Source organism: Homalodisca vitripennis, chromosome 4 (genome assembly GCF_021130785.1).
Source record: "Homalodisca vitripennis isolate AUS2020 chromosome 4, UT_GWSS_2.1, whole genome shotgun sequence".
In the NCBI taxonomy this organism is placed as follows: Eukaryota; Metazoa; Arthropoda; class Insecta; order Hemiptera; family Cicadellidae; genus Homalodisca; species Homalodisca vitripennis.
The window spans coordinates 83,718,536-84,006,893 of NC_060210.1; the positions used below are offsets into that span (position 1 = coordinate 83,718,536).

At 34.9% G+C, this 288,358-nt stretch overlaps 6 protein-coding genes across 10 annotated transcripts in view; 2 read left to right on the top strand and 4 right to left on the bottom strand.

Moving 5' to 3' along the window:
- The window catches only part of LOC124361457, a 13,396-nt gene extending 10,952 nt beyond the window's left edge, over positions 1–2,444 (bottom strand). The window contains exon 1 of the mRNA XM_046815507.1: positions 1,973–2,444. Within this exon, the coding sequence (XP_046671463.1) occupies positions 1,973–2,429 (457 nt within the window). The 5' untranslated portion in view covers positions 2,430–2,444. The remainder of the gene's footprint in view (positions 1–1,972) is intronic.
- Positions 2,445–58,831: 56,387 nt separating this feature from the next.
- Positions 58,832–79,581, top strand: LOC124359664 (28S ribosomal protein S31, mitochondrial). The gene is made up of 7 exons (XM_046812598.1): positions 58,832–59,131; positions 60,199–60,343; positions 68,072–68,156; positions 70,163–70,286; positions 76,310–76,459; positions 77,207–77,427; positions 79,246–79,581. Exons 1-7 carry the CDS (start codon positions 59,100–59,102, stop codon positions 79,512–79,514), a joined length of 1,026 nt encoding a protein of 341 aa, XP_046668554.1. The 5' UTR covers positions 58,832–59,099; the 3' UTR covers positions 79,515–79,581.
- A 7,405-nt stretch (positions 79,582–86,986) lies between these two features.
- On the bottom strand, positions 86,987–88,424 carry LOC124361458 (probable serine carboxypeptidase CPVL). The gene has a single exon (XM_046815508.1). It carries the CDS (start codon positions 88,420–88,422, stop codon positions 87,049–87,051), a length of 1,374 nt encoding a protein of 457 aa, XP_046671464.1. The 5' UTR covers positions 88,423–88,424; the 3' UTR covers positions 86,987–87,048.
- Positions 88,425–91,719: 3,295 nt separating this feature from the next.
- Positions 91,720–121,294, bottom strand: LOC124359666 (TBC1 domain family member 19). Of its 5 annotated transcripts, none has more exons than XM_046812604.1 (13): positions 121,276–121,294; positions 110,718–110,906; positions 110,425–110,563; positions 105,697–105,784; positions 101,738–101,810; positions 99,247–99,367; positions 98,036–98,148; positions 97,342–97,416; positions 96,492–96,554; positions 95,882–96,044; positions 94,469–94,670; positions 93,626–93,812; positions 91,720–91,891 (listed from the first exon to the last, which is right to left on the bottom strand). In XM_046812604.1, the coding sequence occupies exons 2-13, from the start codon at positions 110,844–110,846 to the stop codon at positions 91,805–91,807; spliced, it is 1,440 nt and encodes a 479-aa protein (XP_046668560.1). In that variant the 5' UTR covers positions 110,847–110,906; positions 121,276–121,294; the 3' UTR covers positions 91,720–91,804. The 5 variants fall into 5 exon arrangements, with proteins under 5 accessions (XP_046668560.1, XP_046668558.1, XP_046668556.1 ...); XM_046812602.1 differs by lacking the exon at positions 121,276–121,294 and adding an exon at positions 119,249–119,442 and having other exon boundaries at positions 101,738–101,798; XM_046812600.1 differs by lacking the exon at positions 121,276–121,294 and adding an exon at positions 119,249–119,442.
- On the top strand, positions 111,913–115,268 carry LOC124359665 (MFS-type transporter clz9-like). Its single transcript, XM_046812599.1, has 2 exons — positions 111,913–112,186; positions 112,764–115,268. Exon 2 carries the CDS (start codon positions 112,770–112,772, stop codon positions 114,606–114,608), a length of 1,839 nt encoding a protein of 612 aa, XP_046668555.1. The 5' UTR covers positions 111,913–112,186; positions 112,764–112,769; the 3' UTR covers positions 114,609–115,268.
- A 9,974-nt stretch (positions 121,295–131,268) lies between the features above and the next one.
- LOC124359667 (calcium-activated chloride channel regulator 1-like) lies at positions 131,269–226,283 on the bottom strand. The gene is made up of 12 exons (XM_046812606.1): positions 225,949–226,283; positions 143,456–143,732; positions 142,807–142,963; positions 140,696–140,905; positions 139,608–139,716; positions 138,718–138,951; positions 137,734–138,069; positions 136,831–137,058; positions 136,225–136,380; positions 135,066–135,186; positions 134,245–134,406; positions 131,269–134,079 (listed from the first exon to the last, which is right to left on the bottom strand). The coding sequence occupies exons 1-12, from the start codon at positions 226,108–226,110 to the stop codon at positions 132,746–132,748; spliced, it is 3,486 nt and encodes a 1,161-aa protein (XP_046668562.1). The 5' UTR covers positions 226,111–226,283; the 3' UTR covers positions 131,269–132,745.
- Positions 226,284–288,358: the final 62,075 nt, after the last annotated feature.

Sequence of the window (288,358 nt, forward strand, 5' to 3'; positions counted from 1 at the left end):
GAAAAATGTAAACCAATTATGGTTTACTGTTAACTTTAATAATACGAATTTTTGATTAATGTTTTCCATTAAGTGGTTTCTTAGGCAAACTTACCAAAATAAATATAATTCTTTGTGAGAACTACTAGCGGCTAGGATGATTTATATTTTCTTTATTATTTATTATGAATTGAATTAAGAAGCAGTTCCAATCCTGACATACATGTACATATATCTCGTACGTTATACTTGTTCAATCAATTATTTCTATCGTATTAGAATATTTTCCGATAGCACTAACTTTACTTAATTTTCACTTTATTTTAAGTTAATTTTTAGATCGTAAGAATTGAATGAAGAATTGCTTTGCTGGTGTTTTATCGATAGACTGGAATTCATACGTCCATTCATTCACTTCAATCAAATTTTAAATAGGAAATTAAAGTATTTATTTTATTATTTGAATTTAAACAATTATTGGTAGCAGTAACTTTTTTTCTAAAACACATTTACTCGCTGTCATAAAAGACTTTAAGGTAATGACAGATTAATTGACTTATTATAGAATAGTTAGTAATAAAAAGAAAGATAAAACAGTTATGACACTTGTTAACACAATATGAGTTATGATATTGGAAAACAATTTAATTCTGGAACTCAAAATTAAAAAATAGACGCCATATTAAAACAAAATAGAACTGTCCCCGTTATTATCGTTACATGAGCAGCCACAATAAACTATACAACCATAAAATAAAAGTATGAGTCCTTAAGCCATTTTTAAGTTAAGTTTTTCTACCACAAGTTTAAAGTATATAATATTTGTCCAAATATATTTTATTTTTTAATTTTTGTTGGAGAATAAACAACTTTTAATACTCTAAGCCCAAAGCGAAGATTCGTGATAATGATATTACCACTTAATGTACAGTAAAGTAGTCTGCTGGGCTGAAAGTGTGAAATTACTCCTATATGTTTTAACATCTGCAGAAGTTACCTCTAAAAAAATACAAGTAAAAAATATAAAATGAAAAATTTACATGCAAAATGTAGGTATAGAGTAACTGTAGTTTAATTTAATAACTAATTCGTCCAAGTAATACAATTACATTGCTACTAGGGATTTTATTTAGTAATACATCAGTTTTTGCTACCATTTTCTACATCTTTATAGGAGGTACAAAACTTATGAGCTAGAAAAATCAAGCTATTAATATTGAAATATCACGTTAGTGGCAATTTAACCGACTACCAGTATGCGAACGTGTAGACTAGTAATTCAGTGAAAATGCCCCACAATTACTCAATATTGCTTCATTCATTAACAGTTAAATATGTGGGGGGCTAATTGGTATCTCGTGTTTCACTAATGCTAATTGTGCATGAAGGTGTGTGTACTGTAATTTAACTCTACATCATGTAAATTATCTCTCATGTATATTTTGTGCTACTGCTGTGGAATGGCAACTATAAAGTTTTAGCGATCAAGTACGGTAAAATAAAATAAATATAAACAACGTATTGTAATATAAAACACAAAAATGCACTTTATTATTATTACTAGCACTGTGAAAAATGGATTAGCCAACCATGTTACTCTACAAATGGTTATAAAATATTTTCATATAAAGATAAAAGAAATATCGTTAGTCACCAAATTTATATAAAACACTTTTACGATAATGTTTACAAAGAGCAATTCTGTCCTTCAGGTATTGTGTTATCGATTTAGGGTTTTAACTGTATTAAAACTAAAATTTCAGATGGAAATAGACGTTTTTATCCAGTGATACATTTTGGCATCAGCATTGTTTATGGATGGAACAACGCGGCTGTATGAAATATTGAAAATATTGGTTATTACAAAACATATAAAAACCTATTGGATATACTCTTTACATAAAGTAACGCGCTCTAAAACAATCCAAATCCCGCAATACCCTACCTTTATTTTCAAATATTTAATCGCCAACGAATGTTAAATGCAGCGTACCTTCAGTGATGAAGTTGGAAATGTTTTCTTTGACCTCTGGAGGGATGTTACTGGCTATGCTGCGGGCTGTGGCGGCAACTTCGTTCACCACCGGGGAGAGATTCCAAGACAAGCTCCTCTCCTGGAAGAAGTTGGAGATCTTCCCTAGAGCGTAGGACTCCAAAACATTCTCTCTCTCGTCGACATCCTTGGCGGCCAACAGTTGGCTTTCGGAGGACTCCTCGAGGGCACGGGCGGTCTTGTCCTTAGGGGCGGCGTTCTTCACCAGAGACAGGCCGCCGAAGAGATCGACACTCTCTTGGTCGAAGAAGGATCTGACGTTGCGGAACAACTGGATCTGAACACAAGAAATAGAGTCTTTCTTGAAACAGTCGTCCAGGCCGCTGATCTCCGGCAGTGGATCCGCCCAGGCGGAGGCGAGTAGGACTCCGAGGACGATAACACCTCGGGGAATCATGGTTACAACGACAGGGACACACGGGGTTTGAAGAGCGACCATATTCCTATCTCTTTTAAAGCGGCATCTTCCACGCGCGGAGTTCTGGTGGGGGGGCCGCTATGAGCTCGCCCCTCTACGCCGCTCTGTGCCGCCGCCGCTTCATTCTTGATTTCTAAATCGCTCTTGGAGCGCGATGCCGAGCCCCACCACGCGTAAACAATGCGTTGGATTCTAGGACAGGTGGGAATTTATTTAGACTAGGAGGGTAATATTTACCAGTAACCTTGGCAGGTTAAACAGTCGCGTGTTGTGGCGCTCGTGTCTCGTGTCACGCACTCACGGTCCTGTCCACTGTTCCTTTACTTATTATGTTTACTTCTAGAAGTTTAAATCCTTAATGCCACCGCATTAATGCAACAAGTGCAAGTAAATGAATCAGTTTTTATTTTATACATCACGAAAATAACAACATTTGAAACATTTACTTTCATAAAACCACTACCTACTCAATATGAAGTTGTTCACACTTTCTTTCAATTGAAAAGATTTATGCATTTTTTATTTATTTAAGAAATCCCCTTTGAGAGTCCTTTGAGAATTTTTCAAAAGTTGAATTTCCAGTTGGAAAGATTATCTTGTCGCTTATCACAGTTCTTTTTATTGTCCATCGTGGACCAGCATCTAGACATTTAAGGATTAACGCATTCACCAGTTAAGAAAACAGTTACGAAAAAGGTTAGAAACTGAAAATAGTTTTATTAATTTTCTTATAATTCTAGGAGTTTTTATGTTAAAAACAGTAGTTCTGTTATATCATAGTTTATCATGGTTTTAAAGGTAACAATACTATTAAAATATATAAAATGTTTCTGAATCTGGTTTACTTGTTTTTATTATATCAATACGTACTCAATGAGTAAAAGTATTACATTTTACTAGATTAGAGACAAAATACTATGATTTATACAGACAAATTAATGATAGAAGGAGAGAAAACTATGGATATTGCAAGTTCGGGTGTATGAAATTCAGTGTAAATTTCAAATTCCTTCCTTTTCAACACCTAAATATGACACCTCGCACAGCTTTATAAGGTCCCACGAATAAAGACGGATTTCATTATTAATCCTACTCTCAAAACCCAACGTTAAATACATCGATATCATGAAATTAGTTCCTTAAAAAGTGTTTGGTTAGTTCAGAATTACTGAAAGAGCTTCTTATTTCTAATTTTTATCAGCTCAATATTACAAATAAACGTTTTGACATATTCTTAACTGAACAGACGTTAGGGTCGTAGAGACGAATGCAGACGTATTGTGACCTGTATTCTGTAGTTTAGTTTTAATGATAGCGTTGTGTATAGTTTTTTATTAAGTGCATGTTTTTAGAGTTAGTGAAGCTGAAAAAACAACATGGTGGTTGTGATTTCTGACTTAGGCGTGCCACAACGCTTTGGTATGATTTGTTTATTTTAACGTAGTTTGTAATTATGTATTAGGTTAGTTATTTACCTGAAGAAGAGATCAGATTGCAGATCTCGAAACGTAGAGTTACTGATTTCATGTTTCACTAAACGATGGCAAATAATGTCCAGAAAAATCGTTTCCTTCACAATCCTTCCATCGTCAAAAATAACCTTCAAACAAAGAATATGCTTAATTCATTAAGTATTACTGATTAATATAATTTATAATTCCTTTACTGATTGAATTAAGGAAGCAATAATTCAGTAGTCTTTGGGTGACTAAGGTAACAAGTAACGCAACTTTACGCATCAAAGTAGATAAACCGTTATCTACTTTGTATTCTTCTCTTTGTCATGTCACACATTCGTTGTGTGTTGTCTGTCATAGTAAGAGTTATTAATATTGAAATATTGAAAGAATCTATATGGCCATCTATTAGGTCCCAAGTATCATTTTAAGACGATGGTGTTTTTCTACAACCATAATTTTTGGAATGAAAAACAACATCTTGTAGTGGAGTTTTTAGTGCATAATGATGAACTCTATCACTTTTTCTTACAACCTAAGGATGTAAGGCAGTAAGTTGTGCATACTTATAAAAGCATGGGTATTAAAAGATATGTCAAAATATTGATATGATTCTTGAGAGTGATTTAGTTTTGATTGATTTGTTATTGGTTTTAAGTAAGCCTAACTAGTTACAAATCAGGCGACATCCAAAACTGGCGTGCCGAGTATTATCAGTTCTTTTATTTTTATCACAGTTTCCTCATCTCCCGACTGGATACAGCAGTTAACTTTTTTATCCGGTAGTTTCACAAAATTATCTAAGGAAGACATGCTGAGGTCGTTGTTAGATTTATTATTCTGCAATCTCTAAAATCACACATTATCTACTTTGTCAAATGTCCATTTACTAGGCTGGTTGGTGTGAGTGCACCCTACCCTTCGTTAAGTACGATGGGCTTATTTCTGGCTGGCTTATACCTTCCAGGTGAACCTGCGCTGAGTTCAGCAAAACCGATTTGTGACCTTCATCGCTCAGATCCCATAGCTTTCCAGAAGCGGCACATCAATACCAGCAAATGTCAAGATATTGAGATAGAAGGGTGGATAGATAGATCTAGTTTACTGCTGAGGATGAGTGTTTTGGAGTGGGGGGGAGAGGGATTTTGACATGTAGGGGCCTCTACACCCTAAATTTCAAAACCTACCCTAACCGCCCACCTTAAACATCCTATCACTCTGCAAAGGTTCTTTTAGGGCTAATTGCAACGAGGGGTTTCCTCAGCTTCTTGTAATAAGTAAAAACATTACTCTGGTAAATAATTTTCAACCAATTCAACACATCGTTCTCTAGTTCCCACTTCCATAACTAAGATTATCTCTACAACTTTTATAGAGGGTATGAGTTTTCTAGATCGGAAATCATAAATTCTAGATCACTGCCCAAGAATTCAAGGTAAAACTAGTAAGGTAAAGTAAGAAGCAGTAAGGTTGTATAATAAGTGATATAATTGTTGAAATACTTTTCAGAATGGTAATGAGCTTCATTTACTTGTTTTGGATTTGAATATGGCAGATTTATATGACTTTTAACTGTCGACAGAGCACAGTTGACTTATTTGTGGTAGTTTATTTTATTTAAATAAAATTTTACATTCAAACGCTCAAATTAGCATCTGAGATTAATTTCGACAACTGGTGTTTATTTTACTCTTTTCTTTAAGCATTGCCTATGCCTTATGCTGTGTATGTTTATAACAAGTACAACAAATTAGTATTGTATTTTTATTCTTGACAGAATAATATTTCTCAACAAGTATTGTATAAAGAGCTGTCTTAATGTTATTTTATACAGATATATTCATAAAACATTAACATAAAATAATAATTTAACTCTTTGCCACAAATAACGAAGCTGTAATTATTAGTCTCCATTTTGTATTTTTGATCAGGAGCTCTAGCTGGAACTGTGTATTACATTACTGCAGGCTAGGATCAGCTGACTACTTGTTAGCTTGGTAATTCTGGACTCAAAGCGGGATCCGAACCCAAGCTCTAAGGTAGCAAGTTGAGGCTCTATGCACTACGTACAGAAACTCTTCAGAAAGCAGTATTAAAATAAAATAGAAAAATCTTAAAATAAAACAACTAGAAGTAAGACACACGCCTCGTACCATCGAAATTATTATGACGTAACAGTAAAATCAGCTGATCTCAAAAAACATAAAGCAAACATTAATAAATTATGTTGGTATCATATCATCACATTTAAAATAAGTAATTAATTAATTATTAGTTTAAATCAATTTAGGAGATTTTTTCAGCTAAAAATACACTTGATATTAAATGATATATCAATCATAAATGTTATTCTCTCGATTTCAAAATTGCTTATTTTCCAGTCACGAAAAGTTCACGGGTTCGTTAGATTAAAAAGTCTGGAGATCTAGATTCTTCACTCTTCCAGCCCTGCGTCCACAGTTAACCTTGACCGCTTCCCTCACTCTGTCAAGGACCGAGTTCTCCCCCTCCCCTCACTCCCCTCCATCCTTTCTCCTTGACTGACCAGACAGACAGCTTCACTTTCTTCCAAATATCTCTGGAAATTTAAACAAAAGAAATTTAATCCCCGGACAGTTAATTTGCGATAACATTATAGCTATCCTGGGAGAAAGGACTTACAATATATTATCAGACAAAACAATCGCATCAATCTTCCTTTCCCTAGTAATTATAAGGAGGGGGGAGGGGATTTTGAGGAAAGTACATAGACTGCACTTTTGAAGTGTTGGAAGAAAGATTTGTATTCAGAAGCATTAAACTGTATCGTAAATTTGTACGTATATTTTACAACTTATAGCGACACAACACAACTTGCTTTAGTGATTTATAAGACAAATAATTTCCTTATTCGAAGGAAATAGATTTTTCTGTTTAGGTTGTAGATTATTTATAAAGTTCAGCTATAATTATTGTACCACAAGAACACCAAAGTAATCGGTAAACTCGTTTTTTAAAGTATTTGTATATAGTCCTGTTTTTATCTCGAATAATATGAGTATTGCCCAGTTTCCCCAAGATTTTACGTTTTAATAAATAAATAACAATTTAATTTAAAAAGGATCGGTATATTTTAATTTTTAATTCATTAGTCATACCGTGTAGTGTAAAAATTAGAGAACTTTGTATTTCTCCTAGGTCTAGTGCATATGCCTGGACCTTTGTTTCCCACTTAAACCACAAAGTTATAATGTAATTCTTATTTTTAGTAAGTACCAAAATGTACGTTTGAAGAAATTCTAACCCTTGAGTAATATGAATCTCTCGGTTGCCTGGAGGTAGCAAAGTTCTTAAACCAAATCAAAATAAGGTAAATTTAATAGGCTAAATAAAATTGAAATTATTGTTCATTCCACACATAACGTAGCTGTGGTAGGAAGGGTTCATTTAATTGAATTTTCGGTCTAGCTCCAGTTCACCTTCCTTTTATTGCAGCGTCTAGTATCTGGACACTGCCTCAGACTTGACTCCTAGAATCTGGAGTTATGTTCGTCTGAAGAGATCCAAAGAAAGTCGACGACGATGAAGCTCCAAACAAAACACTGACATCGTTCCGACATCAGAGACACCTATAAATGAAAATTCAAAATTCAATATTGTTCATTGTTATTACGTTTGCTCCCGAAGCTCTGGTGGCCATCTTCTTCTACCAACCAGACACTTAGCTGTCTTGGTGAAACGATGATTTCCTTACGTAATTACGTTCCTGTATGAATATACCAGTTTTTTATAGTATTATAAAGGGATAAGACGCTTTGTTCCGAACGTAGGTTTTACAAGACGACCGTAATAGTAACTGGTGCAGATCGAACTCACGTGAGCTCTGCGGTTAAGAATCGTAGTCATCCTGATCGATCGATGGTTGTGGTTATGTCTCGCTACGAGAGGGAAGGTGAAACACAGTTTTGTCTTCCACGGACGATGCACTCTGTATACTGGACATATAGCAATAGATCCCTTAGCTATGAAAACTAAATGAAGTCCATTTAAGATAAAGCTTCAGTAGAGCTGCATTAGGCAAAGCAATTCCCACATAACATAACACGTGTGGAAGGCGAGTGAATAGAAAGAAATCGGATTCCTACATCAGTTTCTTCTCCTTTTTCTATAATTTTTGTTATTAAAAAGGAGAGGCCAATCCCTTTTTAGCCCTTGTTCTGCCCATCATGATAGGTACGAGAATCATTCAAACAGAATAAGGGGAAAGGTTGGTACAGTGCAATCAAGAACGTAGCCGTTTGGGGGGGGGGGGGGTCAAGACAATTGATATTTTCCAAAAGTGGACAGAAAATAAGGCCCCATTTTGTTCCTTAAAAAGTTCTTGACCCGTATCTATGTTGAAAACGATCTTTTAGCAGTACATGTCAGTAATATTGAATTATTTAAATAATAATAATCGTTTACGAAAAATTAATTACAACAATTGAAAATTTGGGGGGTTCGGACCCATTTGACCCTCTTGCTGGCTACGTCCTTGAGTGCAAAATTGAAAGCACCGATAAGATAAGAAGTGCAACGGCCACAAAAAGGATTCGATACTGCGATATCTTATCTCGTACTCAACGTTCGACGCCCTAGACCACTCGAGCATTGCCTCTCCCAAATAACGTGTTCTCTCTTTTATTTAGTGTTGCTGATAATGTATAAAATTTGCCCCTAACAATTGTAATAAATGTCTGACAATACTTTCAAGCCAATAACACTTTATAAGATGAACCTTTTAATTTTTGACAATTGCATTAAAGGAGGTGTGTCATAAATATTGCAATTTGGTTCTTTTTTCTCGTTCACCAATAAAGTATCACCGAACAAACAAAAAAGGACTTCACCTCGAGAAAACTAAGAAATAACTTTAGACACGAAGTGGGTTCTCAGGTCAAGCACCGCCCACTTGCCAAAACTGTACAATTCAAGTGTGTACACGTGGGCAGGAGGCTTGTCACACTCCCATATTGTAAAGGTCCTGTTGGAATGTGGATATATTCTTATATAAATCATCTTATGTTTAAAAAAATTAACTTAAACATCCATTATATAATATCTGGATTGATAAATAACTATCTATTTAATAGTTTCCCTTTATATCTTGAGCCTAAATTTACGCACCAAGACTATTTTCTTTTTTTATTTAAAATCGTGTTCAGTAATTAACATATTTATTTTAACTGGAAATCCAAATTTAATAAACGTATATAAAATGTGACATAACAACATTGCAAAACGTAAAAATAGAAAAACATAAATAAATAAATAATAAAATTAAAAAGTCAATAATGATTCGTTCTATGAAATTTGTGATGTGTCGCAAAATATTATAATTCTTGCCAATTTTCCTAAAGCTGGATTACAACGGTGTAAAAGTAAACTATGCTTTTTGCTGTGTTCGCAAGTTGTTCCAGACACACGCGTTCTTTTCCCCCATTGTTGATCTGTGCCTGACGTTTACCAATAAGCTTATAGCATCTCGTTTCAGAAGAGCAGTGGAAGAAGATACCAAGCAGGGGCTCAGTGCTGTCTATTCTCCAGAGACATTGGATTATCCTTTGAATGCCTCTTCTTGTTCTCAAAAGATACACCGAGAGATGTCCTTCAGTAGTTCTTTGGAGAACATGTAGGTAAGCCAGAGTTGATAGCCCAGGATACGAAGGGACTTGGAACATATTGAACTTGAAAGGCTCATATAGAATGATGAGTCGACCTTCTGTGTTTACCTGGTCAATGTTGGGAATATCAGATGACATTGAGACAGAAGATTAAATATCTTGATAAATCATATCACTAGCTGAGGATCAAATAAACATGCAGCCTCTGTCTTTTACTCGATAAAAATTCATGAAGTTCCACATAGTAAAGTTAGAGGAGTGGAAAAGAGAAAATGTTATATGCACACGCACATATTGGATAGATAGTGTATCGATGTAGTGACTAAATAAGAAGAATTCCTGAAGGCCTGAGAAATTAAATACGAATAATCCCAATATAAATGAAAGCCATTCTAGCCAATAGTATACGAAAAAAATACGCAAGATGATTGACGTAATCATTATTCTCAAACAATTTGAAATCAATTGAAAACGATGAAATAGAAACAAAAATAATTTACTTCATGCAGTGAAAAGCACTAAAATTATAAGGTGAAAATTTATTTTACTGAGTTTATAGCATCATCTTTAATGTGTGTTTCTAGTGATGAAACTTGTGATATGATATATCAGATATGAACTAAACACAAGCAATGTTGAAACTCTTAACAAATCCTTGTCATGTCCAGTCATTAAATGTCAATTAACACATTCACGGTGCTTAGTGACGGCAATCAACCACATTTATATCTGTCTCTCGAATCTCGCCAACTTTCCAAGAACGAATCTCGCAGATCGCAGGTTGTCAGGCGCTAATAACATGGAGGGTGGGATGAAGATCAGATCCAGAAGATCCAGATCCTCCAGATTCAACTCGCATGACAAGCTCAAGTAGAATGCTGGGTAATGGTATGTAGGAATGCGGGCGTGACACTATCTCACTAGCTTTACTTCCGGCCCAGCTCTGTGTCTGTTCTTTCTGTTCTGATCTGGCTTGGTCCAGTTGGGAGTTTGCCAGACCTAGCAAGAGGTGGTCTGTTTGGCCTGCGAAACACGATGTTGTAAAGGTGCTTCGTCAAGAGGGCTATGTTCGACTAAAGTCGCAATGTGAAAAATTCTACGTTTTCACGTCAGAGGAACAAACCGTACTATTGACTACTTCTATTTCTATTATATATGACTCATTTTTATTTTTCGACAGTTAAACAGCCATTGTGTGGTTTTGGATAGTTATGATACGTAGGTAAAAGTAAATATTCCTGACAGTACTGTAAAATACAAAACGACTTGGGAAAATATAAAGATCCAGTCTTTATAATTATTAATTAGCTGACTTTTCTCCATAGTGCTTTGTAATTTGCCTATGGGTGTATAGTTAATTTTGAAATAATAGAAACCTACTATCCTTAAGGTTTTTGAAATAGGCATATTTTAATCAAACATTCAATAGGTACGTGTGAAAATAGCATCACAACGATTATTATTCTCTTATGATTCTAATTTAAAAGCTGTTATCGCAAATTCCGCAAGCTTTGAGTTTATGTAAAACATGATAATAGCTAATAGGCCTACACAGAAAATTTTGTATTCGTTGTATACAAATAAGTGATAATGCTGATATTAAAACATTTTTATATTACTACAGGTTAATCCTGAATATATCAGGCATAACTATGGAATTTTTGTGAGTATCTCAAATGATTTTATGTTCTTGCTTCTTTTCATTAGTGATATGTATCTAGCAAAACATTTCTGTCATTTATATTGATGTGTATTAAGTATTCAGTCTCATTTGAAATGTAAGTTTTAAACAATTATCGGGAACATGCGTAGAAAGTGATCATAATAAAAGAGGACATTTCTACCCCTAGTTGATCCCTCAAAGCTGAGGAATTTGTGGGCGTCATTTTCTTCCATCAACCAGATAAATTCAGCTGCATTGGTGATTTCCGACGCGAAGCCGACATTTATTCATATCAGACTCCGTGTACAATGATCGCGCACCATGTAAATACGGTGGGGTGGATTAACGCTTCAATGAGTCACGTGTATCCAGGATTTGACTTCAGAGGGGCACAGATTCCTCAACATATTTCAAGGTAGCAGGGGAGGTTTAAGTTGACCAAGCCTATTTTTTATAACTAATCGTATATTAAAAATAAATGTGATTTGAAAACGCAAACCAAATAACTAAAACGGAAATGGTGAATTACTTATACAAATTTTGTAACCTGTTAAATGTTTAATCAAGGAAGGTCAGTGATAGTGACATCCAGAAAAGATGCGGGTATAGTCCACCATTGCACATAAGTAGACACATATTCGGACTTCCTCACCCATCACCGAATCAAAGCACGGCAGAATAAACGAAATATAACAATTTTCTAATGTTTTAGTCCAAACAAATCTCTGTTCGTGGGCGGGATGGAAAAATGAGTGAAAAATATCTATCACATCTAGGGTTTTGAAATAGCTCCAATATTCAGTTAGTATCCAGGTAGGATACATAAAAAAGTATCCTAATGCACCTTCTCTGTGTCCACTCAGTCTACTGCCCAATGGACGCAAAGTGAAGACTAGAAAGGTCAGTGAAAACTTCCTCTTGAGAGTTACCTGTTCCCAAAAGAAGGATAGGTCACACTTTAGAGACCAAACAGTTCGAATCCGTTAAAAATAGTTTAATTTAATCCAAATTTTAAAACAATTATTGCATATTTGTTGTCTAAGGGTACACTATGAAATGTTTATAAGCAATTACCTTTTACTTAGTCTAATTGTTTGTTTTCTTATTCCAGTTACATATCAAAATATACATAATTTAAAACGATATGAAATCGCTTAAGTCAACCTGGCATTGAGTCATCATCGAAAGTTAAGGATTCTTCTCGAAATTATATGATAACAAGGTGGTTTAATTTATTAATGCAAGCTTTAAGTAAATACAAGATTCCTAAAATGATATGTTGGAAATTCTTGTCTCAAGATCGCGGTAATAGCTAAATTACAGATCTTTATAAATTTGATAGCTATGCACTTTACTCGAGAAATAAGTAGGCGTTCCAAGGAAGAATGTGTTAAAAGAAAAACTCGTTTTAATCGGACTGGAATGGTTGCAGGGTCCGCCTCCGAAAGACTGATACCTCCCATAAAGCCACGTCCGGCCTGGTTGCCCATTTCTAAATCTTGATCTCCGCACCTTACGATACGATCACCGGGATTTCAAGTAGTTTTTGCACTCCACCGCCACGGCCGCTACTCTGCTCATGGGCTGGATTTCGGGTTTATGGCTGATGGAATCTGGTTATCCTTACGGGACCTGAATCGCACGAGGTTAGGAATTAAAATAGTCCCGGTAATCCTGGGAAAAGATTGCTGAGAAGACATTTAGAAAATAATTGAAATTGTAAATACTTTTAAATTGTCAAAACTCATGAGTGTCAAATATTTGGACAAAAATATTGCAGTATTTTGTGTTTCTTATTATATAAACGTGTAATTCTCTTAATACAAGATAGGAGTACGCCACATCACAGGTTTCGCTAAAGTTGCATATAAAATTTCAAGCCTGTAATTTAATTCATTTTCAAGATGTCCAGCGGTCAGATGCCCAGACTTACGTCATATATAGAAAGAAATTTTTACTTCACCCCGGCAGAAAAAAAATGTTGTCAGCCTACTAAGTAATAGGATTCAATAACGCTCAGATAAATTTCATGGTTGGACATGAACCATTCAGAACTGATTTGCTACGAAGAAATGAAGTTACATCCAAATTTTTAAGTCTGCAGATTATATTTATTGAGATATCTTGCCACATGTGACATTCAAATTTTTTCCATTGAGTTAATCATAGCAGTGTTAAAATACAATTTTTATCGAGACAGGGAGTGTACTACAACGCAAGGATGCGCCGATATCAGATCTTGTCACCGACTGTCAACATTGAGTTTAACTCTATTGCTTTTTTCTTTTATCTCGTGAATCACCAACATTTGCTATTATATCACATGTTAAAATCTCGTATGGTTGCACTGAGCTTGTTTACAAATTGATTTATTTTGCAATTTCTCCATTGCCATCATGGTAACCCGTAAGAATCATTTAAAAATATTAGCTAACTCTCAGCCAAATTCCATGTTGTGTCATGCACCATCATCAAACTCAGTATTGATAATGTACAAATGAACCTCCGTGTAAAATTTCCAGTGTATAGTTAAGTTCGTTTTCGATATATCGTGCAGATAGGCAAATGTACAGGTAGACAGATAGAAATTGAAATTTCCCATCCCCAGGAATGATAGGCTTCGTTAAAGCTCAGCCAATTATATGTGCTGAAATTGTGAAAATGTTTGAATATTTTATTACTCAGTCACTAAAAATGTAGAGGACAGATTTGGACGAAATTTGCCATGTGCATTATTTAGATATAACAGTAAAACATAGGAAAGTTTTATTCCTAAACATCATCCACGTATACCTTAAAAGCAATTTCAATTTGATTTGTTTACTGTAAACACATTTTGACAGCGGATCGAGTTAAAAAACGCAATGTGAATGTGTGCACAAAGCATACTCGAAATTCGTTTCCTTTGATATTGTGGGACGGCATGTTTACAGTAGCTGAAGGAGCAAATACAGAGGGACTAGGCACTTACATGATTTAACGAACCATTCGCTCCGTGGTTACAATGTGAAGAAACAAGCAGGCGCAGCGAGCCCGTGACCATAGCAAATTGAATCACTCCAGACATTAAATGCAATTTTTATGACAACAAATCGTCGAGGGGCCACTACGTGCGTTTTACACTGATGAGGGATAGATACTTATTGGGTATAGAAAATATTGTTTAATTCCTAGCCCGAGCAAAGGAAATAAGATGATTATTTATAGCAAACAGGAATTGGTAAACAAGATCATATAGTGCACTGTATCAGGTTTACATGTATTCATACCCTCGAAAAACTAATACCGAGAGCACAGACAAAAGCAGGAGGAAGGGTGCCCGCGAGTAGGCATACGTTTCCCTTTAGAGAATTAAACTAATCGTAAATCCCTATTATTAATACAGCGGAACAGTTAGAAAAATTAATGTATATTTGTCGTAGTGTACACGTGTCCAAAATCGTTTGAATTACAGGAAAGATGCAGCACTAATGTGGATCTATTGGAAAATAAGGCATTGTCGGCAATTTATAAAAATGACATTACTGTATGTATCTTAAAAGAGACGAGTTTCTGAACAGGAAATGCAATTATGATCTGATAAAGAATAGACCATGGCCTATTGCGATAGGAAATACAGTGATAGGAGAGGTGAGCCGTACTATTGGCATGTAAGAGAGCTAATAGACAAAAACTGAAGGTACTTGTATTACTAGACCATGCTTACAAACAGTCCTCTCTCTTAATAACCCATATATCTTTTCAGTACACATGCCCTATCCACAGCCAATCGTCGTGTTTGAAGAGGCAACCCTATCAGAGAATCTTCTTTAAATGACACGATTTATAGAAAACCACAGCTGAGACACTCCAGTTTTAGGGAGCTACGTAAAGGTGCAGTGACGATGCACTCCACCACTGAATCAAAATAGCAGTCTCGTAGAATACACCATAAACGGAGATCCGATCAAAAGTATTTACAGAGAAAATCACAACTCATATTATATGATTAGGGAAGTAGCCTAAACATTTTTATTTCACGTTATTGATCACAGCACAGTAGGCTGACACATGCCTTGATGCGTGTTACCAAGTAGATTCTTTAGGAGGCCATATAGACATTTTTTGAAAGGAACTTTCTTAAAATACATTTAACCATTTCTCAAAGTTTGGGCCACCCTTTTTCAAACACAACGTACTTTAAATACAAAATGTTAAAATTATGTCAATCTATAAGCGGATAAGGCTAGAAATGTTAAATTCCACTGCTGAGCGGTGCGGTCGATGTCCCGCGTTTGCGCACTGCTTGCGCAGAAACTAGTAGTACCCTGGATTATGGAACCTTCTGAGGATAAACTCTCCAATGCTATAAGTTATTTCCGTTTTAAATCCTTAGACGTACTTGCCGTCTAGCGGCTAACGACAGAAACACACGCCACCAGCGACCTGTGAGCTGCGCCAAGCGGGGTGTTGTGGAACTAGTGCAGAGCGCGCAACCCAGAACTACTGTCATACAGTGAAGCCAAGGTTGATAACAGAATGCAAGGTTCGATTAAGTAACTACATTTTTTGTCAAACCACATACGCCATAGATCGTGATCGGTAAAAATAGATCGTGTGCAGATCTGTTACGTGTATTTAAAATGCCTCCGTCGGTTAAGTATTTCACCGAATGTGAAATATGCGTTGTTATTTACCTGCTAGATTTGTGTAGTACACCAACACAACATTACCAGTAATAAAACGGTACATAAATTAGTGGGAACTTTCAAAGATGACCGAAAGGATGTTCATGGCGAGACACGGTGTGGGCGAGCTTCAGTGATTACTGACAATAGGGTACAGAATGTGAACGAAAAAGTGAAAACGAACTGACGCGACGCTTCAATATTTCTTCGTTATAACCAGAGTTTTCTCAAGTTTGAAAAGGTGCCTATGACATCGTGATTACAAAAAAGGATAGTTTTTTGTATGACAGGGCTCGTCTACGATCACTCAAAATCTTATTAAAACATTGTACAGGAAGAATTCACCCTCCCTACAACTCCAATGTACAGCCTTAGCAACTACCATGTTGTTTTGCACTAATAAAGCGTCTTGGAGGTCGGCCGCATGATTATGTCATTAACATCAAAGCTGAAATGGCTTATTTATAACAGTGGTATAATAAATATTTTCACCTAAAAATATAATACGTTTACACAAGGTTTTCTTGTGTTTGTTATATCAAAATGGTGCATGCTTATAAAACAGTCCTCATATAAGATGATGGTGGTTGGTGGCCTTAAATTAAGTTTCCAATACGTGACTGAGCAGAACAAAGTGGATAATACGTCAATGAGGGGATAGAGCGCTGCTTTAGCATTATATGGTTACTGACCTGTTTTCCATTATGAACAGTATTTTCTTGATAGTATTAAACCAATACCAATAAACTAAACTATGATTGTAAGTTTACCCCTAGAGACTTAGTCGCAAGTAGACTTTACGACTGGTACAATATTTGAGGTACAATACTAAGTTATCTTAGTCATCACTGTTATAATTTTGGTAAACTACCATAAGATCAATCACAAAACGGTAGTTTTAAGCCTAGTGCAAACTTTAAATTGTCTGTGGGGATAGACAACCAAAATAGGTAATAAAGTGGCATTCATAAAAATAGAGGCATTGGATACTATTAAATTAATAATAAGTGTTATACATTTTGTAACGTATAATGATGGCAAATGTCCGAAATCCTATTACCCTTTAAAACTATCCTTCGTCAGTAACAAAATTTAAGCAAAGAATAATTAATATTGTATGAATATAACAATCTTTCATCAAATTTATATATTTTCATACTATAATTAGGTAATTGAACATGTCTGACCTGCAAACGTGTTATTGCAACAACAGTTAGAAGATTCCAATGGGTCCTGTGAGCCATAGGAACTGGGTTTCTTTACTGTAGATAAAACAGAAGTCATAAAATTATATGAGGCAAGAAATTAACGGTCGTGTCCAATATTCTCGCTTTCCAATACTAAAAGCAATCGTGTATATCAAAACGTGTTTCTTCATTATTTTGCGGACAAAACAAAACTATCATTTCTTGGACAATAAAGAATTATTTATAAGCCTGTTTGTCTCGATATTGGTAACGATTTTTCATAAAAAAAACCACCTTAGAATGGATCTATATATTCATGAAACATTTTAAGATCTTACTTTCGTTAGTACATCTTAAAATCTTAAATTTTCCATCTGTCTATATGTATCCGTTCTAAAAAAAACTTATTATTTTAAACCACTTACACTATAAAAGTGAAACTTTGCACATACGCTGTTCTCATCAAGTCAATAATATGAATTTCCATAATTCAAACTCCGCTCTGTTCACAAAATAATGAGACTACTCTTTAGTTTTAATGACCCTTCTTGAAATCGTGTCGTTGAACTCTTGATAGAGAGATCCTGTAGACTTGACACTGGGTACATGGGTTCCACTGGGTCCAAGGAAAAGTTCTATTGCTTTTAGCTTTAATAAAAAAACAAATAAAAGGGTAGGTCGTCCGTCTATGCGTACCACTTTCGTTATGTCTATCAGGTCCTTCGTCCTCCGTTATATTGGTTGATTATTTATACTTTAAATATAAAAATCACGTGATTTAAAAACAGGTAGATATGGAATAACATGATCAGCAATGAAAAAATGAATTAAATGAAAAATGTCTTATTAGAGGCGAAGTTAGGACTATAAAATTCTCTCTACCTTAATGGTGAAATGTATAATAAAAATCGCCTTACTAGTGTAGATTTGAACAGTTGGACCAAAGCAGCTCTATTTCGTTTTGTTGAAGAGACTTGAGAGGAGTTTAATTTTTAATGTTTTGATTAATTTGAATTCGAATACCTTTCGGGTTACCCAATATCTTATATAAAATTCCTGACTTGAACGCTTGGATTTTGAAATAACACAACAGAATAAGTGATAACAAACATATAAATCTTTCGTTAAAAACGAGTAGTACCAATAAGTAAAGTGGTCTGGGTTTTAATATGTGATAAAAATAGTACAACCAGCCCAGGTTCTGTGGTGCCATGCCAAGCTCATTCGGATCTTACAGCCAAATGTCCTGTTACAGTATGTAACCACCACAAGTATTTCCTCCTGTCCATCTGCAAGTCTGGCCGCGCCCTCGGAGGAAAGTAAAAACTCGGCGGCGAGTAGGATGTTCACAGGATGTCTCCGTTCTCGGCCTACTTCACCTGATTCCTGAGCTCTCCAATTGTTCTTTCACTTTCCTTATTAGACGGTCGGTCGGATTAATTCGTGCGGCCACCAAATGATAGGTTCACGGAGACGTGACGATGGCCGCACGACAAACCATCCAGCCATAAGAATGTGGATGCCGCGATACTCCTGCGATTTAGGGGATAGCCACGCGCAATTCGTAGATTCAGGAGCTGTGTGGAGTAGAGAATGGATGCAGTCGTGATACAACACTCGCTTAGCCAAACAGAAGAAATTAGGTTAAGTCTCGGAAGTTCTTGGAATAATTTTAAGAATCTTCAGGATTCTTCTAACCAATAGTCTGAAAGATGCTTTCAAATGCTACTTCATCCCAGTGCCTACCCATGTAAGGAGCAGTAATGCTAGTTTATCTTACATTAGTCATAACAATGACAGCTGCATTCAAACAGATACTTTCCAAGAGAAGTAAGTTTAAGAAGTAACGTCTATATTGTGTTTATTAATATTTTAAGCCTTTGAAATTAATTAACTCAATCTTGGCGAGGTTAAACCAAGCATTTTAAACATTTATCTAATCGATAGTAAGCAACTCATGCGAGAAAATACATTTTGATTTATTTATTCTAAATTTTCTTTAAATTTTAAATTTATTTTATTAATTATTTATAAATTATTAATATATTATTTATAAATGATTAATTTCTATATTTATTTTAAATGTCCCAAAAGTAATAATTAAATAAAGTTTATTACATTTTGGTGGTAATTAATTGTTACTTTTTAATCTGAACAAGATTTTTCTTCATACTTTACTTTAATTGCTCTGCGAACCTCAATGTTTCTAGTTACATAAAAGCTCAGCTATTAGAATTTATTTCAATTACAGTAATGTTTTTAAAATTAAAAAGTAAACAAAATATTTTAAACATGTTATTCTCGAGCTTTATTATTTTATTCACTTTAAAGTTTATCTTTTAGTGAACTTATTATAATAACAATAGGAGATAACACTTTCGTATATCTAATGGAATCTTCTTGGCATGAAAGGTAATAGGAACTCAGCAGCAGACGTTGGCTAATGACCACTTTTCAATTCGGACGGGACAATGCCGAAAGTAGGGGACCACCGGTGGGGACATTGGGCGAGTTTTTGGCTCTGACATTTCCGACTGACCAGAGTTTCTCGCTCTGGTCCGGTAACGGGTCTCGGTGGCGTGTGCCAGAGCCGCGAAATGCCGTTAGTAATTCCTTTTTGCGAACTTGGAAGTAAATTAGTTTGTTTGATTGCTACATGCCACAAACCTATTTAGGAAATGAGAACGACTCCCGTTTACATCGGGTTTCCGGAATTATGGACAAGATAGAGTTGAATTACATCCTTTAACAAACTGATGTTTATTGCTTGATTGGAGCGGTCTGAAGACTTTAGATCATTGACTGAGCGTTAGTGAAGACTATCACTCAGGGGTTGGCAAAATGTTGTTTCTCTTTGTCTTTATCTATGTCTAGAACAAATCGAGCTTTAGACTTAATGTTATAAACATCAGTTCACACAAACACACACACACACACGCACACACGCGCGCGCACACACACACACACACACACACACACACACACACACACACACACACACACACACACACACACACACACACACAATTACACTGAAATGTATATCAGTCCATGTGATTTTTTAGAACACCAGTGAAAACTAACTTTCCGCAGGATGTCTAGAGAACCGTTTGAACCATTGACTTTAAATTTCATTTATTTTACCATCACTCAAGGGGCTGGTAATATTATTTTTCTGTCTGTCTGTCTTAGGGATATCTTTTTACATAGGCAAGATTGCGTCATGAGTCGGATATTCTGACCCGCTCAACCATTGAACGTAAGTAAAGTCAAAATTATTTTAGAAGGAAAGTATTCATAATATTTTCCTTTCAAGTGAGCCAACTACGAATGGTGGGTACTTTAGGGTCCAATGTTATATTTTGGAATCAATTAGTTGAATGAGTTACTGTAGGTGGATTTCTACAATATTTAAGTAGAAAGGAGAAGATTTGTTCAACAAACTAGTTATACAAATAATAAGAACTTTCTCTGCTATTTAGAGGATCCAACAGAAGTACGTGGAAGGATATTTAATAAGAGTCGACCTAGTGTGAACTGGGACGTGTTAACTATATTCAAAATATTTTCAAGACTATCGGGTTTTATGGCCTCCCCGAGGGCCCCAATTTGAGCCACCCCGGCGACAGTCCAGTCTACAATTACAGGCACTTTCTCGTTCCTCTGCTCTGGGTCAATGGGGGCCTCGGAGCGTCAAAAACTAAGGTTTACAGAATCGTAATCTCTCTTCACTTGGTACCTGGAATGTATCGAATGTCTGAATAAAATATTCATAACTTCTTAGATGTTATCTTAAACTCTATAGGAAAATAGGTCAATATAGTTGAAAATGCTCGCTTTACAAGTGAGTGTAGTACTTGTATCTCTGGACAATAAACTGAGGTAAACTGTTAGTGCACTTCTATAAAGGACCTATGCGCTGCTTCTGGAGTCACAGGATTTTCAGGATGGGACCGCAGCCTGTCGAGATTCTATATTACATCCTCCATGAGGCGAGATAGTTGTCAGGTCTCGCCCACTCCAATAGTCATCCTCTGCAGTAAACTTAGAACCTATCGATGAACCTGATATATCTCCTAGATATTGTAAGTAATGATGTACCACTCCTTGATATCTAAATAAATAATAAATAAATATTTATTTTCCAACATTTACATACATGTTTACAATAAATGACAAACTTAAGAATTCACTGACCAAAATCAAGTAGCTGGTAAGTGTAACCGACAAAAATACATAAATAAACTGTTTATAGCTTATTGCTTGCTCTGACATATAGCATAAGAAAGATGTATAGCAGATTTTTATACATTATAAAGTGATTATTATAAAGTAATTAGACAATGTAAAGAATTAAAAACAGCTCTGAAAAAAAAATACAAAAATACAATATTATGCACTAAAATCATAAATAATGTTTCAAAAAAATGCATAAGCAAATAAATTAAAATAATTGAAAATTTAATTAATGTATTACATATTAAATTACATACAAATATCAGAAATATCACATGCGTACACATACATGCATACGACAGAACATCCACCCGTTCACACGCACACACTACTATGATTATGATAGTTTTACACAATCAGATTAACAATGGTGTGTAATAATATTATATCTGTTAGGATGCCAAAATGTGACACGTCAGTTTTTGGTAGTATAGACAGTGTAGGTTTAAAGACAAGCATCAACCTTCCAGAATTTAAACCTTCAGGGCCCTTGTACAAATTACAAACAGTCAAAGATTATATCATTCACCAAACCTATTTTATCTTACTAATTTCTTGAAATGTTAAAATGTTGGTTACAACTAACAGTTTTAGAAATTATTTATTAATTAATTCAATCAATTATTAATTAATTTGTATTACTAAATAAACTCACATTTTGAATTACCTTGTCTTATCAATCAAGTAATATTGTTTATTATCCTACTAGTGCCTTTACTACTCCATAGATTACATAAGACAAAGTAGGGAGGGGTCCGTTCTACCATGTATTGCAAAACTGGCTTTATCTACATATGACATTTTTCACGAGATATCTTGCCACATGATATATTCAAATATTGTTCATGAGGTCTGGTTTCATTGCAGTCTTTAAATAATAAACGTCTACACACCAAACCACCATATGATAATGTTATATGTATTGGGGTAGTTAAGCTACATGAGTTTCTATGTCACATGTTAATATTTATATAATTTTACTAAATTCGTTTACAAATTAATTCTTCCATTATTTCCTTGCCATTACGGTTGTTATGTCAATATAAACATATTTCCTGACGCTTAGCCATATCCTATAGAGTGAAATACATGCACCGTAATCGAACTCCATGTATGCAAAATGTACAAGTCTACAGGTCTGGTCGTTCTCGGGTTGAAATGTTGCAGTCTCTCGAGAATAGGCTTTCTTGGAATGAGAATGCTACGCAATATTTACATGTCGTCTGATGATATACTGGGACTGAACCAAGCAGTAGTCCACACTCCATATAAATAATGTTAGCTTTTTAATATAATAGCAACAGTTGCTTGGTGGAGAAAATGATCTAGCCGCTAGTTATAATCTAGCATTACTCCGAAAATGGAGTTAGGTAAAATAACGTAGGTTACATCAGGTAAGCATATCAGACCATCTGGGCTTGGTCCGCGAAGCAAGAAGGTTCATCTGTCTAGTTAATTTTATTTTTTTTTTTAAGGAGAGGCCGATCCCATTTTAAGCCTTATTCTGTCCGTCCTCATGGGCCACTGGCCTGTGCGAGGATCTTATCAAACAGAATAAAGGGGAGAGTCGATAAAGTACGAGGTTGATTGTACTGATAAAAAGTGCAACGGTCACAGACAGGATTTGAACCTGCGCTATCTCTAGCTCCGGCCCAAAGTCCAACGACTTAGACCGCTCGGCCATCGGCACTCCCCAATTGTAATACAATTTATTGTATTTTGTTAAAAATTCATATTAAACACTACTCCATCCACAGAAATATTCAGAGTGAATATTTTGTACATATATGAATCTATTTTAAGACTTTCACAAATTCATAGTTATAATATAACTGTGTTTAATATAATTTAAACACATTTAAATTCAATGACTCGTAGCAATGTTGTGCAATAGGAATGTTTAACTGATAGGAATATTCTGCGAAATATTCATAATATATTTCTTATGGTTTAAACGTAGAGCTAGTCTATATTGGTCGGGATCACTTATAAAAATTTAAAAAATATAGTGAATCCATAAAATATTGAATTGCGAAACATTTAACGGTGAGAACTTTACCAGTGAATCATTATTTGCCCGTAAAATGCTACTGGGACAAAACCCCCTGACATAGTCTTTGGAACCCGAGTGCCACTGGTCTCGGACAACAATTATATAATTGTTGTTAATTACTTTATTATTCATTAAGATGTTATAATATTTCGAGTACGGTCATAATAGTTCTAGTTCCAAAAATCCAATTATTATGCATTCGTTAAAATTGTACGAAACCTAATGAATAGTCGTTAAATGTCTATGATAAACTACAGAAATAACAGTTTGCAATAAAAGATCCAAACATGGGCTAAAAGAGGATGGACCGGACAGTTCTTAATTGAATCTGGTAAGAAATTGGATTGTGTTGATCCTAGATAGGGTAATGATTTTTGGAATAACTTTTATATATGTTTGGAAATTATGAAACGAGTTTAATTTTGTTATAATAATATAAAATTACGAAAGCAGTTTTAATATTTAAAACATAAACTACGTGGTTTTTTCTAAACAAAGATGTCAAAGTGAAGAGTACCTCTCGCAAAGAAATACCACTACAAGTTTCATTTTGACTGAGGTAATACACAAAACTTAGCACCTTAAGTACAAAATACTTTTAATAAGAGGATTCAGAAGATGCCCCTAAAGTATGAGTATATATCTAAGCACAAGATAAAATATGTTAGAAACATACGGTTTTATAGATTTTTTTTATTTAAAAAGTGGAATAGATTCCACCAATAATAGAGTTCTATGTTACTGCGAATACTATCGCAAACATGATCGACTAAAGTATTCGACCTAAAGTCAGAATAAATTCATTGTATTGAAATAATACATGATTTGAAAACAAAATATAGTTTTCATCGCAGTTAAATCTTAAATACATCTATGCTTTATTTACCAGGCCAAATTCGAGAATCTTTGCTTTATCGACATTTAATTAATCATTGATGATTAAAACCAGTTGGTTCAAGGTACATTTCTGACAGCGTGGGTTCAAAACAACACTAGTATCGCTATATAGAATAATTCTCAATATAATTTCAATGTAAAGTAAAGATGTTTTATTTTACCAGGCGAAAAATAAACAATCAATGCCAATCAATATTTTATCGTATGTCAATGTCATTCGCATATCCGATACAAAAGTAACGGTCCCAAAATCCTTACACTGCTCTGACTTTAATGAATTCTGAAACGCTTTTGCCACTTTATCTTACTTGCACACACTGCTTCCTTTCATTATAATGAGAGGCAAACCAATCAATGATTATGTTTCGGACACCTTAGACCTCAAACTTGAAAAAGTAAAGAGGTAATTCACGCCGTCAAATGCTTTCCCAAAATCACGAAATATGTCGGTGGAGTTCCCTTTCTGGTCAAGAACAGTAATTAAATATGCCACCAAAGAATACATATCAATGTTATGCACAGGGACGACCAGGTAATCATGTAGAATAACAGAGCTTACCTCTGTAATTGACAATCAAACATATGAGGGCCAATCGCAAGTGTTGTGAAATCAAATGCGGGGAAATTACATAAGACTTTTCACTTTTCACTTGACACTAAACCGTTGCATTCCCTGTATAAAGATTTTCTATTTCCATACACGTAGTGTAAACTTTCAAAGCTTAACGTTTATAACTTGTATAAACTATATTACCACGTATTTATCAATCAGTACCTAAGCAATTACATTCCCTGTATAAAGATTTTCTATTTCCATGCACGCAGTGAAAACTTTCAAAGCTTAACGTTTATAACTTGTATAAACTATATTACCACGTATTTATCAATCAGTACCTAAGCAATTACATTCCCTGTATAAAGATTTTTTATTTCCATACACGTAGTGTAAACTTCCAAAGCTTAATTTTTATAACTTGTATAAACTATATTACCACATATTTACCAATCAGTACCTCAGCACTTGCATTCACTATATAAAGACTTTCTATATCCCTGCACGCAGTGTAAACTTTCAAAGCTAACGTTTATAACTTGTATAAACTATATTACCACGTATTTACCAATCAGTACCTAAGCGATTACATTCCCTGTATAAAGATTTTCTATTTCCATGCACGCAGTGTAAACTTTCAAAGGTTAACGTTTATAACTTGTGTAAACTATATTACCACATATTTACCAATCAGTACCTAAGCACTTGCATTCCCTGTATAAAGATTTTCTATTTCCATGCACGCAGTGTAAACTTTCAAAGCTTAACGTTTATAACTTGTATAAACTATATTACCACGTATTTACCAATCAGTACCTAAGCACTTACATTCCCTGTATAAAGATTTTCTATTTCCATGCACGCAGTGTAAACTTTCAAAACTAACGTTTATAACTTGTATAAACTATATTACCACGTATTTATCAATCAGTACCTAAGCACTTGCATTCCCTGTATAAAGATTTTCTATTTCCATACACATAGTGTAAACTTCCAAAGCTTAATTTTTAAAACTTGTATAAACTATATTACCACATATTTACCAATCAGTACCTCAGCACTTGCATTCACTATATAAAGACTTTCTATATCCCTGCACGCAGTGTAAACTTTCAAAGCTAACGTTTATAACTTGTATAAACTATATTACCACGTATTTACCAATCAGTACCTAAGCGATTACATTCCCTGTATAAAGATTTTCTATTTCCATGCACGCAGTGTAAACTTTCAAAGGTTAACGTTTATAACTTGTATAAACTATATTACCACATATTTACCAATCAGTACCTAAGCACTTGCATTCACTGTATAAAGACTTTCTATTTCCATGCACGCAGTGTAAACTTTCAAAGCTTAACGTTTATAACTTGTATAAAATATATTACCACATATTTACCAATTTGTACCTAAGTACTTGCATTCCCTGTATAAAGTCATTCTATATCCATGCACGCAGTGTCAACTTTTAAAGCTTAACGTTCATAACTTTTATAAAATATATTACAACATCTTTATCAATCAGTACCTAAGCAGTTGCTTATTTCTCTTTTTGGGTTCATAAGCCCTAAACAAGGCGTGATTCCCCTCCTACAAACTAGTTTGTGAGCTTTGTGAAAATTGTTCTACCAAAAGGCGGCAAAATCAATAACTAAGTATTTTTATGAATTTTACCGTTATTGACTTTAAAGCAATTTAAAAGGAACTAAATTATATTTGGAATAAATAAACGATTATAAAATTATAATTACAACAAAGTAAACAATAAGTCACTCTGCACGTTGACTTTCCTTGCTTTATTTGACGAAAGTTCCCTAGTAGTTTCGTCAATGCCCATGTCAGAGTGTTACACACCCATGTACAGCGTGAAGAGTAGTCTGTCTTCATTTGTATTGAAATTAATCAGAAATTACAATTTGTTTTAATTATTTAATTTGCTTCTTTGGACCTGAGGCCTATCGGGGTTGTTCGTAAATCTTGCCAAAGACAGATTAGATTAGTCTTCTGACCAATTAACCAACGTTTACCACCTCCAGTTATAAATTTGCCTGAAAATTACCATACTAAAGTGTTAAATGATTCATACGAGTATAATGAATAATTCATGCACTAAACAGTTGTGGGAGTGAACCTCGCTGTTCACGGTTCATAATTAATTGGAAATCTACTTTCTAGCATCAAAGTGAATCAGTGCCGACATAATTGTAATGGCAGAGCTGCAGGAACCCGGTAGTTAGCATTCTTTGGGGTATGCACCGTATATTATACTCGTGATCCAGTGAGGGAATTTGAAATGCTCTTCAACTTTACCGGCTAACACAGTTTGTGTCAAGAACAAAAACTCTGTGAAGCTTCTCTGTAAATTAGTGCTGTAACCATTACCAATAAAAATAACTGACAGCATGTTTTGTTTCTGTTACGTAACACCTGACATGGGTGTACTTTGTTGTGTAAAATGTTACTTCGTCATAAACTACAGTTTGGGATCGTTATATGTCTCCTTCAGAAGGGTAGATCATTACGAGTAGATTGATTTATTGCTTAAGTTCAGAAAAGTACGTAACATGTATAGTTTAACCCCTTAGAGAAATTATATGTGACACATTATTAACTCAGTTGATTTTCATTATTCGGGAATGAGGAGGAAGGTGGGCCGCCGCGCCGTGATCACCGAGTGGCGCGTGAGGGTCGGTTCTATCGCTGATACGGAGTTGCTGGCACGTGCCGAACCGCGGTGGTCGTGTTGCAGAGCGTTCTACTTGGTACTGCCACACACTATAGACATTTCTATATAGAACAGAAATCTATAGTCTGTCTGCCAACGTCGCACGGCTCTCTCCAATCATTGCATCTTTTATTCTTTATAACTCTATGTTGGCGAAATTGACTAGTCGTAAAATATAATGTATAATTGACGAGTTCGTGTAAATTTTGAAGTCTACGGCGTATTGTATTCTTGATATTACCTGTGGAAAGACAAACAGACGACAATCACAAAGAAAAGACATTGTTACTCTCCCGACAGACAAAAGAGAAATTATGCCTGCATCTACTCGGTGATAGGCTTACACGACGTTCGGCCAAATCCCACGTATGAACACGCACCATCATAGAACAAGTTATTATGTATGTACAAATGAAGTTTCATGCAAATGTAAAGTGTATAATCTAATTTATTCTCGAGATATCGTGCAGACATACGAACAAGCAGAAGACAAATTTGTCAGATCCCTAAGGATCCTAGATGAAAGTGTCACTTTCAAAAGATTAAATAATAATGTACGATGAAATTATCAATTGATAAACAAATTTATACGATCTATACGTATTAATTATCTGGTAGGCCTAACTTCCCAACCTGCTAACCTTGGCATACAGATAATAAAATCAAATAGTTCACTCATATATGACGATTGTAACTGGTCTTTTGTTTATGCTTGTATCTCAAATTTGTTCCATCTCGTATACTATCCGAAATCTACATCCTCGATCCTAGTTGAACTCGAAATAGCCAAACAGAAAATATTTATTATATTCCTTGCTATATTATCGTATGGCAGTTCTGTCTAGAGGAGGTGTTAGTGGAGGTAGTATTAGTATTTCACGACACGCAGCGCATTTCGCATGTAGTGGGAATTATTTTACCTAACCTCATTTTCTGAGAACTAAAAAACGGAAACGGAATGTCAAAAGAAAAAAATGAATTCTCATAAACCCATTAGAGGTAATTACCACAACCAGATCAGGAGCACAGTGACCTAGAGCAAGCAGTGTAACAAGTCCCCTTCCGTCCATTTCCCTTTCCGCTATGTGTTCTGGGTCATCAGCACCTGTCATCGTACCGTAAGGACCAGGACAATGCACTGGTAGAGTTTCCGGTCTTCGTTCGTATATGTGACTCCTTAATTATTTTAAATACTCATACCATCCTATCTAAGTAAAATGGAGGTGATAGACAACCAGAGCATCCATCTATACGGTAGAGTATGGTTAGTCTCAAGTTTACATCTTAACACCACAAATATTGCTGAGTTTAATTCAACAGTTTCTGAATATTAACAAACAATGTTTTATCAGCTAAAAGTCTACATGAAAATCGAAATAAAACAATATTCCATATTTATTTTCTCACCGTTTTACTTCTATTAGACATTCGAATTAAACCTCCTGTTAACGCGGCCTTTATGTCGGTTACAGCTGAACAGTAAAATCGGAAGAGAATCATTAGTGAATAAGAATGTACGATTCTTGTCTTTTATTTACGTATTCGACAGCTTAGATATAGTAACATAGCAGTTTTGAGTGTATCTTAGATACTAACACAAAGAAAGTCTCATAATACTGTATTTTAATATACTTTAGTTCTCCAATCAGGTTCAAGTATGAAGATGTAAAGTACATAATATAAATGTTATAAGCCAATAGAGACAAATAGCATAATGAAAACAGGAAGACACCGACCAACGGTTATAAGTGTAACAAGTCTCTAACAGCACACGTAATATAAATAATTCTCTAAAACTCACAGCTGTTAAATGAAGATGGCTGTCAGATCAAGATGGCGGCTACTTTACACTACCTGTCTGAGACTTGAGCATTCAGTAAGTATTCAGAATGGAGATGTAGATATGTTATATTTTTAAATGTTATATTTTATATTTTTTTAATGTATTTTAATACAGCTTTCATATTATCAGTAAATTTTAATTGTTTCCCATTTTATCCCAAAAAGTATTCAAAATATTTATAGAAATATCCAAATGGGTTATATAGAAAATGCAGATAACATTGATAACTATTAACAAAATAAATATAATGATAAAAAAGTAAGGCAGAATATAATAATAACAATCTGACTAACAACTTCTGATCTTAGCAAAAACAGAAACACAGTCATATTAATTACTCGAAAATTTGATAGTAACATGGGATAAAACGATAATCTTTAGTCCTTAAGGTGGTGCTTGCGTCAATATCGCAAACTGTGACCGTTAGATCACAAGAGTAACATCGTTTCCAGTTTTCTGCCTTTTCTGCGATAAGCAGACCGCTGGCCCATTTCCCCTTCACTCTCGTGGAGCACTTTGAAAGCACTTGTGGTGTAATACGATAGGGTCCTACGATATTTTAAAAATGGAATTAGTCATACATCATGCATCAGATAGGGTTTTGAGTTTTCATTATTAAGAGGATCAGAAGTTTAGCAAAATTGCAAGTAATTCTTATTTTAGGATTTTCACTTCTAGTTTAAATTAACTCTATTTCCTAGGCAAAATTTGAAGTTGTTTTTTGTCCCAAGAAACAATACATAGACCTATATGTGATTTTGTAATGAGAATGAATTTAAAAGCTTAAAGTTTTCTAAATTATATATATATATATATATATATATATATATATATATATATATATAAAATTGAAAATTAAAATCAATATCAATAATACTAACACATTTCAACACTTACATTATGACAGTGTCATTAATATGTAAATATGATACATGCTACAGTAAAGTACATATCCTTGCTTCCCAATCAATGTTCGCAATATTATTATATTTTCTCGGTCCAGTCTAGGAATTATATCAGTATTTATATAACTAATCGGTATCTTATACCTCATCAGTGAGAAATAGATGCGATGTCCCCCCACAATGTCTAAGGAAACCAAATTCAATACCTTACATATACACATTTCCAAGTTAGTAGGCTTAAATCCAGAATAGGTAAAATCAAAGATATATTTATTGGTTTGACTTGCTACCAAGAAGTGTTGTTACTTTTGTTATTGTTTCACTCTATAAAATTGTAAATAGATTAAAAATAATGGTTACATTAATTAAACATATGGCCGTGCTGTCACAATACAATTATTACACAGAATGATTGTATTAAACAGGCTCTTTTATATTAAATAACTTTAGAGACCAAGATGGGCCTTTTTGCTGCATTAGAGAACAGTTGGGCGCGGCCTAGAGGGAATTTCTAAATAAGAATAGTCATATATCCATCCCAGGGACCGTACGGATGGAACAAACCGTAATTTGAAAACTCCAAATTTTAGATGTAATTCTTCAAGAGGAAGTAACATATTTGTAATTCCAAAATATATAAAAATAATATATTTTCCGTATTATTTTAAACACAGTGGAAAAATTAACTCATGTTTTTCAAAATAAAAAATATGTCAAATATATACAAATAATATATTTTCCGTATTATTTTAAACACAGCGGGAAAATTAACTCATGCTTTTTCAAAATAAAAATATGTCAATCCCTTCAATCGTATTTCTCATACTTAATGTAAAATTTCAAATCCTTATTATCAGAAGTTTTCCGCTGGGCCTGATTATACAAGGACCCTACATGACTACTTCAAATGTCTATAAGTTCTCGTGAAGTGAACAAAAAATGTTGTCCTTTTTCTGTCTTCAGGAAGTGTATCTTTAAGGACTATGACCATTATATTTAAAAAATGTTACTCAACACAAAATCGATTGCATCACCTTAACTAGAGTCAATTGAGTAGCAAAGAAGCATATTGACATCAAATTAATTAACTACAACCAGCAATCATGAGTCAATCTTTTTAAATGGTACACCATGTTTGTTTTGTTAATTTAATTAATTTAAAAGTTATAATTTATTTAGACACAGATCATAACATGAAATTGACAGAATGTGCTACATCTATATGACTGATTCTGGTTCATCAGCCTCAAAAAAAGGTTTATTAGAATGTTTTTTGATAAAAATATCCATTTTATCCGAATTAAGCTTAAGTTTTATTAAGCAATTTGCAATCTACATAAAATTGAAGTCCAGTACTCGTAGTTTAAACGGACCACGATGTACTGATGTATGTAGTTTTGACGAGATTAAATAATACTAGAGTTCTTTCTAATAATTGTTTAGAAATCCAAAATAGTATTGGGTTGCGTTTTGAGGCACGATGTGGCTTTTGTGATGAAAATTATTTGCAAGTTCTAGTTTTAAATATGTAAAATGAGCTAAGTAAGCCAGATGGTGGGTGTGTGCCCACTGCCCGCTGTTCTGACCTACATCTTACCGCCAGAAATACTTGATTGTGCGCGAAATGCATTCTGTGCCGAGCAGAGATGAGTCAGCTGACCCAGCGACCTTGCCACTCCTCACAGCTGTTGCTCATGTCTCAGCTGACAGTTTCACATTCCACCTGGAGCTCGCGGCACAGTATCCGTGATCAGAGTAATTACAGATGCTAACCTTTGGTTACGGCAGTCCAAGAAGGAAAACGCGGTTTTCACGCACAGATGAGGCGAGTTCTCTACTGCACAGCACCACAAGGTTGTCGGCCATCGTGACGGTGACATCCTACTGGCAGAGTTCGTTAACTCCCGGCCGATTATATGGCTCAATGGAAGGAGTTTGTGAATAATATAGGACAATAGTGAACTGTAAAACCAGTGCATGTACACCTGTTGACCTCTGTTTCCCCAATTCATTTAAAAAGTAATATTTAAAAATTATCGTCATTATGAGTTAGCAAAAGAGAATTAATGAATTTCTTCTACTTGAATAAAAGTTGTAATCTGTCTGTTTCATATCTCTTTAGTTTTAATCATGAAATAAACATAGGAAAAAACAATACGAAAACATTTTTTCCTATCAACCTGAGGCACGATTGATTGAATTCTTCTGAACATAGTTTGCTTAATATCAAACGACCATTTAGATAAATTGAGAAGAGGAGTAACCCTTATGCGCAAAACATGTATTATAGGATGATTAGACAAGAGAGGTATGCTCTAGGTAGTCCGCTTGTAGCGTACAAAGAGATAATTGGCAATACATACTTCACCAACCCTGTTAAAATTGTTGTGTCATGTTCATTCATAACTAATGGCACTAATGGACACTAAGGATATGTTGTTAATATGCCTCTTTGGTTTGAAAATGTTCTTGTTTGTAGCTCGGGATACTGATTAATCTAAGTGCACAAGAGGAAACTGCACTAAAAATTTACAATTTCGTTTTATTGACAATTAGCGTACAGTTATCTTCTGCTTCACCTCAGATCAGTCGATTACGATGCGGATGTGACGGGCCTGGGAACTGGGCCTCGCCACCTCAGCCAATACTATAGCTCTCACGCCAATTTATGAAGACAATAACAGAGCTTTTTGGGCTACCGGTAGACCCTGTCGTACTTTTCCGTCCATTCATTCGTCAATGTTAATATTATTTTGTGTTCATTGGTACGTTCCACATATTTTGCACAGTTACCATAATATTAGTTTTATATATATACGATAAATTTTACTTGTGTTAAGTGGAAGAGAGGATAGGACTTTATAGTCTTCTAATAGAGCCAAGTTTCATTTAGTTTTATATATCAAAATGAGGCAAAAGTTAAAACTCCTACACTTTGCAGTTGAAAAGAGTTTCTTTGAATCTAGAGAGGGAGTTCATTATCAGGAACCAAAGGCGGATAAATAGAAAACCAAACTGACTAAAATGCAATTCCTTCTGAAAAACTTAAAAGCCTGTTGTTAGTTGTTAATCTTTAACTACTTTACATAGAGCAGAAGTGTTGAATTCCACAAATTCATTTGTTTGATATTTTAACAAAAACAGCGGGGGGAAAGGAGAATAAATGAATCACGGAAGGATGCTTTAATCTTTAAATACTAACTCGCTTTTACTCATGCAACTCCTACATTAAAGATGGAAAGTAGCCCTGTAATGGGAGAGTGACATCACCTACTAACGCACAACTCATAGAGTTTTCCTTGCCATTTTGTTCTACTTAATTAAATTCGCATGACTCCTTTGAAGGAGTCCTTTAATCAATGAATCCTTTAAGCAAAGGGTAACGTATTCACACACACACACACACACACACACACACACACACACACACACACACACACACACACACACACACACACACACACACACACACACACACACACACACACACTATAGTATATATATATGAAATGTATATCAGTCCATGTGATTTTTCAGAACACCAGCGAAAACTAACTTTCCACAGGATGTCTAGAGACACCGTTTGAACACATTGACTTTAAATTTTATTTATTTTACTATAATTCAAGGGGCTGGTAATATTATTTTTCTGTCTGTCTTTTTACATAGGCAAGATTGCGTCATGAGTCGGATATTCTGACCCGCTCAACCATTGAACGTAAGTAAAGTCAAAATTATTTTAGAAGGAAACACACACACACACACACACACACACACACACACACACACACACACACACACACACACACACACACACACACACACACACACATATATATATATATATTGATGTGTATAATGTGGTAGGCTAATCTATGCTTTAAGGATCTAGACGTGATCACTCTGAGATAAGTTACGGCGCTTTTGTAAAAGCGAACAATACAAAGACGATCTTATTAGCTTATTTTTGTAAATTTAATACAATTTTAGACATTCTTGCTCTGATTTTAATTATCACTGACTTTAAAAGCGTTTGTTAAACATAATTAAGTTGTTACTATTTATTTACATTCAATATTATAAAATATTATAATATTAAGTTGAGTAGTTAAAGATGCTTTAAAGTAAGTTTGGCATTTTTGTTCACTGGCTTTCCAAAGTTTTGAACAACCTTGTCTCTAGAACTTCAGCATCTGGAAATTTCTGACTTCTAAACACTAAATAGCTGGCGTAGAGTTTGACTATTTTCGCATCATGCGCATTGCTCAATACAGGAACTCTACCTACCGATTGAGTGTCAAGGTCAATCAGGCCATCGACTGTTTCATAGACCATATTGGGCTTTGGACATTCTTCTTCAGTGTAGAGCAATGGATTCTGTGCCATAGACTAACCGACATTTTTTATAGTGATACCTGGCCAAATTCGTGACTCTTAAACAATCCATAGCTGTGTTGAGGCCTCAGCTACTCAGTTATTCAAGTACATAAGAATCTGAACCATAACAGAAAGAAGAAGGTTATATATAATATATTGTACTAACAAACTGTACTGACGCTTGTTTTTTAATAACCAAACAAAACAGATAAATTACAAAATGAACCAAGCCTATCACTCTAGAAGGGTTACAAGATTTTTATATCCCTGTCTGTCTGCAGGATATATCGAGAACAACTTAAGCTATATACTTAAAATTTTTAATCTACATAGTTTAGACCGAGTTCAATGAAGGCACAACGTTCTCCTATGGGATTTGGCTGAGCGTTAGCGAAACCTGTCACTCAGAGGGCTGGCAAATCCATGACGTTTCTTCTGTCCATTTGTTTGTCTGTTCACGGGATATCTCAAAAACAAATTGAAATGTAGGTTTCAAATTCATGAAACTTCATTCCTACATAGGCAACATCACTTTCGATCATTGTGCACGATTCCTCATGGGATGTCCCTCATTTCGTTCTTAGTGAAGCCTGTTACGCGACACGTGGTTTGGCGTAGTCCACATAGTTTTATTTATGATCAATTTGAGTAGTCACTACAGACTCAACGCAGGAATTTATTCGCTACTGATAGCACGAAGGACGTGTGCCGCGATACAATCTGCAAACTAACTTGGTTTTACAAGTTCTTCATCAGTTTCCAACAATTTATATCGTACCCAGCCTCAGATACAACTATACGCCCAGCCTGTTACTCGATGCGACTTCCGTCAGTTCCGTACCAAAGGTGGCTTTGGCACATTATCAACTCTCTGAGAGTTAATCGCGGTCATCTGGTGGTACAGGACGCTAAATTTTAATACAACCTGCTCTCAAATATCAACCTCAGACCGCCAAACAACTAATTGACAGGACATTCTACAAGTCATTCTGGTGTACATCGTTGCCAATACGAAAGCCATTAGTGCCAGTCAGACTAGGACAATAATTCGGGTCTCATTAACTCAGTCTAGTTTCGTGAGAGAGCTGCAAGATCATAAAATAATAAAAATGAATTAGACCAGACGAAGGCCACCCAAACAGAACCGCTTTCCAAATTGATCTCGCTCTGGTCTTCAATCCTGCAATCCGGACTCTGGCTCTCTGTATGTCATCTTGTCATCCAAGCGCTCGTTTGACTTTCACTTTGGAAACTAGGTGGCCATGCAAAGATCATTTCTTTCTTATCAGTTTCAGATTTGATTGAAACTATTAAACAAAAATGCACGTTCCTTCGCAAAGTTTGATGATTTCCATGCTAAGGTCGTTTGAAATAATTCCATATTTCATATTTGATTGCACCGATACATTTGTTCTTACTTTACAAAATACTCTTTAGTGTTCTACTGCACTAGTCAACATTCCACGGCTTGCTTTAATTTGATGGCTCTTTAGATTTAAACATTTTTATTGTAGTATACCACATGTAGATGGTTATGTAACAGTCATTCAGTCTATAACTGTTTATTGAATATCTAATTACCTTTTGTCACGCATGTGTTGTTTGAATTTATAAATATTTTTAAATGACATATTTAAGAATGATAAGATATCTGAAGATAGAATTTAGTCAAAAAAGGATATGCTTAGATAACATTTCGAAATCCTACATGTAATCATTGGTACTCGAATAAAAAGGCATTACGCCTAAGTTATAAATATTGTATTTTATACAGTATATAAAACTAATATTATAATTTTCAAGGAAGAGCTATATTTAAACTATATTTTGCCTCATCTGCTTATCCAAATTTTTGTTAAGATATACAGTATATTGGAATAATCTCTAATAATGTGTGTGTGTGTGTGTGTGTGTGTGTGTGTGTGTGTGTGTGTGTGAATATAAAAATGTATATATCTATATACAAATTTATACACACCATAAAGTAAATAATAAAATAAAAATAAAATAAATAATACCATAAAAAGCAACAACAATATAAAATTATGAGAGAAAAATTATATATGTATGTATGTGTATATATATATATATATATATATATATATATATATATATATATATATACAGGGTGAGTCAGAAATATGGTAAAATATTTTAAGAGGTGATTGTAGAGCTAAAAATAAGAAAAAAATGTTATATAAAGGTAGGTCCGGAAACGCTCCATTAGTATCTATTGTATCTAACTTCGTGGACACCTAAAAAGAGTTTCACAAATTAATGGATAGGCCGAGGTGGACTTAAATCCTTTGGACTTTTACCTTTGGGGACATTTAATAACATTAGTTTACTCATCCCCAATAGATATCATTGAATAACTCCGATTAAACATTTCTAATGGAATAGAAAACATTAAGAAGACACCAGGAGTTTTTGAACCGGTCCGAAACTCGATGAGAAGACGCCTGAACGCGTGCATTTTGAACAACGGAGGTCATTTAGAGCATCACCTTTAATCTTCCGGTAGGACTTAAAGCGATTGTAGATATGTTTATTGTATTTAAAAATAAAATTTTGAACTAGAAATATGTTTGTTTTTCACCAGCTGTTACCAATCAGATACTCATTATTATAAGAAAGTGTAGTGTTTCCTGTGTAGTGTAATACGTGAGGAGTCAATTTCATAACCTTTTTACACATTTAGTTAACTTTGCTTATCATGGTTGTTTTCAGAATTAAATTCTCTACAATCTGAATTAGAAAAAACCATTTCTTTATTTGTCATTTAACAATGTTATTGGACATCAAACATTTAAGACGGTATTTTTGTTATTAGATTTTTGGAAAATTATATACTTTTTCTCAAAAACCGTTCAAACTACAACCTTTAGAGTGGATTTATTTGATTTTTCAGGTGATTTTCCTTGTAAATCCACCTTATTTGAGTGAAAAAGTAAGAACAAAACATTTCAGAATCACTTATTTTCATCAGGTGAACTGAAAACAAAGCAAAATCTTTCCTTTGCTCATTAATGAAGCGTTTCCGGACCTACCTTTATATAACATTTTTTCTTATTTTTAGCTCTAAAATCACGTCTTAAAATATTTTACCATATTTCTGACTCACCCTGTATATATTATGCCACCTCTCGGCAGATTTCTTATTTTAAATCACAGGGATGGTAATATAATCCAGGAAAGTATGGAATCAAACTCACTTTGGATAAATTAAAATATGTGAAAATTTCAAAGCCTAACTCCAAGTTTTTAAGCTCCAAGCTGCTGTATATGTATACATACATATTGGTAGACAGTTCGTAATTTTTACTATGAAATATAACACGCCCTTATTTCGAAATATTTAAATTATTCACTTTTCTCCATTGTTTCGATACTTCCTCTCAAATTTACTTCGTATTAGCAAATTTTGTTATTATTCCTTGTATAAAATAATATCGTTCTCGCTTGTTCTCATAATTATTTATTGTTGTTACTTTTTATGGTGTTATTTTATTACTTTCTTCCCTTTTATGGCGTGTCCTTTTCCGTTTTTTCACTGTACTCGTATTATTCAGTTACTATGCTGATTGTTAGAGTGGCTTTGAACTCAATTGTCAGAGACCTTTTTACTTGTGATGTCTTAATGATAAATGATTGTTTAACGGAACAGGTAGAAAAGATTTCAAGCATATAGGATACAAATCACATATTTTCATATGTAAACAGGAAGATGTCGCTCTATGCAAGTGTTGAACGAGTGGCCACGGGTCGTGCTTCAAGAGATCCATAGTAACGCCGCCATGGCCATTACAGTGACAGTGCCATCCAGATCTTCCACTCTCTCTCCCATTTAAATCATTCATGTTCCTGATACGAACCGGACCTCGAGATAGGAATCAGATTTGCAATTTGTCATATTAAACTAGGTTTAACTCCAGTCGGCCAGTCTCACTTTACAGAGCGGTCTGACTGGCAATACGTTGTCGTAAATAATCACTTGTTGGCGATGATAGATCGCCACCTCTCGGCAGATTTCTTATTTTAAATCACAGGGATGGTAATATAATCCAGGAAAGTATGGAATCAAACTCACTTTGGATAAATTAAAATATGTGAAAATTTCAAAGCCTAACTCCAAGTTTTTAAGGAAACTGAAGTAAACTGTATGCTGACTATTGGGTTTCATCACACTTGTTAACTGATAAAAACCAATAAAACCATCGTAATAAAAATACTTTACACTACCTAAACTTTGGTGAAACTGTACTTGAATTTTGATTGGATAAACACTATAATTTCTACTATAAAATTTTGGAAGGATGTATCTCAATTTCATTGAAAACTGTACGTATATTCTTTTGTGTGAATAAATGAGTATTTGAATCTCACAATATAAGAATATTTCTACTCCATTAAATCATAATCGTGTTTAAGCGGCAATGCCCTCAAGTATATTACAAAGTCCAGCAACCCACAAATTTCAATCCAACATTCTGTTTCACAATAATTGAATTAATACATTGATTTTAATCTCAGATGACAAACCTACGAGAACAAGTACAATATAGATAACGTAAATTGTTTGACCGTTACATAACCTGTGATCACATACTTTTTTCTAATACTTCCAAAATATTACAATATCCAACGTTAAGGTGTGATACTCGAGTTTAATGCTATTCCAGAAATGTTAGACCTGTTTCTAAGTGTATTAAATTTGGTCCTTGGAGAGCGAAAACATATAAGTATTACTTTTGATAACAATTAACTTGAGGAATTAACTCTTAATCTGGTAAATCGTGTGCAAATAAGTTCATAGGTACAATATTTCATCAGAATTAGAATTAAAATACTAATTATAAAGATATTTCTATGAATATTCTATGAAATATGCCTAAAATATAAGTGTGTTTCTTATGAATGAAGAAGAATCTCTTACTAGGAAATGACCAATGAATAATGTTACCGATTGTTTTTCAGCCTACTCCTAGTGGCAAACGGTAACGTAATCTACTGTACAAGTAAGTGGTTGACTATTTTATACATATTCAAAGACTACATATAAAAGCAGCTGTTTCTTAATTCCTACGTGTAGGTCGTTTAATATTTTATTGTTTAAATTTTTAATCCCGTCTATCGGCATACTGATTCCGGCGCATGCGTCTTTTTCTCTTCACGTCTTCTTGTGTTGCATGATGGCGATTTCGTTTGAATTGTTTTCTTTTCTCGTTTGTGTTGTCTTTATTCAATTGTGTACCTACTGAACCTTACGTTTGAATTATGTAGCTAAAAGAGAACAGGCATAATTCAGTAACGTCTTGTTCCCCCTTGTTTTCTGTTCTCCCTTACAAAGGGTCATGTTTATCACAATACTCACATTAGTGTCATCCTGCGAAATTGTAATTGTAAAACAGTTGAGGGTAGTTATATCTAATCATTGCGTGTGGAATGCAGGATCATTCGAGATTTCCAAGCGTGTGTAAACCGTTTCGACTGAGGACCGTGAACGACCATGACCGTGACCATGAACGTGAACGTGACCACAGGTGCCAGGCCGTCTACAAGTGCCTCCCCCCACTCCAGCACGCCACACCCTCTGACCTACATTTTGAGGCATCACACTCACACACAGTGCACCTGGTCTATACTCGATCATTCGTTTACATAATTCAGTTTCAAAGATTTAGTCCTGATTACCTTTACTCTTTATTACACAGTGTAAGTTAAAAGTATGGATACACAGTTTAGTTTTTGATGGATAAAGATGGAGGGATGGAACTTGGGACAATTTTCTAGGAAATAGAAGTGAACTTTTTAGTCACCGTTACAACTTTGCCCTTTTCCCCAAAATGGGTTTTCGGGGAAAGGGGGACGGCTCAAAATGTTTAAATATTAAGACCCATTAAGTGACACCTCATTTGAAAGTTCTTAATAAAAGAAAAAGAACCGTGGAAACTAGAGTTTTGTATCCGAACCCAGTACAAAATGGCAGTTTATTAAAATTAATTAAAAATTCATTGAGGCAAAACATGAACATCCACATTCAGAAGGTAAATAACTTCAATAGACAACCACTTTCCATACAAACTCAAACCTGTTTTATAGTTATTACCTGCTGCAGGGCAGGCCTCCCTTATCTTGCCAGTTTTGAGGAAGTCCAGTATCATCTTCAATTTCTGGTTGGAATTAACAAAGTTAAGGCGTGTTTTTTGTGATACTTTTCGTTGAAATGGAGTGTTTAAGTGAACAAGAGCGTGTTATGATCCTGATGATGCAAGGCTACGGAAACTGGGTGATATCCCTAAGATGAAGTAAGGAATTTATTTAATGACACTTGTCCCAATCGAAACCATGCATTTAAATCAAGAGTTCTAAAGACAATATGACGTTTCTAGGAAACAAGCAGCGTTAAAGACCGCCCCAAACCTGGACAACCAAAATCGGCCACAAACGAAGCATTGTCACTTGACGTTTTACAGTCTGTTGCAGAAGATCCTCATGACTCAACAAGAAATGTGTCTCAAATATTAGGTATATCTCAAACATCAGTTTGTAAAGTTTTACATGCCAGTGGTTATAACGCCTACAAAATTTGTTTAGTTCATGAGCTAAGTGAGGATGATTTTGATCGTCGAGTAGCATTTCGTTAAATAATGATGCGGAATATTGATAATAGTACAATTAGATTAAACAACATGCTTTCTCAGATGAAGCAACTTTAAAGTTAAACGGTAACGTTAACAGACACCATGCTCGTTATTGGGCTAATGTAAACCCTAATTGAATAATAGAGTAACATACCCAGTACCCTGAAAAATTAAACTATTGGCTTGGCATTGTGAGAGATCAGTTTGTTGGGCTTTTTTTATTGGTGGAAACCTTAATGCTGAGGTATACCAGGAAATGTTACAAAATCAGATTTATCCAGATATCCAAGCGGCAACCAACAACTATAATGAAGTTTGGTTCCAGCAGGATGGAGCACCTCCACACTGTGGTTTGGGGTATTTGAACAATATTTTTCCAAGTCGGTGGATAGGCAGAAGAGGAAGTGTCGATTGGCCACCAAGATCTCCAGATCTATCACCACTTGACTACTTTGTGTGAGGTCACATTAAAAACAATGTCTACAAAACGAAACCCCTGTGCATTAATTGTTTTAGTGAGCGTAAATAAAAAAAATCCCTTGTGAATCCATACAGCGTGCCGCTTCATGTTTCTACAACAGGCTTGGAGATTTCCAAACTGTCCTGGGATAATAGCTGGAACATCTGATAGAAAATGTGCAAGTTAGTAAGTTTTAGTAGTTTTATTGCTTAACGTAGTTGTAATTATTGGTGCTACTGTAACTTTCCGTTTAGAAATTTTAAACTATTCTCCAAAAAGCCCATTTTGGGGAAATGGTTCGTATTTGTTTCCTAGAAGAGTATCCTGAGTTCAATTTTTCTATCTTTGACCATTGAAGGTTGAGCAGGGTAACTTAATTAATTTCAATAAATCGAACCGGACTCGCTGAGATTGCTTGCAAAGTGTTGGGTATATTTCAAAAGGTTAGCTTATATTTCATTATTAATGTGACAACATATGATATAGGCCTATAAAAGAAACGTTTTACAACCCTCCGACAGACAAAATAGGAAGTTTTCCAGCTTGTGAGTGATAGGCCTAAATGACGCTTAGCCTAATCCCCTTGACATGCACCATCATCAAATTCAATCTTGTCCATGTAGTATCATGGAAAATGTAAAGTCTACAGATGAATATTTATTAAGATATCTTACGGATGGTTAGGCTACATGTCACATGTTAAAATTGCAGTTTGGTAAAGGCTCAATACTCAACTCTCATACTTCAGCCAAATACCATGTAGAGAAATGCACCATCATTGAAGTCGATGTTGCTTTTGTAGTAACGAAGTTTCATGGAAAACTGTAAGTTGATGGATCAGTTCGTTTTCATGGTATTGGTAGACAAAAGTGATTTTTTTACATACTCTCGAGTGATATTTCGTTGAGTTTCATTTAAATAAAATATAATTTCATATTATAAAGTGTCTCCCAAGATATACACCCTATGAAATATCATAGAATTGGAAGCCGTCATCGGCTGTTTACCTTCACCACCCAATATTTTTATCTGAGTTCATAATATAACGTAGCATTATTTATATAATATTGGCATACTTCGGAGAAATGTTTATCTCTTAAGCAATCAGTTGAGTAATTGAGAACTTGGCAGAATCTCAATTGTCTTTCAAGAACGTAGCCAGAAAAAAATTGAAGGGAGGGTCGAGACAACGGTTTTTTCCGATAGTGGACAGAAAGTAAGGCCCCAATTTGTTGCTTAAAAAGTTCTTGACCCGTTTTATATCTGAAATTTTATATTTTTCAGCAGTACATGTCAGTAGTACTGAATTATTTAAATAATAATGATCGTTTAAAAAATTCAGTAATTGAAAATATTTAAAATTTTGGGAAGTCCGGACCCCTTGGAGTTCCTCGCTGGCTAAGTCCTTGTTGTATTTTGATCAAATTAAATTAACTTTAAAGAGTCAAGAGGTAAAACGGAGTTAATGATAAATGAAGTTTGGAACACAATCATCGATAATTATTATAACAACTTATGATAAGTTTAAAATCCAATGAAAATGCAAAGAAAACTCTAGTATAATATAAAAAAAGTATAGTATAGTGTAAAAATGTCACTACTGTAATGCAGACGAGTCAGACTAACTTTTTGTATGTGGTTTCGAAACAAGTGCTAGAATAATACCAAATGAAGAATCAATTTTGTTTATTCAAATGACAAAAACAATACATTTCTTAGCAGACATAAGTACTCGGCTAACGCTAATTTTATATAATTGAACGACATCAAAGCTTTAGCACTTCTAATAGTAGTTTACTAGGTAGGAGTACTTGTAAGTCACACCAAGTATCGCGTAACAGGCTTCGACGAATTTGCCTGCACAATTTCAAATCTACAGCCCATTTCTTTCTCGAGATATCCTGCGGACAGGTAGACAGGTTATTTTTATTTTTACCATATGAATAAAAATGTGACCTGTTAAAATAAATGACATGATTGTACTTAATTCGATTAGAAATGTATTGAATCTGCAATTATCTCATTACCATCGTGGTTGCCTATAAGAACAATGCAAACATATTCAATAACGCTCACACAAATCTCATGGGGTGACATGAACCATCATCGAGTTTGGTTTTGCTTATATAGAAATGAAACAATTTAAAATTTCAATTCTATATGTCTGTTCGTTTTCGATATATCGTGTAGGCATACAGACAGACAGACATAAACGAAATATTTCTCCCCCTCGAGTGATGATCGCTCAGCCAATGATATAGTATTTTTTGTAGAGGTAAAGTTGAACAAGTTTTTACCGGTATGATTATTTATCATTCATATCATATCAATACACATTGTTAACAGTAGTCTTTTGAATATTTATATATGTAACGTTCAAATCAACACAAATACAATTATCTAAGCGTTACCTTACATAAAATATACATTTTTGAGTTACTATAATAGAATGGAGTGAATACTGTTCTTGTTAATAGGCCTAGAACATCTGACTTTTAAGGTACACATATACATCATCATGTCATTGTTACTTTTAAATGTTTTCACATGACACAGTGTTCAAATATAAATGAAATAATTTTGGAATTTGAGGCATTAAAAATAATTTGTTCAAATTATAGTTTATTAAAAGCTCACAGATTGTTACTATCCTATTTATAGTAAGGATTCTACATGGGCTATTGGAAATTATGCGCTCAAGTTTTAGCAAGCCTTGGCAATAAATCGCTAGAATCGTGTAAAATCGTAATTTAATTCACTTATTAACTTAAATCCATGTCTCCGTGAGTGCTTAAAAAACTTCTGCAATCTAACTGCTAAGTGTTGCTAAAAACTGCACAGATTTGTCATATATTTCGTCACAATGGCGGTTACAAAAACTAGCGTTATGATCCTATATGTCTCTACAGGATGATGACATTTCGGCTATTTGCGGAAATATATTTTGTCATACGACTGTATAACATTATCTGAATATAGACAGTATAAAATATACTGAAACTATACCATATCCGGAGAACCATAGCCTCTGAAGGATTATCACTCACTATACACACGCTATATGCACAGCTGACCGCCGGTGGTATTTTAAGAGGAGGCTGTAAGAGAATTTTTTTACATTTTCTATAATATTTCTTTTTTCTGAGTATTTTCTGAATAATACTATGAATAATTTATATATTTTTAATGTCCTTTATATTTAAAATAATGTTTGAAAGGAGCCCTGCTTGTCAGTTTTCACAGTTAACGTCAAGCTGTACGACATATTTTAATACTCATTTTAGTGTTGTTATGTTTTATAGAAAATGTTTTTAAGGTTACCATAGGCGTAATGGTGAATGTGGCATTACAGTTCGTATACGTTTCAAGGTTAGCTTTACTATTTCACGAGTACGTCGAATTTGAATTTGTGTTATTTATTTTGGCTCATGTATGTATAATTATCTTCAAAGATTATACATGTAATAAAATTAAATAAAGTAAATAAGAAGAAACAAAACTGGTCCGTACATGTGTGGGTTGGTACAGTAGTAGTAACAATAAAAATAAAATCTGAAAATCATTAAATAAATACAGTGGACACAACAACATTTTACAGATATTCGTTATTCCTCACGGCAATGCAGTTATAAGGCAGTTTCTGACTTTGATTGTGCTAGTTTAAAGTTACATGCTTTGTGTAACTCCTATTATAATCAAAGGTTCTTACTACTACACAAATATACGCTAATCAATATTACAACATCAAGCTTGTAATATAGGACACTTTCTACATTTAGCTGTAACATCAAGAAGTAGACTGCATATCTTTATACCACCATACAAGCATAAGGTTATGCTAGGGTTCAGTATCACTATGTTAGATAAATGTTCTAATTATCTGTACGCCAGATCACATGGCTTTACTGAAGTTGCGTGCAAATTTTCATATTATATAGCTCATTCATTCTCGTGATGATCAACGATACACAGATAGTCAGACAGAAAATACGTTTTCCAACCCCCAGGCTGAGGGAGTACCGTACTTTAATGGCGCTCAGCCAAGTTCCGCGTGTGGACATGCATCAACGTACTCTTTCTTGCCTACGTAGAAATTAAGGTTCATGCAATATACCTACAGATGAAATCTTTCTCGAGATATTTCGTTTAACGGATAGTTAAGTTGCACGAACGTTCAGCCAAATTTCATTGAGAGAAATGGCCATCAGAAACACGACGTTGCTTATGTAGAAATAAAGTTACCAGTTTCATAAACAGTTGTAGCCTATATATCTTATTGTATCCTTCCTCCATGGGTGTCTTATATGTATTTTTTTTTCATTATACACTATGTAATCATTATTCCACAACAAATTTCACTGGGAACTGTAACTAATATATCTTGTAACTATACTTCTTGGGGCTATCCACCACAGCATTTTAAACACCTTCCTCACCATCATCTTCCTTTTAAAGTCCTTCTATAAGAACTTATTATGCAATGTAACAACTAGTCTCATGATTCTATAATTGCTATATATTTTAATGCATAACTCAAGCAATGTCTCAAAACTCCTATTTCCTCCAATAACCTCTATTTCAATTGTTGTATAGCACAATATTATTACTAACACATACAAAAGTGACTGCTTCAAATTTTGTCAGTTATATCAGTTGTATGAAAAGTCTAGCAACTCATAATAATTGTAACTGTTAGACTTGTTGAGGCCTGTACGCATATTAAAGATTATATCTTATGTATTTTTTTTTTTTTATTCCCCATCTGAGATTTTAATCTCTGCCACCACGATCACATATTAGGATTCTCACCAAGTTCATCTCATCACATTGACTACATACTTCACGCATCTCTATGTCAATATTGAATACTCGAACCCCGAGGGCCTCGGTGCGTCCTAGAAGGGTAAACAATACCTGCAATAACAATGGCTCCATAGTAACAATAAATACTGTTGGAAAGTGACGCCCGACGCCAGATGCGACCTAAAAAGCGCAGGATATGAAAGTGAGACGCACGGATAGACGCCTCGCTAATACACACATAGAAAGCTCCATTGGTGTTTATCAATTTGCGAGTGATTCTAATCGTTCTTCGAGAGAGCACAATAAAATCAGTTCCAATACGATCCCAGCATAGTTCTGTTTATAAAGCGAAGCGATGATTATTGGTTCTGTGGCATTGCGGTACAAAAAGTCATTCTAACTGTAATTTAATTCTGGATTTCTCGTTGCAATCACCTTCATGCCCTAATTATCCCTGGGGAATACGTTGTTTGGACGGTTTTTCTTACTTTTTTCAAATAAATTGTTATAATTTAAATCATAAAACATGTCCTTTCTATAATTGATGAGGTATATTTTGGTTTTTTCAGATTAACTAAGTAACGGCGTTCTTCATCATCGTGAGCTAAGATGATGTAGGATATAATTCCAGGTGCTGTCTTTTATATTGAAGTGAATAAACTTAATATTGCGTATTTTGGATAATCCGTTATTGTTGTTTAAGGTTTAGATAATTACAGCAAAGTCATAAGGATTTATCGTATTTTAAAAAATTTCGAAAAGATGAATGAATTAAAGAAAGAAAACACAGCTCAGAGAAGCCTACTTCTGACAAAATTGAACTAAGAGAGGTTTTATGTCAGTCTTTAAATTTATAGCAAAAGTTAGATGGTAACATTGTCTTTTAGATCTAATACATAAAATTTGATAAAGATGTACAGTTAAAAGTACATTAACAATGACACTGCCCGTTTGTTTCTTTATAAAATGAACAATATTGTTAATATTTTAGTGAATTTAGAGCTACAAATGGTACATTAGTTCAAAAGCAAAGACCAGCGAACTTTTATCTAGCATAGTTCTTGCCGACACTGCACAAAGAGTTTTTGAAGTCAAATTCTCACTGACTTGTGTTTTATGGCATTTTCTAAGGTAGATGAGTATTTACCTAATCACTGAAATCTGAAACGGCTTTAAAAATAATGGTTATTCTTACCATTATTAAAAATTACTTATATTAGAATATACACACCATAAATTTAAACAAACTTAAAATAATAAACAGTGTTCACACAGAACAATTGGTTATATTTTACAGGCTCTTTAAAATTATATTTCACAGCTTTAGAGACAAGAAGGAATTTTTCGCTACTTTAAAGACCCGTGAGGTAAGGCCTGAGGGATTTTCGAAATAAGAATAAGCCTATATTCATACCAGGGACCGTAAGATAGGCCATGTAAAATTCCAGTACAATCGGTAGTACAGTTTATGTATACGTGAAAACAAAACAAACAATCAAAGGCACTTTCGCATTTATAATATTATTAGGATATATAATAATAAAAAATAAACATTTAACAGCCACATGTTTAATCTCTGCTGTGTATGCTGAATGTATTTACCTATTTATTTATTCTGATATTTGTTCTTTGCTATTGTGGTTACCCACAAGACTAAGGTAAATAATTCGCTAACGCTCAGCCAAATCCCATAGTGTGACATGTACCATTATTGAACTCCGTGTTACTTTGATAGAAATGAAACTTCATTCAAAACCTCAAGTCTACAGGTCACTTCGTTTTAGAGAAACCATGCGGAAAGGCAGACAGGAATGAAATTTGTCCAGCCCCTTAAGTGATAGGTTTCGCTAACGCTCAACCAATAAAATTAATTGATTATTAATTGTGTAATGCACTTATTTGATCATACGGCTCAAAACCAACTGTCTATTCATCGACTTGGTCTCTAGGATTACTCTTTTAAGTTCCCTTTTGCAATGTTCTCAAAATGTTTATATTATTCTGGAAATGGGGTTTTTTAAAAATTATTTATTTTCCTTAAACCGTTATACACACACGTTGTGTATTTATTTTCAACACTGTAACAACAGTCAGGAGACACGATATACACACAGAGTAACACGTAACAGTCAAAGTAACACGTTTAATATGACTAAATATTGTTATTTAGCATTTACATCCTCACATTCAATAATAAATGCATAATAAACATTGTCTAACCGTAGTAAATAACCTCATTCCAGGAGTGTAAATACTGATTCTTGAAAGTTACATTTTAATGTGGCTGTATTAAGTTTAGATAAGATAAATCTACATACTAAACGTAGTATTTAATACTATAGCCTCATAACATTAATTTGATACCGAACGTTAAAGCGTAAAAAATTTAAGTGCAAATGTTATATGTAAATGCATTTGTTCTTTGGGTTCCTCTCCCAGAATAGTAATTTAATTACTAAAATTTAGTTATTAAATTCAACTTTTTCAACTATAAAATTTGCTTTACAAATTACACGCTATATTAAATGTAATTAAACCCTTCTTTGATATATTAATAAAATACCGAACCATTTTTACAATTATCTATCCAGCCAATGCGGTGACCATTTATAATTAACGTTAAAACTCTCTCACTTTTTTATATTTTAAAATCTGAGTTTAAAACCATTTAATGGTAATGTATTAATAAATACAAAGACATAATTATGTGAACTCGTGCTATGAAAGCTAATGGTTCTCAAGGTGCTGTCATTGCTCAGATCTTTAGTTCCAGCCCACCACACACACCCACGCTGTTCAAGATCAGGTTGATGCCCGGAAACTGGTATACTACGGATCAGCTGATTACGGCAGTGTGAGGGGCAAGAGGTCAGTAGGTCAAAGCTCGATAAACTTTTAACTTATCCGCCTTTAGACCGTCCGCCCACCAATGTCGCGCGCTTCTGGGTCAAAACTTTCTATGTCTTTGAGGAATCTCGATGAACAAGTTAAAACGTAACCTCTCTGAAAATAATCCAAGTGTTGTTCCTTTAAAACTCATATTATAGTGTTGTAATATAATTAATACAATTGAACCACTTATAACTCAAGCATGTTTGGAAACTTATCATTTCAAATAAGATTACTTGACCTTTGAGGATCAAATCTTGGACTATCAATGTACCCGTTTATATATCACTATACATTTCCATTTTAACTGTGCCACCATTGTTATATAAAATATCTAAATGTACCAACATATTGAAATATTGCGGCAAACTTTGAAGTTTCTTATGGAATACTATATTTTATTAAAATTGGCGTTATTCAATGTAACTGGAAAACAAGAATTTTGATTTAACGTAAACGTTATGTGAGCTGATTTATTTTCGTTAATTTTAATTCTCCATGTCTTAAACCAATTAGCAATTGCATCTAAGCTCTGTTGTAAGTAATGAGATGCTCGAACACAATATTTATGGACGGACAAAATTGCAGTATCATCTGCTAAAGTTGCAATTTGAGTATGTTCATTTTCTGGGAGGTCAGCTGTATGTAGTAAATATAAAAACGGACCAAGTAAACTTCCTTGAAGAACTTCGGACTCTATTGAATGCAGCTGAGTAAGAACATCATGGTATTTTATTTGAAAAGATCGGTTTGAAAGATACGATTTTAGTATTGAAAAAACAGAGTGAGGCAAAAACTTCTTAATTTTGTGTGATAGACCAGCAAATACCTTATCAAACGCTTGACTGACATCTAAAAAGGTAGCCGAACAATAACTTTTATTTTCTAAGCACTCCCATATCATTTCAACTATTCTATGGACTTATTGTATTGTGCCATGTTTTCGTCTAAACCCAAATTGATGAGCAGGTACTACAGAATCTTCATCGATTACTGATTGTAGTCTTCTCAGAAGAAGATTTTCAAACAGTTTTGAAATAATAGGTAAGAGGCTTATTAGTCTGTATGAGGTCAGCTGGGTGAGGGGCTTCCCTGGTTTTGGGAAGACGATTAGCTAGGCTCTTTTAAATTGAACGGGTATGTGTTCTAGTCTCAGTATGGCGTTAAATAAGAATGTTAAGAATATAATAGCTTTTCTTGGAAGTTCTTTAAGTATTTTTCCAGTAATAGAGTCGTAGCCAGGAGACATATGAGGATTGAGATTGTGAGTTATAACTGAACGAACTTCAGATGGTTTGAATTTTCGTAACGGGAAATCGAGTTGAAGTGGAGAATCTAAATACTCGTGTATTTCCTCTTCGTTATTTACAAAGGCATCATTTAGTTTGAAAACATTTGTGAAATATTCTGCAAATGCCTCAGATTTTTCAATATTGTTTTTCGCCCAATTTCCACCAGGTTTTAAAATAGGAGAAATGGATATCTTAGGTTGCTTAATTCTTTTAGTTACTTTCCATAACGAATAGTCTGTAGCTTCGGTTGCTGAGAGAAGCTAGGTATACTATTCAAACTACTGGTCTTTAATATTAAACAATAATTATTCAGATGATGAGCTGCCCTGTTGAAGTTTGCCTTATCATTTGGATTTCTACTGTTTTGCCATATTCTTCTAATCTTTTCTCAGCGATTTTTTTTCTTGATGTAGTTAGGGTAATATAACCCTGTCTTTTTAACGTTTGAAGAACGTTGTAAGGGTGTAGCCACTTTGGCAGAACATTGCAAACAATCAATAAAGTAGTTGTTGCATTTTCTAAATCCTCAAGACTTTTTAACGAATTCAAATTTTCATTTAATGAATCACGAAATCGAACCCAGTTAGTAAATTTGTTATGTAACATTTGACCTTGACATTTTTTAAATACTTCTGTGCATAAATTAAGAATAAATGGCGAATGATCAGAAGATAGATCAAGGCAGGATTAAATGTTATATATGTGTAGTTTTGATTAATACCTTTTGTAACAAAAAATCTAACAAATCTGGAATGTTTCTCATATCAGATGGCTAGTATGTAGATTCACCCGTAGAGAGATAATTGTAATGATTATCATTTAGAACCTTTAATAGTTGTCGTCCTCTAGGAGTGACCAAACGAGAACCCCATTCTGGGTGTTTCGCGTTGTAATCACCTCCTGCTATAAATTTATTTCTCAATGTAGTGAAAAACTGTTCAAATTGTTGTTTGGTTATAACATGTCTGGGAGGACAATACATTGCTGAAAATGTAATAGGGCCTAACCAATCTTCGAGAACAATGCTGGAAGCTTGAAGGTGATTCTCTCTAAAGCTGGGTAGTTCTTAATTAATGTTTACTTGTGTCTTACTAAAATGGCACAACCCCCATGGGCCGTATTGTCAGGATGATTAGTAAAATATAATGTGTAGTTAGGATTTTAAAATAACTTCTGTCTGTGAAATGAGTTTCTGAAATAAGTAAGACGTCTAAGTTATGTTGGGTAATGAATAACTGGACTTCTTGGCTATGCTGAGTCAAGCCGTTGGCATTCCATAAAGCGATTTTGATAAGAATATTCATTTTAGGCGAGAAACAATAGTAGTCAGCAGTTTAAGTAACATGCTAATCTGTTCTGCTTATTTAGATAAAATATTTTCAAATCATTCAAAAGACTTTTGAATTATGTTAGACAACCTTTCAGATTCATCTATGTTAGATTCTTGTCTCCTAGAAGGAAAACTGTCATTTATGTGATTATTCTGTACAGCTTGAGCGAAAGTTACCCCTTCAGTAATCAAACTATTTTGAGAGGACCGGTTTTCTTTAACATTAGTTGGGTTGTTTCGTCTAGAATGATCCTGGTTGGTTTCTAAAGTCTTCTTTCTAAGTGGAGGGAATTGTTTGTTTTGTATTTCTTTATGTACATGACAACCTTTGTAGTTAGCCGGATGCTCACCAGAGCACAAAACGCAAGAAGGGGGTACTGTTGAAGGCTTACTGCAAACCGTTGTATCATGGTCCTGGGAACATTTAACACAACGAAACGTATTTTGACAATATGATTTAGTATGTCCATAACGTTTGCATTGAACAACTTCCTTCTTTTTATTAGGTGGTTGAAATAACACTTTAGCGTTTAATAAAAATACTGATTTTGAAATATTTCTTTATTACTATCACAAGACTCCAAATCAATAAAAAACAGAGACGTTTGTTTCTTTATGATTCTATTCCTTACATTTATCAGATTTCTTACTTTGTGGCCGTTTTCTTCAATCGCTATTTTTAGGTCTTCAATAGAAATAGAGTAATGCATATTCTTCAGCAAAACTCTACATGCTCGTTCTTGCTTTAACTGGTAAGTATGGAAACTTATGTTCAAGTCTGTTAGTTCTTTGACTATTTTCCGGAGAGTGTTATAAGTGTCAGGAGAAGATGGAAAGAGTTTAATTCTGTCTTGATTAAGACACTTATAGGAGTATTCAGTTTTACTTACCATTGACTCTAGGGCTTTGATCATCGGTGAAACATCTTTCACTCCTGGCAAAAATATGGGAGGTGGCTTAGAATCTTTTATTAGGTTGTTGGTGGCGATATCTTCATCAATTGAATTTTCTTTGTTAAAGGATAGCAATTAATAGCTATTACTGAGCCGAATAGTGTCATCATTTCTTTGTCCAGTAGCTGTATTTAAGCAATGGTGCTTGAGTTCATGGTCTGGCGATGAAGTAATATTTATTTTAGTGTTTCTTGACTTAACTGTTTGCCAATTATCTAATTCATTATGAGAAATGTAACCATCCGATGATTTGTACTGACTTAATTCCAATACGTTGGAGTTCTTCCTAAATGAGGAAATATAATTATTAACATGTTCATGACCGTTCTGTTCCATAATGGAAGAAAGATAAACAAACAAGTCCTTAACCTAAAATACAATCGGAATATATCAAAACAAGGAATGTTCACAATTGAAATTAAACTAACGCACTGACTTTACATGATTAATTAATCCCACTTTAACAAATCAAAACAAAAATATATACAACATAAATAAAATCAAACAAGTAATTAATGATTTTCCCAGAGAAAACTGAACGTGTATGTGCGTCTAATAGTTGAATATTAACACTTTTTCTTCCAGAGACCTGATGCATAACCAAAGCTTTAAGAGTGTTCAGCTAAAAAGAATATGTTAAAGATCCATCGTATACTGTTTTTAACGATTTCGGTTCCATTTCATTTCAACACTCAGTAAAACAACCCTCGAAAAACTACGTTGTATTGTTATATACAATGCAGATTGACTCTTAGACTGTCATTTATATAAATCGGTTTATCATCAAATTTTAATCATACTTGAAATAGACCTCTGAATTAACATTTGGATACTTTATTTAATTCAATTCGCACCTTCTTAATTCAGCAATATTCATACAAACATAAAGGGAATGGTGTCAATAAATTTATTGAAGACAGTTCTTAATTTATAATGTATTCCTTGGTAAGCCACTTATATATACTGTACCCATATGATTTTAGAGAGTTTGTGTGTGTGTGTGTGTGTGTGTGTGTGTGTGTGTATATATATATATATATATATATATATATATATATATATATATATATATATATATATATATATTCTGAATTCAGAATTAGTCACTCACAAATTCTGATAAATCCTGGTAATTTACCTCACACTCCTCTAGTTCTGTATCTGCACCCAAAGAAATAACTACAACGTCATCAATCGACGTATCTGACGCCAAACTCTGAGAAAGTCGTTTTCTCAAATCTCCGGCTGTATAAACACCATTAAAAGGTCAAAACACCAACAACAAGCGTATAAAATGAAAGCCCGAAAAGGTATGCTCAATAAAGGGGTCACAAGGATGATAACAAATAAAGAGAACATGTTTTTAAACAGAACTATAACAATTACCAAAACACAGAATTCAAAGCAAATTTCATAAGTATCCCTTATCTGACAAAGAGAAAGTAAGTTTGCTTTATGTATTTAGTTTATTATTTAGTTTTATGAAATTTACACAAACAATATTTTATTCAACCAACTCTAGTGAGAACCGATAATATAAGCAGCAACAGTTCAAGTTCACAGAAAAATTAAATAAAAAAAATACAAGTACGAAGGTCAAATACAAAAATGTACGGTTATAACTTCAGGTAACTCCAATTAATCCTGACCCCACGTTGGCAGTAAGCAACGTTCTTGCAACGTTCTTCCCAGGGGAATTATTCAAATTTCCGGTTTTACTCAGTGGAGAAAGGGGTAGTTCTTGACAGAAAGCCGTGATGACCTAAGGTAGCCTAAGATTAGTACTTCTCCTTCCTTAAGTTCGCTCAGTGAGGGAAAAGGCGCCACCTTGTTGTAGGTCAGCCAATAATGCAGGGCTCAAACAAGGAAGAGGATTCCTGCTCCCAGGGAAATACCAGCAAGGCTTTATACTACCATACATTTATGTACTACCAGACTCTATTTGTGTCAACCCGGCCTTTAGACTGCACGGTTATTGTTATATTCTAAATAATAATGATCACGATAGAACCACTCCTTTTTGTGTGATGTGTGATGTCAAAGAGACAAAATTTAAGCTGTTAAATTATTTAGGTGCCGAAAAAGTAAGATATTAACAAAATTATTCAACTTTTACAGTAAATAAAGGCTTAGACATAAAACTTGTTAGGATAATAAGGCACATATAATTGTTATCACTTATTAGAGAAGTATTATATTGCTTAATCGAATTTATTTTTGGTAGTGAGTGGTCCACTTGTTCGTCATGAAATGCAACATATAATAAATGTTCTAAATATGCAACCTATTACACAAGTAAATAAATACAAATACAAAAAATACACACTAATGTCCTTATGGGTACAGTTAAATTCTGAAGGACAGTGTTGAATAAAGTGTTAATGGTTCCTCCCGCTAATTTATATAAAATTGGTAAGCCTAATTATACGTCAGTCAGCTTGTCCAAAATTCACTAATTAAAATGGCGAACCCACATTTGGAAGAAACAACTGGAGCTAAATACAAAGTTACCGAAAATGTGTTGGCTCTTGGAAGAAATTTACATCTCTCTCCTGAAAATAAATTGTAACTGTACAAAGTTGTTTTGAATCCTATCTGGACAAATGGAATTCAAGCGTGAAGCACCTTTATCGAGTCTGAAAATAATTCAACGTTTTTTTATTCCAAAGTGTTGACAATAATTAATACTGGAAGCTTCATGGTTCGTTACAAATGCAGTCATTCACAGAGATACGGAATTGCATATGAAGAAGAGAATATATAAAAGTTTGGTTTACGCAACATAATTACCTTTAAACGACATCAAAATTATCTTGCTTTGAATTTACTGGACAATAGTAAGTATGTGTATTTACTTAAAAGGAAGACTTCTGTGATTTAAGTGATCGCTTTTAAGTTCTTTATATTGGTTAAGGTCTTTGGACGCTAATCAGCTATTGTTTTCTTAATGTATTATATTTACTTATTGTTCATATTTTATAGAATATATTTTAAATAACAAATCAAATATATATGCACATATATAAATAATAATAATATATTATATATATGCAGTTATATATATATATATATATATATATATATATATATATATATATATATACAGGGTGATTCATGAAGTTCTCCCCCCACTTCTACAGCACATTGTACTAATAAAAATAATGAAAAAATGTTATATAAAACATAGGTCCGAAAACGCTTCGTTAGCGAGTTACAGCTAGCGAAAGATTTCGCCTGAATTCCTGGGTAAAGAGTATAAAATAAAGCCATACTGAACTTTTGGAAAGGTTAATTAAGTAAGAAATATCGTGGATTCTTATGTAATTTTTTACCTGATAAAGCTAATAAAAATAGGTTTCAGAAACTGTACCTGTAGTAGTTTTTTGAGGGATTCAGGGTTAAATGCAAAAAAATTGGGGCACGAAAACAATGTTTTTTTAAGTTTGATGTACAATAACTTTGTTAAATTGGTAATAAATACATAAAAATCAACAAACATTAATTGTAGAGAATTTAATTCTGAGAAAATTGATATAATCAAAGTCTAAAATAAAACAGAAATAAAGTACCAAAAAATCGATTTTTATTCAGTATAATACATTACTAGCTGTAAAGAAATACCGTGCGGTATTTAGTTAAAATAAAACAAAAACAAAATGTTTGTTCCTTAATGATGAGATAAATTGAGAAAAAACAAGATTAACTGTTAAATAAATTTGTTTGTAAATAAAAATATCATGTTTTATTACGTTGTATTTTTTTTTTATAAAAAATTTTACATGAAATGTTCGAAAATAAATGAAGCAAACATTTTCCCATTATTGTTTACTAATCATCGAAATGCAGTTTTTTGTTTTTATTAATTTCTAAGTTGGTAACGCACGAATAACAGCTGATCAACAATTGGTATTTCTGTACTGTTACGTTAGAACTGTGTATTAGTGGTGTTTTGCAAGCTACAGCAGGAGATCGGGTTCTGTGAATCGTGTTATTAAATGCAATTTTTCTTTGAGTTATAATTCGATTGTTTATTCAGCGAAAAAATGCCTTACTTATTTACATACGCTGATTATGGTTTTTATTTTGGGTTACTGTAATGGTAATGCTAGAGCTGCTGTAGAAGAATTATGAACTACGTTAACCCTAATAGGAGGATTCCAGATACCAAAACAATTTTCAGGAACTTTTCGTACTCTTCGGGAAACAGGATCACTACCAAGTACTAGAACCAATTATGAACGAGCTGTCCAACTTGATGATGATATTGTTATTAATGCTGTTCATCGCAGTCCAGGTGTAAATACACGACGTATTTCTAGGCGGATAGGAGTTTCGCAGTCAACGGTGTGGAGGTCACGCTTAATCGAAACAAATTTTATCCGTTTCATAAACAAAAGGTTCAACAACATCTACAGCTAGGGGATGGTCCGCTTCGCTTGGAGTTTTGCAACTTTTTGAATATTAATAATCAAACTCTACAAGCGTATTTTGTTTACGGATGAGGCACAATTCACTCGGGATGGTGTCAATAACTTGCACAATGAACACTCATGGGCAGAAGAAGAAAATCACATTGAGGTAGTGGAACAGAACTTTCAACACGATTTAACGTCAATGTCTGGTGTGGCCTTTTGCACAAATCGGCTGATTGGACCTTTCATATTACCTGGACGCCTAAATGCTGAGTTCTATTTGCATTTCCTTCAAGAAGAGTTGCCGCAGCTGTTAGAGAATGTTCCTTTACATCTCAGACAAAATTTATACTTCCAGCATGACGGAGCACCTCCCCACTTTTCACGTGCCGTTTCTGCTTACTTAAATCATCAATTTCCTGGACACTGGATTGGTCCGTGGAGGGCCTCACCCTTGGCCACCAAGATCACCAGATCTATCTCCATTGGATTATTGCATCTGGGGATGGATGAAAGACATTGTATACAAGACAAAAGTGAATTCTCGTGAATGAATTAATTGCCCGTATTATGGATTCGTCTGTGCAGATACAGGGAAGTCCTGAAAAATTAAGAAACGCAACAAAAGCAATACACAAACGTGCTGCAAAAATGTATGATAATGATGGCCTAATTTTTCGAACATCTATTATAAAAAGGTGCGTACGGTTGGCCCAACCTGATTAATTTTGCTTAAAACTAGTAATGTATTATACTGAATAAAATCGATTTTTTGGTACTTATTTTCTGTTTTATTTTTAGACTTTGATTATATCAATTTTCTCAGAATTAAATTCTCTACAATTAATGTTTGTTGATTTTATGTATTTATCACCAAATTTAACAAAGTTATTGTACATCAAACTTAAAAAAACATTGTTTCGTGCCCCAATTTTTTGCATTTAACCCTGAATCCTCTCAAAAACTACTACAGGTACAGTTCTGAAACCTATTTTATTAGCTTTATCAGGTAAAAATACATAAGAATCCACGATATTTCTTAATTAATTAACCTTTCCAAAAGTTCAGTATGGCTTTATTTTACTCTTTACCCAGGAATTCAGGCGAAATCTTTCGCTAGCTGTAACTCGCTAACGAAGCGTTTTCGTACCTATGTTTATATAACATTTTTTTCATTATTTTTTGCTAGTACAATGTGCTGTAGAAGTGGGGGGAGAACTTCATGAATCACCCTGTATATATATATAATAATTATATATATATATATATATATATATATATATATATATATATATATATATATATATATATATAAAACTGCATCAGGTATTTTATCCGTGGGTCTGTTTGTAGATGTATGATTTAAACATTTCATTTCATTCAGTATATTGTGTGGTTACTGGTTAGGTATCGTCTGCATGCCCTAACCTAGTAACTGTGTATTTATGAATTTGGTTAACTGTTAACTTGGTTAGTTGGTTATCATTGTCGTCCATAAAAATGGAAATTTAAAACCTATATTCTGAGTATTTCTTGTTTATTTAATTTTTATTTATGTTGTACACAATTGGTTGAATTTTATTTTTTGAAAGATTTAAAACAAATATCGGTATCAAACTGTATTTAGTTTTTCAGTTATATTCCAAGTAACCTTTTTAAAAATGATAAGTTTACAAAGATATTTGAGTAGAAGGTAAGCGGATAAATTTTCTGAAATAGCCTTTAACTTAATAATGTAACCAGGCTTAGCCCATAATAAGCTATATAACAAATTATTTGGTTATGCTGGAAAAGGGCTTCTTATCTTCTTCAATCTTTCCATATTTGGACAGTAATTTTTCCATATTAAGATGACAAATTAATACATTCACTATTTTTTGTGCTAAAATTTGTAGGTAGTTCTAATGACTGAAGTTTACATCGTCAGAAACACAGTTGATTTTTAATTGTTAATAGTAATCACACAATCCAATAAATACTGATATCTTGTATTAAATTTATTAAAAAAAAATAACACAGGTCCAGGCCGATAGATAGGTTATGTTATAGGCTAAATCAGATTACTAGGAAATTTGTAATCTTCGTAGGCCTTGCGGTTTATTAATTAAATTTTCATTTAAAGAACTTAATAATGCAATAGAATTTAAAGTAGAATGCATGGTAATCTTATAGCAACTATATGAATTTACGAAACAAACATTAGAATTCCATAGCTTAATACACTTCACTAAACTCTAACCAAATCCAAAAATTTGCTCATTTCTCTCTTTTGCAGTAAACGTCATGAAGTCCATAAATTATGGAATGCCACCTTTGGAGGTTTAAATTACTTGTGACTGTCTGATAAAAGGGCACAGATCATTCCCTCCAAGCACTGAGCTTAACTTACCATCACCATTATGTAATGAGTTTGAGGAATCTTTCCTCGTTTAGTCCACCACCACATAATACTCTATGGTTTTGGGGTATGTGCTACTTCCGTACTTAAGTTTTTACCACAATATTCAACATTATAACTCCTCCAACCACAATCAATTTTTTTCTTAGAGTTGACCTTTGAAGATGTTTGGGATTTATGAGCTTGCCTACTACCTGAATTTTGACTATTGCATTTATTCTGGTTTTTCACCATACTGTTGTTTACTATCACGAGGTTGTGCTCTTATGGACACGCTTTTTAACAGAGTCTGGGGCTAGTCATTATCCCATGAATTCGGAATTGTATATTAGTATTTATTTAATTTATCAATGTTGTTTCAGTGTGAACTATAGTCAACTACGCAGTTTTACTTGTTCATCTGTCTTTACATCAAAAAAGAATGAAGTGGAAGGAAAAGATGAAAAGAATGAGAACAAAGATAAAGTTGCCAATAAACTCAATGATTTGCTGCAGTTGATGATCCAGGTTTGTGTTAAGATTATCTTAAACTAGCCAACCGAATAAATTAAATACTTCCCCATGGAAACATGCATGGTATCCTTTATTATAAACAAAATAACTTCTCTATAACCTGAAGTTGTCATTAAACAAAAAACACAAGTACATATAATAATGTGTTTTTTTCACAATTAATAACTTAAATTTGTTAGTATGGATGAAGATTTTTGTGAATTGAATTGTTTTGAATATTTCTGGATGTATCTTTTATAATTTCATAGACAACTTTGATCAAATTGAATGAAAAATGTATAAGTTTGATATTAGTCCCTTGTGTCTTTTCAGTAATTCAAAACATTTTTCGGTACTTTGGGATTATACCGACCACACCAGTATGAAGAACACAAAAATAGAAATTTATAGAAACAAACATGATAGAACGAAAAAACAACTCTTCAATTACAAAATTACAAACTTACAAGCATTTCCAGGTATTGTGATCGGTATTGTTGTCGCTGTTATCTTATCTTTCTCGAGAATCCTGATTACGGCAGGCCGCGCGGCATCACGTGATTTGCACGGTACATAATTGCCTTTCCATTACAATTCAATTTATATTTCTGATTAGCCCCTCTAGAATTTGATATTTTACTGATAGGTACTATCTCGAGGGATGTTTTTCTTTCGTCGACATCAGCGCGGGGCAGCACCAAAGGTGCTGCCAAAGCCCGCGCTGATGGCCGGAGGCACTCGCATTTTGGGTGGCGGAATGTGATCAAGAATAAAAAAAGTTTTTAGTGTTTTTTTAATAAAGAGTTTAGTTTGGTAAATGTTTGTTTTTTTTGTTGAATTTTTGTGTTTGGAGAAATGTAGAGGTAAAACACGGAAGTACAACAAAGCGATGCACCCGCTGAACGGGCGGCGAGACTCTGCAATCACGTTATCTACTAGACGCTCGACTTTGACCTCTGTCTGAGGATGGGGAGGGGTTTGCGATAAGACAATTCCTGTTTATATGGACGAAATATTGTTCTACGCTAATCTAGTAATCAGTAGAAACGAAATGTGAAATAACGATTCATGTCTGGGTGTGGTCGGTATAATCCCAAAGTACCCATTTTTCAAATAAACAGCTTACTCCAGAGTCACTAAATGTTGTGTCCTGTTTATTGTATTTTTGTTAAGTTGCAACATTATTAAGCTAAAGTACTAATATTGATAATGGTTGAAATTTTTTTTAAATTTATAGACAAGTGAAATTAAAAAAGGTATTATAATGTACATCAAATAAGGTATATTAAAAATTATAATAAGATCAACATTAAATGTTAATAATAAATAAAACAAGAAAATATCAAACATTATTTTAACCCTTTGGCCGCTGACATCCTCATATGAGGACGTCGGCTTTTGTGCCGAAAACCACAAACGTCCTTGAACGAGGACGTTTCGTAATATCGTTATTTAAAGATATAGAAAGGTCTAGTTTTGTGATTTCCAATCCCAAAAGTCCAAATTAACTATATTTGATATTCATATGTTGGTACCACTGTTTCGCAATAGTCACATGATTCAAATACATCAGTCTGTAGTCAGCTGTTGCTCGTTGCACGGGAACGCTGTGGTTACTATTGTTGTCAACGGACAGTACGGCAATTGATGAACTGAAATCGAAAAAAAAAAGGAAATAAAGTGTTTATAACTAGTAGGCCTAAAAAGATACGTCATTATAATGCGTTCATGGGTGGGGTTGATTCCGCCAACCAAATGTTATACTGCTATTTGGATGAACGGCGCACTCTACGCTATTGGAAAAAAGTAGCATTTTACATTTTTTCAAGGATTTTAGTAAACCTTTACATTCTTTACAAATTGAATACTGATAAGCCCCTTTCTAGACTAGCATTTAAAATTTCAATTATCAAAGCCATAACTGAGGAATGGATTGGGGAACCTGCACCGGTTGCAAGTTTTGGAAGTGAGCCTCTTTACCACTTATACCACTTACCTGAAAATAAACAACGAAATTGTTCTGTATGCAGTGCCCAAAGTACAAGTTCCGGTGGTAAAAGAAAAGAAAATCGCCATGCTTGCAAACAATGCAATAAAGGAGTTCATCCTCTGTGCTTGACTAAGCACAGGTGCTAATAAGAGAAAAGTGTCGTAAACATTAATTTTGTAAATAACAGTGTAAATATTTTTAGTTTTTAATTTTTAAATTCTACTAATACTGGGAAAGACTACTTATTTTTTGTGATGAAGTGAACTAATTGCCATAAACCGTCTAATATCTACAACATAGAACCTGCACTGCTTATGCCTCCGTAAGGTAAGAATTTGTTATAAATAGAAATTGTCATGTTTTGGAAAAAAAACTATTTTCTCTGTTATTTATTAATATAATTCATTGAACATTTGTACAAGTATTCAATATAAAATATACTTCATAATAAAAACAAATGTTACAGTAAAAATATTTTTTTGTAATAGTGATATTTTGGTTAAAACTCAAAATTTAAATTAAAATTTTTTTCTTTTTAGGTTTTAGTCATTTTTAAATATGCTAAAATATATAAATCTATAGTAAAATATATTCAATTGATGCAGTGGTTGTTTACAAATAAAACAAAACAAAAGTTATCGTTCTAGCGTCAAAAGTGTGGTTTTTAGAATGATATATGTAGAGTACTAACAAAACGGCTATTTAGGCGGCAGCGGTCTTGGGTAGTCAGACGCGCCCAGCGGCCAAAGGGTTAAAAGCTACTTAGTGATTATAATTAAAAATGAATAACAATTATAAAAAACATTGTTAAAGATTTACAAAGTTTAAGGGGAATGAAAAAGATGGAAATAATAACAGCCTGTCTAGACTCATTGCAACATATAGTGTCACGGTTATCTCATTTTTGCAGCTCTTGTTCCATATCAGTACCAGAATCGTTTCTACAGCAAGTATTTGTTGCAATGATTGCCTTGTCATAACAGTTCCAGTGGAACCTTTTACTTTTTTGTAGTCACAGTGCAGTTCCAGTTGAAACGACCCACTTTTAATGGGGTGTAACAGTTACGTTTCATGATAGTCAAATGGAAACTTTTAATGTAAATTTTTCACTTAATGTAGCATCTGAAATCTGATGCACAGACTTGGAGTGGAACTCGACACTCGCATTGAATCAATCCTTCCTACTATAGCTGTGGTTGTGTAGTAAACTCGGTTTCTCCACCATGTTTTGGAATTGAATTTAAAAAATTGTAGTGCATTCAATTGTGCACCTGATGAGACAATGAGAACACCTCTTTATCTAGGTTACACTTGATTTTATGGTCTCTGTGTCTCTGATTACGAAACAATACAAAGAGTTTGTTTTCAGCTTCTTCCTAGCTGAATGAAAAAAAATCTTTATAACAAGATAGGATAGAGCAAATAAACTGCTAGATAGAGAAGCACTTTGAATCATTGGCGGAGTTCCATTTTTGCCTGTAACTGCTGATATAGTTGCAATGGAGACAGGAAAGGATCCTCTTCTGTTAACAATAATTTTTTGTACTGTAAATGGTTGGCTGAATCTTGACTCTAATCTGAAGTAAACACATTTCATTTCACGTCAACATTCTATTTCTTATTACAAACAGTGTTTACTCTGGGGAACTATGGTTATCATATTAGTCTCATTAAGACGTTTTGTGAAACTTCTTCACATGTCCTACCTTTGGAAAAGAAAAAATACAACCCTGGTCTTGTCTTCACATTGATTTTGTTAGCCCTTTCCAAAAAAACTGTTTTGATTGTTGTTGGTTTGTACAGTAAGTAGTTAGAGGTAGTTTAGGTACTTTCTGCAGACTAGATCAGTAATAAAAGTCCTTCGAACTTTGTTTGCAACACATGGTGTTCCTGACACAATATGACTTCAGGTGAACTACTTTATCGCAGACGAATTAGAACAATAGTGGTTAGAACAACATGAAGCATATAGATTACTTCAAAGATATAAATATCCAACACAAGGAAAGATTATCAGCCTCGATTAGTCACTCTGAAACCCCAACCTTTAAAAGTACCTTGATCTCACCCCAAGCAGATACCACCAACCCAAGTACAGATACAGCAACACCCAAACTCTTTTTTTTTAGGACCCTCAACCAAACCACTGGCAAAAACATAACAAAATCTAAGAAAAAGCCCTTAACTCTGCCAGCCAAGATCACAATTTTCCACCAAAATATCAATGGCCTTGGGAGTAAAATTGATAGGCTAAACCACGAACTCTCAAACTCACTGATCCCACCATAGTTGTACTAACAGAACATGGTCTTTCTAAGGGAAAAACTTATAAACACCCGACTTGATAATTATGAGTATATTGGGGGATTCTCAAGACTTGAGCATAGAAAAGGTGGAGTTGCTATCTATGCCAATAAAAACCTAGGCAATGAAATTTCCTGCATCGACATCACAGGAAAACAAATAGAACTTGTTTGTGAAACGCAACTCATAAAAATCAAAACCAAACACTCAGAACTATATATCCTAGGTATATACAGACCCTCCTATTTACCATTATCTCGAGACGGCCCTTGATAACTTGTACAATATACTTGACGACATCCCTACCTGGAAAAGTCCAATTATCATAACTGGGGACATAAATGTGGACTGCCTGGTTGACGGAGACGACAATAAACTCCTGAATGAAGTTCTCATGAGCCATGGTATCGTCAGGATTCCTTTACCACCAACAAGGATCACCTCTCACTCAGAAACATCAATAGATATAATCGCAACAAACCTGATGCCAACAGAGGAGATTGACACTGCAGTTCTTCACACAAGCCCTATCAGACCACACGGGGCAGATATGCAAAATAAACCTGGAACCTAATAAAGCTGTAATACCAAGAACATCTCGAAGGTACTTCAATGCTCGAAACCTACAAAAACTAAAAAGAATTCTAGCACGTGAAACTTGGGAAGCTGTCTTAAACAAGCAGGATGCAGACCAGGCATATACAGAATTTAACAAGACCATAAGTGAAGCACTCGATACAGCTTGTCCCATTGTAAACTCAAGAAGATCAAAGAGAAAAAAATATCAATACAAACCAAGAACAAGAGCTTGAGCTGATGAGGTTAAAAGGAGCATATACTGCAGCTCTAAATAAATCAATCCTGATGAGCACAGTGGAAAATAAAAAACAAGCCAACGACAGGAAAAAGGAATATGATCTCCTACTGAAGAACCTTAAAAAGGATAACTGCAATCCACTACATTGCCAATGCAGAGAACCAAACCAGAGCAGTCTGGCAAATAATAAACAATAAACCGCTACAGCAATAAATCTCAAAAAAATTATATAAAATCTATTGACATAGAAGGCTCAACAATAACAGACCCCCAAAAAATAGCTGAACACATGAATCACTTCTTTGCTAATGCTGCAGAAACAAGTTCTATCAAACTCCCAACAAGCACCTTTGAAAATACCCCCACAATCCATGAGAGTGAGTTTGTGTCTCTTGAAGAGGGCTTTAGACCAACAAATAGAATGGAGATAGACAAAACAATATCATTTTTAAAATCAAAAACCATCTTCTGGGATAGATGAGATCTCGTCAACGATCCTGAAACACTGCAAAACTGAAGTGATAACCCCGATAATTGACGTAATAAACAAAATCTTTCCAACAAGGCATTTTTCCCTCTCAGCTTAAACACTCTTTAGTTTATCCAAAGTACAAGAAAGGATCCACCTCTCTGGCCAGCAACTACAGACCTATATCTCTCATATGTACCCTATCCAAAATTTTTGAAAAAAATAGTACTCAGTAGGTTGCTCACTCATCTAGAAAACAAACAGTCTTCTAACCAACCGCCAACATGGCTTTAGGAGAGGCAAGTCCACCATTACAGCCATAATTGATTTAGTGGAAACTATCATTGATGCATCTGAAGAAGGGGCCACAACAACTGGTATCTTACTTGACTTTAGTAAAGCTTTTGACAGCCTGAGCCACAAACATCTCCTAGAAAAACTGAAAGCTCTAGGAATAAGAGGAGTAGCACATCAGTGGTTCCAGAGCTACCTCAGTGGAAGAACACAAATGACTGAAATAACTCAAGTAGTCAACAATAGGTGTCAAAAATTTAGATCCACACAAGCACAGATAACAAGAGGAGTCCCACAGGGATCTGTGCTTGGCCCTGTACTATTTATTTTATACACTAATGACATCGTATCCACGCTACAGGGACAACTGTGAAATATTCCTCTATGCTGACGACACTGCCCTCATTGTGTCGCACAAGAATGTTAAAGAGCTGGAAATTAAAGCCTATATTGCTGCCTGTATAGCCAAACAGTATAGTCAGGAAAAATGACCTTGTTCTGAACGAAGAGAAGACACAGCAGCTTTTCTTTGGCCCACAAAGAAGGAGTGCCCTCGAGCTACCCAATGTCTCAACATATAAAGAGGCTAAAATACCTTGGGATAACCCTAGACGGTGACCTCAATTGGAAACCCCACGTAGACCAACTGTGCAAAAAACTTAGCACTGCCCTATATGTAATTAAGCGACCTCAAACAAATCAGCAACACAGAAACCTCAAGAACAGCTTACCTTTGCACTATTTGAGTCCCAAATGCGCTATGGGCTGACTGTATGGGGGTTTTTCATCTCTGCGAAATCTACACAGGGTACTGCTCCTTCAGAAAAAGGCAATAAGAATAATGGCTGAATTGGGTTTTCGGGACTCTTGTAGAGGGATGTTTAAGAGACTGAAACTGCAGACAGTTGCCAACCTGTACATTGGTGAGGTAATAACCTATGCAGTTAACAAAGGACTCGTCCAATTCTTGGATACACATCCTTCTATAACACTAGGAACAGAGCTAACTACAGGACTCCCAGCACATCACCTGACTGCCTATGAAAAAAAACCGTCCTATATCGGGGCTAGACTCTTCAACATCCTTCCACCAACGCTGAAAGAACAAAAAAGCAACAGGAACTTTAAAGAAGCTCTTCTTGACTGGCTGTTGGACAAGGAGTTCTACTCTGTTGTTGAAGAATGCCTGCAGATAGGAAGACCTTCTCATGATGACCACACAACTCAAATTTAAAAACTCTTGACGCCATGACTGTACTCCATGTTTATGTCAATAAAGATCATTTGTATTGTATTGTATTGTATAGGATGTACCCTGATAATCAGGAGGAAAACCATGTCTAAGGCACAATTCACAATTACTCAAACTCATTACAACAAAAATTTAAGGAGAATGAATGTGTTTTTGAAAAGAACTAATAGGGGTCGAAATGAATTCTAGCTAGAATAACTCATGTGACTGGACCATTAAGCGACTTTCTTATGACCATAAATGGAACTGAAATACGATGTTGTATAGTTCAACTCAAACCTTGTTTAAATACTTTTATATACAATACTTTTTCATGGTTATTTTGGAATCTAAGTATCCAGTTTGTTGTCATAGATAAGTTTTGTAAAATTTAAAAATTTTTTAACAAAATGCATATCAAATCAAATTATTTCAAATTTGTGTAAAATTCCACTGGGCCTTCAGTTAGCATGTGACAGGCTAAAGGCCCGAGACACATTCGCTTTTTTATCACTTAGGCTGTAACTTAAAATAGATAATCTGTTGTATGAACTCCAAAAAACCCTAAAGTCTCTAATGACCTGCATTCTTATTATGATTGAAACAAGTATTAAATTGATTACTGGTTTCTGTTTTAGAAAGAAGATGATACTAAAAAGGATATTCAGATACCTCAAGCTGTTAAGCGGAAAAGAATGAAGCCAGAAAAAGAGAAGCCTCTTGGTAATTATGATAATGTCAGTTATATTGTTACATATGAGGTGCCTAGGATTAAACCCGCCACATCTACTTTTTGTCCAAATATAGTTATACACCCTATTTCATAGTTTAAAACAAGCTGAATTCAAATAAACCATTATTTTGTGGCTAAACCCACTACATCCCACTGCAAAGCAATGTTAAAAATGTGGTTTAGTGTCAAAAACCGACAGACCCATTGTAGGTTTGGCCATCTTTAGTTTCAAACTATGCCACATCCATCTCAGCCAATGAGAGCGTTAATTTAGTCATGTGACTTCCCAGCGTGCTCAGTGTGTATGTAAATATTCACCAAAGTTTAAAGTTTATTCTGCTCGAGTCTGACAAGGTAGATGGAAAATTGAACACTGTTTTTTAATTCCATACATTTAGAGTAAGAGTTTTCTGCTGACATGGAATTCAAAGTAAAAGAATCTTAGGAAAGTAACTAAACCAAATTACACACATCAAATGATGCTGGTTGGAATGGAAAAGGGAGGGAGTCTAAAGACCTTGAAAATGAGTGATAATGCTAAACTGCTCTCAAAACACTTTGGTGATGATTGGAGAAAATAGAAGTCTCTTCAATTTTACTTCCAAGTACGAAAAAAATCAAATTACAGAAGAAATACCAGATAAGGACGATGATGGTGAAGTAGTAGAGAAAATTGAAGATGACAATCTTGAAGTTATTTAGTGAAAAATAGTAATCTAAAAGGATACTCTCACAAATGTTTGCTCATGAATACATTATCTTTTGTTTACAACCTAGTTTTAAACCTAATTTGTGAAATTTAACTCTAACAACACAATACAGAATTTGCATCTTCTAAAAAATTGTATTATTATACCTTTAAGCCTTAAGTAATGACTATATTCCTGTAAAATTGTTATTTCTAAAAGCAATTAACAACCCAAGCAAAATCATTACTAAAATTCATTTTGTTTCAAAACCTGCCACATCCGAATTTTCAAAGACTATTTTTCCCCCATAGAAAACAGATATTTGTTGATATGTTTTCATAATTTGTTACTAATAAATTATAAAATTTAAATATTTTTTTTGTGAAAAAGATATGTTTGTATTGTGGTGGGTCTGTTTGTTACAGTTTTTGTCACTTTGCCAAAAAAAATTATACAAGTGGATTTTGCGGGGTTTGATTTTAGGTGCTTCATATGTTAAATGTATTATTCTGATCTAAAACATTATTGTCTCACAATATGATTGTAAAAAATTCACTAATATTTGAGATATTGGATAAATTTCTAAAGACGATGCACATAGATAGTTCATAATTAATTGTAGTTTTATATTTACAAGAATGCTTTCCAAACCTATGTGTAACTTCTTTAATTCTCTTTCGATATATACTATTATAGGTATTATGTATTTAACATTCTTTTTATAAAAAAAATGCTAAAATTGCCAGAACCCATGATCAACCCATTTAAGACATTAATGTAACAGATAGTGTAGGTTGAAACTAAATCCTACCTGTCACTGATACATCACTAAAGAACAAAAGAATAAACTCAGGGAAAGAGAAGCTTCATTTTGTTATCTGTTTAGAAATTTAAATCCGTAATGTTTTATAAACTTAACAACTCTTCCCCTAATATTCTTCTTTGAGAATATTCTTGCTTTTTATTCATGGAGATTGGCATATAATGTTAAAAAAGTATACAATCTCACGTGAAATTTATCCTACACAAGAAGTAACATGAAAGTAGATTGGTCTAAATATTGTTTCATCAAACAGTACTTATATTTAAAAGTTTGTTTTTTTGAGAAGTGGACTTGTAACCTCTCAAAAATAATATGTAATCTTTTATCATAACTTTATTCTAAGTATAATAAAAGTACAATGTATGTACAGACATATTGTACTTATTGTACAAGTACGTACAGTAAGAGTGAAAATGAAACTATAATCAATGCTCAATTGAAGTGCATATACTTCTGAAACCAACTGAAACTATTTTTTAAACAGGTGAAAAATTAGAAGTAGCTGCAAAAGATGTTGCTTCAAGTCTGGGAGGCGATGTCCAAAAAACAGAGTCTGAACTTCTAAACATTTTACTGCGCACATCAGATCCCAATACACAGACGTTGAAGTAAGCCATTATATTATTATTTTATTTTATAGTTTTAAATGTTTTAATTGCTTGAGGTGTATACATATTATATAATGTAATAAAGATGATTTTATTTTGATTGTGTAGCCTATATTACAACTTTAAAATAATCCTTATTGTAAAATCATAATTGATTATAGTAATTAACATTTTCAATGCTGGCCATGTGGATCCACGGGATAAGTGGCGCAGAAGCGGTGTGTGCCACACAGATCTCAGGTCGTTGCCATTGTCTATACTATTGCTCAGTGCTCTCGACTGGGACAGTTCTTATGTGTTGAGCTTGGCTTGTGAATCGGAGTCGACCCTGACTTGCAGTTCGTTTCTATTTCTCGTGTTTTGTGTGTTGTTAGTTTGGGTGCAGTTACTGTGTAATAGTTTATTATACCTGAAACCTGAAAACGTGCTACTGATGATGACACATCAGATTTGGATAGTGATTAGAGTGAAAACACTGCTGTCGACAGTTCGATTAGTGATGGCAACAATGTTGAAACTATCCCCACATGGGCTAACAGTTCTTGGGGTCTTGGGAAATTTCCTTTTAACGGAAACAGTGGATTATTAGTAGATGTACTATGTAATGGTATACCAATTGACTTGTTTTTTTTTTGTTGATGAACAATCAGTTACTATAAAAAATGTTCGAGGAGACAAACAAATATGCCTTGGAACCATTTTATTGACCAACAACTACTACACAATCTCTTGTTGTTACAAGATGGAAATACATCGAAATGACAAGTTGAAAACTTATATTAGCCTATTGTTTCATACTGGTTCTGCTCGTTTTGACCGGCTTAAGGATTACTTTAAAACCAATAGGATATAATTTGCCAATTTTTAGAGAATATACCTGCAGATCTGCAGGTCAGTCTGTGACGTCATCTATACTGCCATTTTCGTCACATACAGGGTGATTCATGAAGTTCTCCCTCTACTTCTACAGCACATTGTACTAGTAAAAATAATGAAAAAATGTTATATAAACATAGGTCCGAAAACGCTTCGTTAGTGAGTTACAGCTAGCGAAAGATTTCGCCTGAATTCCTGGGTAAAGAGTAAAATAAAGCCACACTGAACTTTTGGAAAGGTTAATTAAATAAGAAATATCGTGGATTCTTATGTATTTTTACCTGATAAAGCTAATAAAATAGGTTTCAGAACTGTACCTGTAGTAGTTTTTGAGGGATTCAGGGTTAAATGCAAAAAATTGGGGCAGGAAACAATGTTTTTTTAAGTTTGATGTACAATAACTTTGTTAAATTGGTAATAAATACATAAAATCAACAAACATTAATTGTAGAGAATTTAATTCTGAGAAAATTGATATAATCAAAGTCTAAAATAAAACAGAAATCTGCACAGCCGAATCCATAATACGGGCAATTAATTCATCACGAGAATTCACTTTTGTCTTGTATACAATGTCTTTCATCCATCCCCAGATGCAATAATCCAATGGAGATAGATCTGGTGATCTTGGTGGCCAAGGGTGAGGCCCTCCACGACCAATCCAGTGTCCAGGAAAATTGATGATTTAAGTAAGCAGAAACGGCACGTGAAAAGTGGGGAGGTGCTCCGTCATGCTGGAAGTACAAATTTTGTCTGAGATGTAAAGGAACATTCTCTAACAGCTGCGGCAACTCTTCTTGAAGGAAATGCAAATAGAACTCAGCATTTAGGCGTACAGGTAATATGAAAGGTCCAATCAGCCGATTGTGGCAAAAGGCCACACCAGACATTGACGCTAAATCGGTGTTGAAAGTTCTGTTCCACTACCTCATGTGGATTTTCTTTCTGCCCATGAGTGTTCATTGTGCAAGTTATTGACACCATCCCGAGTGAATTGTGCCTCATCCGTAAACAAAATACGCTTAAAAAACAGAGAGTTGATTAATAATTTTCAAAAAGTTTGCAAAACTCCAAGCGAAGCGGACCATCCCCTAGCTGTAGATGTTGAACCTTTTGTTTATGAAACGGATAAAATTTGTTTCGATTAAGTGACCTCCACACCGTTGACTGCGAAACTCCTATCCGCCTAGAAATACGTCGTGTACTTACACCTGGACTGTGATGAACAGCATTAATAACAATATCATCATCAAGTTGGACAGCTCCGTTCATAATTGGTTCTAGTACTTGGTAGTGATCCTGTTTCCCGAAGAGTATGAAAAGTTCCTGAAATTGTTTTGGTATCTGGAATCCTCCTATTAGGGTAACGTAGTTCATATTCTTCTACAGCAGCTCTAGCATTACCATTACAGTAACCCAAAATAAAAACCATATCAGCGTATTTCCTCTGATGTAAATAAGTAAGGCATTTTTTTTTCGCTGAATAAACAATCGAATTATAACTCACAGAAAAATTGCATTTAATAACACGATTCACAGAACCCGATCTTCCTGCTGTAGCTTGCAAAACACCACTAATACACAGTTCTAACGTAACAGTACAGAATAGCATTGTTGATCAGCTGTTATTCGTGCGTTACCAACTTAGAAATTAATAAAACAAAAACTGCATTTTCGATGATTAGTAAACAATAATGGGAAAATGTTTGCTTCATTTATTTTCTAACATTTGATGTAAATTTTTATTAAAAAAAAAAATACAACGTAATAAAACATGATATTTTTTATTTACAAACAAATTTATTTAACAGTTAATCTTGTTTTCTCAATTTATCTCATCATTAAGGAACAAACATTTTGTTTTTGTTTTATTTTAACTAAATACCGTACGGTATTTCTTTACAGCTAGTAATGTATTATACTGAATAAAATCGATTTTTTGGTACTTATTTCTGTTTTATTTTAGACTTTGATATATCAATTTTCTCAGAATTAAATTCTCTACAATTAATGTTTGTTGATTTTATGTATTTATTACCAATTTAAACAAAGTTATTGTACATCAAACTTAAAAAAACATTGTTTTCGTGCCCCAATTTTTTGCATTTAAAACCCTGAATCCCTCAAAAACTACTACAGGAACAGTTCTGAAACCTATTTTAATTAGCTTTAAATCAGGTAAAAATACATAAGAATCCACGATATTTTTTATTTAATTAACCTTTCCAAAAGTTTAGTGTGGCTTTATTTTACTCTTTACCCAGGAATTCAGGCGAAATCTTTCGCTAGCTGTAACTCGCTAACGAAGCGTTTTCGGACCTATGTTTATATAACATTTTTTCATTATTTTTACTAGTACAATGTGCTGTAGAAGTGGGGGGAGAACTTCATGAACACCCTGTATATCATTATTTGCCCACAAGCTGCCTCTGGAGAGCATAAGGTAAGTATATTAATAAAGATTAGACTTTAGGTTCTGGTGCAATGTACATGTATGTTACATAGCAGTTAACGTGTTAAGGAGGAATTGATCAGTTTACATGTACCCATTGATTACAAAGCTTTTCTCAATTATGTAAGGACGAAATTCATGATAATTTGAATTGCTCCGTCGACTTCAAAACCATTATGATTTGATGTTTTGGAGAGCAATCCTGTAAAATTTAAAGGGAATATAATTTTTCTAATAGGACTGTCATTCTCCATTCTATTTGTAATTTTGTTTACACTAATAGTTGATTTAGAATCAATTTTCATGACTCATTGATTTTCCATTGGTACTGTAACTGCTAGAAAAGACATTGTGATTGTGGTACATGTTATTCGTTGTAGTATTGCATGATAGTACAAGTTTTATGCAAGGAAAAATGTTTGGTGCTTAAATTTTAAATATGGATAACCTTCAAAATGCAGTTTACATATTGTTATTATGTTGTTTATCCTATTGTTACTGTCATAAGTGAAATATCTTACAGAGACAAACATTTGATCAGCAATAAAAACATTGGAAAATGGCTTAGAAAGCATTATAACCAATCCCAATACATGGTGTTTGACTAGTTTTTCTCTTTGGAATTGACTAATAACTTTTGTGAGAGCTGATGGTCCCACATTCTAACTAAGGTGTTCAACATAATTATATATAGTACAGGTTGAAATTCCGTCTGTGACTGAAGCACTTTATCAGTACTGTCAACTTTGTACTGTACCGACTCTCCTCCTTATTCTGTTTGATAACATTTTTGCACTGGTCAAACGCCCATGAGGACAGAATAACACTTAAAAGGGAATTGTTCTCTCCCTAAACATGCTTATTAAGGTGCTTATTTAACGTGTGTTGTGGTCCCATGTTGGCTGTGTCATATTGCTCCAAATTGGTGTTTAAATAATGATCAAACTTCCTATTCCTACGTCGATGTGTCTTATGCTGTGGAAATTGTCTGTAGTGTTGTTGGAAGTATACTGAGTGTTAGTGAAAGTACACGTTATATGTCACTAGCACTAGGTCTATGTTTATCTCAGGTTTTAAGTAGGTTAATAATGATAGTTCAAATTGAATATCACTGTATTGAAGGCTCTGATAAATATGGTTATTTATATCAGGATAAAGTTCACAAATGTTCACTGGGTTCTCATCAATCACTTTGATTTTAATAAATTTTGAAATATAATATTCTTTGAGCTAAAGCTTATTTTCTTTACTTACCACACTTCTTTGCAGATGGGATAGTCAATGATATTAAAACAAAGCAAATCACTTTGATGTCAATTTATTTTAATGTGATATAAACAACTAATTGGATTCACTTTGCTTTGTTGTTAATTTATTCACTAAAACAATATCCCATCGCCTGGTTATAACTTTTAATGCACTATTGCACAATTCCCTATTGCATCACTACCAGGTGGATGTACACGAGTACACGTCCTTCCTGCTTCAGCTCTCAAGACAGAAGAAAGATTCTCTCGCTAAAACCCCGCATATCGGCTCAAACAATGCTCATCCCCTCTCCCGTTCAAATCAGTGTCTTCACGATTGAATATAATTTAATTCTTTTCTAATAATTATCGAATTTTATCACGTTCACTATAATTGATCAATTTAAGTCTTTCTATTTTCTTTTATTATTTTTCTATCGCTTTTTTATTTAAATTTTTGCAACATGTGCTTTCTGATGTCATCAATACGCAAGTCATTTTATCCCACAATTGGCTTTTTTGCGTAATTTTATTTGGTACTTTTATAAAAACGAATTTTGGTTATGTTAAACTCATTTTAATTATTTGAATTTGTTCCCGTATAAAGTTTAACATATTTATACATTATTAATTAAATAAATCTCAATTCCGATGACATGTGATTTACTTACGTCACAGTCTGCTAATTCCCCGCGAATATTTAAATGTCGTAATTTGACCTGTCACAAACATACAAGATTTGCATTTAAGCAGAATAAGGCGATATTGATGTCATCGATGAAGAAATATAGGAGAAATACAAACATTGCAGACTCAGGATATTGTAGTTTAAGCAATGTAATATAGTCAAGGAAGATATTGAACACTTTAATATTGATGGTTACTAGTTAAGCAGTTATTATTGTAGAATAAATATTTATTTGGGGGATTTGCAATTGTAGTTAAAAATCAAGTTAAAACTAAGCTTATATTTTTAGCATCTATTTAAGATATATGGTTCCTGTGATTCAATTCATCAAGTGACGATTATTCTCAATTATTTCCATCCTTTTGTGTCATACAATTACAAACATATTTTGGAACAGGTCTCTACCCCTCTTGGATGTCAAATCTTAAATAATAAGGTTAAGCATGCAAGAAATTGCAGTACAACAAACAGTGATGAACGCACCAAATTGACCTGAAGATGCACTAAGAAGATAATCTATTTTCTGGGATGATCAGGAGCAAATTGTGTAATTTTAATTTAAAATACTTTTGGGGTAGTAATACATGTTGTCTTTTTGGAAGTTTCATTTTTAAATGTTGACAAACATGTAAAATTCCATTATGTAGCATAATTTAATTCCATCTTTTCTTTATATTGTACTGTATTTTGAAATACAATTTTCTTTCATTTTTAATATTTGCTTAAGTGGCATTAGTTTTCAATTGTTTGTTTGTTTCAGGGACATTTTAAAAAATATGAAAGTGGATAAATCAAGGGAACAATCAAGCAGAGCCCAACAAGTGCGAGATACTCTGGCAAAACAAGCAACTGCTGATACAGATGGCCCTGGTCAACCCAAGTTGAAACCTGAACTGAAGAAACCAAAAAAGTAAAATAAATGTTTTCTTGTAGTCCTAAATGTATTTAGTTTCGTTATGAAGTATTATCTATTATTCATACCTGCCTGCGTAAACGTGCTGCTACAGTAGTGGTATGCCTGTCAGTCTAGACAGCACTGAATGGCTTTTGTACCCGCTGTAAGTGGAATCATCGTGGGTGATTTATAGAATAGGCTGGAATAAGTTACGTTTCCTTAACATGCATATGAAGACTTCTCATTACTAAACTCCACAACCTTTCTACTACATAAAAGTCATCCATTTTCATCAACCAGTCAGTGGACCAAAATTTTATGTACCATAATAATAATGATATTTGTATTATCATTTACAGAGTTATTATCATGCCATTTGTAAATCAGTCAATAATTATTCTGAAATGCAAGACCTGAAGTAAGAGAACTAAAAAGTATACAATATTTCTTTGAAAAAGATCATTTAGTCTGTAAAAGGAACGTTACAAAAGACGTATATAGGACATGTTGTGGCACTTCTCCATTTACAATTAACAATGTTATATGTGGACATATTGGGAGCTGCAGCCCACATACTTAAAGGACCTGTGCAGCCTGTGCAAGCATCGTGTGAGCTGCAGACTTGGCGGTTGTGTGCGGCCAGAGATTTACATCTGATGACTCACACACTCATCAACATCTACAAGCAGATGATCCAGTGTATGGATCAGGGCATTTTGTGGCACTTCCCCATTGATAATGAACAATGTGTTATTTGTGAAGGAAATCTGCAGCTACAGTGGACATATTGGGGGCAGCACCATCCACATACTTTAAAGACCTGCAGCCTGTGCCAGCACCATGTGAGCTGCAGACTTGGCGGTTGTGTGCGGCCAGAGATTTACGTCTGACTGTGACTCACCCACCCACTAACATCTACGAGCAGATGATCCAGTGGACGGATCAGGGCATGCTGTGGCACTTCCCCATTGATAATGAACAAGGTACAAGAGCATTATAGATAGAGAAGGTCTAGTTAAAACTTATTACAAGTTAATATGTTAAATGTTTTTTAAATAACATGTCACAAGATTTGAAGTTTTATGAAATTATTTCAACTTGATTGAGTAATGAAATGTGGTTTAATTTATGCAATGTATTTTTGTTTGCATAAATTAAATTGAGAGAGGGGGGATGAGGAGGAGGGAGGGAAAGAGAAGGGAAGAGTTTGAAAGCTAATAGTAGGAATTGAAAAAGATATGTATTTTCTTTGTTTTACTGCGTTTTATAAATCATTATGGAGTTGTATTTTTAATATAAATTTTCTGAATGTAAGGTATTCCTGAACCACAAGATATGGTGTGATGCTACCATTTGCACCTTATAAGACAGGCCTTGAACATTAAAGGTAAAAGGAACCCTGTACACACGGCTCAGTTGATATGTATGAGCAGTTAGATTGCCTTCATCAGCTGTGCATTGTTGTTCTACCCATCTTCATTTCTATACATGGCTTTAGAGATATCACTTTTAGCATTGTTAGTTGTTATTTGATCATGACTACTTTCTTAAATGTGAACAATTTGAGATGCATCTCGGATTTAATATTTTTGCTTAAACTAACACGGAAAGCGGCAATTAAAAGAATGCACAAACAAATAATAATGTGCTATTTTCAAAACAGAATTAAATTCCGTCACATCAATCAATGCTCTATTTTCCGGACGAAACACGAGCACTGCCCAGTGTACCTTAATTCCGCTAGCAGACAAATCAGGCACTTTACGGCTGGTGTACTACATCTCTTTTCACTGACGTATGAGATTAGTTTGGTGGGTTCTACTGGCTCTGCATTGTGTTGCTACCTCTCAGGAATAGTTTGGACTATTTGAAACAATATTGCAGTACTGGTTTATTGGTTTGTTGACAAGCAACAAAAGTTCCAGCTGAGTGCCGATGTAAACAAACTATTTGAGCCATTGTGAATCGGATTCTTTGTACTTTGATTGTTGTTTTTGTTGTAATACAAGTTTGTTTTAGTTTTTAATCTATTGTACTTTACCATATTGTAAATATGGGGGTAAAGTGCAATTAAATAATGTAATCAGCTGTAGGCCTCATTTTCATGTGAAAATACATAACTTTATTACTTTGGGTTGCTGGGTGCGGGGTGTTGAAACAATGAGTGAATTATTAATATGGTACCATTTATTTTTCTGATGGCTGCAAGGACAGGTCAATTACAAATTAATGACATTAATGATGTATTATATGACGATTTAACGTCCAGTGATGAAGGGACCAATTTGCCTCCACCTGATCTAGGCCTGGATAGCCTTAACAATAGGGATTTGTATAAATGTAATTTTTTACAGTCTATTGAAGTAGAAATAATATTACAAAACAAAATAAATTAGTTTAGATACGAATATAAATAAAATATACATGATTTGGTGCACCATGAACTTTAAAATATACATTAAATTTGGAATTTTGGTTTAAAAACCTCAAAATATTTGTTTTTAAGTATTAAATTATAAATTTAAAATATAATGGTGTAACCAAACACATTTTTATAGCTTGTTTTACTCTACATTTAAAGCCTAATCATAAAAAAATTATGCATTACCCTATTTAAAAAAATAAAAAGCGATAGTTTAATTAATACAACACTGTACTGTAACTGAACATTTAAATACAACCAGATAGAGAATTTAGCACTTTAATAAGTCCTGAAACAGTAGGAAAGAATTTATGGGGAGAAATAAGAGGATGAAGCATTTGTAGACTTGTGTAATTAATACTTATTTTGACATATCCAGGTCTAGATAGTGAGAAGCAGGTGTCGTTTGAGGAACACATATTCCTAGAGAGCCACCTGGAAGGCTGGTGTCCAGAGAGAGGACCGATTCGTCACTTCATGGAGCTGGTCTGTGTCGGGTTGTCCAAGAACCATTGGCTGACAGTCGAGGAGAAGAAGGAACACATTTTCTGGTACCGGGATTACTTCATCGAGAAGAAAGACTTAATCAGTGAACTGGGTGCTGGAACTGTAGAAATAGAGTCAGGGCAGCACGAGATTACTAAGTAATGAAGTACCTATATATGTAATATTGCTGTGTAGATTTGTTTACATTAAACGTTGTATGTATAATTGACCTCTAATTTGATTATATTAGTATCCCACTTTTTTGTATTTTGAATGGTATTAGGTACTTTTTTTAAATTACAATGCAACTGTAACCTTCAAGTGGCGAGGTTGGAAATTTCTAATCCTTTAATGCCACTTTATGTGCAAGTGAAACTTAACATAACAAAGTAGAAAACTATGAATACGCATACCAATATGTCACCTATCATCTGATCTACAATTTTCATACTGTGTACATAGATGGCCATATTTAAAAACATGACCTTTTCAATATTTCTAAAATATTTTGATTATAAGAATGGTGGCAACAACACACCTTTACTGAAATTTTTATATTTGTTTTCACAATATTTTCCCTAAGTAATGTGTATATATATCATGAGAAGGATTAAAAATATATATTGCTAAACTTATAAAATGTAACATTAATAATACTATTTACTGCATAAAAGTAACAAAATTGCAATACAAAGTTGTTGAATCTTGTTTTATATACTCTAAAAATTATATATGTTTTTAATTAAAAAATTTAAGTGTGCTGTCTTTTGAGGTCAGAAATTATTGTTGTGTTAAATTTTTACATTTTTTAATTATTTCATACTGATAACTCTTCAAAATTGTACCTTTCATTTAGTTATACATATATATGTGAACCTTTTCTGAACAAATTCTTAACCCCCCAAAAATCTGCAGACACTGAGCAGTTTTCAATACGACCAATTGGAAGTTTAATATTTAAGATACTTTGAATTGTTGTAAAGATTGACCATTAATTGAGAACTAATTTCGTAAGTTGCTTTCTAGTGCTGCCGATCTTAGTCCACTGATAACTAAGTAAACTATTTCAAATTTATTAACAAGTTCACTACGTTATTAAATTAGCGATATTGTACTTTTATTGAAAATGACACAACTACCAGTGTGTTAGGTAGTGCCACCGTGTACAGTGTTTACTTTTTAACAGTCATGAGTCACTTTTGACACAAGTGGCAAACTGGTTATATTCAATTAGACCAATATTGCATCGTTGAATAAACCTCCAAAACATGACAAACGTAAAGATCTACCCTGTACCTTGGAAGCTGATGTTATGTTGACAATGATAATAGCTGAATCGGCATGAACATGAGAAACAACTGCACACATCTGAGTCATTGGTGAAATAACTGGAGGAATAACTGTGTAAGCAAAATAATTCATGTGTGGCATGACCCATCCAAGACTCATATATTTACAGATTACTTATCCTAATAATATTATAAATGTGAAAGTGACTTTACTTTTTTGCTTTCACCTGCAAACTATTTAACCAATTGTACTGAAATTTTACATGGACATTCTTAAATTCCCTGGTATGAATATTGGCCTATTCTTATTTTGAAAATCCCATGGGCTACACCCCACTAGTCTCTAAAGTAGCATGAAATCCCATCTTGGTATATTAAGTTACAATATATTAATTGAAAGAGTATGTTAACCCCCCAGCTGGCATGAAACGAATTTTTGTCGTTAAAGGCCTGTCTGATTTGGGAACGAGTATTCGTCACCAAAGTAGACATGTATTTACATATTTTGCATTTAAGTGAATATAAATTATTTTCATTTCATATATTCTGGCAAACCATTAACTATAGTACCGATTTTACTGCACTTACTTTGATTATTGTCTTCCATGTTTACTGTAAAACATCGTTCTCTATGGAAGCTGTCGTGAACGTAATATGCACCAGCCATGTTGTTATGAAACTGTGAACAAGTGATGGGTTTTGTGTTTGGAGTTACGAATCCGTTAGTATTTATAGAAAAATGTATTTTATAGTATTGTAGTGTTGCTACTATTGTTGCTTAGCTTTCTTAGGTTATAGTTTTAGTTGTTCAATATGGGTGAAAACTTTAGACACCGATCAAGTGATCTTATATTGCTCGTTTTGGAACATCCTATTTCTAGTGGTGAAGAAGTTTATTCTAACATTAAGGTAAACCCCAATAATAATAATAATGTAAACTATGATAGTGATGACAGTTTGACTGACTTTTCCTCTGGTGGGTATATTTACGATATATTTACCTGATTGAAATTTTTCTCAATGGTGAGATGAACATGAAAGTGAATTTGACAGTACACGACCTAACATAGGCCTAGATCTTCCTGGACCATCCAATGTTAAGCCTAATCCTAATTTATGTCATAGCCCAAATGAAACAAGAGCTAATAGGCCTCCCAACATTACTTCAGTTTCTACTGATATAATATTTAATATAAATAAATTCTAGTATTATAATATATAATAAATATTTTCCCACCTGAACCAGAAAAACAAACATAAATTTTGGTCAGGGATTCTTGTACCGGTCCTCAAAACCATCCACATTGGAACTCTAGTTCTATACATAATTTTTTGCTATTCTTTACAAACACTATGCCTCATTGCACCAACTAATAAATGTGGAGAAAAAACCATTTGTGACACACCAGGGAATCAGGGAGATTGAAGAGATAGTATAGCTTCATAATTGGGTGGATATGATAGTCCAAGAAATTAAAAAATTCTCATAAATATGGGAACAACACCAAGAAATTACATTGAAGATTATTGGGATATAAATCTTTATCAGTGCATTCTTTTTTATCAAAAACCCATGACTTTGAGATGTTTTTAACTTATTAATTCTATGCTACATCTCAACTCAACTCCAAACCCACTGGTAAAACATCTTGGACATGACTCGTGGAACAAAGTAAGACCATATTGATGAAGTAAATAAAAATTTCATGCACATTTTACGCCTAAAATACATATTTATAGATGATAGTCTAATTGGAATGAAAAAAGTAGGATGTATATCCAGTACCTACAACAAAAGACACTGCTGTTCCGGCTTGAAAAAATTTGAAGTTTGTGACAGTGAATCGAGTTATGTGTTATACTCAGAAATTTATTCTGGTTCACAATTTCTCCCTGATGGTAATTGATCCCTTGGCTCAAAAAGCTGTTCTTCACCTTTTGTTTAAGACAAACTTGTTAGACAAAAGATACCACCTGTATACAGACAACTGGTACACAAAAGTCCGTTTAGCCGAAAAACTTCTGGAGAGAAACACATTTCTGACTCATACTATTATGAAAAATTCCAAAGGCCTATCCAAAAGTCTAATGTCAAAAAGACTAAATCCAAAAGAAATTTGTAATTTTGTAAAAATGAATTTCCCTTGGTTGGTTTCTAAGAAAACAAGAAACAAAACTGTTTACTGTCTTACAACTGGTCGTCATGCCGAAAGTGTGCAAGTGTGTAGTAGGAGTGGAAATGAAGCAATACAGCCTCTTCTCTTAAAAAAATACAATCAGTAAATGGAAGGTATAGATGACAAAGATAAATTTATATATCATGTTACATGTTCTACAGGTACTAGAAAATATATTTACAAACTACCTTGACATGTCATTACAATGCATACATTTTGTATAAAAACAACACTGACAAACCATGTAGCATACATTATTTCTTAGTAAGTGTTCTCTCGCAATTGTGTGAGTCAGACAGAGAAGTTTTTGTTCCACCAGGCGATGTTCTTGTTCTTGCTCATGAACTCGCAAAACTCTCCAACACAAACTGTCGCCATAGGTGAATGTAAAACTTGAAAAAGAAAACCAATTTCTTTTGCCCTGGATGTAATTGTGGAGTTCACCTTAAGTGCTACCATCTGCTTGAACACTATGCCAGATTAGTTTGATGGAGCGGCCGCAAACGCACAGTGGAATCCAGTGACTCTGAGTGCGAAGATGAAGCTGTGTATATTTTGTACTTATGTAAATTTGGTAAGATTAAAATTTATTATTTCATTTTATATTTGTTTTATCTGTCATAAGTATATATGCATTCATGAGGTTATGTTTACCCATAAAAATATTTATATAGAGATCAACGTATTTTCAAAAATAAGTACCTGGTACCTATGCTCGCTTTTTTATACAAAGCCATGTATTAAAATAAGTTTTGAGGTTAGTTAGGATAACTTTATATTTTTGAGATAAGCATAAATATATATATATATATATATATATATATATATATATATATATATATATATATACAGGGTGTATATTATGTCTGGAAACACCCAAATATATCCTTTAATAATTTAAATATAAATTTGAAACCTCTTACAATCGTGATAGAGATTGGGCATCTACTTTTTGGAACAATGTTTTGTTATGTCACACCAACGGGGGACGTCCTGCCGAGGGTATCGTGAATATTCTTAATGGAAGCCTATACCTTGTGATACATAATTTTAAAGGTAATAGCTTACTGAATTGAATGCCACAAACCGCATCTCAAGGGAATTATTCTATCAGAAAATAGAGCATTTTTAGTATTGAAAATTTACTGATGTTCAACAATGTAATTTTAAAATGGTTCTTGCCACAAAATGTGTTACACTAATTTTTTAGCATTTTTTTAAATGTTCAATTAAATAAAACAAAAATTTTATTTAAGCTGGTTCTATTAGCACAAATTTGCCAGTTTTTATTACAGTACAATTATGGAAATACTTATGTTATTGATTTCTTATTACAAATAAAAAATAATGTATGCTGTTAGAAAAGTCTTACAACAAACGTTTTACCTGCATTTGGTGTCAAAGCAATTGTTCGAACTGTGTTCCTTCTACGGTTTGACAATGAGCCAATCTTGTGTAAAATGATTCGACAGAGTTGCCTAACATTTCTTCAGTTATCAAAGCAATCTCCTCTATAATCCTGTTTCTTAGGTCTTCCAAATTATGAGGCTTTCTTCTATAAACATTGGATTTTAAATGACCCCATAGGAAATAATCGATTGGTGACAAATCCGGAGATCTTGGAGGCCATTCGATTTCTCCTCTTCGGCCAATCCATTTATGAGGAAACCTTAAATCCAAATACTCTCTTACCTGTCTCCCATAATGGGGTGGAGCACCATCCTGCTGAAACCATACATTATCAAAGTATTCTCCTGATGCAATTTGAATAGCTGGGATTATTTCATTTTGGAGCATATTGTAGTAAAGTTCGGCATTTAAATTTCCATTGATGAAAAAGGGTCCAACAATTTTGTTACCTAAAATTCCACACCATACGTTCAGTTTTTGTGGTTGCTGTGAATGGGACTCAGTAATCCAATGTGGGTTTTCACTAGCCCAGTAATGGCAATTGTGCCTGTTAACATTGCCATTTAGGAAAAAAGTTGCCTCATCAGAAAATAGTATGTTGGTCAGAAAATCTCTATTGTCATCACATTTGCGCATCACAAGTTCACAAAACTCAACTCTTCTGTCGTAATCATCCTCACTTAACTGTTGGACTAAATGAACTTTAAATGGTTTGTATTTATTAATTTTCAAAATCTTACTCACAGACATAGGGTGCATATCATGTTGCTGTGCAGCTTTTCTGAGCGATGTATGTGGGTCTTCAATAAATGTTTGCAAAACATCTAGTGCATGTTCTTCATCTGTTGCAGATTGTATCCTACCCGACTTTGGCCGATTACGTACACTCCCTGTCATTTCAAAACGCTCAATAGTTTTTGATATTGTTGAAACACTTATGGGATTCCTTTCTGGGAAAGTGTCATTAAACAAATTACAAACTTCCCGATAAGATCTTTTGACGATCGCCATATCCTCGCATCATCAACAGAGTAATTCGTTCTCTTTCAGACAATTCCATTAAAATGCCAAATAAAAACTGAACTACTGTAATTAGATAACTTGTTGACAGCAATGCTTCAGAGACACTGATTAACTCGACAGGAATGATATGACCTTTGTCCATTTGTAATTCCCAAGCTTAGACCTGTCTAGTGAAAGCTCCATGCTCAACAAACTGAAACCTGTAGACCAGATGATTAATAACACAATAATGTTTCTCATAGGCTAGTGACCTTTGTCTCTTTAAACCTTCCTGCTGACTGGAAAACACCAAGTACAGATTCATAAGTAATCAGAGAAAGTGACTCATAAGTTTTATTCATTGTAATAAAAACTGGTAAATTTGTACTAATGAAACCAGCTTAAAAATAAATTGTTTATTTTATTTTAATTGAACATTTAAAAAATGCTAAAAAATTAGTGTAACACATTTTGTGGCAAGAACCATGTTAAAATTACATTGTTGAACATCAGTAAATTTTCAATACTAAAAATGCTCTATTTTCTGATAGAATAATTCCTTTGAGATGCGGTTTGTGGCATTCAATTCAGTAAGCTATTACCTTTAAAATTATGTATCACAAGGTATAGGCTTCCATTAAGAATATTCACGATACCCTCGGCAGGACGTCCCCCGTTGGTGTGACATAACAAAACATTGTTCCAAAAAGTAGATGCCCAATCTCTATCACGATTGTAAGAGGTTTCAAATTTATATTTAAATTATTAAAGGATATATTTGGGTGTTTCCAGACATAATATACACCCTGTATATATATATATATATATATATATATATATATATATATATATATATATATATATATATATAAGTACTTTATTAGGCAAATAGATTAGACCAGAAGTGAATATAATCTTCCAAAACTGACTCTATTTGACCACAGTAACTTTTCAGTCGTACTTAAGTTATATATTTTTGTCATTGTGAAAAAAGACAAGCTTTAAGTAGGGCAATTTAAAATCTTACACTGAAAGTAAATTAAAGGACCCAAAAGTAGACATTTTTAGATCAAAGTTGGTTTTTGTTGGTATATACTTTCTTGATCTGGATACAAGGCAGACTCAACTGACTAACAGAATTTAAACACACAGAAGTTAACACTTTTTTACCAAATTAGGTTTTAGAGACATATGTATATATTTCCATTTAAAAAAAAAGTTAAAAATAGAACCAGCTAATATGTTATTTAACCATTGAATACGTTAGGCCTCCATCAATGCTTTCACTAGAAAAGTAATTTGGCCTTTTGATTTTAAAATTGTGTGGAAAACCATTAGGTAACTGCTAGTAATTAAATATTAAGACCTATGAGCTAAAACAGATTGTTAAACCTATTAAATCCTCTATTGTGTGACAAATAGAAATATTTTGGAACACTTCCAGCAGGTTTATAATAAACTGAAAACAGTGAAATTGGTTAAAATTTTAAAATGGAGTGTTACAAAATATGTCAAAAATTCTTCTTGCCATGAGAAACGTTCTTGAATATTTCAGGTTTGTTTCAGATGTTTTGTTACTTATTGTTTTATTACAAAATAAACCTTTTATACAAATGTTAAAAATATATTTATTCATCTTTAATTAAACAATTAAAATTCTAGCATAAATTTAAGGCCAAATAAATATTTTTTAAATATTTATTTGAAATTGGCATACCCAGATCTGGGAAAATGTGTTTGAAAGGCATGGTTTAAAGTGAAATCTTTACTTACATATAAATTATTTGTGAGGCATTATTCAGTAAACAAGTGAATGATCTACTGCTGAGTTGTAAGTCGCGTGAGCAGTGGTGAACCAGGAGAATCTGCGGTTGCAGCTGTGATGAGGTCTAGAGCAGCCTCTCCGTAGTCTGTGGGTAAGTCATGTCCACTCTTACGCACTGCTACCTCCCACAGGTTTCCAGCAATCTTGATCCAACCGGCCAAATTACCCTCCACATACCACCTCAGTCTGGGAGCCTGTTTGTACACCTGCTGTCCCGGCCAGTCCAGGCCTGCCACCACACATGGTATAGAGCTGTAGAGACACAACACGTCTAGCTGCCCGGCGTACAAACCCACAATGTACTTGTTTGTCTTCAACAATTCCTCAATGAACATTTTAGCTTCTGACTTGTAAGCATAAAACAGTAATTTGTCAAGGACAGTATTGCTATTAAGTGTGAAAGGAATTGGTCCGACATGCAGTTGTCTCCTTATCTTGTAATTTCTTATGTAGAACTGAAATTCATCCTTACGCTCTTTGTCGTAAATGATATTGTAGTCACTTGGAAGACCGGCCTCTCTCATTTGGTCATTGCCAAATGCTTGACTTTCCAGTTCATAAGCTCGTGTATAGTTTTTAGCATCTAAAGCCTTAATGAATTCGTCAAATTTACTTTTAATCCCATCACGTGTTTTACTGTCGATTATACCCAATTCGTATAAGTAATTAGCAGTGTAAATGCACCGCATGTCAATTTCAGGATTTCCCATTATAATTCCAGTCAAGTTGATTTTTACTAAAGCAGTTGGATTTTGAATGTCGATTTCATGTGCAATAGCCGGTATGTACATACCAGCGTATGATTCTCCCGTCATAAAAAATGAGTTGTTTTTCAAATCAGGAAACATTGTAAAGAATTGAACAAGTGCTGAGTACATGTCGTTTCTTACCACAGTCATGTTTTCAGCGTAGCATCCTTTGTTAGTGAAGCTATAACCTGTTCCTACAGGTTGATCGAAGAAGATCACGTTGAAGTACTGGGTCCAAGCGTATTTGTTGGGCTCAAAGCCAGTTTTCAAGTGGTTCCAAGGCCCGATCTGTTCTTCAAACAGTCCAAACATGGACGTGGAGCCTGGCCCACCGTTCAGCCAAAGTAACATAGGAGTTGTCTGCCAGTTTTTCTCTGCCTTGAAGAACCAAAAGAATAAATTACTTTCACATGCCTCGTTCACAGTGAAGTAGCCAGAGTAACTTGTCCTACCTCCAATGTAAGTAGTTGCAAGTTTTTGTGAAGTCTTAATAAGCCCTTTTTTTAAAAATGGTGTCAAAATAAGAGGCTCAAACGATTTTCCTCCAGCCAAACCACTTGCTTCATTAATGAGAATGAAACATTTCATAATGAGTAAAACCCATACTGACACTAACATGATGAATGATCGACTATCAATGTGATGAAAGAACTGAAAATTAACATCAGATAAGATATGCTAGATATTTCTCTTGAATTTGTGAATAAAAAAATCATGAAAGGTTCATACAGTTGAACAAACACAGGTGAAATAACAACACATCTTTTATAAGACAAGACTAATTCACCATGAGTACACCACATGTGATGCTTGTGATATGTATGAAAGTAATAAGCTTGTGAGATCTGGCATTACAGTAATAACAAGCCACGTGTGTTTACTGAGTGATGACGCATTGACTTGTGTTATACTGCAAACAATGAAATATGATATTAACTTAAAATATGATGTGTGTATTTATTTTTGAAAGCAATTCTCATTCTGTCCCTTCATAATAAAATAAGTACTTCGTTCTTCTGCCCTTAACAGCTATACCATTCCCCCATACTCTTTATTTGTTAAGATTAATCGTACAGGACTTCCTTTGCCTATCAGCATCTACTGTCTGTCCAGACAATTGAATGCAAAAGCAGGTGACATAGTTTTTGTCACTGTGTGAACCAAACAAACATAGTGTATACATAATTTTGTTCAAGAAATGATCTACTAATTAAAATGGTATGTCAGTATACTATGCAGACATAAATAAAACATTCAGTATATATTTTTAACCTTCTTTTATTAGTTAGATCTAAAATAAAAAAGGAAATAAAAAATGGATAAACAATGAGTAACTTGATAATAAGAAAACACTAATAATTTAACACTGGATTTTTAACTGTTCAAAATATTATTACGGTCATGATTCAATAATAAATGCTTCATAGACCACATGGCCATCCTGATTTGTCTTTCATGTGCAGAGCTCACTTAGTGATTTCTCAATCATGGAATGAATGATTTGGTAAAATAGGTGGCCAGTTAAATAATAAGTGCACATCCGCACTATACGGATCCAGGGTAAAAAAGGCCATGATGTTTCAAACTGTTTCTCAGTTACAACTATGTCTGATCTGGAATTAGAAAAAAATTTATCATACTTTAATTACGAATTTTGATTTGGGTATGATGATATTCCAATGCCAATTATTAAGCATGTCATGGCATTCTTGATCTAACCACTACTTCATGTTATAAATACATCCCTTATCAGTGGTATTTTTCCTAACAGACTAAAAATAGTTAAGGTAAAATTTATTAAAAGTGGGTACATAAAAGATTTGAAAAGCTAGTCCAATTTCATGATTATCGATATTTTTTTAATACTTAAAAAGTACTGTTTATGTACTAAACAGAATACTTTGAAACTAATAAAAACTTCTTACAGCAGGACAGCATGGATTTTCTTGTTACAATAAAATATTTTATTGTAAAACACTGGAAAGTAAAACATTTTGAAAGTATTAACTTTATCTTAGTTGAAAAGTTTATATTATTCTTTATGAGGGTTTCATATTCTTTAATACTGTGTGATATCTGAGAAAATTCAGAATATTATATCATAAATATTTTTTTATGTAATGATAATAGGTTAGGTACAATTTTGGATATTGGCCAGCAACATAGGATTGATGGTAATGTTGGTTTATTTTCAATACAGACATGAATCTGGTGAGGAGAAAGAGTTCCTGGCAAAGCTGGAGTATTTCCAATACCACCTTGAGGCTGACAATAGAGTTGGCAAAAATGCTGATATATTTCCAATCCAGTCTTGTGGAAGAAAATTCAATATATTTTCAATACAGCTCTGAAGCATAAATAGCTATGTATTTCCAATACTGTACTGAAGTGAAAAGCCAATGTATTTTCAGTACCATCCTAAGGCTGGTACGACATAGATTCTGGAGTATGTCACTGCCCTTGTAAAACTATATTCCTCATATATATATAGCCTATAGCCTATATATATATATATATATATATATATATATATATATATATATATAGCCTATAGCCTATATATATATATATATATATATATATATATATATATATATATATATATATATATATAGGTATAAAAGAAAACAAAACACGTTTCTTCAACTTGAAATGCTTAATATTTCGTTACTTTTCAGTAACATTATCAAAAGCATGTATAAAATAAAATATAACCAAATATAAGAATGAAGGTTATAAAAACATTGCAAACAACAAAAAGTGATGCTATCGAAACAAGTAAATTAAACATGTAACCTTTCCTAAACACAGAGATAAATAAAATGTTTGAATAATAAATTTAAATTAACTGTATCTCAAATTTAATCCAACTGGTGATTTTGATTGAAGAGCCATTATGTTTATATATATATATATATATCTTTTTCAATAAATATTGAATCACAAAAAGTACTTGCTCCGCTGGGACTCAACCCGGATCTCTCACTTGCCAGGTGAATTTGCTACCATTACATATATATATATATATATATATATATATATATATATATATACATTAGTCCAATGTTAAAACAATGTAACGAGTTTGTTTTGAGCTTCTATGTCACCGACTTATTTTTTTTATCTCTTCAGATGAACATGACTCCAGATTTCAGGAGTAAAGTCTGTATCAGTGTCAGATCCCAAACACTGCACTAAGAAGAAATGAATTGGAGCCTTATTCAACATTCACATGGAATCAACCCTTCCAACCATATCTACTTTATGTGTAGAACATTTTGTTGCTCCACTGTGCTTAGAGATCGTGTCTATCAATTGTGCACCTGATGAGTCAATGGATAATACCTCTTCACCTATATACACTATATCTTGTGGTCTAAGTGTCTCTAATGTCAAAACGATGTAACAAATTCATTTTGAGCTTCTTCGTCACCATCTTCTTTTTTGGATCTATTCAGACGAACATGACTCCAGATTTCAGGAGTCAAGTCTGTAACAGTGTCAGATCCCAGACGCAGCACTGCATTTCTAATGTTAGCAATGTACTAAAACAATAACATTTACTAAGCTGTGTGTTTTATTTAAGGTTAGTAATTTAAAGGAGGTTGTTTTCAAAAATGTTGCTAAAGTGGTTCTAGTTGGAATGGCTACTATTTTGGAGAAAAATGTATATAATTTATTTTATTTTACAGTTACAATTTGCAGAAAAATCTCAACCAAAGTGGTTAAGTTTTACTTATATTGCAAGCAGGCACTTGTTCTCACACACACACTCGCACATGCGTACACACACACACACACACACACACACATACACACATACCTCTTAGTTTTCTATTTTTTTCTTACAACTCAAAGGCCTATTCAATGTTACATTGAAACCCAATATGAGGATGTTTAAAAAACATTACTTAATATTTTAATAAAAACTTTAATGGAGCAAACAACAGTTTTAACAATTGATAATCTAAAATAACATATATTGTAAAGAAAGTTGCAATCAGTCTGTGTGCCAGTGGCTGTCCTTCATGAGAGCAATCTGTAAGAGAGGCATGACTTGCAGAGAGGAGAGATCAGCCAACACAGCCTGTCAACATACAGCGGAAAATATTATTTCATGTGTAATAAATATCCTTCTGAATCAATGGGCAGTATGTAATATATGTTGTAAATAAATTTTTAAATAGCAAAGTCGTTGTGTTTTAAAGCCATAGATTATTGAACAAAACAGAATGATAAAAAGGTGCCACAAAGATCCTACCGTCCATCAAATAATTTTATTTTTCTACAACTGTGGTTGTGGAACATCTGATTCCAAACAACCTTTCTCATCCCAACCCAAACAATCAAAATGTGGGATAGCCTGTTGTGGGTCAAGCTGCACTACTTTCTTAATGTGGAACATCCTGGTATCTCTGAGCCAAATTGAAGTAGGACATTCAATTAGGGATGACCCACAACAAATTTTGTCTTTTGTAATCTCTTTATATTTGGGTGCAAGGAAATGGGTTCCTTTTAGATTATTGGAACCATATTATTAACATGTTTTAAACGTAATATGTATATCTACACTTAATTGTACTTGGAAACTATTTCCTAATCTTTTTTTAATATAAAGAAATTTTTAAATACTTTGTCACGTGTCTACCTTACCTTGATGAAATTAATGATCAACCCTAATAAATATCCTTTCACAAATTAAAAATATATAGAACGACATCTACCTGAAGGTTTAATCGTAAGTAAGCAGTGGTAATAAGAGATTCCAATATTCAATTATACTTATAAGAGAGTAACTCTTTAAACGCCAACATATGATTGATCGGGCTGCTGAGGTCGATGCGAAAACTGCCAATGTACAATTGATCAGCCACTAAGAAAAAAATACTTTTAACTCTATGTACAAGCTTTTAAAGTAGTATGGTTTGGTTTTATTTTAACTAAATAAGGACTACCTTTATCAATTTTAAAATTTGTATGACTAATGACCTTGATACAGCTGATTATTTTTAGTTATTTTATTGTCCAATTACACTTTACACTTCTTGATTAAATTTCAATGCAGGATTTTCCACCAAGCATTTCTAGGTAATAGAATCATTTAGTTTATATACCTTTGAAACTTGACCTACCAGCCAGAGTGCAAACACTGCACGGTTTAATACATAGGGCTAACAACACACAACCTACTCAACCACATGGATGGTCACTAAGGAGATGTAAAATAAAGATTATAGAAAACCTTTAACCAACACTCAGCCAGCCAAATTATTACCTCCTTTAAAAGCTGTTTTACTAAAAACACTCAAACCCTACATAATTTGTTCAATCAATCTGAACTAAGATACAAGTTAGCCCACATCCAGAGAGCCATCTAACTAAACATACATAAATCATTCCTTTTTAATACTGTTACTCCCTTGCAGCCATACTTAAGAACTAGAAACATTAACTGTATAACATGTGTAGGTAGAGTGTTAATTTAATATAGTTTGGAAAATAGGCACGGGTGAAAGTGCGACCTATCTGGGGTTGATAAAGTACCCATTAGTCACAAAATATCCTATTTGTATTGACATGTATTAAATATGAATAAATACTAGTGAAGTTATTTTAATTTGACATCTCAATACTTGTAATTTTGTGTCATAATATACTATTATAATAAATATTCACTGTAAGTTTACCAATGAAGCTAATATTGGTGCATGCAATTATTGTTATTAAAGTATGATCTGGTTCTCAACATCATACTTTTGGTTTATCAGTTATCAGAATCGTGTTTGCTGACATCATCATAATGTGCAGTTTATCTCTTTACCTCAACATTCTGAAGTGTGTCAACTTGTAGCAAGTTCTCCCGGCGGAAACTGAGGATGCAGACGGCCAGGAGGGGGATAACTTGAAGAGAGTCGAAGGCAATGATTGTATCCCACAGGTAAAGTAGCTGTTCCGGAGGCAGGTGGCCACTGAAAGCTCTCATCAGCCACTTGAACACCACCCGGATCCTACATACAACACTTTACATCATTCCACAATATAACACAGCTAAACATGTTGCAGTGTCTGAATGCAATTTCGAATCAAGTGAATGTTAAGTGCTAACACTGAGGGTGTCATTTGGTTGCTTCATTTATCACAAAAAATGTAGGTGGTCTTATCTTATGTCATTTAGGTCCTTGAGCCAAAAAACTTCTAACCAAATGTGTTTTCAAAGAAAGATTCAATCCTTAGTTGTAATTAGACTATATAGGGTAACACATTCAACATACAAAAAAATTTAATATAATATGAAGTTCTAGTGATTCTCCTAACACATTATCGGTGGTAAATGTAAGTAAGCAGTGTAAATGTCATTTTGCAAACGTGCATTATTTTAGAATTCCACCTGATGCATTATTATATTTTATTTAAACATTTATCTAACATGCTAAAAAATGCCCACACAAGAGAAATGTTCTTATTAAATCTTATTTTTAATTGGGTAAAATGATTAATTTTTCAGTTTTAGTAAAACTGTACAAATTTGAATCAGAAGTTATTAATTCAGAGTGAAATTCCCTTCATCCCACGTGCCACTAGCAGATAAGTTATGATGAATACAAAATCCATACAAAAACGTTTTTACTCTCTGTCTCACTTAATAATTTTGAATGATACTCACGGTTGAACGTTGATCATCTTGAAATGAATCCAGAGCTGAGTCTCGTGTCGCTGGAGCAGTCGCTCGAACAGTAGACACAGCGAGAGGATTCCTTGCTCGTGTGAGCTGACTTCGTGCAGGCGGAACCAATAGCGCAGGTAAAACGCTCGGAACGTGAAGTAAAGAGCACATGGGTCATCATAGAGGTAGCAGAAGGCTGTGGCTGTGGTTAGAAACCATAAATTGTGGTAGTATTATGAATTCCAAACTATGTTCATTATTGAAAAAGTAGCCCATTTTGTTTGAAATAAATACTGCACAAATAAATATGGCTGAAAAGTATAATTAAAACTTGGTTTAACATTCCTAGGAAATAAGGAAAATGTTAGAATCCCCATTTTCAAATATTTTATAACTGATCAAACTCTCATATTTAGTTGAGGTAACCCTATTCCCATATGGAATTGTAGTATGATGTATATACTAAGGAGAGTAATACAACAAAGAAAATCCTAATAACAAAGTAATAAATAATATTCTTCTCTTAAGAAACAACTTAAGTACGTCCTGACAGTTTTATTCCAGTAAAATTGCAGTTTTAACTGAGTTGTTACTGTTTATTCGCAATGTTATAAAAGGAGTTCATTTTATAACATTGACACCAATTATTATGTGTTTTAAGTTACTGGAACCAAATTCTAGGTTTATGTAGACATCTCTTCTAATAAAAATCATAATTTTCAGAATAAATTCGCCATAAGAGGAAAAATGTGTTTTAAAAACACATAGCATTTTTTATGGCTTTAGACAAGAATTGACATTTTACCCAAATTAAAATAAGCAAAATACTGAACAATTTCCTGTGCTGGTTTCTAATGCAACATTTCTGTTTATAACACAATGTTATGTTCATTTTCACTTTAATCTATGTTAGGTTTGAATCCATGTATAATTAGGTCAAATTACTACATGGAATATATAAGTCATGAAAAAGTGTATTTTAGGACAAAATATAACACGCTGCAGTGATATTGTTATGGATCATAGTCAAAATTGACAAAAAACATTGTATAATTTTTTGTATGCTTTCATTTAATAAGGATTATTTTTGTTCTAAGATCTATCTATGTACAAGATCAAAGATAAAAGAAACTATTATGAGTTTTTTTATAACATTTTTTAAATGGTGGATTTGGTGACAAGAATTTTTTTTACAAATCTGGATTTGGGCCAGCTGATTAAAATTACAAAGGAATAAGTCAAAATAAAAACTTCTTTTAAACTTTTTAGGTAGATCATACTGTGGTCTTCAAACTTTATACATTGTTAAAAAATCTTTAAAAACTTGACCTCGCACTTAATATTTCCAAATGAGGTTTATCTGGCTTATGTTTTACCTTGTTAAGATACTCTGTCAGAAACTATTGATCCTACCGTACATGGTGAAACCGTGGAAAGGTATGACACCGCTGGGAGGGTACACCACCGTGTTTTCTATGGTGGCTGGTTTTGACTTCAGGATACCATGAATCGGGCTGCTGGAGCTATGGTTGAACACCGTCAAGATCTCAGTGTCTCGGGAAAAACATAACAACACCTGGCCACAAAATCGCAGTAATTACTCCTTTAATATTGGCACTTATTTTAAAAAGTTACTTCCTTACAAATTATTTTAATTTTATTCTTTTTTATGCTACAACAAAATAAAATCACATTTTGTTTTCAACAAATTGATTGTTTAAAGATTGGCAGTAATGATACATTAACTTGTAGGTAACGGCAGATATGATAGTGCACCCTACACTGTTATGATTAATCAAGATCACTCGTTTTCTACATGTTCTTATATTGTCTTATTATTGTTATATTATTGTCTTATATCTACTCATCTGTTAAGGTCCTGACTGTCAATAATTTTACACAAACAATCATAAGTTATAAATATTATTTATGATTGCCTTGATCAATGAAATTTTTCTGATTAACTTAATTTTTGGATTAATTGGGATTTGGGTTAATTCTTCTAATAACTAACTAAACTTACCTGATAAAGCATGTCTTCAAAAACAAAATATTGGTCATCATTTGAGGCTGTAAGTTGGACGTCCTGCAACAATTGAATAGAACTGTAAAAATTCATCTCTATAACTCCAAAGACTTATTGAACAACCCTCGTCCCTTTAGTCATGTAGAAGTTTGTAAATCTATAGAAAGCTGTGATGATTAAAAAATATATGAAAATAGTAGATCCTAATGAAAACTACTTGAAAGTTTTAAATAATTGCTTATATCAAACAAAAAAATTTAGAACAAACTTTATTCCCTTCAACGCAGGAGTTTCGCAAGCCATTGTCCGAGGAGTTGTAAGAATTTTCCACTGCCAGCCGCAGAAGTTATTCAGCCTACCGTTACATCGTGTGTAGGTCAGCTACCTGGTCATTGTTATTCGCAATTTACTTGAGGTTAGTTTTTAAAATATATAAAAAAACTGAAATATATGTATACAATGATAGAAACACTTATTACATTACTCTTGTTTTATAACTGTTTAAATTTTTTTTAATAAAATTAAAAAGTTCTTAATTTGACTAAACTTACATAGCCCACCCAACTTCACCACTTTTGGCACGCTATTTTGTACTTATTATACATTAACAACACATATTTAGACTTGCACTTTTATCTTTATTGACTAAAATAATGATATTTTGACACTGTGTAGTGAAAAAATTGGAAACCTAAGACAGACTAAACGGCAGTGAACACTCTAATCTATAATACTGTAAAATTTCTGCAGCGCAGTAAGCTTGCCAGCCGAGACAGCATGCAAAATCACATTGAAGGTAGATGTGCTGTGTATTAATTAAATTATTGATTTACTAAAAACTACTTACTTTGATGATAAGCTTGTCAATCATGAGATCATATTGCAGCACAGCTTGCTTCAACTCTGCAAAGTATTCTCTATGCTGTAACAAATATTTGGATTTCAGTCTTTTTAAATACACCACAAAGCTATACTATAACTAAACATAATTCAAACAAAATTAAAATACTAAAATGTATTTGAACTAAGATTAATAAAGAATTCCTCCTCCAATCGCTATTAACCTAAACAATTATTCACTTTTGATTTTTGACAGTTAGTGAAAAATGTATGTTGTTCCCATGAAAAATGAACCATGTATTTTTTACTCTGTGCTAAATTGCATCTGACTTTAACTTGGTCTGACGGCTGATAAAAAATTAGAATAATAAGAATGTTGTCGTAGTACATTTAATTTGATTTATCTTCACAAGTGTAAAACATAGTGATAGTTACATACAGTAATGTACAGTTATGTGAAACAACTATAGTAACATACCTTCATTCACATTCAAATACTTATCATTATTACGTACTACAGTATGCACTAAAATATCTTTTAGCTAATTATTGAATAAAAATTAAGTAAATAAGGCAAGATATGTTTGACGGTCAAACATCAAATCTACATTCTTATGTGCTTGAAATGTAATTCTTTTAGAAAACATAATATTCTATTGGAGATATTAAAGTAATAATGTTTAAGGACAATGATCACCTACCACAGGCTTTATGTCCGAGCCCATGACCTGAGCCCAGAGTCGACCCCTAAGACTGCGAGGGGCTCCCCTCTTGAGAAACTCCTGAGCAACTGGAGCATGATTACTGGCCAATACTGCGCAATCACCAGCAAGACAGTTATGTACATCATTTTAAAGTGGATAAACTATGACAAAGCAAGGTGCTTTACCTTGCAGCATACCTGGTCATTCTATGTGTCTGTTCCATTGAATGCATAAAGACATGTGCTGTGTTAGTATCACAATAATTGCAAATACATCTTCGGCTCCAATGGCAAACAGTTAAAATATGACACTATCAAACAGGCAGAATATAAATAAAACATTTACATATATTTAACTTTTCTACAAAAAATAAGTTAGAAAAGTGTTTAGATTAAATCGAATTTAGAAAAGATTAAGACATTTCTTGAAAATTGGCAGAGGATGAGGATCACAATGTTTTATATATATAAGGACAAGGATGTGTTTTATATATATAGTAAACAAAAATTAGATTTAAAAGTCAAATTTTACCAAAAGTCTGTTTAGTTTGTGGTTTTCATTTTATTTTTACCTAAAATTGAAAGTAAACAGTATATGAGAACTTTTAATGAAATTTGGTTTAAAACATTTCATTGGCTTATAAAAGTTACCAAATTTAATCTATTATTGAAAAAGTGTTGTGTTTCTCTAAGGAAAACAGGTCTACATGTGTACAGGTCTGCTGTGAAAAGAACAGTCCAATTTTTAAATGGCAGTTCCCATCACTAAAAGCCAAACAAGTGAAAAAATCTTTTTATTTGCATTGAATTTCTTACATACTGCATATCCTAACAATATTGTGAATATCCATTAATATCACAATATTCATTATCAATATATTTATGTATTGGATATTTATTATACATGTGAAAGGATAAAAACTGGATGCACAATATTTATGTTGGTTAGGTAGGATATGTAAACTATTCGATGAAATCAACCATATACATTTTGGTGAGTGAAAAAAGCAAACAAGGATAAGCTAAAACATTGGAGTTAAATAGCATGTTTGCTAGCTCCTTCCTCTCCTTGCACAACTGGCCTACACATATACACAAATTCATGTAATATGTACAACACTATAGTATAGGCTACTTAAAGAGTGCAGGGTGTAGATGTGGTATTAGTACATGTATTAACTTGAAAGTACGAATATCAGTCCAACTCACCTTTCTCGCCCAAAGCAGTTCTCTCTGCGTCCAAAGTCAGGTAGTGGCTGCTGGCCGAGCACATGTTGGGGTTAACTCCCAGTAAAGGCTCCCCCCTTGTGATCTGTTGGTACAGCTGTCTCTGGAGAAACACACTGTTTGTTTATTTACTTGGGCGAACAAAGATATCTCTTACTATTTATTATATATGTATTTGTTTATTACAAACTTATTAATTTGTTTGAATTGATTGAATACTAACTGAAGGTAGGAATTGGAAAAATATTGTGTTTGACTATAAAACACAAATAATAAAAGTAATTTTATTTTATGTACAATTTTAACATATCTCTTGAAGGGCTGTAACTACAGTAAAATGACCTTGAAGTTTTCCCCGTACACCTCATGCAGTTTTACACTCTTATTTTTGATCATTGCAGTATGGATAATGTTTTGTTTTAAAAAATATAAAAATTCTAAAAAGTATATGGATGCATTTAAATTATATCTTACCTCCTATAATTCTACGACTAAAATTATAATGTAGAAGTGCATAAGACTTAACACTGTTCTTATGGGGTTTAATAGTCACTAGTACAGCTGCATATTATTCCTTGTAGTGATGTGGTTTTACTGCAGGTGTGTAAAATTTGTTATCTTATTCAGTTGCATTGCTATAAGCACATATATATAATTGCATTACTATTCTATTTTGATCACGTAGGTCAGAAGGATAGGATGATTTTGCATAGAAGAGTATAAATAGTATATCTAATAGTTACTAATCCTTAATATAAAAACGAGTATAACTACATTATAAAATGCCTAGAATTGTTAAGAGTTACATAACATTACCTATGTAGGGTATATGAGGTATGGTTTCCAGCAGCTGAATTTTGCCAGTGATCATCAGACCATCACTAGATAGTCAGTAGATCATCTCTATAAGACTTTGGCTTCTCCCCTTCAGGAGACAGACATAATCCACATGTGCCAGTATTGACACTTTGCTAACAACATTAGGAGCTTCAAGAGACATCAGGCCCCCAGAAGTGTCAAGAGAACAAAAATCTACTAAGTGAATTTATTTATCCAATAGGAGATAAAAAAATGAAACTAACAACAGTCGTCAAAGGGTCACTTCTTTGGAACAACTAAACTTGGGGGAGAGGAATGAAGAAGAACATAGGGATTGCTCCACTCTTTGAGCGGTTTCATAAAAAATAACTTTAGGCCACATGACAAGCAGGAAAGATATTTGCACAAGAACAAAATAGACGATATCATTAGATCTCTAATCCCTTTACAACCCCAAGAGCAGACAGGTTTGCTCCCTGTGCAACTACAAAGAGGGGTACATTGTCACCAATCAGCAAATTTGGGGTAACCTACATCCCAGAGCTTTAGAGATGTTGTGTAGATTAGAACAATCTTCCTGAGATGACCTCCTAGCCCAAATCTTATGAACCAAGAAGTCTTACCTCCTTTCATTATTACAAAAGTTCTGAATGAATATAGAATAGATGAGATGCTCAATAATTTATCATTACATACCAATTAGCATGCATATAAATAAAAATCCACAAGAATTTTACTGTGTATTTTAGTTGGGAGTGTGGCTAGAAAGAAGTAAGCTAAGATGATATTCAACAATTAGTAAATGAGAAATATACTTCTTATAAGAAAGAAATGCAATGAGAATGTCCATACTCCGGAATTGGACATGACCCCGTTGAGCAGATTAATGATTTAGATCTTACAAGTTTGATTTAAGACTTGTAATTATCAGTCACCAAATGCTGAAGAACCTGGCCAAATGCAATCAAGAAAAGCTGGTATTGATGTCTGGTCATGAAGGCATCAGTGGAAACAAGGAGGCAGACTTAATAACAAGAAAGGGGTAAGGTCCCTCTTAACAGAATGAATCTGTTGTTTCTCTCAATTCAAAAAGACTTGAAGTAATGGAAAATTTAAGCTATAATTTCTTTGTGGCAGAAAACACACTGACTAAGATAGATAAAGTTGTACACTTGCTCTTTTGAGAAAACATAACAACGTCTTAGATCCTGTTTAAAAGAAAGATCGAGACTTCTAATAGAAGTTTTTACATGCCAGGGATCTACTTTGTAATATCTTAGGAGTGACTCATTGGTATGTAGATTTGAAAATGAGAAAGAAGAGCCAGCAAAAAAACTGTTGGTTGAACTGTTTAGTCATCTCAAGCATTAGTAAGAATGGGCTGCAACATTTTCTTGAGTTTCAAACGTGAGGGAGGCACATTCCATAAAGATAGAAGATTTACTTCAGATTTACCCTCAATTGTCTACTTTAAAATTGAGAGCCAGCATACATATTCACTTGACAGAAGCTCATTGACAAATTACCAAATGGACATAAATTTATATAGTAAGCTTTTATAGGGACCACCAGTAAGTGGTTGGAAGTACACAAAGTCACATATGTTCTCTTAAGATTAAATTTAAAATTTAAAAAACAAGCCAGCTACACTCACCAGTTCGGAGAGAGTTTTTACTTTTAGAGGTATTTGTGTGAAATCCCAGTTGCCTTCCCCACTGTAAAAAGCACTGAAAATTTAATGAAACATTATTAATATGTCAAGTATTAAATCAAAATTATAAATATATTTATGGAATAAAATTAGCATTCATTTTCCCACTGTCAATAATTATGGTTTTCATTAAAGCAATTGCAGTAAACAAACAAGTTGTTATGATTGACTGTAAGCTAGTTGTAGTAGTACCCTTTATGGTACCGTGGGACACTTATGTCCCACTTTCATTTTTGCTTTGTTACTTAAGTCTGTTGGTAGATAATAAAGTCCTGTTAGTGCTACCATCTTCAGGAATATATGTGGAATAAAAGAAAAATTAATATGAACAGCACAGCCATAGATTCCAACTTCACTAAATGTGGTTACAGCTGATTTGCACATTTCTCACATTTTGGAATGTTCAGAAAGTTGGGTTATGTGATTTTTACAACGACTCATACATTTTAAAATGGATAAAGTGAGTATTACTGTTTTAAATTGATTTTAAATATCTTATATAATATAATGGTTTATTTAGAATATAATGTTTAGTGTTTATAACTTATTTAGGTACTAATTTCCAAGTGGGACTCTATTGTCCCACTGTCCTTGAGGTGATGAAGACGTATAACTTTTATTCTACATTATGCAATATTTTTTGTAGGGTTTATAAAATAATACACTTACACGATATAATATTAACAATAAAGTATATAATGGCGTTATATTTACTACACCTTTTTAACTTTTGGCAGATAATCAGAAATAAATTGGTGCAAATAGTAATAATAAATACGTAAGCCCAAACTAAAATGTTATTAGATCTACACAGTATTGTGTTACCAACCACATGGAATATAATCGGGCTGAGTTTATTTATCGATTAGTATAACCATAAATATTGACAACCAAAATATCTATATTAGTTAGGTTATGTTTTAGTTAGTTTGTTCTTACAATTAAGATTAATAAATACCAATATTTCAATCAATCAATATAGAAAATCGGGTCCACTCATCGTTATTTGTCCTTGTTTGGAAAATATAATTGCCTCAATAATCCATCCACCACAGGCTGTTTGTTGTAAATGGTTTATTTACTACATACGTATCAAGATATTCGAATAGTTTCTTTTTGCTTACGGTCATTTTTTATTTGCAGGCATTGAATGAAGATGAGATTCTGGAGTATGTATATGGTTTACCAGACGACCCAGCCACATCTGACATTGAAGGTGACAGCGACAATGACTTTTTAGAATTTAGCGACCCTAATTCAATTTAGCGCCTACTTCTACACGTGTGAATACCCCAATTGTAATTCAACCTGTTATTGAAGATCTATTTATCCCCCAACCATCTACATCAAGGGGAAATAATGGATTATTTGAAGATGACCCACCATGTCTGCCAGTGCTTGACCATACCTAATGGTAAACAAAATGGAAATAAAACGGAAAATAAACAGGATCCATACATAAATGATAAAACCAAAAGAAAGAAAATGAAAAAGGCAATAAAGAAATCAGCTATAAAACGAAAACATTACACCATTGAGGAAAATAATCAAAGGACAAAAAAACTAACGCAAGAAGAGAGAAAAGAAATAAAAAGGCAGAAGAGGGACGAGGGTTGGGATGAGTATGACGAAGAATTTAGTTCAAATTTAGGGAAAGTCAAAGACACGGAAGCTAAATCAAACAGAACATTTTCAGTATTGAACCAGGAAATTGAATACTTTAGCCAATATTTTAATAATGAGTTACTCGTGTTGATTTGTGAGCAGACAAACCTATATACAAACCAAAATAATGCTCGAAATTGGACAAATATTGATGTGCATGAACTAAAAGCATTTTTGGGAGTAACAACTGTGATGGGCATCCACATACTTCCATCAGCAGTGAACTATTGGAGCTCTGATCCATTCCTGAATGTTCCTGGTGTCTCCCAGGTAATGACACTCAACAGGTATAAAAAGATCGTCCAGAACCTCCATCTCAATGACAATCTTCATCACCCAAAAAAAGGAGATGCAAACTATGATAAATTATACAAGTTGCGACCCTTGATTACACATATGGAGGAAAAGTGCTTTGAATGCTACACACCATCTGGTAACCTAGTAGTTGATGAGGCCATGGTAGCCTTCAAGGGTAGGTCGAGTTTGAAACAATATCAACCTATGAAACCTATCAAAAGAGGTTATAAAGTTTGGTGTTTAGCCGATGCCGAAACAGGATATGTTGTACGCTTTGAAGTTTACATAGGAAAATGTGATGATTCTAAGCAAAATGAACAATTTGCATCCTTTTTGATGTGCGAGAAGGTGGTTTTGAATTTGTGTGAACCTTTTTCTGGCACAGAAAAACTTATTGTTGTTGATAATTTTTTCAACTCTTTCAACTTGGCAAAAACCTTACTGCAAAATGGACTTTACTGTTGTGGGACTGTGCGAGGTGATTGCCTAGTGTGTTAACTAGTAAAAAGCCAGAACTGAAGAGAGGAGACTACACCTTTTCGAACCAAAGATGGCATTTGTGCTATAAAATGGCGGGATAACAAGGATGTCTGCCTACTTTCTACAGTCCATGACCCTAAAAATGTTGTATTCATCGATAGAAAAGAATCTGATGTTTCAAAAATTAAAATATCTGCTCCAGAAGCTGTTATGTCGTATAATGCATTGATGGGAGGAGGTGACAACTTCGATCAGCATCGTGTAATCTATCAAGTGGGCCGCCGATCAAGAAAATGGTGGCATAGACTGTTCTATTTCTTTTTTGAGTTGGCGCTTGTCAACTCATTCAATTTGTGGAAATTGACCAAAGTTCGGGGCAATAACTTGTCATTCAGAATCAACTTGGCTCGCCAGCTTATTGCTGGTTTCTCATCTAGAAAAGGAAGAGGCAATAAAGCAGTGGTATTCTGCCACAAGAAACCTGGACATGTGGGTGTTCCAACTGAGGTTCGTCACGTTAATGTTGGAACCCATATCCCTAAGGAATCATACACTCGACGTAGGTTCAGGCAATGCAGTACCAAAAATGAAGAAAAGATAACAAAAATAGTGTGTTCAAACTGTGATGTACCTTTATGTGCAGTGCCTTGTTTCGAATTTTTTCACAGGAAATGAGTGTAGCCGAAATCATGTTTATTAATATTAAAATATCAATTTATGTTGTTAATACAATATATTATATAGATATACAATATATACATATAAATTGATTGAATCTTTTACAATATACATTATTCTAATTTAGTTTTTTAGACATTACTTTGTAAGTATAAATTTTGTTGTATTTGTGAATGTATGAATACATATATACATTTATTAAATTTTTTACAATATGCATACTCTCATTTAGTTTCATAGACATAACTTTGTAAGTATCAAACTGTTTGTGCAGAGTTTCTCCTTAATTTTGTATTTTCAATACATTTTTACTTGATTGAAATGTTTGTGTTACTTTGTAATTTTAATATTACAAATGCTAACTAATATAATTTACATATAATACATAAAAATTTGAATACCCATAAAATAAATAATTGAAAAGAATGATTAAAACTAAAATAAAGTAATGCACTGAAGAACAGCGGGACATATAAGTCCCACATAAAAATTTTGAGCTCTGACCCTTATAAGACAGTGGGACATTTATGTCCCACTTGGAATTACTAAAAAAGGTTTAGTGCAAAAAATATGACAATACTAAAATTGTTTATTAGTGTCAATATACTACATAAAATTAAAAAATAATACAAAACCAATAATATGGATAATCTTGAGAAGAATCTCTATGATCTACGGAATTTATTGAAGGGTTTATTCACTAATTATATATAAATTTCAGTATTCATTGAAAATGAGAATGGCTGATCATCATCATTGCTAAAATCAGATATAATACTTACTCAATTGGCCTGTAATTAGGGCTTCTTATCCACAGCAGAACTTCCAAGAAATCTTTTGGAGCGTACACTGGTCTGTATGGTGTTAAATCTGTAACATGTTTATTCAAGGATTCCTTGTCACATAAAAACATTTATAGAAATACAGAACATTAAACAAATTTATTATGGTCAAATTATCAAAACATCAAAAATATAGATTAGTTGATTTCCATATATCCCATCTGCATGGTTTCTATTCCAGAACCAACATCACACATTCCCACATTTATACAGCTCATGGCAGCTGAAATATTATCCTATATATACAGTACATATCATAAATGCAAAAGTCTATGAAGACGTTTGGATGTTTGATACTCAATGACACAAAAACTATAACTATATTAAAACAAAAACACCTATAACAAAACCACAAACAAAAATATGGTATATATATATATATATATATATATATATATATATATATATATATATATATATATATATAATACATTTAAATGGTTAATAACTGTGTTAATAACATCATTGGCCTTGACTAACCGAAAACCTAAAGTCTCACAACTACAGTCATTTCTATACAGAGATACACAAATATCAACGCAATAAAGTTAAAGCTAAAAGAGCCTATGGAGATAAATATAAATCCAAGCACTAATTATTACCTCAAAAATTACAGATCTAATATAATGGCTGTTTGAGCTTTAACTTTGAACTTATATAAACAGGCCACATAAAAAGCCTAGCAATCCGAGCCAAACAGTTATATTCTAACAATTCCGATTACCATAATTATATTGAAACATTATCTACGCATTTAGTGCTGGAAAATACCCTACAAAGAGTATTAGAAATCAATTTCAAAAATGTAAAAGTATTAATTACAACACCATTATTCAAGAAAACAAGAAAAATTATAAAAACGATCCAAAATTTTCCGGATCTACACACAGTATTTTCCGGGGCTACATAAAACTAACAACATATTAAAAACTGCTTACAACATTTTTGAATCAATTCCCTTGGCATAAAATTTGTTTTCAAAACCCCTAAGAATTTTTAATATAACCCCTAACTTTAAGAACCTTCTATAAAACCTAAACTATTGCCTAACCAAAAACCAAATTCAAATCTATATATATAAAAGAAAGTCGTGTTAGTTACACTATTTATAAGTCAAGAACGGCTGAACTGATTTGGCTGAAAATTGGTAGGGAGGTAGCTAAGAACTGGGAGAAGAACATAGGATACTTTTTATCCCGTTCCCGATTCAGGATTCCGCCCCACTGGTCTCTAAAAGTTCAGAAATACCCGTAAGAAATGCATTGCAGCAAACATATGTTATTAAGTGAAAGAGCCTTTTCAAATTTAATCTGCTGTTCTTTGTAAACATATATGTGACAAAAGAAATTTATATGTTTATAATATAATTTAATTACTATTTTAAATTTCTTTACACTTATAGTTTGAAAGCATAGAGTAAGCTCAAGAGAAACAGCAAATTTTGTTTCAACTGTTTCTGCAATCACTGTTAAACATAGACTTTACTATCCAGATAATACAATTCAAATTTGACGTAAAAATTCACCTTTAACTGCAATATTTATCTAATATAAACCATGCTCATGCTTGATCAGAAGAGCAATGCAGATATCAAAATTACTATCTTACGTTGGCTACAAATATAAAGAATGTTATAAAACCAACCTTAGTTGTTTTTTTTTTTTGACAGAAGTATGGTTCTCAAAACTCCGTGTGTACATATTCTCTCAATCGAGACAACAAAGCAAGCTCAATCATGGCATCGGAGATATAACTAATTTAATCCAGAAGTGATACACGCGCAAAGCTTAAAATAAAAACCATACGCAATTTCGCTTAACATCTGAAGCTCATAATCATTAGACTGTAATAATATGTACCTAAGATATGCCTATTTTCGTTTCAAAATTACATTGAGCGCCATCATTTATTACATTGAATTCCGCACTAATGAATTCCGACTTTTTGACTCCTGTCCATGATGGTCTAATATAGTTCAATTGTATACAAAAATCATAGAATATTGGAGAAAAATTCCAGTTATTTCACAGGTGCATATTGAGACTGTTTTAACATTTAAATCTTAAATAGATCATGAGCTTGGAGTATCTGTCAGTGACTATCATTTATCTCAGAAGGGTAATAACAACGTTTAAAAGAAATATGCTCTCCTACGTCCCAATTTTTCTGTAGAAAATCGTGTGCGAAGCCATGGGTAACAGCTAGTACTAATAAAAACTTGTTAGGTTGCCATTCTTATGAAAACAAAGGTTGTCCTAGATGCTAAATTCTAAACTTTTCTAAAACTTTTACAAGTAGTACTACAGGGTGGAGCGCGGTAATTTGCTTTTTTGCACTGCAGGCTGTGGCGGCACTGTTGGTCGAAGAGAGGGGAGAGTGGGCGTGGCTTATAGTGGCTGACGGGAGATTTGTATTCCTCCGCGTTCCAGTTGCCATCATGCAGTGGACACAAAAGGAGAGGTCGTTTTGTGTTAAAGCGTATTTTTCAAATGCTCACTCGATCATTGCAGTGCAGCGTGCTTTTCGTTTACGATTCGCTGTTCCCCCACGCGGACGTGTTCCTGGTCGGCAATCAATTGTAAATTGGGTAACTGCGTTCAGAACAGCAGGGAATGTGTCATATGTACGAAGGGGACCTCAGAGAAGGATTACAACACCGGAAAACATCGATAGAGTTAGAGCAGCAGTACTGCAATCTCCAAAACGCTCTGCTCGGAAGCAATCACTTGCTCTTGGCATTTCAAGACGTTCTCTCCACCGGATTCTTCATGATGAACTGAGATTTCACCCGTATAAAATGTGCGTGGTCCATCAATTGTCAGCACGGGACTATTTGACACGGCGTACTTCTTGTGAAGACATGCTTGCAACTATACCGTGTGACGCAATTGTGTTCTTTTCTGATGAGGCACATTTTCACCTCAGTGGGTGTGTCAACAAGCAAAACATGCACTACTGGAGTGAAACAAACCCCAGAGAAGTCCACCATAGACCTCTGCATTCGGACCGCGTCACTGTGTGGTGCGCCATATCACGAGTAGGCATCATTGGCCCTTACTTTTTTCAGGATAACCGTCGTGTCATAACTGTGAACTCCGAACGATCCTTGACTATGATACAGGATTTTTTTCAGCCGGCTCTTGAGGCAATGCAATTAGAGGATACATGGTTCCAACAGGATGGTGCCAGTGCACACACAGCGAAGGTTACCATGAATTGTTTGAGGCAAATGTTTCCTGGACGGCTTATCTCTTTGAGGGGTGATATGAACTGGGCGGCACGCTCACCAGACTTAGCCCCATGCGATTTTTTCCTTTGGGGTTACCTGAAGTCGAAGGTGTATATCAACCGTCCCAGCACCTTGGAAGACCTAAGGAACAATATTGAGGCTGAAATTGGCAGAATACCAGTCGACATGCTTGTTAGAGTTAATGAAAACTTCAGAAAACGTATGCAGCAGTGTGTGGTTGCCGAAGGTCGACATTTGCCAGATACATTATTTAAAACCATGTAATTTAACAATTCCCTTACTGTTCAATATAATTAAAATAAAAAAATAATTTTTTCTAATGTTCATAATTTTTTTATTTCATTTCCAAATCAGCAAATTACCGTGCTCCACCCTGTACTAATAAAATATATCTAATTTCAAATAACATTTATTGTAAATTAACAAAGAAAGCAGTTTGAATGAATGAATACGCGTAAATGACGTTTATTCCAGCAATTTTTTACAAGTAATCTTTGAAATAGGTTAATTATGACTCCATCGACAATAATGTATAGATATTTAGTAAAATAAAACAAAAATGATAAAAAAACCTTGTTAAAAATTCGGCTGTTTTCTAGCAAATTTTATCCCAAGGGCTATATTGGTTTAATGCCAATCACTTACATATTAGACATGTGTGCCCGATTGGGTACATGACGGCAGTTGTGAATGATCATCCCATGGGTTACACGTTGTTGTGAACGTGTTAATTTAATTTTAACTTAAGTAGAACACATTTGTTAATAATTTTTATTTTTAATAATTAAAGCCACTTCCAAGAATTTTTTATAAGATACAAAGGAGTTAAAAAATTACAATATAAATTTAAATTTGAACAATTTATCCTATATTTTAAAACAACACTGTTGAGATATTAAGAGACTTGGAACTAGGAATCAATCTTTAATTATAGGTGCACAAATACATTGCTACTACAACAGCATGAAACTAACTGCAGAATCTCATTATACTGACTATCAGTTAATACAGAGAATCAAACCAAATTGTAGCTATACTATAGAAAATTCTTCCAAGGGCTGTGAAAAGAGCAGACTACGCATGCCTAAAATGAACTTCACCACCTGGCTTCATTATAACCCATTGTGTTAATTAACTGAATACATTTTGACAATCTTTCAATCAACACCATTAAGGACAAAAGCACAAAATTCAATTTTAACTACTAGTCACAAGTAAATTAATTTTATTTATTTGTTTTTCATAATTGTGTAAGTCCCAATTACTGATCTTAAAGAATATGTTTAAATAAAGAATTGATCACTAACAAATAACACTGCTGAAAACCAGTAAGCATTCTGTAAATTGACTTATATCAATTCTGTAACCCAAATCTATTTGCAAACATCCATGACTGCCACCATAACTTATTCACTAACCAATATCATATGTGCTCAACTCATTCCACTTCTCCTCCAGCTCATCTTTGTCTGAAGCTAAGCGGAACCTGGCCAGTGACACTCCAATCTCAGTGCACATAGAGTTTAATGATTTGTGAATGCGTTTCTCCCATTGCATCTGTTAACAATTAAAATATGCCACAGATTCAAGCTCAATTCTTGAAATATGTGCTTTTCTCAGAAGCTTAAATGAAGAAGTATACTAAAAATGTCCACACCCACTGATTTTAATTTGAACTATCAATTGGAAAACTCACAAAAATATAAATTACCTGAGCTTTTCTCAAATATGCAAGCGGTTCCTTATAAGAATTGGCAGTGACTTGTATCTGGTTGTTATGAGACCTCATCCAATGGAAAACTGTATTCCGAAGTTCAGTTTCCATCCCTGACTCTTTCATGGCCTCTAACAGAGTCTCCTTGAAGTTGTCTTCTTTGACACTTGTAGAAGCTGCTAACTTCTGTGTAATAACTATTTCATTAATCACTTCAATAACTAAAATTTTGTTATTTGCTCATTATGTTTTAAGAGGCTATATGTAAAAAAAAAAAGCATCTGATAGAAATCTGAATGATTTCTTTAGACTTTTAATCTATAAAAGTTTGTCCATTGAGAAAAAAATTCTGCAGTTTCTTGTGGTATGACTATATTATTTATATTAACTGATAATGGTTTTGGTTGGTTAGGTAATTGAGACCTAAGGGGTAGGGTATGTAAGCGGACCCGATTTTTTATATTGATATTTACAAACGATATAACTTAATTATAACTTTCGATTTAACCAACCGATTCTGATTTTTAACAGTAACTAACTTGTATCTACCATAAACACTTTTTCATATAATAAACGTATTTTCTTTTATAGATAATAACAGACAATCGAAAGTTCTTGGAGGACCATGAAACTAAGTTTAAAAAGTGGCATACCAGCCAACCTGCTTGCATATCATCTCTGTGGTATAGAAGAGAAGTGCGGTTTTAAAGAGAAGATGCTTCAACAACTTCTCAAAAGCGTTTATTCATTGCTACCCAGGAGAAAACATATAAATAATTACGCATATTTCGTATTTCCTATTATAAATCGTTTTTATGTTGTTATCATTTCATAATAATTTATGAGTTTTTCCTATTTCCAGTTCTAATTGTTTGTTTGATCATTAGAGGTCATTTATTATTTATAAAATTATATCAAATATTTTAATTTAAAATGTAATTATGACTATAGATGTGTTGTATGATTTATAAACGCGTATTCGATAAATGAATATTAAGTTTCGATAGTTGTACTAATCAATATAAAAAACCGGATCCGCTTATCGTACTCTACCCCAGAAAAATTACATAGACTAAAATCACATTACATTCTCTTCTTGCCCATTGGAGAGCATCTATAAATCATCAATTGAAACACATTAATATTTAATAGAAATGGGAAATCTTATACTCATAGAAACAATTTGTTTTATATTTTAGGGGAGAGGGGGGTACCTTTGAACTGGGGGCACATTTGAACAAGTTTAAATTTCCCGCCATTTGATGAGCTAACTGCCTGATTTTTTTTCTACTTCTTCTTCTCATCTGTATGACCTAGTACACCTGTTTCCCTCCATTTCTTTTAACCTTTGTATTCAGTGCCAGATAGGTTAGGTTTTAGCCACATTTTGTAAACTTTTGAGTTTTGAGTTGTAAGACTGTCAGCGGAAGAAAGAATTGAAGAATTGACCAACCTTATATTCTAAGGTAAGTACATTTATTGAGCAATTTTTTGAATATAATAACATAAGATAATCTGTTCAACTAACTAAGAAAAAAATCAGTTTCTTCTACTGTGACATGTGGGGTACATTTGAACAAACATTGGGGGGTACATTTGAACATTCTAAAATTATTCATAAAAGTTACTGGTTTTGTAAAAAAAGGTAAAATATAAGAAAGCCGAATTTTTTAGGTTATTTATTAGCATTTGTACAAGTTAAACAATTTATTTATTTTATTTTTTACTGGAAATTATAAATATTAAGAGAATTGTTTTAAACCTAGAACATATAATGGTAGGCTATCATCAAGATAGAATAAGCATGAGGCCTATTTTTTGTATTAGTTCCATGTTTATATTTTTAAATCTAGTACTTTTCTTACATTAAAACACACAAGTTGTCTTACGTCTTAAATCTCTTCATTAAAAAAAATTTGATATCAGCAGCCTAATATTGAAACAAACCTAATTTGATCTTACATTGTAGGCCTTGGCCTACTAAAACAATAAATTACTAACTTACATTATGTTTAGGTAATAACTCACTTTGTATTGTTTCAGGTTACAATGGTTAGAAACTACATCAAGAAAAAAGTGGGCCCAGAGATAAATGAGCGAGATGTGGAGGAAGCTGTTAAGCTTGTTTTGGAAAAAAACGTCCCGATACGTCAAGCAGCAGAATCGTTTGGCTTGGTTCATACCATGTTATTCTATCGAATAAAAAAAGCAAAGGCTCTTCTAAAGACAAATTTACCATCTGAGCACACTGATATCCGAGTCCCTTCAGCACCCGCACCCCTTTTAACATTTAATAGCAAGTACACTTCTAACCAAGTATTTTCAGCTCAAGAAGAAAAAATGCTAGAAGAATATATTATTACATGTTCTGCGATGAACTATGGTCTCACGTACAAAATCATTAGAGCTCTTGCATTTCAGTATGCAGAAAAATTGGGCCGATGTCCAAAAAAATGGGAAGATAATAAAACAGCTGGTTTAGATTGGTTGAAAGGTTTTATGAAAAGACATAAAGATTTATCACTGAGAAAACCTGAAAACACAAGCTTAGCTAGAACATTAGGTTTCAATCGGAAAAACATTGAAGAATTTCAAAAAAACTTAGATGATGTTTACAAAAAACACAAATTTTCTCCGAGTGACATTTACAATCTTGATGAAACTGGGATTAAAACTGTCGTGCAAGCCCCAAATGTTGTAGCTAAAAAAGGCACTAAACAAGTAGGCCAAGTTGTGTCTGGAGAAAGAGGCAGCCTTATTACAATGGTTGCTACTGTTAATGCGGCAGGCAATACCATTCCTCCAGTTTTCATATTTCCCCGAGCTAGACTACATGACAGTTTAATGGTAGGTGCTATCAGTGGAAGCTTAGGACTTGTTAACTCCCCTACTAGTGGGTGGATCACTAATGCTTTGTTCCTCAAAGTGCTGGAGCACTTTGTGAAGTACAGCCACTGCTCAAAAGAATCACCAGTTTTGTTGATTCTCGACAACCACGAATCCCATTGCACTCTGGATGCAATATTATACGCAAGAGATAATGGTATTTGTATTGTGACAATACCTCCTCATTGTAGCCATCGTGTCCAACCTCTAGATGTTTCAATTTTAGGACCATTTAAACAAAACTTAGCCACAGTTCAAAATAACTGGCTAACAAACAACCCCGGATCTAAACTCTCAATTCATGATTTAGCTGGGTTGGCATCAAAAGCTTTTAATTTAGCATTTACAAGGAAGAATATCTTAAAAGGATTTGAGGAGTGTGGAATATGGCCATATTCTACAACTGTGTTTACTGATGAAGATTTCCCATTTTCTGAAGCGATGATAACCTCTAGTACGCCTACACCTGACACTACGAAATCTTCTAATCTAGGACGCGAAAATGAAAATTACAGCCAAGGTACATCTAATGCTAGACCTACAGGTTCAACATCAATTGAAAATGAAAGCCTAAATGATGGGATTTTAAACAAAACCGTAGCAGTGTCTCCTAGTCCAGAGGTTGTTAGGCCTTATCCCCAGCTGCAGGCAAAATCTTCAGTAGAATGTAAAAAAGGAAGAGAACCAGGAAAATCGAAAATAATTACGGCCACTCCAGAAAAAATTCGGTTGGAAGAAGAAATCAAAAGAAAGCTTTTAGAAAAACAGAAAAAAGAAGAACTAAGGAAGCAGCGTGACATAAAGGCAAAAAGAAAATTAGATTTACCAGAGAAAAACAAAAAATCAGGACATAACAAAAGAAGAAAAACAAATGAGCATAAATCTATTTCATACGAGTCTGACTGTGACGATCCTGACCCAATTTATATGGAAAGTGGAGAATGGTGGAGAGCTCTGAAGAAGATGACAACTTCGATAGGCCTAACCTGTCTAAACAAGTAAAAATATGTCCGATGCTTGAAAAATACTATGCTGTATTTTATGATATAAGTTGGTATTTAGGAAGGGTGGTTGATTTCCCGGATGAAGGATTTTCTAAAATTAAGTTTTTGAAAGAAGGACTTGGAGATTCATATGAGTGGCCAAAACATGATGATGTTCAAGTGATAGAAAATAAATATCTTTTTTACGGGCCAGTACCTTTGATTGGAAATGGACCCTTTCTCATCGACGACAAGTGTAAAAGGAGAATTCGATCAAAATACTCAATGTTAAAAAAGTAGAAGTTGAACCTAAATTTTGTTTACACAATCTGTAATGTACCTTTGATTAGTGCACACTATGAATAAAATGTTTTTGTGTATTTCCTTAGTTTTTCTTTACTAATTATCCAATGTTCAAATCCACCCCGTCCTTGTTCAAACCTACCCCAGGCTTTCAAATGTACCCCTTAGTGGGGTACATTTGAACAACATGCAGTGAACTTTAATTTTTTTTTTTTTAGCCTAGATATTTTGAAGATTATTAACATTAATTTAAGTAATTTGTTGCATAATAGTCTAAAGATCAATGTCCCCATGCTTGTTTATCAAAATAATTAATTTAAAAAAATACAAAAATATTTTTTCAAAAAGTGTTCAAAGGTACCCCCCTTTCCCCTAATTATAATAGTTATCTGAACAAATATATTATAACCTAAGACATTTGTATGCCTTTTGTTACCTTGATAGAGCTTGCCTAACAAATCCATGAGTAACTCAACCATCTTGATGTCTTATCTCAACTTTATTTCAGAGTTCCTTCCAAACACTTGTACTAAGAAGTGAGCATTTTTTACCAGAATTATTCCTATAACTGTGCATCTAGCACCCCTAAAATAAGCCTTAAGCCTGCAGTATTTTGACAATGTTATCACAGATTCTATCGCCTTAAAACAGAAGTTCAGTTGTCATACAAAATACCTATATGGATGACAATGTCCATAGTGATATATATTTCTACATTTGATCACATAATTTCTTTATGGTCACATAAGTTTTAATAAAACATATGTTAAAGGATTGAACCAGCAAAACCCATTGGATTGTGTCTATTATGCACAACCATCTGATGACTTTCTAGATCACTAACTCTAAAGTATGGAAAACGTGACTTGAAGAAAACCCCCTGTTTTACAAATGTACCTAGCTTTGACAACATTACCATCACACAAACATGTTGGAGAGCAGGTTTAATTAGAGCAAAATTCAATAATGATAAGTAATATTTTCTCAAAAAAGATTAATTGAGAAGATGACGACCACAGAGCTGTAGGCAATAGATCACTTTAAATTTAGCTCTGGGTCAATAGAAGTCAAGATGAAGAGAGATGAAATGAGGGTTGGTAAATTTTTATAATGTAGAATCCACTGATCTGCTTAGTTGTTCAGAAAATCAACTGAAGTGAATTTGGTGGACCTACATTTTTTAAAAGTGCACTGCCTTCAACAGAGTAAGTCTAGATCCACGTTATTTTGTTCCAAGCAGCTGCTCAAAATAATTTTTTCTCTGGAGACTTTGGAAAAACCTTGCGAATGAACAGTTTGATAATTTGGCACATAGCCATTGTAGATGTTAATCCATTAGGAATATTTTGTGATGGGTTCACACCTAATAAGGTGGAGACACGAACTGGATTTAAGGTAAGGTTCTACAGTCACCACCCCATAGGCCATAGAGTAGCATCTGATGTTCTCCCCTTAAGTAGATTGTTGTCTTCCCATAAGCAGATTGTTGTCTTCATAAATTGTGGCATTATGGTAGATTGTCCGATCACAGGGCATGAGCATCTGCGGAAATAGTTTCATAGAGCATATTTAGGGATATTCACTCTATAGATTTTGTAATGAGTAGAAGGAAACTGCAGAACATCTGCTTTTTGATTGTCCTTCACTAGTAAGGGAGCATTGCGCCATCTTTGGCATCTTGGATACTGGTAATGAATTTCTCCGGGAAGACTTGATCAGTTGTTTCCAGCGTTTTGTGAGACTGCTGAAATTGTAAAATGGTAGGCTTCATAGTACAGTAAGGTGGGAAAAGGCTCCATAATGATTCAGTACTGGGCATTAGACTGAAACTTAGAAGGCAATTTTTTTATGCTTGGGTTAAAAGATGGAACAACATTAAGAGATCCAACATTGAAAAAAGTAAAAGTAGATTATTTAATTCTGTTTATTAGTTGAATATATATGGAAATGGCTGTTGAAAACAATAATTTGATTTTATTTTTAAATAAGTAAAGTTTGTTAAAAAAATTCTAATCAGAAACTATTTTTATGGATTTGAAAGCAAGATTTAGTTTTAAAAATAGCAAGCAAGGTGTGATGTATTTATGGAGGACATAAAGATGAGAGTCAAAGATAAAAACAGAATACTGGTAGCCTATCTAGGGGATAATTAAAAACCATTACATCTATTTCAGTTAGCTTTTAAAGGGTTTCAACTTTACCTTGGACTCATTTTATTTCATTTTACATTCAACAGATTTTTCTAATTTTAAATTTTGAACAAAGCAATTAAGAAAGTACATAAATATAGAAAATACATTATGATAGTATGTAGGAGCCCTAACCATTAATTAACAATGCAAATGAATATTTAAATAGTGAATAATTTATATGAATAAATTATAATAATAGAATAAACAATAAAATCAATAAATACAAATAAATAATGATAGATAGAGGACAGTATGATTACAAAATAACAAGAAAGATTGATAACCAAAAAAGATAGTTGGAATAAAAATTCCATTTAGCAATACAAATTAATTCAAGCCACAAAATACTTTTCCTCAACATGAATGTTCCACAATTTTTGTCTTTGAGCACTGCTACACTGTCCTAGAAAAAGGCAACAATTTTAGCAACACTCTTTCCAGATGTTTGAAGTCGGACCATCAAACTGTTTGCTGTATAGTTAGTGCGATGGTATTGCCTGACGAACAGTTCGCTACTTTTGTGATCATATCATATTCAAATACTATTATGTGACCATAGCTTCTGTTTGATTATCAAATCAAAATACTTATAGTTTTTGTTATGTGTTATGGTATTTTATCTTATTGTTTTGGGACTACATATGTATTTACATCCATGGCATATTATAAGCCAGTTTGGACTATAATGAAACATTAATTAATAGATAGAAACGTAAATTTTGTATCCTGCTTATTTTGCACAAATTCACCTAGCATACCTGGATAAAATGTTACGTACCGTACCCAAATATGCCCAGATGACAACAAATTACAATTTTATCTAGTCAAATAAAACCTAACCCACTCTATTGAGAAAACTTACATGTAGGGAAATAACTACTAATTTATTTTACCATAAAAGTAAATGTATGAATCTTAAAGATACATGATACAATTTTTTTCTAACGTAAATTATTCTTAAATACTTTTTCAACCATCTCGTAAATCAGTAGACTAAAACTATTCCTTTTAGCGCCTACCATTTTTTTGACAGGGCAAGGCCTAGTTAGCTAAAATTTCCAATATACATATATAAATTATTACTCCTTTACTTACATATTTCCATTGTACTTATAACGCCTGTTTCACTTGTCATCAGTAACTTCTTAATAAATTTACATTTGTAAGATTATACAAATAGTTAGAGACATTTCTTTTTAAAATCACAACTTCACAAAACATAGTAATTTGCTGTTTCGTAACAGGAACCTATTTCCCTGGGCTAGCCAGTTATAAAGCGGTTCAATATATATATATATATATATATATCTAGTCGAATCATACAATAAAACACACATACATATAAAATCTGTTACTGTATGTGAAATTTCACATAAATTACTGTAACTCAGGTAGTGTTTATGAAGTAACTTTTAAAATTATTGTTACGCATAACAACGGCCTAACAATAATAGTACATGACACTATTTAATTTTAAATAAATTGTATTTTTTTTATTTAATATCAATGTGTAGTGAAAAAACTTATGAGCCCTTTTTAAGTCAACTTTATTTCATTCTTAGTTTGTTTGCTAATATTCATTTTAAGGTCTTTCACTAAAATTTGTATGAGATATAAAACTTATTTTACGGACTTAAATGCCACCAACAATACATAATGCTAAGACCACAAAAAAGTCAAACATATAGGCCTACATAAAACAATGATTATGAATATTTCCCATGTAGAATAGCAGCATTTGGATGCCTGAAAATTTAAAATAAAGCAAAATGGTCTGTCTGAGGTACCAGACTGTTTGTTTGTCAGTGGTCTATTTCAATGCTTTGAAATATTTGGTTAGCAAAGAATGTTTAATGGTTCATTTGTTTGTAAAAAGTACTAGGCTACAATTTTCACGAGTTTGATATACCGTAGTACAAATAATATTCTGTACATTTTTCATAATAACTGTAGGCCTATAGGCCATGTAAAAGTAAAAAATAATCTCAGACTTAACAATGATAGTCACAATACAATCCGTAGTTCAGATTGATACTTTGTAATGTAACTAAAAATGTTAATAAAACACTAGGTTGCTGAACAACATGATAAAGTGATAGCCTGCAATCTCAAGTTTAAATTTTTGCCAACATCGAGTTGGTTGCTATAGTAACAATACACTTACTTGTAGATCAGTATAAAAATCTTTGTATATTTTCATGTTCTGTATTTCTTCTGATAGTTTTTCAACTGACAGGTGAATACTTTTATCTTTCATGTCATCCATTGCTAGATATGAAAACTTCTTTCCAGGTTGTGACAGTAGACAGTAATTTGTTTACATGTTCGTCCACAAATACTGCAGACGGATCCAGTGAAGCTGCTCTCAACAACTCGTAAGCTTCCGTTTCAAAGGCGTTTAAAATGAATTAGTTTAGCTCTCGTAATCAATACAGTATTGAGAAAGTTATATATTACAGGAATTTATAATATATAACTTGCACGTATCCTTGGTATGTAGTAATGTTATTAAATAAATTTGATATTTTGATGTTTGATTAATTATACCGTTACTTTGGTACATGGATTCATGGATTCAAATACATTATTACTCTTTTACTTGTATATTTCTATTGTATTTATAACACCTGTTTTACTTGCCAGTAACTTCTCCATCAATTTACTTTTGCAAGTTTATACAAATATTTATAGACACTTATTTAAAATCACAACTACACAAAACATAGTAATTTGCTGTTTTGTAACAGGAACCCTTTTCCCTGGAATAGGCGGTTATAAAATGGTTAAAACCACTGGATTATAAATGAGATAGTGTGGATATAAATGGACGAGTAATACTGTCCCTGGCCGAAGCCCTTTAAATCAATTCCGTCTTTCTCACATTTCTATTGACGCGACTTGGACATGTGATGCACATTACGTCCAGCCCGGCTTGGTTTGCCTCGTCAATCTCGAATACAGCTTATTCAGTAGCATGTTATTACTTTGCAGTTCTGTTACTATTCTTGATACTTTTTTTGTAATTACATTAAATCTTGTAGCCTTAGTTCTTAGGCTTAGATATAGGAGTTTACGGTCCATTTAAAAATGTTATAACACTACCATAAATGACTGGACGAGTATCCTTGAAAATGCTGGAAAACTAGCCACAATTTAGTATGTAGCAGAACTGGTGGGACGAACATTTCCACTAACTTTCAAAAAAAGAAAATGATAATAAATAGGCTCAACAAGACAGTATTTTAACCCCTTAATTAAAATATTTTCCTAGCCAGTGAATTTATGTCATTAAATGTCATTGACAGAGTTATACCTTTATAGGCTCCTAACTGGGGGGGGATTACCATTACAAACAATTTGCCGTACCTCCCAATCAAGTCTATGTATAGGAGCAGAGTATTATTATTTTATGCTCTACAAAAATGGCTAAAACATAAGCGAATATTAACCCTCGAGCTGGCAGTTGAAATGTCCTCAAGTGGCAGGCCATTTTGAGGTGTTTTGCAGTAGTATCGGTTTTTAATTAAAAAAATATATAATTTGATTATAAACCTATATGTGTTATATATCATTGTTTTCACAAGAAAATTTACTTTTTATTTATGAAAATAAAAACCCCAATATATAAGAAATTTATCACTTTTTTACTAAGTTTGTTTTAAAAAAATAAAAAGAAGGTATGTAAAAGTGGTGGGAGTGCACCTATAAAAGACATATTGTGTGAAAAAAAATATTTCCAAAATACCCAAAATGTTGAAAATTTTTTATAGTTTTAGAAAATGTATAGTTTACTACATTTTTTTTATTAAAACAAAATTATGAAATACTCTAAACTGAAGATAGTACAATACGGCTAAATTCGTTGCTATGGATACGACTGTGTTATAAAATTCATCAAAACCTTAATTATTACTCGAAAAATTCATAAAGTACATTAAAAGTAAGCCTATAAAAATAAATAAAGAAGCTTTATATCATGATCATCGCATATGAAAATGATCCTAAAGCTAACTAAAACTATCACAACACTGCACATAGCCTAGAATACAAAAGCTCACTAATATATTTTTTCTACATATATTTCTTCATAACATCACAAAATAAACTGATAAAACACAATCTACGAGAATTTATACGCATAAATAAACACACTTATTACATAAAAACACTTATTTCATGAAATAAACTTACGTTTTAGATGGACAAGAGTAACGCGACCGGGTAACAATACAACAACAATGGCCGACTGTTTACAAACAACTCTCGTTTTCAATATGTCGTACTTAAATCATGGCATACAAAACAAAACAAAATACATCGAGCAAATCAGCAACTATTTCTGATTCCAGTGGTATATGAATCATTGCAGTTTAGTTCGTGTATTGATTATAACAGATGTCAAACGGGCACGTGTCAAATCGACTGATTTTCAGGCGACTGCCACTACAGAAACATTAATATCGACTGATAATCAGGCGACTGCCAGTTGTAGAGTTAACCTTTTGGAGACACAAAATCATCCAATAACACAAAAGTATTTTAAGAAAACGGCGATGTACTTAAGAGAATAAGACAGTTGGGGAAATGGCTATACTTTAAGAACTACAAGACACATTCTTCACCGTTTACCTAGAATTTATACATTCTAATATCGGCTTCGAGTTTTCTTATCTTTTACTTGAAAATGTATGGAAGTGTACTTTTATTACATGTATTTTACATTTAAATGTTTTGAAATTTCAAATGATGCCATCCCTGATCACAAATATTGGGATAGAAATTTCAAATGATGCCATCCCTGATCACAAATATTGGGATATAAATCGACATGTATTTTTATAGAGGATTTATTTATTGTGTCTAAAACTTTAAGACATGAAATTAGTAATTCTGTGTTATTTTGCTATCGCGCCGCTGTGTGGTTAATGTCTACTGCGTGTATGGCTTATAGATGAAGTAGACGCTAGCGATGAAGAAATATAGACATAGAAAATATTAATTTATTCAAGTTAAATATTATTTACAACGAAATATAATACTATACTACTACTATAGTATACTTCATTGCGTACTTCGGTTTTGGGGTTTTATACACAAAATGTGACAGAAACACGTTATAGCGATTGGTAAATAACTATCGTAATAATGATTGAACGTAAAAGAATATAAATCGACGAAAATTTTACCTATTTTGTTTGTTGCCGATTTTAATGGTATCATATCAAAGACTCTAATCTCACATTAGATATTTTTTTAAAGTTTTAGACTTTTTTTGATGTTAAATTACAGGATGTAATTTGAGGTGTGACGACGAGGCCGGTGTAAACAACGTTTTTGTTAATCTTTCACGTAAAAGATTACCCTTTTATTTAACAGCCTTCCTCTTGGAAGCAAGTGCGCTGAACCTGAAAAAAAATAAACTAATACATTTTAATAAGAACACTGTTGACAAAACATTGCAATATGAGAATTGGGATAGAGTATTCAATGAACGAGATGTTGACAAGACAAATAAATAAGAACATTTAAATTCTTCAAACACTTTGGGCGTTTTCCCAACTGATTTTAAGATTAGTAAAGTTATTATAATTCTAAAACATTGAGATTTTAACCTCGATAGATATATTGATAACTCAAATTTTACAAAACTATTTGGAAATGGTACATTTATGTATAATGTAAAATACATGTATACTGTGCATTGTATATATATATATATATATATATATATGTGTGTGTGTGTGTGTGTGTGTGGTGTGTGTGTGTGTGTGTGTGTGTGTGTGTGTGTGTCATTGTGTTTTAGTAGTTCTGTAACATTATATTATAAGCAGAAATGTCTGAAACATTAGTGTTAAGTTCTGAATGAAATTGTATTACATACATGTTTTCAAAATGAAAAATAAAATTTCTGGATTAGAATAAAGTTGTGTACATATCTGAACGCTGACCGTGGTTACTACAGTACTAGATAATTATGTTATGATCAGGTTGATTACTAAACATCAATCACCTTGCAAATTTTGTCATAGGGTAGCAATAAATGGGTATCAAAAGGTTAAAAGTATCAAATGACGGTATTTTTGTAAATATTTTTTTTCAGTTTGAAACACCTCAAGGCAATTATTGGACACGTACATTATTATAGTTACATCACTATCAGCCGATGAAATAAAGAAACTGATAATTCCCATTTTTAGTAAAATTGTTAGTCTTTCTATGATTGGCAACACTAAGATTTATTTTTATTGAAGTGTCTTATGATTGGTTATAAGTATGTCAAACCAAAGAAACATGATATGAGGAAAAATAATTTTTTTGGACAAGTTTTGTTTGTTTGTTGTATTTTAAAAGCTTTTAATTCACTCCCACCTCCACCAAAATTAAGATGGCTGATGACTGATATTTGTTTTTTTTTGAGGGGGGGAACCTAGGTTGTGTGCTTATATAATTGAAACTGTCTCTCACCTCCTATTAGATAGTCTGTTAAGTGGGTGCTTTAGTTTCCCTGGTCACAGGCTATTAAACTAATGACAAATGAACTTTAGATATTTACAAGACTATAAGGAGATCCTCACTTATTCTGTATATTCTTAATGTATACTCATTTATTAAAGTGTAGCATCTTAATTGCAGAAATAAGGAAATAAATGATAATTATATTATTCCAAAACTTTGAATCCTACCATGGTATATTTTTAAGATTTACTTAAATAATCGATTACAAATACAGAATGAAACCACAAATCTTTCCCTGTAATGTAGGAGCAGCAGAAATATTCATATGTGTGCCGAAACACAATATGAAGACCATAAAAAATGTATGGCCCATTGAGCAGTTTCAAAGCGAGAAGCGCTGGTTTATTATTTAGACGGTGAAGAGCCGCTCTGTTTTCTTTATGAAATATTTATTGTGTTCCTTTCAGCACTTTTAAACACTTCATAATTCTACCTTACAGTCTTTTTTAAAATACAAAAGATTTGTTATTTTTACATACCATTACAATAACAATAATACTATACATTAAAAAAATAATTAAAAACACATTGGGTTATAAAACCAACCGTGAACTATCATTATATAGTTATCTAAATTTTATTTATGATTAGTAAGCCCCTTAATTAAAAAATTATACGTTTTAATTGTTCTTGTTAATACTAACAAATAATAACTAATATTATCTCCCTACAAAGAAATAACTTGGTACTTGGTAATAAATTGAGCAATAGGGTAATTCAGAGGTTAGTTCCTTATGTTTATAAATACTAATTGAAACTTATTTGATATTCCACACTTTAAATTTATGCCAGTTTTTATTAACCTTGCACCAGTCTGTTAGTCTCGCATAGTTTCTGGTTCAGTGTGCTTTAAGATTTGTACGTTAGACAACCTAAAAACAATCTAAGTTGTATAATTTTCTTGCCGATTTTTAAAACCCTAGCACCCATTATAATAGGTGAAAATAGTGTTTTAATGAATCATCTGATCAGTGGATGGATTTTGTTTGTATTCTGTACTGTTTCCCTGAGGTATATTACTTTTTATATGTGTTATTAATTTAAATTTGTTCATTACTGGACAAATTAAATAATTATTAGTTTAATTAATCACTGAATTTAGTGTTTTAATTTGTCAGTACTGATTAGAAATTATTTTTAAAATATATTTCATTATAGCTCAAATTTTATACTCGTATCAATATTTTAAGATTTATAAAATAATTTTATGCTTTCTTCATATAACAAAAATAATAGTATCTTTGACATTTTTTATTTTAATTTTTTTATGTTTAATTTGTAAAAATATTTTTGTCATTGTATGTTTTTTAAATCCAAGAATAATGAGATGGCTATGCTTTTAATGATTGATATTCATTAATAATTAATAATAAAGATTAAGTCCTTAAGAAGGAACAACTTAGGAATTTGGTAATAAATTGAGTAAATGCATGTGGATATTAATCGTAATATTACTAGTAGGATAGCATAGCCATCGAAAACCAGTGCATTACAAATTCTGTAATGAGGTTAGTGGTAACATAGGGTTGTTTGCTTAACCAGTGTGTACTGAATAGAAACTGGTAAGATAGTGTTGCTGCAAAACCAGTGTGTTTCGATATAAAGTACATTTTTTCTCAAATTTTTATAATTTTGAGAATAAAGAACATATAATAATAAACAAGTCGTTTTTTAAATGAAGTAGGCATTTGAGATTCAAGGATCAACAACTCACTTTGGAGTCAACAATCTGGAACATTAAATTTTGTATTCAGCTTTGGTGGGCCCCGGAAAATATATTCGGCCGGGCCCCACCACAGCACTGTCCGTGATCCCCCTGGGTCCCTTCAGATAGATGTGTGGCAAAGCCTAGCCCCAGCCCCCTGAGGGCTCTGGCCCCGGTAAAATTGTCTGAAAAAACAGGTCTGAGTACGGGCGTGTATATACCACAAACAGATATATTTTAGTGGCTGTTAAAATAACATAATTATATTAATTATACATAAATTAGTATACAATCTAGTTCTTGACTCTTTCCTACATTTAAAATTACTGAAAACCAACGTGGAGCGTTTTGAAAGATTAACAGCAGTTGAATTAATCTACAGGTAGATAAAACATTACTGTTCCAAATTTAAGGTTAAAAACTGCCAGTTAAAATATAAAGGAGTGAAGAAGTGGTTTTATTGTAATGGTGATCAACATATATTCTTTTCCTAGTTATAGCAAGATTCTTTACTATTAATGTTGAAAAATACGAAATTCTTGAAAAACATTATAAAAATATAAATTTATCTCCTGAGATTGTAACTAATGGAACACAGCATTTACAATTATTCTATTGCTTTTTTGAGATTCATAATGGGAAGCTTCATAGAAATTTCAATAGTATTCAGAACTGTGAAAAGCCAGCACACAATAACTTGGCCAGTTTATTAAATATTCAGCATAATGTACAGTCTGGACTGACGGCTGTCAGTCGGTCTGATAAAATATTGCCACTTCTGATGGAGAGTTCCAAATATTGATTTCAAATTCCCTCAGAAATGTAGAGTGACAGTCTTTTTTGTTGGATATCTCACTTCGCTACATTTATTTCTCTCCTCTTTTTAAGTTAAATGGTAACAGATATTTCCTTTCAATCAAATGTTTTATTCTCCTCTCCCGCAGCATTGCAGCAATGTACAAAAACTATTGATTTATTTCATTTGTGTATTTAATGAGTAGAATGCAATATTAGTATTATAAATTATGTTCGCAAGAGGCTTCATTATTTAACAGTTTTATTTGGTTGAAATTATTGTTCAGAGTGAGGTATTTCACGAGTGAAAGTTTCACCCAATCTATCAATACGTTGTCTACAGTACGATATCAAAGTTTTAGTTTTGATTTGTAATACTGGAAAACAACCTCAAATTGAGATACTCTAGAGTTTGATTTTAGCTATTGAACGTGTGCTACTAAAAGATAAAAGGATAGGAATTTGTGCTCGTATCTTTCTGGCAGAGCAAAGTGAATGAGCATTGCATTAAAACACAATATGATATAAAAAGAGGAAGAAAACATATCATTAGTTGCACTAGTTTTTGAGTGGATTGAAAACAGTTAAATTCTTGAAATATTTTGCTCTTACTGTGGAGAGCCATCTTCAGTTAACATATATTAAACCAAGTTTGCCAACAATAAGTGTTGCCTAAATTTAATGTTTGAATGCGATGTGATCCCAGAAGACTGGTGTTAGTTACGATACAAGCCCAAAAAATAGATTTAACATGCTGGACTCCACTGGTGGTGATGTTATAACAATAATATGTACACCTACATATACTAACTACATATATGTACAGCTTGTAGCTATACTAAAGCTCAAGAGACAACTTGGAGATCATTATTAAAAACACAAAATTAGTTATGTCAAAATTACATACAATATCTTTATTTTTCACTTCTGGCGTATTTGTAATTTTGTAGGTAGATTTCAATCACCCTAATGACAGAATTTCTAAAAAGTGTTTGCATATCTTCGCCAATTATAAGCAAAAAAACCTTCTGTGGACTGTTAAAACTTTGAATTTTATATACCTCCTTACCAGCTTTTCATTGAGGAGAAATTGTTCTTATGTCTTTTTCTGGATGACAAGTATCCTTTAGAAGTTGGGCTTAGAAGTTTCTCCTCATAGAATTAAACCATATCTGATGTGTGACTGTACCAGAGCATAGAATGCTGCTAATGCTGCCACCATCCATTTCATTCTATGAACTACATCAACTCCAGAGCTAAATTTCTTACTTAGTACTTCAACATAAGCAGTTCAGGAAAAATCAGCATCTATTCTTAAGTCTAGAAATTTGTTTGTTGTTCTGTGCTGATGTCTGGAATTTTTGGTAGATCTTCATGTTTTCAACAAAAGTTGATTTATGTTGCCTTCAACAGGCTTATGGCTACAATAGAGGATACAATAGTGAAGTGATTTATCTATTGTATGTGTAATGTAAGAGATGAGACTAAGCATTATATTTTTAAAATCAAGGTGGTGCCATCTTTGTACATAACTACTGACTCCAAAATTCATTTCAATATTTTTATAGCTAGAGTAATTCAATAAAAAATTTCAAGTTACCAATCATTTGTGTTTGTGCTAAAATTTTAATTCGGCCAGTACATAGCAAATGTTAAATTTAAATACTTATTTACAAACTAATACAATTTATAACATTTCAAATTTTGCAAGATTTAAATCACTTATCATAGGGATGAAGCCAAAATTTTTTTTGAGAAGTACATGATAACACATAGCAATAAAATTAAACATGATCATTGCAACTTTCAGTGAATTATTACCAATCAGACACAATTTTAAGGTGGAAGTAAGGATAACATTAATTTTTTTTTGTTTAGAAAATGCAAACTCTTAAATTAATACTCATGTTCAAAAATTACTCTAGATTGTTAATAACAAATTAATATAGATGTTATGTACTGTATAGCAAATTTTAAATTCAATTTTAAAAGTTTCTCTTCAAAAAGGCCATATTGACTTTTGAGTAACTGTAATAGTGAATGAGCCCAAACCTCTCAGTTGTAAATTGTAACAATTTAGCTTTAAATTACCTCTATTTTCTGTGAGATATTTTTTCTGACACTATTGATGTATGAATATTGATCTTTGACTTACAGAGTTGAAATTTTGCATAAATCTTCTTTATTTTAGCAACACTTAGTTCAATTATGGTTGAGCATTGGTGAATATTTTTACATTGGGTGGTTTTTTTTACATTTGTTCTTGTGGGTAACTATGATGGCAATGGGAAAATAGTAGAATAAATAAGTTTGTAAACAAACTTTGGACCCAGCAGCGATTACTTCTGGCTGGTTTATACCTTCCAGTTGAACCCACACTGGGCACAGCAAAAACCGATGTATCATTTAAATCTAGGCAGCCTTGTGGATTTCCAGGAGCGGCACATCACTAACCGCAAATGTTGAGAATCTTGGGGGGAAGGGCAGTTTGATAGGTCTAGTCTAGTGCAGGAGATGACTGTTGGAGTTGGTAAGGTTCGTTCTCTAGCCGCCAAAGGTTCTTGCTAGCGTAGACAAGGGTGTGCCACTCCCAGCCTGTTTCAACTGGAGAGGCTGGTTTAGAGCTGGCTTCCCCTTCTTCTGAGGGGACATGACTTGAGATTAGTATCCTAAATTCTTCCTCATGGATCCTGACAGGAGATGGCCCCTGCCCCCAACCTTACTCATCCAGAATATCCTGTCACTCCGGAAGCAGCTCAAAGGTCCTTTTAGGACTAGGTACAATTTTTAAGCTTCTTGTCGTAATAGAACAATAAACAAACTGAATCCAATAGTTTGAGTTTTCAACATGTGACATTCAAGAATAATTGTATAAAAGAATAAAAAACTCTGTGACATGATTTGATTTCTGCACACTCATGTGTTGTAGTACCCTCCCTAGCTCACCGGAACTTTTATTTTTTGAACACTGCTATGAAACCTACTTTAATGAACATAAATGAGAATACATCATGTGGAAAGATATCTCAAGAAATATTTCATCTGTTGACTTTAAATTTTGCATGAAACTTCATTTCTATCATAGACAAGAATGATTTCTATAAGTTCTGGCCTTCTTTGGCTGAGTACCATTGAAAGCTATAATTCAGAAGACTGACACAGTTTCTCTTTTCCCTGCTGTAGAGGATGTAAAAGATTCTTTATAATTGATTGTTTTTCTATCTATCTTCAGGACCTTACAAAAATTAAATGAGGTATAGATATGAAAGTTAGCATCTAAACTCAGTGAAGACTGTTTAGATTTATTAGTGGTTTGGTGTACTCCTACCTTGTAAATGTTATAAAACTTTGCAAGATAGCAAGATGGAGCAGTTTCTAAATTTTAAATAGCAATAATTTTAGCAACAAATTTACTTCCAAATTAATTATGCATATTCAATTTGATATTTCTAAATGACAGCCCCACATGAAATTTCCCTATTCCTCTGACTGAAATGAAGGGATATTTCCAATTCAACCCATCCTATCATTGAACATATTTTATCCTGAAAAACACGATTTCAGTTTACTATAATAAGGATATATTGTTCACTTATTAGAGTATATACTTGTAATTGTTACTTCCTTTTTGATAGATTTAGTAGATAGAATTAAGCCTGTTTTTCATCATCACTGAGTTTTTACTATATTTCTTAATCATTCCATCAAAAGTTTAAATATTGTGACTGTTTGGATTGATACAATATTTATGTTTTAAGGGCTATAACTCAGATGACATAAAAAATAAAAATTGTTAAACAAAGCATGGAATGAAGATTAACTGTCTAATTTTGTACATCTTGTATGTTATTTAAAGTAAAGTAAATACGATTCTAGTTACATATTATATAAGTGGTTTCTAAGTAAAAGCCAAATTTGACATATGTACTTCAAGAGAAAAATGTTATTTTATGTCTCTCTTTTGTACAGTCATTTAGAGTTAAAAAAAGAAATAATTAGTTTTTTGTAGAGTTCTAGAAATTAAAATGTAATAATCAAATTCTGCTTTAAAATGTTATAGGTTTATACTTGCAGAATTAAACATTGTTTATATAACATGTTAATTAAATATTTATGATTTGCTGTGTGCAATTAAACATGAAAAACGATTTATAAAACTATAACATTCTACTTTTTTATTTTTAACTACAATTTAATTTTACACAACAATTAATGACTATACTCACACAGCATGTCTTCAAATTGTATCAATGGTAAAACGTCAAAATAGATGGAAGGGATGGATGAATGGTTATCTACTAGTGAGAAACACATGCTTATATAATCTGATAAGAAGCTGACAGTGTTGGCTGTGCACCTAAGTAGAGTAATTACTAGGGTGTAGTAAATAATATGAGAGTAACAATAACAACTATATCTGTTCAGTCGACCTGAAGCTTTAACTATCTAGTGGTATCAGTTGTTACTCACTTACCTTCCATATAATGCTACATATTAGTAGTTGCTCCAAATGTTTAATTCTTTTAATCCACTTCACCCTTTGTCAATGATGGTTGATTATATCAATCGTTCTTTAAATATGTGTTTTCAAAAGAAAGATTTTTACAAATCTTTTGGAATCTGCAAGTCTGCCACCTTCCACTGGGCCAAACTTAGAAACTCTGTTTTGTTCAGGAACGAACGAAATGACGTTCTGTTCTCTGGACAGAAAATTCAGAGACTACTATTTCCCTGGGAACAAAGTGAGTGTTGATGAAAGCACTAGAGGGTTTATAGGTAAAATCAGTTTTAAATTATACAATAAACAAAAATGTAAATATTTATTTGTTGAGTCGCCTGATAATGAAAATTTTGGTTCCGAAAGTCCTCGTCCAAAAAATAAAGTATATTGGAAAAGTATTGGTTTATTTACATTTACTACTATTTAAAACAATTTTTTCCAATTGCTCCAAGAGTCTTCAAATTCTTACTTGTTTACTTCATCTTCTCAAAACTAATTAAACCATGTCCTATATCTGCTTTTGATCAGGACATATAACACAATTAACATCCTGAGCAGGTTAGAATGTTTACTAAAGATTTTGAACTTGGATCAAAAATCTGAATCATGTACAATTTAAACTAAAAATGTGTCATAATGTGGCAGTTATCAATAAAACACATATATTTCGAGATATTTAAAATATATTTACATTTATTCACATAATACATACAGTACATATAGTATATACAATAACTAATTACATTGAAACGATGACCAAATGTAAAACCATTTGATGAAACATGGCAAAACAAAGACACAGCACTGTCGATTGTCTAACTTAACATCGTCGGTATATTGCTACAACATCGGTTGTGTGGAACTATGAGACATCGAGAGTTATACCACAAGTATCAAGTAACACGTAAAGTACGTTGTCGGTAATGAAAACAGTATGCAAACTGCAATGTGGATTGGACGAACTAACTTACAGAATAAATTTAACAAAGAGATCAATGATTTCTTAAGATAACATTATTTACAATGATATACAACTGATTTTTCGTATTCGTTAACAAAGTATACATCCAGTCCTTACTCAACAATTTTCTATGAGCTTGTTGATAAAATATTTGTATAACTAAGAGAAAATAAACAGATCAATGTCAGATATAATAAAATAATTATGTATTATTATGGAAATACGCTTTATTTCCTTTGAAATTTTTATAATTATAATGCAAATTTACTTCACTGCCGCCAATACAGTTATTGGCAATATTAGATGGAATGTTAAAGAAAAATTAAAACAGAATTTGAGTTTCAGTTATAAAGAGTAACACATTTTGTAAGTAGTTTTTATGTCATAAATTATATAAGCTTAAGTAAATGTAATTAAAAATAATTATAATTTTTAGACAGTTTTTTGTTCTACTACATTCAAACGTAGAAACACGTAGCATATTACATATTATGTAATTTGTATTAAGAATTGTAGATTCATATCAGTATTATATAAGTTTTCATACTTCTTTGACTAGATAACTTGAATTATATGCACCATATTTCTTGCAAATAAGGGAAATGTACTCTTTGAATGCCCATGTAAGGAAAGATGAGCAACCTGCCCCTAGTATCGTACAATAAATATAATCAGTCTTTGCGTGTAAAACAAAACTCTTATATGCTTGTGTTAGTTAGCAAGAAAACAATGCTTCAATTACACCTGAAACAAAATATTATTTTAAACTAAAAATATTTATGTTTTACATCAGAATATTAATTTACACAGTTGTTTAAATATATTTTTAACATTTTAATATGTAAAATAACAAATAAAATATAGCAATGACAAAAGAATGCATATTACGAACATTCTTAAAGTTATCCACAAAACATTTAATACATAATTAGATTTGACACTATAAGATGGTTATGATTAAAAAATGAAATCCACAAACATACAAGTTAAAAATGTTTATGATTGCAATGTAATGGAGAATTGAAGCAGTGTTAAAAAGACTTTTCCCTGGAAAGCAACCATTGAACGACGTATATACAATTATATACAAAAGTAAAAACATACAAAGACTTAACTACCAATAATTGGTTTCCTGGGAAAAGTCTAGCACAGGGCATCTAAGAGAATTTGAGCTGCCCTCAGTCTAAACCATAGTGACATTTCGTTTCTTCCGATCACCACTGCTGACAGAACTGAGAGACCCTTGTAGACTAGGGTTGAACAGCATAAGGTTGCCATTTCTGTGGTAACCGTTGATGAACTGCCCAGGAGGAGGCACAGTCTGCTGCTGATGGTTGCCATAGATGTCCTGCTGGTTGTAGGCAGGGAGAGGGGGCACAGGGGGTGCATACTGCTGCTCCTGCTGTAAGTACTCCTCTCCCACTTGACCATAGGGGCTGTGCCTCCTCTCGTGCTCGTGTAGCAGCTGCGAGGCGGTCCATGACTGGTAAGGGCTGAGCGTTCGCCCTCGTACCAGTGTCCCATTTTGGTGGTGGTTGGCATGATTGGCACTGATGACACTCAAGTGGCCATTTGAGTTGGGCACAACACCTTCCCTGGTCATCATGTGGGTATCGTTATACTGGGCCATGCTGTAACGTTTCTTAGGATCATCAGGATCGATCAGGCAGGGCTCAAACTGTGGGGACATGGTTCTTGCATCTGGTTCTGACCGGGTGGGGGAGTTCATGATGGGTGTTGAGATAGAGATGTTGGCATTGCTCGTGGGAGTTGTCGGGACAATTGAAACGTTTAAAGGTTTTTCTGGGTGTTGAGAATTACTCTGAGATGACTTCTCAGGCTTTTTTCGCCTGATGATGCACAAGTAACAATAGATTGTGAGACAGAGGGCGAGAACAATGACACCGATGATCACCGGTAATATCAATTCGAGATTGAAGTCCAACCTGTCGGCAATTCGTGGGATGACACTCTCATCAGGCTGGGGCCATATGTCTTCAGTCGGCGAGGAGGGGTAGGTGGGTGCTGGTGGAGGAGGTGGGGGAGGGGATGGAACTAACACTCTCACCCAGTTTGATACAGGACCGGGAATAGCATCTGGTGATTGATCCTTGAATCCTCTGACAGCGACAAAAAGAGTTTGGTCAAGCAGAGATGGATTCCTGGTCAGATCGATGGTGAAGGAGGTCTCGGAGCCGGGAGCTAGTGGAAAGGGTGTTGCGTGTGTCCAGGCTGTGGCGCTGTCAAAGCTGTCCAGGATCTCTCCAATAGTCAGGGCATATTTAACCTCGTATCTCGTGACCGAGGTGCCTCCCATGTCCGGGGCTGTCCAGCTGAGTCTTGCCTTTAACTCAGCCGGGAGAATTTCTGCCTTAAGATCCCCGACTCGCCCAACTACTGCTGGATTCATCACCACATCCTTGTTGAAAGACACAGTGATCGGTGGCAGAACTCGCTGGAATGGTGACAGAGGTTCTACTGACGGAGTGGGCATGAAGCTTCCGCAGCAGTTTGGTGCTGAAAAAAATAATTGTATTGTTAAAATATGTAAAAAATATATTCTTGCAAGTGTAACTTCTAAAATTAATTATTATCAAAACGTCGCTAAAATAAATTGTAAGTAGTTGCAGAGATAAAATAAAATAAAGTTACTGATGACATTTGGAATAAATAACTACTTACAAAGTTCAAGGTTGCGGCCAGGTTGTCTCATCTCGTGTTGCCAGGAGTAAGCAGTGTTGCCATTATCTGTGACTGAAACTTCAAAGGTGTAAACTCCAGGACCTCCTACACTAGGGCTGAAGTATCGGGAATATATACCGTCACCCTTCATCAGGTCTGGATCTGAAACAAGGCAAATTTGTTGTGAATTCAAAATAATCCCAACCTTACTCATCCAGAATATCCTGTCACTCCGGAAGCAGCGCAAAGGTCCTAATAGGACTAGGTATGATTTCTAAGCTTGTTCTAAGAGAATAATAAACAAACTGAATCCAATAATTTGAGATTTCAACATGTGACATTTATAGAGTAAACAGAATGATTGTGGAAAATCAATGTTAAAACTCGGTGACATGATTTGATTTCAGCACACTCGTGCGTTGTAGTATCCTCTCTAACTCACCAGAACTTCTATTATTTGAACACTGATATGAAACCTAATTTAATAAACAAAAAAAGGGCATACATCACATGGCAAGATGTCTCAACAAGGATTTTATATGTTGCCTTTAAATTTTGCATTAAACTTCACTTCTACAAGAACAAGAATGAGTTCTGGCCTTTTTTGGCTGAGTGTCATTGAAAGCTATAATTCAGAATATCCTGTCATTCTGTACCTTATAGAACTAAGTGCAATTTATAACTTCTTGGAACAAAAAACTACATAGAAACATTGTTTTTAACACTGCCTATTGACACTAAAATGCTGCTAATAGTCTACTCAAGATATTACAAACAGCCAGATTAAGCTGATGGAATAGTTGCCAAGTTTGGCATCTCACCTCCACTGCCAGTATCGAGCAGCTCAAACTTCTCCCTGTGGATGCCAGATCCATTAGTCTCCGGTCGGGTGACAGTAACTTCCACACGAGCTCCCAACACGGGCCAGTCTCCACGTTTCACCTGAACATCATAACAATGGTGTTTCACAAATTTTAGTTTTAAAGTAAAATATTTTATACAATAATACAGAAAAGTAGTTTTAAAAAAAGATGAATTTTAATAGCCAGTTTTTTTATTAATTTTAGTTAAACCCTTAAATTTAAAAGGAGTTGAAAAATATAATGAATTGAAGATATATTTCAACAGTGTGTATAGAACACACATTTAAATGGTTAATTATCTTCTGGGCTTTAGAATAGATCTATTTGCTTGTACCAATTTTAGTGTGTTTGTACGGTCTATGTTTTTACAAATCCGCTGTTAACAACTACATTTCAGTAATATGAAATTACAAGTCACTTTTTGTGAGTAAATATTTACTGAATCTAGGTTTGTATAAACTATAGTTTATGGTTTCTTTCATGGTCTCATATTTTAAGTTGTCGGCTCATCTCATCCGGATTAAAATTAAATAGGAGATTTGAAAATATTTGTCATGCATTGATTGATCGGTCATACATTGCAACAGAGCTATGTATTGTTCAATTGAATGGAGTTTAATAATAAAACTTAAGAATAAAATAAAAGTAAAAGATAATAAAATTAGACTTTGTATTAAACCAATAAACACATGTACTACATTTTAAAATAACATATTCACTGCAGCTTCAGACTGAGTGATTTTGAGTTATCTCAATAGCCAGTAAGACATTTACTGCAGTCAATGTGTTAATAGGTCATGAAAGATATTTACTGCACATTGTTAAACATACCAGGAATAAAATAATTTTGTAGTGATTGTCACATACAATAAAAAGTCACAACATAAACAGCAAAAATAAAATTGAGTTGTACTGAAATTGTGTGCTCTTTTGAACGAACAAGCTAAGCTCACAATACCTGTTTCAGGATTGACCAGAAACACAAATGTAATAAGGAAATTAATGGACTATTATAGGAAGTTATCTCATCTTCATCCAAGACACAATTCCTTCCTCCAAAGCTTGATATTTACTACTTGTACTCACTGATGTTATAAGACGTGAATGAAGGACATACCTCAGTGTACAAGATGAAGGGGTTGTTGGTTTCGCTCGTCCAGAGGCGGGCACGTACTATAGGAGCAGTTCGGGTCCAGGGGGTGGCCATCACCTGCACATAGTGGGGCTGTGGGCTGCCAGAGAATCGCTCGATGTTGTAAGTCCAGGTGCCAGTCTGCAATCATCATGTTGGCTTAACAGAACTCCTTTGTAAGGTGAACCAAATGTAATATTAACGTGTTTAATGCCTTGAGTAACACATCTTCTCCATCATTTACTGTCAGACTGTATGGTTCAGTACTTCCATTTTAGAATTTGTATTTGATTTTAAATCAAACTAAGGAAAATGTCACCTAAGACGTCACTCATCTTTAATTAATTCTTTTATATAAAGCTGAATAAAAAAAATAAACTCAGTGTTAGAAATTTATAATTGGCCTGTAGTAAAGAGCAGTGTGCAGTTATTACTTCAGCGTACCAAAAAGCTTAGAAACACTTCAAAGCATAACTGTATGATGGAAGACATTTAAAGACGTAAAACCTGTTTTTAATTTAAGGAATTTGGTAAAATGTCACTGGTGACAAAGTGTAAAGACCAAGCCACAATTTGTGTCTGGCTTCTCACCTCGTTTATATTGGCAGGCAGCGAGAGCAGTTTGAGCGACATTAGCGAGTCAGAGCGAGTAGAGAATACTCGGTGTGAGGGACTGACAAGTGATACTCCACGAATCAAAGGGTTCTCAGTGTTGTGGGTGAAGATGAAGAACTTGGCTGGCTCACCCAACCACTCCTCCAGGACAAAACTGCCAGTGACACTGTTCCGGCCGTCATCCAGCAACTCCCTTCTGTGGATCTGCAAAATAATCCATTATTATATTAGTTTCCTACATGCTGACAATGAATTAGATTAAAACAAAAAGATCAAATTTAAATCACAGATAAAATACATAACAAAAGTATAATTCCCATCAAAGAATTGTATGGATGTGTGTGGCGGGTTAGCAATTTTGAAATGGTTCAAATGTTATGTTATAAAACACATTATAAAGATTATATGAAAATCCATTAAAAGTACAAAGTCAACACTCAGTCTTATTCTTCAAGTTCAAAGAAGCCTTTCTTGAGATTTAATATGAACATAGCGATCAAAGGAATGTCAAAGGAAAGACAGGAGACCCTTTACTGAAAAGAGATTGATACGCGAGCTGAAAGGAGCAAACGTTTGCAAACAAAATACCTAATGAGGTTTAAGTTTGTAATGGTGTAGTACAACTTGTCTCAATAAGAATTTGTGAAACAAGGTGGATTTGCTTTGCTCTTTTCAGTAAAATTTATACCAAACAATGTTAAAATAGAACTTTATTATATTACATTTCCTTCATATGAATCATAAGTTCTATCATGAACTGTGCTATTGTAACTATTTATGCGTTGATAGTCCTTATGATTTGAAAACAAATTAGGTACTAACTATTAACACATACATCAAACGGTTGAGAAACCTTTTAAAAGATCTTTAAGAACGTACCTCAATAGGGAGATCGGCAACATCCCCCTGATAGTAGGTCTCCATCATGTTCCACATGACATTGGTTAACTTGAAATATGTAGAGAGGAATGAGGTAGCCATGTTGTATCGAGACTCGTTGACAGTGTACGCTGCTCCACCTGTAGCGTTGGCCAGCCAATCCAGGGGTCTAGCCCGCAGCTGTGCGGGATATGTGATTGTGGCCAGTTTCATATTGGCATCACTGACCTCTTCAATCACCATATCGAGCTCTGGAGCATGTTCCGATGTTCCAGGGGCAATTACCACAATGATTGAAGCGGCTGGGCCACCCATCTTTTCTCTGTCTTGGAGCATCTACAACAAGGAGGTTGTTAGGTAAGATTTACAAAGAAAATTTAAGGTATTTAAACATGACAATTCTGAGAATTTCCCAACAAATTATATTGATTTGAAAATCAGCTTTTGGCTTAGTATTTTGAGATAAAAAGTATAGAATGAAATATTTAAAAGTAAAAATTGAAAAGAGAAAATATATACGGTAATAAATTATCACTTGGATCCTCTGTATTCTTATTATTCGGTTTTAAAACTTCAAAAGTATCAATACTTACACATTTACAAATAAAAAAAACGTAAAAACTGACAGTAACATAGATGAAAATCTAAAATTGTTGTATGCTTTAGAAGTTTGTTGTAAATCTTTAATTCCAAACAGTACCGTTCATTTCTGCGACAATAAATAAAAAAAATTGATTTTTTGGTTAGGAAGGGATCAAAAATGGATTTTGAAATGTTATGTTTAGTTATGTAAACAGTGGTAAATATCTGTAACAATTTCATAATTGTGACAAATCTTCTGTTATTATGGACTGCTTTAAAATTATCTCAGTGAGAGGCTTTTCAGATTATTTTAACAAAATTACTATGAATTATTTAATTTGTTGATTGTGTGTCTGCTACCCACACTATCAACAATCTACAGGACCAGTCATTGCTACTGACCTGTACAGCTTCCTTGATTCCACAGCTGAGACAGGCAGGGGCTCGCGTGTCACCAGGAGTGTAGGGGATGTTGGAGGCAACGAGATCTCGAGCCCCAGGACTCTGCAGAGGACTCAGACCCCGCAGACGCTGAGCATTGCTCTCATTCGCTGAGACTAGCCCAACCTCTGTGTTGCTGGGGAGATCGTGAACAACCCACTTCCGCAATGCCAGGCGGAGGAAACTCCACGACTCCTAGAGGAATACATTAACTGTAAGCACTTTCATAAAGAAGTAACATATTTCTACTGTTAGTGTTCTGTTATCCTCGTAAAAATTGTAATATGAATAAATCTATGTAAGATGGTTTGGTTAGGTCAACGATAAAAGGTTCTACACACTTTCCAAAGTAAAAACATTTCTAACTTGTCAAATCCTTCCAAATCTATACTTTTACAAAACACCACTTGGTATACTGTTATTTATACAATCATTAACCATTATTGTTTTTGTTACTATAAATTGGTTACAATAAAGTAATAAAACTTGCTATCTTTGGACTGCTTCCTGGAGAATCTGAAATTACTTTCATGTAAAAATATGTATGGTACTTATATATCCATGAGACACTAAAGCCATTGTATGTTACAATAATGTAAACAGCCAAGAAAAATGGAGTTTTCTAAATTCAGTAATTTAGAGCGAGATGAGTGTGTCAGGCTAAGTGATGGATGTGGGCTCGTGATTATGTCTCTGCAGCTACGGGAACACTGCAATTTATGTGGCAACTTTGTACAGTTCCCGTCATTAGTAGTTTTTAGAGCAAACAATGCATCACTGGAGCTCATCATATGTTCACATAAATTATCTACAGTTAAAAGTTACAATAGATCACAATAGTGCATACTTACCCTGATCAACATATCTTTGGTGTCTTCAATGACAACTACGTATCGTGTCAAGGTCGCTCGCTTGTACACAATATTAGGTGTTGTGTTCACTGCAATGTTTTCGCCGATACTGAAAATAAAGTAACATTCTATAAAAAAACTGTCTTAAAAGTTAAACAATTATTTCTTTGCATGAACCACAATAAAGCTACACAAAACCTTGAAAAAATCATTAAAAACTTTTCTTGTTTCAAAGCATAAACAAGATGTTTATGTCTTGCTGTTATAAACTTATTATTATCATTTTTATATGAGGAACTTTTATCATAAAAAGTACTAGTTATAATCTTGAATTAAATCTGCTTTTAATTTTATAAAGCTCAGCATAAATAATTGTACATAATATTTAATTTAATGTACCGTATTTATTAATTAAATTAAGATAAATTAAAATAACTTAATCTACATCAAATAATGGCCTGTATAAATTTAGATGAAATTGAAAACTCTTTTCCAAACCAGTCTTCCTCTTTACAGATAACTTATTTAACAATGATAAATCTATGATTTCAGTCTAATAAACAATTAAAACAGTTTTTCCCAATGTTAGTGTCACTACAGTGGTGTCAATATAAAACAGTTGGTTTAAATTTACTGTTTTTTCCAGACCTGACTAAGACTATTTGTGCTTTTGCAAACAATAATTTTTATCAAAACATATTTTTCAGTAAAACATATTTTTGCATAAGGTTTTTTACTTGTGCTGTTTTCTTACATTTAAATGTATATTATAATATACATATTTATGTTGAACACCAGTTTAAATTAAAGATCACAATTTTCATTTTGGAAAAATATTGATTTTGCATTTGATATGGTTTGGAAGGAAGTTTTTAAATTCTGGTTTCTGGATAACAACTCTCACTAAAGAACCATTTCAGTATTATGGTACTGAACTTTAAAATTTCTAAGAAGTGCAAAACTCCAAATGTTGGGTACTTTGATATATCAAATTAAAGATGCCACGAATTACTTCTCACCACTTGGTTCATTAAACCATTACAATAGTACCATCATCTTTCTTGAACAGAACTATAAAAGTGAAGTACCTGTCCTGGAAGTCCCGATGGCTACGGATGACCTCTGTGATGCTGCGATGGCCACACAGTGAGTTGTGTTTGGTTGGAGCGAAGCGGTCATGAGTGATGGTATCACAGAAGCGGGTGATATGTTCTGGTTCGGTTGTGAATAGGAGGGAAGACTTGGCGTCGGGGTGCACAGAGTGTGATACGTTAAGCGGCATCCCGGAGTGGCATTCCCTGTGAGAACAGAAGACTATCAGCATGATGTACAACTCAATGCATAACATTTATTCAAGTAAACACATAAAATACAAAATTCACTTGAATTATGAAGGATTTTAGTACATAATATGATCTTTCTTTGAAAATTAATTGAAAGAGAAGTTAACAGATAAGTTAAGATGTGAGCTGTTTCTGCATAAAGAATATGTATTGTATATAAACAGTGTATTTATCATTAATAAGTGACGATTAGTTAACATTGAAATATAATTAATATTGAAATTGTTTCACCATTTCAATAGCTCCTCTTGTTATTATGGAAAAAGAGTGATTATGATGGGCAGTCGCATTGAAAAACTATAATTGGAAGGAATCTATTTTACAGTGTAAATACATTAATATCATGACTGTACCAATTGCTTCTTAATAAATTTGAAATACTGTAAAAATTAGAAGTAATGTGCTCAACATTGTAATATGTTAATAATACAGTTCAATAAAAGTTAATTTAAGCTACTATGTAAATATTGCAATTATTTCTGTATCAGTTATGCAATCATTAAAAAAACATTTGAATAAGATTCTTATTAAGCGGTAAATTTATGAGGTGATGGAATTGTTATTCTAATTGCTCCAATTAAAAATCCAAGCCCACCAAAGGCCAAAGCCAGGTGTTTGTTCATTGATGCTAATCTTGAGAAAAGCCTGAAAAATTAAAATCATTTCAGATGAAGTAATGGAATTGTATTCTAATACTTGAATTATCCTTCAGAAAGAAATTATGAGATTAATTTACTTTCATGAATGAAAAATGTTTCCTCTCCATTCAAAGTAAACCTTGGTTAAAGTTAATTGCTTTTTAAACAATAAAAGACTTGTTTATGATTTTAATTACTCTCCACGATAGAAGGTACTCAGAACAGTTATTGCAGGTTGTTTAATGAAACAGTAGTTAGTGCACAGTTGTATAAATTAAAAAGCGTGTAAAAGATTAAATGTTGACAATTACAAATAAAAGTCATGTGACTCGTAAGCACGAGTATGTGACTCCTTTGTTAAATTTCATCGCTTCATACAATTTATGTAACGTTTACAAACTGAGGTTAGTTTATGTCAAATGAAATAATTATATAAACTTGTATTATGTCAAATGAAATAATTATATAAACTTGTATTAGAATTTTAAACTATCAGGAGAAAATTTCTAATTTTAAAACTAGATAAGTTTGAAGTATACTTTCATGATTTGATGTATTAACAGAGTTTGAAAAGTTTGAAGGCACATTTCTATCAATACATCTTCCATACACCTCACAGTCTCTTTACCATACCTAACTGTATACTGATGCAGCACATGATAATAGCATTATCTGTAATCTGTGCCTTCCAGGACCTCAAAAAAGTTTAGATTTGTTTTCATATTCTATTCAGTATATTTAGAAACGTTTTTCAATTATGCTCCTTGATTTCCACAATTAACCCTGACATACATTTTAAGAAGTTTATCTGAAGTGTCTGATCTGGATATCCTGAGCGAGATGCCATGAAACCAGGTATGTCATTATAGTAAAAGGAAACTCTCACAACACTCTTGGAATATTGCAGGGAAGGAACAAATACTCTTCACTTAATCTTAAAAAGTCTTCTACACCATTATAAACTTCTGTTTACTCATAAAATCTGAGGCATCTACAAAAACCTATGAGAGTTGTGTAGTAATATTTTCTGATCTCCTATGGGCTAAGAATGTAAGACCCTAGGCACCTTATCCTTCTTCCACAAATATCAGGGTATTCCAGCCTTATCTGTTTGATTTGTTCTTCTAAACTCTTAGGTCGTAGAATTCGGTATAGCTCTTACAGTCAACTCTTGACATAAACCTTGCAATTTGGCTCCAACAAACAACTTTGTCTTACCCTGCATGCTGAAGGGCTTTGTCAGAGCAGCCGTTGATCTGGATGTCCTGGGTGAGGTCACCATGGTAGCAGGCAGGGTAGACACCATCACCGGAATAACCCACCTCATCAAACACACCATATCTGTACTTGGCCCACTCCCGCAGGAGCATTCGTCCTGAAAAGAACAATAGCGTCAGAAGGAAGAGAGAAAGTAAGTATCTTAAATTAAAAGAAGGCAGTTTTATTTCTTATAAAGTTGGATCGTAAAACAAATTTTCAAACAACAAAGATAGATCCCAGTTATAACTGCTCGATTAAGGCTAACACTATTACTCCTGATTGCGTTCAATTATCGGCCTAGCAGATTATTTTTGCTGACAAAAGCGTACATCTGTTTGAGAAAAGCCCTTTATTGTATTCCAGATAGCTGTAATTTCAGTTGCTACTGTTATTAGTTAAGTTTACATATTATGCCTGTGAAGAATAACATTTTGGATTACTGATAGTGATAGTTTGAACATTTAAGATAAGTTAAGTTATAATAGATTGGTATTATATGTAAAAACAAAGAAGAATAAAATAAAAAAAAATCAGTGTTAAATATGTTCACTTCGTCAAGAATAACAACTTGTATTTTACACATTTTGGTAATGCATTTGGAACTCACCAACATCTCTGGGCTCCAGGAGAAGTCGGTGGCTGAGGTAGATGAAGTCTCCTTGTTGGCCGCAAGGTCGAGACTGCTGAGTCCAGGCGGTGTCGCCGTAAACGGGATGGGTAGCGCCTATGCGGATGTCCGGGGTCTCGCCCTGAGAGGGGACAGGGATGTGGGCCGGCACGCAGGAGTCAGGCCAGTGGCTAGGAAGTAGTACTGTCACACTGGACCAGTGGGCACGGCCGTCCAAAGCGTGGTGAAGAGCTTGAGAGGCGGAGTTGGCGGCCACCTGCAACAGAGGAACATGTTGAGAATGGAGTCTTGAAGATAGATATTTTGAGTTTGGGAGATCTGGTTCAGAGTTGAGATGGTTCAGATCTGGTTGGAGGTGAAGACAAAACTGAAATGAAATTGGTTGATAGGGTTATAGGGAATCTAATGTTCTATTAGATAAATGTTTACAGATAAGGTGTGGTTGATAAAATATGTTATGTAATTATGTTGTCGGAAATACGTATTTTCTAGTACGTTTCTCACACGAATTTGCCCACGGAACGATAATCAGACTTCAAATTGTTGGTTAAGACATTTGTTAAGACATTGTTAGTAGAAAGGAACATATTATCCTTGTTTCACTCTCACACGGTTGTCGTAAATAGAATCATTTACGAATAAGGTAATAAATAAGGCTGATTAGTGCCACCTTAATCGTATAGAAGAATGTTTTTCGAGGCCAATTGACAGGTGTAAGAGTAAATAAAGAAAAAAATAAGAGATAGCAGAGGTCTAACTATTTATTGGTGACACTGAGAAGACAACTTAAATCATTAATATATAAACAATAGTTATAATTATGTTATGATTATTCCCTTTGACACTGAATCTTGATGAAGACACGACTAAAAAGATGGCTGATTAAAAGAAGTATAAAACAAAGGGAAATAAAAGGAAACAAAGACCTACCCAGCTCAAGATATATTGGTGCGGCTGAAATGTAGATCGTAAACCGGGATTTATCTAACGTGATGTCACTCATGTTGTCGCAATCGTGGAACGTTTAAGTCGTTTCCTACGCTCCCCAGGGACCAAAGTGTCCGCTTACAGTCGTGTAACGCTTGCTAACTACAGGAGTTGAGAGGATGACATCTGACCGCTCGCTCAGCTGGTAATGAATTGTCAACACTGACATGACGTCACCATGAAACAATATCTGCAGTTGTTTCGCTCTCGCTGTCGGTGTTAAATATTCGGCAAACCGAATATTTATGTGTTCGACCAAAACGAAGATAACGCAAAACTCGTGATCACATGTTCGCACGTCTGTGTAAAATGTATTAATTTAAATGCAAGTCTTTACGTAACGCGAGTTAAGCGCGTACAATTATTCATAATGCACGAACTAAACTCATCTGGGGCGTGAAGCCCACTCATTATTCAACGTTATTCAAAATATTCAAGAGTAACGAGCAGCTGCTGTAGAACTTTATCTGAAATTGTAATCCTAGCCGACACTTAACCCTTATTTCCACAGAAAGGCCCTGGTACGTAATCAGGCCCAGATCTGGACCTTTTGAGCCGAGAAGCCCTTGCTCGCCAGATAATAACTGTATTGAAACGGAAAGAGTTTCTTTCACAGGCGCGTCGAGTCACGTCGGCCCGTGAAAAATGACGGATAAAAGCGTTCTTTGTCCCCGCGACGAAGCTTCAATGGCGACTTATCTCCGGACCGGACCAACTTATTTTAATTATTATTTCCATAGCCTTTTTATCCCGCTCCTGCTACTTTTTCCACATCAAAGGTCTTTATTCAAGTTACGAAGGGCGTTCATTCATATTATAGCGGACACAAAAAGCTATTAATTTTCGGTTTAATAACTTTTTCCCACTCCAACATGGTACTTCGTAGCAACTTAAATAATTTAATAAGTGTGTGAGAATTAATTGGAAAACGAAAATTTAATAATGCCCTACCGTCCTCAAGAAAACTTATACTCTAAACATTTTAGTATCTGCAGTTTTATTGTCTTCGATAGTTATATTGTAAGGCTCTTTTTTTGTAAAAAAAGTAAAAGAAGAGGAAGAAGATATTATGGTAACAAAACCTTTAACGTTCTCCTAACCTCACATCTAAGCTTGTTTATGGCTCGGTGCGATGTCAGGCTTCCAGTTAGAAAATTAAACATTAATTCAGCATTAACGAGCGAGGTATAAAAGAAGTAAGACCGAGGAAGTGACCCGGCGAGGTCGGGGGAGGTCGAGATTAATGCATGCAAGCAGACGGCTAGCGTAATACTGTACTTCCACCAGTGATAAGGTTTAGTGCTCTCATAAATTATAGTCATTTGAGTGAGTTTTGGTTTTATGGGGACCCGTTATAGTTTACTTTACCTGGGATAGAGGCGGTATGTTAGTTTATCATTTTCTACAAGGGGCAATTCATCTTGTGGCCGCTCTGCTTATTTTTCGCGATGGTAATTAATTTAAATTTCAGTAAAGTAATTGTGATAAAAATGCAAAACTTCCATTGAGAGCACAGATTGATTAATTTGTGTAAGAAATAATATCGCTGTAGCAACTAAAATGAGAAGAGCGAGGGAACAGACGTGCAAAGGTTGGGAATGTTTCGCACGCCAACTGTACACATGCTAGGCAATAAATCCAATAAAATAAACTACTGCCTGAGATATATTAGTTTTGAGAAACGCTTCCCACACACTGCGCACCGTCTGGTACCGTACCAATGTTAGTCGATTAGAACTAAATACTTGCATTAAACGTCTATTTACCTTCACTAGGGACGATTTTGTTGTTTCAATTTTATCGTGTAAAAACTGAAGGGAACAAGCCGTGCGAATATTTAAATTAAGAGATAAAATTCCTGGTTTGGCAACGAAAGGGAGGTTTTATAACGGCAGATTGCACAACCTGGGAGTATTAACCTACATTAGTGGCAAAATCTGGTTGGCTTCCCGTCGGGCCGCGTGTGCAAATTACGTTTAAGCATACCTTTAGAGGTAATTGAATTCATTTTGTTTGTTTTACCCTTTCGGCGCGGCGCGGTGCTACCTCCACGGTTGTGAAAATCATAAACGTTTGTGAGGCCAATTGGGAAAACCGGGAAAAACTCATCATCTACAAATATTGATTGTATTTGTTTTGGGTAAATGAGTAAATTGCGAAAATCCAGATAGTTGTTTACTTTTAGACAATTTGAAGCTTTTTCAAAATCTTCAAATAATTAAATACTTGTTTGGTTGGGAAAAGATTAAAAATATTAAATAGATGTTGAGTTAGCGAAAGACTAAAATTAAGGCGTAGAAAACAACTATAACGTAAAAATTGAATTCTTGTTCATAGCGTAAAGAACCTCTCAGAATAATTATTACAGTGAACGTTTCATATGATACTTATATACTATTAACTACAAACTAATATTTTTAACTCCAAATTATACTTTGATATTTTTTGTGGAAACGCATTGTATTCCTTACCGACAGTTTAGAAAATACTGTTGTTAGATGGGTTTTATGGACATCATGTACGACAAAATTGCCTAGATACGTTAAACGCAACAGTACTTAAAGATTTTCTCGGGAAGAATGGCAACCGCGCGTATATCAAGGTTATCAGCGTCACATAGCGATAGCAGGGCTCGTAAAGTTGGGCAATAACGCCTCCGTTCTCACAGTTTCTCCACATGTGTTTAGTGGGAGGGCGGGGGTGGGACAGTCGGGACCGGGACCCCGCTCGGGCACAAAACCCGGTTTCAACAGGTGCCCGGAACGTCTTTCAGGGGTTGATAATACACACAAATCAACGCCAGAGCCCGAGGCATCAACGGATTAGAGGCGAGATTAGCGCAACCCCTCATCGCCTCGGAGAGCTCTTACAAACCCACTCCAAGCGGCTTACACGCAACCGCGGAAATTATCTTCTTACAATATAGAATCGCAAAACTCGAAGGGTCGGTTTAAAAATGGACCGAAAAACTTTATCACGATTTGGGCGCCGGACTAAGGGTGTAACTACTGAGCGGTTCTTCCGAACCTGCTCGTTGACGGACGACCTCTTTGTCCTAAAAAGTAAAAATAAAAACAGAACAATCGATTAAAATGTTTTTATATAACTGTGTGCATGCGCCAGAGTCTACACGGCAATGACTTTATATAATGTATAAGTTAAACCATTTTAACTATCATAGTGATGCTGTTTTTCATGTGATGTTCTAAATGCAAACAGCATTTCATCTCTATAATTTATTCAGATGCATGACTTTAATCCTGTGGGCTACAGTTTTTTGTTTTATACCTGTGACAATGCAGAATTCCCGAAGAAATATTTCTGAATACAAAACTTAGCGTATTTGTACATATCTCTCGATTAGTATAAATACCGGTACTTTAACAGATAACATGTAAAGCCTGTTGGAAAGAAACCGTTCGTAAGAAGACACTGCCGTTCCAAGCTATTCTTTAGTGCGGAGGACGTCCCGTGGCGATACGAGTAGCAATCTAGAAACCACGTGATCCAGCTAGGATAATGCGGCAGCCGCCGAGGTAATTTCAAATCGGATTCACTCGACCCTCGTTTTTATGCAGATCAGTAACAAAAAGGCAGCCCGTGCCGGCTACAATGCCCGATCGTGGCCGGCCAAGAGATCAAATCTCATTATTATAGTTCTTTAAGTATTGTTCCTCCACGTTACTCGACGTTGTACGGTACATGTGTTACTCCACTTCCGTTAGATATAACTATCTCTCCCAGAACAGTCGGGTTAATGACGTCATGATCAATTCACTCTTATTTGCTACGATTATATGCAAACTCTCAATAAATAAATATTCAACAATTAAAATTTTGTACGGGTTCTTTAAATAACTTTTTGTGGTCAAAAACCATTACAGAGGTAATGGTAACAATTTGTTTGGCCCATAAGCCCTTCTCAAATATGCATCACATGCGGGGTAGAATAGGTTTAATTGATGTCAAGTGCTATGGTGGATAGCCAATTTGAATATTAACACCGAAACACAGAGATATGTTCCATTAGCTGCAATAGTGTCGTATTGGGTAAATGCTTTATCGCTATGGGATGCACTGAAATAGTGTGCAGTTGCTTTAAAATTAATCAAGACCACTCTACAACACAATTTTCGATTTTTGCTCTTTCCAGCTAATGTTTGTTTAATGAGTTAACAGTTTTAAGGCTATTCAAAAAGCAAACACAGTTTTTGAGATAATATTTTTTAAATTATGCACCAATATGTTAGAAAGGAAGTGTCGGGTCTACTGGATAATTACAGATTTACCAACACTTTTATGGAGAGCAAAATGCAGCTTTTCAGGTCGTTAATAACATATGAACAATTACATATATTCCTACGGGAGTTAGTTCGTATTAAATACCTATTTACTATAGAAGTAGTAGACTGTATATAAAAATCACACACAAAAAATAACATACTACATGAACTTTATATTCACAGAGCGGATTAAAAGTAAGGCAAAACAGTCCGGAGAGGTTATGTTTCTAACTCGACCTAACAAGGCAGCCTGCCGTAGCCGCGCACCGGTCCGTGAAGTCCGCTGGCCCGGAACCGGAACCCATACTCTCCCTCGCACTCACGCCTTTTTATACACTTTATTTCATATTGTACCAGGATTGCCAACACGGGGCTGTCGAGGGATTAGGAATTCGCTGGACGTTTATTCATTCGGAGTGCCGCGCGGTTCGCGCTCGTCGAATGTCGAGTGCGAGACGGCACGTTCGTGCCTCCCGCGTCACGGTCTGCGGCATCCGCTAATAACCGTATGTCGGCGTCAGAACCGGAGCCTGTAGCTTTGTTCTTAACTGGTTGCTAACCCGCGGGATCGCGACTATCTAGAACTCCATTCAATCTCGTCTTTGTTCGTGGACAGTAACGACAAATTTGAAACGTAATATTATATAAAAATTGTATGAGGTGTAGAGAATATTTTACATTTAAAACCGGCAGAGTTATAAATACTAAATTTATTTATATTCATATTCAACAATGTTCATAAGTGGTTGTAATCAAAAGTTGAAAATTTACGTTGAATTGGGGTAACTAAAAAATTTAACCATGCAAAGCCTTGCACAGCCTTTTCACTATTGTTGGACATAAATGGAATATATAAAAACATCTTCCTTTTTTTAATAAAAACATTGAAAACATCTCAACTGTTCGATGATTACTAGTTTGATAACACCACGACGTTTTTAACACCAATAGTTTGTCTACTACAGAGTTGGAATTCAATCCAACAATAATATTTTAATTTTCTATAAACTGCCAATCTTTATGTGTATTATCGGATTAAAAATGCAATTTTATGAAGATAGTTTTGGTGAGAATTGAGAAAACAACGTTACATAGTATTAGTTACAAAAAAAGAATAAAAAATTGAATTTGAGAACGCCAGGTATTCTACCTGTAACTTAGTGCCGTAAATTTGAGGCGGGCGCCGCTGTTCGGGTGTGACAAATGGTTGAATAAAAATAATTACATTTCCATATCTGCAGGGAACTATTCTTGTGAGCATTTGAAAAACAATAATGCGAAAGATAATAACGCGTACAGCGCTATTTCCATTAATCACCCGTTTTGAGAAGCAACAGGGCTACAGGTAATGGACTCTGTCCCGTGGCTGTATATTTATGAGAGACCCGGTAGGGGGTGCATCCTGCCGAGCAGGCACCAAAACATTCAATTTCTGTCCTCACTAAGTTATTGTAAACTTTCATCTGATGTTGTAGTTGCGAGGTGTTGGCCCATATCGTCTGGCTATTATCGTATCTCATCCTCGCCTCGGTGGCCGTACGTCTGAGGCCTTATTGCACGTTCCCGCTCGAGGTCTTGCACCCAGCATCTCCAAGGATCTGCCAAAACTCGTTAAATTCGTGCACTTAATCGACCTCATTTTAGTTCCTAATCCAGTAAATTATTGATTTGGTACGCAAAATTGTCGAGTAAATCTATTATTCTAGTCAAATAATTTTTAGAGCACAGAAATTTCCAGATCCTTATTTGGATCTCAGATAACCTTTACAAGTCAGGGTGCTTTCTTCAAAACTAGGCCCTGTATTATAACTTTCTTCGAAGGAAAGTTTGAAGAGTTGAGAATGACGCTAAGTCACGCACCACGATTTCAGAACTATTTACTTTCGAAACCTCTTCCCGGGATGTAGAGGTGCGTGTTGATCCCCTTCCCAATCGCCACGTCCAGTCAGTCGATGATCCACCGGCCGACGTCGTGGGAAAGCCTCCGAGCTGCGACCTCCCATCGCGCGTGCTTCCTCCACAACGGATGAAAGAAAGACCAGTGGAATTGTTCTGCGGTGAATTGGATCCAGATATAATAGCCACGATGAGATCTGCCACCATACCGAGTTCCCTTTGTCCTTTACCCTTCCTTACCCTTTCTCGGGTAGGACTCGTATTTCTCGTTCTCGGCGATGTCTTCATTTGTCTTGCCTCATCTCATCATCCACCTGCGCGCTGATCAAATCACGGCGCAACAAAAGCAGAAGCAAACATGCATTATTGTGCCACCGCTGCTGTTCCCAGTTAAAGAAACTCGTAATTTACGATTAGCACACAATTAAGAATAAATAAAAGCAGTGTTGAAGCCTTCGGGCCAGTAAAAGTTGCTTTATTGTGTACTCTATGATTATATCACTGATAGTTGTACTTGTTATAAAACTGTTAGTTATGAACCTAATAATATTTTTTCAAACTAACTGTCAGGGCGATGTATGTATAGATGACCTTTTTCCTTTAATATTTCATAGATTTTTCATTCCATTCATATTATTTTAATTGCTAATTAACGTATTTTGATACTTTGTAATGAGAAAGTGTTGTCTGAATCTCAATATATCCTTCAATAAAAAGTCAACTTGTATTACAAAATAAATGAAATAATCGATAAGTGAAAATAACAGATAAAGAAACATTTTTCAGCTATAATTCAACAAATTTCGATGCGAAATATATTTGGATCGCGTAGAATATTCCTGCTGTCGACAAAAAAAAGCAATTACAATCTTGTAAGAAGCAGTAATAAAGTAGTTTACTTTGTAGCAATCTGCAGCAAATAATGTGTTTACAGAGTTTTTCAACTAGTTCAAACTTAACAACATCAGCTGTTATTGCTTTCACAGGGCTCTATGTAACCTGAACTCACTTTGTGATTAAAACCTAATCTCCTTAACCTCGATATACTATCTGCTCCGTCTAATGAAATTGTTGGAATGGAATTATAAAGGGTATCAGGAAATAAAAGTGTCTCCGAGGTTTCGGATTACAGTGGAAGAAAAAGTGGAAAGTAATTTTCCCGGGCGTTAATCTACGCGCAATCCCACAACAGTGGAACCGGCTGCAGGATCTGACGCATATTCTGTTTTAATTAAGGATAGCACACCGGGGACCGACTTATCATTTTAAGCAAGTCCCAAATTATCACTTCATAGAGCCACACTCGGAACTGGGACATAAATTACAAACCGCATTCCTCCTGTTAAAATAGTGCTTGGCCTAACGCTTCTACCCGGACTAAAAATGAATTATTTTTCAATTTGAATGAATTACCTCAGGAAATAGGATTCATTGACAAACGCATCTTCTAACCATTGGCAAAGTTTTAATTAATATAGCACAGACAATGTTTGCTTTGTAACAACATTTGAGTTTAAGACATTCAATACTATTAGACAGTGTAAAATCAATAAACCGTTGATCAATAAACCTATGGATATGAAAATGAAGCTATTGATGTTATAGGTTGCGTGTGAACGATAGATATGGAAATCGTTTACTGGTGTAATGAGTACGCTGTCACACGTGCAGTGAGAGCGACGAGGTCTGACATATCAGCGGTGTGATCTACATGCGCTAATACTAGGCTAGAACATGGTGTCGCGAATACATGGCTTTAACTTCTCAACTGATATTACTTCTTAATAATTTACGAAGAAATTGGTAGTGAGAAAATAAAGGTTGTTTACCGACAGTACCTAACTGTTATATTCCGAGAAGTGTATAACTACAGCCTTGAGCCAATTTCTTTTATCGTACAATAATAGATAGTTACAAATATATTAACTAATAATTTGGTTCATAAATAGTTAATTTATATAATGTTCCCGAGGGTCTACAGTAACTTGTTCTTCATAACTCTGTATAGTACGATTTTTACAAAGTAGATGTCATTCAGCGCGCAAAGATTGGCACCACTGGTCGTGGTCCCGCGGCTCTGGCGGAAAGTGAGACATGTTCCATGGCGTAATGGTTCGTGAAAAACTGCGCTCGTTTTCCCGCTTTATGATTCTCACTCTCTCTGGCCTATTGTACTGCACGGAAATGCCTTGGGTGTGTCCTAACGTAACCCGTCTATTCGCGTTCATTTTCGTATATTCGTTGCCCTAGGCTGGAACGTTGTTAGGGTAAAGCAATGACAGAATTTATACGAAACAAATCATAACAATGGATGTTCATAAACCAACAAAGTACGGTCAGTTGATTAAACAAATGTTTTATTTACGGCAACATAAACTATCGGACAGACGACAATGTGCAGTGTTTAATTAAATTCTACATCGGTTGTTTTACGGAGATAATAATAATTATTGTCAACACGGCGATAACATCCTCCTTTCTTCGATTAATAACCGAGTTTATCGCATCTAATCGCTACGCACTGTTTAGAAAAACAAAACACAACCTAAACGTATTTATTTGGGTTTGTTATCGATCTAATTGATTCTACTCCAGCCATTGTTTACAGCCAAGTATTTCTAAATTCTGACTCTATACTTTGATTCACAATCGGACTTGCGTGATGCAGAAATTTGCTGAAGGATTGCCAAACGTGCATAATCGCCTAGCAAGGTCTGCAATAGTACGGAGAAATATTACATCACGTTTATTCCAAGAGAGGTGATGTCATTATCTGCATTGTTTTTTATTAATATCCATAAATTTTAACTACCACTAAACTATTTTTTCTTATTCGCCTGATTTGGAAATGGTTACCATCGTAATGGGTAAGGTAAACAAGTGTTTAGGTTGAGTAACGCCATCATGAAGACGAACAAAGAATTTAATAATATTGAAATTTAGAATCGTAATTATTATGTTTTGTAATAGTCGATACTGTCGTATATAACAACATTACTTTAGGTTTATGGGAGTACCGCAACCTCGACAGCAGTATATCGATATATCGATGTACGTGGCGATATCCGAGTGACGATGTCACTTAACACGGCTGTAAAAGCTTTCATTTTGATTGCTAAGGATTTGAGGAGATTGCAGCTTCTATTGGAATGGTTTCTTCAAGAATTATATTTATATTAAAAGAGATAAACCGGAAGCCTTTGCAAGCATTAAAAGGTTCCTTCAAAGTGTAAATTAACTTTAATTTATTAGTGTTGTCATCTAAATTGCTGGTAATAAGTTTCTCCTGATACATTTTCGATTACAACTAAATTCCCAGAGTAAAATATTTACATTATAAAATATTGATTGTTGTGATCATCGTTTTTATAACACGATTAAAATTTAAAGTACAGGTACAGAATGGCTTGTGCAGTTATAAGAATACATCCTAGTGTTTTTATCATGAAGATAGGTTTTAGAAAACAACGTGGTGTCAAATATGAACATATACAGACCGTTAGTTGGGCGTTGTATACAAAACAGCCCAGAGCCTAGATGTCGGCCCAGGCCCGGTTAAACAGACACTAACGTGGCGGTGGTTTAATTTAACAATAAACTGATGAAATACGGTGGTTTCCGCGTGATATACGTGCACCACCAGGGGGCATTACGGCGGGGGGGAGGGGGGTTATAAAATAACATATTGGACCCGCGGGACGATACCATTGAATCGCAGACAATACACGTATCTGCCCGCAATACAGTTCGGTGGATTCGCGGTATTACTCAGTTTTTATCGTCAACAAATATTTGTTTTGTCCGACGCTGGAAGGACTCCGTCGGATGTCCACTTCGAATTAGCTTTTGTTGTGGAAATGTAAACTCGTTGCGCACGTTTGTAGTGAACTGGAATCACGTGGATTGAAATAAAATTGCTAGAATAAGCGGGGTCACATAAAAACTAGAGCTTTCAAAAATAGACCACTTAATTTATTGTAACCAGGCGTTATCGTCTTCACAATTTCGCTTCCTGCGTCAGGTGCTCGTTTGTGCACCAAGTTGATGCGATTAAGAGGTCATCAGACGCTCCTTAATATCGAGATCGGAGGAAGGTACCCGTTTGTGATATCGTAATTTGAGAAGACAGAAGCGATTGGCACTTCAACTAAATCTCAAAGCGGTATGATGTAACTTACACGAACATACGACGATCGTAGCTTTGAAAGCGGAGCCGGGTCAAGAGGACAGAAGGGTCGAGATTCCTTGCACGACACTCAACACAAATCCTGGCGAGGAAGCACCTTATGTCGGGAAGGAAGGAAGCCCGGGTGTCAGGTAACGTAGTCGACCGGCCCGGGCCGGATACAGGGACACCGTTTAGTAAACTTCCACTTTCGCGTCGCCCTGCACTCTTGCGGCCGGCGCACACGCTCTTGTGGTCACAGACCTCTGAGTAAATACCAAAGACCACTTGAATGAGCGCTCAGCCGATCGCTTGTAATTATACACTCCGTGTAATATAGGGAGCTCAATAGAGGTACTACGCTACATGAAGTGCAGGAGTGTTGATTTACAACTCGGTGAGTTTCTACTGTACGCATAAATTGAGTTGAGTGTGCAGTATAAAATGCTAGGATGATGAAAAGCATAAAGCTACTGTAGAATATCATTTTGACCATTTAAAATTAAAAAAAATGTTATTTCAGATTTTACAAACCGTTGAGATTGTTTTATGATTGAGTGACTAAACAAATAGAAATGAACGAATAGACACAGAATTGTGAAAAGGTTAGAATTCAAAAGAGAAGAAGAACTGTCATTCCGTAAAAGACATAACGAATACCCTCGTTTACCATGGTAATGGGTAGTTTTATACCTTCCGGCGAACCGTATTCAAAGGGTTAAACCCGCAAATATCCGCCCGACCTTTATACCAGGCTGTAAATTAAATAGGTAATTGTGCCATTGATATTCGCAGGCATGCCTGTTGTCGAGAAATCCATTAAAGTGAACCCCTGTATCGCTCCGTATAAAATATACTGAGCCGTATGTAAATCAAACAGTTTGTTATGTTTGCACGCGTGTTGGTCAGATATTAAACAGTGAACGAATAAAAATGCAAATATTTATCTACATTAAGTAATGATTATTTTAAATATCAGTAGTTTTTCTACAAGTCACGATTATATTACAAATAAATTATTTAAGGAACTTTTCCTCCTAGAATTTTTATGTTGTCCATACAACACAAAAAACATATTAATGGCGTGTTATTGAAATAGGTGTAAAGAAAGTAATATTAAGCCAACATAAGTGAGTTCACTTCCTCAAGCAATATTAATGTTTTGTCGGCAATGAAATTCCAAACTCCGAGGAACGAAAAACAATATATTGGTCTATAGATTGCTTATTCGATGTTATCACACACTTGACCCGACTTGCAGTATTTCACTCGACGCACCCAGGGCGGTTGGTCGTCCTCGCCGAAAAATAACTTGGGCTGTTTATCTTTGAGGGCTCTAGGCGGTCAAATAAATTAAGTTTCCAATCAGTTGCTCGGTTCTGACAGTGTCAAAATGGAGTTTTGGCGTGGAGTCGCGCTGAAGTGGAGGCGATCGTAAACAAAACTCAAAACGCAATTACGGACGAGTGCCTCTGCGAGCTTGTAGAACTTATAACAATAACAATTACATTTGTTAATAACGCCGTCCCGCCGCGCGCCGTACCGCGCTCGGTCAGGAAAGCGTAATTAAAATTTTATTATTTTTTTCCCGGGAGACTGCGGTTTATTGTTTCTTCCAGCAATCTTGCTTTAGAGTCACTATTTCGAGTTAAACACAGGATTTACGCCAGTTACAACGGGAAGATAAAGGGGTCAACGGAAAGAACAGCGAGATGTGCTGGATTTTTTGACTGGATTTACTTCTAGATATTCGTAGTAAACACCGCGGCGCAAGATTTCTTAACTTCTGAAAATGTCACAAATCGGACCACACTCCACGAATTGCATGACTCAAAAGATGACATTTTCTTTTAGTATTTTAAGGAATATATAAATATAGTCTTCAAAACCAATATATTCATGTTTTACAATAAGTGACAACGTTTCGATAGGAAAATAAAGAAATTGAGAATGGAATTAGTGTTCATAAAAAATATGGGGGAAATATTTGTGTTGGCTAATTTTATACTTTGTTTTGACCGGACGAAACATTGTACAGTATGTAAAATGCAATATTTTACATCTGAAAAAACCCCTACTTACAAGAATACACGTTTTAAATACAATTGGTACATTTTCTCTTTTCTACTGCACATTACACAGACAAACCGAAATCATAATAAAAGTTTACCCTTTTTAATACGTAAACTAAAATATACGAAATTGCTAGGAAAGCCTACTTATTGCCATATTACTGGAATTTCAACAGAGAGCTCAAAGAGATTGAAAACCAATTATAAGACAAGCTTAAAAAGACGAAAGGGAATGGAATAGGCAAAGCCGCTTTAAGAAAGGCAAAGCAAGCTGGCGGAACCGATAGTGGAGCCGGAGGATTCCAATAACGTCGGGTTTCCAGCTGACGACGCGACCGTCTGGCACTCGTCCCTTTCAGCTATTTGGGTATTGGGCCACTTGGAATCGCTCTGGAATGGATGTAACATTCATCACTTTGTGCACGAACTCTGATGTGAAGTTTCAGATATAACTGACATTGTGTTAAGAAGGATTTGTATACAGTTATGATACAGAACATCTGAGATTCTAGGATTGAGGTAGTGGCGTATATAAAACGTTATTTCGGGGGGGGGGGGGGCGAGCTGACACACTGGATGGTTTAGGGAATATAAAATAGGTTCCAAAAATCGAGGCTCAGGAGGCTATCCTAAGGGAATTGTGGTTTAAGACCTCTTAAGTTTCGGAGAGGGGTTCCTTATATGTGATCATGGATTCATAACTTAATTGTATGGAATAATTTGAATCCGCTTCTGACATAACCGTGGATGAGAATTATCATAAAGTGGAGAAAATTTAAAGAACGGCTCCAAATACTCGTATTGTTTGGGCGTTTATCGACACATGACAGTGGCAGCCAGGTGTTGGAGCGGGTTAACGAAGACCTACGAGGGTTCCGGAGAGCTTCCACCGTCCAGCTGACACGAAACACGACCCGAGTCCGGTAAGCCACAGGACGCGCTGCTGCCCGAAGCGCCGCTCTCGCTCCATTAGGCTCGGGGCAAAAACAGAGCACATCATTAGTTCGTGGACTCATTAGGCACAGGTGATTGAGGGGGGGGGGTCAGAGTCACAACGTCCATGATCATGAAACAGGCAGATGTTCCACACGGACTGCGTTGACATAATGCCTAAACTACATTGGCCAATGGAGCAGGTTATCGTAAAATAGCCGAATCAAGAAACGTCGAGCGTGGCCGATGCTTGGATGGGTGACCGCTGAGCGATCCTGTGCAAGCAGCTCGTGTACCCACCTAAAAGTGGCTCGGAAATCACCTTTAACCCACTGGTCCCCCATTTGTGTTAGAGTGTGTTTCTTAGCATTCACATCGCCTGTTAAAATATTGTATTCTCTACTTTAGTTCCAAACCAAGCCAATCTTCAATGTTGGTGAATAAGATATTGTCTTGTTTTAATTAACTTAATTATATATGAAAACAAATAAAAACACGAGAAAAGAAATTTAACCGAACCTGCGAGATGGAATATTTAGTTAGTCTTCGCGAGTGAGGTAAATTCTGTTAAACTGCTTAAGAGAGTGAATTGTACAACTTTTCTTTTTATCGCCAACTGAAACGCCCCTGGCGGAACGTTTGAACAACCCTTTGTCTGAAGTTTACGTTTTCGTCATGTACAAGGTAGAATGGTTCTATATCTGGACAAAGAAAACTGAAAGCCGCCCTCCCAGTTCACAAAACTTGGTTGAACTTGAACAGTACCGCACAACTTTCCCTTGAAACCGCTCGTTTATCGCTACTTACAAGCAGCTTTCCTATAATTCAAAACAGATATCTTATTATGCATTAGTCTGAAGAATTAAGAAGGATGAACTTTTTTCGTACATGGATCCATTTTTATAAATGTAATTATTCGCTGTGCGAGAAATGGTGTCTACAACATAGGAATTAAGTCGCTTTAATATATCTGTCGGAGAGGCACGACGATAAATCAACAACTAAACCCATAAACCCATTCCTAAGGGGAGTTAGCATAGTTCACGGCTATACCGTAGGACATAACCACCTAAGCCGTTAAAGTTTATAGTATTGCATTCACAGCACTGCTTTATTACAGGAAAAACTTTAATAAAATTCAATACTGTATTTGTGCTATTGTACCAGAAGTAATCTGAAGAACAAGCGGAATTATTTCTTGTTCATAAGCATTGAATAACCAATAAGGGCAGGCACGTACGAAGTTACCTGATCAATAAACTGCCCGGTCAACTCTCTCAAGACCAATGAAGGGTTGTTGGTTTATCTATAAACAAGTTACCCCACAAGTTTGTAGGGACAAGACAGCGCTCCAACCCCGCCACCACCCCACCACCAACGATCTACTTTCGATCAAACTTCTGACACCGAACAATGAATGCTTTTGCGTGTTTGTGATGTTTCGGGGCTTCCAAAAACGCCAATACAGCACCATCGAAAGTGTCATCTATCGTTATGACCTTTATAGAATACAGGCACAAAGCAATTTTTTACACTTTCGTTCTATAATACGAGTATAATTGTGAATAAAAGAACACGTTTTGTTATTTTAACCACTGTAAACTTGTAATAGGGAGTTTTGTTTAGAACATTTAGATTAGTAAAATTGGATTAAATGTAATCACACCTACAACACTGTACAAAGCACCATTGCTGCGTATTTTGCTTTTTTCCCACTAGCAAAACCTGTAAACATATCAGCTTGAATTTCGATAACAACTTTATTTAGAGATTAACATGTTGGACTAATAATTATTGTAACTGGAGCCTTTTGCAAAGCCATAGTGGCAAGACTTGCCTGTGAGCATTGTAAGATCATACACATTTTGAAATTGAGGAACTGGAATTCTGATCGATTTATAAAAATTGACAACTTTCAACCAAAACTCTTGAGCTTAACCGGGACCTAGACGATGTTCTTATCGATTCACGAAAATGATGTAGCTTCAAACTACAATTTTTCTTTCTAGCATTGACAACAATATTGTAGTAAGTCAAAAGATGTGGTCATTACAAATGTCTGAAGAGCGAATTAAATTAACGCTGAGACGTGTTCGAATTGGTAACTGTCTGGTTGTAGGTTGTGTGCGTCATAATATGTTTCTCCTCAATAACACGGCTCTTACACGGTTTAAGTATTTTTAGTGCAGAGGTGTAGGGAAACGTCCACTTTACAAACATAAATTTCAAAGCAATTACACATCCCAAGGAGTTATACGTCTTGATAGTTGCTGAGTGACGTTGTTTACGTTTATTTATTGTGTACGGTCCCTAACAGCCTTTTAGAGTGCTTCAAAACAATGCCCGACAATAATGGCTGGTTCCATTCACACAGGCGTATTAAAAAGGTGCCATAAAGCGAAGCGAGCGTATCGACTGATACCGCGATGCCCCGAGAGCGGAGAGAGACTCCGTTGATAAGAGGCACTCCGTCAGCCCATCATAACCCCGTCACTAATGGCACCTCTGATAACAGGGCACAGTTTCCTGGAAAGCTTTTAACCCGATGAGAGCTGGACCGCTAATTACCGGGACCAGTTTTGGCCTAATGGGGCCCGTGCGTGACTTACCAGAGCCGGGGCCCTTGCAGGACCATCAGTCCGCCGAGATAACGGAACACGAAAAATGTGTGACTCTTGAAAATTGATGAGGTGAGAATTGATGACTTCAGGGGCATCTACACGTTTAAGTGGTTTGGTCGATGATTCCGATCTCCTGCAGGAGTTGAGATCACGTATGTATCCCATCCGAGAAAAGGAATGCGTACTTAAAATAAATTAAACTTACATATTTAATGGCCCGAAACAAATAAGATACTGGTCACGGAATCAGTGATTTTATACCGTGGTAAAAACAGTAAAGTAATTCAGAAAAACGAATTCCTTAACGTAACGTCAATAAAGCACTTAATCGTTCATTTTTTCCTCTTCCGTGTCACGCCGTGTTAAATGGCAATTAATTAACGCTCGGTATGAAAAGCGTGTATTACCAAAGCATAAAATAATGTGACAACAAAGGAACAATATTTTTCACAAAATTACACGACGTAATTATAACGTGTAATTAACTGCGCGCACAAGCGAGGGAGCCTGCACTTCTACGTATAATGTGGACAAAGAAAAAAAGGGAATATAGCGGACTGTGGAGCCGTGTTATTCATTTGTATACATTCGTATTCATGGTCATTATACTCACCGGTAAATAAAGAGCGGTCTTGTTTAGATGAACGACTGATGATCTCTCCTGCTATAGGATTGAACAGTTGAATCATTGCCACAATCTCTGCCTATACCCCCCCCCCGTACTCTCCTCCCTCTACTCATTAACCACATCACGTAGTGGGCGTACTTTTCGCACTTTATGCCTCGCCTTGTACAAACACTAAACCCGCCGGTACTTCAGAAGTCGCAACACCCATTCTGAGCACTTTTGTTAAATAAAATACGATGAGCACGCAGCTTCCTAACGGTGCCCGTTACTTGCCCGGCACTTCGTATAATTTAGCACATCGACTAGATCTTTAATAGTTATAAGAGGTGTTTCAGAACACAATTCGGTGCGTTCATTTTATAGGTACATTTTAATCAGTCAGGCACCGAAACCATTTCCTTTAATTCCTCCAAGTTTTTCTAACAGATACTTATGAAAATCCGCATTTCTAATTTAAAAACTAAATTCACACAGCAATTGTATACAGGGTGGAATCTGTATGTCAACCAATTTCACTTTTCTATAATATAGGTACACTAAAAATATAAACCTTGCTCACAATTTCCTCAGGTTTTTAAATATCATTGATTATTAATTGTTATATGTTATATTAATATAAATGCGCGATATTACGCAGACAACAATAACAGAGGATGAGGCTCTGTGCCATAATGCCACACACCACTGACGACTATAACAGCCAGAAGCGCGGCGGACAAAGGTCAATAGCCGTAATTAACAAGGAAAAGAGCGAATCGCGGTGAACAACTGGCCTCACCTTTCTGTAACCTTTGTCGTACCGCGCGTCGCAACTAGCGCCGGACAAGGACGTAGTTGCGAGAGCGCTAGTTACGTCAGAGGGAAGATGGGAGCGATGCGGCTGCGCAACCTGCCCAGGCTTCCGGGTACTCGTGAGCGGGAGGTGAGCGAGGGAAAGGCGCGACTTGCATTCTTGGCTCGTCGGCTCTTGAATTATTGATAGTGGGAGTCTCCGCGTTTCGCAGCGGAATGTTCGGGCCCAGGTGTGAGGCGCGGGAGACGAATATCCGACGGACCGAAGAAGTTGTGAAGTCCTGTAAGAAATTAAAGTAGGTCACGTCTGTGTTAGACTCCACGTCAACGATATTTCACTTTTAACGCGAAGGTGCGACTGAGCCCATTCACCACACCAAACCGGATTAACATATCAAAGTCGAAATCGGCGTTTATTTTATTACGTATCCTCGGCGAAAACTTCAATTACGAATTTACGACGTTGTAATTTATTCAATTAGGCGAGTGTGAAGGTGCGTGCGTGATTCAGTCGTTAGTAACACTCAAGTTGTAAACCTAACCTCTAAAAGAATCGAGACTTTATGGCGCCAATCAAATGCGATGTGATTTACTAGCGGATTTCCCCGGAACAGGAGACTTGCTCGGCCTTTTAACGACGAAATAAAAAATTAAATAAAAAAGTCGGGGAAGAACGAAGAGTAAGACCGTTAAAATCGTGTTAATCTATGGAGACCGGCACGTGTAGTGGGCGGCCATCTTGTGTAGTGTTCTTCGCTTCACTGAGCGTCAACTGACTAACAGTGGCGGTGTTAATGTTTCTATTAGATAATATTCAGACGTCGCAGACAGAGGAAAGCACTTGGAGTTGTGCCATGTCACTTGTCCACAGAACTACAACCCTTTACTGTTTAACTTTCCAGTTATCTCCGACAGTCTAGGGTCGTGAATTACTGTGTTAAAACACATTTCTAGGAGAGCACAGAGAAACATGAGTCTGAAATTCTTTCACCAGGAAATATTGCATTTTCCATAGAGGACAGACGTGGCGGAAACGGTGCTAAATTATGGATAAAGCCCGGCGATCACCCCACCAACTTGTTTGGGTTGGAAAATATTCAATAACTTGTTTAATCAAGTACAAGCCATCAACAATTGACGTATATCACATTATCTAGGTCACTTCATTTAATTTTTTGCAGTTAACAGTTTATGACACGCTAGATATTTTATTTATGGGTAAGCGTCATACGGAAAATCACCCTTCTAATTTCGATTGCCCATAGTTGCCATAGAATATTTAATGGTACCAATCCATTAAATTAGATAACAAGATTACGGTGAAATAGCATATCGAGTGCAAAGTGATTGTATATGTAGGTAAGCACGGTATGACTTTACATTATTAATATTATTACACTACAACCAAGTAACTATATTACTTAAATCAACTGTGTATTGTTTAAAACACTTAGTTTTTTATCGTTGATTAAAAATTGAAAACTGAAAGGAGGACAGCGATGGAAATGATAAATTCCCAAGATAGGAAGTGCTTCTAATGAATCAATTCAGGGCTGACGAAACGGCCGAAACAGAATCGCCGCTGAGATGGAGTTCAGTAGCGAGGCAGCGTCAATTTTCAATTTCCTCGGCAAAACCTCATTAGGCCCTATTGAACGCGATCCGTTTTGGTGTGAAAGTGAACGCTGAACGCGAAGCATGTGCGGACTTTCTCGGAGCACTGCTCGGCGGCTTTCTTATCCGCAGCAAATCACTTTCTTCCCGCGCGCGGCTCATCTTTGTTTGCGGTCAGCCTTGGTTAAGGTAGTTTCCCGGTTTTAGTTAATAACCTCAGCACGCTTCCATTTGGCGAGAAAGTCTTGCGGCGACTCGGCAGGGGAATAAGGTTGGGGAATTGTTTTGAGGTTAGGTTGTATTGTCAGGAAGCGGCTGCGTGGCGTAATGTCGAATTGGGCGATTGTTGGAAACTCGTAATAAAATAATGGAAGGATTTCTCCACCGAACACGGAACGAATTTTCTTGTGTAAGGTTGATAAAGGGAAATCGTTTATTTTACATTCGTACATGCGACTAATATATTACATTCGATTTGTGCTGTATGTTACAAATATTAGTTCATACAATCTATGTACAAAATTATATAATAAGTCTGTACAAAATGAATTCAGAAACTACTTACACATCAAACAATTCCGTACGAACATTATTACAGCCCAAACAAGATCAATCGGCTCTTGTCCAATTGCGCACTTTGTAAATAAACCGAACACATGATCGGATCGAATACCAAACCTTGCCTGACACCGCGATGCACGACTGCGTTTGTATTGCACTATGTTACACAATGACGTTCGCAAATCAGCTGTTGTAAACAAATGCCCCAACGTGGACAAAGAGGGTGACCCGCGCATAAATCGGGGCTGACGGCAACACACGGCAATTACAGCACGATTTGGTGACAAACAGCCACAGCATTGCACATATTGCTGGGCACAAAGAGAGGCGCTGACAGCCAACGAAGCTCTTGGCTAACAGTCAACAGTTTTATCTTTGTGTTTTACCGTACACTTGCAGCATTGTCAAACATCCGCGCTCTCTCTTTCTGTGTCTACGCGGCGAGACGTGCAGCTCCAAGTACTTGAGGGCAGACCGAGATGCTTTGTCCCGTACACGCACTTACTCAAGGGTCACATTGTTTACGTTTCAACCCTTCCTTGCTTACGTAATTTAGATAATGATAAGCCTCACTTCTTCCACGGGTTTTCTCACTTTCTAATTTTTGCTTTGTTTCAGTATTTATCAAATAAAGTCTACATTGCAACACTGTTCTACAACACCATTTTGATTTAAGAATGGAGCTGCGTCCCATGATACTTAAAATAAACAATTCTTGAGGATTTATTTACCGGAACTGATTTAAGTGTACCACGGTTTGCTAGCGTGGTGCTATTGTTTGGCGTTACTACCAATTCGGCGATGTGCAATCAGTACTAAGAGGTTTCACCATTCAGCCATTGTTCTCGTGAAAATTGGCGTGATGTCACTCGAAAATTGGGTCTATAAAACAATGCAGTGTGTCAATTAGATTATGTCAACCGGCGGGCTGGGGAAATGCTCGGCGGCGCGGCGCGGCACAGCATCTGCCTTTAATCAGCTGTGTATTTGCAGCGAGGGGGGGTGGTGGTCGGTCATTGGATTAGCCGCTTTGTATCAAGACGCGCTAATCAAGGCTAAGTGGATAATGTAAACAAACAGTTGGCCCAATTGGCCGCGTCTGGTCGCGTAGTTGGCCGTAATTACGCGCGGATGCGGTGCGCATGCGCAGTGCTCCGCTGTCGTAGTCGAGGCACGTAGATAGCACTCTTTTGACGCTCTTGTTTCACACACTCGTCAGCGGCCGTTTCCTCTGCATACTATCCAAATTAGAATACGGACCCCGGACGTATAGCGTTGTTTTGTGACTGAAACCGCTCGTTAGCAAATGGTGCTGAAATGCTGACGGATGTCGACTGTAAACAAAGGGCAATTAAACGCCATCCAGGAGACGTTACGTGAATTAATAAAGTAGTCGGCGAATCTATCTACACGGAACATCTTGTACGGCGATGTTACTACAACAGTTGAATACAGGATAAGTACCACCTATCGCAGTCGGGGGAGCGGCAAAACAAGAAAGAAAGAAAACCAAAGTTTTGAGAAGTGGTTCTACTTAATCCTTTGTACCGGCAGCGGCATTTAAATTCTCATTTTTGGGTAGTAATAATTCGTTTACTACAAATTAATAAATACAATTTTGTATGTTTGTAGACCAATAGGGCCTACATTTTGACGTGATTGAATTTGAAGGTTGTCCCCTCAAAAGATAAGAGTCTCGATAAAAACAATTTACCTTTTCTCAAACTTTTTTGGGATTTTGAAACTTTAAATTTTGGGAATCTAATCACTATAAATTAAAGGCTTTCATATATAAAGTAAAGGAATAGCCTACACACATCACCAAGTTCTTAAAAAAAAATCATGTTTGTGTCTTTTCAGACGGTGGCCAAAAAATTGGAGAAGTAATTATTTACAGGTATAATTTCTGAGGAAGGTTCATCCAAAAAAAGGTTTGAATGCTCCAAAATGTTGGTCTCGTAGACGTAAAAGTGTTTTCTACCAGTGTCAACTTAAAAATAAGCGGAGTGGATATATAGTTTGAAAACCTTCAGACCTATAATGGCATTAAGAAATTAAAAATTTACTCAGGTGCGATAAAATGATAACGATTCAAATTTGAAAACTCTAAAAAGCGAACAATGTTTGCAGGATGCGGTGTAATTTTAATGCTCGGACTTAAACATTCATACTCGGATTGCGGTATTAAGCGTAGCGCTTGTCCAGAATATTCAAACTCGGTCCGAAGTTTAAAACGCGTCATCTTTGCTTCAAATGTGCTTTCCACCCGATATTGTGGAGTAATATGGAAAACCTGACCTCTTTTCTTTAAGCTTGAACAAGGTAGTAAAGTGCTCGCTGGAAAAATACGTGGCACCTCGATTCTTCCATTAGAGTGGCTTTTCTGTGACATATTTATAGTTCGAGATGGGCCATGAGAAATTATTGTTCGGTTTTCAAGAAAGACAGGCATATTTTTTGAACATGAAACAGATTTCACCGATAAAAGCCCTTCCTTACACATTACGGCAATAATGGTAGTTCTCGCTATATGCTCTATGGTGGTTATGCTAGCCTTAGTCTAGTGAAATATATTCTATATTTAATTCATTTGAGGATATCTCCCAGCGTTTATCTATATAGTGTTAATTATATTTAAATTTTAACATAAATAATGTTTTTACAAAATGTGCAATGCTAATTTCCCCTAGTAATTTGTTTAATAACCCGGCGTAAAACAAAATTTAAACAAACAGGTATAGTGAAGTGGGCTGTGAGGCTTATGTTAATGTTTTGATAACGAGAGTAAGTTATGTTGAGTTATTTTATTCACAAATTTACCACACTACTGTATTTGACCCAATTGATGGCAATGCAGCTGTTTGAAGCTGAATTTAAGAGTGGTATAAACTGAGAAAAACTGTTGAGGATAAGAAATCGTTTTCATTGAGAGAATTACATGCTTTTTATTTATAAAAACTGTTTATTATAAAAGCGTAATTAAAACGTGCCACTTTCTTAAATTATGCTTAAGTAAAAATGTAATTCGCTTAAGTAAAAAATATTTCACTCCAAAGATGTATCTCATGTGCTTACGGAAAAAGGTCTGATCCGTTTTATATGGGCTACTTACAAAATTTCGTGAGTTTTCATAAAATATGTAGTTTTTTATACAGAGACGATATGTTATTAAAGGGTTATGACCAACAGATATGTTAAAAATATCCCAACCAAATGAAAATTGCACAGCTGAAAGCCTCGAAGAAGAACGGCAGGATTTCTCACAGAAGAGAATAAAAGCAAATGATAGAACAACAGTAAGAAATGGTGCACCTCTATACGAGCTTTTGCTATCATATACAAGACCAAGTCGTGATTTGGAGTGAGAAGGGGAGGGAGGTGGGTGGGGAAATGTTCTCGTTACGCGTGATCCTCCCCGGCACGATTTCGTGCTCGAGGTTTTACCGCCGGAATAAGAAAAAAAACAATGACATCCGATAATTTACTGTTCTCCTTCTGCCACTAGTCTCTGGTGAACGCGGCGCTGCGTCCCTGGGTCGGCGGTCGGCCGTCATCCTCAAATAGAGACATCAATCTTCTTCACTGTCCCATTGTTTTAATTCCATCTTTCCTCCGCTATGTCCAGATCCGATTTTGATTTATCCGTAATTTCATTAATTTATTCCCGCTTCAGCTCGTCTGCAGGTCGCCGTCCCGATGTCGATACAGCTTTGTCCGACGTTGATTTTATTCGGTTAGACAGACAGATGAGTCGCTTTTTGATGCAGATTTCTGAGAACACGGATCTTGAATCGATTTGTTTCTACTAGTGTCCTTCACAATAGAGGATGACCAAGAGTGGCGTGCACAAACAAAATGGACGCGGAGGACGTCAGACAAGTGGACTTGCAGATTCTCAAGAATTGAATGGGATCCGTTTGGGGACAAAGACAATGTAAAGTGGAGTACAAATAGTCACAGCGACGGAGACTGTGCTAAACATGCGCAAGGAATCATACATCACTTAAGATCTTTGATACACCTGTCAAATAGTTTGAAAATGTCAGATGCAGATCAATGAGATTATGATTTGATTCACTTTAATTTTTTAGTTTCTTAATGATATTAAACAATCTGAATTGATTACATTATCATGTGCTGCACGACCTGAAACATCAGTTTCTTTTTCGTTTGGAACCGAAACGAAAGTTCATAGTTTTAATTATTCAATCGAAGTCAGAAGGCCTGTTCTAGAAACAAATCATTCAAATTTCTTGCAACATAACGATGACGAACAACTTTTGTTATGCGCATTTTGTTTAATGATGTTTAAAATAAACTTAACTCTTATCCGTATTTAATAATGACAGATTAGATATTTTCTAATGATACAGTTTTGAGAACTCATCTTTTTAGTGTTTATGCCTAAATGCACGTAAATGAATAAGTAACAAAACGTGGCATAAGCACATCAAAGTCATAATTGAGAACTTTATTGCATACTGAACCCTACAATGTATCATGTGTTGTTGACACCCGAAGAAGAACTTTCTGAAACGCTGAACTTCATATAACGATGGTAAATCTCCACATCCTATTATCCTATCAGCAGAACTTCAATGTTATTCTGGATTAAAAGCAAAACAACTCAGTAATTTAAATGAATATCTCAGGATCAGGTGCACCCGTACTCATAAATGACAGTAAAGTGCATCTAAAGCCCTTCCGCCATTTACAAATTGTCATCAGCGATCGAACTAAATTGAGAGTCAATCCTCGGACGTAAATTCCAGGTAAAGCTCAGGTATTAGCGTATCGACGGGCTATTCACTATTGTCACGTGAATTTAACGGATTCTCTAATTTTCACAGAACGTTATTATATTTGTTGCTATAGTAAGAAGTAAATTGCTACGTGAATAATTCTACCAAGAAGCGACCTGTAAATTTATACTTTTTTGATAAAGTAAAATTAAATAATAATGAGCGAAAGAATAGAGGCGACTTGGAAATATTCTTAAATTTAATTAATTATTACTTAGCTTGTTTTGTTAAACAGCTTTTGTCCAATTAGAATTAGTTTTATGCTACGTCACTGGATACTCAGATACTTACAGGATACTTAGACTGTAGCAGGATGTCGTTGTCGGTTCACTCACGCTTATCTCATTATTTTGAGTTTTATAAAAATGTTGACAAAGGCGCCCTGGAAGAGTCATTGTTCGAGAAGGCTTTGTTGTGTTGTAGGTCTTTGACACGTTGTGGTGCGGCTTCTTTGCTAAGCTGCACAACAATAAGCGGTGATGGGGTGAGCAGGAATTTGTCTTAAAATAAAACATATTTATAGACACCTTGATCTATTTTTTTCGCAATGACCAACATTTTTATTTAAGGACTTACCTCTATTAGGCATTAATTGCATTAACATTTTGTACTCGTATTGCTTTTATACTCGTTTTAATAGAATTCAGAGAGGGTTTGTAAACCAGGACAATCAATAAATATTTTGTAGTCTTGTACAAAATCAAGAAAATGTAAAGCATATTGCTTTATTACTTTGGCGTTTAAAGCTTATTTTATAGAATACGGCTGTAACGCTATATGCATAGTTGTGACGAATAATTGAATCTAATTTAAATGACTGTGGAAATTTTGACTTTTATTGCTAGATTTTAGTAGTGTCAACGGTAGTATTAAACCACATCTTCGAAGTAGCATTCACAAAACTAAAGAAATTCAAGGTTTCCTCAGCTCCGGCTCTTCTACAAGGTAGGTAGACAAGAGTCAAAGATCACCAATTAAACGCGATGTTTTACAGCCTCTCTGTAGCCTTTGACTGCACGATTTGGTTTACAAATCGTAGTGTGTTTTTACTGAGGTGAGATCGGGTGGGAGGGGGGAGGGCGAGATGTCCCTGATAAGCGACATTACAGGCCGAATTTGTCAGAGCACCTGCGGTCTCACCTAACCCCCCCCCCCCATAGGAGATCCCGCGATGATAAGGCCGTGTTCTCAGGCCGGCCTGGTCACGCATCTCTGTAGCTGCCTAATAACACTAATCCTTCCACCAGAACGTGTTTCACTTCGATTCCTGCCTGCCCTCAAAACGCGATCTTTAGCGGCTCGCTCTCGCACTTCTTCACACAATTGACGCTTAACGAACGTATAGGGTGTTGAGAGGTCCGCGGGTACTTTGTGGAGGGTGGTGAACGCAAAAGTGGAATCGCCAATTAAGGTGTTAATTTCTCAGGATATAGTAAAATATTTCATTTATCTCTTTAATCTCAAATGGCACGGTTGAATCTCAAAACGACCTTCTAGTCTAAGGCTTGGTTTTTAATCTGGATAACAGTCGTAGCGCCACGTGAAGTCAAAATTTGATTACTCTATGGGTCACCAACATAATTTACTTTCGTCTCATCACTGAATTTTGGAAGGACCTCGTGCAAAGTAAGCACAATGCCCAGGCTAAATTAGGCCGTGGCGGAAGTCGGACCCTAGTTTTTAACAAACTGGAGAGAATATTTTTATAGTTTTAAAATATATATTGTACGAGTACAAATAATAAAGTAAAAGAAGTTAACATAAATTATGTATGAATTCGAATTGTACGAGTAAAGTTGATTTCAGGATCAATCTGTAGGTAAGAAAATTCAGCAGACCATCTTTGCAAGAACCGTACGAACAGCCGGCACCTCTGCGCTGCGATATCGCTGAGAAATCGCAGTTAACGGTAGCGCAACCGAATCAGAGATCAAAGTAGCACAGGCACGCAGCCTAATGGTGCACAATTAAAGATATAAGATTACCTTCGGTAATGAAGCCCGTGAGTTATCGGAAGGGATTTGTCCGACTAACGGTGATCAAGCCGAGGCCTAAGCCGGTGGCCTTCTTTCGGAGAAAGCTAATCCGTCAGCACAGCGCGGTACGGCCGTGGCATGGCAAGCGCATTCCGTAATGTTCATCCTACGATTAGACCATTGTTCCCGCTAGGTGTGACCCAGGGCTGTTTACTGGGATCAATCATCTTTCTAATATTATGCGCGCATTCCCTTGTCTTTTAGTAAGAAGCAGGTTGATTGAAATTCAATATGAAGAGTTTGCACGAATTAATTCAGACTAGGTGTGACCCAGGGCTGTTTACTGGGACCAATAATATTTATAATATTATCCGCGCATTCCCTTGTCTTTTAGTGAGAAGCAGGGTGATTGAAATTTAATATAAAGAGTTTGCACGAATTAATTCAGACGAGGTGTAACCCAGGGCTGTTTACTGGGACCAATCATCTTTCTAATATTATGTGCGCATTCTCTGGTCTTTTGGTGAGAAGCAGGGTGATTGAAATTCAATATAACGCGTTTGCACGAATTAATTCAGACATGATCTTCCAAAGATCCATACAACAATTAAGAATTGACAGTTAGCTGGTATAAGTATAAAACTCTACTGCTCGTGTTTTGTTAGTCGTTTTTCAATGTACTCTGCAAATTTGGCTAAATAATGTCGTTTTTTTAAATGTTTCAAGTCTCGAAAGAAGTAGAACTGTTGTAATTCACCGATGTGACTGATTCTATAGTGTATCGAAACGTACAAGTCGCATATGTTTGTGTACTAAAAAAGTGAAGATTAAAACATCAAGGAGCAATTAAGGAGACGGAAGCTGTTCTGTTCCTGAACAATTTCCGTCCCGTGTCATCCATTCACATGGCCCAAAATGATTTGTCTGTATCTAACTAGACGCCGCGCCACGCCGGGTTTATTTCCAACCCGGATCTATCTTTGTCACAGTTTTTCACCCGGATACCGAACCGATCCGGCGCGACACGACGTTCCCGCGTCTCTGTAATAATATTCCGTTTATTTTTGTACTATTACACCGGTAATGAACGGGTTTACGAGTCGGATACACCGGGACCTCGGCGCATCGGCAGTGCTGCTCCATCATTCTCGGTCGTAGTAAAACCCGGATTTTATACATTTCGTATGGCCGGTTTGGCTCTGAGGGAAACAGTAAAGTCAGACAATGTAGTTATTAACTATGTATGAGACTCTTCCTTTGGTTTACCCGACAATAAACGGAATAAATGTATATTATACCGCGTGAAGAGACGAGCTTCGCGCAACATTACTTTACCTCCCGCCGTAGGAAAATAACACGTCTACAGAATAAAATAATATAATTGTGTTCTCTACAACAAAGATGCATATTTTATAGGGGAAATATAAATTAAGGTAAACTAAATTGTAATAATGTAACTGGAATTAGAAATGCTTTTTTCTTAAAGTAACAACGCAGTTTTTAACTGACACAATCCGGCTCAAGATTATTTTTGTTATACTTTATTAGTTTTAATGATTTCACTATTCAAAAATAATCAATAAAAATATACCAGATATTTGTAAACTTGGTTTCTTTGTATCATTGGTATAGATTCAACTGACCTCCGAAAGCAATATTGGGTACAACTCATTTTCGTAAGATGGCGTAGGTGAGGTCAGATGTTTGAAGCGTTGCGTCGTATCCCTAGAGTTTTCGGGGAAACAGAGAAACTCCCCTTGAATACGTTACGCGGCCTGGGTGTACACTTTGGTCCTTGAGAAGCCTAAAGTGTTCTAACCTCCCGATCATAAATCATTGATGACACATCAAAACTAAACCAACATAAAATTATTTTGAGATATCTTATGGAGTACAACACATAAGTGGTCAGTATCAAAATCCCAGGTTAAACCTGAACATACCGAATCCTAAAAACAAATGGTGTTGCCCATCAGCAAAGATATCACCCTCCATCCTCCACTTGTATTTTCAGCTGTGAACGAAAGCGTTCGATTGATGTTTCGTTTGTGTTAAGGAATATTTGTTTGGGTAACATCCCAAATTAAGATAATTTAAAACAGTTGAGTTTATGAAATAGTTCCTTTCAAGAATATCAGACAAAACTCGTACACGATACCAAGTTGGTTTTGTCAGACTTAACGATAGCACAATAAATTCGATTTCAATGCTATGATAAATTTGCATTCAACCAGATCATCCCCATTGTCAGCCCGATTGGTCTGTAATTCTTAATATCGAGTACTTTATTATACTTCTAACGCATTCCGCTGTTAGATGCTGGGAGGTAGTTAATGGAAGCTGACAGATGACTTGCAGAAACCGGAGACAATCAGGACAAGGTGTTATCCGGCTTATGGAGTGTCCACTCCCTGAACAGCGCCCCTATCAGTATCAGCCGGCTACCATCAGACTGCTGATAATGTCAGACAACACATCTGTCTGTGACACTATCCGTCCAGCCCGCCGCCACGCTGAGCAGCGCGGCTTGGGCGATTCGGCGTTTGATGGGTTTATCTTACTTTGTAGTCTCAGGACACCATAATCTTTATTGGACCTCTAAAGAGAAGATCATATTCTCACATGGAGACTGGATATATCAGGTCAAATTTCTGACCGTTAACGTGAGAACTATCTTAATACGGAACGAACGTAATAATAAATAACTAAGATCTCGAAAAGAATACAGAATTAGACAGGATGGGCCGTATGATTTTTTATTAGTACGAGAATGATACTTTAGTATTAATGTTTGACATCTATAACGAGCCTTAAGACGTTATAATGAAGTAGCATTGCAATGAAGGACTTATATTTCGAGTATTCAACTCTCTTTCCGAAGCCCCAACAAAGAATCGTGAACTTTTAAGCAAATAGTTTCGATAAGATCGCGGCGGCCGGGCGAGATCTAACAGAACTATTAACGATCGCTGGTGACTAATTGCTGCCCAACACGAACTCGCGGAAGGCCCAACCGGCCAGAAGTGGATGACTTATGCATATCGGTCAATTAAAGCCGGTCCTCTGAAGATACAATAATTACAGTCGGAGTCGGAATGGCTTAATGGTATTATCATACATTACCCAGATCCTATCATTGCTAAGTGCCCTGCTTCTGCTCATCTACCCACTTCATTTGCATCTCCTTACTATTATTGCTGCCTGCTTTAGCAAACAGAGACCCGCTTGATGTCACAATAAAGTTGCACCACTTTTCTCGGCTAACGAGCGTTTTAATACACTATTTAAGGGAGAGGGGGGTTAATTCTGCTCTGATTGCTGAGAGAAGAACGATGAGTCCAAATTGAGATCGGAAATTCTCGTTAAACAAGTGAAAAATAATATTTTGGTAATTATCAATAAAGTTTTGCAACATCGTTGGTACTGACCATCATTCGATTCAGTACGGTTGAGTTCGATATTGATAATCGCATCACAGCGAACTGAGGATAAAAAGCTCTTCACTTTTATCAGCACGTTACTAAAATCCACGTTTCGGTTGCCGCGAGGAATTTCGCGTTTTTTTACTCATACTGTTTCCACACGAAGTGAAATCCGTTTACGGCGGATACAAAAACGATAACCACTCCAGCGTCACGGGTTCGACCGCGCGGTTGTGACACGATCCCTTGACAAACAGGGTGTTGCGCAGTGACAGAGCCGGCCGATTTATGGGACACAGATAGGGTTAGTTCTGCACCGAAGGAGCTAGGTTGAGGTTATGCGCGTCGAAGGACGTGAGACCCAGGGCAAAGTAAACTACTGTGACGTCAGGAATGCGGCCTCATCGTTGCGCAGGAGCAATTATGCCATTCCTCGAATGTCTTATCATTAACAGATGAAAGAAATATTAATGTCAGGTTAATGGTTCGGTCGAGGTACTCTTGTGAGAACCTGTATTCATCCTTTAACGTTTACTATCGCCGTGTTCAACAGTCGGGGCACCACTATGTCGTCTACTAGCAAGCAATCTAACTTTGGCAATTAGCCGAACAGTTTCTTCAACTTTTCGTCTTTTGTCAAGGCTTATCTTCTTCAAAGTGAGAAAGTCGGTGAATTGATGCTGTCTCTCCTGTAGCTTTCTAAGTGGTTCGGACTTTTTGAAATTTACTATGATTATCAGACGGGAAATTAGAAAAAAATTTGTTCCTAATTTTACCCACTATCATAAAAGATATAGGAAACATCTATAGAATCCTCAGAATTATATTTTAAAGGCGTATAATATGACTTACATGGATAACAATATTGACCTTTTAAATTGCAATAGTGTATATATTATTATTATTAATAGGATAAGTATATGCTAACATTTTTATTTACAACGAACAGTATCATATAAAGGACTGATAATTCTTAAATCTAATTAAATTTTTCAGGAATGATGCACTCCCTATATCCTCCCTCTGTACACGCCCCTAGTAAACATCTATCTCATGTTCCGGTGGTTTGTTTTAAATTGTATTTGTTTTCGTGTTGGACATACATTTTATTTCGTGATAAAATAACGGGACCGTTTCACATGAGTTCCTTGCATACGTCTTAGACTCCGAAACGTGGCACGAGACGAGATGCTATTTTCTGAAGTCCGAATAAAGAGAGAAAAATTTCGATATAAATGAAGGATTCTTCATTCTCAGTTGGTCCAGATCAATGAATCCTCCACAATTAGTTACGACTACGCTGGCCAAATAACCAGAATTTATCATTATCACCGAATAAGTCTTTTGGTATAATGACATAGTATTTAACCGGTTAAACACAATTTACTTGAACGCTATACAATTCAAGCGCACTTATCATTCATTACAATATCTGAACAAAATATATTCGTGCTCCTTATAAATATTTAATGCAGGATCTCCGAAGTAAAAAGCAACCATGACACGTACATTAAAAGGTCCTGTGTATTGCTCGGAGAATATTGCTACAAATATAAAGCAAAACAGCTCGTCTTTTATTTTCCAAAGGATTGTTTATTTTTCTTTTTGTATCTCCGGGATGGTATTCAATCATGTGAAATAAATTAGGACAACATTGTCATACTGCATGATTTATTACCTCATCTTCCCTTTTTGTTTACTTGGGCTTCGTTTTGCTTATAGGCTGGACGCATTCTTACTTTCTGAACATCTTTAATAGTTGTTTTAAAGTTACCAGCAAATAAAACATATAATGTCACTATCGGAATGAATAACAAGTAATTAAAAACAATATTAAACACAAAAACTGAAATAGCGCTATTTCTACCATCCGACATATTTATGGTAAGTAAGCGTTTCAATGTACGAGTATACTACTGCTGCGTCATACAAATAGTTTTATTTTATTGCATCTAGTGTTGTTGAACGAATGCTTTTGCTTGGAGCGACAATGGAGAGGCCTTGAAGGTGTGAATCACAGGGAAACCAGTGCGATCTGTGATGATTGTATGATTCAGCGACTGTGTTGCAAGCGAGAACGCATTAGGTTCACCTGCGCGGGCGGAGCTGATGCTACTGCTGACGCTACTCTGGACTCAGCAAATGGTCAGCTCACTAATTAAACAACTTCCTATCTAGTTGGAACTACGTTCCCGACAAGTGACAGGAGCAGTGTTGAGAGTCTGCGTTATGAGACTTTGGACAGTGATTTTGCTCGTAAGCGCTTCTTCGGCTCTATGAGAAAATACTTGTTGCCAGGAGCTTTGATTGTCTAAAATCTACGATAGATGGAAGGGAACAACCATTCCAAAATTCACCGATGTAACTGAATAAAACTTTCCCACTGACACAAAGCAAAATCCTCAAATAATGTTCTCCTAATGCAAAGTTCTCGTCGTCTGCTCATGGAAAGCAACATGTATATCCGATAATCCATGAAGTAAGCATCTCTTAATTTCATCCCAGTAAAGATCACAGGCCCGGTGAACACACAGTAATATCCTCAAGTACCGACCGGCTCTCCGCGGCAATAAGCTGCCGCCCGACCTCTAATTACCTTAGTCGCCATTTCATTTTTTGTCACGTACCAAATTGTGTTCGTGGACGCTCGGCTGTCACGAACAGCCGTGCCTACTTACAAGCGGGTCACCGCCATCTGTGGACGACTCGCGCTTACCCTGGGCTCCGTTTCCATTTCCTGGAAAGTAATCAATTTCGGATGAGCACGGCGCGCTTCTTTCAGGTGCTCTGACCGGATTGAGTGAAACTTCTTACTTGGGATTTATGATTGCGAGTCATAACGATGCGGAAGAATTAAAAGCCCATCTGTTCCCTTCTAATGATGGACTGAATGACGAACATAAGAATTTAAATCCGGAAAAGATTCATTCAGTTTACACTTATAGGAAGATTTGATATAATGTAAATGTTGAGCCTAGCTCCAGCTCAATACGATCACAAACAGTCTGTGACAACGCCAAATTTCAGACGCTGCACTAAGCGGTGTGTAAAATGGAGCTTAAGTTAACATTCAGAATTCACACTGATGAGACTGATAAACGAAATATAACTGATTTGATTCTTCAATGTGGCGGTTAACAACCAATTAAGGACAGAGAGAGCCAGGGCACGTTAATTGTTTAAAAGGTCTGGCAGCAAGGACGGATATAGAAAACACAATATTGTCACTGGGAGAAAGGTGTATAGCGCACGCACGCACGCGCACACGTATGTACATAGCCAACATAAATACTCGCGTCCCGTTACGGGATAATTATCGACATTAGCGTGAGGAGAGGATGTTTTCACCCGCCTCAGTCACGTGGTAAGTAGGCTGCCTGACGGTACAGTACGCGCACTGCAACAGCTGGTGGATCTGAATAACAACATCACAGCGGGCGGCCCGAGCCATAGGACGGTCCGGTCGTCATGCAAATCATGTTGCGACAGGGCGCATCATGCGACATGCTCCACTTTCTGCTAACGAGACTATCATTGTCTCCGTCACGCGCGGTGATCAGGACGACACTTGCCAGTGTCATATGCACCCCTTCTCTCGGTCGGTGTTCAATTGTTTGGAATCACCCCTCATTCATTGCCATCCCTCCATTCGTGTTTTCACCCTTTCATAGAAGCCTTATGTATCACCTCGGCGGTTTCAATTTAACAAGCTGCCATCATTGCCGTGATGGTGCTTCCGAATCGAGCCTTACCCCATATGTCAATTGAAAATCTGTGCATCATAGTACCTTCTCTCTGTCAAATTCAATTTAAAATTGTTGAATTATTCAAAAATAAATGTAAAGCTTTTATAATTATGGACTTTTTCATCCGCTCTTGGGTATGTTTCCTGCAGGCATAGTTTTTAAGTTTAGACCGCGTTAAAAATGAATAATCCCAACAGTGGCAAACCCGAAATGATTGGTGGGTTTATTATTGGCAGTTAACGAAACCTGACCGAATTCTATTCAGTTTGGTCTTCGAGCCGAACACGTATCTTCTTTGTGATAATTCGTGGTGAAAGTACAGGTCACCGTTGTTGAAAGTTACCGAAAATTGGGAAACTCATTATTAGTATTCAAGAGAATTGTAAAAAAGCGTGGGTTAGGGGCCGAAAAATGTGCCAACCTTCGGAAAGGTCCTATAAAATAACAGTGGCAAACAAATATTTCTCGGTTTATGCCTGGGAGCTCACAAAAGCTGGTAAACGCCTCCGACCGCCGACGTATCGCCGCGACGCCGCGGTGCTGATGACGCCAACTCGCCATGCATGTTTAATGCCTCTTTTTACCTGGCTTACAGGCTGTTATGCCTACATGCATATTATTACTCGTACAATTTTGTATCTGTCGCTTTTGCTTTCATCTTTGGAAATTACTGATCGCAAAGTACGTTTACAGGTTTGATCCATTGATAGAGAACACAATATCGGTATTAATCAATATGTAAATATCGAGAATTAGTGTTTGAGTATTGTATTAACTACATCATCCCAATATACGTACAATGTTATACAATTTCTTCCCGCCTCAGTTTGGAAGATATAACCAAAACGTTAAATCGAAGCAATTTGACTTCGTATTGATACGCTGTGTTAGTGTAAACGATACAATAATTGTTGGGAAGAAGTAAGACACGTGTAAATAAAATATTGAGTTATATATTAACAGCTAATTTTAACTAATTGTGTAGACAAATTCGGACACCATTTCGTATTGTTTTGATTGGTAATAATCAAACTCCACGAAAACTCCACGTGATCTGCGGCGACATAGTAAAACGCCCGAGGAGATACACGGAATAGAGGGTCACATAAGATTTCCGAACCTCAAAGAGGGATGAAAAGAAACTTCATGTAAAGAATTTATAACGAAATTACCCGCCCTTGGGATGCATACATTAGTTCGCTGACCGTGCTGTGTGTTTTTGCTCAGCACTTTTTTATAGAGTGATGCATCTTTATTATTCACTTTATAAAGGGAACATCCCTTTAGAAAGGGTTGTTCAAAACCGATACCACTCGAGTTAATCGAGTTACTTCCACTTTAAGTATTCCGAATTATTTTATATTTATTCGCCAGCATAATTTAATAAGGGGGATCTACTATTATTTCACAACAAATTATTGCTGTATAATAATAAGATGTTGATCGATAAATAAGGAATTTATAAAATTATTGAGGGTTACAGTTTAGTGTTGCAATGTATAACGTGAATGTTAAAATTTCTTATGTTAGATAAATGAGGCACACACAAGTAGAATGAGTGGTGGTCGCGTGTGAAGAGAAAATCACAGTCCTAAACTAGATCCTTGTGGTACACCGAGGCCTGCATTGCCGCAACAATTAACATCCTTTACCAAGTTCAAGGCTATGCTACATCATCACGAGTAGAGATCCCCACTCTCTTGCCACCGCAACCCGCAGATATGTCCATTCCGTTCAGTTCAGTTCGGGTAGCAATTCTCTTCCAATCTAGTAAAGCACGAGGTGGTCTGAGGCGAGAGCAGAGTGCGGCAGCGAGCGACTGCCTGAGCTGTGATTAGAGCCAAGGTCGGTGAACCACAGGTGAACAATTTGGAGCGGCCTACTGGAGAACAACTCTGGTCCGTGGTCCGTCGGTCCGTCTGTCCATCTCGTCTCACTTGCGTTACTGGTAAATCCTTTAGTAACGGTAGCTTGGATGGAGTTGTTGTTAGCCCTACTGGCGATGACTCGAGAATCTTGGCAACAGTTATTGAAGACGTAGTAATATTATGGTTGTTAATTCTTGTGTTTTTCAATTTTTAACATCGCAGTAAAAGATGTTAAATTTGGTTTATACAAAAAACAAAAGTATTTGGGAAGTATTAGAAATTCCATCATGAATTTTTTCCATCATGAATAATGATTTAGAGTGGTTTTTAAAGTTACGGGAACTGATCGAGAAGAGGATCAAATAAATTTCAAAGAAAACCTCGTAGGAAAACCCGCTTTCAGCAAAGTTCGCGACTGAAACATCATCGAATGGACCAAGAGCAGAGATTTTTCCAGACGATAAATTCTGAACTGAGAGAAAAATGACAAGTGTTTAATCAGCCTCCTAAGCGATCACAAGTCGGTAATAAAGGGCCGACATTAATCTTATATAACTGAGTAACAGCTTCGAGTTTCTAATCAAACTGTTCCAGAGTCCGGACCATCAGCTTGTCCAATTATTTGAAGGGCTTGGTTTCACTCGATGGTACTGGAAAGTTACTTAATAACGTTTCTAACGGGTCTTGCCGACAGTATTGAGTGGACAATTAGTCCGATTGCAGAAAAACTCTGCCTCAATACAACTCCGAGTTCTCAATTCCATAAGTTCATCCTTAAAGGGATGTTTACAATTTTATCACAAGCGATAAGTCCTACAACTTACTTAGTATTATAATAACAGTTTAAAACCAAAACTGTAATTAAATTCTCAATTTAAATATAAACCTTTGTTAAAAGAAGGAAACTTTGGTATTTAGAAACGTGATATTCATTAACACTTTTAATAGCATGTATCCTTCGTTTCACAGTAACAGGTAAAACTCATTCTAAGAATAGTACGTATTATTATGTTAAAACGTTTGATATTGTAAATTCTCAATCATATACAAGTGTTAATGGCAAACAGGTCTTAAAGATGTTGCACTTCAACCCATATGCACCGCAACAGTTTGGATAATTCGCCTCAACGGCCAACATGACTCTTTGACTAACTACATTATTCTTACAATTTAAAATTAACGAGACTGCCAACTCCTATCCTTCGACCGTTCATATCGCGGATCTGCGCTACTTGCCGACCCCTTCGCTCAACAGCCCATAGAAATTGATGAGCAGCGAAGTCAAACCTCTGACGGTGTTCATATCGTGTCTATCGCAGCCACCAAATTTGTTTAGTTGGACGTAAGTTCTCCCTGTCGGACCATGATCTGATACGGACACGGCCGCCTAGTTGCTAACCAAGATTTATCAGTTATTAATGTGTGGCTCGATTGTTTGTAATTCTCCGGTGGCTGAACGTCCAAGCCACGTGTTTAGTAATACATCCTACCCAAACTGTTGTGTGGCTTGTCACGCTGCTGTCGTACAGGGTAGGATTCTACAGTTCACTGACAATTGCAGTCTAAATATGCACGATTGTGACAACTTTAACGCATCCAGTAGAGACATTGTAAGTACTCAAAGTAAATAAAAAGGTCTTGAAATCGTAAACGAAACAGAAACGTTAAATGTAACATTTTAGTTATTCCCACTATGTGAATATATGGAAAATGTTTTGTAATAAGGCATTCTGCTGCATTATTATATAATAATTTAAATAAGATAACGACAGCAGGGAACCATAAAAACAAAAAGAAAATAACAGTTTTTTATGCACAATACCCACACGATTCTTATGTAGTCAAAGTGTAAAAGGCGGGCTTGTACACCTCTGCCGCTGGAGGGTCGGAATTAGCCCTTCTTTGAAGTCCGCGGTCCTACATCCCATCCGAGTATCTGAAATGCCTCACTAGCGTTTGACTTTTATCTTTTATGTATTTTGAATGCGTTTCCCAAAGAGAATGTATTCCTCTATCCATTTTGTCAGCCTTTTAATGTCCCACAAGGAATGAATTGACTGTAAAAGCTTGAATGAAATATCAAAGGAAAAACATTAATATTTAAGAAGTTATACATTCCCTTTTACACTACGGTGTGTGATCGTATGCCGTGTTATATTCATAATGAAATTAAACATTTTGCCACAGTTTAAGCAATAGTAATAAAATATTATTTGGATTTCATGATTTTGACGCTAAGGACTGGAGAGTAAAAATATCAAAAGGTAACAAACAAACATATAATGTGTAGACGAGATGTTCTAATGTGGCACCAACCTTGATAAGTATATGCAATCCAGATTTGGACTGTGTAGATATTTATACCTCCAGATTATCTTTTGTCTTGAGAGGATAGTCTTTAACTGATAATGTTGTAAGGAGTCAGTGAACGTTTGAGGGATTTCTGTTCCCAAGGGAACGGTTGAGCGCGCCGTATTAACAAAGTCATTAAGTGAGATCCTGATTAACCGAAGTAAATAAATTGTGAAACGTTCCCGGAGATAAATCCTTATTAGCAGTGTCTTTGAGAGTATGACGAAATTGCGGCGATTACGGTTCTAAAATAACTGAGCTTCCGTCGCGCAATTATTGACCCATGAGGAACAGTCGTGCCCAGTCAGGCGTAGCGATCCTCTTTGCAATTACAAAGAGAAAGATGAGCCTATAAATGATAGGTCACGGAGTTTACAGCTTCCGGGATCCGAGGGTCGTGATTGGACGAGACGGACTGATGACGTCACGGCTGACAGTCTCGTGGTCTGTGTGAATCTGTTAGCGCTCTTTGCGCCGGATTAGCACCCATTGTCAGCCAAGCTTTTCCGAGAGCCAATTTGAGGTTATGTTTCATAACTCCACTGGGAATATGTGGTCCTTTGTTGTCCTACGAGAGACTTTCGCTGAGGATTACCTCACACCAGCCTATGAGCGATCGCATTTGTGAAAGTGTGTTGAATAATTCATCAGTTTTACGAAACAAAATTCAAACAGATAAAAAAGACATGTTTCTAACATAATAAGCTAAAAATAATAGTTTTGCAGTAAAAGGGAGGGTTTTTAAGACTTCAAAAATACAGCAAAGCGGTTTGTAATGCTCTCAACTTATATTTGTACGCTTAGACTGGTTTAATCGTTTACCTTACACTCCTCTCTCTAAATCAACGTACTATCCCATAAAAGAAAATAATAATAATGAACCAAGAGTAATCAACAAGAAATCAAATCACAGTCCAAGTTTAGATTAACAAATAAAAATAAACCGCCTCTGAACCGAATTGCGTTCATTCCGTATTTGAGGAAGCCTAGAGAATTGTTAAGAAGCAACAACTCATTTGCATTTAAATTAAAAGTAAGCAGAACGGAAATTCTTAGGCCAGGCTGTCCGCACCGCATATATTCCAATAAACTTAGTTTCTTTGTAAACATTTTTTGTTGGAACGTTCTTTGGATTAAACTTTAAACATTTTCAATGTAAATTTCTTTTCAGGAACACGTATTATTCCTGAATGATTACTCTATTAAGCAGTGTAAAATATTGAAATGGCATTTTTATCTTAAATCTTTTTTGTTATATCTTCTTTTGTTATACTTTATACTAAACTCCAAATTTGCAAATATGAAAGTGTACCAGATCGATTAATTCTACTAATAAATAGAATAATAATTTTACATAACTTAACTTTTAAAGCTATATACACGCAGTTGATGACCCAACTAATTTAGTTTAGACATTGTACAGCCTTTCAACTGAAACATCGAATCGGGTTGAATTTGTGACCTACAACGTATTGTTTTTGTTGTTTGAAACTAATCGCAAACGAAATGGAGCTTTGTTTGTTCGAATAGAGCGTTGCTTCTGTAATCGATGATTAGCTATCTCATGGCGAAGCGTTCAGTGAAAGCAGAGTATTATTATTTTATTGTAAGTTGATTATTCAAAATGATCGTGATCATGACTACATTCTAAGTAATAATATAATACCTACTTATTACTTAACTACCTAACAGTTATATCGGTGATCCTGAAAACTATTTAGGGAACTATTATTTACATCGTCTACAATTTTCAAAACTCTAGTTAGTTCCGTATTGGAACGTTATTTCTTTTTTGTCCCAACAGACCCGCAGATAAATAATTTGCAACAACCACTAGAGCTTGTGAGTACCAGCACATCCGAGGATGTGGTCTAACGTGATTCGAGTTGATCCAATGAATGAAAAACGCGCTGTGTTGTAACAACCACGACGTTGAAAAACTGCATCAATTATCGAGGGTATGTCACTGCTACCGGTCTGTCGCGTCAGGTCGCTAGATCTGTGTCGCCAACATCGCAGCAAGTGGTCTGGTCGCAACAGTAGTAAACATAACCTCAAAACAGTCGACATTTCGATACCAATATACAATCGAATAGGCCTACGTTGAGATAAACTACTGTGTGTTCAATAACATTGAATATTCTTGAATATCAAGAGCTGTGACAGTTGCTACGAGTATGTTCTGGACGGGATAGGAGAGGGAAATAATAAAAGGAAGAGTTATAGTACTCAAACTATTTGCACAAACAACTTTTTACCAAAAAATCACGACTTTTAAACCCAATAAATTGATGACTTTGCTGAGACTAAGGAAGTTATTGGTTTTTTCCTCTTGAAACAGTCAAGGCCAGATCAGACATAATACTTCAATAAAGCAAGTCGGGCAGCACTAGAAACTTCTCTCTCATGTACGAATATGTCATGTCCCCAATGTGCAATAAATGCTATGGAAGAGACGAGTTTTATCATTCCATCATGTCGCGGATCGTCTAAATATACAACATTTGTGGTATAATAATAATAATTTATTTTCCCACACAAGAAAATTTACAGTGCAGTATTAACATTCATGTACATTACTTAAAAGAAAATACAAACAACAAATGTCAATTTTTAACTTGTCAGGCTGATTTATATTTTCTAAAAATAAATAACTTTAATTATGTGCAAAAACTTCTTAACTATACGATAAATCTAGGGTTCTTTAATTGTTTGAGAAAATCTAGGGCTTCATTAGGATATGCCCGATTCGAGGCTCCTTATATTTTGAATAAATTAAAATAATACCGTGATAAAAATAACTATTTCGATAATAAAACAAAGGTATTCGACATAAAAAAAAACAAAATACAAATTTAAAAATGGGTTTAAATGTCTTAAAAAGACCCATAATCAACATAAAGTTATTACTTAGTCAAGAACAACTAAAATAATATAATGTAACAACGCATAATTCTGTATGTTTAGATATAACACTATATACATAATACCCACAAACAACAAAAGAAAGAAATAATGTATAAATGAGGAGAGGGTAGGTAAAATTAAAGTAACTTTATATTTGTATCTCAAATATGAAATTAATATTTCTTGCTGAAAATAACAATTTTTTCTATCAATTTAAAATTGTTTGATATTTTTTTATACTGTCACGCAATTTATTAAACATTCTCGGAGCAATAAAGTTGTAAGTTTTGGTGAAAAATGAATTCACAGGTCTTGGAATCTGAAATGAATTGCCTGTTCTGAGCTTATTCCTGTGTATGTTCTCATTCAGTGGGACTATTCTCCTTCTGTTATAAAAAAAGGCTTAACACTAGCTTATGTATACAATTTGCACATCCCTTATGATTTTTCTTTGTTATCTTTGTTAACGCAGCACAATACAGAAATTACATAAGTTGTTTAATGTTTTGTCTCTGCAGCTCTCCCCCCTCCCCAATCACAGTAGAACATCTGGAAGGCCCAATTTGTCAACTACAAGTACTGTAATACTTGAACAGAGGTTATTAGTGTTTGTATTGGCTTGCTCTGTTTAGCTCGGGGTACTTTTTCTTCGGTTTAAAACTTTTAACGAGTATCTTCATCTTGCTTATGTCGGATATTCGTCATAAAAACTTTCTTGTTTCTTATGTAGGAGGGCGTTCTCCCGGAAAAAAAGTATTGAACTAAACATATAACTTTTAATTGTTAAGAGCAGTTTGTTTGCTCTCTGCTCCTGCTTCTTTCAGCTGCTTATCCGCTGATCCTCTTTATCTTTAGTGTGATAGATCAAGAGTTAAAATCACAGACACGGGTAAGATTTATATATATATTTATATATGTAATTCAATGTGATCACGCTATTCTATTGACCTTTGGCTAAAGAGAACATTAAAATGAATCCTGGCTGATTAATATGAAAGCACATTTCAAATAAATAGAGTGCTGAAAAATGGTTTTATTTTAGGAGAACTCTTTCTTCTATATATGCCATTCATGTCTTAAAATATGCATTTGAAGTTAGCGCAATGCACCGTGTAACTGAAAACTTGTATAGAACATGTATAGAAATGTATACTTTAAGAGAGTAAATTAAAAATGTGCTTGAAAATGGTTACTATAAATATCCACTTCTCAGTTGTGCTATAAATCATGATTACTGCTCTTTATGTGGCATCAAGATAAGAAAATACATTGGCTGCCGTAATAGAACTGTATACTGGATGGATTCTCATTTCCTCTCCAGTGAATTTTTCACAGGTCCACATTTCACGATTGACAGACAGTAAAGTCTGCGATACTCTGGAGGGAAGTCAAAGTGCACCCGGACTGTCTATTTATAGACATTCTTCACGGGGTCGTAACTTTTTGACGTTGCGCTTTCAATGCTTTCAAGCCGTCAACGTTATGGTTGCGTCATAACTTTATTACACTGCGTTGCGTTTCCCTCCCTTACTTGTAATTAGGCCGTTTCTTAATTTCAACTCCTTTTTGTATAACTTTTATACATTTAATTTACCAGCAATAAACAACATACACATTATATAATATATATGTATGTATGTATGTATATATATATATATGTACATACATATATAATATGTATATATTGAATCGCAAAAAGTACAAGACAGGTATTTGGTCTTCCGATCATATGTTAGTTAGGTTATTTAAAGCATATTATGTGACAGATACGGAAAAATAAAAAATAATTGAATCGTAAAAAGTGAGGGCTCTGTGGTGTAATGGTAGCACATTCACCCGGCAAGTGAGAGATCCGAGTTCGAGTCCCGGCAGACCAAGTACTTTTTTCGATTCAATGTTTATTGAAATTAAATAAGGCTATTACCATCTGTACAAATTTAATGTATATATATATATATATATATATATATATATATATATATATATATATATATATATACATACAATTTATGTGAGTGGCATTAGCCTGTTTTAATTATCAATAAGCATTGAGTCGCAAAAAGTACTTGTCTCACCGGAACTCGAACCCGGATTTTTCACTTGCCGGGCGAGCATGTTACCACTATACCACAATTAACTTAATTTTTACGATTCAATTATAATTATTTCCAATCATAAAAATGTTAGTTTGCTTATTTAAACATATATGAGATAGAAACCGTCAAGTGACAGACCTGGGTTCGAGTCCCGGCGGAGCAAGTACTTTTTTCGATTCGATGTTTATTGAAATTAAATAAGGCTATTACCATCTGTACAAATTTAATGTATATATATATATATACAATTTATGTGAGTGGCATTAGCCTGTTTTAATTATCAATAAGCATTGAGTCGCAAAAAGTACTTGTCTCACCGGAACTCGAACCCGGATTTTTCACTTGCCGGGCGAGCATGTTACCACTATACCACAATTAACTTAATTTTTACGATTCAATTATAATTATTTCCAATCATAAAAATGTTAGTTTGCTTATTTAAACATATATGAGATAGAAACCGTCAAGTGACAGACCTGGGTTCGAGTCCCGGCGGAGCAAGTACTTTTTTCGATTCGATGTTTATTGAACTCGTCGTGCAGAGTTGGCCATTGAATCTGTTGCTCAGGAGCGTTTATTTTTGACAAGTTTCGTTCTCATACTACAACTCCTTGCTTAAGGTGATTCACATGAAGTGTAATTGGATGATTCACTTGATCGCCACAGGGGCTGTGAGGATTCATAGAGCTGTTGCAACAGTAGGAGTCAGGTGAATGGAAAGGCAATCTTGCGGAACCAGGCAGGAATCTATTCTTTTCATGTTATGTTACACCTGTAATCCTCTATTTATACACATCGCCAACTAGCTATATTAAAACAGAAACATGAGACCCTCTCATAGTCTACCAAATGTTTATTCTCAAAACATAAATTTTGTCGTTATTTATTTGAGGTTAAGTTCACATCTAAGAAAACTAACAGAGTCACTTAACAGTTAAGGCAACGCATGACTAAATTATCAATGACAATCTTAGGCAGCCAACACGTTAAACACGACAGTTTAATGTTACCCTCGACTGTACAAATTTCTTAGGATGTATCGATTCGTTCAGTCAATACATTTTAACAAAAGACGGACGCGACTTATTGGAATTTGTCTTTTAAAACCCCGCCTGGTTTAACCTCAAAGAGCAAACAGCTGAAATGAGATTGCCGAACCAACACTTAACAGACGGACGGAGACAGAGTCAAATTTAATCGCCGTAAACTGTGTTTGGAGGAGGTCTTGCCTAAAGAGCGGATAGTGTACAGTCCGTTCACGTGAGCTTGACGTATACATGTGGCAAGTACAGTCTCTGACAGCAGTGACGTAACCGATGTACTCAACATTACATAGTGCCTGAGGTTACTGTACTGCAGTGTTTGTACAGGCTTATTCTAGCCCGCATATCTAGCGTTTGCTATTTCGCTACAAAGCGTACCTTGCCAGACAGACACTTTTATGAATTAGGAACTTAATCCAGTTTTTCTTTATCGCGTTTAACAGTTAAAGTGATATAAAATTACGGTCGAGAAGTAATATTAATTGAAGCTACTAGTTCTGAAGGTGTTCTGGTTAGTGCAATTGATCGCGACGGGCTGTAATTCGGCAAATAGGAAACTGTTAAAAGGTACAAAAAGATTTGCAGAAATCGAGTTGTACCTTCCATTACTGCGACACATTTTATTTCCTGTCCTAATGGAGGTTTCTACCTTAGGGTGTTAAAATCGCTCTTCTTAATTATTGTGTTTCCCTCGCCGAACGTAACTAACTTCATTATTAGACTGCCATTGGATGCAGTAAATTCAATTAGGACGTTTTCTAAAAAGCCGATCGCCCTTTGAAAATTCATCTCTTTTAGTGTTTCTTCGTCAGGAATGCTTTTAGCTGAACGGAGTAAATTGTTGAAAGCTTACTCACTCCACCTGGAGGCGGCCTCAGTTGTGACATCAGAGTCGTCTTATTTGCCGTAATGTTATGTTTAATCGGGTGCAATTTAATCTTAGTGATGCGGAACCAGTGTTTATAATAATTTCTAAACATACATGCTGGTTAAACATCTGAAAAATGATGAAACATTTTTTACAGTAGATTAAATTAAAAAAGGTGTGAAAAGTAATACATAACATTTTCAATTTGAGGCTATCTCTAAGTTTTCCCTGTATTGACTTAAGTTATAACTTGATTAAGCGCCTGAAGCGGCTAGGTTTACTAAACCTAAACAGACTCGACCAGTAAAACTTAGCTAGTGCATTGTTATAGGACGCCATAAACGTTATCAGTTTAAATATAATGACGACGGCAGAGAATAGAACGCGGGCCCTTACGTCAGAATGTCCACAAACACTATAAAACTGATAATTGTAATTAGACTAGGTGCCGCTCTGCGCCGCCATCTTGGTTGGCTGCCTTTCGTGAGTCAACATACGGGCGATGTAACCGAGTAATACCAACTGTACCGCGCTGAAACATGAAATACTCGGCGCTATATGTACGATTCTGTACCGTTGCCAAAGAATCGTTACTCGGAAAGATTCTGGGTCTTGCCGTAGAACGCGTTTTGTGGAGCACAAAGCACTATAAATCGCCACGGGTTCGAAGCTAACGATTTACCGCATAAAGCCAGAAGAGGAGGGAATGATTTATCGAATCAGAGCGTTACACGATAAAACTTTTATACGTTGGCGTTTCTAAACGGTTTAATCAAAATTTAAATCTCGTCCACGATTGACAGTTGGGAACAGCACCCTCGTAATACGGTAAGCTCGTTGTTTGTGCGGATCTATCTCAAACAGACGGCCGGGTTCAGGTTTTGTCATCTCTTGCAGAGAACCATCCCTTTACTGGCCTTTTCTTTGTGCGAGAAATTCCAGAGCACATTTAATTGCTCGCCGTTTTTCTCTGCGCACTTTTTACCAAACCGCAAGAAAACACTCGTGAGAAACGTGTGTCGGCGTGTTAAATTCGTCCTCTCACTCAAACTTAATTAAAACCGTATTTTGTAATTTCTCTCCGATGCTCTACGCGGAGTTATAGAAGATTTGAAGAAGAATTTAAACTATAATAACCATCTTAATCCGGTAATAACGTTCTGGCGTGCTCGTCCCCACTCCAAAGTCTGGTTATAAACCGTAATTTGTAGCTCTTTGAATCGGACCAGTGATAACGCCGGGCGGCTCAAGTCCAGTTAATGCGCGGGCCCTATCTGATTAATCGTTCCCCAGATCTAATTAGAAACAGAATTGACAGCCGACACGCCTCGTGTTTAGCCTTTATTTATAAGTATCACATCCGAACCGGCGGTTTTCATTTACCGGCCTAATCTAATTATTGATAATAGGATATGTATTGCGGTCCGGGAGAGGCTCACGTGCTCTGTTCAACTGTCGAGGCCTCAGGATACAAAGCGCTATTTGAGTTCACGATTTCTACTGATGACACGTTTTGAGTTATTACTTTAGCGCACGCCTCAATAAGTAATGTGATGTCAGTGTTTCAAAATAAATGAACTTACTTAATTTTCATTGAAATGAAAAGATCGATAAAAAATGTAGTAAATTATTAAAAAAATAAAAAATGAATTAATATAAAATAAAAATTGGCAATTCCCCATACAAAATTATTTAAACTCATTGGTTTCCCTTTTTGTTCAATTAGTGTATGTGATGGCCGGCAGATTGTATTTTTACTGTTCACCGCACAAATTTCTCCGATGTTGTGTGTGTGAGGCGAGTCCGATACGCGCCCATCGGCGCAATGTGGTTGTTGCACACCGCCTGTCGTCGACAGATCGCCCCGTGTTCCAGAATAAGCCGAGCGGCAGATCGACCGCGGGGAAAGTGAAGTGTGGAACGGACCGGCGCGAATCCGGTGATATACCGCCCTGTGTCAAGAAGCCATTGATATCGACACCGAGAGTTTCCCGCTGGAAAACTCGAGTCGCCCAGCCGTGAATGGCGTGTGTGGCGTGAACGTGATCTGGCTCCCGACTTTCCCGCCCCACCAGACTTCGCGGCCACTTTCTATGTGAGTCAACACCGGGTCACTCTTTACGTGGCTCGAGAAGTTTCGAAATGCCTTTACAGGATTTAGTAATCCATCGGGATCTTTCACCACAACAATGGATTCACTTTACGAAATGGGAATCAGAAATAGAGTTCTTGACTCGATTATTAGTATATGATGCAGATACGAGGCTGACTGGCTGGACGCCTGACATGGAAGCCGTTACGGTCCACCGATGCGAGTGACACTACAGTATGTGGATGTGCTGTTACCGCACGTGCGTCTGAGTACTGGTATCCCGTTCGTTCCAGGGATCCGGTTGCAAACCCGCATTCCCTGTCCAGCCAGTCGTGTGCTAGGGAGGGACTAACGCTATCACTATTATTGCATAGGGAAAAGTCGTTGCGGGTGTAAACTTCAGTGTCAGGCCATGGTGTAAGTAAATGAAAGTTGCAAAGCCAAAAAGTGAAAACTCGATATTGTGAGTTAAAAGTTCAAACCCAAACTTGAAGGATTTGTTAAAAAAATCTTGGCATTGATGGAATACTGTTATTATCTAGACTGTCCAAACTTTCTGGTATATACACCAAATTCAATTTTAACTATTAATCGATTTGTGTGTTAGGGAGAGAAAATTATATTTTATGAAACGTTTTAATGCTTGAACTTATAACCAGTTTATAACAATGACACTCTATATATCTATCTTTTTATGATATTAGTAATGGTCTTATGGAGAATATATATGTAGGAAACAATAAAAAATATTGAATATTCTTTAAAATACCCTAAGAAATAAAACTAGATTGCTCCATATCAAGCTGTACTTGCCTTCAGCTAAGCCGCTTTCAGGAATCAATTCTCTTCTGGTAGGTACTCTTATAAATCTTTTCAATTATTGTTGGATATTTTCTTGTTTATTTTCTATGATTTTTATCTTCAGTGCATAAAAAGACATGTAAGAGTATTGAGTATTCTACTTTGGAATAAACACGAATAAGGTGAGTTATACATTTCCTCAATAGTGACCGAGTCGAATGAAAACCCAAATAGTTGTGAAATTCAATAAGGATCTACAAAATTTACTCATCGCCGTATTGACAAAGATATTTCTGAGAATGCTCTCACGACTCGTTCAATGACTCAGTGAGTGGCGCTGCCTTCCCCCCGGATGCCCAGAAATCGGCGCGAAGGCCGCGGGAGGACTATTGAATGGAAGGTGATGTTTACACCCCCGCCTCCGGTGCAGGTGCGATCACAAGCCTGGGAACTCGGCAAGGTGCGCGACAGTCTGTGGGGGAGGGCTAGGGTTACTGGCAAACAAACGTCACCGAAACTTGATGTCTTTTCCGATTTCAAGAGGTTGAAACGTTTATCTCTGTGGGAAAGTGGTGACTGGTTCTCTTGATAACTGCACGTTTTGTTGAATTTTCCCGATTGGCAGTTATTTTGCACGGTTGTGTGTTGGCCACAGCGATTTACTCCAAATGAAGGGATTTGAGTTAAAGGAACAGATTGGGCAGACATACCTGAACAGGACCTAAGAACCGAAGACTATCCAATTCAATTAATTATTATTGAAGCCATCATTCGATGGGAGTTCCGGTCACTTCCAATAGCCAACTCTTTGTAGTAACATCCTGTGATGGTATGAATGTAAAACTGCGATTAATTTACTATTGCAATAAATCTTTGATGTATTTAAAAATCAGAAATAGATTCCCACCTTTCAGTTTTCAGATGGTGGTAGTAAAAGCACCGGTTCAAAACGTGCGGAATGATATCTTCCGAGAGGCCAAGACGAAGACGGTGAAGAGACGCACGGAGACACCTTAAAATCTCATTAGTTCTGTTTGTGCTCGTGGTCGGTACGGCCTCGACCTGTGGTCGGCCGTATATTGTTGCAGTGAAGTGATGGGGGGAAGGGGGCAAATTTGGCGACAGCAAGACTCCTGTTTGCGGTGGCGCGAGGTCGAGACGAGCGACCGCGGACCGGCGCAGCCGAGGACCTGCTAGACTACAATAGCCGGTAATCACCAGTTGGGCGACAGTTGTGTGCGCGCCCGTGCGTGTGTATGTGTGTAATTACAAACACTTACCGTCCGAGCACGTCCACTAATGTCCAGGCCGGTCGTCACAGTGACTCGCATCTACTCAGTCACGCACTTGTTTTGACGTTTCGTCTCAATTCAATCCCGCACCTTCATCTTCTAGTTTTTTGTGTCACAAGAAATAAAATTTCAGACCAAATTACCGGCACGGTACCTAAGTGGTTGTATCGCGTGCTCACGACGTTAGGCCGGCAACCATTTGTGGACACTTTGTCCGTGGGTTGTCTTCTCCCAAATAAAATGTTCATATTGTGAAATATAATATTAAAACCCATGGCGATCAAGACACGGATGACATTTGAAACCCAAGGAAATGCTATTTTTTATGGTTTTTCATGTAATTATATAAGCTATTGTCAATTTCTTCACAATTTTATCATAGAATCCCACTCTTCTTTTTAGAGATAATCATCAATCCACAAGAAGAAAGGATAATTCCTGAATTCTAAAAACTTCAATACGGTGTGAAGTCACAAAAAGATTTCTTTATCTCGACCCTGACTAAGTCACGCAACTGTTACAACTTGGTATGTGTTTAGAATTTTGAATGTACCACTGCCATCTTTAACAGCAATATTTGACAAATAATACACATGCATAGTTTACAGCCGGTGTAACAGAGGAAGATCTGGTGATCTTGCCAAATAGAGCGACTTGTAATTTAATCAATATTCGTCTCACAAAACCTAGACACATAGCAAAGATTGAACACACAGACACAGTTACAGCCGGTGTAACAGAGGAGGATCCGGCGAACTTGCCAACTTGTCAGCGTGACTTGTAATCTAATCAGCAGCCCTCGAGGACATTTACAAGTTCTGGTCGTCCCCAGCGTAGACGAGTTTATCGCAACTTTCTGTCATTTTCATTCACAGTCGCAATTCTTTTAAAACCAAATATATTACTGTCAACTTTGCTAAATATCGAGTATGTAGTTGGATTTTACGATAATGACTAAAGTGAAGAGAACAACGCTAAGCAAACGAATTCATAAAGGATTCCGTTGACAACAGAGAGCTCTTTGAGTATTCGCTCTTTATATACACTTTTACAGAGAACTGAGTATTTGGAGGTATCGTTATGGAAATAGAAATGTCTTGTTCCTTTGTCGAAAGGAATAAATGATGTGTTTCATATCTTGGTATTTTATTTCACGGAAATTAAAACCGTTTAAATATAATCTAGTAATCTAACTGGAAGTTTACCGTGTCTTACTAATAAACATTTTGGGAAAGACCAATCTAAATTAGAATTTATAACAAAATAGAATTGTGTATATAAATGCTGAAAATTTAATAACGATACAAATGTTGGAACAAAACGGGATATTGATGTTACGTTACATTAAAACCATAAAATGTATCTAATCACGTTTTAAAAGTCCAAATACTACGAGGAAGAAAATAACTAAATGAAAAAGAAGAAAAACATATTCAAAAAGTTGTGTAAATGGAGTTTATTTATTGCAAGTACAAATAAATAAAAATAAATGATTTCCCAGATTTACACTGTTATTATTAGTGCTGATCTAATATTCCACTCGATGATCTAACACCTATAAAAACCACCAGGAGAGGGAATGTAGGCTAAGATGTCCTAGGCGATGGATATGTGTAGATTGAGTCGCCTGCTGCCTGAAGAGAATCTCTATGAATTTAATTTTCCAAGATCTCAGTATAATCTAGTGTCCAAACATGTGCATGCCAAGTTATTCTGATCTCATTCCGGAGACTCAACCCACACAATCCATGAAGCAGCGAGCGGTAGGAGTCAGATTAAACTTTAATGTTAACTTTATCTCTATTGTCAATCCTCCACTATGTATTCGACGTACCCCACTGCCATAAATGTGGGGTGGAGAGGGGTACCGAGACAATTCATTACACGGTTGTCAAGGCGACACCCGGTTACTCTACAATTACATAGATTAAATTCCCCGGCGGCAGTATCAGCGGTGGTGTTGTTACCTTTGTCGGTACCTTGGGAAAGCCGAGGCGACATTCTGATTCCGCCCGTCCCACCCGCGTCACGTGGGAAATGCGGGCTTATTACAGGAACTGTCACAGGAGAGCTGTACAAGCGTCGTGCTTGTCGTCGTCAGGTCGCCGGGTTACTGGGTAGTGGGTAGACTACAACTTACGATCGTTCCCCGAGAGGATCGCTCTGTCGTTAATTATTCCTAATAACTACGCGCATGGCATGGAAGGAGGGCATTAACGTTATTTATTGACCAAGTACAGTAAACTCTATTCTTCGATTCCGTTTGATCATAACGCCTCGCTTCAAGATTACTTTTGTATCGATCGGAAGTTGAGAATACGGTTGAGGCTTATGAAGTCTTAAACTGGAATATTCTGCCCATTCGGTCTCAGTTTGAAACTTTTAATCACTTAACGTGTACAGCGCCGACGGTATTGTGGATTCCAAGGGATACTAATAACTGAAAAGTGTAAAAATACATTTGAAATTGTTGTGTCAGATTTGAATACGCGGAAAGCTCGAGATGGAACAATTGTTGTGTGTTCTGAGCAAAGTTAGCATAACAAAAAGACTCGACGGCAGCGGGGCGGGATCGGCCTGCGGTCGCTGAAAAGCTTTGATTAGTATGCGAAGTCGGAAATGGACGAAAGTTGAGTACAAAGGCCCTGTTCGGGGCGGACAGAACAAAGTTATGGCACAATGTGGAAGAGATATGAACAGTCCGACGGTCTGATGCTTTGAGTTACGACTGGGTACTGCCGTAAGTCAGTGGACCTTACTTAAGTACGGCCATTAACTAACTGTTAATCGAGCCTAGAGCTAGCCAGGGTCCGAGTTATAGGTTTTGTGAACAATTCAGTAAATGAACTGACGGAACAGAAGCGAGCGCAGGGCTAAACGGATGAGGGAGTGACGACGTATTTGCATATTGCGTAAAAAGACAAGTAAATACGGGGAATACAAATGTTTCACAAGACGTCGCCTTGTCTCCGAATTTCTCACTCCATGTTTCAGCTGGTTGTGTAAACACAAGTGTAAAACTGTAAAGAACGTTTTACACGTCACTCAGTTGTTGGTAAATACAATGTATTACCTGTAATTTATATAAAAACACTTAGGTACGTAATCATAAAACAGAGTATTACACAACAATTTTGCAAGCTGGAGTTTTATCAAGTAAAGGGAATATTGCAGTCGTCATTACTTAAAGCAACCTTTATTCCTCAGTCGGGTATTAACTATCAAGAATATTAAATTGAAATCTAATTTTATCAAAAGATACCAGGTAAATAAATATGTCATGTTCTTCAATTAATCTCAGGTAACCAGATTATAACGATCCCGTAATTACGCGTAACTCTGAGGAAGCTCGAATTACACTGAAGAGATTACTTTTATGTCTTGGATTTATTAACGTTTGTTTACTGTACGTCAAAGTGATGAAATACGAATCTACAACCTTCATTAAAACATGCGGAAGTCAACTGTAAGGGATGTTATTGAATAATGTGTAATACTTACAACAATTTCGTCTTTTATACTGTGTTACATCAGCTCACCTAAAACAGAAATACAACAAAATGAAACATTGTGTTTACTACGGTGTTCAATAGTTGGTTAGATTAAAACAGAAGCGGAAACAAGTTCGTTTAATTCAACTGGAAAATACAACTGACAGCTGCCAGCCGCCTGTTTTACATGTAAGATCTTCTTCCAGGAAGTGCTAAATAGAGATCTGCCACAAATACAGGCCGGCGCGACGTGGTGACAAGTCTGGGCGAAATACTGGAAACAGACGTTTTCTAAAACGGCACACAGCCGCCACTGGCAACAAAGAACAATAATTAACCGACATGAAACATAGGCCACATTTCATTCAGTTCCAGCGTTCCGGGCAAACAAACCGCCGAAGACAGACAGAGAACGTCGGACACAAACAAGTCAGACGGGAACCATCTGGTCTACTTACGGAGCGGCCGATGTGAAAATTATTGTGGTCCCAACAATTACTGAAGGGATGTGAAATGGTTCCCGCGCTCAGCCGAGTGTTGTGTGCTATTAGAGCTACGCGTGATCGAAATTTGGGCCCTAGCCATAACTTATTGGGGCGGATAATTATGTATATTTGGTGATTGCTCAGTGCCTGAAATAAAGGGTGGCTAAATGGTTTTACCTGTCGTGGACGTGGAATCCCTTCTTTCTGGACCGTGATCATTTTACACGATTATAAAAACGTACTAGATTCTGTAAAGCAACTGTTTGCCAACAGTTTGGGATACATGTTTGAAATTCTAAAATACTTTTCTTTCAAACGTCTTTTCTAACCATATCTAACAAAAGAAGATGAAAGTTACATATCTAGAAATTCAATACATAAATAGGGATTCCCTGCGATTTTCTGTATACATTTATTTATTCAGAAAAATGTATCCCGTAGTTTGTTAACTGTCAATGACATCCTTCCGGAATAAATGGTAAGAGGTAATAAATGCTTGTATTGAACCTCACAGATAATCTTACGCGGATAAAGCCATTTTACTTTGGATCATAGAAAGTTTTAGATTTATGGGTTAGATTTCTAACATTCCCGATATGTTTTATTTCTAACACTACAAAATGTTTTTTTCTCAATTGAAAAACGTAATTACGTTGATAACCATTTTAATTTCCTATATTTTGAAGAATGGTGTAATATTGAGATGGGTCGATAGTAGTTAACATCTGAGGGTAGTAGGTAATAACACCGCACTATTGCGATGATGGCGCGATAGACAGGTGAAGGATGTAGGGAATGCATAACGGATAAGGTGGTGAAGGGGTTTAATTGAAACAAAACTAGGGGGAGGTTACACAATTAATTAAAGAGCTAAGGGCTATCTTGGATACGAGAATGAACGCCACCTGGTGTTGCTTTATCAGTGGGTTGGGGTCGGAAATTAAGGTATTAGTATTTTAAGCGGAGTCTATGTGACGAAATTTGTATACTGATTTTTAAATACAGAATGCATAATAGTGTTCCTCAGGCGAATGAAGCCAAGTTAGTTTGAAGTTACGGCTGCGACATATTATTAGGAGTAATTTATAAACATTGTAAGGGAAGAAGTTGGTCTCATTAAAAGTTAAAGAATTTACTTTATCTCGTTGTAGAAAGTTGGATATCAGAACATCTTTGTGGGACTTTCTTTAACTAAATTATCCGCCAGAGATGTTTAATGGAAATAAAGTTTCCTTGCAATAAAACATCACTATGTCAGTAAATTGCAATATTTCTCATTGAAAACTAACAAACATTTCCAATTATTGATTTGCCAGACCTTCCAAATGCTTTGTATATAATTTAATATTATCTTAATTTGTATGATGTAGCTTTAAATATTTCCTCCGCAATGATTGTTAATATTGAACATAACTTCTTCGATCCAACGTGCATCGTCGCCATTTTGTTTATCAAACAACCGCGGCGCGAGGGAATGCTCATACATATAACATAGAGGATGTTATCGCAGTCTACTGAACACTTGTTCAAACTTAAATGAATAATTTTTTACACCTCTATCTTGATTGTCACTTTTATTCCCTTCGTAGGCTTTTGTAACCCATTTATTTCGTTAACTGCAGTGTATAATTTGTTGGTTATCCAGCGGAAACGGCCGGTTATAAGAGCCGGAAGTTCAAAAATGGCCGCCAGTGTCAACCTGCACATTGATCAAGAGGGCCGGGTGTATACGAAGGACTCGAGGGGAGTGGTCTTAGGTATAAAAACCAAATGGGTAAACCCAATCCCCTTCTTCCAAGCATTGAGTGGGGATAGCGGTAAATTAATGGTGGAAGGGTTGGCGACACTTAAAAAACGCATTAAATATATAGTTTCCGGTTCCGATGAAAGAGCACAACTGGGAACTGATTTGCATCAAGCCGCCGGGTGAGGAGTTTAAATTATTTAGTTTTAACTCAATTAAAAGACTACCAAGCTATAACACTAGCTGCTTGGCAATGCCAAGATGAATATACTCATTAATAAGGCTGAACAAAAGCTTTTTAAGAAAATGTTGGATTTTTACAAAATCGTATAATAATATCTATAGTGATGTATATTTGACGACGTTTATGAACTATCACGGACACAATTTGATTTTGGATATCATACCGATTGGCTGAAATCAGCCAAACTCTCGTGGAGTAGAGCGTAAGCAAGTATGTAGCATCAGTAAGTAGGAGTGAGCGTAGACAATTGTTTACTAGGTCTATCACATTGTATCACATTTCTCAAGTTTTGTTAATAAAATGGGTAAAATTCAGGCCTTGGTTTTTTTCTCTTGCATCAGAACCAAATAAAATATTCAATACTCGTTGTAACAATAAGCAATAATATAGTAAATCATATAATGGATGCGATTAATCATAATTGACTGGTGGCCAATTTGCTTATTGAAAACGGCAATGAAAATGCCTTGATTATAATTTACTCCCGGCAACACCTTTAACACATAAATATTTTAAAACTGACCCATTTAAAACTGATAAGATACAGTAGCAGTCAAAAGTGACAACAATTGTAACTGGGTATTGGTGGATTTAAACGAGGTAAAATAAGCCCGTACCAATAACTACTCAATTCACACACACACCAATCAGTGCATTGTAATTTGCATAACGAGTCGATAACTGGTAAGTTCATCTGCGGTGTAGAACCCTGACAATAGGCCAAGCCACTTTGCTTACACACACAACCTTACAGAAATGTTTGTGTTTGTTTACTTACACGAGTTGCCCCGGGGTCGGCACATTCCCTGACCTCCTGAACAACACGCATTGTCCAATTTCAGGGCTCGAACAGCAGTTTGTTATTTTTGTTGAACATAAACAGCGGCGTCATCAGGGTTGTTGAAGTTGACTCGCTGTTATTGCAAGCTGTTTCAAGATTTTGTTAACGTATGTTGACTGAATGTAGTGATTATAATGCCATGACTTCTTCGTATGGACATTTTGTTTGATACTGGATAGCATCAATGATAAATAAGTTGATTTTTGATATAGGTAACGTGTTTACGGGCGTATATGTACATTTCGTACAGTGAATCGCCATTCATAGACTTAAATAGCCTATGAAGCTAGTCCGAAGCTGCAAGAAATTCGGACAACTGAACAATTCAGTATAATTTGGATAAATTATATTTAATATTTCATTTACATCCATATTTTATGGTTGCAGACTACCACATTTTTATGGCCTTAGCCGCTGGTCCGCTTGATGTTAATATAGTATGATGTATCGACGGAAGTGTAATTTAATTGTATCGTTTTATAGTAAAATCTTTTGTTAAATGCAATATAACAATGATTATGTAACAAATAAGTCACAACATAATTATGTTAAAAATTATATTTTGAAAAAAATGGATAATAGAAAAATCCATTTTTAAATATCGGGAGAGAATAACAGTTTTGCATACTTCACGAGTTCAATATTTTTGTAATTTCATTTCGTTTAACCGAAATTAAAGAACGCTAAACGTTTTAGGGTTTCCCCTTATTGTTGAAAAAAGATATACCATACCGAGGACTCCAAAATATGTTTAATGTTCATTGGCCATAGCAAATTGGAACATTTCATTTGCGAACCTCTGTTATAAAGCAGAATGAACGGTTACTTGTCGTAGGAATAGACTGAAAGTCCCGGTGGAATGGCTAAGTAGAGGTACGTTCATACCTAGATATTAAAATCCACGAAAGTTTAAAAATCGTAAAATCTAAGCTTTTTATATAGTCGGACCCCTTGGCTACTGGCTTTTCTAACTTTGAATTATGGATATCTCCAAATGGGATCAACATGTAAATCAGTTCAAAATTTAAAGGGATTCTCATACTTGATTAAGTATATCAGTTTAAATCGACTGTTAGTTTAAGATTCAATGAGGACATGGAGTTAAATTGGTCTTGCCTCTCGGGAATAAAAAGAAAGAGATAAGAGGAAGCCGTTAGGAAAGTTGAAATGTTATCTCCGGTCGGGACTTACCCTAAGTTAAAGGTCACTGGGGAATAGTAACTCCTGAGGCGTGAAGATCTGCTTAGCTACCGTCCCGAGACAATGACGGTACGGAATCATAATCCCCTTTGAATACAAACGTAACCGCTGCGCTGGCCGTCCGAGACAGGGTGGTATCGAGGGTGTGGGTTGGCGGGGGGTGGGGGTGACTCTCAAAGGATTAGGCAAAGCCGCTGTAGCTCCAGCCCTAAAGAGGTTCTCACATTAGGGCTATCAGGCATTAATACTCTAGATGGGATTATTCCGATTTCCTTTTAGCTTCGCGCCTCTTGTCGCTTCCTACTTTCTTTTTGATCGTCGATATTTTGTTATTGCAATTTTAATCTATACAAAGCATGAAAATATTCTTTTTATTCTTTGATAATAATTCACTAAACATAGTCATCGTGCAAAAATATTTTGTTGTGTGCGATCTTTTTGCTCCTCTTCCAAGCACGAATTTTCAACAATACCACTTTTCATCTCTGATGTTTCCCATATTATCTCAAAATTAATAACCACGTAAAGCAAAAGCAACGGTGATTTCGGCGGGTTTCTACATTAATTAGTTTTGAATTCAACTCAATTTACTCATTCCATTAGATGCATAAGAACTTTTAAATCGTCAGTATTAATACTATTACACAGGGAATACTTCATTACTTTGTCATGCAAAACATTGTATTTGTCATTTATAAACATGTGGTTCACCGAGAATTTAGAAGAGATCGTTGACTAAGTTGTTTTAGCGTGTTTGGATAACGTCAATATTTTTACCTGCCGACTGTTTGCAAACTGAATATCGGCCAGGCTCAATTGACGAGCTTGTACAAGATGGAACATTGTAACACAGCGCAGAATAATTCCCCCCATATTCTCACCCAATAGATGAAACAAGTCTGTCCGAGACCGCTTCGTGGGGGACGGTTTTTGTCCGGCGAAACCAAAGGCGTGGGTGGGACTGGCGGATCGGCCTTTACGATTATAGTGATTTGAATCATGGTTATGGTGCCGCTATTAACATCAAATACCGGAATGGTCACGTGATGAGGTGTAAATCATACGACCGAGCGTCATGACGTCATAAATCAGCTGTTGAGGTGCGGCGAGAAGGCGGGAACGGTAGCCGGGGGCGGGATCGGGATAATTGGACGTTACATATAATGCAAGAATCGGACCGACAAAAAGCTCGTAAATGGCCGTACAAGAGTGTTAACCCAGTCTCTATTGCCGCGCTGGGACAAGCTGGTGAATCCCTTTTAAATGAACTCCAGATCTGATTAGTTAGGCTAGGATTCATGTGATAGGACAGAGGGCAACGATACAACTTTCAAAGGACTTGATTGGAAAGATATATAAAAACCACTTGCATGTTTACAGTTTGTTAATTTGAAGAAAAAAGATTATTATCATAGCTAGGCTATTTTTACCATCCATAACTTTGGGTTAAAATTAAGAATGTTATAGAATAACTAGGGTTTGAGCACCGTAATCTGAAAGTGTTATTTAGATTGAGTGTTGCAGGGAGCAAATTAACTAGCGGTGATGTATATAAACCTACACAACGCATGTGCACAGTTCGACTACAATTATTTACCATTGTACATGCGGATGTACTGTAAAAGATTAATCTATAATCAGGAAGCGTCCTAACTTCATTTTTATTGGTTCATATCTAATATAATGTGTGCTTCTGTTTGACAGACTGTTCGCGTTGATTTTATAAACAAAATGTGACTTTGTAAACTCGAAAGACGCATCGCGTGACCGCAACTGCAGAAGTACCCAAATCTGACTTTACAATACAGTTGCGTCAATCTAATATTGTTGTTTTGAAATTTATGCATGGTGTGAAATGAGAGATAGCAGTGTTTTTGGAGGTTGGAAAAAATAATAGTAAACCTTTAAAAAGCACATTTATTAATTATTTGTACACTAACATCACGCGTCGCTTTTGCGTACAACAGATATAGAGATATTCTGGATTGTATCAGCCAATCGTGGACTCAAAGACGCGAGATACTTCATTTGGAAGAAAAACTTAAATGAAGCGGTCTGACGTCGGACTTGAAAAGGCTTGATTAGAAGATCGAAAGAAGATGAAAGGACGGCAACCGTTCAGCGGAAAACGAGAAGTGCTGATTCTCGCAAGACACGAGTAATTCGGTTAAGATAATAAAGTTCTTTTTATATCGTATGGTTTCTATCGTTGCCGTTTAAGGCAACATATTAAAGTTAAACGTTTTACGAAAAAGAAAATTAGTATAAAGAAGAATAACCAAACGAAATTTTATCATTCGCATGCATTTTAATATTGTGAATATCCGCTCAATAGTGAGAGATTATTATTTTAATGGCCTGTTAAGCCGAACAAATTACAGAGTGTGGCATGTCAGCGTCGTGTTCCGCTAAAGTTTCAATATTTCACGTCAAGTGCAGAATATGGTAACTGAATCAGTAAACAAACCCAACTTCCACCCAGCGCCCAACTGTTGGGTCGGGTCGGGTCGGTTGGGTGGTCGCGCGCCCTCACTGTTACATCTTTCTCACGTGATCCTGAGGCTTTTGTTATATGTCAGGATTTTGTTAAGATTCAAACTTTAAGTTTTCTTGGCGCAATATTCCCAACTCCTTATAGTAAACTTTGAGAGTTTACAGCACTAAAATTATGAAGTTTTCAGCGGAAAATAGTTTACAAATATTAAAAACACAGATGAAGTCTATAAAGGTTTTTAAAGAGTTGTTTGCAGTTTACTTATTTGACTCTTAAGCGTTCGTTTGAAAAAGTATTACGATAATTGTAAATATATGTTTATTCTTTATTAAGCTAGATTTTCTATGTTGTAAAATTATAACTGAGACAAGTTCAACGAATGCGTTTCCAGTTGTATATTTAGGGTGTAGGGAACAAGAATCTTGTTTAGGGGCATTGAATTTAACACTCAATGAAATTGGTAATTAATAGGAATTAAAAGTCCTAATTAAACCAAAGACAAGCTTTTCTTAGTAAATACGCCAATATTCTAGACTAGTTTGCCACGAATATTGACCTGAAATGGCACGAAAAATGAATGTCTAAATTCTGGCGTTCCAACACTAACCGTACAATTGTCCTGTATTATTGTAAAACAAAGTATAATCTGCTGAAATCTTCCGTCGCCTTTCACGTTTTGTCTCTGTTTCCCACAGTATGAAAGAATGGTTTTGATATAAATGACTAAAAGTAGTAAATTTAAACTAAAATTTCCAACGTATACAGCGAGATATTACTCTGAAGCTTATTGAGCTCTAAATATGGTACGATCCGCAACAGAAACGCTGAGTGTAGATAAAACAACCCCTTGTTCCCATGTAATTCAACTTAGAGTAAGTCGGCGCGGCGGAGTGGCAACAAAATCGAAACAAGCCACATCAATCTTAAAGTCACCGAGATGAACATTTTCCACCAAAAGTTTCCGACGCCGCGTCGCATCGCGTCAATCGCATCGTAGAACAAAGATGTGAGTCGAGTAACAAAGTTGGAAGTGTGGGTATGATGTCATCGGTTCTGCTCGGCAGAGTTGTGCCACAGTCAGATATGGTTTCCGGGCTTAGCCGCGCCGCTCTGGGGCTTCATCCATACGAGGGTGGCGTCCAGGGGTGCATACTTTCTCTAAAAATAGCTCATCTCTTGTACCAGTACGTGAAAGTACGATCGCAGAACATACCAAATTTAGGAGCAAAAGACCGAATCGGTCTAATTTTGAACTGATATGTGAATGACCGTGTATAAAATATTATATTTTGAGACATAAAACAATTTAAAACATATATTACATTAAAACTATTAATTAGTTTTTGAGTTTATTTAGGACCTGACGGGGCCACCAACATCGCCTTCTTGAAATAAGAGTAGTTGTCTCTCCGTCCATAAGGTAACTCTTGATAGAAAGGCCATAAACACTTGAATTTCACACACAAGTTCTTGGTAGCCCAAGTAAGAACTCTGTTAGTTTTGAGGTCAACAGATCAAAATAAAAAATTAAATTCCAACATTTTTTATATTGTCCATGTGAGTAACCATAATGATAAAGAGAGTATCCAGAATAACAAATTGAGTACAATTTCATGCAATTTCATTAATGATACACGTGATGGAATTATACTGTTGGATTAGTTGTAACAATGACTTTTGTTACGTTGCGTCAGCTCCTTCGACACTCTGTTGTATTGGTTTGTTTTAGTATCGGTGGAGTATATGAATAAGAAAAATAATTCTTTAGATATGTGAAATAATGTACGAGATTTCAAAACAACATATTTAAAAATAGAAAAATATTCGCTGGAGAATGTTCACTGCGTGCCGATGTATTTGTGACATGTTGTTTGCATACTCTTACAGTGCTTGTTTACCGACGTTGTTTGTGACCTTGACACATCATGTATGTCGTGTGGTGTGTGTCATATCATGTCCACTTAAATTTTATGATTGTAATATTATTTTATTTGTCAACATCTTGCAGAGGTCAGAGTGTAGTTGCAAAACATATCATTTATGTTGGAAATGTCCTTAGAGTCCTAAATGCTCATTAATGTGTGTTTTATTTAATGAATTTATTATTCCAATGAATAAATATTTACTTATACTGTTGCGAAAGAAGATAATTAATCAGCAAATATTGTTATAGGCAAATACGCATATAATTGTAAATAATTAATTACGTAATTGTAAACTACGAGTAAATACGATTTAAAACTATTACACTAATTACTTGTTTCTGCCAATATTTAATAATCGGTTTAGGAAATAAAACGTATTTATTGTAACATTCCATGGTTTATTGTAAAAGTTCCAAACATAGTAATTTAATTGTAACAGTATTGGCTATTTTTAGTACTTATCAAAGTATTATATCAAAATTTGGCTGACAAAAGTTTTATCCGTTATCATTAATATGTATTACTAAACTTGTTTACTTGTATTTATTTATTTATTTATTGTTTGATGTCATCTGCAACACATTACTTTGCATTACTAAAGTGTTATCTTCATAAATTAGGCAATACTTGGAATCGATTATTTAATATATTACTTCTCTATGGACAGAATGTTAGTACAAGTAGGTTTAGAACTACAATGTATAGATGGATGGTTGATACGCCTTGTTATTATCTGAAAGAAGATCGTTCATCTAATACTAGTACTGTAAGTTTTTAAAGCGACATACTCATTCCAAAAACAGTTATTTAAAAATCTGAAATGTTACGTAATAACCTGACCATATTATGTTAACTTATTTCTTTTTCTTAATTCCATTATGATTGTATTAAAAATTAATGATATATTAGAATAATGAATAGTCAACGAGAACCCTTTTAAACATTATTTTATTTCCAAATATGTATTTCGGTATTATTATTTATTTAGAGGTTAATGTTCACACTGATGATGGTTGAATACCGAAACACGTATCTGGAAATAAGATAACTGTTAAAAGTGTTAAATATTTAATAATAATAAAAAAAATTATCTTATAACAGAGCAAAGGTAGTGCGGTAACTACAATTACAGTTTCCGGTCTGGACAAGCAAAGCTTCAGAGAATGATCACAATTTCCGCAAAGACTGCTGAGAAAGAATACAGATATGGAAATGGCAAAATAACAGTAACACTGCCGGTTCAGGTGAGGGGTGCGCGTTATGGCGGTTATTGTAGGAACAGTCCAGACCTCCCCTGTTAAATGGAATGGTATTTTTTATGGCGGGGTTGAGAAATGTGATGTGGCGCGGCCGATGAAATGTAAATGTCTCTCGAACTATGTATCAAACCGGCGTTACTGTTTGTGAAGGGCTCGCGCGCCCTCGTACTGCATAATTTCTTGGTTATATGTTTAACTGCAGGTCGTTTAATTCCTGATTATCACGAACGATTTCGCACAACGTTTTCATTGAAAATTAGAGCGATTCCGATAACTTGTTACAACATGCAAGCAAATACCACAATAAATTGTGACTAAGATGGTTTTATTAATTAATGGACATAGTATGCCAGTGAAATACTAGGTTAAACACTATTGTTGGTTTTTTATATCAGCACTATCTTAGAGGTGTGCATAAGTATGGCACGAATTTTGCAGTGGTACTTGTTAAGGAATACATCCGGGGCTTACAAAAACCTTATGTCATTAACAAAACAACATAATGTATTAAAATGCTCTGTTACTAAAGACAAATCTTAAAACAAAGTTTGAAACCGAATTATAAATAATGAAAAAATATCTCATACTATTTACACGAAAAAGTATTAAGAATGACATTTTTTTGTTGCGTTCAAAAAATGCGACCTTGTAAAATTCAAAAGTTGTAACCGAATGTGGGTCAACATGGCAAAGTATAAATAAGCCTGGATTTAAAATAATTGACATTCTCCTACAGACATAAACTAAATTAATGTTGTCACGAATGATCCAATAATAAATATTTATTATTGTGTTTACTTCTAGATAGGGAAGGAAATAGTGTTTGTCAAGGGTTGGTGTCAAATGGTTAGTTAGTCGCTGAGGGATGGTAAGAGGAAACCAAGAACTGAGGCATTGATTATAACCTACTCAGCTAAAATATGTAATTGGTGTTATTTAGGCGAGGAGTGTTTCCTTTAAAATTAACGGTGCAATCGAAATTTTCACTTTATTGAGATTAACAATGAAATTCGATAGGAATTACACGTGCGAAGCGCGAAAGGGTGTACTCTAATACTGTATTATCAATCAGTTGACGTAACAACTGGAATGTAATTTGCCACAGACTACTGTTGTATTCATCACGTAATAGAATGAACTGCATTTTTCACGAGGTAACAAGAACTCAGAGCGGGTATTTCAATTTACATAATGAACTCCTGTAGGTGCTGCGTAACGTGAAGCGATGTGAACCCGCCTTCTGTGCCGCTGCATTCCCTAAACAGCTCATCCATTACAGCTCCTCCACCTGTATATAGTTTGGTATAGTTGTGTACTCTCTCAGCCAAGTTACCAAGTTCCACGGACTGGCCTGAGAGATTTACTTAAGTAGAACAGTACTGTTTAGTAGGCCTACTGAAGTGGTCGGTAGCTTGGACTAGTACTCGGACAAAATTAGTAGAACCTAAGTGTTGGTCAGCCACAATCAAGACTTTTTAATGACTAAATAGAACATTCTCACAAGTTACTTTCATTTTGTTTATTCGATTTTAGTATTTTCCATAAAAGGAATAAAACATGTAACTAAATAGAATACTAACACACAGCTACTCTTAATCATTGTAACTCACTAATTTGATTTCAGTTTTTCAGAAATGAATATTGTGTTATGAAAAATACTTGTATGTTTCAAATTATTTCGAATATTACATCCCAACACTTCGTGGAAAAATATGGAAATGTGATGTGCGTACGGTAGTTATTTCCAGAATAATGAAATGAGAAACCGATATAAATCAAATTGTGCAATAACCGACAATGACTCATTGCAATGGGTATTAAATCCTAGCATTGTGCAAATGTTAAGCAATCTTCAATAAACTCAATGTCTTCAGTTTAAAAATATTTTATTTTCACCACTGTGTCAGCATTGAAGTAATCCTTTCCAACAAAAATTTCGAGCAATTGTCCCGGCGCGGCGGTTTACTCTGGATTTTAAGGTTAAACGGTCCGTGTACGGAGAGGTGGAAGAGGGGAAATTGCGGAGGTGTTTTAGAAGAGAATCAGCTGCATAATTTGGTTGTAGCCGAGCTTCAGTGGAGTATGCGGCATAATGAGGTGCTTGGTCCTCCCAGGGGTCGGATTGTCGGTGGTGGAATATCCTGTACTGTTACTGCGCCGCTCCAACTTCTTTCATCCACAGCAAAAGTGAACGTGTGAGATTTAATTCAGATTTAGTGTTTTTTCTCAATATTAAATTATTTTATCACAATGGCCCATTGGGCAAACGTTAGCGAAGTCTATAACTTGAGAAATTAGAAAAATTTGATTTCTGTATGTCTGTTCACCCAATAACTCGATAATCTGACCTATAAAGATTTTGCATCCAATTATACAATTTTATTAGTACACACGAACCACCGAGTTCAACGATGGTGCATGTCTTTCATGGAATTACGCTGAATGCCAGGTAACATTTTAAAATTGCTCTCATGAGTAACCATGACGGTAACGAGAAAATCTGAGAATAAATTTGTAAACAAACTGGCGTACGACATTTTAACATGTGATACAATAACAAATATAGTCAAGTTTTCGTTTCTCTGGGAGCAGAAATATTTCATCTGTACTTTAAAGTTTGCGCGAAACATTATATTTACATTGAAAACAATGAGTTCTTTGATGGTGCATGTCTACCCGCGGAGTTTAACTGAGCATCATTGTTAACTATGTCAGGATGTAAAAATTTATTTTCTGTATGACTGTCAGTTTGTCCACACGGAATTTGAAGAATAAATTGAGCTACAGACTTAAAATTGCGCCTTATATAAGCATTTCACGTGACACATAAAATGGCCTAGCCCTCCATTGTATTTACTGTACTACATTTAATATTCTATTTAGTATTAAAATAAAGCTGCCTATAGTCACTAAATTATATATGAACCGGTATTATACGCGGGGTGAAGTAGCCGCTGATATTGTATTAGAGAAAAATTGCTTAACTGTTGAAAAGGCATCTCATTCATTCGGTCGGTTCAGGTTTTACTTTTAAAAGACCACCCTTGAGTCATTCAACACTGAAAGGGGGATTTTAAGAGCCTTAGTTATACGTTAACGTTATAGAGGGCACTTTCTGTATGGATTACACAGCTTGCAGTTTTAAGGCAAACACGAGTTAGCTCCCGATCCACTTTGCTGAAGTGGTGTAAAATCTGCGCTCTATAAGTCTTGCTGGTCGAACCGCTGTTTGCTAGTCCTCTCGGCACTTCATTTCGGTAAAGCAGGATTTTCTGTTACAGTGCCAAAACACTCGAGTGACCGTCCTCCGTGTGTGGCGCTGTTTGCAAAACAAGGATCGTCGGCTGTTTGCACTTGAAGCCCTTTGTTGTGAGCTAAACACAGCCTACTGTTGTCGCTTCACTTGTAGCCATGCCTGGCCTTAAGGGGGTGACAAAGGGTCGCTTATTATCAAAGGAAGCAAACGCACTGCTTGAGTACAAAGCAATACGTCTCATATTAAAATAGAGCAGTTTTGATCATTTAACTCCAACTAGGCGGACAAGTCAGTTTATGTTTCTTTCGTGGCTACACTATATTAATATTATCGTTATGTTATCTGTACAGGCGAGAACTGCAGGATAATGGTAAGGTCAGGTTACGCTTTTTAGCTGAATTTTAGCTTAATAATAAATGTACGTAGATGGACACGCTTCTCGCTTTTCGTATAAAATTTATAACTTAATACCTAAGCACAAACGTTCCGGAGCTTCAACAATATCATTTTCAAGATAAAAACTTCATCGCTGTTCCTTGTTAAATACTGTATGAGGTAATCAGTTGTGGTTTCATTATTCGAATCGTTGCCGTGAGTTCGAAGTTAATATTAAATTTATTTATGGTTTTCAAACGCAAAATGAATCAACACCAGTGTATACAATACGGTTGAATTTTTCTAGTTGTTAATCACAACAATGTTGTGTTGGATAAACTGCTACATTTGCAAAGTAAAGAAATTTTATATTTAATAATGTTTACCTGAGATGTTCTCTAGGGATGTAAGAATTTAACGTGATAAGGAATTTTACTATAATAGTGATTAGTGATCACTCTATAATATAATTTTAATATTAAAATTGTCATAAAATTACATACACACTTCCTAACAAAATTATAGCTACCTAATTTTGATTTGATTTTAATGGACCTTACATTTTGACAATGAGTGCATGTTCCCCTGATATTAAGTTCGAGGTCTGAGCCTACTTATTTAACTATACAGTAAAAAGCAATTTACTTTTCACATTTACATATAGATACATCAAGACTGAATAACAACGTACTGTTTGTTATGTTATTATGTTATAATTATGGTTTACTAAAATTTACACCAAACAGTCAATACGTAATGTATACCTAAATTGTATTTGTAGGCCAACCAACTACTCTGTCTAAATCTAAAATTCAATTTTATTTGAAATGAATGTTGTTTCTGTGTGGTAACAAGAGTAAGTTGTCAGGTAGTTTTACTGGTTCCTATTACAGCACGAGGCTAGTCGGTTTCAGAACAAGAGCACATAAAGCTGATCATAAAACTGTCATAAGTCACAAGCATAATCATCATCCTCTAGCAAACTTACAACTGTCACTCTTTATTAAAGTGTATAACGCAATTTTCTGGTAACGATTATTATGAGGAAAACAGGTTTGGTTTAATATCTTATAATTAAACAAAAAACCGTAATTAAATACTTTTAGAATATCGATTAAATAAGACTAATACATGTAACATTGGTACTCTAAGATTTTAATCGAAATTAATACAATATTCCTGAAACACAGGTTACCTAAGCAAATAAAATTTATTTGAATGTACAGTAAAACATTAATTTTGCCATTTCATAAATAAAATAGTATAGAGAAATAGTTCTATTATCATTGATTTTACAATCTAATAAATAAGAAGGGAGAGGAGTTTTGATTTTTACATGACTGGCCAACAAGGTTGTGTTTCGATTTCGCCAGTCCGTCGCGGTCGAAACAAGGAATGGAGGAATGGTGTGATTGTTTCCACCAGTTTTTAGGTTATGTTCGGCTGGAAATAGTGTCAGTCTCGGTCGGTTGCAACAGCTCCTATGGTGATATACTAGCTGTATGGGTCTTGCGATGTCAGGCAGGTGGTTTACGTCACGGCCTCGGTTTGTAGGTCAAACCGTTCACTCATCACGGTTCCCAGCACGATCCCAGTCATTGAAAGCCGCTTTGCAGTCTGACTGGGGATCTTCTCCTCTCCAGACCGCTCATCGCGGTCGGGTTGATGCAGCTAATCGCATCTCATGCTCCATCTACCCAGTTCACAGCTACTTTCTTTTGATCAGTTGTAAACAGCTAATAAAAACATCCTCGAGCACAGAACAACAGTTCTAGGCTATAGAACAAAGATTACCGGATTGCTGTAATGAAACAGTAAATCACAAATTCATCGTTTTTATACAAGCATATCAGAATCTTTATATACACGAGCACTATATTTAATGCGATTTCCGAAGCTGCCATTGAACGCTGCATTCCCTATTACATTGTGTTTCTCAAAGGCAATAAAGTAACCAAATATAATTTGCACATACGCTTTTTTCAATTATTTATGTAAATTAGATTTTTTCCGCCAAAAAATTAAAGATTGCCCTTACTACACACAGGGATACGTTAGAACAAGGTACAAATTTATGAACCTCTCTTAAAAATCATTTCCTTCGAGAATCTTCTTATGTCAATTGCTTTTTGAAAGTGTGCAAGACACGTAACGTACTCAAACTGCTGCCACTGTACTGATATTATGTGAATAATAAAACGTACTTTTGTGCTAAATCAGAAACAGAAAAGTGTTTTTTGTATCGCTAGGCAATAGTCTTCATGGCGAGAATTTTCATGATACGAGATTCTTAAAGTATATTCAGATTGGATCCAAGAGAACAGCACAAGAGCCGCTCTTGCGTATGCAAAGTTGAACAGAATAGCACACAGAGTTTACCATACCGAGCAGAAGTGTGATAACACGGCTAAAGTTAACCGTGGGCACTGAGTAAGCGAATGAAATATTCATAAAGGACTGCTCTGTCGTCGCTGGGGGTATGTACTTTCACCTTTGATGTAACAGGGTTTTCCCGAAGAGCGGGAGGCGACTACAAGAAACATGCTGGAGGGGTGATACGTTCATTAGCTAAAAAGAGTCCCGGGGAACATAGTTAATGCTACATAAAGATCCTTTGTCTTTCTACTTCGGATTATTCATATCGTAAATCCATGCGAGGAGATGGTACTTTATTGCGCAATTGAATAATAACACTAATATTGTAGTTACATGAAAAACCACCACATGATAACGCGTTTAAACGCTACGCGTTCTATTTTCTGAAATTGAAAAATATACTGTCTCAGGTGCCTAAAATAAACTTACGGTGTCATTGAGAAATTAGCTTAGCAGCTTAATTTGTCCCTCTATTAGGGCATGTCGACAAAAAGCTAGTCCGTGAGTTAGGTATTTCATCTAATTTTTCAGAACATAATTCTCCAAACCTCCATGTGGTGATTTGGCCCTTACAGAATTGGCGGTGATGAAGTAGTGGCTATAACCATATCTAACACTAATCTTTTGTTTTTCCTGAATCCAATTATTCCTTGTTAAGGCAAGAATCTGGGGGACAAGTTGTTGTCACTAGTTTTATGCTTATTTTCCTTTCACGTTACATCACAGCGTCTCCAAATCCATCTACTTGCTTTCTGAACAGAAACCTGGAATACAAATGAAACCAAAACCTTTGTGGATTTTAGGTGTTCTCCTTAACCAGATTTTAACTTTCGAGATGACAAATCTTCTTAAGTACTGTCATATACTAATATTTATAAAGTATCCGCGAGTTTGGAAAAGATTTAGAAATTCAATGCTGGAATTGATGTTTGACTGTATCAGTTATGAAAAGTTCTAAAACATTACAACAAACTATGACAGTGGCAGATACGTTGCTGATAATGAATATCCTTAAATGAGCGGATAAGTCTCAACGGCAGTATGAGGAACTCGAGAAGCTCGGAGAACTTTTGAGGACACTGGAAGCTTAATTAAATTGCTGGTGGGACTCGTTCGAAATTGTTAAGATCCGTCTCTAATGACGCAGAAAATTCAACCCTTTCAAGGACTTCTCGGGATATGCTTTTGCATCACAATCTTTCAACATTCCTCGAATGTTATTTTTATGCCCCTGACATTTTTCAAAATATTTTACTTCATAACATCGGGGATACCTCTTGTTGCAAGCAATTACAGTAACTAGCAAGCGAAGAGAATCAGCCCATCAGACAGACGAGGTAATTTACTAAACTAAATGACTGAACTAACGCTACGATCAAAGTTCCTTTGCCATGAAAAGCGACTAGCTCTATTGTGGATACGGCCCTATAACGCCCTGATGACAGGTGCCCTTCCTCCCTTTGATTAACCTGTAGTGGTCGGTTAGCTGGACATAGACGTAATTAAATTGTGATGCCAATGTTGTTATTAATGCCTACAACGTTACTGCATCGTGTATCTATGGCATATCCAGACCGAAGAGAATCACGGTTTGTTTGTAAATACACGATGTTTCAGTTCTCTATTCAGTTGCAACACCGATTATGTCCTAAGGCAAGTTCCAATTAAGCAGAGTGAATATATGTACAGTGTGAGTGTTTTAATGAACAGAAAATACTGTAAATTTTCACTATAATATGGGTTCTTGATATAGTAAATATGATATTTATATGTACCATTATCTAATGACAATCAAATATTTTAAATGCAAACTTCACCAAAATCATAAAAAAGGCACATATTCAGAGAAACTATTTATTGCTTGTTCCGTTTCTAATACTAATTTAATTTCGTACGGCCGTAATACAAGTAACCAAAATTTGTCATTGTTGATGGATTCGTCGACAAATTAATGTATGCAACCGTTATACCGCAAACATATACTTATAAATTTCAGATGTATTTGTACTGTAATTATATTTTACCTTAACAGTTCTTGGAAAATAAAAAAGATCATAGAAACATTGTTTAATAGGAGAAGTTTTTTGCTTCTTCCAATAAAAAGGAGTATTATTTGGTTGTAAATAAGATTAAAAAGTACATTTTATTGAATGAATCCCGAGATGTAATGTTTAAAAGAGAAACTTGTCAAATGGCAAGCTAAAACCTTGACAGGGGACTTTACAATGGTATCAGAAGCATGGAACCTCTTGACAACGGCTGTGCACCGACCGGAAACACCGTGATAAGGCTCTACGGGTAACGGAGTGCTTCGATAACAAGGTCACGGGCTAACGAGCACGGTCTGAAGACAGAAGAATATTTCCATTCGTTAATTGGTGGTGCGACAGGGTATTTTAATTGGATTGTCGTTTATCGCAACATCTGCTCGTTTGTGATCGGGATTCAGAACCGAAAGACGCGGTGCAGCGCAATGTCTGTTGATTTTAAATTGAACACATTTTTATTGTCAGACTCCGGAGTTCAGCTGTGAAGAGGCAATGCAGCTATAATCTCTCCCCCCCTACACCCCTCACCTCACACCGACAGACTGTCCTCGCTAGATCGTAAGACCTGATACCGGTTAATGAAAAGGTTCAATTTGTGCCGGTCGCCTCCGGTAAATCAGGACCGGCCTGGCACACGGTAGCCGCTTTAATTGGAAGTGGCCGTGTAAAGACGACGCTTTCAAATTAAATGACATCAATCACTATCCACTTGTTCCCCGGCGACTTGTGCATAATAAACCAGCCTTGTTAATTTAAAAAACACGAGTCCACGGGTGGAGGTAGCAATTTAGACGCCTCGTTAACGCGAGTTCGGCAACGACCGGCCGGCCCGAACTCGCGGACTATTTCGCGTTCAGTAATTTATTTCACCGTGAACGATGTAAATGTTTTGAGTTATGAACGGTGTAATTGCTCCCGTGTACGTGTGGCGAGCGGCATTTGAATGTGAAATTATCTCCGATAGTGATTTGCTACTAGGGTGAATAAATGACCTTACCACATTAGGCGCTGTTCCTGCCGCAAAACCGGCGGAAGTTCTTTGTTTCTGGGGATTTAAATAAAATGGCCACACACTTAATTGGGCGGAATATAAATTGCCAGCCGTTTGTAACGCGGACAGCTTGTTTTGTTTCATTAATGACATTTAAATTGTCAGGGTTTCTTTATCAGAGGAATAATAAAAATGAAATGAATAAACTGGAGAGCAACCAAAAATGAGCTAAATATTCGATATGAACTGAGGAGTATTCGTACACTAAATCAATACTATGACCAGCAAAGACATAGTGATAAAATAACGCTTTCCGATGAACCATAATAAGTAGTAATAACAAAAAACTACATAGTAATTAATTGTAGTACAGAATGAAATTTTAAAACATTCCACAGTATAATAAAGTGTCTACGTCCTTATGCAAATAATTCCATTCTAATCCTACACCATAATATCTACGATTGTTTTGAGATGAGAGATAATAATGAGATAATGTAATTGAGATCTAATATTCTTATTATTTTGAGCTATACATAAGTCGGATAGTCTATATCTTAGTTATAAAAATATTTCATCTCAAAATAAAATTTGTTAGCGATAATTAAAACCTCTTTCATTATTTCTTTTCTTTAGTGAGCACTGGCGAAGCCTATGCCTTCAGTAAGAGCTGAAAATTGCTATTTCTATCGGTCTGTCTGTATGATATACCGATAAGGAACTGACGACCTACGCACTTTATATCGACAATGCACTGACCTATAGGCTACATTTATGTATAGTCAACACAGATCGATAATGGTGCATGTCACCTCTATGGGATATGGCTGAACGTTAGCGAACATTGTATATTGGTTTTATGGATATTCTTGATGGAAACGAGAAAATAGTGGAATAAATAAATTTATAAAGATACCCAGTACACACATAAGGGATTTTAACTTTGCCATATACACGTAAGAGTCATCACGTGATTTGGTGTGTTGAAATATATTTTTAACCACTGATATGAAACCATATTTAATGAACAAAAATAATGTGGCGAGACATCTCGAGAAATATTTTATCTGTAGGCTTGAAATTTTGCATGAAACTTAATTTCTACATTCTACATTTCTATAGACAAGAATGAGTTCTATGATGGTGCATGCATGTCCAGCGATGGACTTTGGTTGCCGGCCACGCTGCAGCCTAACCTTAATGATTTTTCTTTAGCCTGTCATGGGGATATAAACATTTATTGTATTTGTTTATCGTCTGTCTAACTATCTGTCCACCTGAGATCCCGAGAATGAAATGAACTCCAGATTTTGCAAGCAACCTCGAACTCAATTCTTCACATTATAAACGAGTTCCAAATTACCAAGACCAGAGTTAAACGATGACATGAGCTACTTGTGTGTAACCACAAGTTAAGAGCTTCTGTCTGACATTCCTGAGGCGACATGTGTAGAGTCGGAGAGCTCTGTTACGACAAATTAAGGTAATGAGTCAGGCAGAATTGCATCACCATTTATTTTGCGGGATTAGCCTTGGTAAACAAACATTTCCAGTAGAGTGGTGGAGGTATACACGGTTTACATTAGAATCCCCTAATTCGAGCCTATTCAAAATCTTTCTGTACCACCGAGGACTTTCTGGTATTCTGGCCGAAGAAGAAATTATGTAAAGAATTATCTGAGAAAATCTAGAATTCCCTCAGAATAAAGAGAGGCCCTGTGGTTATCCCTCTGGAAAATACTGTAAAATCTTAGGACCTAAAATCGGAGTTAAATGCAACAGGATTTATGTATTAATCTTGAAAATATTGTTTACACATTGTACGATTATTTTTGCTCAAAACAACAAAAGGCCATTGGGGGCGATTTCCCTATCAACCTTTTCTTGGATCCGCCTTTCAACGCATGGGATCACACCTGATATGCTATATAGGTTAAAAGCAAATAGGGTTTTAATTTTATTGATGGAAACATCAAATACTTGAAAAATGATTTATAGGAAATACAATATTCCACATAACTTCCTTGAATATTGATGCAGTATCTGACTTCATAGCAAAAGTTCATACTTAAACACAAAGCTGGCTGCCAACATAAAGAAACACCTTAAAAAACAGGAGTTCTACTATTAATCATACGAACTTCTCAGATGTTGAACACGCAGAAGTGAATTATGTACTACTTGAAAACAAGACATAGCCATGTGTGTGTACTCTGCTGGAACAACGGCTGCATTTTAAATTGTGTTATTTATTTGTCACATCTTGGATTGTTATTAAATCCTATTAGATGAGACCGTAATAATATTTTAATTTTTTTTGGCAAATCACATATACCCCATGAAAATTTTTAGTGTTAGTTCAATCCTATATATAGAACACAGTTTTCAACAGGAACAGCTGTCTTAAAGATAAAAAAAGATGATACTCATTAATGTCTAGATAAACCTGTCTGAGAACCATCAGAATGACTTTAAGAGAGCCTTTCAGAATCTTGAAAGAACACAAGCTTAATTAAACTAATTGATGAGAAGAGTGTGTTGTTTGTTGTAAGAGGCTTAAAACCGAGTGTCGGGGGAATTTTGGCTTACAAAGGATTTTATGCCTGTTAAACATTTACTGTATCACGCCATTGATTTTTCCCGTGTCAAAGGACTTGCGGAGTAAGATATTAACTCAGTCTTAAATTTGTTACATTGGATGGCTTTGAAAAATTTACATTCAGAGTTAATCAGCGATAAAAGAACATTTCAGAGCTTTTCAGTGTCAAAAGGAATTAATTTAAAGCATTTAAATTGTCAACGCAAGCATTTCCTCTTAGTTTTAACATTAAACATGAGAATAAATCGTAATTATGTATGCAAAAGCTACGAGAACGGATTGACTTCCTGAATTTATTCTTAAAAGAAAAATATTGAACTTCAAACACTTTTACACCCTTATTTTAGTGACAGTAAGACGGTATTACACACATACACGTATATATGGCTTATTGTAACTGCATTTTTTTATTATATTAATATTAAATTAAATGATTTTTATTTTTATAGATATTGTTTTTGGGTATTTAGAACAAATCTCAATCGTTTTCCTATTCTTTGTTTCTATAATTTAAAAAACAGGACTATATACTTTATCGGAGAATATTTCAAGATATGTTTCACATGTATTTGAAATAATAAATTTCCCGTAATTCATCATCCGAAAAAGGATGTAAAACTGTTTAAAGTGTAATATTATTATTTTAAGGTAAATTTATGAGGAGGGCCGGCCCTTATATTACGAAATGGTGGATCAAATCATCTGGACTGAGTACATGATCATTGCGAAATGTTTGATGTAAAAATAAATATAAAAACAAATTTCATAGCCTACATACTAAAATATAAATAATGGCTTTGGAGGAAATGGAACAGCTTTACGTAAAATATTAGACTTCTCATCTCCTTAACTTTATCTTACGATAGTTTGGATGCTGGGCTCGTAATAAGACTTGCCGGTATCGTATCTAATGCAAGCTTTATACACGGCAATCTTATTTAATATAACTACTAAGAGCTCAGACTGCAACATTTTTCTTACTAGATCCTTTCGTAAGCTCAGATATGACACGATAATATTTGTAATTTGTTTCTATTTCGTAGTGGCCTAGTGGCTTACTGCAGCTGTGCAATTTTCGAGGTTTTAGCTTCAATGTTGAAAGTAAGTAATTTAAAATCGAGATAGGATCATTCATCTTGAAATCCTTGGTAACTTAGTAATTTTCCTAGAGGCGGCTGTTTTAATCTAGTACTCTTAAACTAATTTCAAAAGGAACTAACCCTTGTACCTAAAATTTAGATTACAAGCTATGAATACACCATTATAAAACATTACAATCTGAGCTAACAGTCTAAGTACGATTTTGCTCGGAAGTATACAACGACGTTGCATAAAAGGTTCATGTTACAACACAAAGTACACTTGAAGAGCACAACGCAAGGTTTTTTGTAACGAACGCTAATTAGCCCTTGTTAGCCGCGGGTTCTCACCGGGAAGGCACGAGAAGTATCGCGGCTGAGGGACGAGGCGGAAGAGAGTATAGTTGCAATTATAACATTCTCGGAGAGAGGTTAGGATAGGTGAAGGTAAAAACCAGAAAATGGTTGTACAACAGCGCGCGCCTCGGCCGTGGGAAGGCTCTCGCTTTCTGTTAGGCGCTGGTAGGCAGTTCCGCAACACAGGTATGTGACAAGATTGCCTAGGAGAGCCGTAAGTAGACATGCAACTGCTAGGGGTTTGATTGATTTTTAAATGTGGACAAGCACTAAATTCCAAATAAAAATATAACGTAACTCAATATTTTTAAAGGATGGATAAATTAATTGAAAATGGAGTTGAGCTTATAACATATAATACAATCCATAATGTATCCTCCTAAATTTAATTTATGTTGACATAACTACAATTAAATTACAGTATATGTGAAACTAATTTACAAACCTATTAAGGTGGTTTGCTTTCGGTTAGTGTACGTGTCTGATTCGTTCACGCAGTTAATAGTTAGTTGAGAGGAGTTTGTGTGTAGTGTTTCCCCAAAACTACACAAATATACACCACTAATAAATGTTTCTTACAACTGGACATTGTGAAACATTCAAGAACATAGATTAGAATAGTCATGCCAAATCACGTTTAAATGTAAACAGTGCAAAAGTAGTTTGCCGAGACAAGATATTTTGCCGATTTCAATTCCGACACAATTCGCTGTTGAACTCGATTTGTTGCGGCGGCCACGAGATTTGAATTGGGACCACAAAGTTGCCGACAACTCGGGGGCGAATTGAAAAGTTTGATTCTCTGTTGTCCAGTTTAGGCCGCGATGTACTCCCGAGTCCCTTGTTCCTGCGGAGTTGGTTGAGAATGGACTTATACAACGCAATTCGAGACACACAGAAACACTTCATTAGCGCTATTTACAGATACTAAAATTGAGATTATTTACAGCCTGATTTGTTTTAACTGTGCCTGATACTGTCTTTTGAAACAAAAACACAAACGTCAATCTTAAATAATTTTAGATAAAATTCGCATATATACAATGGTTAAATGTAGGACAACTCAGCCTTAGAAATTCGATACCCTTATAGATCAAACAAGTTTCTTGTATCTACCTCTAGTTATGTATCTACCTACATATATACAGCATTAACTTTCCATACACTGTTTTACCACATATACTCTCAATCTGTACCCATAGATTAAGCTCGTTGCATTCTGATTATTTTCATTTTGTTGCACATTTTAATTTATTGTTACTAACCACTGTTGCTTTTATTATTCATATATTTATTCATGACTGTATTTATATTATTGTTAGTTCTAGCTTGATGTTAATTCTAAAAAATATTGTCCTTGCAACTGGAAATTAATCAATGAATTATGTATGTTTGCCTGTGTATATTATTTGGCAACAATATATAATCTACTTTTATGTTTATTAAATCTTATTAGTAATCATTAAAAAAATCTTACAGATTGTAATTTACCATACTCATCGCTCACTTTACAATGCATTGTGTCTTAAACTATAAACTGGTTTAAAGAAATGTCCTACATAAAATGTGATAAATCACCGAATAATCGGAAATAAACTTTGAGTAGTAGCCACAAATTGGTTTTGGGCTGAAAATGGGATCTTGGGAGACTGCTTGTGTCCAACTATGAGGGTTCTCGATTATGTATATATATATATATATATATATATATATATATATATATATATATATATATATATATCACATGAAAAACGTAACAGAATTGTTAGTTGCACAATTTCGTTTGAATGCATCAATATTAATCACGAGTCAAACTCGAGGTGGCCGGCTACCATCTGTAATTAGTGGCTGTGCGGTATTAGTAGCAATGATTGACCGGCTCCACCGGCGATTTAATGGCCCTAAATGGAGCAGAAAGAATATTTATCGAGGGCGGAACGAGTTTTTAACTTCTAATGTTCATCGGAAGGTTTTCCAACGGTCGCGCCGGATTACCACGCGGCTCTCAGGTGCAAATGTTCCGCTGTTTGTTAACAACGCCCGCGGTCGATCCTTGATTAGCGTAGGCCAGTATTTGTTTATGAAACATAGTAACAGTTACTGATGTAATCATATTTGTAAATCTGTTAATGGCGCCCACACATAAGTAATCAATAGGAGAAACCCGCCCTATGTTTTCTGACCGGCGGAGATAAAATTTGCATACTGTGGACATTATGTAAATAGTACCTCCCCTCGGAGCACACAATGTTTGTTGTGCTTATTTTAATGAAAATAAACATACGTTTATTTCAACAAAATTAATCATCGCATCTGTACACACAAAGTAGCACTCCGCGATGCCTGGAATACGAGTACGTGTTCATTGTTTGCGCATACATATGTAGACAGCATGTGAAAAAACAGATACGAAGTGACCTTGTCGTTAAAGGTTAACATATTGCAAAACTGATGTTTAGGTACATGGAACCAAATCCAACATGGCCTCGGGAGCTTGCCTTCAAGTAAACAAAAAAGATTTTGGAATATGTATAGGATGGATTTTAATGGCAATAATGCTAGTAAATGGTATATATTGAGATTGGCTAGGAAACATAGTGAGAAATAACTAATTAATTAATTTGTAAGACTGTATATCTCTATAATTCCAATATGGAAAAATGTTTTTGAAAAGTCATACAGACGTTTGTTTATTGTATCAAATTAAACATTTTCCCAATCGCTCCTAGATTCTACACAGACATGTTATATGTTATTTAAATATTCTTAGGCTGTCACATTATTAAAATACTGATCATAAACAAAGAAATTGTTGAAAATGGTTTGTCCAAATGATACAAATTTGTCATTTTAGTACTCTTGACTTTTAAACAGTGAAATGATAACTCTATTATTTATATAGATATATAGACAATGCATTGTGTAAAATCTCATTCTCATAAAACTTTACGTCAATTTCTATCTCAAGTTTTATATTTATTTATAGACAAGAGATACGTATATCACATAATAATAGGATAAATATGAAGAGTTTTTATAATCTAAAGAGAATGTTAAGTCCACAATGAAATATGAGGTTACATACAGCCATATAGCATTATTGTTTTTTAAGCAGTTTACCTAAGAGTGATTTAACTTAATCTGATTTAACTTGTACTTTCCCCATGTCTTGAGCACAGGCTGGAAGTAGAAGGAAGAGATCTAAAGGTTACGAGTGTACCGTACCGGAAAAATAGACTTTTGTACGGAACTGTACCCCTAGGTGATAAGGGAAGACAACACTGTTATCAGTAAGTAGTATATTATTCAGTCTGGACTAACTACTGTACTGATGTACCGGTACAGGTACCGTGCAGGATGACACACAGGTGTTATTTGCTTTCTGTACACACCCCCCCCTCTACACCTTACAGTTCTGAGCTGTATCTGTAGCTTCGGCTCAAGCTACCAGAGCCTATGTTATCACCTTCTCGCGACCTGTCAGTTCCCACACTCTGGTTCATAACTGACATCTACTCGAGTCCAGGGTTCGTCTTCAAACACGGAGTTACTGTCTTTTGGGACCACTTAGGTTATGTACGTTTGAATTATCGGTCAACTGAGACATTCATTAGCAATTAACAGAGTATGACCTACATTACTTTCTGAGAAGAAAAGAAGAACAATTGATACTGTTGCATCCCGCCATCTGCACTTGGTCTATTAACCCTATCTGAAATTACTACTGCATGAAAAATTATAGAAAACTTTAAATTTACGATCATCTCTATTCTAAAGCTCATTGGCTAGAAATATAAGAATGGCCGTTATATATTACGGTGAACAATCTTGCATTTTCCTTACATTACAATAACTTTTATGTAAAGTAGAATGAGATCCGTGTTCACATCTTTTTACAATTCCCTGCAATCCCTAAAGATGATTGAATACCATTGGTTTTGAATAACTTTCCGCTCATCGTTTCTTTATTTTATTTCATAGGTTCCAGAATGTGCTATTGTTACGTGCTAAATTACTTTTAGAACTAATGCTGCAACGTGGCTGTTCTACTTAGATTATTATAGATAGGTTTTACATCATGTATATGTTTATTGTTAGTCTAAATGTATACCTAAATGTATGCATATATCTATTTGATAGTGTATTTTTAAACCTAGCTAACCCTTTTAAATCTCTAAAGTTTTACACTAGGTTGTATTGAACTTAATGAGTCGTATATTGATTTATCAAGAAGTATTCCAGGTTAGGTGTGTTTTATGCTGTAATGAAATAGAACTATGATTTACGTCTAAACAATATTAATTTTTTTAATCTAATCTCAAACGACAATAACTTTATACTTATGGAAACATTTAAATAAATCAGAACACTATATAAATTAAAATTACAATTGAATCAACAAAACACTAAAGAAATATATATACATTTTCTACACACACACACACACACACACACACACACACACATATATATATATATATATAATATATATATATATATATATATATATAATATATAAAATATGCTCTCGTGGTTTAATTTCACATATCTTTAATTTCACCTATCGTAATTATAACTTCAAATTACAAATTACATTTTTTACTAAAATGTAAGATAGACTAGAAGTCCCTAAATACATGTATTTTGAGGTGTATAATTTTAACGTAGCTCATGAATTTAACATCGTAATGAAGCATAACAGTACTCCAAAGCCAAGAAATAAAGTATAATTATTAAATAGAATATTAAAATAGCTACAATTTCAACTATTGCTTTAAGATGGATCCTATAAACGAAATATACATGATTTTTTATATTTCTATAAGATATAAATGACCTTATCTTTACGAAATATAAATTACGTTCTTTACGTTGTACGCTTGAAGCAGGTAAGAGAATCACTATTTTGAATAAATTCTTTAAACGTACAAAATTATAGTTTCTTATGAAATATCCAACGCTCTTTTATATTATTACAGTACGTATACTGTTACAAAATAGGTTATTTATGTTTAATATTTTAAAGTTGAATTAATTAGAAGAATTTATATTGCAGCCTACTTCTGGGACATTGAGATTAAGAAGGAAATCTATACCTATCATGTACGAGTCGGTAGAAAAGAGTTTCACAATAAAGCTACACTTAATAATATTACTGTGTGTTGTTTCAATTGAAAAATATATTAATATCACCGAAAACTGAAAAATTAATCGTCGATTACAGTTCAGTGAAATCTCCTTGAAAATGTTCTTTAAATAAAACCACTTATCTTTGAGACTGGAATAAATGGTCGGTTATCCCGGAATAGAACCACTTTTACATTACATTGAACAAGTTTATAGCGTAACGCCATCTCCCTCGGGATTCAAACACTTCACAATTCCCAATCGTCCTGAGAGGAAGGTATCGCTCAGTTTGAGTTCACCAAGTCCCAAGTGCGATATTAGAGACGTTTTAGTAACACAATGATCCATGGTAAAATATCAACTCAGTAACTGCGTCACTGTGATTAATTACTCCATGGCTGTTAATTACTATTGATACTACAGCAAATGCGGTTTTACACATTGAATCCGTAAAAATGTGAGTTAGCCTTTTTTATCTTAAATTTGGTACTTTCTGTTCTAAAAAAAAATTATTTTATTTAACTGATAAAAATAAATTTGAAAATGTGTTTTATTACTTATTTAAATATATAAAATAACAAAACGGACATATACAATATAATCAATTTACTTTTTATTCGATTTGGTACAACATTCTGTCACAAAATATTGATTTTTAAAGTAAAAATTTTTTAAGAATAATTGATTTATAATTTTAAGTTAACTTTTGGGCTTGATCTGCCAGAAAATAGTGCCGTTTCCTGCACGAAAACGTTGAAACTGACCTCTAGATTGGCCAGAATGATTCCACAATTCTCGGCCGGGACTGTGGCGTCTATGGAGACGGTGATCCCCTCGTAGCCGGAGCCTACCATGGTGATGGGGTTGGCGGAGGCGGAGTACACAGCCAGCAATGGCACTACGACACAAAACACAGAAAAAGCCATGGTCTAGTCACAACAAGGGTACACTTCACTGGTCGACTTGGTTGGTCTATATCGAACGGCACATGGTCGCGTAGCAACGTACAAACAAACGTAACTCTCGCCGCTAGGTACAGTATCGGACGTGGGCATCCACACGGCTCGGCGGTCGGTGGCAGACTGACGCGCTGTACACTCGCTGCGCTCGGCCCGGCGTGCGCGCCCCGCTCCGTGACTAGTCCCTGCCTAGCTATGGGCCATTTCCCACCCCCACCCATCAGCCCGTCGCATCTGCTCTCGCTTTTATTTTTGAAGTGAAGAAATAAACGGATCACCTCGACTCACTTGTGATCTTTCTAGGATTTTTGAGGTCGACGATCCTCGGTCCGCACGATCGCCTGTGGGGCTGCTCTCCCATCGCTCTTACAGTCCGGACGTGCGGGTGCGTGACAGTCCTCCCCTGGTTCCGTGTACTTACAGGACTGTTAAAAGAACAGTAATCCTAATTCAAATCGCTGTACAATATGTTTCCGCGCGGAGATATGAAGTGACTCACAACGTACTTGTGGGTCCTTAGAGCAAAAATCAAGGACCCTAATAAAATTACGCCGTTTTCCGTTGGTTAATTTACAAGCCGCGGAAACTATTTATATATGTGTATATTACAGAACGAAGTTCGCGTTCATAATCATCCCAGATTAGCGATAGTCCTATGAAGAACGTATCAATTATAACGTAGATGTATTTAATGGCAACTTGACAAAGTGGAAATTCATAGTACTATTATAATATTTTCATAGTGCTAGTAAAATAATTGTTGGCTCTCTTTAAAGTTTAAAAAAAAAACATTACGAATTTTATTTGAAATAAATTATTTAAAATTGGAAGAATTTTGAAGTGGATTCTATGACATTTTATGGACGTATTTATTGTAGCATATTTACATTGGCATAGTTTAGTTAGCTGACACACGCACGCACGCACGCACGCACGCACGCACACACACACACACACACACACACACACACACACACACACACACACACACACACACACACACACACACACACACACACACACACACGTACAATTTCATTTCATAGTGACATGGTGTGTAGTCTTTTGCTATTTAAACACTTATGTGAGAACCAATTTAATGAAAAAAAAATGTAAATGCAGCATATGTCGACAAGCATTTCATAATGTAGACTTTAAATTTTGCATGAAACTTCTTCATTTCTACTGGAACGAGTTCTATGATTGGTGATTTGTGTCTTGCTGTCTGCCTGTAGGATGAAATGTTTTATAAATTTGAAAGTGTCGATGCAGCCTCAGTGATCTCTGTTACGCGTCATGTGGTGTGGCGTACTCATACTTTGTATTATTATTTAAAAAATTATGCTGTAAAAATAAATTTTTTGAATTATTTAATCAAATATACATTGTATATCATATTTTCATTGCAGTATTTTAGAAGTGCATGTAATTTTACCACGTTTTACCATTCATACTACAGTCTTAGGCCTACATGTTAAAGATTTCTTGTAGTTTTCAGGGACGTAATTACAAAGTATTCAAATTTACACCCACTACGTATTATTTAGTAATACATAACTTCGTTTTTAATATTAACATAGTAAAATAAGACTTGAACAATATTTTTTTGCATTATCCTGAAATTGAATTTTAACCTGACGAACAGACAACTCTGAACTTTGGGATTTTGTGGGACAGTTATTTTGTGCCTTTTAGCGGGAAAACGCACAAGAATAGCTTTCACGGGCAAAGTATCGAGTAAAGTATCGGAGGTGTTCCATAACAGCGACGACTGTTTGACAAAGGGTGCTGTGATTGACGCCTCCATTACCAAATATTTACATGATAAAGCTACACTTTTCGTCGCCACGAACTCGCGGGCTCGGCGTCGTGTAGCATCGTTATACAGAAGCGTGATAAATATTCTGTATCGAGATGCAAAAGTAACCTTGTGTGGTATAAATCGTTATTTCGAGCTCGCAAGTGGACGCCATTCAAAGGAGCCAATTGACAAAGTCGATTTTTAACGAGATTTGTTTTTAGTTGAACGTCAATCGGTTTGGTATTTAGCGTGGTTTAATGGGGATTTCCTCGATACGTCTCATCCAGGAAAACAATTTGGTGTTTCTTGACGCTTTATTTATGTAAAAGTTAAAAAAATTTAATCTGTTAATGGATGTATACGCTTTTTTAGAGAGGGAATACTCTCTACGCAGCACCATTTCACTGTTACACTATTTGCAAATGTATTTGACCTCATAAGGAATCGAACTCTTGATCTCTTGGTTAGGGAGCCACAGACTTACCTCTCCCTACCGCAGCTGTGAAAGTCAACGTATTTGTAGTGTTAAAAACGAACTAAACCTTATACAGTTGTTAAGTTACATTGGTTTGTAACATACTACATTTTATTATTTATTTAATGAATGTAATTAACTAAAAAATGATCTACTCGTATTTATTTTACATCTTAATACTTTTATACTGCCCCACTTTATTTTGTCCTCTGCAGTATGAGCCACCTGTAAGAAATTTGTTAAGAAACATTCAACATTAGTTGTGAAGAAGTTCACCGATGTATTGTGATTTATGATTGTATGCACTTTTGTTAATTATAATGTTTATCTACAACAGTGTAACCTCATCCCTCATCATATCTTAGTCTCTTGTGAAGTGTTGTACTATATATTTTGTCTACTAACATAGCGTACGGATTTCCCGTCGGTTCCTTACCAAGATTTACCCCGGTTCCACTTCACATATGAAACCAACTTTTGAAATATATATTGAGACCAGAGATATTTAATTTTTTTAAACTCGCAGGGAAGTTAAAACAAACAACAAAAATCTCCTTGGGAAGAGAGAACACGGGAAGGGTGGATAATGGAATCGCATTACTGCCATTCTTGGATACCTGCCGTCGCATATTTTAGTAAGACCGAGACCGGCAGGGGTGTGGCGGGGGCGGCCTACCTGCGGTGACAAGGTGACATCTGACAGCTGGGGTGAGAGCAGAAACAAAGAGACACCGTCCAGCTGTCAACCTAGCAGCCCCGGTGGCCGCTACAATCCACCCCGCTGGCAAACAGAAACAACTTGAGGAAGTAAACAAACACCTTGCCACAGAGCAAACAGCTTGGGGCATCCTTGTTTACATTAATCCAATCCAATCAGTGGCCGTGGGGAGTTGCTGTGGCATTGGAATTCCAGGAGCTATGACATGCTAAGCTCAGAACCACATAGAGTTCAGTTTCGGATTTCCAATTTCTAATATAATAATGAGGTATACCAATTTATTTATGTATAAAACAGTTTTCAATTAATTTCTAAAGCACATACCTAAAACGTTTAATTTATTTCGGATTTCAAAATTATGTTAAATTTAAATCATACTTTTAAATTTAACATCAATAGAGGGGTCAAGAACTCCTTCTGCCGAAATACCGAATACGATTTCAGAAATAGAGGTTTAAAAATGTCCGTAAATTGTTACTGAACAAGTCGTTACTAATAAGCCCTTCAACGTTTGAGCTTACGGCTCTCAATAAATCAATTACGTAATGATAGAATTAAATTGGACTAATTGGTTGGTCTGGAATTGATCACAAATTTAAGCTTAAAGTGTCTAACCGAGAAACTAATTTATTTGTGTTAAATTTTTAGATTCTTATCCATATTTCGATATTTGATGGTAACTGATGAAAAATTGAAAATCCTTTATAGATAAAGGCAGTACTTAGAAAATAAACAAATTAAAATAAGGAAAAAGGTAATGTAACGTTACTCCTTTGCGCTATGTACACACAAATACATCCCATTGTAATTTTTGTAATATTCTGAAATTATAATGATAATAATGTATGTAGTAATGGATCACCTTAAAATATTCATTAGTTTTCACTAGGTGAACCCCTCCCACTATCTCACTCCAATAAATAATCATGGCTACAGCATTGAAGTAGCTTCTTACATTCACATTCAAAACGGGTAAACAATTAAGGGCCAATTTGATGCGATTGAAATTCATATTTTCATGCTGATATTGGCTTATTGTCTACTAAATATGGGATCGAATTTCAGAATCCAAGAACTTCAGGATTGGAGTGAGAATTTGCTAAAACGAAGGTGAGTGTAATCAGGACGGTTATGTAAAGCACGCCTTGTTTTAAATGTTTCAATTCGGTCTTCTATTCGGACTTTGTAAATTAAGAACTATTAATTGGAATGAATTATTTAATTTATTCATTCGAGTAGGGCCTATCGATGGTTGGCTTCAATATTTTCGAACTGATTACGAGTTATTGTTATTTAAAAGTATTTAACAGACACAGGAAAACGATTCAGCGTTTACAGCATAATTTTTATTGGAATGATAAATACAGATTTCGAAAGTTGGGTAGAAAATAGATCATACTGCTAGGCATTAATAACAAAAGGACTGAAAACCCAGAACAATGACAGGAAACGGTAAAAAATGAGTTTTGGACAAAAATATTTAAATGCTTTTGAATTGACGTGACGAGGAAGATGTATTATCTGACTATAATTAAATATTTTAAGTTTGTCCGTACCTCAAAAAGATCCTTGATTGTCCCCTGTACTTAAAATAAGAGGAAGATGCCGAATGTTTATAAAGAAGGAGGTAAAGTATAATGGTTTTATGTTTTACGAAGGCAAAGGTATAACGAACCTGGTTGAAACAGCTGTTCGATGTGATTCATTTACGCTATTGCCTGTTACTACTCTTCCTTCAATAATGAGAATATTATAAGCGAGATCACACACAGCTGCATTGTTACAGCATTACCTGGAACCATCGACAAAACACTTCTGTGGAGCTTATTCAAAAAACACCCCGCGTTTAAGGAAAACACGGGTCTTCTCGTACGTGTTTATGTTATACACAATACACAATATGCGCTCGTGTAGTACACAATCGTTGAGAACTCTATACACCGAACTGCTATTAGAACGTATGTAATGATTGCTCTCGAGTATATTGTGAATACAACGCAGTTCTGTTCAGTAAACAGACATAATGTGAACTTCGAACTTTCAGAATTATGCGTTTACATGTATATTAACAACAGTTTAACATCAATGCAATTTTGATGTTATTGCGTCCTATTTCTATAAAAAGGTATAGTAATTAACATAATACATTTGCATATTACAATTGTGTTCTGTAAATTGTTTCTATTACTACTGTTTTGTTCGGGTTATTTGACATAGCCATACAGACCACTAGCTTGCGCTCTACTGTTAAATAAAATAAACGTTCCCGTTATGTACAAAGGCAGACACCATTTTTGGGGGCCTAGTCATAGTCATAAATAACTACTGGCATCTAAGAGAGAAAATAGTCTTCAATCGCTTCATCTTTAATAAAGGCATTTTTCATTTCATGTTCAAATTTCAGAAAAGTCATAAAAGTACGTTATGATACGTAAATTGGATCTGGCCAAAGTTCATTATGGACAATGGATGATTTTAAGAGATAACAGGATATTAAAGAATGATTTTAAAAAGTTAGAACTAGTATGTATTTTCTTCTTTACGTGTTACGATAGTAAAACAAAAATGTAATCATTAAAAATGAAAACATCAATGCAAAGCGATGGACACACTGCAGTCAAAGTTAACAAAAACAGTTGTACATAAAACAAAAACACCAACATTCACTATCAAGATCAAATATACGGAGAAAAACTAATAAAAAATTATATTAATTTGTAATATTATTTAAAAAAGGATTTTACTCATGACAATACCACAGTTTAGATTGAAAAAGGTGATTGAATAATGAGTTCTGTAAATATAATAGCAAAGGTCATGCAGGAAGTAATCTATAGAGGTCGAGATACGCGAGTGGTACCTATGTAAGTACTGTAGCGCACGCTTTAGTCAGCACCTTTACTTTACGACAGTAGTTCTCTCACACCGTACCGAAAGTTAAATAATAAGTGTGGTCGCCTCCTCGTTTATTATCTGCTAATATATTCTTAGAAAAAGTTATTAATTTTCATTTCAGTAAGTAAGAACCACATATTTTAACACGGATTCCCAATAATTTTGGTCTTGGGTCTGTTGGTGTTCTTATCACCAAATAAAATAAATTCAATTCGTTCATCATATCTCGCAGGAATAGAAAACGGATGCTTCCTCCTACACCTTATTTGTCCACACACTGTAGTGCGTACAGGGGACCCAACACCAACACCGATACGTGCCCAGGCAACTATTAACAGAGGCATGACTGCACATTGCCGACACAGTTTAGTGTCACCCCCTCCCCCCCCTCTATATCACATCACGTCACCTAGGCGTATACTGCGCTTCTGCCGTGTCTCTGTTGCTTTCTAATTTCCCATAAAACCTTTCATTTCCGTCGACCGGTCCGCGACGTGAATGCTTTATGGCGATGCGAGCTCGGGCCCCTCTTTCACTGGCTTCTTGATTTACGGCCAGTTTTGTCCGTCCATCAGTGCGGTTCTATCAGGCATTGCGTCTTGCTCGGAAAAAGTTGTAACGTGACGAATTCTGGGTCAGGAAGTGGCTTTTTATACGTAGGTTTGGTAAAACAATAAATGTGAGGTTTACACACAAATCATGCAGAAAAAATATTTGATGTTTTATTATTTCCCTCTCAACAAAATCTATATCTTATGATAAAAACCCATTTGCACTTTCAAATTATCCACTACAAATAAAATATTGTAACAAAATATAATCGCATGCTTATAAATTTGTGGCTTGAAAACTTTCTTTCGTGACTTTAAGTTTATATATTATTCATGAAATATTTTGCCATAAGTTCATAAAGGTGGCTAAACTCCACAGTAATCTTCACCGAGGTAGGCTACTAGTACAGTGAAGTTAATGGAACACGATATAGTTCCACTACTTTGACACTAATGATTTCGTGTCAAGAAAATCAAACAAAAGTATTGTCATTGACTTAAAATTTTGGCGTGGAATACAACTATTATTAAAAAAATATTTTCTCTATTTCTTTATTTGTTAACACCAATACAGAGGCTAGGTTGAAACAGATTTCTAGGAAATTGTATTCGTGAGATCTTTTGACTTTGAATGTATAGTGTTCAAATATGGAAATATTTCTGAGAAGTGGTAATGACGGCAGTTTCTGGAACACGAGTGATGTGGACTCAGATCAATCCCCACCGTCCTCAGTAATAGGGGATCTTCCTACCTTGTCTGTATGAGTGGTTCCGCCATTGGAGCTATACCTGTAATGTACTCTGCTGGGATTCTGTGTCACACCCTTGATTATATCAAGGGTCGTATATAATCAAGAGTCGTACTCTCGGACCACCCCATCGCGCCAGAATGTAGCGGTGCCCACCCTAGGCAACCCCAACCGTCACTTCGTCTCGGCTGATTTGTAGGAGTATCATGATATTCCTCAAGTTAACGTGTAGGATTTGGAAAGAAACCGAGGATAAAAATGGTTTATACATTTATTATCTCTGGATAGTCACAAAGGTAGCAGAACAGTTGAGATTTTACTGATATCTTATGATTAATGAAAGATCATTTTATTAAGTGTTACTAGTATAAAATATTCCGACAGGTCTGTTATTAACTAGAATTATCAGAAGAAAGAAATAAACTTGTTGTTACGGAGGGTGAGGTCACTCAGAGAAGTTCATGACCCCATTGTCCAGGCAGGGCACTTAGCACATTTCCGGATAAACGCTACAATAGCTCTCAGGATGCTCCGTGGAGAATAAACTCCGTATCAAACTACTCTTGAATACTACTCAACTTTATAGCAAATTATTCTAGAAGTAGTATGGAGGGTCATCAGATTCATAAATTTAATAAAATAACTTATTGCCTAAACCGGCTATAAGAAATTCGTGACTATATTGTTTTCATTTGGTAAACCTCTGCCAAACAGTGGGAGGGGCGAGGGGAGGATACTCAATGTTACACCAAAGTACTTTTGGAGAACAGTAGTAAATAAAAAATTCTTTGGGGATTACTGAACTTTATATTCAACTGCTTTGGAAGACCACTAATTTTATCATCAAATAAGGCAAAAAGATCTACTCAGCTTCATATCAAATTAATTTGGAATATATCTAGATAATGTGTACCAAACTACTGTGGAAGAGAAGTAAACTTTATTTGAAAACGTCTAAAGCGCTTCGCGAGTAAAATAAAGCTATTCTAAAAGAGTTATTCAAGTGTTAAACTCCTCTGTGGGGTTACACAACTGATCTTTTAAATTACTCTGGAATTTAACTAAATAACACACACCGAACTACTCTAGAAGAGAAGTAAGTAAACTTGACATAAGATCATTTGGAACTCTAATCAAGATATTCTTGCTGAGATATTAGAGCAAGAATATCTCAGCAAGAATATGGACGTTGGATTAAACGTCTTTGTGTGTTACACAACTTTGTATCAAAGTACTCTTGGAATAGCTCTTAATACTCGTATCATATTAATATGATCTGAAAACTATTTCAATGTATTAAGTAAAAGCCTGGAGAATATAATACTAATTTAGTGGGGGAGGGGGTGTAGGGCAAATGAATTCTATATCTAAACTAGCCAGGAGCAGTTGAAAAGGTGATTTTAAAACAGCATGTATTACAATATAGGCTAGTCTGAGATTAAAATATGTATTACGTATTAAGGCGAATGACAAAGAGATAATTTGAATTGAGCGGTAAAATTAATTTACATATATTATAGGTAACATTATATAGTTCAATGGTCCAGTTAAATGCTGCTAGGTTCTGTTTGTGGTTTAAACCGTTTTCCGTTATCCTAGTATTACAAGGTCACTTGGGATTGTTGTAACTGTTGCAGGTGATAGAGAAAAAGCTGAAAACAACAGTTAGACTTCAAGTTCAAGCCTGCGAGATCATAGTTATACTCTGTTCTTGCTGATTCATTTTTAGACTATGCAAAATCCACAACTATCTGACAGATTCTGTTCTTATTATTTTTTATTCGTTCAGTAGCTATGAGAAATTAAGCATTTTTGGAATTGCGATTTAGCTGTATCAGTAAGGAGTAGTAAGGGAATTGTAAAACAGTGTGTATAGGTATAAGTAAGGGACTGTCGCATTATTTATTATAAACTAAGCAGTATGAAAGCATGTTAGAGCATTTTGAGCAGCAGCAGGTTTCGTATTCGATTTAATGTAGTTTAGTTGATGAGCATAAAAAGGAATAGATTTAAATACATACAAAGAAGGATAAAGTACGTTAATACAGATTTGTATAGAGGTATTTCATAATATTTAATATTATAAAATACTGTAAAATGGCATCGTGATATTAATAATATGTATAAATCGAATGTCAACGAAGGTACATAAATTAAACAGTAAATAAATTAACAATGAAAAGCTAAGTATAAATGTTAGTTAAACTATATAAATAACTTGCTTGTTCCAGCTTATCAGCTATCTCGAGGCAGTATTGTTAGCAGATACATGTAAACTTGTTAATTGTTTATAAAGCGCGTGTATACTGTAAACTTTGATTGTTTATCAAACACTGTAACTTTAGTTCCGTGCTTTTTAATACAAAACATTTTAATACGTAATTAGTGATTATGAGCGTTTTAGGATTGTCAATGTTTAGTATTTTCACGCTGTTTAAGAAAAAAACATGCTGGTTTGCACGTATAACATAAAATGATGTTTTTTCGTATGAAACCTATAGGACGCAATATTATGGGCAACAGCACCTTCTGGACAATTCCTAGTCTAGGGACCGAGAACACACACTGTATAAGAACATGGCCTAATTTTTTTGAAATCGATGTTATATTATGAACAGTTGTTTCATTTAGACAGCTAGATAAAGAGACTACTAAGGGTTTGTATGTAGTTGTAACCCTGATATAACATTTATTGATGTATAATTTGAGTGTGTGAAGATATAAAAAAGGGCTAAAGATGATACAGCATGGGTATTTTACGACGTAAATTAAAATTGGCACTTTTCTTTAAATTGTCGAGCAAATTCAAGCAACATTTATTCTTACTTATATTTCAATCTCAAGTTTTTAATGTGGCCGTCTACTACAATAATGGAATTTACAGAAGTACACAATTGCACGTTATAAGTATATCAGTGTATAAGTTATTGAAGTATATAAGTGAATATAGTTCGGATTAATTGTTACTGCATCAAGTCTACGTTTTTATGAAGAAATTTATATGGTTATAACAATTTTTGTCTCGTAAGGTTTAAAGATTATGGTGTTTATAAATATTTGAAACTTGTACGTATATTAACATGCTAAAACTGAGAGTTATTTTCCCATCAGTGTTGTGCAGATTCAATATTTAAATTAATAATGTACCTTCAGTATGACATTTAGAGATGACGGCTTCATGTGAAATCTGTCTGAGGTGGAAAGGATATTAACAGTCCAGGCCATCGGGTGGTAGTTTTGTGATATTATATTAATTATTGTATTTTATAAATCATTCTTATTAATTTAATTAATGTAATTAATGTGCGGTGCAATATTTAGCAATTATTATTACATTATAATGATAGACATACATGAAACATTGTATCCAGTACAGGTAAGACGCGCAGAAATGGACGTGTGTTACCGTAGCCGACAAGATTTATTTAAAACATATGATCATGCCCAAAATGTATGAAGCACGAGAAAAGAAAATAAAACAGTTATTAAGTCCCTATTAAACTTTTTTGCTTTAATCACTGCTAGAGCAAAAGTATAAAAATGTGTAGCCAACTAAGTTTGTAACACAATCTTTAAAGATTACAAAATAAACTTAAGAGGACTATTTTTAAATGTATAGAAGTTACAACATGGAAGTTTAATGGTAATTTTATCACCAGAAGCTCATGTGAAATTTAACGGTGATATCTCAATCTAAGTGCGTTAAATTGCAGGTTTGTTTGGAGGGAGCGCTATAAAACATGACTGGTGATTATTCATGCATCAGTTGTACACTCCTCGCGACCCTCATCTTTGCTTTGAATAATAAAATTGGTCCATTAAAATTCACTATCACAAATTTTTAGTACGGTATAAGATTGTGAATCTGTATGAATGTAAGAAAAATTGTTTTACTCCTTTTACCCCGTTCTAAAAACGTAGTAAATATTTTCTTCACTTATTTATTTTCTTGTTTTTAGTAGTGCGTTACCAACTTTGTAATGTAATATTATATTAATGATTTTACTGTTAACTAAAACTATGTAAGATACAAACCTAATTATGTGAATTACATAATGTTATACAACAAATAAATTAGAAAACATTGTTTTGATAAATATAATATATTTGTTATATTTTATCTTTATCTTATATATAACTGTATAAACTCAAATTAAAATTTGGAATCACTTCGGTTGCAGTCGAGGTCGCGAATGAACAGATGAAGGATGTCACTCAACTATAAGATAGTTCAGTCAAAAGGCTAAGCAATAATGGAATTGAATGTTTAACACTATAATATGCAGGTTTATTTGTAGTTTGAGCAGTTCTATTAGTTTCTACAGTCTGAATGATTCTCTTATTGGCCAAAGGAGAGTAATAAAATATAAAAGACAGAATTTATGTTTTTGACAGTACTAATAGATTAACAATGATAACTGTTTGTTGTACCACACAGTTATCAAATACCGCAATGTCTGTTGCAACAATCTGCAACTTACTGGGCTATTCGAATGTGAACGCACTTGGTCAATATTCAAATTTCAAAAATGGGTATTGAGAAATGCGTTCGGAAACCACCCGGTCTTCCTGTAGGCCAACCTTCAAGGATTCTAATATTCTTATCTGTCCGTCTATTTAAATTTTGAGTTGTTCTTCCTTTATGTGAAAACACTTTGATCTGTAACAAACACCCAAAACCATTACAATATTAGGCAACATCAGCAACATCAGAATTCCTAAGCATCGCAAAAGTTTCCTTGATCGGCATCTCCTCATTAGTGGCATTAAGCTTTTTTGCAATTTTATGCATTTTTAAGCTTTTAGCTTAAATGCACTGCCTGACCCCTCAAGGCCGAAAATGGTACAACAGCCTTTGAGAGAGGCGTTAAAAAATTTGCTTTGAACAGTTCCGGAGGATTTAAACCATACTAACATTGCTACCTCAAAATAGAATATTTTTAGTAAATGCATTTTTTTAATTAATAACAGTTATTACTTCTTAATATCTATTTGTGGATACTGAACATACTTACTCCATTGTACAGTTGAACATTGTTTGTATACCTAAGTTTGAGATCTGATTTACTGTGTTATAACACTAAAATATCAAATTACCTTGACAAATTACTGGGCTATCGACATTATAAGCTGAGTCACAAGAAGAAATAATGTCAAGCATCAAATCGAAGCTTATAATGATTTACAAGAAGCCACACAAGAATTCAAAAGATTCTTCACCGGAGTCAATTGTGGAAAAGTAAAAAAAAAGACGGGAGCTTTGGGACATATTCTGTTTTTACTGTATACCGCCCACGATTAAGGGTTGGGCGCGCAAATTAACTACGAAAAGAAACACTTTAAATACACAACTTAGTTTTCGTATTCTGCTCAAACTTTATATTTTCATCATCTGAATTTCGAGGTTGCACTGTGTCTATCGCACCATTTATAAGTTGTGAGTGAAGTGAACATGGAAAAGGGAAATGTGAATAGATGATAAGGGAATGAGGTCTGTAAAGGGTAGCCCATAACTGAGGAAGGAAGGGTCGCCATAAAGATCCTGCCAAATCATCGCCCTAGGCAGCACATTGCGTGCCCGAAGAGTTACCGGGGAAACTTTTTACACTGGTATGTGCAACGTTGTAAAGTAAGAAAGGGTTTGATGCTATGATTGATGATGTATGGTGTAAACACAAATTAACTAGTACGCAAATATATTAGAATATGGGGTTTTTGTTTCAACCTCTCCATAATGGTCTTGCATGAATTTTTCATCACCTCTAATCCGTAACAGTTGACTGCAAAGTTATCAGTGTTTAAGTGAATATGAATATTATGCTGGTTTCTTCTAAACACATATATTATAAGAAAGCACTGGGGTTCAATAGATGAATACATTTTCAATATATTCAAAGATTGATATCATGTGTCCAAGGCATCCTGAGTTGATAGAATGGATTACATGAAACATTTGTGCCTGTGCGAGTGTCCTTTAACATATCACCGTTAAATACCACATAAGTGGTAAACATTTTTTTGAAATATACCATCAATAAGTAGCTTGCAAATAAATCATTAAAATTTTAAAAATCTCTAACATGGTTGAATCCTTTATGTAAACTTCAAAGAACATTCTGGTTATTTTGACTTGGGACTTATGGCTATTAAAAAGGTTTTGTTTCCATACATATCACATGGACATGATCTCTTGTGAACGTTTAATTTAGCTCCATTCTAAATTCAAAGTACATTTGAAAAAAACTCTCCTCACCAAAGCTGTGTTGAGTATGATCCAATTAAAAAATTTATAAAAGTTTGAGAGTTTAAAAGTTTGGAACTCCTATTAGAAGTGTCCCTACCACACAATCCCAGAAAAGTATACCTCAGTAATAAAAAGGGTGCCCTCCCATACTATAAGACAAATAACACTATACTTAACAGTAAAAACAGTTTTTAAATTTTCGGAACACCCTATAAATAAAGTTTAAGATAATTAATTTTGATTACTGCCAATATATTCAGTGTAATGGAAATTTTTAATATACAACACACAACAATATTAGTATGTAAAATCTCAAAAACCACCATTAATTCTCAAATTCAGTCATTTTTAAAATCATGAAATAATTTTATTTGAGTTATCTGAGGTCAAAGTAGAAAATAAAGATATAGGACAGTTATTGGGCATAAACACTATACACACTTCGTGAGTGGTCTGCCTACCGTGTATAAGTTTTAGTGAAGTTACGTTCTGGGCTGGTTCCTAAGTCCTTTCATTCCCAATAAAACCATTGTAGTTATTACCGCATTACTGAAAATATGTTAATGCATTTTTTAAGACCCTTAAAAATCCAGGATAGTTAGAATATAAAATAATTGGGGTTTTATGTTCAAGCAATATATTTATTGGGGTGTAAATATACAATAATATAGTTTTATGGACAACCGAATGGATTTACTTTTGAAAATTATGCATGTTGGTTTTTAGATAATATTAATTAGTAAATATGAAACGGGAATCTTAAATAATCTTAACACAATGTTTCATTTTTGTAACAGCCTATAACAAAAAGGTTCTACATTTTGTAATATTTATTTATACACCTTTAGCTGGATAAAAACAGTTTTAAATGCTTTAAAAGATTTGTGATATAAAGAATATAATACAAGCTCATTTCCTCTGCGCCATATGCATGCTCTTTGAAGCGTCTTAATTACTCAGTTGGGCTGTATTGGCCAGCGGGCGTTTAGTCACAAAGACGTGCAATCCATTGCTGACTCGATTGATTACACTTAATGGGGTGTGTACCGAGTTAGGCTACCACTGCACCGGACCACTGGGCTAATATACGGCCTACATAGCCGGCTTTAGCCCTGCTTAGTCAGCAGGTTCAGCTTACCTGCCTCGAGCCGCTTGCTCAACAGTGTCTACGTACTTTACACTTCATTTAAAGTCAATGTGATCAAACCTTTCATTAAATGAAGAATCATGGAGCATTGGAAAAAAGTTTTAATTTACTATCACTTCACATAAATGCCTGATGATGGAATCATTGATTCCAAAAGGCCTTGCGCAATAATACAATTTATTTTTTGGAACATTTTTATTTATTTACCAGTGATAGTAAATTAAAACGTTTCATTGGGCAGACATTGCAATATTGTGGAGTTTTAGTATTCTTTAGCCATAGTGATGCAATTCTTTTAATAACAATGAAAATAATGGACCATTGTTAAAATTGTCGGTGTGAATTTATTTCCTGCAAAGGTGCAAATCATTAAAAAGTTGCATTCATTTGTTAATTTTCTTTATATTTTAATTATAAAGAATACCTCCATGAATAATAATGTGGAAAACCGATACAAAGGAGTATCGAAGGCTCGACAGAACGTAACGAAAGAGGTAGCGCATAGGAGGACATATGGAGGACGGGTTGTCCTTTATCTCTTCACCCCCAAATGAGAAGTATTCTTTCTTGAACCAAGAAGATCCAATGTACCCATTTCAGATCTCTAGAACCTTTCTATCCTGAATTGTTGAACAGACGGACCCAATCAGTTCATAAATAGAAATGGATAGACAGACGAATGAACTGCTGTTTAACCTTTTGATCTAAAAATCAATGATTTAATTAATCTTTTTACCAAAAGAAAACAAGTTTCAAGCCTCTAGGGTCATTCTCAAATTCTATATTTCTTTACTGTTCGTTTTATTCATTGTGTGGGAGTATTTCTGGCCTATGAGAATCATATTTTAGTTTGAGACACTAGTGGTAACCCTTATAATAGTTTTGTATATTTAATGTTCATCATCTTTATTGACGCATTTTATGTTTATGCTCGATAAACTATGTTAAGCATTTAAAATACAGCAAAGTAGTATATTCTATAAACTATTAGATTTTTATTGTTGAATATTATTTTTATAATATTTGTTATACTATGGGATATACATGGTCTATTAATAAGAACGTTAGTAAATTGGTAGAGAAGTTTTTGGGACAGTTTATGGTCCAGGAGGCGAGAGCCAAGATAGTTGACCGCGCTAGGATTGTGGAGGTCGAAATGGGATAGTATCGAAAGGGTTAATAATATAAAAAGGTAATTTAATTTTCAGATTTCTTTTTTTCCCAGCTCAATTTACTTAAAACCGACCATCAGGAAAATATATAATAGTTTTAGCACCATCAGAAACCTAGATAAAGGGACTGGAAATCGCAAATTTATGGGTATTTATACGGTTATCTGACGTGAATGTTATTTTAAGTGTTGAGCAGTTGGTTTTAAGTGTGTAAATCAAGGAAAAATATGCCCCGTGAAAAACTTTATTTATATTTTTATTCTTTCGAAACCCTCTTATTTCGACCCCACTAAAAGTAGTGTGGCTACAATCGGCTTCCCTCTCTATACATTTCAAGAAATATAAGGTTTGAGTGCTTATACAATGTAAATTTGCTTCCGGCATTTTAAACTTCACACATACATGATATTAACGTAAATTAATTTATTCCAAACATCATGGTAATAGTTTGAAAAATAAAAGCTTAAATAGTTGGAATTAGAAACAGACTATACACTTATGTCCATATATTTTATAGAATGAATACAGTTCTAAGTGATATACGAATACAAAATAAAGTCCTCGTGAAACTATTAGTTTGAATAAGTCATTTTTTTCATTATATCGTGACGTAACAGAATTCAAACGATCTTGAAAGGCAGTTAATTTCAAACAGTTGTAAGAGGAAAAACTCGAGAAAAGATTTTACTCTGATAGAAGCGAGACAGATGTCGTAATTTAAAAACGATTTCTCTGTTTACCCCGGCAACTTCTAAGGTTTATTCATGAAGGAAAGTTACTATCAAATTGCATCAAACAAATGCTCCCAGCGTGTTTACATTATAATTTATAAATATTATTAAATAAAATACTCTTACAGTTGTTTCGTTTCCAATCCGATTAGACGTAATTGTCTTCTTGATGGAAGTAGCATAGGTGAGAATATAAAATTTTGATAAATAACTGATGGGTAATGTTGTAGTGAATGACACTGTACTCTATGCATCTTTGGTAGTTAACATTCTGGAGGTTGGGGGTTACGGGAAGACGTGGGCACATCGTAGATGATTCGTCGGTAGTTCCAGATGGATGTTGAGGGTATAGAGACTCTGGTGGAAATTTATTCATCTGGCTAAATCATTTATTTAATTAATAATTTATTCTCTGAGTACAAGCTCAGACGTGTATAATCGGTGAATAGTTCCAAGAAACGGGATTATAGTCAGTCAACGGTCTGCCCAGTCCCCAAGGAAACCGTATTCACACGAAGATACAATAGGTCAATCAGTTTATTCAGATGGACTTCAATTGACTCGCAGCTTCCATCAACCTTGAAATTGGGACGAGAAAGTTTACAACACATATCAGGAATAGTCAGCATGATGGGAACAACCTAAAGATATCACAAGTCTACCTTAAAACCAGAAAATCGCTACTGGGGGCTTTAAAGGAGGATCAGAGTTCTGACCTGTGGAACAGATTTATAGTCTGTTAGAGTTTGTTAAGGGACTGAGTTTGTATTTAAGTGAGTTATGGATTATTGTGCAGAGAAAGGAGGACTTGGAAGAGGTGAACGACTTAGGAACGCTTCATTAAGGTTGGTGAAGGAGGACCAAAATGTTATCCTGAATTTGCAATGTTGGCGTTAGCAATGATGAGGTGAAACAGCCCAGTTTATATTTTTTTGTGAAGAGAAAGGATGGCTTTGAAAAGAGAAATCTAGTTGAATTATATGCAGTGGGTATTGTGTTAAAGGCTCAAAGGTAAAAACGAGCCAATCCACCGTATTGGTACAGGAAGCGGAATGATTTCTCAGACACCAGGTTGCAAGTGAAGAGTGGTGAAATCTATTCACTAATGTTTACATGAGACTCTGCCTAAAATAACTTTTGGCCCATAGGCACGGACTATAGTCAAGGGTGGCTATGGGACCACAAGGAAAATCCTGAGTACGTGTGGTACCTTTCTTCTTCAAAAGTATGGATCTTTGTGGATTTCCGATATGTTAACCTACGATGTAACATGTTAGGGGTGTTGTAAGTAAATGAAGCAGAATCGAATCCTCACTCGAGGGTGACCAACTAGTCATACAGCTCGTCTGAGCAAAAAAAGATTTAGACACTTTAAAAGCTGGTTATAGTGAATTAGTTTTGATTTCTACTCCATTAGAATAATGTCAAACTTAAACACTTTTATGTTCTAATTATTGGTCTTTTAATTTTTAAATATACGATTAAATATAATCAAAAATATTTGGTACAGTACATACTTTTTGAGCATTCAAAAGAAAAGGAGCAAAGCCATTTAAGATTTTTCCGAATACCTATAAAATAGAAAAAAATTAAAATTGTTTAGATGAGTAACTTTAAAACTAATAAACCCTAAAATTGTGCGATAAAATAACAACGTAAACAGATTTAAAGATTAAAACTGTTCTAAAGGAACTAAAATCAAGATTGCTTTCTTGTACAGTCAGCTCCAAGAACGGGGTGCTGACACAATTCCGGTTGACTCACCGTCGCGCCGGCATGTACGCGTGCATGTGATACGAGTGATTACTTCTTATCAATAATTAGTTCAATCATGCTTTTTTATACAATTTCTAATATATTAGTAGCATAATAGGGGTTTCACTATAATAAATATAGCTTATCAGATGCTTTGCGGAGAAAATATTCTATAAAAACCGTTCAGTTAGGTGGTGCTTAGTTCAAAATATACAAAGTGTCCATAAGTATTTATTGTGCTATTTTCATACATAATAATCTACATGACAATAGTTCTTTATTTATTGCTTGTATAGAATCTTACTGTAAACATCTTTTTGCGAATGGGATTGCAGACACAATTGACAACTTTCTCCATACATAGTAGGGCTGTAGTTTACTAGATTCTTGTTCGATGGTGCATGTGGCATTTATATTAAACACAAAACAAAAAACTAAAATAGGCCAGCTCAACATTGACCGGTCGCCTGAAAACTGCGTGAGGCCTAAGAGAGCCTACAAAGGTTGCGTGAGAGCCATGACCTTGCGACTTGCACATGCAATCAGCCCTGCACGCCGCAGCACTGGCTATCAAATATTTCTTAATTACAACAAGACCTTTGCCAAGATCTAATTCTGGTACTTTATTAAAGTTCAATATGTCACGGTCTTTTCAGAAATTTCAGGCAATTGTTTTCCTGTCAAGTGAGGGAGGATTGGGGATGGACGAGATTTTTTCAAGTGAAATTACTTATACATTTATGTTATAAGAATAGTTCAACAAAACTGTACATAAACGTGTTCTTAAAATTGGTATAATATAAAATTAATTCGTTTTCTTTTTTACGACTGAAACATGGGTATGTAAAATATACAATATTAATTCGTCAGCAACTAAACATAGCTGGTAGCAAAATTCCAATAAGGACAGTGGAATTATCAGTGTAAATTTCAGTAAATAAGTTAAACAAAACACATTTATTGTTTAAATGTGTTGTGCAAAAATACCTCTTTATATTTCTAAAGATTGGATTTAGATACTTTATGCAAGTGTAAAATTTATCTTACACTCTAAATTAGAAAAACATTTTATAAATATGTCGAAAGAATCTAGTTTCAAAGTTAGAAAGGATGTAAACTGAGCAAAATTAGAGAGAAGAGCCGTGAGTATGGGTCTATTTTCAGTCGGTAGCGTATTATGAAGCAACTGATTACTTTAATCCATATTGTGTTTTGTGCTTGTTTTCGAAAAAGACCTCAAATATGAATAATTCCTTTCTACAATTAATTTCACCCTTTTTCGAACAGTTACTTTTCATATTGTGAGTTAGTTGGTAATCCGAGCAATCACAATCTATACAAAAAAGAAAATTCTATTATTTTGTCCCTATCTTTTTCATTTTAGCAGCCAAAAATCTATAATGATAAGCTGTTTTATTTTACTATGGAAAATCGTGTCTCTGATAACATGTTTTTTTGCCATACTTTATTTGTAACCTTTTCTTATTCAGTCCAAAACATATAAACTCTACAATCGTATCCTACAATCATTTTCATATAGTTATTACTTAGACTTGCAGGAAAAAGATCTTTATAATTTATAAAAGAGGTTTAAAAAATTACATTTTATAGATACTATTATCTGTATGGACCTTTGTTTAGTTTCAGGTAGTGTTTGCTTCATAAATAGACAGCAAAAATCATATGTATTGAAATGAAATATTTATAAACTGTTCTTGAAACACGTTTTTGGGAACAACTCCATATTTTTGAAAACGATCAGATTTTATCTAAACTAGGATAAACACAGCCTAGTAATAAATATTTCTGAGAGAAAATTAGCTTTGGTTTCCAGAAAAGATTCTAACTGGAAATAACCTTGTGACATACCTATGAACTCGATGTGTTTTTTTAAATAACGAATTCCAGGTAATGTTGTTTATAGCAAATGTATAGATTATTTAAGTTTTAAAAGATGAGCTTTTATATTAAAAAAAATGTGTTGCGTCGAGGCAAGTGGGGTGAAAAAGAGCGAACAGGAAGTTTCTTGGCTATTCGCCCTATATTCCATTTATGTTTTTGTGGTCCACATCGTTGATGCTTTAAAGTATTTGGTGTAAACTTATTTTTATGGAGTACCAAGTGCACTAACACTGTTGTGCACTTGTGTTAATGTTTAACTTACAAATTACATTATTTTAACCTAGTTTGTAATTATGTACCTTAGTTGTAATTATGTAGGTTAGTTATTTACCTGAAGAAGAGATCAGATTGCAGATCTCGAAAGGTAGTGTTACTGGTTTTTTGTTTCAATGAACAATGCCCGGAAAAATCCTGTTTCCTTCACAATCCTTCCATCGTCAAAAATAAACTTCAAACAAAGAATGGAATAGCTAAATTAAATGTTAACATTCTCAGCCCACGTGACGATTCATGATTATGATATTTGCACATTCATGGTAGAGTACCATATCCGCCTGGGACTGAAGGTGGTAAATGCTGATAATTATATTACTATTTTTTCTTAATAATTCTAAATCGCTACATTTCGTACAAACTACTACGCTGTGTTTAGCTAAGTAAAAAATATTTGTCTAATCTTTTCAATATAACTAACACAAAATTAATATGCTGCCAATGCTGATGATATCGTGTACTTTATCAATGTACAGAATCATTGATTTTTGAAACTCATTTAATGCACATTTTGTAGTTTTAAAAACTAACGAAAGGCTCAAGCGAGCGCAGACATTTACAAGATATCTCAGGACAATAACAGGATTGCTGCAATATCCGAGTCAAACTGTGCGAAAACGTTTGCCCCATTGCCCCCTTTATTTTACCTCTTATTGTCCCCGCTCCGGACAATCCCTTTTCTTCAGCATCAACTGTAAAACATTACCCACTGTGCCAGTTGTTATTTTATAACTCTGTAATTTTGAATGTTTTTGCCACTTCGGTGCCGATTATAGGTAAAGTAAACACGAAGCTGTTGTACTTTGCGTACCTTTCACAAGACCTCAATTGCCTCGGAGAAATGCCTTTTCATTAACGATAAACTGTAATCTATAGAAAGGGAAGAGGGAGGGTTCTTTTAAGTAAATGACTTTTGAATCCATCCTTAATGATTAAAGAGAAAAACACGGTACTGCAAATTATGATTATTTTGTTATTTTAAGACTATAATTAATAATATATTAGTTTTAAAACCAACCCTGAATTCCTGACTACTCAGATAGAACCAGTATTCCATCCGAAGGTACAAGGAGCTAAGCCTTCATCCTTTAAATAGGATACAGGTAGGATTTGAAAAAGAACAGTTTGCATATGAAGGCTTTCTCAATAAGTACGTTTAGGTGTTTTAAAGAGAAAGTGAGCTTAAGTATAAATATAGTACCCGAATATTTATACTTTCAATACTGCTCTTTGATCAACTATAGATAACGTGGTGTTAATGAAATTTTTAGAATAATTTTTTTGTATCAAACCTCAAAGTAAAATATATTATTAAATTGATACGTATTCTTCCATTCTAAAGAGTTTTTTTTAATTAGTTAACAGTGCTCCTCGCTGCACTATTTCACGTTTTTACCTGATTATAACTGAAAATGTCAACAATCCAGGAAAGTTGTATGCTTTCACAACTTACAAAATTGTTTTCTTCATTCTTCAGAAGAACGCAATTTAATTTATAACAACTTTTTTCTGTATATCAAGATTATAAAATATGGTGGCTTTTCAAAATCGATTATTGAAGAAAACGAAATTACTGTACAAGTATGTTTACAAAATAGTTTCTAGGTTAACCGTTACACAATATAGACAAAAGGTTACAAGTTTCTTAGACACTTTATGTAAAATTGAGAAACTATGCTTTTATGATTGCGCTATTTCTATTACTACGCTTTTATGCCTTTTGTCTTCTGATATATCAGTTTTCAGTTGAAAGACTGACATCAAATTCACCACAGTTTTTCTTGTCACTGTTGGGTGCGGATATGTTATTCAGTGTGCTTGTTCTGTGCAATGAAACCGCTGGTACTTGATCTATACACCAACACTAAACACCACTATGTTGATATATACTATGTGATATATACTTGAGGTTTTGTGGCAAACAAGTTGTTCTGTTGTTAACATATGCTCAACCTTGCACCTTAAGCTTTTTTGACACCTAAAGACTTGGATAGATTCAAGTCTGAAACTTTGTATTTATTTCTTAACACAACGGTTATTTCTTGAACCTTAACGTTATTAATGTTGTAATTTCATTTATCGTTAATATTATAAACCCTGTAAACAAAGACTAATTAAGTGTTTAAAAACTCTACGTAAAAAAGTGTATTACGTTTTATAACAGTTTATATAATCAGAATTTAAATGCAATATATGCATATTCTAGCCATTGAAGATTTGTCATAACTACAAAGACTTTATCTTTCAGGCTTATACTCCATGTATATCTTATTTTTTGAAAAATGTAAATCTTTGAAACGCTTTCAAAAGAAAATATCTCTCAAGATATAGGAGGCGGATGAAATATGAACAACTACGTATTTACGTTAATTCAATATATTTATTGATTTATAAGTTTAATTTCAAGTTACGGCCAGTTGAAATATTTCATCACATCGCTTTCTGCAGAATGAATATCAGTTCTGAAATGTATCTTAAAAGCTATTTTTAAAATATATAAATCTGTCATTTTAAATAAAGATAAGAAAATAATGTTGAAATATTTGATTAGTCCATAGAGTATTATAGATATTTGAGTAATAATTTTGGGCAATCCTGCAAACAGATCTAATGACAAACTTAGGCATGATTATTTTAAATTAGTGATTTGTTTTTCATATACTGCACAATAACTATCTAGCTATGATGCATGCAGTTAACACTTTTACTGCAACTCACTATTTTTTATAAAATTTAGTTGAACACCACATCACGAGTAATATGGCGTATGCCACAGACTTATTTACATGAATCAAAATAGTAGGAAAAGATGCGTTGTGAAATATTTTTTCAGGAAGTAACATATTTTACAAATAAAAACATCTCTTCTTCAGTAATATTTAAAATACATATTTTTGAAAATGTATAAGCTTATCTTGAGTCGTTTTCCTGTGGGCGTAATAATAATAAGCGTCCAATTATACTTTAAAAGAATGAACTAACTGTTATTTAATTAGAAAAATATTAATCCAACCGAAATACTTGGGAAAGTATCCAGCTACTGGAAGAAGAGTGAATCATGTAAAATTATAAGAAAGTAGTAACGTATAAGATTAACTAGTAAATTTGATAAAAATTAACATAATCATCTAAATAAACAATTGGCTTACAAACAAAGATATTATTTTTGTTCTTAAGCGTTATTATACCTGTAGATAAACATACCAATTATTTTTATATTTAATACAAATTTGAAAAAATAACGACATTAAACCTGCATGTCACTAAACACATGCGTACATACCAACAACCTGTGTTAGATTCTATCTCAGCATTACTTTAGAGAGTAAGATGTAAGATGAGGTACTGGAAGTCTAAAAGGCAGATTCTTCTTTAAAACTGACATGGGTTGTTGAGCATCGACTGAATAGAGACTGCGGTTAGGGAAACAACAAAGGTGGTTTCAAAGATAAGTTCAAACAAAGTAATGAAACTTAAATACTGAATGGGAAGTAAAGTAGCTTTGGTGTTTGTAGGGGTTTCTGGTCAAAAATGCAAAACAACATCTTTGTAGTCTGTATACTACAGCAATTTGGATTTAATATTTAACTATATATCCACCAACGGTCACTTTTGCTCTGGTTTTTATTACAACTTGAAGGATTTATTTATAGCTATAGAGTTATAGAATCCATATTTCTCGGGATTCTTATGATCGATGAGCAAGATTTCATCGTTTACTTTGCTGCGGTGAATTTAAAACCATTTCAAGTAACTGATGGAGAAACTTTATTTCTGAATTAATTATAAGCAGAAAGGTGAGTTAAATCAATCACTTAGGGCGACAGTAATGAAAGGTGGAAGTTAAATGGTATGAGGTTATCAAAGCCTTTTATTCATTAAACAAATTGATTGAGCAATTGTAAACATTATTACAACGTTCATTAGCATGAAACACGCATAATGTTGACATTTGACTTTAATAAATCTGTATTTAAACGTGTACTGTTCGAAGATATTTACTAGTGTATTTCTTGTGTGGTTTTATTTTCAGTTTTTGAAAATAATGAATTGATTATTCTACAAAGCAAATGATCAATATCGCAAGGTGAATACTTAATCACTACAAATTCTTTAATTCCAACTCACGCATTCTCCAAAACCTTCTCTCTACTCTTGGTCGTAATGGTGGGAAAGAAGTTACGGAGAGATCATTAAGTCACGCATATCAAAAGGACCATTTCTATAAATAGTAGTTTCGATAAATTAGTTATTTTGACTACCGATAACAAACCTAGACACCATTGTAATGGATCTTAGCCAGATTATTGTTGCTCTGTAAGCATGGCGTTTGCTCAAGATCAGAGATTTTATTGGCGAACAGCATTTATCAAGCCGATCATATGCGCATATTGTTAAAACATTTCGTGAGAAATATCCAGATGTTGCATTGTCTTATTTCAACAATGACGATACTAATCACCCGTTTCCGTGCATGTGGATCAGTTGCATAGAGGAAGAGAACCGGGAAATCGACCAAAATTTTGACGGATGCTAAACTACATGAGGTTAGAAATGTGACGCTACGCTCGCCTTCAGAAAACTGAAGGAGACTAACACACTTAGATTTCATACAGAAGTGCTCAGAATGCGCTGAATTAGAATTTTATGCGCATCACGTAGATAGTGTTCAGGAACTGAAAGAGAGCCGGACAGAGAAAAACGTCTATTGTTTTGTAGATGGTTTTGGACATTCGTCGATACCAATGGAGTTGTACAGCTTGGCCGTGTTTTCTTCGCTGATGAGGCTTGGTTCCATCTCAGTGCTTATGTCAATAGCCAAAACAAAAGAATTTGGTCAACCAAAAATCTTCATGCCTTCCCCGAAACTTTTTGCACTTTCAGAAAATTTGAGTGTGGTGTGCCGTATCACGTCGTCGAATAGTGACGTGCCCAATTATTTACGAGGATACTGTAGACAGTGCTGTTTACCATGATATCACACAGTTTATTCGTTGCTTGAAAATGATGAACGTGATTGTTGGTTGCAACAGGACAGTGCCACATGCCACACAATGCAATTTTTACGTGGGGTTTTTGGCGGCGTATCATATCTAAAGGGTTATGGCCCCCAAGATCCCCTGATTTGACGTCTCCAGATTTTTTTATGTGGGGTTACCTTAAAGAAAGGTTTTATAAAAACCGGCCGCACACAATAGACGAATCGACGATGAGCATAACAATGGAAATCAACAACATCACTGTAAACATGCTGAAAAAAGTCTCATCACATATGACAAAAAGACTTCATGCTTGCATTACTGAACAAGAGCCATTTTGAGCGTTTGTTGTGAAAATGTAAGTAATTTGTGTATACTAATAATAATTAAAGTTTTGAAAATATATTTAGGTACACCTGACAACTTTTTTCTCTTTACTCATCGATAACCTCTTGATGTGCGTCGTTTAATGATCACTCTGACAATGGAGCCCATATTAATTTTTTCTCACTCACTGGGAACTCTAAGGGTGGCGTGTGACTTTTATTTTGAAATTTATTGTTCCTTCTTGCACCTTATTTATACTTTATTTATCCTTATCAATATACTGTACTTGACAACATTTGAACTACTTTTTTCGTGTCTTTAAAGTTTGAACTGCTGTTAGATAATGCCTTATTTGTAGTATTTCTCTGTGGAATTGTCGTCTGCCGAAATAAATAAAACTGCCCTGTAAAATACTTTTAATGGGAAGGTACTTGGAGACCAAATTTACACTTTTTGGGGAATCAGCAATGTTTTCCCTCATGGGATAAACTTATCTAATTTAAATTGTTTAAACGTCTTCAAGTTTTGTAAAGATGTGATGAGTATTTGCATGATTTAAATTTACTACCGAAGATTCAATTCATAAGGAAATTTAGATTTATGGAAATATATAGTGACATATATGGTCATATTTTGCTAGAGGGAGAAAATGGAGGTTATCGAAAGGGCAAAAAATACTAAACTATACTTTTTCTTATGTTTCCAATTTTACCTTCTATCAAAATTAGTGTACCTTCAGATCGATTTACTTATTAGGAAAAATTTATCTATCAAACGCAAGAAAAACCAAGTTGGGTGCTTATAAAATGCAAACTGGCTCTCGACTAATAGCTTATTGCGTATACTTGCTGGGGATTAACCAACGGTCATATTATAACCCCTGAGAACTTATCGATGACGCTTTGGACAATTCTGTGACATTTCTACATTATTCGACAATAATACCAAGAATTCTGATCTAGGTCCTGCAGCTATCAAATTGATTAATTTGTGTGATATCGTTTTCATTGCCATTAAAAGAGTACGATACGAAGACAAGCACCGAAGCGGCGTGGTAAGGCTGCGGATCTGTAACGGTGAGGTTACGGATGCCCGAGGAGATCAATACATATTTGCAAGTACATTTTAATCGTTTACCCGTAAAAATGTTTGGTGTGCTCAGTTAAAATGCCTGTGGCGGAGACAAAACTCCCTTAAAATACAGTTTCAAAGAGCGCGAGTAGAACGGAGATGACTTCACGAGATGGTAGCAAGAAAGTAGAATACAGAGGAGATGAATAATAGCCACCGTCGGTAGGTGTAGTTTTACCCACTGACTGCTCTGGATTCCCACTTTGCGCAATCACAGGTAACCTTTTACATAGCACGCACTTTGTTTACATACATGCGCTCTCTTTTCAGCACAATCTTCGGAATCTATTACATCTGGGAGATTTTTACGGTTCATACAAGTGCAAGGACTCTATATAAAAACTGTATCTGAAATTGGACCCAGAAGAATTCAGTCTCTAATTTGCTCTCGACCGTTTCGGAATGCTTTGCTCTGGATTACTCCATCATTTCCCAGCGATCACCGGCATCGGACCAGTTCTGGCGAGACTGTACCCACCTGGCCGCGGACTGTACAGATCGTGCTCTTGCAGACGCCGGACGACTTACCCAGTCACGACCAGGGATCTTCCATTTACACAGCACTCCGCTCCGCTCTGCAACGCTCCGCTCAGATTCGTACTCGGCGATACTCTTTGTCCCGATCAATCCAGCTCTTTGTGCCGCTTAAACACTCCTCTTTGTCCGATCGTGACCGACAGGTGGCCTCTGTTCTGTTCTGGGCTGGCCTGTTTTACACCGCTTCAAACCACTAGAGTCGGCCCGTGTGCGGGGACCCTCGAGTGTTTTCGGAACTGCAGAATCTATGCAAACAGAAAAACACAGAAGGGTGTTGTGATAAACAGTTATCATACAGGGCAGCCGCAACGCCCTCTTGATTTGTCAGAATCGGAACTAATTATATGCATATCTCAGTGAATTGCTACTTGGCACATCTTGCATATGTATAAACTGATAAAATAGAAAAAAGTTCTCAAATAAAGAGCCTATCAATAAAATAATTACTCCCGTTTTATGGATCCTTATATCTCTTGTATTGCTACGTTATGGGCCTACAATGTTAGCAGCATACCTACATTCAGACTAAACTATCACGTAGAATGTTCCAAGATGCGAGTCGAACATGCCACACGTGTACACATTAGATTAATGAAGTTATCGACTTTTACGTATTGCTAATTTGAAATCTCTTTTATTTGAAACAACTATGTGGGCTCAATTAATTAATTAGTTACAACTAAAGATCGCCGTTGCACGCTTCACTGATACCACCTTATGGCTCACTATTTCCCTCACCTTCGGAAATAAAAAATCATCTCGTAACTTGTTAAAGTGCTAAAAATTTGAGTCAACCTACTTCATTAACAGCTATATAAATTAATGTATCATTAGACCTTAAAATTTAAATATATATCAATAAGAAAGACGCAAAAAAGTAAGTTAGTTGCGTGTTGCGATATTTTCCGTTTATTATGAACGCAACTGTGGATAATGAACCAATGACGGATTTTGACCACTGGCGCACAAACGTATAAACAATATTTTCCCCTGAAAGAAAACAATGATTATTCATTTGCCTGTTTTCTCACCCTAACGTATATGCATTTTAAATGTAAAATACGAAGATGTTTTGTGATCAGTATAAACGAGATTGGGTTGAATCAGCAAATGCAGGGCTTTCTTCTAAGAGAGTGATGAGAAAAATAATCTCATATTAAATCATACAAAATATATCGTAGTAAATAAGAAATCAAATCAGAACTGCATAATTTAATGTCTACTAATTTTTTAGTTAAATAAAGTGGTTTTAACATTAACTAATATAACGGCTTTTCTTAGACTTTAGGAAGTGATAAATATTTAACTCTAAGTGATTTCTTAAAAAGTGAACATTATCAGCCATTAAGGCAACTTTAAAGGAATATATAAATTATGTAAACACTTCCAGGTAAGTTATTTAACAGATACCAACGGAGCCATGCCACTTTGATACCTATCTCATCGAGTTCTGTCAGATGAAACTTTCATACTTGTTGCGCACAAAAGTTGATAAACTTTGTTTGAAGTTGTTCCGACAAGTTTGAATGATTAATTATGGCAGAGGTAATATGGACTTACATCTTTTGCCTCGTTAAATGCATTACTGTTAACCAACAACTTTATTAAAAAGTCTTTCAAAGCAGTACTGACGGACTTTACATCTTGTCAAATTACAAATTTATGCTATAATTCAGAGGAAAATTGAATTCAAGCAACCCGTGAAGATACAAATCTTTAGATTTTGCGTTATTGTGCAACGAAACAGCTCAGGATTTTCCCAGAAGGTGGTTACGTTATAGCGGATTTTCTGTAAAATTTGAGACTATTATATAATATATAATTGAGTATTTGTAGTTATAAAAAATAAACGATTGACTAGAGGGAATCTCGTAAATCAATGGAACTTGAATTGATAAAAAATAGTATTGGCAATAATAAATAATAAAAAATATTTATGTAAAACACGCAGAGGAAGGAAGATGGAATAGGAAACAATGCGATGATTTGGTGGGTGCTAACACACAGGTCGGACCCCTCTTTAATTCACACTCCCACATACAGGGTAATGACGGGGAATTACCTGACACCTCATAGCTCCTACAGATTTGTAGCCCTGGTCACATTGCCCCATCGTACACACAGTTCATATGGCTTCCTGGACACTGCAGTAGGTTCCTATAACAGTTCAGGTGGGACCTATACTAATAAAGGTGACTCGTGGAGTGGTTTTGCAAGATAGAAAAAACAATTTTATTAATATCAACACTATATTTCATCACAGACGTTTTACTGATATATTAAGGTCAAAAAAAGCGTATGGCGTATGAAAAAGCCATACTGGTTGAGAGATGAGTGCAAAATTTACCGATTTCCTGCTTTATACGGCCTCAGATGGCAATATGGAAAATATAAATTTGGTAATGTACAAAATGGATAATTCCTATATAAATATCTCTGATATAACCAAAATAACCTAGTTTATGATGTGCCCATAACATACAACAAGTAGGAAACAATATTTTTCATCACTCCTAACACAAAAAAAAATATTATGGTGAATGAATGAAATGTTAAAAAAGTTTTCCTTATAAAATTTTCATATAATGCAGCTTTTCTAATAATTTCTTATATTTCTGGATTGAGAAGCATCCGATATAACTGACTTTGAAAAGTAAATTTTAGGTAGATTTTGTATACTTAATCAACTTATTGCAATTAAAGTTATCCTAATGGTAGCACTTCTACATAAGTTTGGATAACGGGTCCATAAAAGCCCAAAATAGTAAAAAACGTAAAATTTGGCTAAAAATTTTGGCCAGTTCGGTATGCCATTTAAATAATTCCAAAATCATAGTCGTTAACGAAATTTTTATTAATAGACAGCGAAAAAGTGTCCTCGATTTCTTATCTCGTTTCAAACACAATTTAATAATCAGCCTGTTTCATACTCAAACGGCTTTTAAGATATTGGTTACATTAGTTTCCATACAAACTTTTCCATCGCCAAGAACTGGTGAAAAGCTCAAAAAGTTCATACTTAGTACAAAAAGTAATTTGATAAATAATTCGCCCACATTTATTGGACAGTCAGTTATTATATTGCAACAAAGTAATTCATTTTCATCTTCCCAAGAGAGTGTTATCAACAGAATATTGGATCATCTTTACATTCTGAACCGATAAAATAAAACTATTGACATATAGTTACATCAAAAGTGGCCCCATGATTGATCTCTGAGGGCCTCCATGAGTAATATTTCACGTTACTGACAAGTCTTTCAGACTATGTAGGCTACATATTAGTTTATAGTCTGCAGATAGAATGAGATCCATTTACAATTACATTAAAATAACCTATTTATAATCTACTTTTAGCTGTAAATAAATCAATAACTTAAAATAATTGTTATTAGTTTAAGTCTCATGCCTGATTCCCCAAACATATGGAGAACATTAAGACATGTCGAAGTGTAGATGTTTTCTGTAAAGAAAGCGAAATGAGTGTTGTACTTGCGCTGTCCCGATGGTTTATTCAAAAGCAGCAGATGGATATGGACTCATTCCTACGCCCTTGATGTACATCTGTATATTTCGACGAATTTCCCTTCCATCTGTTTTACATAAAGTCTGCCTTCTCACTTATCATTCACATGTGCCCATGTAATACGTCTCGTCCAATTGGTCCAATTGTGTAAACGCTAATCTAAATTATATAAACGTTTTTCATGACAACGTAGTAAAAACTTTAATTCTACAGAAATTGGGCGTATATTTATTATTCAACATTTACATACTCAATTTGAAATTTAGGACCATTAGTTTAGTGTTTAAAATTCCATAAACTACTTGATGATTGAATTTTAAATATCCTTATTTTGAATACTTATAAAATGACATGAGCAGAACTTTCAGGAGAAAAATTATATGTCATAGTGATGTAGATTTGGATCATCGCATTTAAATACTCCAGCTCAGAAATATAATTTAGAATATGTTAATTACATTCTTCACGTAAAATTGATTAACAAGAAGATGGGCAAGAATTACTTGTTACATTTTTAATTAAATAATTTCATATTGTTATAGTAAATAATTTTAAGAAGAAGAGGAATACATAATAAATTTATTACACAAAAGGAAATAATATCAGCTTCATCTGAAAATTATTCTTTCCATTAGTTATTTTTATCTATATTTTGATTTCAAGAGTATTTTGTTTATTATCTTTATTAGGATTAGAGAAAGACTACCACTATGTAACATTGAATACTAAATGAATCTCCAAATCGTGGCTTAAGTGTTGGTAATAATGGTAGATGACAGAATTCCACTAATATTTTCAGATCGAGATGAAGAATATTTTATACGTGTTTGGCATTCCCATCTCTCAGATTTGTTGGAGTACGTCTTTAAATATTTTAGATTTAGGCTTGCTTGTTCGTTTCACAGGCAGCGTAACAGTTGCATTATTTATACCCTTCCATTAACTTCCACTCTCTTTTAATCTGTCCAAATCAGACAGTGCTTCTGTCGGGAAGGAGGAGGGAGTATAGTAGAATTCCATTTTGATCCACCAACTCTTGCAATGATAAAAGATTTGCTGTTCTTTTACATAACAATCATGAGCATTCAATAAACAAATTAGATAATTCTGGAACTTTGGCGGATTAGAATTTGAAAGAAACAGTTAAGAAGGATTCACACATACATTTACTTTGTAGGGTACTTCAAATTCGAATTTAGATACAAAGAAGCACCTGTAACACTGGTGGTAAAACCATTCCATGCACTTAAGTAGAACGTTTTTGACATTTGATGCCAATGTTGGTGAGAGTCTTGTTGCATTTTTGTAAGAGAGTATTTGTACCGATTTTCACCGATGTTTGCAGAAGACAACAAAGACCTCCTATATAAGCAACCTAAGAGACTTGCATCAGGAATCGGATGTGGCTGCTATTTTAAGAAGTACAAGAAGAATAAGATGGCTGGGCCTTGTTAATAAAAGGAGGTGAAATCGGTTATTCGAAAAGCGTGGGAATGAAGACCTAACGAGACCAAGAGGAAGACCAAGATGAGATGAGAAGACCAGACAAGAGCAGACTTGAGGAAGATAAAAATATATCTGCAGATAAGTCAAGACAGAAGAGCATGGTGCATTGTAGCCTTTAGTCCTCTTAAAATCCCCTATCATTGGATATTTTTTTACCCCTGTTTCCCAGTTTCTAAAAGGCACCGGTCTTTAATAACAAATCTATAAGGTTCTTCCAGGTGCAGAGCTCCTGTCATTAATCTACTTGGTTTGGACTTGAACCATCTTGGTTAGGTGAATGGAGGAGAGAACGTCATTTAAGAGGGACAAAACAACATTTCATGGATAAAATAATGACTGGAGGGTGGACCGGATACATCAAAAGTGTATATATTAGTATAGTAGAAGATATGTGGCGAGTAAACCGTAGCCTGAGTAGAAAATAAATAGTTCAAAGTAAAGATATATGTTGTCTCTTAGACTGGGAGGGCATATGGGACAATGTAACTATAGTCTAGTATATAAGTTGCAAGCAAAAAGGAAATACATCAGAGAATGAGTACATCACAGAACTAAGATGTGTTGCAAAAAACTCTGCCTCTACTAAGCCAATGAACCTCTATATGAAGCAACAGAATACCATACTGGTATTCTAACTCATCTTTTAGCTATCTGAAAAGTTGTCTTTGAAGAGTATGCGCTCTTATTTAATTTAATACTTTGTTAGGTACTTGAAAATTACTTTGTTTTCATGACAATGTTCATACTTAAGAACTTCCCACACAATGACTGCTAGTGTATTACACAATGGTAAGTCACAAAGTTTGGTATGTCACTGTCTTTACTACAAAAGACAATAAATCCCTCCTCCAATAAATCCTATTGCAGGAGCTCCATCTATAGCTATACTCACCAAGTTCTTCACAGGGATAATTTAAGTTTCAATAAGTTTTTTAAACGATAAAAATACATCATTTCCAGTAGTATACCCAGTAAGCTTTACAACTTTTACCAACTCTTCTTTGGTTACAAAATCTTCAAATACCATTCCTAAACTGGCCAACCGATCTGTATCAACTATATCAGTTGATTCGTCAAATTGTAAAAAAGTGACTACATCGATCAAAATCAGTTTTAAGTTGCGAAATTACATCGGAGCTCATAGCTTCAACTCTCCGCATCACTGTACTAGCGGAAAGCTGAACATATTTAATACCATACAATCTTATATTTGTTTTTAAGTTATCTATTGTATCTGAAATTTCTAAACATGATGTTTTAATCAACTCACCATCTTCGTACGGTTTCCTATGTTGGGCGACAAACTTGAACACCGGCTTCGATGGCTGCCTTGTTCTTGTCCAGTTTCTTACAAATGTTCACAGTTGAGCATCTAGTTCAACCACATCACTTTTTTCTTCTAAGCGTTGAATCCAGTAGATAGTCCTTTACAGTTCCTCCATGGACGGTCGTGAAACGACGCTCAACATTTCCTTTCTTTCCAACTGAGACACTCATATTACAAAACAAACATACACATTTATCTCTTACCTGCGTAAAAAAGTAATAGATTCCCCGCTCTAGATGAAAACTTTGAAAAGGTTTTTGGTCATCACTTGAACTAGCCATACTAAAAACAAACAAGGACAAAGTTTAGAAGTGAAGGCTTAACACACACAATTAGGGATACAAACAATTTAGCGACCATTGGTCTAGGCGATACGTGGTTAGTGAACCGGACCGAGAGCAGAAAATGAATGTTTCATAGTACTAATATGTGTTGTGTCTTAGACTAGGAGGGCATATGGAACAATATAACTGCAGTACCGTCCCAGAGTAGAAAATGAATATTTCATAGTACTAATATGTGTTGTGTCTTAGCCTGGGAGGATACATGGAACAATATAACTTTACTGCAGTACCGCCCCAGAGCAGAAAATGAATATTTCATAGTAGTAATATGTATTGTGTCTTAGACTGGGAGGGGAAATATGGAACAATATAATTGCAGTACCGAACCAGAGCAGAAAATGAATATTTCATAGTACTAATATGTGTTGTGTCTTAAGCTACGTTTTCCTAGACGCGCATTATACAGCGCCGCGTATTATCCTGCGCCGCGCATCTAACTGCGTCGCGTAACCGAGCACTGGTTTGTACAGAATTAAGTGGAATTGTTTTCCTAGGCGCGTCACTGCGTCGGCGCGATATACGGCGCCGCGCTACGACGCCACACCACTGCTCCGAGAGCAGTCAGTCACCTTCATTGCGCCGCGCAACACCATGGAGACCATCGCGTCCAGTGCTAAATCGGCACTGGAAGACGATGTTTTTGTTAAGTTTTCCGAGGAAGAAGACGAACTTTAGTGTTTTAAGTTCAAGAAAGACCTATATTGTGGAGTTTACAACAAGAAGCATACAAGAGTGTGTTAAAGAAGGACAAGGAGTGGGAAGAAAGTATCTAAGAAATATTTGTTTATAAGTTCTACATACAGTTACTCTATTAATAATTGTTATAAATTACAAACGAATGCACAAATATAGATTCTAAAAACTGGCATAATTTTAAGAATTCATTACCCGGAACTGTGGAGTTGTGTAGAAATGCGATTCTCATCATAAGAACAATGCTTTCAAACTTTCAAGTTCGTTTAAACAGAATAAATCTTAACAAATGGGCCCGCATTAAATAATTCGAGTTTAACATTGTACTTATCATTTGGAATATTCCTGCATCTCCTTCTTTGCCATAAGCACCAACATCCACCATAAGGAACTTACAGTTTGCATCGACTAATGCAAAAAGAACCGTTGAAAAGAAATTTTTAAAGTTGTAAAAAAGGCTACCGGAAGAATTAGGTGATACTACTCTCAAATTTGGGGATTTCACCTCAGCAGTTAAGGCATTTTTCACACGATTAGAAGGCTGCACGGTTACATCTTCACGTATGAGGTCAGTAATGTGTGAAAACTGTTCACGCGTAAGTCTAAAATATTCTTTAAATTTAACGTCATCAGTAAGCAAATGTCTTTTAACTAAAATAGTGTAAGCTCCCTCGTAATCTCTTTCTTTGAACATTTCTCTGCATGATTCTCTGCTAGGTATTAACGTATGTAAAACTGCATAGTCTAGTTCCATGCCTATAGTGGCTTCTTAAAGAAGAAGTAAAGCTGCGGCACGCACATGTATATAGTCCGACATGACTTGAGGTTGGGACCAGGCTGCTGCACTGCGCCCCGATATTGCGCGTCTAGGAAGACACTTAATTCCCGCGATCACAGAATGTCGACAACGCATTTAGATGCGTGGCGCAGGAAAATACGCAGCGTTGTATAATGCGCGTCTAGGAAAACGTAGCTTTAGACTGGGAGGGCATATGGAACAATATAACTGCAGTACCGCCCCAGAGCAGAAAATGAATATTTCATAGTACTAATATGTGTTGCGTCTTAGACTGGGAGGGCATATGGAACAATATAACTGCAGTATAGTCAATACATGGTGAGTGAACCGGACTCAGAGCAGAAAATGAATATTTCATAGTACTAATATGTGTTGCGTCTTAGACTGGGAGGGCATATGGAACAATATAATTGCAGTATAGTACGTGGTGAGTGAACCGGACTAAGAGCAGAAAATGAATATTTCATAGTACTAATATGTGTTGTGTCTTAGACTGGGAGGACATATGGAACAATATAACTGCAGTTTTTGTTAATACGTGGTGAGTTAACCGGACCCAGAGCAGAAAATGTTTTGGCGCTTATCGTACCTCTCTAGATCGCCAAAACCTTTTATTATTTGAACACTGGTATCCCTAGAAAGATTTAATCTTTGACTTTAAAGTTTGCGTGAGACCAATTATAAATAAACTAGAATGTTCTCTATGAGGATGCATGTCCAACCATGGAATCTGGATGAGCGTTTTTATGGCTATCACCAAGTTGGCTACCACAGTGCTTCACATTCTTTATCGTTGTCCATCTTCCTACCCGTCTACGGTACATCTCGCGAGTAAACTCAGCGAAGCCTGTTACGCAACATGTAGTGTTTCGTACTCCTATTTTGTATTTATGATTTTACACATATTTGTACCATTTATATATGAACAAACTATAACACATTTTACATTATGAGTCTTTTTGTAGTTCCTACCGAAAAGGATAAAGGAATAGTCAATGAACTAGTTCAGATCTGCTAAAACACATTGTGTTTGTTTAATATTTTTATATGATTGATGGAATAAACAAGTTATTGAGAAAACCACGTGTACAGCTCAATATTTGCTACTGACGTCAGAGAGAATGACGACGTTAAAGTATCAGTTACTCGAGAACGGGAGACGAATTTATTCATGAGTTATTCAAGAGGTTGTCGATAAATATTAATTCTTCCTTCTAGTGAAGCGTTCGTTTTGCAGATGCTTTATGCACAAATGTTTCTACAAAATGGTCAGCAATAAATGGTTTCCTCTATATCTGTTTTATGTACTTTTATGTTCATAATTTCTCCCTACTTTCTTCACTGTAAAACTTGATGAACATTCAAAAATAAATTTGCTTCATCGGCATCTGAAAGGCGTTTAATTTTACACGTATAAAACAAATTTTTCACTGGAAAGGTAAAAACTATCAAAAGTTACTTGAAACTTTTTAAAATTGTTGACTCTAGTTCTCTTGCAAGCAGGTATTACTCAAATTGTCTTTGCTTCTACAAATTAATCCTCTCAGATGTTTTATAAATACAATGTAATTAGTTTATATCCCATTATTTCCTCTCACAGTATTTTAAATTTTAGTTATTTTACTTGTCATTCTTTCATTAGTCTCTAAAACACGTAAGATTTTATACACGTTAGTTTAAAGTAATTCTCTCACTAAATGTATAGAAAGTAGTTGTTTCCTTTCATATAGACAAATTTCTTCGTATCAAAGAAAGGTACCTTACAATCAATATTAAAAAGTAGTTATAAATTATAAAACGTTTAATTACATACAGCAAGTAGTCGTTTATGAATTAAGTATTAGAAAAAAAGGAATTAATTCTGAATGGGTCTCAATATTCAAATACAATTCTCACGTTCACAACTCATGTGTAACATTAGTAGTCTTTTTGTAGTGGGAAATAATACTATTTATTACTCAATGTATTATCAGTATATATTATCCTTTTGCAGATTTCAATGGAGATAAGTTTTATTTAAAACTGAACGATTACTAGAAAAATAATTCGATTGATATAAAGGTCAAAATACAATTAAAGTTATATTTATCAAAGGCAACGAGACTTGGTAGCCAATTTATAGTTTACAAGTTTAATGCCAAATGCCCGAATCGCTTGAGTGGAATGCAACTTTCATGTAGCTGAAGTGAACAGAACATTCATTTACACAAAGCTAATTGAACGCTTTAAAGCACTCAAATAGTACGTGTGGAATGAGTTTACTAACTAACCAACGAGCGAACATCCTGATACGCGACTGACCTTATTCCAATTACTAATTCTTGCTTGGCCGGCACAGGAACCTTATTGAATAGACGGAAACCTGGATTATGAGTAGTCAAAATGTAAGGTCCTAACATACCAAGAAGGTTGTTAAAATACTGAGTCCTATAACAACAGTGCCGAAAGCGGTTTAGTCCGGTAACGCCGAAATTTGAATCGTCCGATAGCTCCGAAGATATTTCGCTAGAGCTTAGTATTGAACCTTCCGACACCACCTAATTGCAATGCAAACATTTCGTATATTTACGATTCGGCGATAACGGACTCCACATTATACGGCCGACTCGGGAACCTATTTTGTGAATATCAGTGGCCAAAATATGACACCCTAACTTATCAGATACATTCTTAAAAACTGATCGGTGAAAAATTATCAAGCTCTGCTGATGGTTAAAATGGACTTTTGTTATGTGATCAAGAAACGAATAATCGATTCCATCTGTTCCAACTCGACTTTAAAGTAGTTGACGAGTTAACGCCATTTCTAGGAGGGTGAACTCTACAAGAGTAGAGCACCTTCCAACAAAGTGAACTACGAAATCACAAATTTCAACTGGTCTGTTAAAGTGACAGACATTAGATGGTTTAAACGCAAGTCTCCGCATGTACAGAGCCTATTTTGCTTAGTATACAATTACATGAAGACGCCTAAGCAAGCCACGGAAATTCTGAAGTCGTACATTTCCGCACACTGTCCTCATTGTAACATAAGTAACTGAATAAATCTGACTTGCACTGCGTCCCACAGGCTGCGACCTCTCGCTTGCCCCTTCGCCGAACTCCGAGTGGTTTGTCAAAAACTCTCAACTAACGTAAAACTCGTGTCTCGAGTTTTAATTGTTTGATGCTAAGCATTTGCAATGTGAAAATGATCGTACTCAAAACATCTATAGATACAACATGGAGCTGAATTATTATTGGCTTGTTGTCAGGAACACCTCACACCGTCAAAGCAAACCCAAACAAATTAGTTAAGTAATGTTAAATGTAATAAACTGTTATGTGTAAACATTGCTTTATGAAACCACAACCATAGCATCATGCTATTTCGAAAATCCCTCAAGGCTACTCCCCGTTGATCTCTATAGCTGCAAAATATCAATTAAATATTATGTTAAATGTAATAAACTGTTCTGTGTAAACATTGCTTTATGAAATCACAACCACATGTTTAATTAATTCAACCACTATTTTAGATTTGTTTAACTCTATAGTATGAAAGCATAGGGTAAGCCTGATAGTAAAACACTTAATTTAAACTATCTCTGTAATCGCTGCTGACCAAAGAGTTTATCCTGATGAGAACATTATAAGTTTTAGGAAAAATATACTTTTAACTGTACATTTTACCAAATATTAAGTATGCAGTGCTTGATCAGTACTGTTACGCATATGTTAAAGGCAAAATGTTAACGTTTTTTTGTAAACGCTCATTTGGAACTCCCATATTGAAAACAGGATATCTAAAGCAACAATGGCCCTTGGGGCCTGTAAGAGACTTTTTGGATTTAAATGGGGACCTAAACCCAAAATGATATATTGGATTTACGAAACCATAATAAAACCAATGGTCACATATGCTGCCTTAGTGTGGTGGCCGAAAGTAGAACAAACAACAGCTGTTAAAAGGCTACAGAATCTTCAAAGGCTAGCTTGCTTAAGCATCACGGGAGCGATGAGCTCCTGCCCAACACTAGCAATTGAAGCGGTCCTGGGATACACTCCTCTGGGGCAGGAGGTGGTGAGAACAGCCGCTATAAGTGCAATGAAGCTTCTAGGAACAAAGGTAATAAATGCTACCTCCTTAGAAGGCCACATGAAAATATTAAAAAAACTTCTTGAGGCTGAAATGCTAACCAAAGTGTCAGACGCAATGGTTAACAAATACTCCCTAAGGAGTTCCAGAAGAGTCATACAAATGAGGACAAAAGGATTAACATACCTAATACTTTCTGATAGTCAGGCTGCACTGAAGGCACTTGATACATGTTAGTTTGATTCGAAAGCGGGCTGGGAATGCAAGAATGCTCTAGCAGAGCTGACAATGAATAACAGAGTAACACTCGGTTCGGTACCGAAGGGGGGGGGTCATGAAGGTATTCATGGGAATGAAAAACCAGACATCCTCACCAAAAAGGGAGCGGAATCCACAATGGTGGGGTCTGAGCCAGGTTGTGGGATAGCCTTCTCCAACATTAAAGCTCTGGTCAAAGATTGGGAAAAGAGGACAAGACACAATAATTGGAGTAGAGCCTCAGGATTAAGACTATCCAAATTGTTTATCTCTCCTTACGTTAAAGGGTAGACAGCTCTCCTAGACCAGAATAAGGAAGATATAAGACTGATATTAGGAATGTTGACAGGACATGGCCCTCTAAGGAAGCACCTTATGAAGGTAGGCCTTAGCCAGAGTAACGTAGCCTCCACAGAGGACTCTGTGGAGAGGAGGGAGGAGTCAGCGGAGCACATTTGGATAGATTGTCCTGCCATCGTATAAACTCGGAAAAGATACCTGGGAGCATATCTCCTCAGCCCCAAGGACATTAGAGAGCAGGAGCCCTTAAATCTGATTGGTTTTTGCAAAAGCTTCGGACTTTGAGGGCACAAAATTAAACTAAGGGAGGCGCAAAGGTCCTTTTAGGACTAAGCGCGGGGACAAACTGTCCTTTTCCCTCAGGAAGGAAAAAAAACGCTGCTGAGTACAGGATAAGAAAATATCCAGATAATAAATTCGGAGCAACCGAGTGCTTGGAGTTAAGCAACAGCAATGGAGCATAACTCAATTGAATCAACCCTTCCCACCATAGTTACTGTATGTGTATAAAACCCAGTTGCATTGTATATAAAACATCGCAGTGCATTGAATTGTGTGTCTGGTGAGACAATGAGAATATTTCTTCATATAGACTACATTGGATAGCTGTTGTGCAACCAGATTGAGGTCCTTTGTAGCCAAGGCGTGTCCGACGTCGAAACGATGCAAGGAATTAGTATTGAACATCTTCGTCGCCAATTTTTATGGATCTCCTCCAAGAATCAAACTGTACCAGTACCAAATTTCAGACGTTACACTAAGTAGAAGGTGGAATGGCTTAACTTAATATTCACACAGGAATATTAATGGATTAAATAAAAATGTTTTTGTGGTTGTACATGTTTATGACAGGCCAGGCTAAAAAGTGCCTAAGAATGACGTGGCGAGCCAAATATTTTTCATCAAGTTCAACATAATGTCTTAAGTCAACAACATGAAATTGTGGACTTTGCCTCTTAAAAGTTATGTTTATGTTAAGTTTATTATGTTATTTCTATTGTTATAGTTTATTTTGTGTTGCGGTTTTCATATTGGTATTGTTACAGTTTGAAAACATTTATATATAGGGTGTCAATTAAGTCTGGAACCTCTTTTTTAATTTTTGAACCATAATAGAAAGAAATACCAAAGTTCACACGTGATTACTGGTGATAGTAACGCACACATCTGTCTAATTGCCGACCGGATAATCCCTTTGGGGGACGGTCCACAAGGAGTCAGACAAAATTCTTAAATAGTAGCATAGGTCAAGTTTGATATCAAATTAAAGGTCTTACTTAGCAGAGTACAATGCCGCAAACCGGACTTAAAAAGGTGGATTCATTCAGTAGTTATAGCTATTTGAATTTTAAAACAATTGAACAATGTAAATTATTAAGTATTACAAGTAAACACCAATTTTTAAGTACTTGTGATAAAATTAAGTGTTCAAAATGTTCCCCTCCCATCATCTGACAATGTAGTAATCGAAGCCAGGAATCAATAATTATTACCAATAACACAACTACTGTTAGAGTGTGAAAGTGGCAGATTGAGTCATACACAGCATCCACAGAAACTTAACGTTTGGGCAGGTATTATAGGAAACCAAATCATGGGCTCATTATTTATCAATGGTAATTTAAATGGTGACTCGTATCTAGCAAAGCTCCAAAATGAGATAATTCCTGCACTACAAGCTGCTCTTGGTCGACAATTTCAAAGAATTTATTTCCAACAAGATGGCGCGCCACCACACTTTGCTCTCCTTGTTAGAGAATACTTGGATGCAATATTCCTTCACAGATGGATTGGAAGACATGGTGCAGTAGAGTGGTCTGCTCGTTCCCCTGATTTATCTTCGCTTGATTTTTTTCTTTGGGGATACCTCAAAGATAAAGTTTATCGTACTAAGCCTCGAGATTTGGCGCACCTAAGAAATCTCATAGTCCAAGAAGCTCAAGATATTCCTCGTGACTACCTTAAAAATGCAGTGGATGGCTTTTACAACCGCCTAGGACATTGCCAGACGATGGTAGGGGAACATTTTGAACACTTACTTTGATCACAGGTACTTAAAAATTGGTGTTTACTTGTAATACTTAATAATTTACATTGTTAAATTGTTTTAAAATTCAAATAGCTATAACTACTGAATGAATCCACCTTTTTAAGTCCGGTTTGCGGCATTGTACTCTGCTAAGTAAGACCTTTAATTTGATACCAAACTTGACCTATGCTGATATTTAAGAATTTTGTCTGACTCCTTGTGGACCGCCCCTCAGAGGGATTATCCGGTCAGTAATTGGGCAGATATGTGCGTTACTATCACCAGTAAGCACGTGTGAACTTTGGTATTTTTTTATATTGTGGTTTAAAAATTAAAAAAGAGGTTCCAGACTTAATTGACACCCTGTATATATATATATATATATATATATATATATATATATATTTATTTATTTATTCTTGTTATATATCACGCCTTGCCATAGTTTATTATGTTAATATCATTTTTCAGCCTTTCACATGTTTTGTTGTAGAAATTCTTGTTTAGGTTAAGTTCTTATAAGTTAATTATATGGATATTGAATATGAAAATGGAGAGTATGTCCGTTGGAAATAAATAAATAAATAAAAATAAAATTGAAATAAATAAACTTCAATTAATAAAAAAAAAAAAATTATTTGTAGGTAAATAATGTACGTTATGTGTCGTTTCATGTAATGTTTATTGTAACGTATTTGAATTGCTGAATTCACTAGGTAGATATGAAGTAGCTAGTTAAAATTATTACACCTGTATTCTTTATTCCACAGTATTAGCGTTAAACCGTGAGTTTCTGTTTATATTCATGAAGTATAGAGAGCTGAATGACTGTAGTTCCACAAACGGAATGACGTCATGGTTTATTCAGAGCTTGCTTGATGTCAACTTATTCATCGTGTCAGACGTTTTACTGGGCTTTGTTCGAACGTTTATACGCCGCATAAGAGGCCTTATCATATATGCGCTTCGCTTCATAAATGGGTAAACAATTAAACGCCTTTGTGCACATTATTAAGAGTGTACTTGTACCAGTAATATTTATAAGAAATCTACAATGATTATGTTTAAAATTTCTCTTTAACTATAGGCGAAAAGTTTTAAATTTTTGCATATATACAGGGTGTTTCGCAAGGAATTATTACAACTTCAGGATGTGATATTAGACACAAAAACTAGCAAAGACGATCATATAAATACATGTCCTATCTCAATTCGCTTAGTCTGTCTGTCCGCATGTGTTTTTTTATTTGAAACAAATCTCATAACCCGCTGGAGCACATAAATTGAAACTTGGTATTTATGTTGAGCTGATAAAAGTAAAGTAAAAACCTATTAGCAATTTCCATTTCAAAATGGTGCTATTTAAAAGTTTTAAAACTTAAATATCGCAAAAACTGTTAATCCTACATTTAATTTCCAATAATAATAATTTATTAAAAATTTAATTATAGAACAACAATACCAAGTTGTAAAAATCGACTGAGAAATAAAGTAATTAGATCAGTTTTAGTTGGCAAGTGTTTACGCTTTCTTAAATGTGGAAAATATATTTTTAGGGGCAAGTCCTACTTTTTTATATTCATTTTGCTTTGCATCATTAACATATGTTTTCTAGCCAAAAATTATTTCTTAACAATAGCATTAAAGATTTTTTCATTATAAGGCTGCAGCAGAAGAGAAAGGTTCAACTGTAACCACTATTAAAGGGCCTGTTGAACTAAATATGGCACAGAAGAAAATATTTTGCAAATTGTTGAGGAAAGTCCAGAGAAAGGAAAATTTAATGTTAACCAAACTGTAGCGTGGTATACAATTAACTCTAATGATTTATACCAATTTCACGTAACTAAAGTACAAAGGTTACTTTCACAAGACTACCATCAGAGGATTTAATAATTGGAAAGTTACAAGTTATATTCATTGAAGAAAGTGATATTTACACACGAAGCCCAATTTTCCAGAGAGTGTTGTACATTCTCAAAACATGCATACTTGGATACTGTAGAATCCTATCGAATCTGTGATTAGGTCTCACCGGCAACAGTTTGGTTTAAATGTCTGGTGTGGTATAATGGTGGTGTGGTATACTGGTGGTGTGGTTTGGTATGTTGGTGGAGATCACTTGCTAGGCCACATATTTATGTACAATTCTTAGAAGAAGAAGACAGGTGGTTTATGCGTGATGGTGTGCCGCCCTTTTCAATCAGTAATATTGTAACATACACATACACTCTGAAATGGATTGGACGTAAAGGAACTATAAATTGTATAGCTAAATTGCTATGCCTCAACCCTCAGGATTATATGGTCACCTGAAGTCCATAATAATAATACTTTTTTATTCCTGTAAACAATTGAACAAATTGCATTGCAAATATCATTTCTAAATCATTTTTGTAAATATTAATGCTACCTTAGTTAATCCTAGATAAAGTCAATTAAAATCCAGAGGTGTATGAAACAGAGATTCTTGATGCACAAGAATTGTTCCGACAAGGATAACATAGCATTAGATTTGCTCCTGGGATCTTGTAAGTCAGATCACTTCCTTACATAGCTGAACTGAACATTGCATTACATTTAACTGCAACGATTGTAACAATATATTAATGTAAATTTTAGTATAAATACAATTAATTTCTTATGCATATACATGTTTTATTTTATTTAACAGCTGTTGTAATGCAAAGACCAATAAATAATAAATTGATCTTGATTTTAAGAATTCCAGTAAGAAAGCATAAAAGCACTCATCAATTCAAATTGATGTAATTATTTCATTTCTCATCCGAGTTTGACAAACATGGTATTGCTAGTTTTTAAAATAAAATTGGTAATAAATAATTATTCTTGCAAATTTTACGTAGCATTAAAAATTTTATGGAAATCAAAGTTTGAAAACTTTAAAATGATGCCGCTTTAAAACTGAAATTAATAATAGGCATTTTATTTTTTATTTACTTAGCCAGTTTTAAATGCGAAGTTTCATGTTGTTTGCTCGAATGGGTGGTTATGAGATATGACTTTAAAACACAGATACTGGTAACTGGTACACAGACACACTAAATGAAACATATAATCATATGATCTTTAGCGCTTATTTATTGGTTTAATTCAGGATGTTGGCATTTCAATTAATGGTTAATTAACTTTATACAAAAACCTCTCCTATATATCAAAGCTGAATTATAAAATTATCGGAGGTCGTGTTTGAGAGAGTTTGAAATATTGTTGCACTTAAACAACTGGAACAAGTGATGACATATAATTAAGCAAGATAAATAAAATATGTTATTGGTAACTACGATGTGGGTGTTGATAAACAGAATGATGAAACAAAATTAATTAATATCAAAGAATTGTATGCGGTGGAAGGAAATGATCATTACCGCGACATGTTTATTTAACATACAATTAACGTAATGAATCGAATAGTCTATGAGGTATTGAATTTTGAGAGGTGGGAATTCCCCCTCCCTCCAGTGACACCATGGTTGCTTGTTAAATATTACTATAAAGGTGGGAGGTGGGGTGCTAATACACCGTTCTTGGAGATCATTACCTTATATTTTTCATAGTCTTTCCGATTATTAGGGAAATGGGAAATTTTTGTCAGGTTTTGTACAAAAGAAGGGTTATATTTCTGTAGTGGAAATGCACACAGTGGGCATAACACACAAAGAATAACTAGAGATATGATAAAAAAGCAATACAATACAATTCAATCCAATACAATATATCGTTATTGCAAGAGGCAGTGTAAACATCCCATAGCAAGAACTACATATTTATTTTATATCCAGTAAAAATAATAACATTACATTCATATCTCAATGTTAAAGTTTTTAGTTTTTAAATATCATCTCTTGTTAAAAAAAAATAAAATGGATAGTCCATGAATTTAACTAACTGTATAAAATAACGAACCCCCAAAAAGTGTGTCAGTACCTTTTTAAACTGAATTACACCTGTTTTTAAATTGATTTCTTCAGGTAACCTATTCAGAAATCTAATGCTAACTTGAGAAGGAAGTCGTTCTTATTTTCTCAATCTGTCAGGTCTGAGATTTTTACATTACCTTGTATCATAATTGTGAACGTCCAGCTTCGATCTATTTGGCCCTCAAACCGGCAAGCCCTCAAAGAACTCCTACACGACTCTCTGGAGTTTAGTTTAGTAAAACTTCTGATAGCCCTCTTCTTGCAAGAATAATAGTCTAAGCTGAATAATGTGTAAACCTAATTAGTCCACCTTCGTCTTAGTGCAGCGTCTGAAATCTGACGTTGTTGCAGACTTGACCCGTGGAAACTGGAGTCATGTTCGTCTGAAGAGATCCAACGGAATTTTACGATGAAGAAGATCAAGACGAACTCTGCATTATTTTGACATTGGCAACACCTAGACTACACAATGTAGTGTAATCTAGGCGAAGAGGTTGTCTCATCAGGTGCACAATTGTTTCTCTCATAAGTATTACACACCTTCAACTGTTTGTAGTGTTTATATGTAAAATATATAATCACCAAGCCTTAGCAGCATTTATATCTCTATAGTTAAAATTTGCACAAATTTTACGCTAAGAGTAATTTTAAGCGGGACCTGGATTTTATTAAAGTAAACATTCTTCAATAGAGTCTAAACCATCAATCCCTTTTCTCTTCCCTACTACAGTAACTTGGGATTATTCAAAAACAGAACGAGATACAACTGAACTAAGACTTTTACAGTTTATTAAGACAATTTCACCTCGGAAAAAATATCAACTCATACTAAATGCTCAAAATGTTTTTCTTATGCTTCTACACAAGCACTTTCTCATCAAGTCATCATGGGTAGTCAGGAGTAACCTTTCAAATATTCCTCGATGGTTTTGAATTGTTTCACAGGTTATCATTACACATAGAGGAATATTTTCTTCATCCGGGCTGTCTTATGCACAAACCGATTTTTTAAGGTGTCCGCAGAGACAGAAACCAAAGGATTGAGGTTGGGAGATCGAGCAAGCCATGGAACTGGCCCTCCTTTGGTCCATCTATCACGGTATATACCAGTCAGTACATCTTGAACAATGAGATTAAACTGATCTGGTACCCCATCATGCATAAACCACATGTTACTTCTTATTTGTAGGGATACATCTCCTAATAATTTTGCAGAGTGTTCTGAATAAAATCCTTTTAAAGAGGACCTGTAAGAGGTGCTTGGAGTTCCAAATTTTGCCTCGTCAAAAAAAAAAAAAATTAAGAGTGAAAAGATGAATTGGCAGTTTGTGCAAAAAACCATTAGCATAAGGTTTTCCATGGTACGTGATAAGCAGACTAAATGCCCTGCATACGTTGAAGATAATAGGGATTCATGAATTGTTCGTGAAGTATCCTCCAAGCTGAACTTGGAGATGGACCACATGCCAGGGCTATTTATATAGGATCTTCTTCAATAGTCTGTAAAACGTTTTCTTCCTGGTGAGGTGCAAGAGCAACTCTTGGTGTTCCTCTGTCAGTGCTATGTAGTACTTTCGATCCAGGCTCAACAACACAACGATAAACAACAAGAACAGTTGGATAACTCGGCTGTATTTGGCCGAGAAACGCTGTCTGATACTGATGTTTAGCCTTACGTCCATTGCCACTTGCTCTGCCGTACATTATATCAGCTTGCTTACGAAAAGCCTGTCATGGGTGAACGTATCAATTCCAGTAAACTTGTGCTGTTACTGAATACAATTACATCAATGTAAACAGATTAATGACAAGAACAAGTCTCACTGGAAACACATTGCCATTTTATACCATTAGTGAAAGGCTTCTAAGAATATTGTTCAGTTATAATTGGAAAGCCATTAAATGTAAACTTTCATAAATAACTAGAAATAAACATTTTCCGGACATACATTCATAGGAACTATCGGAGTGAGGAACTTATTCCAAAACTTTATAAAAGTATTTTTGAAACACTGCTTAATTATATATGTTTCCAAGTAATATAAACAAAACAATAGTTTTGGAGTATTGAACTAAAAAACGTCACGATGAAAAGCCACAGTCCATTTAAAATTCATATATACTTCCAATAAACTTGAATACGTTGTTTCCACATATTTAACACACTCTATGTGAACTACATAATAACTTGCCATATAAAATAAATTTTACATTGCACTTACGTGTGTGAAAGTGATTGGTTTGTTTAACAGATTGGAAATGCAATTCAACATCCACTTTCATCACGTGTCTATGTACTGTTGCAAGCAATCAGGATGATGTTAACTTTTCACTGATTACGTACCAATTAGCATTTCAACTGCCCTGGGACAATTTACAACAAGAACTAAACGTGTTCGCGTTGTTTATCGGAGATGCAAAATATCATTCGGCGAAAGAATACTCATGATTTATTCAGGGACTGTCGATAAATATTAATTCCCACCCGGTCTCTCCTAAACGGTCGGGGTATGCATGTTACGCCAAACGTGTCCTCCCCTTCGCCCACCCCTTAAAGTCACAACACACGTTTCATACGATCGACACGTTTTCTGTGAAAAATGTCCAACTCTGTGACGTAGTCACTGGTTCACCCGAGAATTGTGATTTATGGACCTTATTTTAGCCGATATCAGCATATTGCTGTTTGTTTATACCATTTCATGTTATTTATAAATACTACTTTGAATCATATTAATGAAATACATTGCCAAAAATACCATTCATTCCACTCTTCAACTAGGTTAACTAGGTATATAGATAGATTTTATTAATGTAATGAAAGTAACTAAAACCCTTTTAAAAATCTTTTTATTGACATACACGTGTTTCGGTTTTTAACCATCATCAGTGTACAAACCTCTCCTGAGAGGTTAATGTGTGTGTTAAAAACCGAAACACGTGTATGTCAATAAAAAGATTTTTAAAAGGGTTTTAGTTACTTTCTTTACATTAATATATATATATATATATATATATATATATATATATATATATATATATATAGATAACCCTATAAGTGGAGTTAATAACATAACAGATAGATAGATAGATATAGTACGTAGATTTATACGTAGTAAATGGAAACACAGTAGTTTTTATGTACTTTATTAACTTACATAATGTAACGGTTATTTTTAATAGACGGATTTTAAGACTGAGTATCTTTACTTTGATTTACTTATGACTATTTTAACGACTTGAATCAGCCAAGAAACAAAAAAAAAACATTAAGTTTATTCATAAAACAGATTTATTTATTCAAAACTTTTATTTACTTTCAAATCCGTCAAATTTAAAACAAATGCACTGTTCCATGTTAATTCATAAAGGCTTAATTGTATCACTGTGTCAATATTTCGTCAGCCATCAAATATGAACGAGCCTCCCTAACTCAATTTCCTCTTCTGTGGACGTAGCAGAAAGTATTAATTCGTTATACACGTATTATTGTTACCTGCGCGTTTGTTTTTGTGGTTTTGTGACGAAGTGTATGAGCTTATTTAATGTTGAAATCAGTTCAGTCGGGTTGAATTAGTTGCTAGTTAAACTTCTATTGTGCACTTGTTCCTTTTTGTTTTCCAACTACACGTTTTTAAATTAAATACCTGTTAGTATCTGAGTAAAATGTTCAGTAAAATCACCGTAAAGTTACTATAAAAACAAACTTGATTATAAAAATGAACTAAGAAGTAAAGAAATAAAATATTTTTGAAATTAGTGTCCGTAATCGCTTTAATCCTAATAGTTGTATATTCTTTTCCGTATAACTCTAGATACTCGTACTTTTGATTGATTCTAGACATAATGATAGAGTAATTAAAATATGAAAATATTACATTATTATACATCTATAGCTATATATTGTTAACACCTTCACTGTGACACGAGACATGTACTGAGTCTAGGACAGTCAGAGTAGTATGTGGGTCCATCGCAGCCAGTGTGTTAAAGAAATGTTTGTCCCTGTATAGTGTATTATGGATACATCTCAACATGTCCATATATTTCATATATATATTTTTTGTACTTCCTATCAAGCAAAGTTCTTTAGCTATTTAAAATTTCTTCTACGCAAGGCCCCAATCCGATTCCCTCGTATTAAAAAATATTACGTTAAGAAAGATACTATAAAATACAATATTTTCCTGTCAAGTAAATACCCAGCTACAACACATTATATAATGTAATATGTATCCTAAGTATTTAAATACACCTAATTGCTTATATCATTCAGTAAGTCGCAGAGTTTACTATTAAAGATTTATAACTGCATTGAACAATAGATTTTTAAGACATTTTTTAATAGTTGATGATTTATAGTTTTAAAATAGCATCCTTTTACATTTAAGGGATATTTATAGCAATAGAATATGGAAGAAAACACAGAGATTAGAACTGAATTAAAATATCTACATTTATAATAATTTGTTGTTGTCCTAATATTTAAAAATCAGACGATAATATCATAATAATTAAAACCTCATAGTTGTATAATATTATGCACGCTTGAATTAAAAATTGAGTAATTGAAAAATATTACTCTAAGAACAGCTTAAAAATTTTAATCAACGGGAACTATATTCATTTTAATAATAAAAATAGAAACATAGTTCGCAAGATATTCATGTAATAAAAGTGGATTGCTTTATTAATTCAATTTAATTAACAATGCGCTCTCCTGTTATTGTCGCTCCACAGCAGCACAATTAATCGCTCCCGTTTACTGAGTTACCTTATGCACTAATTGTTGTATTAGTGTTCTGTTCATAAAATCTTTAGCTGCGAAATAGAAATAAATTATTTGAAATTTAATTGAGTTGATTAAATACTTACACTTGTTCGAGTTTGCTGCAAAAGTAAAAAAATACTATATTTAGTATCAGTTAGCTTCGGACGAATCGGGATGGAATCAGTTGGTAAGGGAGTTAAGTCCACTGTGAGGTTGATGTCCAAATAGTTTCTTTCTTCGTCTTTAGTAGAAAAAGATGATCAAAGAGACACTTTGAGAGCGGGCAGACAGGCCACCTCAGCTCATACTTCTGCATTAGCTTACGATTCACCCAACTACATAATCACAGAAAATATGTACGCGCACAAATCAAATCTCCAGGAACAAGATTAAGCATATGCTTAACACGCTGGGGCTCAGTGTCTCGAAAACTCCAATTTGTGATATACCTGGTCAATGCCTTTTTTTTTAATATTCGCGTGGTGAACAAATCCCTTAAGTCAACTGAACTTCTTGATTAACGTAAACTAAAAGCCAAATATTATACGTTTCAAAAAATCAATATGCTTGAAACATTTATCTATAACACTAGCATACAATAACAATGATTCATTTGATCGGTTCACCATGAAAGTTGTATGATAAGTCATACACACGTTCAAGAATATATCTTTTGCTAGAGACCCTAGTCTATGTCACAATAGCTCAAACTATTCGGAAGTTTTCAATTTAATTTACAAATACTATTTAAAAAGGCTAAATACAGCAGAACTATAACTGAGCAAAGAACAACAATTATATACTTGATTATAGTCTATGTTAAAGATTGGTTCGAAAATTTGATAATCACGCGCTCTCGCATTGTAGTACCCTCTCTAGATCACCGGACGATTAAAGTTCCATCATCTACAAAACGGCGGGAAATTAAAATTCACATATATTATATTATTGTTTAGCTAAAACTTGTTAATTCATTTTACTGACTTTAATTTTTAATAATTTCTCTAAACATTTTCAAGTTTACCTTTTTTCCAAGTTCTTTTATTTGTATATAACATAGATAGTGTCAGTAAGATAGGGGACTGCGCCGATATGTTTTTTTAAAAACATGGTTTAAAATAGATGAAATAACAACATTAATAATTATTGTGGTTACGTGAAATTACGTTACAACAGTATAACAATAGAAACTGTAAATAAGTAAAATATTATTTATCTCAGTTGATACATCACCATTCATAGTGAAACACCATCATCAAACAGATCAATGTATCTTGACTAGCGCTCCTTGCGGCGAAGTACCCAACTTGTGTCCATAGCCGAATAAGAAGAAATGAATGGTACATAGCCCGGTCACTATATGTGAGCCACGCCAGGCAAAGATAACTACCACCCAACCGGTGACGACCTAAGCATACAAATTAATTTTAATAAGATTTTACTTGCTTTGTTTAAGGACAGGTTTTTGAACTCGCTTTAGCCAGCAATATCTTATCAGGGGCAATCTGGATTTCCGCAAAAGTGCACTTTTAAATTAGACCGGACACATTATCCTCTGACTAAGCCGCGGTAATTTTGTACCGGTGGGTCCGAGCGGTTCTCTCATTTGGTGTAATAAGAGCGGGGGCGAGAGGCGAGGGGTTGCGCGCACTGGACCGGGTAACGGGCTGGAGCAGGAGCGCCAACCGAGAGGTGATCGGCCAATCTCCTGGGTTAATCAGAAGGAACGGATGGTGTCACGCGCCTACGGACCCACCGCGGCCGCTAGGGGAGACAAAGGATGCTGTACGGAACGTGCCGTAGCCGTAGCTGTAGCTAGAAGTGGTATAGTTGTCCAAAAGCGGGAATTGTTATTGGCCACTGTGATAGCGATGTGAGTTTAAACATTTAGGTCGTGGTTACAAACGGTGGTTTGCACGAATCAGCAGTGAAACCCCAGCTGGCTCCTGACCGTAGATCGGTTTATTACCCATGAGGACCCACTAATTCAAACGATTTACTTCTGATAACTATTGTACTTAACCTTAATAAAAAGGGGGATAAAATAATATAACATTTTTCTATGCAAGAACACTACTCGGATTTAATTTGTAATGTCAGTATCGTTAGTAATTCTATAATTCTCAATAATTCAATTTGGGTGTATACTAACCTCAATTAATTTAATATAATTTATAATAACCGGACTAATAAATGGAATAATTCTTAGTGTGTGAAAGAAAATGAAGTGAATTAACAAGGAAACGATACTAACTTTTCATATGCTGAAACAAATAATCTTTACAAACTTTATTAATGCTGAAATAAAAGCTTAACATGTTTTGAATGTAAAATAGTTTATGGTGGAATGCCATAACATTAATACAAATTAATAGAATAAATAAAAAAGAGGAAAGTGTTTGGTGAATGGAACCATTTGATGGCAGATTTTCAGGGGGACGATAGAGGTTCAGACAGTATTATTCAGCATTAAGCAAATAACAATTAGAAGAGGTTTTGATATTTATAGAGAATTATATAAAAAGGGAAGAGACGAATTACAGGAAATCAATTACAAGCAGAGAATGGCTAGCTCTATCCTTGAGGTAGGAGTTTTAAAACTATTAAGAACCAGTAAATTCCCAAAGTAATATTTTAGTTAGTATCGGCAAAAACACAATATTACACATTTATATTTTGCTTTTTCCAATAAAATGCAAGAAATGTAATATTACATATTTTTTATTTTATTTCTTATATATTTTTCACAACGTATAAAAATTAAGCATTCAAAATATTGAAACAATGTTTTAAAGTATTGTTACTCGCAACAAATCTCTAAGGTTCAAATGCACTGATAACCCGATCAGCACCAAAAGCATGCCGCGCGGCGTTAAACAAGCTGTGTGATGTCTGTTGAAATTATTGCCGTGCACATGTTTCGCCGCAAAAGTCCACATGGAAGTCTGTAAAGATCGGCGAGCGATTCCAAAACATCCATCCATCCCCTGGACGACTTTTCGACCAGCGGTTGGACGGATGACGGTGTGCGGAGTTCCATTTAATAAGCAGGCGAACGATCTCTACCGAACACCCACTCCATCCATCAGGTGGATGGATGGACGTGCGGTGTAAAGCGGTCTCATATGTTTAAAATTGTAGAGTTAAATTGAAATTTTTCAGCATGGAGAGACACTTGTTCCTGAGATCACCCGGAACTGGAACTTTCGGTCTATAGGGGTTCTCGGACTCTCGGAGGTTCGCCCTATGTGAGTTCTGATATCGAGATCTTTCCAGCTTTTTCTAAGATTTCCAGGATAATTGTGTGGAACACGTGTATAACTTTGGAGCTCAATCCAGTTTTTTCCAATAGCTTTCAATCACGTTTCTTGATTAACACTGTCCCAAAAATCTTTTCTTTTAATTTGCATTAAAGCCTATGGACGTTTTTTGCTTTGAAGCTTTTATTTAAGTCCAACCGAAGCCCATTTACTGCCCTTGGTCAAATTTGTCCCATACAATATTCATGTTTAATTTATACTACAAATGGTACATAACGAATTTGCTTTAAGTCTCAATGAACTGCCCACACGCAAATTCTTGATCAACCAAGTCTATTGGCAAGTATATAAAAATAAAACATGAATACTCAACCTAATAGAACTATAGTTTTATATATATATATATATATATATATATATATATATATATAATATAAATATAAATATAAATAAATAAATATATATATATATAATATATATATATATATATATATGCGTTTAAACAAAATCTACATTAAGGATTCAAAGATCGCGGTTTAGTAAGTCAAAAGTAAATTAATAAAATTTTCAGTTTAAAACAGGATATACGAATTGCAACACATTGAACCCTTGCACGCCAAGAATTCACAAGTCGGATATGTTACAATTACCGAGTTAGAGATAATGGGTCTCCTTGGATTCCTGGAACTGCAAACTTCGAGGCCATCGACTACAAGACACATGCCTCTTGCTCTTGTACTTTTTGCTTTTCTTTCTCATTGAAGTCTGTCGGTGAAATTTGTTTAGTTAGAACTAGTTTTATTGTAACATAGTGACTCATTCATTACTAATATTGACAGATTCAGTCATGGCTGATGTACTAAAATAATAATTCAAAGTTTACATTGCGTATTGGATAAAAATAAGAGCATTTATATTCACGGTTATTTTTCATAATTTGTTTATGAATTGTACTATTAAATTAAGTACTAAGAGTTAATAGCGCACACTATACATTACCATATTACGCAATAGGATGAAAGATGTGTTGGATACTTTAAAATCATAATTAGGCTGTCCTTTGCCAAGGCTGTTTGTCAAAATAACTTCTTTTGTGTCGACAGATTGCAAACATAGTGATCAAAAATAACATTTAATAGATTTTTTAAAATAAAAATAAAATTCGACAGTGTTGAGTATTCAGAACGGTTTTATATGTGAGAAAATATGTAAATGCGTAGGATTAAAAAACGATTTTAACACCACAGGCCTTATCATTCATTAGTATAGATAGCTCTTAAAATTATAAATATGTAGAATTACCTTTAATCTAGAAACAAAAAGCATACAGCATACGACTTCTGAATACACTCGTATGTGGAGGGTGGTTATAGCTGGGTGCATTGTTAGATTCTTACCGACCTTTACTTTACGGTAAACCGCAGCGGTTTTAATCCCCCGGGCGCGGGTGCGGAATACACGTTGCCAGTATGTGAAATACATTCCCGTCACGTCCGCAGAATGACGCCAAGTAACGCAATGTAACCTTTATGTCCGTTTGTATTCGTAATTTTTATTTCCAATACTCTATAGGCCAGTTAAATACCGACATCGCCGGTAAGGGCTGAGGACTATAGGCAAGTATTCAGTAGAAAAGAAAGTGAAGCCTCTTTACGATTAACATTCTTTACGATATATAATATATAAGAAGATATATACAGAAGTCTTTTCTGTAGTTATTTTCTGGAAAATTATACTGTAATATACATATAATGATAGGTATCTTTGAAATTGTAGTGCAATACTTCGAAGTATATTGATGACAGAACTATTCAGACATGACTGAGTAAAGCTCTGTTGCTCAGCAAAACTGGTCATCCTCAATATATATTATGAATCTTTATATTCTAGCATGATTAATGTTTTATGTACTTATATGAATGGTCACGAACAAAGTAAGAGATGTGATATAAGTTCTAGTTAACGAAAAATACAGTGCAATTTGAAACACGAAACGGCTTTAGCAATTTTATTTCAAGGTCATATTTTTTTGCAAATAACAAACACAGTTATTTGAATATAGTGGATAAATCGCAATTTATATAAAAGGATGGAAAAGGTTAAGAAAAAATGTTTACAAAAAACGTTATTGTTTGTTTATTGGAAGAAAAATCTAGCACAGATCTTTAAATATTCCACTACTAGCTTTAGTCGCTGGCGGCTTTTCGTTTCGTTGTTGATTAAATTAACCCATTTATTGCCACGCGCAGGAGTTTCAAGTACCTCTTGAGATATTTGTGATCGGATTGGATTTTAAGGGGTTGAATTTCTAGAGTCTTGTGTATTCATAGAACTGCAACACATATAATGTTACCAAGGTAGATTGCACACAGTAGGGTTCAAGCAATTTAATTTAGTCGAAACCACAAACGAGTTTTAAAACTCGAAGGAAACGCTGACCAATAAATGTAAAGTTACGATTGGAGTTCCGGAGTTATTATTCTCCGGATGCTGGATTGACCTAGATGTCCAAAGCTGGTGTAATGCCGGCATCAGAATGCAAGACACCCCCGTACCCCTGATTACTTGTGACCAGGCTGCGCCGCATCGCCCCGCGCCGCCCCGCGCTTGTTGTTATGCGCGGTGATGTCGACCAGACATTAACCCCCATCACTATGTATATTCACCTCCGTTCAGCCACTGTATTAATAGCTCGCCGTAATTGAAACCTCTCTGTCCAATTATCGTCTTCGGCATTTAGTATGTAAATCATACCCGAGGAGCAGCATATCCTGCATTTCAAGTGGCGGATACTTAAAAGCAGTTTCTTGGAAATGGAATCCAAAACTTTTTACACAAAATTCGAATTAGTGCTGTTAAATAAAAATTATGTTTTTATACATTGTATTGTTTTTTTATTACTAAGAAATCAGTTAATAACTAATGTTTAATTGTTCCTTTCCAGCTTGAGTTGCTCTTTCTTTACTTTTAAAGATTTAAGTATAAATTATGAGCATTTACGAGTATTAAATAGCCAAATGTCTTTTATCACAAGCAAAATAAGTCATTGATACAACATAAATTGTATCGCATTTTAAACAGAACATTTTATTGGACAAAAATATCCCAATTCAGTAGAGCTTAAAACCAGTAATATATGGAATCTGGAAAAGGGATTTCCATACTTTATCCAATCCACCTTGCAATATAACCCCTCCTTCCAAAAGTCACAACTATAACATGACTCCTCAGTTCTGTATGTCTTAAGACGACAAACTTATGTATGCCAATGACGATTTCTGCTTTGACTCTTAAGAGTGAAAGAAGAGACAGCACGGGCCACAGGTGGTATCGGATTCTGGCACGCGGCGCAAGTGGCAGGCCCAGGACCAGCTGACAGTCACTGGCACTGCACACATGTGCACCACACGTGGGGTCACCACAACCACCGGCCAGCACTCGGGTTTCCGGGAGCCACCCTGGGCTCGGTTCTAGGCCCACTCGCTGGTGACGTACCCTCCTCCAGCTGCCCGGAACAGGAAACCGACACATGTGCAGCACGTCCATCATGTGGCCTTACTTCCCTCGCAGTTCACGACAGTTTTTACACTGTTTTGACTATAATTTGAACCAGGCTTTAGCGGAGAGCACACCTGTACTTTATAAGCTGGTGACATTTCCGGTCCCACAGATGAGTGTGGTGATGCTGTGTCTCTCGTGGGATTCATTTAGTTCGTTCCGGTGTGCAAGATTTAACTCCAAGTTGAAAGAAAGATTTATTTGTGCTTAAAACCTGTAAGATTCTCACTCTATAGCACAACAGTAGAATAAGCTAAATGTAAGGGGATGGATCATTTTGCCAAAGAAAAATTCTTCATGATTACGATGTCTAAAGACTATTAAATTTATGACTGATAAATCCTCATATTATACTAAAATTACTTTGAAAAAATATCGTTTTCCGAAAAAAATCATTTGTCCCAAATACTGCTTGTCCTAAACTTAATTTGATGAAAGTGCTGTAGGTCAGGGATAGAATGTAATAAAAGATAACCCCTCCCTCAACTTACCACTGCATAGTATAAATAGATCAAGACGTAGACGTTGATTTAGTTGGAGGAAAATGCGTTATCGAATTTAGTGTATTGTCACGTAATTGTAATTGATTCATTAGGAAGAAAGAAATAGTTAAAATTCACTTAAGTGTACACTCAAAGTTTAAGATATAGAAAGCGAGTTAATATTTATATTTTTCTGTCATAATGGAATAAAAACAAATTTTTAGAATAATTAACACCCATAATAAAAACAAACATAACAAACCGATGGAAACTTTAATCATTTGAATACTGTACTGCAGCAATGCTCCTTTTACATTTTAATAACTCAAGCAGTATGAACAACCCTATTTCGTTTACAATTTATTTATAAGATGAATGAAGATGGATTAAACTCCATTTAAAATCTTAATCAAATTCTTTATTTAAGTGTTAATTCACAACACAAATTTTTAAATCTCGTAAGTCCCCAATGTCTTGATTAATTTTATTTAACAGAGTAGAAGGATTTGGATAACTGTGAATGTTGTAGGATGAATGTTTGAAGTAATAATTGGACTTTGGACACTTGATAGTTTTTTGTTTTAAAAAGTGAAATATTATGTTCGTAAATTGGCATACGAATATTTTTAGGTTTCAAAAACCTGAGACACAATGTTAAGCATGTCCATGTCCGAAATTATTGATTGGTTTTTGAAGAAATTTAACTAGACCTTGGAAATCGCAAGAGTGGAGTCAACCTTGTAAATCTGACATTACAATCAGAGCAATATCTACGAATTTTTCGGAACCCATTTTGTCTGGTCACTGGATTACTCATTAATAACTCTAAGGATCTGCTTACTTTGGTTGTACCAGCACACACTATCCTATATTTTAATACCGTTTATGAATAATAGCGACACTTACCTACAGTATATAGATATATGTCAAAGTTGCTATAGTACACATCAAAGTTAGACCTAAATACATAATATGTCAGAACATTGAACCCTCATTCCTCCAATCCCGGAAGCAGAACTCACACAACTGTTGATGAGGAAGAGATGCTATGCACGCATGCTGCCTCGGTTGACCGGCCTCACACAAAGAATGCAGGAAGCGTGGTGTCACCATTGTAGCCGCGAAACTTCGACAATCGGACGGTTTTTATGCGGCAAGTGACAATAGAGCTTGATTTTGGCAATAATTAATACCGACCTGACAATGGCACCTATACAATGGTGGGCGTGGAGTCTGTGTCAGCGTCAGAGCCAGAGTGTGCAGCGGGCGCGGCTAGAGACTCGGCTCCCTATTGTCTTCGCAACTCGGGCACAATTAGGAATCAATTGGGACAATTCAAGTTCTTTAGGGGTAGTCGTTTCAATGTCAGTCATCTTTCTTTGGAGGTAAACACAAATATCAAACCCCTACTCGAAAAAGACTTTTATGAGTGTTACATTTTTATTTAAAAATAAATCTAATATATATGATGTTAAATAGGTTGTGATCACATTTAAATACAATAAATGTCACTTCTAAATTTTTGTAGCCAAATGCTTACTGATAACTACCCACAGAGAAACACGTATCGGGAATACAACTAAGCACTTTAATACATATATTTCACACGAAACTTATATTCTTCAAGCTCAGAAATCTATTGTATAGTTTATGGATTGTGATGCCTATATCATCCATCTCTGCAAACATATACATTTGGTAGTTTCATGTTTAAATATTATTTATTTTTAGGGTAACTTCTAGTCCTAAGTTCCTAGTATATAAAAACAATTTTAAATTCATATATAAATGTATTGGCCGTCATTAAAACAGCGGCAGCTTAGTTTTATTCAAACTAGTAACTCGTTCGTAGAATACTTGAAATTTAAAAACGTATATGTAATTCTGTTTTTACTTTTATATATGATCTCTACAGTCAAGTCTTGATTAGTTTTGTTGTGCCGAGATCTTGTTAAAGATTAATAAAATACATCAAACTAAGAATTTCTCTAAGAAAATTCTAAGCCTTTTTTATTCTTTTCTTTTATTCAAGGGATATTGATTTTTAAGAGTATAAAGTTCTATTCCACATAAACAAGCTTTGATGACTCGCCTACGTGTTTTCATCGCGAAAGAATGAAGTATTGTTAACATAACTTAACATAATTAAATGAAAATAAGAAGAAAATTACATTCTCAAACCAACCAATATTGCAACCACATTGTAATGTAAATCAAGCTTAACTAAATATTCTTACCAATGACTTTAGAACAATTCCTATAGAATATTTATGTATTTATTCTTGCTTTTCGCTGTTAACAAATCGCTCCAACATACAAAAACCCATTATGTATACAAATGATAAAAGTGGAATCCAAGCGTTAAATCATCTACTTTATATTTTCCTACAAATTATATTTAACTTCCACATATGTATCTAACTTAAGATCCATAATAACGAAATAGATTAAACAATTAAATAATATAAACAGAATTATTAATACTATTCTAATTACGGCAGTGTGTTTAAAACTGACTTAGAAAAATTATTCTTAACAGTATAGAATTTACTTAATCAAAAGTTATCACTTGGAATTTAGCGATTTCCAATAAGGAAAATGAGTTGATGCGGTCACGATACGCGGACTAAACGTCCACATCTACCCATCACGTGGTTACACACAAGCTAGGCGGGATGAAATGGAAATGAATTAACTTTTAAATCCTTCTGATTATCTGGATTGGTTCGGATAATGTTTGGCTTAATAGAAGCGTATCATTAGGGTATTTTATAATCAGTCCCAAAGAAAAACGGATAAGATAAGGGCATACATTTCTTTATATAGGTACTGCATATAATAAGTATAACTCTAAGTATGTACACGAGAAATAGAAAATTGGATAGATTTTCAAATGTCTATTAAAATAAAATTAGTTTACTTTTGTTATTAAAAAAGTATTATATTCTTAAGTTATATTTCATAATACATGTGTTTTTATACATATACCTGTACATGCAGTCATACAACACTAAAACATGCCACTCCTTTGAGCGTATTTTCATACTGTAAAAATTCACATTTTTACCTTATGCGGTTTTTATTTGGGAATGGTTTCAAAATTGCCTAAAATTTCCACCATAAATGCCTGATGTTATTCGTGGAGTGTTTAAAAGCATGTTTTAAAAATTTTCTGTCTTCAGGAAAGGGCTATTTTAAAAGATAGCTACTACTGCTTAAAAATGACAACAAAAACCTACTGAATTATCTTTTCAACAATTTCCTTTAACGGTTCTCCAAATATTTATTAAAGGAGTATCTCAATAAAGCGATAAACATAATACCTCGATTAATAATAACCATTATATTTATATTTATATTTATATTTTATTGATTAAAACTGGCACTTATATGTTATAATAGCAGTTATCCGAGGCTTCGAACGCAATTTTGCAGGTTTGCACCTGTATTGTGGCGTTGGAGTAAATTATATTTCCGACGCCAATGTTGAGTTTGCCTTGGTAAGATCGTGGTAAGATCATGAAAATAAGCCAGACAATGTATATTTTTGGCTATTGTAATTTACTTAATTTTGTATTTGTTGTTCTATATTTTATTTTGCTTTCTTTTCCGACCAAGAAAATATATATATATATATATATATATATATATATATATATATATATATATATATATATTACAGTTTATAGAAGCCTTACTTTTGTAGAAAAAAGATTGTAAAAGACAACTAAGATCAGTTTTATAACAGCCTTTACATTTATAGTAAAAGTTAGATAGTAATTTTTCTTTTATACTTAATACTTAATTTATGCTAAACATTTACAGTGAAAAGTAAATTAACATCGCAATTATTTAAGTGTTTGTTTCTTTATAAACTGAAAAATATTTTAAATACTTTAGAAAATAGAGCTGGAATTAGCTATTTAAGTTCAAAAGGACAGTCCAGCGAAATTTCA

Bases quoted from the DNA above. Each gene is read 5' to 3' on its own strand.
- LOC124361458 (XM_046815508.1), bottom strand. From the start codon at position 88,422: ATGTTAGTGTCAGTATGGGTTTTACTCATTATGAAATGTTTCATTCTC.
- LOC124359665 (XM_046812599.1), top strand. From the start codon at position 112,770: ATGGTTAGAAACTACATCAAGAAAAAAGTGGGCCCAGAGATAAATGAG.
- LOC124359666 (XM_046812600.1), bottom strand. From the start codon at position 119,350: ATGGATGACATGAAAGATAAAAGTATTCACCTGTCAGTTGAAAAACTA. The intron at 97,417-98,035 runs GTAGGTGATCAT...TATTTGTTACAG, and splicing joins GCTCGGACATAAAGCCTGTG to CATAGAGAATACTTTGCAGA. The intron at 93,813-94,468 runs GTGAGTATCATT...TGTTGTATGTAG, and splicing joins AAGATGATCAACGTTCAACC to GATCCGGGTGGTGTTCAAGT.
- LOC124359664 (XM_046812598.1), top strand. From the start codon at position 59,100: ATGATAAGTTTACAAAGATATTTGAGTAGAAG. The intron at 68,157-70,162 runs GTAATTATGATA...TTTTTTAAACAG, and splicing joins AGAAAAAGAGAAGCCTCTTG to GTGAAAAATTAGAAGTAGCT. The intron at 77,428-79,245 runs GTACAAGAGCAT...TGACATATCCAG, and splicing joins CCCCATTGATAATGAACAAG to GTCTAGATAGTGAGAAGCAG.
- LOC124359667 (XM_046812606.1), bottom strand. From the start codon at position 226,110: ATGGCTTTTTCTGTGTTTTGTGTCGTAGTGCCATTGCTGGCTGTGTAC. The intron at 138,952-139,607 runs GTAAGTATGCAC...GTATTCCTCTAG, and splicing joins CCAAAGATATGTTGATCAGG to GAGTCGTGGAGTTTCCTCCG. The intron at 137,059-137,733 runs GTACGTTCTTAA...ATTATTTTGCAG, and splicing joins TTGCCGATCTCCCTATTGAG to ATCCACAGAAGGGAGTTGCT.